The sequence below is a fragment of the Ranitomeya imitator genome, chromosome 2, assembly GCF_032444005.1.
Source record: "Ranitomeya imitator isolate aRanImi1 chromosome 2, aRanImi1.pri, whole genome shotgun sequence".
NCBI classification, from domain to species: Eukaryota; Metazoa; Chordata; class Amphibia; order Anura; family Dendrobatidae; genus Ranitomeya; species Ranitomeya imitator.
The window spans coordinates 201,261,030-201,549,387 of record NC_091283.1 but is presented as its reverse complement, the minus strand read 5'-3'; the positions used below and the strand labels follow the sequence as shown (position 1 = coordinate 201,549,387).

The following is a 288,358-nucleotide window of genomic DNA, read 5'->3' as shown; positions in this document are numbered from 1 at the left end:
TGGTTAAGAGCACACGGAATGACCTGATGGTTACTGATAATAAGGACGAGCTCTGGGACGTAGGAACTCTGCTGGCCGCAATCCCTAAACCTATCAAACACACTAGAAATAGCCGTGGATTGCGCCTAACGCTCCCTATGCAACTCGGCACAGCCTAAGAAACTAGCTAGCCCTGAAGATAGAAAAATAAAGCCTACCTTGCCTCAGAGAAATTCCCCAAAGGAAAAGGCAGCCCCCCACATATAATGACTGTGAGTAAAGATGAAAATACAAACACAGAGATGAAATAGATTTAGCAAAGTGAGGCCCGACTTACTGAACAGACCGAGGATAGGAAAGGTTACTTTGCGGTCAGCACAAAAACCTACAAAAAGACCACGCAGAGGGCGCAAAAAGACCCTCCGCACCGACTCACGGTGCGGAGGCGCTCCCTCTGCGTCCCAGAGCTTCCAGCAAGCAAGACAACAAAATTAAATAGCAAGCTGGACAGAAAAATAGCAAACCAAAGAAATACAAGCTGGAACTTAGCTTCTGATGGGAAGACAGGTCACAAGAATGATCCAGGAGTGAACAGACCAATACTGGAACATTGACAGGTGACATGGAGCAAAGATCTAAGTGGAGTTAAATAGAGCAGCAGCTAACGAATTAACCTCGTCACCTGTGAAACTCAGAAACACCCACCAGAGGAAGTCCATGGACAGAACCAGCCGAAGTACCATTCATGACCACAGGAGGGAGCCCGATAACAGAATTCACAACAGTACCCCCCTGTCACGATTCCCCTGACCGCTGTCACCAATTGGTCAGGATTCACACCGTGACCGTCACCCCTACGTCACGGATTGAGGTGACTTTGGGCCAACAGACGGCTATCACATGTGCAGGGGGGCTTATCTTAGTTATCCCTCCACTCCACGATGTGATGAAAAACCACACACAAGGCTATTGACCTCTTAGTTTACAGCAGGGGCTTATTCTAGGTATCCCACTGCTTTGCTATATACCACGAACTGCAGGGATTTATGTATATCCCGCTTACAGTTCCACTTAACACTTGCAGCTCTCTGGTGCCCCCTTACTCTCAGGTCAGATTAGGCACTGCACCCTGGGTAATTAGTCGCCAGAAAGGCTGCCTGCTATGTACTGGCTATTGGGCACGCTGCAGCGACGCGATAACTACTCCCACTCAGGCAGGAACAATAATTATCAATGCCGCAGTCGCTACAGCATCACTCAACAGTCTGCACACGGTATCGCCGCCACCAGCTTCGATTAAACGGGTCCGAAGCTAACCCAACACAGTAGCTTAATTCTCTTCAAGAGACAGGGTACGGCTTTTAGAGCATGGAGAACTGAACTAACATATAATAGTATATCCCATTAACAAATTAGGCAGTGCTTTATCAAAAATATTTTATAAAGATGTTACAAATGAGACAATTGCAAATATGTACATGGGTAATTATAACATAAAGGGAATAAATGAGAAAAGATAACACTCACATGTTAAAAGCATGGCGGACACCCCAGGCTAGTGCAGTTTCCATACATCCCAGTCCATGGGATGTACTCAGCTCTTCCAGGACAATAGGACAAGAAGTCCAGAAGAAGAAATCAAGCAGCAGGCCTGAGCTGGGGAGCCTGCCACAACTTAATACCTTAAGGCTTTGACATCACAGAAGGGCTGGCTTATCCAGACCCTCCTCTCTCTACATTCTGAGTACTTCAATCTTAAATTTATCTACTTGCTATAACTTCGCTACAAAACATGACAGAGTCAGACCAAACCTATCATTCATCTCGGAGTAACGTGAGCATTCTAATGAGATCAAATATGTCCTATCTGGGATACATATTTACAGAGAATACCCTACTTCTTTACCAGATGGAGTTAGAAGCCCGAGTTTCAAGGGATGGGTACATACACCGAGTGGGAATACGAATATATATTTTCGTGTTCTTAACGTAAACATGGTGCATAATATCGTACAAAAACCAAACAAAGAATCTTTCATGAATTTTGGAGCCATTTTTCCCAGTTCTAACTGGTGAAGGTGGGAGGGGTGAGGGACTCTCCTCTGAGCCTGGAATTTACGACCCCAGGGCAATAAAACCCCCTTCTAGCATACAGTCTGTAGCCCAGAGAGAAACAAGTAGAGTCAGCTAGTGAAGGGGGGGTTTAGCCCACCTCATGAGCTGGAGAGCAACTAAACTTATATGATATTTCATACCATATCGTGACACCTCCCCCTTTTGGTGTGCGCTAGGGAGGCAGTACCCCACGGTATGCCTCCATGGGCACCTCAGTAGGTTCACCCTGGCGGGAGAGTCCATCTGCATTTCCATGCTCCCTGCCCGTTTTGTGTTCAATGGTGAAGTCAAACTGCTGAAGGGCAAGGCTCCAGCGTAGCAACCTGCCGTTGGTTCCACACATGGCGTTTAGCCAGCGCAGAGGTTTGTGGTCGGTCACCACAGTGAAGGTGTGACCGTACAAGTAGGGCTGCAAGCGCTGCAGGGCCCAGACTATGGCCAGGCACTCCTTCTCGATGGTGGAGTAGGCCACTTCCCTCGGCAAAAGCTTCCGGCTCAGGTATAACATGGGGTGCTCTTGGTCCTCCGAGTCAACCTGGCTGAGTACAGCACCAAGGCCAAACTCGCTGGCGTCGGTCTGCACCAAGAACGGTCGACTGCTGTCGACTGCTTTCAACACAGGGGCGTTGCACAGTGCGGTTTTCAACGCCTGGAAGGCCCCCTCTCAGCCATCTGTCCAGTTGACGATGTGGGGTAGCTTCTTCCTGGTGAGGTCCGTCAAAGGTTTTGCCAGGCTACTATAGTGCTGTACGAAGCGCCTATAGTACCCTGCAGTGCCCAAGAAGGACATCACCTGTTTCTTGGTCACGGGGGTGGGCCAGTTCACGATCACTCCCACTTTGTCAGGAGGGACTGAAGATGGCAATGTCATCCAAGTACGCCACGGCGTACGTCTCCAGTCCCTGAAGCAGGAGGTTGACCATCCGCTGGAAAGTGGCAGGGGCATTCTTCATGCCGAAGGGCATGACCGTGGATTCGTACAGTCCAAAGGGTGTGATAAAGGCGGACTTCTCCTGCGCCTCGGGGCTCAGGGGAATCTGCCAGTATCCTCTACTCAAATCCATTATTGTCAGGTATTTTGCGCCAGCTAACTTCTCAAGCAGCTCCTCGATGCGCGGCATGGGGTGCGCGTCGGAGGCTGTAATGGCGTTGAGCCCCCTGTAGTCCACGCAGAACCGGGTGGTCCGGTCCTTCTTTGGCACGAGAACTACAGGTGAGGCCCACGCACTCTTTGACCGTCGAATCACCCCCAGCTGTAACATCTCATCGATCTCTTGGCGCATAATCTGCTGCACCTGGTCAGAGATTCGATAGGGTGTTCGCCGTAGTGGGGCGTGATTCCTGGTGTCCACCTCGTGGACTGCTAACTCAGTCCTCCCAGGTCGGTTGGAGAATACGACCCGGAAGGGTTCCAGTGTGGTTTGCAACTGCACCCGCTGGGGTTCAGTTAACGAGGCGCTTACCTCCACATCCTCGATGGACCCATTGGCCTTGGCTTGGGCCAGCAAGTCCAGGAGGGTGTCTTCCTCCCCGTCTTCGGGTAAGCTGCAGACCGGCTCGTGATGAGCCTTCATCATGTTGACGTGAAAGGCCTTTCGCCTACCCCGAGCGTGGTCAAGCGTGACCGCGTACGTGACCGGGTTGAGCTGTTGGTGGACGACGTAGGGGCCCTCCCAGGCTGCCTGAAGCGTATCCGTTGGTACGGGGACCAGCACCCACACCTTTTGACCCACGTGGTAGGTCCGCTCCCGGGCGTTCTGGTTGTACCAGTGCTTCTGGTCAGCCTGAGCCTGCGTCATGTTGTCATGCACCAACTGCGTCAAGGTCTGCATCTTGTCACGGAAGCGCATTACATACTCCACTATGGACACTTCAGAAGGGTTCGGCTCCTCTTCCCAGGATTCTCTTACCAACCCAAGGGGTCCCCGGACTCGCCTTCCGTACAGGAGCTCGAAGGGGGAGAACCCCGTCGAGGCCTGCGGAACCTCTCGGTAAGCGAACAGCAGGTGTGGGAGGTACCGCTCCTAGTCGCGCCCTTGAGTCTCAACCAGCATGCGTAGCATCTGTTTGAGGGTACCATTGAAGCGTTCACACAAGCCATTGGTCTGTGGGTGGTACGCACTCGATACCAGGTGCTTCACCTGCATTTTCTTACAGAGAGCCTCCATTAGGCGAGACATAAATTGGGTCCCTTGATCAGTAAGCATTTCCCTGGGAAATCCTACACGTGAAAAGATGGCCAACAGGGCATCCGCTACCTTATCTGCCCTAGTTGACGACAGAGCTACTGCCTCTGGGTACCGGGTAGCGTAGTCTACCACAGTAAGGATATATTGCTTTCCAGAGCTGCTGGGGACGGCCAGCGGGCCCACAATGTCCACCGCGATCCTCTGGAAAGGCTCTTCTATCACCGGCAAAGGGATCAGGGGAGCCTTAAGAGCAAGCCCCACTTTCCCCACTCTTTGACAGGTGACACAGGAGCGGCAGTAGTTTGACACATCTGTCCCCATCTTAGGCCAATAGAAGTGTTGAGACAGCCGGGCCTTAGTTTTGCTGATCCCCAAGTGTCCAGCTAGCGGGATCTCATGGGCAATCCGCAACAACTCACCCCGGAATTGCTGCGGGACGACCAGCTGTCTTTCCCTCAACCACTCCTTTTGTGATTCTCCGGGTACTGTCTCCCGGTACAACCTTCCTTGTTCCCAGAACACCTTCTCCTTATCAGTCTCGGAGAAGAGCGTCCCGGCAAGTTGTCTCAAACTCTCTAGGCTCGCATCTGTGTGCAGAGCGGCCTGAAACTCCTGGCTAGGGGAAGCCAAAAGCGATGTCAGGGTCCCTTCCCCACGGGAACCCTCTTGGACCTGCTCTGGGTCCACCTCTGGTTCAGTCACAGTGGTGACTGAGGAGGGTCCGGAAGGCTGACAGCTATCTGCGTTCCGGGCACTCTGACTGCGGGTGACAGCAGCTACGTAGGCTGTCTCCCCGGGGGTTTCTACAGGCCCATCAGCCGGCGCTGCTATGGGCTCTACCTCCCCATCCACCCCCAACACTCCAGGGGCAGTGCTACTTATGGGCCAGTTACCTTCCTCGGTGGCACTGGTCACTTTCATGGCATCACCTTCCTCACGGTTCCCATGCATCTCCCCATTTCCTGTAGCACCGACACTTGCCCCTGTTAGGGGTTCCTCAGCCGTCTCACTCCGCAGAGCGACGTGGCTGGGCACGCCTGTACCTATGGACACATTAACCTTCACAGAAAAATCATTATCAGGTTCAGCTGGCACAGGTACAACATTTTCACCATCAATCCTAGGGAAAAAATGGTTATTAGATGCATCATTACAAGATAAAGCATGGTCAGGTAACACATGCGATCTCCCATCATCATCATCAGGGTTAACGTTACCCTTATTAGTAGATTGGGAAGGGGTATCAGTGACGTAGTATGCAAACATCCTCCCCAAATCAGTCCCCAACAAAACATCAGTGGGCAAATTATCAGACAGCCCCACTTCCTTCACCCCGCTCCCAGCACCCCAATCAATAAAAACCCGGGCCATCGGTAAGGGACAGCGGATGCCCCCAATCCCAGTGACAGTTAGGGTTTTCCCCGGAATGATTTCTTCAGGGGCCGCCAGTTCAGGTCGGATGAGGGTTCGTTCAGCCCCGGTGTCCTTGAGGCCTGTAGCAACATGGCCTCCCACAGTGACGGGCTGTACGTTGTCACACACCCTCCCAACCACACCACCCACCAAAAGAACTGCTGCATTAGGCCCTGGGGCCTTGGCTGGGGGGTTCTTCGGCCTGTCTGGACAGAAGGTACTGATATGCCCAGGCCGCTTGCAGTAGTAACACTGGCGAGGTTCGGTGGTAGGTCTGGTGTTGTTGGTCACAGGGCCAGGACCTCTGGTGTGCTGGCTGGCAGGGGTACAGGCGTTGGTTGCAGGCTTACCCCCTCTCCAGCTGGTGGTGACTGGCTTCCGCACTTCCGATCTACGGTTGGCCTCATAGGCATTGGCAATCTGCGCTGCTTTCGTCACGTCTTTGGGTTCTCTGTCCATCACGAACTGTCGCACCTCAGCTGGGCAAAGATAAAAGAACTGGTCTTTGATCATCAGGTCTCGCAGCTGAAAAACCACACACAAGGCTATTGACCTCTTAGTTTACAGCAGGGGCTTATTCTAGGTATCCCACTGCTTTGCTATATACCACGAACTGCAGGGATTTATGTATATCCCGCTTACAGTTCCACTTAACACTTGCAGCTCTCTGGCGCCCCCTTACTCTCAGGTCAGATTAGGTACTGCACCCTGGGTAATTAGTCGCCAGAAAGGCTGCCTGCTATGTACTGGCTATTGGGCACGCTGCAGCGACGCGATAACTACTCCCACTCAGGCAGGAACAATAATTATCAATGCCGCAGTCGCTACAGCATCACTCAACAGTCTGCACACGGTATCGCCGCCACCAGCTTCGATTAAACGGGTCCGAAGCTAACCCAACACAGTAGCGTAATTCTCTTCAAGAGACAGGGTACGGCTTTTAGAGCATGGAGAACTGAACTAACATATAATAGTATATCCCATTAACAAATTAGGCAGTGCTTTATCAAAAATATTTTATAAAGATGTTACAAATGAGACAATTGCAAATATGTACATGGGTAATTATAACATAAAGGGAATAAATGAGAAAAGATAACACTCACATGTTAAAAGCATGGCGGACACCCCAGGCTAGTGCAGTTTCCATACATCCCAGTCCATGGGATGTACTCAGCTCTTCCAGGACAATAGGACAAGAAGTCCAGAAGAAGAAATCAAGCAGCAGGCCTGAGCTGGGGAGCCTGCCACAACTTAATACCTTAAGGCTTTGACATCACAGAAGGGCTGGCTTATCCAGACCCTCCTCTCTCTACATTCTGAGTACTTCAATCTTAAATTTATCTACTTGCTATAACTTCGCTACAAAACATGACAGAGTCAGACCAAACCTATCATTCATCTCGGAGTAACGTGAGCATTCTAATGAGATCAAATATGTCCTATCTGGGATACATATTTACAGAGAAAACCCTACTTCTTTACCAGATGGAGTTAGAAGCCCGAGTTTCAAGGGATGGGTACATACACCGAGTGGGAATACAAATATATATTTTCGTGTTCTTAACGTAAACATGGTGCATAATATCGTACAAAAACCAAACAAAGAATCTTTCATGAATTTTGGAGCCATTTTTCCCAGTTCTAACTGGTGAAGGTGGGAGGGGTGAGGGACTTTCCTCTGAGCCTGGAATTTACGACCCCAGGGCAATAAAACCCCCTTCTAGCATACAGTCTGTAGCCCAGAGAGAAACAAGTAGAGTCAGCTAGTGAAGAGGGGGTTTAGCCCACCTCATGAGCTGGAGAGCAACTAAACTTATATGATATTTCATACCATATCGTGACACCCCCCCCTTGAGGAGGGGTCACCGAACCCTCACCAGAGCCCCCAGGCCGACCAGGATGAGCCAAATGAAAGGCAGAAACCAGATCGGCAGCATGAACATCAGAGGCAAAAACCCAGGAATTATCTTCCTGACCATAACCCTTCCACTTGACCAGGTACTGGAGTTTCCGTCTCGAAACACGAGAATCCAAAATCTTCTCCACCACATACTCCAACTCCCCCTCAACTAACACCGGGGCAGGAGGATCAACGGATGGAACCACAGGCGCCACGTATCTCCGCAATAACGACGTATGGAACACATTATGGATGGCAAAAGAAGCAGGAAGGGCCAAACGAAATGACACAGGATTGATAACCTCAGAAATCTTATACGGACCAATGAAACGAGGCTTAAACTTAGGAGAGGAAACCTTCATAGGAACATAACGAGACGACAACCAAACCAAATCCCCAACACGAAGTCGGGGACCCACACAGCGCCGGCGGTTAGCGAAACATTGAGCCTTCTCCTGGGACAATGTCAAATTGTCCACCACATGAGTCCAAATCTGCTGCAACCTATCCACCACAGTATCTACACCAGGACAGTCTGAAGACTCAACCTGCCCTGAAGAGAAACGAGGATGGAAACCAGAATTGCAGAAAAACAGCGAAACCAAAGTAGCCGAGCTGGCCCGATTATTAAGGGCGAACTCAGCCAACGGCAAAAAGGACACCCAATCATCCTGATCAGCAGAAAGAAAGCATCTCAGATATGTTTCCAAAGTTTGATTACTTCGTTCGGTTTGGCCATTTGTCTGAGGATGGAAAGCCGAGGAAAAAGACAAATCAATGCCCATCCTAGCACAAAAGGATCGCCAAAACCTTGAAACAAACTGGGAACCTCTGTCAGAAATGATGTTCTCCGGGATACCATGTAAACGAACCACATGCTGGAAAAATAATGGCACCAAATCAGAGGAGGAAGGCAATTTAGACAAAGGTACCAAATGGACCATCTTAGAAAAGCGATCACAAACCACCCAAATGACCGACATCTTTTGAGAGACGGGGAGATCCGAAATAAAATCCATAGAAATATGCGTCCAGGGCCTCTTCGGGACCGGCAAGGGCAAAAACAACCCACTGGCACGAGAACAGCAGGGCTTAGCCCGAGCACAAGTCCCACAGGACTGCACAAAAGAACGCACATCCCGCGACAAAGACGGCCACCAGAAGGATCTAGCCACCAAATCTCTGGTACCAAAGATTCCAGGATGCCCAGCCAACACTGAACAATGAATCTCAGAGATAACTCTACTAGTCCATCTATCAGGGACAAACAGTTTCTCCGCTGGGCAACGGTCAGGTCTATCAGCCTGAAATTTTTGCAGCACCCGCCGCAAATCAGGGGAGATGGCAGACAAAATTACCCCCTCTTTGAGAATACCCGCCGGCTCAGGAACACCCTGAGAGTCAGGCACAAAACTCCTTGACAGGGCATCAGCCTTCACATTCTTAGAGCCCGGAAGGTACGAAACCACAAAATCAAAACGGGAGAAAAATAATGAACATCGAGCCTGTCTCGGATTCAACCGTTTGGCAGACTCAAGATAAGTCAAATTCTTGTGATCTGTCAAGACCACCACGCGATGCTTGGCTCCTTCCAGCCAATGACGCCACTCCTCGAATGCCCACTTCATGGCCAACAATTCACGATTACCAACATCATAGTTACGCTCAGCAGGCGAAAACTTTCTAGAAAAGAAAGCACATGGCTTCATCACCGAGCCCTCAGAACTTCTTTGCGACAAAACAGCCCCTGCTCCAATCTCAGAAGCATCAACCTCAACCTGAAACGGAAGCGAAACATCTGGCTGGCACAACACAGGGGCAGAAGAAAAACGACGCTTCAACTCCTGAAAAGCCTCTACAGCCGCAGAAGACCAATTGACCACATCAGCACCCTTCTTGGTCAAATCAGTCAACGGTTTAACAACAGTAGAAAAATTAGCGATGAAGCGCCGATAAAAATTAGCAAAGCCCAGGAACTTTTGCAGGCTCTTCACAGATGTCGGCTGAGTCCAATCGTAAATGGCCTGGACTTTAACAGGGTCCATCTCGATAGTAGAAGGGGAAAAAATCAACCCCAAAAATGAAACCTTCTGAACTCCAAAGAGACACTTTGACCCCTTCACAAACCAGGAATTCGCACGAAGGACCTGGAACACCATTCTGACCTGCTTCACATGAGACTCCCAATCATCCGAAAAGACCAAAATATCATCCAAATACACAATCAGGAATTTATCCAGGTACTCTCGGAAGATGTCATGCATAAAGGACTGAAATACTGATGGAGCATTGGAAAGACCGAATGGCATAACCAGGTACTCAAAATGGCCCTCGGGCGTATTAAATGCTGTTTTCCATTCATCGCCTTGTTTAATACGCACAAGATTATACGCCCCTCGAAGATCTATCTTGGAGAACCAACTAGCCTCTTTAATACGAGCAAACAAATCAGACAGCATCGGCAAAGGATACTGAAATTTGACTGTAATTTTATTAAGAAGGCGGTAATCAATACAAGGTCTCAAAGAACCATCCTTCTTGGCCACAAAAAAGAACCCTGCTCCTAACGGTGATGACGACTGGCGAATATGGCCTTTCTCCAAGGATTCCTTTATATAACTCCGCATAGCGGCGTGTTCTGGCACAGATAAATTGAACAATCGGCCCTTAGGAAACTTACTACCAGGAATCAAATTAATTGCACAATCGCAATCCCTATGAGGAGGTAGGGCACTGGCTTTGGGCTCATCAAATACATCCCGATAATCCGACAAAAACTCTGGAACTTCAGAAGGAGTGGAAGACGAAATAGACAAAAAAGGAACATCACCATGTACCCCCTGGCAACCCCAGCTGGACACAGACATAGATTTCCAGTCCAATACTAGATTATGAACCTGTAGCCATGGCAACCCCAAAACGACCACATCACGCAGATTATGCAACACCAGAAAGCGGATATCCTCCTGATGTGCAGGAGCCATGCACATGGTCAATTGGGTCCAATACTGAGGCTTATTCTTGGCCAAAGGCGTAGCATCAATTCCTCTCAATGGAATAGGATACTGCAAGGGCTCCAAGAAAAAACCACAGCGCCTAGCATACTCCAAGTCCATCAAATTCAGGGCAGCGCCTGAATCCACAAATGCCATAACAGAATAGGATGACAAAGAGCAAATCAGAGTAACAGACAATAGAAATTTAGATTGTACCGTACCAATGGTGGCAGACCTAGCGAACCGCTTAGTGCGCTTAGGACAATCGGAGATAGCATGAGTGGAATCACCACAGTAAAAACATAGCCCATTCCGACGTCTGTGTTCTTGCCGTTCAGCTCTGGTCAAAGTCCTATCACATTGCATAGGCTCAGGCCCATGCTCAGATAGTACCGCCAAATGGTGCACAGCTTTACGCTCACGCAAGCGTCGATCGATCTGAATGGCCAAGGACATAGACTCATTCAGACCAGCAGGCATGGGAAACCCCACCATGACATCCTTAAGGGCTTCAGAGAGACCCTTTCTGAAGATTGCTGCCAGGGCACATTCATTCCACTGAGTGAGCACAGACCACTTTCTAAACTTCTGACAATATATCTCCGCTTCATCCTGACCCTGACACAGAGCCAGCAAGATTTTCTCTGCCTGATCCACTGAACTAGGTTCGTCATAAAGCAATCCAAGCGCCAGGAAAAACGCATCAACATCACGCAATGCCGGATCTCCTGGCGCAAGGGAAAATGCCCAGTCTTGAGGGTCACCACGTAACAAAGAAGTAATGATCTTTACTTGTTGAACAGGGTCACCTGAGGAGCGAGGTTTCAAGGCAAGAAACAATTTACAATTATTTTTGAAATTCAAGAACTTAGATCTATCACCAAAAAACAAATCAGGAATTGGAATCCTAGGCTCTGACATCAGATTCTGAACCACAAAATCTTGAATGTTTTGTATCCTTGTAGTGAGATTATCCATCCAAGAGGACAGACCTTGAATGTCCATGTTTACACCAGTGTCCTGAACCACCCAGAGGTAAAGGGGAAAAGAGAGACAAAACGCACTGCAAAGAAAAAAAAATGGTCTCAGAACTTCTCTTATCCCTCTATTGAGATGCATTAGTACTTTGGGCCACCTGTACTGTTATGACCTGGTGGTCAGGACAATAATGGACCTGGTGGTTAAGAGCACACGGAATGACCTGATAGTTACTGATAATAAGGACGAGCTCTGGGACGTGGGAACTCTGCTGACCGCAATCCCTAAACCTATCAAACACACTAGAAATAGCCGTGGATTGCGCCTAACGCTCCCTATGCAACTCAGCACAGCCTAAGAAACTAGCTAGCCCTGAAGATAGAAAAATAAAGCCTACCTTGCCTCAGAGAAATTCCCCAAAGGAAAAGGCAGCCCCCCACATATAATGACTGTGAGTAAAGATGAAAATACAAACACAGAGATGAAATAGATTTAGCAAAGTGAGGCCCGACTTACTGAACAGACCGAGGATAGGAAAGGTTACTTTGCGGTCAGCACAAAAATCTACAAAAAGACCACGCAGAGGGCGCAAAGACCCTCCGCACCGATCACGGTGCGGAGGCGCTCCCTCTGCGTCCCAGAGCTTCCAGCAAGCAAGACAACAAAATTAAATAGCAAGCTGGACAGAAAAATAGCAAACCAAAGAAATACAAGCTGGAACTTAGCTTCTGATGGGAAGACAGGTCACAAGAACGATCCAGGAGTGAACAGACCAATACTGGAACATTGACAGGTGGCTTGGAGCAAAGATCTAAGTGGAGTTAAATAGAGCAGCAGCTAACAAATTAACCTCGTCACCTATGAAACTCAGAAACACCCACCAGTGGAAGTCCATAGACAGAACCAGCCGAAGTACCATTCATGACCACAGGAGGGAGCCCGATAACAGAATTCACAACAGGGGTGCCTCTTAAGCATTTTTTCGCTCATGTGGCGTCTCTTTTGAGCGTTTTTGTTGCCCATGGGTGTCTCTTGAGCATTTTTTCACCCATGGGGCGTGTCTTGAGCGTTTTGTCACCCATGGGGCATCTCTTTTGAGTGTTTTGTTGCTATGGGTGTCTCGAGCATTTTTTCACCCATGAGGCGTCTCTTGCGCATTTTTTCGCCAATGGGGCGTCTTTTGAGCGTTTCGTCACCCTTGGGGCATCTCTTAAGTGTTTTGTTGCCCATGGGCGTCTCTTGAGCATTCTTTCACCCATGGGGCGTCTCTTTTGAGCATTTTGTCGCCCATGGGGTGTCTCTTGAGCATTTTTTCATCCATGAGGCGTCTCTTGAGCGTTTGGTCACCCATGGAGGTCTCTTTTGAGCGTTTTGTTGCCCATGGGCGTCTCTTGAGCATTTTTTCACCCATGAGGCGTCTCTTCAGCATTTTTTCGCCCATGGGGCGTCTCTTGAGCGTTTTGTCACCTATGGGGCGTCTCTTTTGAGCATTTTGTTGCCCATGGGGGGTCTCTTGAGTGTTTTGTTGCCCATAAGGCGTCTCTTGAGTGTTTTGTCGCTCATGTAGCATCTCTTTTGAGCGTTTTGTTGCCCATGGGCGTCTCTTGAGCATTTTTTCACCCATGGGGCGTCTCTTGAGCGTTTTGTCACCCATGGGGCGTCTCTTTTGAGCGTTTTGTTGCCCATGGGCGTCTCTTAAGCATTTTTTTCGCCCATGGGGCGTCTCTTGGGCATTTTGTCACCCATGGGGCGTCTCTTGAGTGTTTTGTTGCCCATGGGGCATCTCTTTTGAGCGTTTTGTCGCCCATGAGGTGCCTCTTAAGCGTTTTTTCTCCCATGAGGCGTCTCTTGAGCGTTTGATCGCCCATGGGGGTCTCTTTTGAGTGTTTTGTTGCTCATGTGGCGTCTCTTTTGAGCGTTTTGTTGCCCATGGGCGTCTCTTGAGCAGTTGTTCACCCATGGGACATCTCTTGAGCATTTTGTCACCCATGGGGCATCTCTTTTGAGCGTTTTGTTGCCATGGGGCATCTCGAGCATTTTTTCACCCATGAGGCGTCTCTTGAGCGTTTGGTCACCCATGGAGGTCTCTTTTGAGCGTTTTGTTCCCCATGGGCATCTCTTGATCATTTTTTCACCCATGGGGCGTTTCTTGAGTGTTTTGTTGCTCATGTAGCGTCTCTTTTGAGCATTTTGTTGCCCATGGGTGTCTCTTGAGCATTTTGTCACCCATGGGGCGTCTCTTTTGAGCGTTTTGTTCCCCATGGGCATCTCTTGATCATTTTTTCACCCATGGGGCATCTCTTGAGTGTTTTGTTGCTCATGTAGCGTCTCTTTTGAGCATTTTGTTGCCCATGGGTGTCTCTTGAGCATTTTGTCACCCATGGGGCGTCTATTTTGAGCGTTTTGTTGCCCATGGGCATCTCAAGCATTTTTTCACCAATGGGGCATCTGTTGAACGTTTTGTCACCCATGGGGCATCTCTTTAAGCGTTTTGTTGCTATGGGGCATCTCTTGAGCATCTTTTCACCCATGAGGCATCTCTTGAGCATTTTGTCACCCATGGGGCGTCTCTTTAGCATTTTGTCACCCATGGGGTATCTCTTTTGAGCGTTTTGTTGCCATGGGGCATCTCTTGAGCATTTTTCCACCCATGAGGCGTCTCTTGAGCGTTTGGTCACCCACGGGGGTCTCTTTTGAGCGTTTTGTTGCCCATGGGCGTCTGTTGTGAATTCTGTGGCCAAGCTCCTTCCTGTGGTCGTGAGTGGTACTTCGGCTGGTTCTGTCTATGAGCTTCCTTTGGTGGATGAGAGTGGTACTGCGGCTTCTGAGTTTCCTTCCTCAGGTGATGAGGTTAAGTCGTTAGGTGCTGCTCTATTTAACTCCACCTAGTGCTTTGATCCTGGCCTCCAGTCAATGTTCTAGTATTGGTCTTGCTTTCTCCTGGATCGTTCCTGTGGCCTGTCTTCCTGCATAAGCTAAGTTTTGCTTGTGTTATTTTTGTTTGCTATTTTTTCTGTCCAGCTTGCTATATTGGTTTTTCTTGCTTGCTGGAAGCTCTGGGACGCAGAGGGAGCACCTCCGTACCGTTAGTCGGTGAGGAGGGTCTTTTTGCCCCCTCTGCGTGGTTGTTTGTAGGGTTTTGTGTTGACCGCAAAGCAATCTTTCCTATCTTCGGTCTGTTCAGTAAGTTGGGCCTCACTTTGCTAAATCTATTTCATCTCTCCGTTTGTATTTTCATCTCAACTCACAGTCATTATATGTGGGGGGCTGCCTTTTCCTTTGGGGTATTTCTCTGAGGCAAGCTAGGCTTATTTTTCTTTCTTAGGGCTAGCTAGTTTCTCAGGCTGTGCTCGAGGCGCATAGGACTGGTCAGGAGCGCTCCACGGCTACCTCTAGTGTGGTTGGAAAGGATTAGGGATTGCGGTCAGCAGAGTTCCCACGTCTCAGAGCTCGTCCTATGTTTTTGGTAATTGTCAGGTCACTTTGTGTGCTCTGAACTTCAAGGGAACCTGTCACCCCGTTTTTTGAGATTGAGCTATAAATACTGTTAAATAGGGCCTGCGCTGTGTGTTCCTATAGTGTATGTAGTGTACCCCGATTCCCCATGTATGCTGAGAAATAACTTACCAAAGTCGCCGTTTTCGCCTGTCAATCAGGCTGGTCAGGTCGGGAGGGCGTGGTGACATCAGTGGTTCTTCCTCAGCTTTACGTTGGTGGCGTAGTGGCGTAGTGGTGAACAAGCAGCGCGCGATCTGCGCTGTCATCCCTTTCGTCGGTGGGGGCGGCCATGTTCCTGGGGCCGCGCGTGCGCAGATCGAGTGCTCTGCTGCACGGGGCTTCAGGAAAATGGCCGCGGGATGCCGCGCGTGCGCATTAGAGATCGCGGCGGCCATTTTCCCAAAGCCGAGATGCAAACTCGGCTTTGGGAAAATGGCCGCCGCGATCTCTAATGCGCACGCGCGGCATCCCGCGGCCATTTTCCTGAAGCCCCGTGCAGCAGAGCACTCGATCTGTGCACGCGCGGCCCCAGGAAGATGGCCGCCCCCACCGACGAAAGGGATGACAGCGCAGATCGCGCGCTGTGTCTTCACCACTACGCCACTACGCCACCAACGTAAAGCTGAGGAAGAACCAGCGATGTCACCACGCCCTCCCGACCTGACCAGCCTGATTGACAGGCGAAAACGGCGACTTTGGTAAGTTATTTCTCAGCATACATGGGGAATCGGGGTACACTACATACACTATAGGAACACACAGCGCAGGCCCTATTTAACAGTATTTATAGCTCAATCTCCAAAAACGGGGTGACAGGTTCCCTTTCAAGGTCCATTGTGGTTCTGAATTACCTGTTCATAACAGTACTGGAGGCCCAAAGTACTAATGCTTCTCAATAGAGGGAAAAGAGAAGTTCTGAGACCATTTTTTTTTCTTTGCACTGTGTTCTGTCTTTCTTTTCCCCTTTACATCAGGGTGGTTCAGAACACAGGTGTGGACATGGACATTCAGGGTCTGTTCTCTTTGATGGATAATCTCGCTATAAATGTACAGAATATTCAAGATTTAGTGGTTCAGAATCCTATGTTAGAACCTAAAATTCCTATTCCTGAGTTATTTTCTGGAGATAGAGCTAAGTTTTTGAATTTTAAAAATAATTGTAAACTATTTCTGGCTTTGAAACCCCGCTCCTCTGGTAACCCAGTTCAACAAGTTAAGATCATTATTTCTTTATTACGTGGCGACCCTCAAGACTGGGCATTTTCCCTTGCGCCAGGAGATCCTGCATTATGTAATATTGATGCGTTTTTTCTGGCGCTCGGATTGCTGTACGATGAACCTAATTCAGTGGATCAGGCAGAGAAAAATTTGCTGGCTCTGTGTCAGGGTCATGATGAGATAGAGATTTATTGTCAGAAGTTTAGAAAGTGGTCCGTGCTCACTCAATGGAATGAATGTGCGCTGGCAGCTATTTTCAGAAAGGGTCTCTCTGAAGCCCTTAAGGATGTCATGGTGGGATTTCCTATGCCTGCTGGTCTGAATGAGTCTATGTCTTTGGCCATTCAGATCGGTCAACGCTTGCGTGAGCGTAAATCTGTGCACCATTTGGCGGTATTATCTGAGCATAAACCTGAGCCTATGCAGTGCGATAGGACTTTGACCAGAGCTGAAAGGCAAGAACACAGACGTCAGAATGGGCTGTGTTTCTACTGTGGTGATTCCACTCATGCTATCTCCGATTGTCCTAAGCGCACTAAGCGGTTCGCTAGGTCTGCCACCATTGGTACGGTACAGTCGAAATTTCTTTTGTCCGTTACATTGATCTGCTCTTTGTCTTCCTATTCTGTCATGGCATTTGTGGATTCAGGCGCTGCCCTGAATTTGGAGTTTGCTAGGCGCTGTGGGTTTGTCTTGGAGCCCTTGCAGTGTCCTATTCCATTGAGAGAAATTGATGCTACGCCTTTGGCCAAGAATAAGCCTCAGTATTGGACCCAGCTGACCATGTGCATGGCTCCTGCGCACCAGGAGGATATTCGCTTTCTGGTGTTGCATAATCTGCATGATGTGGTCGTGTTGGGGTTGCCATGGCTACAAGTCCATAACCCAGTATTAGATTGGAAATCAATGTCTGTGTCCAGCTGGGGTTGTCAGGGGGTACATGGTGATGTTCCATTTCTGTCTATCTCATCATCCACCCCTTCTGATGTCCCAGAGTTCTTGTCTGATTACCGGGATGTATTCGATGAGCCCAAGTCCAGTGCCCTACCTCCGCATAGGGATTGTGATTGTGCTATCGATTTGATTCCTGGTAGTAAGTTTCCTAAGGGTCGACTGTTTAATTTATCTGTACCTGAGCACGCCGCTATGCAGAGTTACGTGAAGGAGTCTTTGGAGAAGGGTCATATTCGCCCGTCATCGTCGCCATTGGGAGCGGGGTTCTTTTTTGTGGCCAAGAAGGATGGTTCGCTGAGACCTTGTATTGATTACCGCCTTCTAAATAAAATTACGGTCAAATTTCAGTACCCCTTGCTGCTGCTGTCTGATTTGTTTGCTCGAATTAAGGGGGCTAGTTGGTTCACCAAGATAGATCTTCGTGGTGCGTATAATCTTGTGCGTATTAAGCGGGGCGATGAATGGAAAACTGCATTTAATACGCCCGAGGGCCATTTTGAGTACCTAGTTATGCCTTTCGGACTTGCCAATGCTCCATCGGTGTTTCAGTCCTTTATGCATGACATCTTCCGAGAGTACCTGGATAAATTCCTGATTGTATACTTGGATGATATTTTGGTCTTCTCGGATGATTGGGAGTCTCATGTGAAGCAGGTCAGAATGGTGTTCCAGGTCCTGCGTGCTAATTCTTTGTTTGTGAAGGGATCAAAGTGTCTCTTTGGTGTTCAGAAGGTTTCATTTTTGGGGTTCATTTTTTCCCCTTCTACTATCGAGATGGACCCTGTTAAGGTCCAGGCCATCTATGATTGGACTCAGCCGACATCTCTGAAGAGTCTGCAAAAGTTCCTGGGCTTTGCTAATTTTTATCGTCGCTTCATCTGTAATTTTTCTAGTATTGCTAAACCATTGACCGATTTGACCAAGAAGGGTGCTGATGTGGTCAATTGGTCTTCTGCTGCTGTGGAAGCTTTTCAAGAGTTAAAGCGTCGTTTTTCTTCTGCCCCTGTGTTGTGTCAACCAGATGTTTCGCTTCCGTTCCAGGTCGAGGTTGATGCTTCTGAAATTGGAGCGGGGGCTGTTTTGTCGCAGAGAAGTTCTGATTGCTCGGTGATGAAACCTTCTTTTCCAGGAAGTTTTCGCCTGCTGAGCGAAATTATGATGTTGGCAATCGAGAGTTGCTGGCCATGAAGTGGGCATTCGAGGAGTGGCGTCATTGGCTTGAAGGAGCTAAGCATCGCGTGGTGGACAGGTTACAGCAGATTTGGACTCATGTAGTGGACAATTTGACCTTGTCCCAGGAGAAGGCTCAATGTTTCGCTAATCGCAGACGCTGTGTGGGTCTCCGACTTCGTGTTGGGGATTTGGTTTGGTTGTCATCTCGTCATATTCCTATGAAGGTTTCCTCTCCTAAGTTTAAGCCTCGTTTCATTGGTCCGTATAGGATTTCTGAGGTTCTTAATCCTGTGTCTTTTCTTTTGACCCTTCCAGATTCTTTTTCCATCCATAACGTATTCCATAGGTCATTGTTGCGGAGATACGTGGCACCTATGGTACCATCTGTTGATCCTCCTGCCCCGGTTTTGGTGGAGGGGGAGTTGGAGTATATTGTGGAGAAGATTTTGGATTCTCGTTTTTCGAGACGGAAACTCCAGTATCTGGTTAAGTGGAAGGGTTATGGTCAGGAAGATAATTCCTGGGTCTTTGCCTCTGATGTGCATGCTGCCGATCTTGTTCGTGCCTTTCATATGGCTCATCCTGGTCGGTCTGGGGGCTCTGGTGAGGGTTCGGTGACCCCTCCTCAAGGGGGGGGGGGGTACTGTTGTGAATTCTGTGGCCAAGCTCCCTCCTGTGGTCGTGAGTGGTACTTTGGCTGGTTCTGTCTATGAGCTTCCTTTGGTGGATGAGAGTGGCACTGCGGCTTCTGAGTTTCCTTCCTCAGGTGATGAGGTTAAGTCGTTAGGTGCTGCTCTATTTAACTCCACCTAGTGCTTTGATCCTGGCCTCCAGTCAATGTTCTAGTATTGGTCTTGCTTTCTCCTGGATCGTTCCTGTGGCCTGTCTTCCTGCATAAGCTAAGTTTTGCTTGTGTTATTTTTGTTTGCTATTTTTTCTGTCCAGCTTGCTATATTGGTTTTTCTTGCTTGCTGGAAGCTCTGGGACGCAGAGGGAGCACCTCCGTACCGTTAGTCGGTGCGGAGGGTCTTTTTGCCCCCTCTGCGTAGTTGTTTGTAGGGTTTTGTGTTGACCGCAAAGCAATCTTTCCTATCTTCGGTCTGTTCAGTAAGTTGGGCCTCACTTTGCTAAATCTATTTCATCTCTGCGTTTGTATTTTCATCTCAACTCACAGTCATTATATGTGGGGGGCTGCCTTTTCCTTTGGGGTATTTCTCTGAGGCAAGCTAGGCTTATTTTTCTTTCTTAGGGCTAGCTAGTTTCTCAGGCTGTGCTCGAGGCGCATAGGACTGGTCAGGAGCGCTCCACGGCTACCTCTAGTGTGGTTGGAAAGGATTAGGGATTGCGGTCAGCAGAGTTCCCACGTCTCAGAGCTCGTCCTATGTTTTTGGTAATTGTCAGGTCACTTTGTGTGCTCTGAACTTCAAGGTCCATTGTGGTTCTGAATTACCTGTTCATAACAGGCGTCTCTTGAGCATTTATTTCACCAATGGGGCGTCTCTTGAGTGTTTTGTTGCCCATGGGGCGTCTCTTTTGAGCGTTTTGTCGCCCTTGGGGTGTCTCGAGCATTTTTTAATCCATGAGGCGTCTCTTGAGCGTTTTGTCACCTATGGGGCGTCTCTTTTGAGTATTTTGTTGCCCATGGGGCGTCTCTTTAGTGTTTTGTTGCCCATAAGGCGTCTCTTGAGTGTTTTGTCGCTCATGTAGCATCTCTTTTGAGCGTTTTGTTGCCCATGCGCGTCTCTTGAGCATTTTTCACCCATGGGGCGTCTCTTGAGCGTTTTGTCACCCATGGGGCTTCTCTTTTGAGCCTTTTGTTGTCATGGGGCATCTCTTGAGCATTTTTTCACCCATAAGGCGTCTCTTGAGCATTTTTTCGCCCATGGGGCGTCTCTTTAGTGTTTTGTCACCCATGGGGCATATCTTGAGCGTTTTGTCACCCATGGCGCGTCTCTTTTGAGTGTTTTTTTGCCCATGGGGCATCTCTTGAGCATTTTGTTGGCCATGGGGCGTCTCTTTTGAACGTTTTGTCGCCCATGGGGTGTCTCTTGAGCATTTTTCCCCCGTGAGGTGTCTCTTGAGTGTTTTGTTGCCCATGGGGGTCTCTTTTGAGCCTTTTTTTGCCCATGGGGCGTCCCTTGAGTGTTTTTTTGCCCATGGGCATCTCTTGAGCATTTTTTCGCCCATGAGGCGTCTCTTGAGTGTTTTGTCACCCATGGGGGTCCTCTTTTGAGGATTTTGTTGCATATGGGCGTCTCTTAAGTGTTTTGTTGCCCATGAGGCGTATCTTGAGCGTTTTGTCACCCATGGGGGTCCTCTTTTGAGCGTTTTGTTGCCCATGGGCGTCTCTTAAGTGTTTTGTTGCCCATGAAGCGTCTCTTGAGCGTTTTCTCGCCCATGGGGGTCCTCTTTTGAGCGTTTTGTTGCCCATGGGGGTCTCTTTTGAGCGTTTTGTTGACCCTGGGGCGTCTCTTACAGTTAGGGCCAGAAATATTTGGACAGTGACACAAGTTTTGTTATTTTAGCTGTTTACAAAAACATGTTCAGAAATACAATTATATATATAATATGGGCTGAAAGTGCACACTCCCAGCTGCAATATGATAGTTTCCACATCCAAATCGGAGAAAGGGTTTAGGAATCATAGCTCTGTAATGCATAGCGTCCTCTTTTTCAAGGGACCAAAAGTAATTGGACAATGGACTCTAAGGGCTGCAATTAACTCTGAAGGCGTCTCCCTCGTTAACCTGTAATCAATAAAGTAGTTAAAAGGTCAGGGGTGGATTCCAGGTGTGTGGTTTTGCATTTGGAAGCTGTTGCTGTGAGCAGACAACATGCGGTCAAAGGAACTCTCAATTGAGGTGAAGCAGAACATCCTGAGGCTGAAAAAAAAGAAAAAATCCATCAGAGAGATAGCAGACATGCTTGGAGTAGGAAAATCAACAGTTGGGTACATTCTGAGAAAAAAGGAATTGACTGGTGAGCTTGGGAACTCAAAAAGGCCTGGGCGTCCACGGATGACAACAGTGGTGGATGATCGCCGCATACTTAATTTGGTGAAGAAGAACCCGTTCACAACATCAACTGAAGTCCAGAACACTCTCAGTGAAGTAGGTGTATCTGTCTCTAAGTCAACAGTAAAGAGAAGACTCCATGACAGTAAATACAAAGGGTTCACATCTAGATGCAAACCATTCATCAATAACAAAAATAGACAGGCCAGAGTTAAATTTGCAGAAAAACACCTCAAGAAGCCAGCTCAGTTCTGGAAAAGTATTCTATGGACAGATGAGACAAAGATCAACCTGTACCAGAATGATGGGAAGAAAAAAGTTTGGAGAAGAAAGGGAACGGCACATGATCCAAGGCACACCACATCCTCTGTAAAACATGGTGGAGGCAACGTGATGGCATGGGCATGCATGGATTTCAATGGCACTGGGTCACTTGTGTTTATTGATGACATAAGAGCAGACAAGAGTAGCCGGATGAATTCTGAAGTGTACCGGGATATACTTTCAGCCCAGATTCAGCCAAATGCTGCAAAGTTGATTGGACGGCGCTTCATAGTACAGATGGACAATGACCCCAAGCATACAGCCAAAGCTACCCAGGAGTTCATGAGTGCCAAAAAGTGGAACATTCTGCAATGGCCAAGTCAATCTCCAGATCTAAACCCAATTGAGCATGCATTTCACTTGCTCAAATCCAGACTTAAGACGGAAAGACCCACAAACAAGCAAGACCTGAAGGCTGCGGCTGTAAAGGCCTGGCAAAGCATTAAGAAGGAGGAAACCCAGCGTTTGGTGATGTCCATGGGTTCCAGACTTAAGGCAGTGATTGCCTCCAAAGGATTTGCAACAAAATATTGAAAATAAAAATATTTTGTTTGGGTTATGTTTATTTGTCCAATTACTTTTGACCTCCTAAAATGTGGAGTGTTTGTAAAGAAATGTGTACAATTCCTACATTTTCTATCAGATATTTTTGTTCAACCCTTCAAATTAAACGTTACAATCTGCACTTGATTTCTGTTGTAGAGGTTTCATTTCAAATCCAATGTGGTGGCATGCAGAGCCCAACTCGCGAAAATTGTGTCACTGTCCAAATATTTCTGGCCCTAACTGTAAGTGTTTTGTTGCCCATGAGGCGTCTCTTGAGTGTTTTGTCGCTCATGTGGTGTCTCTTTTGAGCGTTTTGTTGTCCATGGGGCGTTTTGAGCTTTTTTTCACCCATGAGGCGTCTCTTTTGCGCGTTTTGCATTGCGGTGTGTACACAGGCTGCTACATATTCTTGTGTGAAAAACTCATCTCTGGCCAGCTTCAGAGCAGCGCTCATACATGGAAATAGAAGCTGACCCCGAAATCAGCATTTAGGAACATTTTTTTGTTGTTGCTTCAGCTATTTTCTATTAATTGTTTTTATACAAAATCTTCTGCGTTGCAAATCCGTTGCATGACAAGATCTTGGAGACGTTGGACTGTAGGAACAAAGGCTAATGACGCGTTTATAAAATTCAAGTTAGACAAAAGTCTGTAAAGTTGTAGCTAACTGAACTGTAAAAATGCTCTCTATATACAGGGTTTATGAACTTGGAGCAGGGGCGTAACAATCGCAGTTGCAGAGCCTGTGCTGGAGGAGGGTTCGCCGATGCCAATTTCACCTGGATGTGTGTCCTAGCATGGGGAGGGGGACATTATACCAGGATGGGGAACATTATACCAGGATGGGGGGACATTATGCCAGGATGGGGATATTTGACCAGAATGGGGACATTAGACCAGAATTGGAGATATACTAGAATGGGGACATTATACAATTATAAGGGACATTATAATAATCTTATAATCTTTATTTTTATATAGCGCTAACATATTCCGCAGTGCTTTACATTTTGCACACATTATCATTGCTGTCCCCGATGGGGCTCACAATCTAAATTCCCTATCAGTATGTCTTTGGAATGTGGGAGGAAACCTGAGTGCCCAGAGGAAACCCACGCAAACACGGAGAGAACATACAAACTCTTTGCAGATGTTGTCCTTGGTGGGGTTTGAACCCAGGACTCCAGCGCTGCAAGGCTGCTGTGCTAACCACTGCGCCACTATGCCCCCCATTCTGGACATTATACCAGAATGGGGGATATTATACCATGATGAGGGACATTATACCAGAATGGGGAACAATATACCAGGATGCGGGACATTCTATCAGAATGGGTGGCATTATGCCAGGATGGGGATATTATACCAGGATAGGGGACATTATATTGGGATGGGGACATTATGCCACGATGAGGGATATTATACCAGAATGGGTGGCATTATGCCAGGATGGGGATATTATACCAGGATAGGGGACATTATATTGGGATGGGGACATTATGCCACGATGAGGGATATTATACCAGAATGGGTGGCATTATGCAAGGATGGGGATATTATATCTGAATGGGTATATTAGACAAGAAAGGGGACATTAGACCAGAATTAGAGATATACTAGAATGGAGACATTATACCAGGATGGGGACATTTTACCAGAATGGGGGACATTAAACTAGGATGGGAGACATAATACCAGGTAGGGGACATTATCCCAGAATGGCGGATATTATACCAGGATTGGAGACATTATACCAGAATCAGGGACATTAAACCAGGATGGAAGACATTACACCAGGATGGGGGGACATTATACCAGGATGGGGACATTATACCAGGATGGTAGACATTATACCAAGATTGGGACATTATATCAGGATAGGGGACATTACACCAGGATATGGGAAATTATATCAGAATGGAGGACATTATACTAGGACTAGATGGTGGCCCGATTCTAACGCATCGGGTATTCCAGAATATGTATGTAGTTTATTTATGCAATGAATACACAGGATTCGGCCGGCCGGGCGCGACCAATTAGCAAAGCGTGGTTCAATTCCCGCGCCAATTCGCGGCCGGACTGCGTCTGTCGCTGATTGTTCGCGGCCGGCTGGGCACGACCAATCAGTGAGGCCAGGGCGATCTTTAGGTTTTTGAGGGCCCCAGGTGAAAGAGTCTCACTGCCGACGTAGCATATAACACAGCCCACGTAGTATATAGCACAGCCACGTAGTATATAGCACAGCCACGTAGTATATAGCACAGCTACGTAGTATATAGCACAGCCCACGTAGTATATTGCACAGCCACGTAGTATATTGCACAGCCACGTAATATATTGCACAGCCATGTAGTATATAGCACAGCACACGTAGTATATAGCACAGATCACATAGTATATAACACAGCCCATGCAGTATATAACACAGCCCATGTAGCATATAGCACAGCCCACATAGTATATAACACAACCCATGCAGTATATAACACAGCCCACGTAGTATATAGGACAGTCCACGTAGTATATAGCAGAGCCCACGCAGTATATAATACATCCCACGTAGTATATAGTACAGCCACGTAATATATAGCAATGTGGGCACCCTATCCCTGTTAAAAAAAAAATTAAAATAAAAAATAGTTATATACTCACATTCTGGCGGCCCCCGGATCCAGCCCAGGCCTTTAGCAATTCTCCTCGCGACGCTCCATTCCCAGTAATGCCTTGCGGCAATAACCCGTGATGATGTAGCGGTCTCGCGAGACTGCTACGTCATCCAGGGTCATTGCCGCAATGCATTCTTGGGACCAGAGCGTCGCCAGGAGCGGGAAAGGCTGCTGCGGACGTCGGAAGGTGAGAATATAATGATTTTTTTTTTAATTATTATTATTATTTTTAACATTATATGTTTTTACTATTGATGCTGCACAGGCAGCATCAATAGTAAAAAGTTGGTCACACTTACAGGGTTAATAGCAGCGTTAACGGACTGCGTTACACCGCGTTATGCCGGGGTGTAGCGCAGTCAGTTTAACAGACTGCTAAAACGCTATGTGGGCGCTGACTGGAGGGGAGTATAGAGGGGGCACTGACTGGAGGGGAGTATGGAGGGGGCACTGACTGGAGGGGAGTATGGAGGGGGCCGTGACTGGAGGGGAGTATGGAGGGGGCACTGACTGGAGGGGAGTATGGAGGGGGCACTGACTGGAGGGGAGTAGGGAGGGGCCAATTCGCGGCCGGACTGTGCCTGTCGCTGATTGCTCACGCCCAGCCGGCCACGACCAATCAGCGACGCGGGATTTCCGTTACAGACAGACAAACAGACGGAAGTGGACCTTAGACAATTATATATATAGATTCAGGACATTATACCACGATGGCAGGACAGTATACCTGGATGGGGACATTACACCATAATGGGGGACATTATACCAGAATGTGGAACATTATATGACGATGGGGGACATTATACCAGGATGGGGACGTTATACCAGAATGGGGGACATTATACTATGATGGGGGGCATATTATACCAGTATAGGGGAAATTATATCAGAATGGATGACATTACACTAGGATGGGGGACATTATACCAAGATGGGAGGACAGTATACCTGGATGGGGACATTACACCATAATGGGGGACATTACACCAGGATGGGAGGACAGTATATAAGGATGGGGACATTACACCATAATGAGGGATATTATACCAGAATGGGGACATTATATCAGAATGGGGGACATTATACCAGGAAGGGGGGGGACATTATACCAGGATGGAAACATACCAGAATAGGGGACATTAAACCAGGAAGAGGGGCATTATACCAAAATAAAGACATTATGCAAGGGTGGGAACATTATACCAGGATGGGGGGACATTATACCAGAATAGGGGGACCTTAAACCAGGATGGGGATATTATACTAGAATGGGGGACATTATACCAGGATGGGGGACATTATGCTAGGATGGGGGGACATTATACCAGGATGGGGGACATTATAGCTACAAGGGACCATACATCTGACCAACATGAAGGTGGTGTCCCAGGTCCAAATTTTGAATCTGGGTGTATCGGACTCTAGTTACACCAATGGTTTGAAGAGAAATGGTCATCGACTGTAATGAATGCCAACTGGACCAAACTTGTACATGTCAGAAGATAGGAATTTGTGCACCAGTGCTTTAAGTAATTTGTGTAAGGAGACGGGTGGAGGGCTGCCGGAGTTATCAGTAAAAAACCTCGCTGATCAATAACCACATTCCTGATTTTACAGTATTGATCTCTAAGCTCTGTCGCTTGTTTCTGTAAAATGCATGGCACTCTACGTCTTGCTTTGCCTGCTTATTCATAGCACTTGTGGTCTACTCAATATGCAACGACAGCCGAAGAAAACCTCATCTCGTGTCAGACATACTGCTACAACGCAAGATAGTTTTTGTGTAACCATGAATACAGAGGCAGACTAAAACACCTACTTTTGCTATACGGAGTAAGGGCTTTAACCGAGGTCAATATAGTGTTTCTCAAATTGTGTTTTAGGGAATTGCAGGGTTCTACCAAGAAGTCTCTTGGGTTCCCCACAATAAAAACTGTTAATGGCAGATGAAAAAGACATGACAACATAACCATCCAGTTACGCAAACAGCAAAATCAATAGCGGCAGCATTTCTGACGTACTGGCCACACACATTAGTTGTGAGGCAGCAGTGAAGCATGGTGGAAGCTCATTGCAAGTTTGGGGCACCATTTCAGAGAAAGGTGTGGGGAATTTGGTCAGGAATAATAGCATCCTCAATAATGAGAAATACAGACAGATAATTATCAATCTTGTAATACCATGAGGGAGGCGACTGATTGGGTCCAAATTTATTCTGCAGCCGGACAACAACCCCGAACATCCAGCTAATGTCATTAACAAAAAGGAGTCCTGGAAGTGATAATCAACAGGATTAGCACAAGCAACATCCACAGAAGATGTGGAGTCAGTTCTATGAGATGTTTCCGAGTCTCCAACATGTTCTCCAAGATGGTCCCAATGCATCCAGTCCTGTTCCCGAAGTTCCCTGGTCCCAGTGCTGCCAGTGCATGAACCTTGTCCCCTGGTCCTGGCACGGCAAGTCCTGAATCCGCGGTCCCCTCGTCCCAGTGCAGCCAGTCCTTTTCCTGAGGTCCCTTGGTCCCAGTGCGTACAGTGCCTGAACATCGACCTCTTGTCTGTTTGCGGCCAGTCTCTGATCCAGTATCCTAGACCGGAGTGTCTGAGCACATCCTTAGTCCGTGTCAGCGAACCTGACCCCTGAGGGTCAGCAACTGCAGTACTGGGATCTGCCTATGAATGGTATCTGGCAGCTATCTGCAACCCAGTCTGTCTCTACCTTAGTAACATAGTAACATAGTAACATAGTTAGTAAGGCCGAAAAAAGACATTTGTCCATCCAGTTCAGCCTATATTCCATCATAATAAATCCCCAGATCTACGTCCTTCTACAGAACCTAATAATTGTATGATACAATATTGTTCTGCTCCAGGAAGACATCCAGGCCTCTCTTGAACGCCTCGACTGAGTTCGCCATCACCACCTCCTCAGGCAAGCAATTCCAGATTCTCACTGCCCTAACAGTAAAGAATCCTCTTCTATGTTGGTGGAAAAACCTTCTCTCCTCCAGACGCAAAGAATGCCCCCTTGTGCCCGTCACCTTCCTTGGTATAAACAGATCCTCAGCGAGATATTTGTATTGTCCCCTTATATACTTATACATGGTTATTAGATCGCCCCTCAGTCGTCTTTTTTCTAGACTAAATAATCCTAATTTCGCTAATCTATCTGGGTATTGTAGTTCTCCCATCCCCTTTATTAATTTTGTTGCCCTCCTTTGTACTCTCTCTAGTTCCATTATATCCTTCCTGAGCACCGGTGCCCAAAACTGGACACAGTACTCCATGTGCGGTCTAACTAGGGATTTGTACAGAGGCAGTACCTTCAGGACTTCAAGTGAACATCAAGTAGCCACTTAGCTACACACCTTCCTAGGCAGGCCCGATCCTGTGGCAAGTACGTCCACAAACCCACTTGTGGCACTGATGGTAGTAACAGTTTGCTTGGCCATGGGCCCCGCTGAGCCCCAGTCCTCTTGGAGCAGTGCATGAGGTTTTATGATGCTTTCGGTCAGCAGGTTTCCTCCAATCAGATCAAGGTGGGATTCCTTATGTTCTACCTAGCAGGAAATGACCTGGCATAGATCAACCCCATATGGGAAAAAGGGGTTCCTATCATCTCGTACCTGCAGGCCTTCCTTGTGGCCTTTTGAAATGTATTCGACAAGCCGAACCCAGGATCTTCTGCAAAAACTTGCCTTCCCATGTGCCATGTTTTTCAAAAGCTTTTGACACGGTACCGCACAAAAGGTTGATACATAAAAGGAGAATAATGGGGATAGGGGAAAATATGTGTAAGTGGGTTAAGAGCTGGCTCAGGGATAGGAAACAAAGGGCGGTTTTTAATGGAGCACACTCGGACTGGGTCGCGGTTAGCAGTGGGGTACCACAGGGGTCAGTATTGGGCCCTCTTCTTTTTAACATATTTATTAATGACCTTGTAGGGGGCATTCAGAGCAGAATTTCAATATTTGCAGATGACACTAAACTTTGCAAGGTAATCAATACAGGGGAGGACAATTTTATATTCCAGGATGATTTATGTAAACTAGAAGCTTGGGCTGATCAATGGCAAATGAGCTTTAATGGGGATAAATGTAAAGTCATGCACTTGGGTAGAAGTAATAGGATGTATAATTATGTGCTTAATACTAAAACTCTGGGCAAAACCGTCAATGAAAAAAACCTGGGTGTATGGGTGGATGACAAACTCACATTTAGTGGCCAGTGTCAGGCAGCTGCTACAAAGGCAAATAAAATAATAGAGCAAAAAAAGGGGAGAAGCCAGCGCAGCCTAAGGTTAAGACGCAATACATAAAGTGCAAATGCACATATTAATTTCTAACTGTAATTTCAAAATGAGACATTTAGCAAACAATTGATCAATTCTTTGAGCCACCCCGCCTCTTCACGGCAATCTCATATTGGGGCAGTCCTACACTACGTTTTTTTATATTCGCTGTGCCATAAAGGCCTCCTAAATGAACTAAATGCAAGACCACATTAAAAACATGCTGTACCTGGAGCATATACTGAGTCACCCCCATGGCGCCAGAGTAGGCAAGCGAGGATAAAGGTTGACCAGGTCCAGACAGACATTTCGGATCCAACCTCCACACTGCCCATCCAGAGCCACAGATGAAGAGTGAAACAGGCTGAGGCACAGGTGCATAATTAAACAAAGCCTGAGGCAGGGCAGGGCTGCTGTGTGTGGACAGCAGCCTATCAATCACAGACACAGAAAGAATGGCGCACATAACCAGGCGCGGCGCACGGCAACAGTGGTGGTCAGCCACTTACCAATAACAGAGCAAAAAAAGGGGAGAAGCCAGCGCAGCCTAAGGTTAAGACGCAATACATAAAGTGCAAATGCACATATTAATTTCTAACTGTATTTTCAAAATGAGACATTTAGCAAACAATTGATCAATTCTTTGAGCCACCCCGCCTCTTCACGGCAATCTCATATTGGGGCAGTCCTACACTACGTTTTTTATATTGTTTAATTATGCACCTGTGCCTCAGCCTGTTTCACTCTTCATCTGTGGCTCTGGATGGGCAGTGTGGAGGTTGGATCCGAAATGTCTGTCTGGACCTGGTCAACCTTTATCCTCGCTTGCCTACTCTGGCGCCATGGGGGTGACTCAGTATATGCTCCAGGTACAGCATGCTTTTAATGTGGTCTTGCATTTAGTTCATTTAGGAGGCCTTTATGGCACAGCGAATATAAAAAACTTAGTGTAGGACTGCCCCAATATGAGATTGCCGTGAAGAGGCGGGGTGGCTCAAAGAATTGATCAATTGTTTGCTAAATGTCTCATTTTGAAAATACAGTTAGAAATTAATATGTGCATTTGCACTTTATGTATTGCGTCTTAACCTTAGGCTGCGCTGGCTTCTCCCCTTTTTTTTGCTCCCAAATAAAATAATGGGATGCATTAAAAGAGGCATAGATGCTCATGAGGAGAACAGAATTCTACCTCTATACAAGTCACTAGTTCGACCACACTTAGAATACTGTGTACAGTTCTGGTCTCTGGTGTATAAGAAAGACATAGCTGAACTGGAGCGGGTGCAGAGAAGTGCGACCAAGGTTATTAGAGGACTGGGGGGTCTGCAATACCAAGACAGGTTATTACACTTGGGGCTATTTAGTTTGGAAAAACGAAGACTAAGGGGTGATTTTATTTTAATGTATAAATATATGATGGGACAGTACAAAGACCTTTCTGATGATCTTTTTAATCATAGACCTGAGACAGGGACAAGGGGGCATCCTCTACGTCTGGAGGAAAGAAGGTTTAGCCATAATAACAGACGCGGGTTCTTTACTGTAAGAGCAGTGAGACTATGAAACTCTCTGCCGTATGATGTTGTAATGACTGATTCATTACTTAAATTTAAGAGGGCACTGGATGCCTTTCTTGAAAAGTATAATGTTTGCCACATGGGGTTTTTTGCCTTCCTCTGGATCAACATGTTAGGGCATGTTAGGTTAGGCTATGGGTTCAACTAGATGGACTTAAAGTCTTCCTTCGACCTTAACCCCTTTCTGATCTTAGACGTACTATCCCGTCGAGGTGACCTGGGCCTATCTGACCCTCGACGGGATAGTACGTCAAAGCAATCGGCTGCGCTCACGGCGGGAGCGTGGCCGATCGCGGCCGGGTGTCAGCTGCCTATCGCAGCTGACATCCGGCACTATGTGCCAGGAGCGGTCACGGACCGCCCCCGGCACACCGCGATCAAACATGATTGCAGTGTGCCGGCGGTATAGGGAAGCATCGCGCAGGGAGGGGGCTCCCTGCGGGCTTCCCTGAGACCCCCGCAGCAACGCGATGTGATCGCATTGCTGCGAGGGTCTCTTACCTTCTTACCTCCTCCTCCTTGCAGGCCCGGATCCAAGATGGCCGCGGCATCCGGGTCCTGCAGGGAGGTGGCTTCACTGCGCCTGCTCAGAGCAGGAGCCGGGAAGTATAGGAAAAGTGCACGTCAGATCGCTGATCTGACACAGTGCACAGCAAAGTGTCAGATCAGCCATCTTACACTATAACATGATGCTCTTCCCTGGGGCAATGTTATAGTGTAAAAAAAAAAAAATATTCACGTGTAAAAAAAAAAAAAAAAAAATTCCCCCCCCAAAATATTGTTCCTATAAATACATTTCTGTAACTAAATAAAAAACAAAACAATAAAAGTACACATATTTAGTATCGCCGCGTCCGTAACGATCCCACCTATAAAACTATATCGCTAGTTAACCCCTTCAGTGAACTCCGTAAAAAAAAAAAAAAAAGAGGCAAAAAACAACGCTTTATTCTCATACCGCCAATCAAAAAGTGGAACAACACGCGATTAAAAAGACAGATATAAATAACCATGGTACCGCTGAAAACGTCATCTTATCCCGCAAAAAATGAGCCACCATACAGCATCATCAGCATAAAGCGATGCAAAAATAATTATTTTTTCTATAAAATAATTTTTATTGTATAAAAGCGCCAAAACATAAAAAAATGATATAAATGAGGTATCGCTGTAATCGTACTGACCCGAAGAATAAAGCTGCTTTATCAATTTTACCAAACGCGGAACGGTATAAACGCCTCCCCCAAAAGAAATTCATGAATAGCTGGTTTTTGGTCATTCTGCCTCATAAAAATCGGAATAAAAAGCGATCAAAAAATGTCACGTGCCCAAAAATGTTACCAATAAAAACGTCAACTTGTCCCGCAAAAAAACAAGACCTCACACGACTCTGTGGACTCAAATATGGAAAAATTATAGCTCTCAAAATGTGGTAACGCAAAAAATATTTTTTGCAATAAAAAGCGTCTGTCAGTGTGTGACGGCTGCCAATCATAAAAATCCGCTAAATAACCCACTATAAAAGTAAATCAAACCCCCCTTCATCACTCCCTTAGTTAGGGAAAAATTAAAAAATTTAAAAAATGCATTTATTTCCATTTTCCCATTAACCCCTTCATGACCTTGGGATTTTTCATTTTTCCGTGTTCGTTTTTCACTCCCCTCTTTCCCAGAGCCATAACTTTTTTATTTTTCCGTCAATATGGTCATGTGAGGGCTTATTTTTTGCGGGACGAGTTGTACTTTTGAACGACCTCATTGGTTTTAGCATGTCGTGTACTAGAAAACAGGAAAAAAATTCCAAGTGCGGTGAAATTGCAAAAGAAGTTCAGTCCCACACTTGTTTTTTGTTTGGCTTTTTTGCTAGGTTCACTAAATGCTAAAACTGACCTGACTTTATGATTCTCCAGGTCAGTACGAGTTCACAGACACCTAACATGACTAGTTTTTTTTTTACCTAAGTGGTGAAAAAAAATTCCAAACTATGCTAAAAAAAAAAAAAATGCGCCATTTTGCGATACTCGTAGCGTCTCCATTTTTCATGATCTGGGGTCAGGTGAGGGTTTATTTTTTGCGTGCCGAGATGACATTTTTAATGATAGCATTTTGGTGCAGATACGTTCTTTTGATCGCCCATTATTGCATTTTAATGCAATGTCGCGGCGACCAAAAAAACGTAATTCTGGCGTTTCGAATTTTTTCTCACTACGCCGTTTAGCGATCAGGTTAATGCTTTCTTTTAATTGATAGATCGGGCGATTCTGAACGTGGGGATACTAAATATGTGTAGATTTGATTTTTTTTATTGATTTATTTTGATTGGGGCGAAAGGGGTGTGATTTAAACTTTTACATTTTTTTTATTTTTTTCACATTTTTCTTACTATTTTTTTTCACTTTTGCCATGCTTCAATAGCCTTCATGGGAGGCGAGAAGCAGGCACAGCACGATCGCCTCTGCTACATAGCAGCGATCTGATGTTCGCTGCTATGTAGTAGAATTGCAGGTGTGCTGTGAGCGCCGACCACAGGGTGGCGCTCACAGCTACCGGCGATCAGTAACCATAGAGGTCTCAAGGACCTCTATGGTTACTATTCAGAAGCATCGCCAACCTCCGATCATGTGACGGGGGGTCGGCGATGCCGTCATTTCCCGCCGCCCGGCCGGATGCGGTAGTTAAATGCCGCTGTCAGCGTTTGACAGCGGCATTTAACTAGTTAATAGGTGCGGGCAGATCGCGATTCTGCCCGCGCCTATTACGGGCACATGTCAGCTGTTCAAAACAGCTGACATGTCCTGGCTTTGATGCGGGCTCACCGCCGGAGCCCACATCAAAGCGGGGCTTCTGACCTCGGACATACTATCCCGTCCGAGGTCAGAAAGGGGTTAAGGTTAGGATTAGGGCTAGGGTTAGGGCTAGGGTTAGGGCTAGGGTTAGGGCTAGGGTTAGGGTTAAGGCTAGGGTTAGGGCTAGGGTTGGGGCTAGGGTTAAGGCTACAGTTAGGGTTGGGGCTAAAGTTAGGATTAGGGTTGGGGCTAAAGTTAGGGTTAGGGTTTGGATTACATTTACGGTTGGGAAGAGGGTTGGGATTAGGGTTAGGGGTGTGTCTGGGTTAGAGGTGTAGTTAGGGTTACCATTGGGATTAGGGTTAGGGATGTGTTTGGATTAGGGTTTCAGTTATAATTGGGGGGTTTCCACTGTTTAGGCACATCAGGGGCTCTCCAAACGCGACATGGCGTCCGATCTCAATTCCAGCCAATTCTGCGTTGAAAAAGTAAAACAGTGCTCCTTCCCTTCCAAGCTCTCCCGTGTGCCCAAACAGGGGTTTACCCCAACATAAGGGGTATCAGCGTACTCAGGACAAATTGGACAACAACTTTTGGGGTCCAATTTCTCCTGTTACCCTTGGGAAAATACAAAACTGGGAGCTAAAAAATAATTTTTGTGGGAAAAAAAAGATTTTTTTATTTTCACGGCTCTGCGTTATAAACTGTAGTGAAACACTTGGGGGTTCAAAGTTCTCACAACACATCTAGATAAGTTCCTTGGGGGGGTCTAGTTTCCAATATGGGGTCACTTGTGGGGGGTTTCTACTGTTTAGGTACATTAGGGGCTCTGCAAACGCAATGTGACGCCTGCAGACCAATCCATCTAAGTCTGCATTCCAAATGATGCTCCTTCCCTTCCGAGCTCTGCCATGCGCTCAAACGGTGGTACCCCCCAACATATCGGGTATCAGCGTACTCAGGAGAAAGGAGAAATTGGATGACAACATTTAGGGTCCAATTTCTCCTGTTATCTTTGGAAAAATACAAAACTGCGGGCTAAAAAATTATTTTTGGGGGAATTTTTTATTTTTATTTTAACGGCTCTGCGTTATAAACTGTAGAGAACCACTTGGCGGTTCAAAGTTCTCACAACACATCTAGATAAGTTCCTTGGGGGGTCTAGTTTCCAATATGGGGTCACTTGTGGGGGGTTTCTACTGTTTAGGTACATTAGGGGCTCTGCAAACGCAATGTGACGCCTGCAGACCAATCCATCTAAGTCTGCATTCCAAATGATGCTCCTTCCCTTCCGAGCTCTGCCATGCACTCAAACGATGGTTCCCCCCCACATATCGGGTATCAGCATACTCAGGACAAATTGGACAACAACTTTTGGGGTCCAATTTCTCCTGTTACCCTCGGGAAAATACAAAACTGGGGGCTAAAACATAATTTTTGTGGGAAAAAATTTTTGTTTTATTTTTACGGCTCTTCATTATAAACTTCTGTGAAGCTCTTGGTGGGTCAAAGTGCTCACCACACATCTAGATAAGTTCCTTAGGGGGTCTACTTTCCAAAATGGTGTCATTTGTGGGGGGTTTCAATGTTTAGGCACATCAGAGGCTCTCCAAATGCAACATGGCGTCCCATCTCAATTCCTGTCAATTTTGCATTGAAAAGTCAAACGGCGCTCCTTCCCTTCTGAGCTCTCCCATGCGCCCAAACCGTGGTTTACCCCCACATATGGGGTATCAGCGTACTCAGGACAAATTGTGCAAAAACTTTTGGGGTCCAATTTCTTCTCTTACCCTTGGGAAAATAAAAAATTGGGGCGAAAAGTGAGTCTAGATAAGTTCCTTAGGGGGTTTACTTTCCAAAATGGTGTCACTTGTGGGGGGTTTCAATGTTTAGGCACATCAGTGGCTCTCCAAACGCAACATGGCGTCCCATCTCAATTCCTGTCAGCTTTGGTTGCAAGTTCTGTAGCAGCGATGATGCACACTGTGGTGACAGGGGTGGAATTCGTCAAATCCGGGTTAGTCGTAGTCAGGACAGCAGGTGGCACCACTACCGGCTCGCATCGGTAGACGTTCCGGACGCACCACCCTTGCGCACTCCGATGGCGGGTGTATGTCACCTGATCCCCTTGATACAGCAGTTGATTATCCCAACTATCACGGCGCGGGGTCTTCACGTTGTAGCTAGTAAAGAAGATTTCCGTCGGTAGCCCCGGTTCCTGTATATAGCCCCAACCTCGCTTCGGGTGAAAGGCTAGCACAGTTCCCCGCTTTACCAGACTTCCTTTATTGCGTCCTGTCTTTGGTCATTGTACTTTCGGTGGGTCACTTTGTTCTGTCTCTTTTCGGACTTTCCAGTGTAAAATTAAGCATTGTTTATATTGTTCCCAGGTGAGCGCAGCGATGCCGAGGCCCTCCTGTCTGGTCCCGTCTGGCTCTATCCTCGGGTTATCCCATTGGAAGATCACCCCCTCGGAGCTTACCAACAGTGGTGTCCCCATAGTTGTCGGTAGCGGAGGCACCAGCTTTTCCATGGTGCCGGGGACGATAGCCACCAGTTCAGGGGCAGGGAATCGGTCACCGTCAGGACAGGGAGCGGTCGCAGGAGCCGGATCGGTCAGGAGGGCAGGGGCGTTTTCCATACCTCCATCTGATGTGGTTCCACCGATGCCGATCGGTTCCGTAGATAAGGACACTGGAGTCGGCTGCGGCTCGAACTGCGGTTCTCCCGACGCGGCTCTCGGTGGCGGCTCCGATCTCCATAGCTTCGCATCGGCTGGCTCCATGCTCGGTATAGGCTAACTCGGCTCCTCCGCCTGCGACCCCAAGAAGTCCGAGTCCTCCAGCCGCGGCAGATTCGAGTCCAGGTCCACCTCCGGCTGACGGGGACAAGCCAGGATCACTCCTTCGTCGTTCGGGTACCCGTTGGTCGTCATCCCCTCTCCGGGATCTGCAATGGCACTCACACGCTGCTCCTCCATTTCCTGGGGATGGAGCTCCTTCTTGTCTTGGTTCCCGCCGTTGCAAATCAGGGGGCGGTTCTCCTCTGCTTCGGGGCAGATCGTCCTCCCGCAACAGCAATCGGAGGGGGCGGTCAGCACTTCTGGCGTCACTTTGATAGTCTCCTCCCATGGCACGCCCTCCTTCTCCTGCGCTCCTCGTGGCGTGGCAATGGCGGCGGTTTTGACGGGAATCTTGCGGCAGATAGCAATACACAGTCTTGGCAATAAATCACAGTCCAACACGTTTCAATCACAATTCCAAGGCACACATGACCTGCTTCTCAGGCTTAAGTACGATCCTGTTCGTGACGCCAAGTTGGATCGCCCCCAGACACAGGGCCACGAGTTCTCGGTACCAGGCCTCTCTCTGCTTCGGTTCTGAGGCTGTCACGGTGGCTAGACCTGGTCCGAGACCCTGCTAAGGGGCATCCAAAAAAAGGTGGTGCAGTCTGTCAGGGGTTCGTGACGCCACCTGTGGTGTTCGGTCAGGGTGACCGACGCTGCTATGGGGTCCGCTGGGGTGATGGAATGGCAGCTGGATGGTATACCTTCCCACAGGTGAAGTATGTCCCCAGGGCTTCCCAGTGGTGATGGTGGATGGCGATGGTGTAAAGCGCAGTCAATAATGAGGACACAAGGTTGCAGTCTCTTTACCTCTTTACTGAAGGCTTCAGGATCCTCAATCCAGAGTACGTTTAACAGGGCTCTCTGAGACCGGCCGGTCCGATGGGCACATCCAGAGTTTCCTTCGCAGATGGAAATCGTTGCCTACCACTAGCGCCTGTGTGTTGTAGTCCTACCCTGCTGAGCATTCGGAATAGTCCTCACAACTGCTGTTCTCGTTCGTTCGTTCTCTACAGCTCTCTCTCTTTCTCTTTTGTTCCAGATGTTACTAGTTTCTCGTCCCCCAGTATGTTTTGGCTAGGACGCTTCCGGGACCCTAGAGACGCCCCTCTCCCAATGTTGCCCCCTATGTCTTCTTAGGAAATTTAAGGTAGACAGCCAACCTATAATTAACTGTCCGGTGGAGTTTGAAGTAAGGCCTGAAGTCAGTTACTCCTGCGGTGTTCCGGCCACCGACTACGCGCCTCAGTAAGATGTTGCCTCAGTCTCACGGCACGACTCTTACTGGTACTCCTTTTTGCTTGATCTTGTTTACACTGTTCCACAATATCCTTCCTTTCTTGTCTCTTTCTTAGGATGCCACCGCAAGAGGTGCAGGCGCGGCTCCGTAACGTTCTGTTCGCTAGGCTCCAGCCAGGTTCCCACGCCTGACTGGGACCCCCCTGTGTCTTCTCCCCGCAACACCCCCTGCCACGGGATGTTGCCTGAATCCAACCCAGTCAGCTTCTGACTAACTTCCTCCCCAGCCCCTAGTTTTACCAATGTGAGGAGTGGCCCAATAAATAAAGCCTTTTTCTCTCCCTAGTGGCCGGAGTGTGAAGTGTAATGTGTTCTGGTGATACGTGGTCAGGAGAATTCCTTCAGTGCCATCAGACGTACCATCACTCCCCTTAGTGGCAGAGTGTCATACTGCAACGACCAGATCTCTGGGGCGCTGCACGTGCATATTGCTAAATAGCCTCAACCTGTTGCTGAGAGGCATTTAGAATAATGTGTTAACCTGCAAAATGGGTCTCAACCAATTGCTGGGAGTCATCCTGCATGAAAGACTCCCTCTCCCTTAGGGAGCTGCCAAGCAACGTGTTTAGTCATTAGGTAGTTTTGTGTTCTACCAGTGCAGTTGTGAGGTCTCCTGGACCCATTGTGGCCAGGGTCCTGAACCCGAATCCCTGGTCCTGGTGCAGTCAGGTCCTCAACATTGTCCCCTGGTATCGGTTCGGCTGTCCTATTCCCAAAATCCCCTGGTCCCAGTGTGGCCAGTTCCTGAACGTTGTCTCCTGGTCGTGGTGTGGCTGGTGTATGAACATTGTATCCTGGTCGCGTTGGAGCCAGTCCAGTTTCTGAAGTCCATTGGTCCTAGTGTGGCCAGTGCCTGAACGTTGTCCCTCCTTGGTCCTGGTGCGGCTGGTCCTGATCCTAGCTTGCCCAGTCCTGGTGTGGCCAGTGCCTGAACATTGTCCCTGGTCCGTGTGCGGCCAGTCCCTGATCCAGTATCCTAGAGTGGAATGTCTGAATATAGTCCTAGTCAGCAAACCTCAGCAGCTGTAGCACCGGACTCTGCCCAGGAGTAGTACCTGGAGGCAAACTGCAGACCAGTCTGTCTCCACCATCAGGAGCTCCAGTGCAGGAGCGGTCCTGTGGCACAGTGGGTCCACAAATCCACTTGCATTGCACTAACGTTGGGCGTAACACCTATATTTTCTATAGGAACTCAGGAGACAGTCTAGTGCCATACCCGGCTTGATCCAGCAATGACAATAAATGGAGTGAAGGCCAAGCAAGCGCATATCTCCACTCAAAGTGGGATTTTGCTTTTCTTGACCAATGGTCGCTTCAGTGCTGCCCAGGGTCTTTGTTGTTGCCATATCAACGAAGACCACAAGCAGCGCTGAAGGGGTATTAATGTAAAAGTAAGAAAATCAACCTTATGCCGCTTTCACACATTGAAGAACAGACCATGATGAAAGAACTGTTTACGGGTCTACTGACCCAAACTTGACAGCCACATTACTTTTACATTAAAACCCCTGCAAGAATCTAGTTATAGATAAAGAAAATTCAATGCTGTGACCAATCCATCACAAGATGGAAAATTTAAATTCCGTTCACTTTATTGGCATCCGTTGGGTTTCTAACCACTTTACTGCAAAAAAATAAGTTGTTGTACTTTTTCCGCCATGTTCGATTAAGTTTGCAACAAAGGCTCCTAACATGAACTTGCAGCGCAGAAGTGGACAAAGGTCAGGATAAATCTGGATTTGGAAGGTATAAATTCGCTTCTTACCTTTTCCAATTTCATGCTCTTTGTCTTGCAGCAAATTATTTGTGCATCAAATCTACAATATATCAGACCCATGAAGGTTTACAGGTTGCGGGGGTAAATCTCCTGCTCAATATCGCTGCAAATTCCACTCTGAAAAACCTGCATTCAATTTAAATGGGAAAAAGCAGAAATTCAAGGCCCATTTGTAATATTTTTTTTGCTGCAGATTTACTTATGCAAAATCAGTGCCATGTGAGGTTGCAGAAGCAGTGGATTAATTGTAATAATTTCTGCAGTCCCAGGTACTTAAATGGGATTCTGGAAATGTGTTAAGATCTAGCTACTGTATGAACAGGATTGTTCTCCTAGCTTTTAGCCTAGCTATTCACCCATGTCTCGGCATTTCAGCTTCATAGTTCAGATGCGGCCATAGGAATCCCAGAAAGGTTGTAAAGCGCTCCTGTATATGCTGATCAGAGTGCGCCCCCTTGTGTTCTTTATTACTACTGAATGGTGAATTCAGACATTTGATTGCCCTTGGCTTCATAGTTTATGACTAAACAGACCAGTATGGCATTGAAAAGCTTTCTAGCTGCCACACATCTCCATCAGAGGAAAAATAAAAAAGTTATATCTCTCAGAGTTAAGGCTAGGTTCACATTGCGTTAGGGCAGTCCGCTTAGCGCGTAGCGCTACGGACTGCGCTAACGCAATGTCCCGAAAGGGATCGCGTTTGCCGGCATCTACGCTAGTGAGGAACGGAATGCGAACGCTGCAAGCAGCGTTCGAGGTCGTCACTCAAATGACGGCACATTGCTAGTTCACGCCCAATGTGGGTGTGCGCTAGCGATGCGTTTGCCATTACAAGCAATGGCGGCGTTAACGGACTACGTTACACCGCGTTATGCCGCGGTGTAACGTAGTCCATTTAATGGGTTCACATAACGTAATGTGAACCTAGCCTAAGTGATGGAAAAATAATTATTTTTTCTATAAAATAGTTCTTATTGTGTAAAAGCATCAAAACATAAAAAATGACGTGGTATAAATTCCTTTGAAGGGTCTAATGTCCATAATGGCGTCACTTGTGGGGGGTTTCCACTGTTTAGGCACATCAGGGGCTCTCCAAACGTGACATAGCATCAGCTAACGATTCCAGCAAAAGTCACATGGCGCACCTTCCCTTTTCGAATCCTGCCATGTGCCCAAATGGTAGTTTTCCCCCACATATGGGGTATTGGCGTACTCAGGAGAAATTGCACAGCAAATTGTATGATGCAATTTCTCTATTACCCTTGTGAAAATAAAAAAATTGGGTCTAAAAGAACATTTTTGTGGTAAAAAATAGGGATTTTTCTGTACTCACCATAAAATCCTTTTCTCCGAGCCAATCATTGGGGGACACAGGACCATGGGTGTTATGCTGCTGCCACTAGGAGGACACTAAGTTAACACGTAAAGAATAACTCCTCCCCTGCAGTATACACCCTCCTGCTGGATCTAAGTGAACCAGTTCGGTAACAAAGCAGAAGGAGCTTAACAATTAACAAGAGTGAACTATGTCAAAACCAAGTCAACACAGAAAAAAACTAAAGCCAACAGGCTAACGGGGTGGGTGCTGTGTCCCCAAAATGATTGGCTCGGAGAAAAGGATTTTACGGTGAATACACAAAAATCCCTATTTCTCCTAGGCCTCATTGGGGGACACAGGACCACGGGACGTCCTAAAGCAGTCCCTGGGTGGGAAACAATGCACTGCAATTGCTCCTTGTACCACTGCAATTGCTCCTTGTACCCACAAGTTACAGATGCGGCACTGCCGCCTGCAAAATCCATCTGCCAACAGATGCATCTGCCGAGGCCTGAGAATGGACATGATAATGTTTCGTAAATGTATGCAGGCTGGACCAGGTAGCAAAGATGGGGATGTTCTCAAAACCACCTTATCCTGATGAAAAATAAGGAAAGGAACTTGGCAAGACAAAGCCGCCAGTTCTGAGACTCATCAGATGGATGTGATCGCAACCAGGAAGGGAACTTTCCATGACAGAAAGAACAGGGAAACGTCCTGTAGAGGTTCAAAAGGAGCCTCTTGTAAGACTCCGAGGACCAAATTAAGGTTCCATGGTTCCAATGGCTTCTTATAGGGCGGCACCACATGGGAGACTCCCTGAATGAACGTCTTGACCTGTAATCTGTTGGCAATTTTACGTTGGAACAGGACTGACAAGGCTGAAATCTGCCCTTTGAGAGACCTAAGGGTGAGACCTAAGTCTAAACCCGACTGAAGGAATTCGAGGATGGAAGGAATGGAAAATTCAAGAGGAGAGCGTCCACGGTCCTGGCACCATAAAAAGAAGGTCTTCCAAATGCGATGGTACAGTATATACGCATAGATGTAGGCTTTCTAGCACTGATCATCGTAGAAATGACTTTCTGAGAGAAGCCAGCCTGTGTCAGCACCCAGGACTCCACGGCCATGCCGTCAAACACAGGGCCTCGGAGTTCTGGTGGTAAATGGGGCCCTGGGACAACAGGTCTGTCCGATTTGGTAATCGCCAGGGGACATCGGCGACTAGTTGGACTAGTTCGGCGTACCAGGCCCTGCGCGGCCAGTCTGGCGCAATGAGGATTACTGGTATCCCCTCCACTCTGATCTTCTTGATGACTCTCGGCAGCAAGGGAAGCGGGGGAAATATGTACGGAAGCTGGAACTGGTGCCACGAGTCAACGAGTGCATCTGCCCCGATGGCTGTCGGATCGTGGGACCGAGCTATGAAATTGGGAACCTTGGAATTTAGCCGTGAGGCCATCAGATCCACGTCTGGGGTTCCCCAATGACAACAGGTCTGGTGGAAGATCTCCGGATGGAGAGACCACTCTCTGGACTCGAGACCTTGGCGGCTGAGGAAATCTGCCTCCCAATTTTCCACTCCTGGGATGTGAACCGCTGATATAACTGAGCGATTTTCCTTGGCCCAATGAAGGATGTGGCCTACCTCGGACATGGCTGCTTTGCTGCGTGTTCCCCCTTGCCGGTTGATGTATACCACTGCTGTGGCATTGTCGGACTGAATCCTGATGGGACGACCTGTCAGGAAAGGATGGAATTGAAGAAGAGCCAACCTGATTGCCCAAATTTCCAGGATGTTGATGGGCAGGCGAGCTTCCTGGAGAGACCAGCGGCCCTGGGACGTGTGATGGTGAAACACTGCACCCCAGCCCAGAAGACTGGCATCTGTTGTCACAACTAGCCAATGTACTGGGAGAAAGGACTTCCCTTGATTCAGGAAGGACTTCAAGGTCCACCACCTGAGAGACTGTCTGACTCGCTGGGGAGAAAGGAAACGACGATCGAGGGATAACGGGTTCCTGTCCCACACAGCCAGGAGAGCATGTTGTAAGGGGCGGAGGTGCAGTTGAGCGAATGGGACCGCCTCCATAGCTGCTACCATCCTGCCGAGGACTCTCATACTGAAACATAGAGAGTGAGTATGAGGTTGGGAGAGCTTCTGAGCTTCCCGCTGTAAGACTGAGATCTTTTCCGGAGGAAGAAGTACCAACCCCTGGGACGAGTCCAATATCATTCTTAGAAAGGAAATTCGCTGAACCGGTACTGGGGAAGATTTTTTGAAGTTTATCTTCCAACCCAGGTGAGAAAGAGTATCTATTATGATGGTCACGGCCTCCTTGCAGGTGCGGAAAGAGGGGCCTTTGATGAGGATATCGTCGAGATACGGTAGCACCACCACACCTCGGGTATGGAGGATGGCCACGGCAGCCGCCATGACCTTGGTAAATACCCTGGGAGCTGTGGTGAGGCCGAAGGACAGAGTAGCAAACTGAAAATGATCTTCCTGAACAGCAAAGCAAAGAAACCTTTTGTGAGAAGGTAAAATGGGAATGTGGAGGTATGCTTCCTGGATGTCTATGGACACCAGGAACTCGCCTTTTTCCATGAAGGCGATGACAGAACGAGGCGATTCCATCTGGAACCGTCGCACCCTGACAAACTTGTTCGCTTATGGCCTGGAAGAACTCTGATGCCTTTGCCCTGGGAGGAGAAGACGGGAAAAAGCGATTTTGGTGGAAGAGAGGAGAATTCTATCTTGTATCCGGAGGACACTAGGTCCCGGACCCATTTGTCGTGAATGACTGAGAGCCACGCGTCGGAGAAGGAAATCAGGCGGCCAACTACTTTGAGGGTGTCCATTGTGTGGGAGACCTGCCTGGTCTGGACCATCTGGACCCTGACTGCCTAGGCCTGCCTCTCCAAGAGGGGGAAGGTTTGTAAGAGGTTTGAGGACCTCTATCCCTACATTGTGCCCGGCCGGGTCCGGAGGATGTGGAAGTAGAGGATCAATTTGAGTTGAAGCGGGAAAAAAATTTGGTCTGGGCCTGTTGTTGCTGGTTCCGAAAGGGCCGAAAAGGTCTCTCTTTTGGAAGAAATTTACTCTTACCTCCAGTGGCGTCGGAAATTAATTGGTCAAGCTTTTCGCCAAAAAGGCGACCGCCCTGATATGGAAGAGAAGTCAGTGACTTTTTGGAAGTCGAATCCGCACGCCGCCAGTCCCTGAGCCATAAGGACCTATGGATGGTGATGGCGTTTGCTGCTGCTTGAGAAGCACAGTTAGCAGCGTCCAGTGATGCGGTAACGAGAAATCTCCCGCTCTGGCTATCTGTGTAGCCAGGTCTGCTATCTCGGAGGGGGAGATCGGTATCCAGCACCGCTGCGGACAAGACTTCAGCCCAGTAGGTCATAGCCTTAGCAACCCACGTAGCAGCAAAAGATGGGAAGAGTGCGGCTGCTGAGGCTTCAAAGGCTGAACGCGCCATATTGTCGATCTGACGATCGGTTGGATTTTGAATAGAGGCGCCCTCCAAAGAGGATAAAATAGATTTGGAGCCAGGCGTGATACCGGAAGATCTACTGGGGGAGATTGAGACCAATCTTTTCTTAGATCCTGGGCAAAGGGATATTTTGATTCCATGGGCTTCTGCCCTGTGAATCGTTTATCGGGACGGATCCTGTGAGATTTAACAATTTCCTTAAATTCAGGATGAGTAGCGAATACCTTGTGAGATCGCTTAGTCTTTTTAAAGGACACAGCATGATCCGTTTTAGATAAAGGTTCCTCCTCAAGTTTCAAAGCCTTATTTACTGACAATCAGAGAATGGAGAGTCTCCTGATCGTGATGAAATTCCTGATCTAGGGACGTGTCAGAATCGTCCTCTGAAACAGGGGTTCTGCTAGCCCCAATGGAAGGGGAGCGAGAAATGGAGCTCTCAGAACCCGAATCCCGGTGATGGTCCAGGGATATGGCATGAGATCTTTTTCTGGAAGGGCAAGGTACGACCCCTAGAGTGCGAGGGGTTTTGAGGATCGGTAGCGTCGTCCATAAGAATGCCCTGGTTAGAGGAGGGGTCTCAGAATGATTCTAACGCTTTTGCCAGGGATGCCATAGACCGGGTAAGGGAGGTAGCCCACTCAGGGGAACTAGGCTCACTAGGTTCGGTATCAGTAACATGTGGTTCCTGAACAGTCGTCGGTTCACAAGCTGTGCACAATGCAGTATTGTGACCCTGGGGTAATGAGACCTTAGAAGAGGTACATGCAGCGAAAAATACAGTGTGGGTTTTCCCAGACTTTTTGTGAGGCCTTGATTGAGACATTTTAGCCTTGAGGAGAGTGCTTACTAGCAGGGGAAGGGTTAAACTATGTACAGGTCCTTCTCAAAAAATTAGCATATAGTGTTAAATTTCATTATTTACCATAATGTAATGATTACAATTAAACTTTCATATATTATAGATTCATTATCCACCAACTGAAATTTGTCAGGTCTTTTATTGTTTTAATACTGATGATTTTGGCATACAACTCCTGATAACCCAAAAAACCTGTCTCAATAAATTAGCATATTTCACCCATCCAATCAAATAAAAGTGTTTTTTAATAACAAACAAAAAAACCAACAAATAATAATGTTCAGTTATGCACTCAATACTTGGTCGGGAATCCTTTGGCAGAAATGACTGCTTCAATGCGGCGTGGCATGGAGGCAATCAGCCTGTGACACTGCTGAGATGTTATGGAGGCCCAGGATGCTTCAATAGCGGCCTTAAGCTCATCCAGAGTGTTGGGTCTTGCGTCTCTCAACTTTCTCTTCACAATATCCCACAGATTCTCTATGGGGTTCAGGTCAGGAGAGTTGGCAGGCCAATTGAGCACAGTAATACCATGGTCAGTAAACCATTTACCAGTGGTTTTGGCACTGTGAGCAGGTGCCAGGTCGTGCTGAAAAATGAAATCTTCATCTCCATAAAGCATTTCAGCCGATGGAAGCATGAAGTGCTCCAAAATCTCCTGATAGCTAGCTGCATTGACCCTGCCCTTGATGAAACACAGTGGACCAACACCAGCAGCTGACATGGCACCCCACACCATCACTGACTGTCGGTACTTGACACTGGACTTCAGGCATTTTGGCATTTCCTTCTCCCCAGTCTTCCTCCAGACTCTGGCACCTTGATTTCCGAATGACATGCAAAATTTGCTTTCATCAGAAAAAAGTACTTGGGACCACTTAGCAACAGTCCAGTGCTGCTTCTCTGTAGCTCAAAAGTGGCTTTACCTGGGGAATGCGGCACCTGTAGCCCATTTCCTGCACACGCCTGTGCACGGTGGCTCTGGATGTTTCCACACCAGACTCAGTCCACTGCTTCCTCAGGTTCCCCAAGGTCTGGAATCGGTCCTTCTCCACAATCTTCCTCGGGGTCCAGTCTCCTCTTCTCGTTGTACAGCGTTTTCTGCCACATTGTTTCCTTCCAACAGACTTACCATTGAGGTGCCTTGATACAGCACTCTGGGAACAGCCTATTTGTTGAGAAATTTCTTTCTGGGTCTTACCCTCTTGCTTGAGGGTGTCAATGATGGCCTTCTTGACATCTGTCAGATCGCTAGTCTTACCCATGATGGGGGTTTTGAGTAATGAACCAGGCAGGGAGTTTATAAAAGCCTCAGGTATCTTTTGCATGTGTTTAGAGTTAATTAGTTGATTCAGAAGATTAGGGTAATAGGTCGTTTAGAGAACCTTTTCTTGATATGCTAATTTATTGAGACAGGTTTTTTGGGTTATCAGGAGTTGTATGCCAAAATCATCAGTATTAAAACAATAAAAGACCTGACAAATTTCAGTTGGTGGATAATGAATCTATAATATATGAAAGTTTAATTGTAATCATTACATTATGGTAAATAATGAAATTTAACACTATATGCTAATTTTTTGAGAAGGACCTGTATCTGCAGCTTACCCAGGTCCTGTGTCTTGAGTCCCCAGGGGAGGTCCGCAATATGGGCCTGAAGGCTGTATAGTTGTGACCCCAGATCTGGAGATTAGGAGGGCTGGAGCAGCGCTGCAGAATCAGCGCTGGGTATACCAAGATGGCCGCCGAGATCTGTGCGAGCGCTTCTCATAGAACGAGAAGCGCTGGAAAAGATAGGGGCAGTAATTGCCAGTGGGCGTGGCTAAGGACTCCGGCCTGCATGAAGAGGAAAAAAGCCAGGGACTAGATTTGAAAAAGATGCGGTTGTGGCCTGCGGCGTCGCAACCGCTATTAGAGCCATCCTGAGGCGCGCTTCTTCATAAAAAATGCGGGCTGTCCACAGACCCGGGCTTTAGCCTTATTAGAGGTGCAGACCTTCCATACCCCAGGGACCAGGGCCCCCCCCAGCGCCTCGGCCCCCGCAGTGTACTTACTGTAGAGGCGGTGGGCCGGTGCTCAATCCACCGTCACCCTAGTCAGGGAGAGGGTGGAGAGCTTCTGCCGCCTTGCGTCATCCGCTATATCAGTGGTGATGCAGTGGGGGGTTGCACGGACACCATACATAATATGTCCGGCTATGCACCTGGCTCCAGGAGAGGTAGATGGAGGGCTACTCCATGTGGTCGCCTGCTATGGAGGGGGGAGATCGGAACGCAAAGGAACCGTCGCCCGTAAGGTGAGCTCAGGGCTGGCATCCAACGTTGCAGGAAAGGATACGGGAGGGACGCTCCACGTACTTGCCTGTTGATGGTTCGGAGGAGATCGGAACCTAGAAAGGGTCCGTCGACCCCATTTGCTCCGTTAAGGACGTTGAGATGTGCGGTTTTTAGATGGCGTCACTTTTGGGTATTTTCTGTCATATAGGCCCCTCAATGTCACTTTAAATGTAATGTGGACCCTAAAAAAGGTTTTGTAAATTTTGTCGTAAAAATGAGGAATCGCTGGTCAACCTCTAACTCTTATAGCTTCCTAACAAAAAAGAATGTTTCAAAAATAGTGTTGATGTAAAGTAGACATGTGGGAAATATTATTTATTAGCTACCGTATTTTGTGCTATATGACTCTGTGATTTAAGGGCATAAAAATTTAAAGATTGAAAATTGCAAAATGTTCAACAGTTTTTCCAAATTTCATTTTTTTCACAAATAAGTGCAAAAAAATATTGAGCAAATTTTACCACCATAATAAAATATAATGTGTCATGAGAAAACTCTCTCAGATTCAGTGGGATCCGTTGAAGCGTTCCAGTTATTACCACATAAAGTGACAGTGGTCAGAATTGTATAATTTGGCTGCATCCTGAAGGTGAAAACGGACTTCAGGGTGAAGGGGTCAAAAGTAGGCAGTGAAATGCTTAACCTCACAAAAAGAATCAGCTGTGATCCCTTTCTGTCCTGTCTGTATGCTCTTTTACATTCTGCCCTGTCCTGTGGTATGACCAGCCAATGTTCCTGCACGGTCAGACACAGCCATTACACAGTAGGGGCACATTTTATAAGATTATCTCGGCACAGGAACATTTTTTGTTTTAATCCCATCCAATTGTAGAAATTATTATTAGTCCAAAATCTAGTGATTAAGATATTTTTTTTTGTGGGAAAACCTCTTAAAAAGGGGTATTCCCGTCTCCAAGATCCTATCCCAATATGTAGTAGGTTTAATAAAAATAATATTAGCAAATGCCTTCAATTAGAAATGTAGTATAGTTCTTCTGACTCACCATATCTCTTTTCTCATGTGCAGGACCTCAGGTATCCATGGTTACGACCTCTGATATAGTGACTGATAGTGGTCGTAACCATGGATATCTAAGGTCCTGCACATGAGGAAAGAAACTTATCAAATCTGCACACAGATGTCTAATTAACCAATGTCAAAAGAATAATTTCCTTTTATTGTTTTCTTAACAGAACACAGTCAAACCTCACAGAGAGGGAAACCGGATCAGAATCAGACCCTATCATTGATCCTGTAAGTGTGGAGGAAGAGGTTGCACGACCATCTGTGGCTGCATCAGCATCCATCATTGAGGACCCATCAGCAGCATCATCACTGCAGGCAGCAGCAAGTGATGAAGATGCTGCACCACCACCCTCAGCAGCACATGATGTGGAAAGGCTTGTGGAACATGGCCACAGCAGCAGCCCTACAGGCCCACTGGTGTCATCCCCACAGGCAGCTGGGCCTTTACGGAGATCCCGGCGAAGGAGAGAGCTTGAAGGCAGAAGAAGTGATGTTGATGCTGGGGTCCTCAACTATTTGGCCAGGGCAGCCACAGATGATGGCGAGGAGGCCTTTGCCCGCAGCCTTGCCCGATACCTTAGACCCCTTCCCCGTGAGGTGAGGCTACGTGTGAGAGGGTGTATGCAAATCCTGATTGATTTAAGCACCCCTCCAAATAACCCCTATGAGGTTTTTGAATACCTGGAGCAAAGGCAGCTTGGCCAAACCAACCTCTTGCACCTTCAATTCCCTCAACAGGAGCAAAATCAATCAGGATTTGCTGCACCTACTCCACGTATGCCTCCCCTTCAATCCCTCCCATCCCAAAATCTACAAAGGCCATTAGAGTACCAAAGGGCAGGCTTCACCCCCAATCCCAATATGGCCACTTCTCCAGACCCAGTGATGTTGGCTGGTCCCAACCTGGGTTTGGACAACATGGCCATTTTGGGTTGGGGTATGATGCAAGGCAATCTGTACCTCAGCATGATGCCCAGAGGCAAATGGCTTATGGTCAACACACATCTGGCCAATATGGACAAGGCCAGTATTCTGGGCCACAAGCCACTGCATCCTCACAGGATGAACTGCCATCGGCCCAACAAAGGCCCCCAGACCAGGACCCAGAGCTGGCAACATCTCCCCCACCAACTTATAGGGATCTGTAATTTTTTTCTGTTTTCTTGTTTTGGTTTTGGTAGCTGGCTACCATGTTAATGTTGTGTTTTCTAAACATTTCCACTTTGTTGTGGATCTTTGGTATAAAGCAACCCATAAAAAAGGCATATAAAAACCATATGGCTAAAATATGGTGTTGAAAACCAAAAAAAAGGGTTGCAAAGAGAGTAAAAAGTTTTCAAAAAAGCCAATTGATGTTTGTAGACTAATCATTTTTGCATCACACACATATTCAGAAAACAGAAACATATGGTCATTAAGTAAAAAAACACACACAGTACGTTTTCAGTGGTTGATAATATTATATTTCAAAAACATATCTTTCAAAAAAAAAATCACAACTGAGAAACAGCATAATCTTGCCAGGGAGTAGAACCCTGAGGAGAAACAAAATAATTGGTCAATACATCCATAACTTTGATGCCAGAAAGGGGACGGCGCGGAGGAGCGCCATGTGGTGTTGGACTAATGACACTACGCAACATGTGTTCATCATTACCATCTGAGAAGCAATCATGTATGCGGGTATAGTTGTGCAAAATTACTGATGCTTTGATTACTTCATTGACTGTAGCCTCACTGAGCTGCATGGCAGTCTGTAGGACACGCCATTTGGCCACCAGAATGCCAAAGGCGCACTCCACCAGTCTGCGCGCCCTAGAAAGGCGCAAATTAAATATCCTCCGACGGTGGTCCAGGTTGCGCCGGGGATAAGGCCTCATGACGTGTCTGGTGAGTTGGAAGGCCTCATCTCCAACCAAAAAAAAAGGCAGTGCTTCTGCAGTGGAGCCTGGGAGTTGTTGTGGTGGTGGGAGGTCTAACTGGTTTTCACGTAGCCGCCGACCCATTATAGACGAATTGAAGACCCTAGAGTCTCCAGTTCGTCCATAGGCCCCAATGTCTACAATTATAAACCTGTAGTTACTGTCAACTACAGCTAACAGAACTACAGAGGAAAAACTGCTTATAGTTGTAGAATTGAGAGCCAGAGTTCGGCGGCTTACGTACCCTAATATGTTTCCCATCCACCGCTCCAATGCAGTTTGGGAAGTCACAATTGACCTTGAACCCACGGGCTATTTTGAGCCAATCAGCCTGTTTGGGCTCAGGCATCACAAGGTCCTTAAGTCTATCCCATATTTGGCGACAGGTTAACCGCACAATGCCAGAAATGGTGGAGCGGCCAATCAAAAATTCAAGGTGGAGACCCGCAAAGGACAATCCAGTGGACAGAAATCTGTAAGTGAAACAAACACAAAAAATTAGGTATGTTTCAAGAGTGCACACAAAACATGAATAAGCACAATCATATTTGCATTTGTGGGATACTAAATTAACACTGAAAAGGGAAAAATGGCCTTAAGGGGCTGAAATATAACAGTTACGTCACGTTGTCACATCTGCTTTGGCCTTAATGTACACATATTATGGGTAAAAATTTAAAAAAAGAAAAATTTTGAAAAAAGATCATCAACATACAGTATGTGAGGATGGAGAATACATACCGTAACGTGAGGAGAAGATGCTCCTCAGCAGAGATGGCTTTGCGCAGCCTTGTGTCCTGAAATGTTATTCCTGGGCGTAATATCTCCAACAATCTGTCAAATGTTTGTATAGACATGCGACAGTAGAGATAAAACTTGTCTGGATGTTCCCGCAGAGCTGTATATAGCCGATGAAAATGGCCTTTAGTGAGGCGTTTAGTCAGGAGAGGATGCACCCACATTCTTCTGCTCCTCCTTCGCGGATCCACAATCACAGGGTATGGGTGCCCAAACCGACGAGACAATAGCCAGTAAAACAAAACCCGCTGCGTTGGGGTGAACTGCAGGTGGTCAGACATGGTCCAAATGTTACAACACTCCAACAGTTGCAAAACCACAAAATGACCATATGGGAGTGAGACACTTGTTGTAGAGGTCTTAAATAGGGTTGATGAGGGTAATTTAAATCAATTTCAGCCGCCAAAACCGTTAAATGTCCATTTTGTCAGGTTGCGTGAAAAATACGCATTACGGTGGGCATACGGATTACATACGCAACATTACATGCGCAAAATACGTGACCACACCTTGCCTACGGAGTTCTTACGGACCACCGTATTTCTAATTTTGGAGCGTATTACGGCCGTAAAATACAGACCGTATTTTTCAACGCTGAGTGTGAGGCCGGCCTTACACTGTATTGTTTTTATTTTCTATACAGGTCCCTACTTATTTGTAAAGTGCTGCGGATTATGTTGGCGCTATATAAATAATTATTACGCCTATGACATATTGGGGTAGAATCTTGGAGATGGTGATACCCCCCTTTAAATTCACCAGTGTAAATAATGGCATAACTTCTTGAAACAGGGGCGATACACATTTTGGATAGTTGTTCTTTATATTAGGGCAGTTTTTTTTCTTCCACTTATGAAGGCGTAAAGGCTCATTCAGACGTTTATAAACTTCTGTCCCAGCACAGGCGCAATCCGCTGAATGGCTGCAGGTCTACCAAGCGGAACTCCGCAACCTCACATGCGTATGTGTAAGCTGCCGACCTCGCTGTTATCAATGGCAACAGATTTTCAGTAGCTATTTCCCAATAAATGTAAAGCAGCTATCCCCTAGTGGCTGCACAAAGATGCAAGTTCCTTATTGCAGCGCATATTATTAGGGTTGATGAAACTTTGGGAAAAACTAAAAAAAAAACAAACTGGAATTGTTCCCACGTTTATTTAATCATGAGTGCGGTTTATCCCTGGACTCGTGTGCCTAGAGACTCTGCAACCATCCATGCAGGGGCAGCAGCCATTGCTCCTATCCCTAATGATATTTTTATAGTAGCATCTCAAATCTGACTGAGTAGGCAATGTTTTTTTCTGTCAAATTAGCCCAGAATTAGGCTATGTGCACACGTTGCGGATTATGCTTAGGAATTTCTGGTGCGGATTCTACCTCTCCTGGCAGAAAACGCACCTGCGGATTTTTCGCGTTTTTTGTGCGGTTCCGCAGCGTTTTTGCTGCGGTTTTCTTGCGGATTTGCTGTGTTTTTTACCCCTGCGGTTTTCTATAACGGAATGGGTACAAAAAAGCTGCAGATTCACAAAAAAGAAGTGACATGCTACTTTTAAATCGCAGCATTTCCGCAGCAGATTTTCCGCAAAGTGTGCACAACTTTTTTTTCTCATTGATTTACATTGTACTGTAAATCAATTGCGGATCTGCAGCGTTTCTGCACCTCAAAACACGCTGCGGATCCGCAGAGAATCTGCAACGTGTGCACATACCCTAAATCTTAAGTTGCATGCTGTACTTACTTCTTAAAGGTTGAAGTTAGTCATAAGTCCATCCTGTACCCCAACATGTAATTTTCATACGATTTACAAGTCATATGTAGTGATGCTTTACCCGTGTGCTTAAATCCTTAAGGCTGCTTTCCCACAAAGAGTGATTAAAAATTTGACAATGTTGTAATAAAATAAAAAAATAATAAAAAAAAGATAAATATATAGAAATATATTTTTTTTTTTATCTCAAGTAGAAACTGTCTAAGAGGCCATGTTCACACTAGCGCATTTTTTAGTCCGTAAAAAGAATGACATCACACAGATGGCATTACGACCAATGTTATTCAATTAACACCCCCCCCTCCATGGATCAAATCTGTGCATGAAGAGAACTAAAAAAACATTTGCGACATGCACTAGTTACTTAAATATGTTGGATAAGAGTCGCTTATGCAAATCTATGGGTGTGGGGAAAAAAAAAAAATTTAGGTGAAAATCGGACGTCATTTCTAGATTTTTTTTTATTTTTTTTAACACACTTGTGAAATTTATAGGCCCAAAATGTACAAAAAAGAAATCCCACAGTATTAACCCCTTTACCCCCAAGGGTGGTTTGCATGTTAGTGACCGGGCCAATTTTTACAATTCTGACCACTGTCCCTTTATGAGGTTATAACTCTGGAACGCTTCAACGGATCCCAGTGATTCTGACATTGTTTTCTTGTGACATATTGTACTTCATGATAGTGGTAAAAATTATTTGATAGTACCTGCGTTTATTTGTGAAAAAAACGGAAATTTGGCGAAAATTATGAAACTTTCACAATTTTCCAACTTTGAATTTTTATGCAATTAAATCACAGAGATATGTCACACAAAATACTTAATAAGTAACATTTCCCACATGTCTACTTTACATCAGCACAATTTTGGAACCAAAATTTTTTTTTGTTAGGGAGTTATAAGGGTTAAAAGTTGACCAGCAATTTCTCATTTTTACAACACCATTTTTTTTTTTTTTTTTTTAGGGACCACATCTCATTTGAAGTCATTTTGAGGGGTCTATATGATAGAAAATAACCAAGTGTGACACCATTCTAAAAACTGCACCCCTCAAGGTGCTCAAAACCATATTCAAGAAGTTTATTAACACTTCTGGTGCTTCACAGGAATTTTTGGAATGTTTAAATAAAAATGAACATTTAACTTTTTTTCACAAAAAATTTACTTCAGCTCCAATTTGTTTTATTTTACCAAGGGTAAGAGAAGAAATTGGACCCCAAAAGTTGTTGTACAATTTGTCCTGAGTACGCTGATACCCCATATGTGGGGGTAAACCACTGTTTGGGCGCATGGGAGAGCTCGGAAGGGAAGGAGCGCCGTTTGACCTTTCAATGCAAAATTGACAGGAATTGAGATGGGACGCCATGTTGCGTTTGGAGAGCCACTGATGTGCCTAAACATTGAAACCCCCCACAAGTGACACCATTTTGGAAAGTAGACCCCCTAAGGAACTTATCTAGATGTGTTTTGAGTGCTTTGACCCACCAAGGGCTTCACAGAAGTTTATAATGCAGAGCCGTAAAAATAAAAAAAAAATTTTTCCCACAAAAATTATTTTTTTAGCCCCCAGTTTTGTATTTTCCCGAGGGTAACAGGAGAAATTGGACCCCAAAATTTGTTGTCCAATTTGTCCTGAGTGCGATGATACACCATATGTGGGGGGAACCACCGTTTGGGCGCATGGGAGGGCTCGGAAGGGAAGGAGCTCCATTTGGAATGCAGACTTAGATGGAATGGTCTGCAGGTGTCACATTGCGTTTGCAGAGCCCCTAATGTACCTAAACAGTAGAAACCCCCCACAAGTGACCCCATTTTGGAAACTAGACCCCCCCAAGGAACTTATCTAGATGTGTTGTGAGAACTTTGAACCCCCAAGTGTTTCACTACAGTTTATAACGCAGAGCCGTGAAATTAAAAAAATCTTTTTTCCCACAAAATGTTTTTTTAGCCCCCAGTTTTGTATTTTCCCAAGGGTAACAGGAGAAATTAGACCCCAAAAGTAGTTGTCCTATTTGTCCTGAGTACGCTGATACCCCATATGTTGGGGTAAACTCCTGTTTGGACACACGGGAGAGCTCGGAAGGGAAGGAGCACTGTTTTACTTTTTCAACGCAGAATTGGCTGGAATTGAGATCGGACGCCATGTCAATTTGGAGAGCCCCTGATGTGCCTAAACAGTGGAAACCCCCCAATTATAACTGAAACCCTAATCCAAACACACCCCTAACCCTAATCCCAATGGTAACCCTAACTACACCCCTAACCCCAACCCTATTCTCAACCGTAAATGTAATCCAAACCCTAACTTTAGCCCCAACCCTAACGGGAAAGCATTAAGCTACTTACTGGTAGCGGCATTTCTCGGAGGCCCATGACAGCACGACGAGAGAGGGGATCCGCCCATTAGGAACAGGAAACCTACAGATACAAAAGGGCGGCACCTCTCCCTTGCCTCAGTTGTATTTCAGAGTCTTGAGAGGACTACCGCGGTTAGTGGCACACAAAAATATACACTATATACAGATTATATACAAAATTTCAGCCATATATTGGAACTGGGTATCATATGTGAGATATATACATTTATAGGAAGTGCAACCCCCACGTGAATAGGGAGGGAACTAAGGGTGCTGTCATGGACCTCCGAGAAATGCCGCTACCAGTAAGTAGCTTAATGCTTTACTCGGACTCCCATGACAGCACGACGAGAGAATTACAGAGATGTAAGGTACCTTAGGGAGGGACTATGGCCTGTAGCACCCTTAACCCGAATGTGAGATCAGAGGAAGCCCCCAAATCCAACCTATAGTGTTTAAAGAAGGTGGACGGGGATGACCATGTGGCCACCTTACATATCTGGTCGATTGATACTCCAGATTTTTCCGCCCAGGATGTAGCCATGGCCCTGGTGGAATGCGCCCTCAGATTCTGCGGAGCCGGACCCCCACCTGCAGTATAAGCCGAAGAGATAGCCTCCCTAATCCACTTTGCTAGTGTGTACTTTGATACCCTGAGTCCCTTTCTAGGATTTTGGAAAGATAAAAGTAACGCATCATCTTTCTTCCATGTGTCGGTAACAGATGTATTCTAGCAGGCATCTCCTAACGTCTAATGTATGGAGTAGTTCTTCTTTAGGGTTAGCAGGATTGGGAAGGAAGGATGGTAAAATTATCTCCTGTGACCTGTGAAACCGTGACGACACTTTTGGTAAATAGGCCGGGTCCGGTCTGAGGATTACTCTATCTGGCAGAAACTCTGTATAAGGGGAAACCCTGGAGAGAGCTTGTATGTCTCCCACTCTACGGGCAGATGTAATTGCTACAAGAAATGCTGTCTTAAGGGATAAGGCCTTAATTGAAGCTGATTGTAATGGTTCAAACGGCTCTCTAGTCAATGCTGACAGGACTAGGTTGAGATCCCAAGGCATAGATCTATCTTTATGAATGGGTCTAGACCTACTAGATGCTTTAATGAACCTTGAGATCCAATAATTATTGGCGATGTTACAGGAAAATAGAGCCCCTAGGGCCGAGACCTGTACCCTTAGAGTACTAGTGGATAGACCTAGCTCTAAGCCTCTTTGCAGGAATTCTAAGATTTGTTTTATAGGTATTCCTTCTTCTAAATTAAAATCAGAAGAGGCCAGAAACTTCCGCCAGGTTCTAGCGTAGATTGTTGTGGTTATCTGCTTCCTACTTTTCATAAGGGTCTCAATTAAACTCGGGGAGAACCCTTTGTTTTTTAGTAACGCCCTTTCAAAATCCATGCCGTTAAATGAAGATTCTTTACTTGAGGATGACTGATCGGACCCTGGTAGAGCAAATCTGGAATCTCCGGGAGTACCCAGGGATCCTCCACTGACATGATCCTGAGCCAAGTGAACCAGGCCCTTCTGGGCCAGAATGGGGCAATCAATATAACTCTGGCTCAATCTTCTCTTATCTTCCTGATTACTAAGGGTATCAGGCCTAGTGGAGGAAACGCATAAGCCAGCTGAAAATCCCAATTGATCAGAAAGGAGTCTACCGCCAGAGGATTCTCCCTGGGATTTAGGGAACAGAATTTTATTGTCTTTCGGTTGTCCCTGGTGGCAAATAAATTTACTTCTGGATGTCCCCATTTGTGGACAATCTGGTCGAACACGCGATTGTTTAGGGACCACTCCCCTTGCCTCAGGGTGTTGCGCCTTAGAAAGTCCGCTTTGATATTTTCTTTTCCTCTTATGTGTAGAGCAGTTAAGGATAAGAAATGATTTTCCGCTGTCTGGAACAGACGATCCGCCACTCATCAGTGATTTGGAATGAGTTCCACCCTGATGATTTATGTATGCGACCGCCACCTGGTTGTCCGAGAGGATCTTGACATGATGACCCTGCAGATATATGAGGAATTTTTTCACTGAAAGTTCTACTGCCATTAACTCTTTTTGGTTGGAGGAGGTTGATGTTAGGGGAGGGGGCCATAGACCCTGAACTATCATGTCATCCATGTGTGCTCCCCAACCCGAAGGGCTAGCATCTGTTGTTACAATACGTGTTACCTGTGACACCCAGGGAACTCCCGCCGATAAGTTTTCATTGTCTAGCCACCACCTAAGAGATGTAAGAGTTTTTGGACCTAAAGTAATCTGACTCTGCAGGGTCCCATGTAGAATTCTATCATTAACCAGCACCTCGGATTGTAACGGTCTGGTGTGGAATTGGGCCCAACGGACAGCGGGAATGCAAGAGGTTAAAGATCCTAATAGTGACATAGCCTGTCTAAGGGTCATGGATGGTTTATCAATTGCCTTAGACACCTGTTGCTGGATATGTAACAATTTGTCAGGTGGAAGACAACACTGTTGGGATTCGGAGTTTAACAACAGTCCTAAGAATCTTTGTATTTTTTGGGGCTGTAAACGAGATTTCTCATAATTTATGATCCACCCCAGACGCTCAAGTTTGGATGTGGCCGTTTATAGTTGAGACAGGCAATGGTCTGCTGAGCTCCCTAATATGAGGAAATCATCCAAGTAGGGAATGATCAGGATGTCACTCTCGTAAGTGCGCCATGACCTCGGCCACTAGTTTTGTAAACACCCTAGGAGCCGCTGATAAGTCAAAGGGAAGAGCTCTGAACTGGAAATGGCGAATCTGACCCCCCATTGACACAGCTACTCTCAGGAACCTCTGGAAATCTTCATGTATCGGAACATGATAGTATGCATCTTTAAGATCTACAACTACCATGAAACAGTGATTAAACAACATCTTTATTGCCGAATTAATTGTTTCCATTTTGAACGATTCATTGATGAGGAACTCATTAAGACATTTGAGATTTATGATCGTTCTAAAAGAACTGTCTGGCTTCTTGATCAGAAAAAGAGGAGTGTAAAATCCCCTTCCTCTTTCTGATTCTGGAATTTCCATCAATACGTTTTTGGAGCATAAGTTCATGACCTCTGCTTCTAGAGCTGCTTGCTCAAGGGGGGAGGAACGTAAAGGGGTTAATTTAAATTTTTCTCGAGGCCAGTGATTGAAGTCCAGCCTTAGACCTTTAGTAATAATGCCTCTGACCCATTTACTGTTCGTAATGTCAAGCCATGCTGAGGAGAAAGCTGACAGTCTACCCTCCACAGGGATCGCTAGTTACAGTTACATAGTTAGTAAGGCCGAAAAAAGACATTTGTCCATCCAGTTCAGCCTATATTCCATCATAATAAATACCCAGATCTACGTCCTTCTACAGAACCTAATAATTGTATGATACAATATTGTTCTGCTCCAGGAAGACATCCAGCTAGTCATTGGTCCGTTTTTTTCTGATCTTTTGAGGAACGGCGAAACATGTAGCCCGTACCTCTACCGCGTCTATCTTCCCATCTGAAACTTTCTCTAGTGGGAGAGGACCCGCGTTTCTTCCCGCGACCAAACCTTCTTCGATTGAAGGGTCGGCGGTAGGATGCTGAATACAGACTGGGAAATTTCTTTTTGTCATCCCCTGCCTTTTCCAGCAACTCATCCAGCGTTGGACCAAAGAGATATTGTCCTTCACACGGAATGGTGCAGAGTTTAGTTCTGGACTGAATGTCACCTGACCAGCATTTTAACCATAAGGCTCTGCGAGCCGCGTTAGATAGTCCTGCTGCTCTAGCCGCCATTCTGACAGAGTCCACAGATGCGTCCGATAGGAACGCCGCAGCATTCTGAATTGTTGGTAGAGCTTTCAGAATAGAATCTCTGGATGCACCGTCCTTAAGCTGGGACTCTAACTGATCTAGCCAGACCATTAATGACCTGGCTGTGCATGTTGCGGCCACGGCTGGTCTGAGGGATCCTGCCGCCATCTCCCAGGTACCTTTAAGGAAGATATCTGCCTTCCTGTCCAGAGGATCTTTGAGGGTCCCCATATGCTCAAAGGGTAATGAGGCTTTCTTTGACGCTTTTGCTACTGCCGCGTCCAACTTAGGGGCTTTATCCCACGTATCCACAACCGGATCATCAAAGGGATACCTGCGTTTTAAAGCTGGCGGTAAGGCCCCCTTTTTTTCCGTTTTTTTCCATTCTCTGAGGATCAAGTCCTGGATCTTCTCGTTTACCGGAAAAGATCTATGTTTTTTACGATCTAATCCACTAAACATCAACTCCTGTTTTGAGAGCTGTGATTTGGGTTCCTCTATACCCATCGTGCCTCTAACTGATTTTACCACTTTGTCAATCTTATCCAAGGGTAGACAAAATCGTCCAGACTCCTCATCCGATGAAGAGGAGAAAGGACTAGAGAGATAGGCACTTTCCTCTCTTTCCTCCTCCGAAGAATTAGAGTCCAGGGGGGTCCTATGCTTCGAGCCTTCCGCTTGGGATAGGGACCGTAATGATTCCCTTACTTCCAGCCGGATCATTTCCTTTAAGTTTGCCGCACTCACGGACTCTTCTGCTACCTAGAGGAGGTCAATATAGGTGATAACCACTATCTGACCTAAAGTCACTTCCACCCAACCACTCCTGTAGACCTCACCGTCTGTTGTATACAGGGGGCACATAACTTTTTAGAACAAGAGTCAGGTAAGGGGACTCCACAGAGGGCACACTCCTTATGTTTTGACTTGTCCGTACTCTTCTTCCCCTGGAAAGATAAAGTATAAGGGGCCCGCGTCACAGAGTGAACTTTCACGTAGATCACTTACCCGTGCGCCAAAGTCAAGTACCGGAATACGAGGGGGTTCTTTCCTAGTCGAAGCTCTGGATCCCTGCTCGGATGAGCTTTTACGACTGGGCTGGTCGCCTCTATCTTTCTGCTTGGGCTTCTGACGCACCTCGTCTGGCAGCTGCTGCTCACCACCACTCTCCATGACGAATTGCGACCAAAAGCAGGGTTCTATCATCGTAACCTGCTTAAATCCCCCTTGGATCCGGTCAGCAGATGGGCCAGCGCTGTCCCTATTGGCCCCGGACACAGCAGGGAGGGCAGGACGACTTGCGGACGAACCGGCGTTCAGATGCGATGGGCGCCGCCATCTTGGACCGACCACACATGCGCAGACGTCCGGCGACCCGGAAGCGGCTACCAGCTCCGCCCCCCCACGTCACTGCACCCGGGAACGCTCCAGCACACGCTGAGAGCAGTGCAGGACGCTGGGGATGGATCGGCAGCGCTTCGGGAGCTCACCCACACACCTGAGCCCGGCACCCGCAGCCACGTCGCACCGCTGCACCACCAATGGGAGATACTTACCTGCGCCGACGCTGATGGAGGCAGGAAATCCTCCGGACTCCGCTCCCTGCTGCGAACGCCACCGCGTGCAATCCAGCAAGGACCACCGTGGCGTCTCCAGGGATCTCCGCAGCGGCCGAGGTAGGAGACCCCCACCGCTACCGTATTCGGCCGGCCGGCCGGCCTGGGCTCCTTCTGTAGGCACCCGTCCCTTCAGGAACAGGAAACCAACTGAGGCAAGGGAGAGGTGCCCCCCTTTTGTATCTGTAGGTTTCCTGTTCCTAATGGGCGGATCCCCTCTCTCGTCGTGCTGTCATGGGAGTCCGAGTAAAATGGAAATACATTTTTTTAATTTTTCCCTAACCTAAGGGGTTGATGAAGGGGGGTTTGATTTACTATTTATAGCGGGTTTTTTAGTGGATTTTTATGATTGGCAGCCGTCACACACTGAAAGACGCTTTTTATTGCAAAAAATATTTTTTGCGTTACCACATTTTGAGATCTATAATTTTTCCACATTTTGGTCCACAGAGTCATGTAATGTCTTGTTTTTTGCGGGACGAGTTGACGTTTTTATTGGTAACATTTTCGGGCACGTGACTTTTTTGATCGCTTTTTATTCCGATTTTTGTGAGGCAGAATGACCAAAAACCAGCTATTCATGAATTTCTTTGGGGGGAGGCGTTTATACCGTTCCGCGTTTGGTAAAATTGATAAAGCAGTTTTATTCTTCGGGTCAGTACGATCACAGCGATACCTCATTTATATCATTTTTTTATGTTTTGACGCTTTTATACGATAAAAACTATTTTATAGAAAAAATAATTATTTTTTGGCATCGCTTTATTCTGAGGACTATAACTTTTTTATTTTTTTGCTGATGATGCTGTATGGCGGCTCATTTTTTGCGGGACAAGATGACGTTTTCAGCGGTACCATGGTTATTTATGTCTTTTTGATCACGTGTTATTCCACTTTTTGTTCGGCGGTATGATAAAGCGTCGTTTTTTGCCTTTTTTTCTTACGGTGTTTACTGAAGGGGTTAACTAGTGGGCCAGTTTTATAGGTCGGGTTGTTACGGACGCGGCGATACTAAATGTGTACTTTTGTTTGTTTTTTATTTAAAGAAATGTATTTATGGGAATAATATATATTTGTTTTCATTATTTAGGAATTTTTTTTTATTTTTTACACATTTGGAAAAAATGTTTTCACTTTGTCCCAGGGAGGGGGGGGGGGGGACATCACAGATCACCGATCTGTCTCAGCACTGCAGCCTTACCAAGCACCTGCTCTGAGCAGGCTCTGTGAAGCCACCTCCCTCCCTGCAGGGCCCGGATGCCGCGGCCATCTGGATCCGGGCCTGCTACAGGGAGGGAGGGAGACCATCGCAGCAACGCGATCACATCGCGTTGCTGCAGGTGTCTCAGGGAAGCCTGCAGGGAGCCCCCTCCCTGCGCAATGCTTCCCTGTACCGCCGGCACATCGCGATCATGTTTGATCGCGGTGTGCCGGAGGTTAATGTGCCGGGAGCGGTCCTTGACCGCTCCTGGCACATAGTGCCGGATGTCAGCTGTGATAGGCAGCTGACACCCGGCCACGCTCCACCCATGAGCGCAGCCGATCGCGTATGACGTACTATCCCGTCGGTGGTCATAGGGGCCCACCCCACCTCGACGGGATAGTACGTCTAATGTCAGAAAGGGGTTAAAAATGGGTGAGTTTATAAAACAAGAAAAAAAAAAAAGAAATGGGCAGGCAAGTCCCCAGCAGCTTCTCTCCGCCCTCTGCCTGGAGTGACAGGTCTCTCCCTGCGTGCCTGTATAGGGCGGCATGCATCAGCTGTCGGGTTCCCTCCCCCTTTATATAGTAGGTCAATGAAAGACACCAGATCATTTACCCAAAAGAGTTTATTCAGTACATGAGAATTATGCCTTAACAGCAAACTTGCGCACGGCGTACAGGCGGTCTTTTCTCTGCCGTTTCTTGGTCCTCAGAGACTCCTCGTGCTTGTTCAGTCTGCGCCTAAGGGCCCTGGTCTTCTTTGGCCTCAGATCCAAAGGCTTGTACTTCTTGCCCTGGAGAGAGAAGGTACAACTTGTTATAGTCCTGGATATTAAATCTGGAAGAGGCCGCCAGTAACCGGACCACCACATACCAGACTGCAATATTGGGGGTATAAGGACACCTCGCCCTGTAGGATTACTATGCATAGGAGGCAGTGATTTCTATGTATCCACCAGGAAGCTAAGCCAACTATTCATAGCTGGACATGAGCCGCCCGGCGGAAATTACTATAGCAAGAGCCTATTCACACTGCAGCCATGGCAGGGCCCAGTGCTGGGTGATCGTCTTGCAGGATGCAGACCTTTATACCATTGCATGAAAGCACTTCAGTGAAATCCTCACTACCAAACCAGCTATAAATTAGATGCATTACTTCTGATTCAAGGGCTTGTCAGGTCAATTCTGGCTGCATGTTTGTGACAGGACAATAGTCATCATTACGGATGAGCGAATATACTCGTTACCCGAGATTTCTCGAGAACGCTCTGGGGTCCTCCAAGTATTTTTTAGTGCTCGGAGATTTAGTTTTCATCGCCGCAGCTGGATGATTTACATCTGTTAGCCAGCATAAGTACATGTGGGGGTTGCCTGGTTGCCAGGGAATCCCCACATGTAATCAAGCAGGCTAGTAGGTGTAAATCATTCAGCTGCCCGATGAAAACTAAATCTCCGAGCAGTCATAAATACTCAGAGGTCACCCGAGCGTGCTCAGGAAATCTCGGGTAACAAGTATATTCGCTCATTACTAGTCAATATATATATAACATTTCCTGTATTTTTTTTTTTCTTACGTTATACAATCATCAGGAGGTTTTTAAGGGGCTGTGTGGCTGCGCTCACTTCCAACACAAATCGGCATACAGCGCATGACACTGGCCGACCGTGCACATGTCCCAGCAGTATGTGTAGATGCATAGTCATCGAGCGTGCACATGTCCCAGCAGTATGCGTAGATGCATAGTCATCGAGCGTGCACATGTCCCAGCAGTATGCGTAGATGCATAGTCATCGAGCGTGCACATGTCCCAGCAGTATGCGTAGATGCATAGTCATCGAGCGTGCACATGTCCCAGCAGTATGCGTAGATGCATAGTCATCGAGCGTGCACATGTCCCAGCAGTATGTGTCGATGCATAGCCATCGAGCGTGCACATGTCCCAGCAGTATGTGTCGATGCATAGCCATCGAGCGTGCACATGTCCCAGCAGTATGTGTCGATGCATAGCCATCGAGCGTGCACATGTCCCAGCAGTATGTGTCGATGCATAGCCATCGAGCGTGCACATGTCCCAGCAGTATGTGTCGATGCATAGTCATCGAGCGTGCACATGTCCCAGCAGTATGTGTAGATGCATGATCATCGAGCGTGCACATGTCCCAGCAGTATGTGTAGATGCATAGTCATCTTTTGATGCAGATCCACTACCATTCTTTGAATAAGTAGAGATGTGCAGCAGGCCGGGTGCTGCACACAATAGCTGAATGACGGAGCTGTGCAGCTCCATCACTGATCCCATCCGGCCGCCACCGGGAACAGATGGCCAGTGGGAGTGACCCCCCACCAATCTGATATTGATGACCTATCCTAAACAAAAAAAAAAAAAAAATAAGACACCCAAATATAATAAACGCACTAAAAAAGACCCTCCTACTAATTACTCCTATGTGAATAGGAGGGTCTTTTTTAGTGTTTACTATCCTAAGGATAGGCCATCAATATAACAGAAGCAGACAGCAGCTTTAATTTCATAAAGACGGCTGTGGTGGAAAATGGGTACGTCACACCGACAAATTGCAGGTGTGTGCAGCTCACGGGTGCTCATCCACACGGAGATGCCTTTGCATAGCATGCATTATTCTGGTGCATAATGCTATTTTCTTCTGCACGATTGAGTGTATAATGGGTCTGTGCGCTCTCCGCTGTATACAGCACACACTTGTGTGACTGATATGTTAGCCCTCCCCAAGCTCCAGTCCTCACGGCCCCCAACTGATCATGTTTTCAGGACTTCCTTAATGTTGCCCATGTGAGAAAATTATAACTGAAGCATCAGAAATTGCCAGAGGTAAACTGGGTCTGAGTACAGGACGCCTTCTGCAGGAGCAGCTTCCCATTACTTACTTTGTAGAACTTCCTCAAGTTTTCTTTTTGTGTCTGATTGATCACGGTCAGAACTCTGGCGATGGACTTGCGGACAACGCGGCTGAGGGAAAACAAGAACAGACGATGAAGACAGAATAAGGAACAATTTGCTCAAGATACTCGTCACCACTTTGTCTATGAGAAAACAATTCTGACTTGTAGCTCAGGAGCTGGTGATGGGGTCTGTGGTGGGATGGGGATACCCCTATGAAGGTTTATACGGACGCCATAAGTGTCTGATAGGAGCAGGCTACATTAGGTAGGAGCAGCACCTATGGAGAACGGGGATAGCGGAGGATGAATGAGCGACCCGTGCTCTCCAATCATCAGAGAACACGATTCCATGACTCCCCATAGAGCCACAGACTTGTGCTCCCACCCAATAACGCAAGAAGAGGGTAGAAGGGACTCACAGCGCTGCCGCAGTATCTGCACCCATCAATTATAGCATATAATGTCACACTGCGCCCCCTCTGGTGGCCAATAATAATGTCCTGGCTGAATATACTCACATCTTGGACAGCTTGGACGCGGCGCCACCTGTCACCTTGGCTACTCTCAGCTGGGACAGCTCCACTTTCAGATCATCCAGCTGCTTCAGCAGCTCTTCCTTCTTCTTGCCGCGTAGGTCTCGGGCCTTGATTTTTGCCTGTTTACAATGAGGTAAGTAGATTAATTACCTTACCGCTGTATCAGCCACATATCACATTTTATACAAGCTTCGGGTCCGCCTCACATGTTGTCACTTTTAGGGCTCAGCCACACGCATTGTTCTATTATCCATATGGATTCCAGTATCAACTACATTGGTGAGATCTAAAATCTCATCCTCAGGTTGCATAGACGCCACGCGGGGGGGGGGGGGGGGGCAACTGACGCCACGCGGGGGGGGGGGGGGGGCAACAATGACGCCACGCGGGGGGGGCAAGGAAAATGACGCCACGCGGGTGGGGGGGGGGTGGTGGAAATGACGCCACGCGGGGAGGCAACAGTGACGCCACGCGCGGGGGGGATTGGCAACAATGGCGCCACGTTTGGGGGTTGGGGGCGCTCAACAATGACGCCACGCTGGGGGGGGGGGGGCAACAATGACGCCACGCCGGGGGGGGGGGGGGCAACAATAACGCCACGCGGGGGGGTGGGGTTGGCAACAATAACGCCACGCGGGGGGGGGGGGGGGGGGGCAACTGACGCCACAGATTACTGCCGTGGCCAATGAACCAGGTCCTGCGTATCAGAACGCCCACTCTAGTGAGCTCCTATGTGGGACAAACCTATACTAGTACAGTGTCATTATTTAAATTGTCTTAACTTGCATCTAATTTATTGTCTGTACATGTCCCCGCTTAATTGTAAAGTGCTGAGGAATATGTTGGCACTATATAAAAATTATTACAGCAATATTCCCCAGTCAACGACCCTACACAATAGAACAGGGTCCCTGGTGGTCTCTACTTTCGGTTTGAAGCAACATCATGCCTGGACGCAGCAGGGACTGTCTTAGGCTATGTTCACACGTTGTGTCTTTGCTGCCCCTTTTTCCCCCACAGCCAAAACCTGCTCGCTTGGCAGTAAAGAAGCTGCTTACAAAAAGCAGGTTTTGCTGAGTTTTCATTGTCTCTTGTGCTTGTTGTGCAAGTTTTTTGCCCGCCACAAAAAAACAATGAAAAATTCCAAAAACGCAGCAAATCCTGACACCTGCTGCGTTGTTTTGCACTTACCCATTGCTTCCCATGTGTGAAAAACACTGCAAATCCCCTGATAGAAGGGACCTGCTGCAGTTTTCCAAATCAGCCAGGAAAATAACCCAGTTTGAGAATGAGGTTTCTGAAATCTCAGACTTTGCTGGTGCTGTAAAACAGTTTAACATTTGCACCAAAAAAAACGCAAAGTGTGAACATAGCCCAATGGGAATTGCCAGATATTTGGGGTAAGTGGAGGCCGGCAGGGACCTGCTGCGGGGGAAGGAGATCAGTGGGGGCAAGTAATGATCAGTTCTTATCAGCTGGACAACCCCTTTAAGACGCACACGTCTGCATGCAATGATGGCGGCCAGGATATCTGCTCATTTATCCTCTCTCATAGCCCAAGTCCTGTAACACTGCAGTGAAACTACATACAACGGCATGCTGGGACTTGTAGTTTTGGCACGGCTCTGGAGAGACACTGCTCGGGCCTGTAAATGATCTCTTAGCGCAGTAGCACCTGCAGTCCAGATCAAGGTACATGCTATCAGCTACTGCTCCCTGTTGTCAGCCATTAGGTCGGGGCAGAACGGTCTCCCCAACATGTACGATAACGTGCACTGTACCTTTAAGGAGGCAGGAAGAGACCATTACACTGCCACAGTAACAGCACGGCCGGCCATACCACTGCACTACCGGGAGGGGGGGATTACAAACACATTTATCCGCCCTGTCCCTCCACGCACTGACACAATACCGCCCCGCACCCACGCTCCACACTCTCCGCTACACGGTAAACAGACCTAAACCGTGACCAGAAAGCTCAAACCGCGGGATGTCACCGGATTATACCGCGGAGCGCTCACTACTCACCATTGTCGCCGCTGGCTGCCAGAGGAAAGGGAGGGGTCACCAGGCAGAGGAGTACTTCCGGGTAACGGGCGGCTCCACTGTGTTGATTCTTGGGGGGGGGGGACCGGTGTGTGTCTAATGGAACAGTCCATTCTGTGCCGGCTGTGGCTGGGATCATTGTGTATTACCGTATACTTCTTATTTGTATTTTTTTTTAATTCCCAAATATCCAAATATTCTTTCCCCTAAAGAATGATTGACATGTGTATACAGATATAAAAATCTGATATAAATACATATAGTGCTTGCACAAACGAGGCTGAAGTTGGTTTCTTATTCGGCAATTTTTTCTTTTCTGTTTTTTTACAGGTTTAACAAAAAAAAAAATCATCACAATACCAACGTACAATGCAGCGAGGCGCCCTGATGTGAATACACTTAAAAACAGCTACAAAAACAATAAAACTGGCACAAAAATGGGCATCGAAGTGGGCACCGAAGGGCATTTATCTAAGGGTTAAATTACTTTGGGCTCCTGATCTCACGCTTAAAATACACAGATAGTGATGCCCTGCACCAAACCCAGGTCCCTCCAGCCTGGCCCAAATGGGTTCTGGGCACCAGAACTGGCACCAAAGTGGGCAAACAGCTCTTTTTCACAGATTGGAATAAGTAACTGATGTTTTTAAGGGGTTAAATGACTTTGAGCCACTGATCTCAAGCTATGAATACATAAAAGTTATTTAACCTCTTAAAAACATCAGTTACTTATTCCAATCTGAGAAAATGAGCCGTTTGCCCATTTTGATGCCCAGAACCCATTCGGGCCAGGCTGAAGAGACCTGGTTTTGATGTGGGGCTCCCTGTTCTATATGTCTGCACTGTGAGATCAGTGGCCCAAAGTCATTTAACCCCTTAAAAACATCAGTTACTTATTCAAATCTGTGAAAATGAGCTGTTTGCCCACTTTGATGTCAATTCTGGTGCCCAGAACCCATTTGGGCCAGGCTGGAGGGACCTGGGTTTGATGCAGGGCATCACTATCTGTGTATTATAAGTGTCAGATCAGTGGCCCAAAGTCATTTAATCTCTTGAAAAAATCAGTTACTTATTCAAATCTGTGAAAATGAGCTGTTTGCCCACTTTGATGTCAATTCTGGTGCCCAGAACCCATTTGGGCCAGGCTGGAGGGACCTGGGTTTGATGCAGGGCATCACTATCTGTGTATTATAAGTGTCAGATCAGTGGCCCAAAGTCATTTAATCTCTTGAAAAAATCAGTTACTTATTCAAATCTGTGAAAATGGACTGTTTGCCCACTTTGATGCCAGTTCTGATGCCCAGAACCCATTTGGGCCAGGCTGAAGAGACCTGGTTTTGATGTGGGGCTTCATGTTCTATATGTATGCACTGTGGTATCAGTGGCCACAATTAATTTAACTCCCTAAAAACATCAGTTACTTATTCAAATATGTGATAATCGGCTGTTTTCCCACTTTGATGCCAATTCTGGTGCCCAGAACCCATTTGAGCCAGGTTGTAGGGACCTGGGTTTGGTGCAGGGCATCACTATCTGTGTATTTTAAGTGTCAGAGCAGTGGCCCAAAGTCATTTAACCCCTTAAAAACATCAGTTACTCATTCAAATCTGTGAAAATTGGCTGTTTGCCCACTTTGATGCCATTTCTGATGCCCAGAACCCATTTGGGCCAGGCTGAAGGGATCTGGGTTTGATATGAGGCATCACTATCTGTGTATTCAAAGTGTATTCGAAGTTGCACAGACACAACAGTCAGCAACCACGTCCAGTCTAGCGTTCATTTGTCCCTTGTCCGCATATATGTCTGTTCACAGATTGTTAGATAGGGCATATATATTTGTTAGCACTTTACATTGTTCGGTGCTGGACAAAGACCATTGTCTCTTTATTAAACTGTCGCTTCCCTTAAATTTTCAAAATTTTGGTAGAAAAAAAATGGTGATGGGGTATTGGCCAGTTTCTGTACATTTTAAGCAGCTCTAAAGGTACCTTCACACATAACGATTTCGTTAACGATATCGTTGCAACGTCACGCTTTTTGTGACGTAGCAACGATCCCGCTAACGATCTCGTTATGTGTGACAGCGAACAACGATCAGGCCCCTGCTGGGAGATCGTTGGTCGTTGGGGAATGATCAGGACCTTTTTTTGGTCGCTGATCACCCGCTGTCATCGCTGGATAGGCGTGTGTGACGCCGATCCAGCGATGTGTTCACCTGTAACCAGGGTAAACATCGGGTTACTAAGTGCAGGGCCGCGCTTAGTAACCCGATATTTACCCTGGTTACCAGCGTAAAAGTAAAAAAACAAACACTACATACTTACCTTCCGCTGACTGTCCCCGGCGCTGTGCTTCTCTGTACTGGCTGTGAGCGCCGGCCAGCCGGAAATCACAGCGGTTACGTCACCGCTCTGCTTTCCGGCCGCTGTGCTCACAGTCAGTGCAGGAAAGCACAGCGCCGGGGGACAGTCAGCGGAAGGTAAGTATGTAGTGTTTGTTTTTTTACTTTTACTCTGGTAACCAGGGTAAACATCGGGTTACTAAGTGCGGCCCTGCGCTTAGTAACCCGATGTTTACCCTGGTTACCGGCATCGTTGGTCGCTGGAGAGCTGTATGTGTGACAGCTCTACAGCGACCAAACAGCGACGCTGCAGCGATCCGGATCGTTGTCTATATCGCTGCAGCGTCGTTTAGTGTGAAGGTACCTTAAGAGTCTGGGTTAGCCACTAGAGAGGAGCATTATAGCATACTGAGATTAGAGATAGGAACTCAGGAACAGTAACAGTTATCTTAGGAGGGGCCAACTGTGGGTAAGGCTGGGTTCACACTGCATTGTGTGAACCCGTTTAACGGACTACGTTACATCGCGACGTAACGCGGTGTAGCGCAGTCCGTTAACGCCGCCATTACTTGCAATGGCGAACGCATCGGTAGCGCACGCCCACAATGGGCGTGCGCTAGCAATGTGCCATCAATGAGTGACGGACCCGAGACGCGGGCTACAGCGTTTCCGGGTCCGTCACTGCTAGCGCACTGCTAGCGCAGATGGAGCTAGCAGATGCTCCATCTGCGCTAGCGCAGTGCCAAAGTCGGCACTTGTGTTAGTGCAGTCCGTTTAACAGATTTGTTGAACGGACTGCACAACGCAAGTGTGAACCTAGCCTAAGGCCGGCTTCACACTTGCGAGTTTTACGGACGTAAGAGCGCAGAAACTACGTCCGTAAAACTCGCAAAAAATACGGCACAATTATTCTCTATGCCCCTGCTCCTATCTGCCGTATGTTACTGATCAGTATTATACGGCTTTCTACGGCCGTACAAAATCGCAGCATGCTGCGTTTGTCACCGTACTGCGCAAGAAATACGCCAATGAAAGTCTATGGAAGCGTGAAAAATACGGATTACACACGGACAAGCAGTGTGACTTGCGAGAAATACGCAGCGCTGTTAGAGAGAAAAGCCGGTAATTCAGTGCGGTGTACAGTAAAATCACACTGACAGCTTACAGTAGAATAGGTAGAATAAATGTGTACACATAGAATAGGTATATATATATATATATATATATATATATATATATATGTCAGTGAGACACATATATGTATATATATTAATATTTATTCCAGCGCTATACAGCTTGAAAGCCGGTAATTCAATTACCGGCTTTTTCTTTCTCCTTCCTAAAACCCGACATGATTTGAGACATGGTTTACATACAGTAAACCATGTCTTCTCTCCATTTTTTTTGCAGATTCCACACTACTAATGTCAGTAGTGTGTATCTGCAAAATTTGGCCGTTCTAGCTCTTAAAATAAAGGGTTAAATGGCGGAAAAAATTGGCGTGGGCTCCCGCGCAATTTTCTCCGCCAGAGTAGTAAAGCCAGTGACTGAGGGCAGATATTAATAGCCTGGAGAGGGTCCATGGTTATTGGCCCCCCCCCTGGCTAAAAATATCTGCCCCCAGCCACCCCAGAAAAGGCACATCTGGAAGATGCGCCTATTCTGGCACTTGGCCACTCTCTTCCCATTCCCGTGTAGTGGTGGGATATGGGGTAATGAAGGGTTAATGCCACCTTGCTATTGTAAGGTGACATTAAGCCTAATTAATAATGGAGAGGCGTCAATTATGACACCTATCCATTATTAATCCAATTGTAGTAAAGGGTTAAATAAAACACAAACACATTATTTAAAATTATTTTAATGAAATAAAAACAATGGTTGTTGGAGTATTTTATTCTACGCCCAATCCAGTCACTGAAGACCCTCGTTCTGTGAAAGAAAAAACATAATAAACCAACAATATACTTACCCTCCGCACATCTGTAACGTCCAACGATGTAAATCCTTCTGAAGGGGTTAAAACATTTTGCAGCAAGGAGTTCCGCTAATGCAATGCTGCTCCTTGCTGCAAAACCCCGGGGAATGAGGCTAAATATAGATCAATGATCTACATTTAGCTTCATTTGCGGTGAGGCGCCCTCTGCTGGATGTTCATAGATCGTGGGAACTTTCCTAGAAAGCCTGGGAGCTTTCTAGGTAAGTTCCCACGATCTATGAACATCCAGCAGAGGGCGCCTCACCGCAAATGAAGCTAAATATAGCTCATTGATCTATATTTAGCCTCATTCCCCGGGGTTTTGCAGCGAGGAGTAGCATTGCATTAGCAAAGCTCCTTGCTGCAAAATGTTTTAACCCCTTCAGAAGGATTTACATCGTTGGACGTTACAGATCTGCGGAGGGTAAGCATATTGTTGGTTTATTATGTTTTTTCTTTCACAGAACGAGGGTCTTCAGTGACTGGATTGGGCGTAGAATAAAATACTCCAACAACCATTGTTTTTATTTCATTAAAATAATTTTAAATAATGTGTTTGTGTTTTATTTAACCCTTTACTACAATTGGATTAATAATGGATAGGTGTCATAATTGACGCCTCTCCATTATTAATTAGGCTTAATGTCGCCTTACAATAGCAAGGTGGCATTAACCCTTCATTACCCCATATCCCACCGCTACACGGGAATGGGAAGAGAGTGGCCAAGTGCCAGAATAGGCGCATCTTCCAGATGTGCCTTTTCTGGGGTGGCTGGGGGCAGATATTTTTAGCCAGGGGGGGGCCAATAACCGTGGACCCTCTCCAGGCTATTAATATCTGCACTCAGTCACTGGCTTTACTACTCTGGCGGAGAAAATTGCGCGGGAGCCCACGCCAATTTTTTCCGCCATTTAACCCTTTATTTTAAGAGCTAGAACGGCCAAATTTTGCAGATACACACTACTGACATTAGTAGTGTGGAATCTGCAAAAAAAATGGAGAGAAGACATGGTTTACTGTATGTAAACCATGTCTCAAATCATGTCGGGTTTTAGGAAGGAGAAAGAAAAAGCCGGTAATTGAATTACCGGCTTTCAAGCTGTATAGCGCTGGAAAAAATATTAATATATATACATATATGTGTCTACTGACATATATATATATATATATATATATATATATATAGACAGTATATATATTTTTTTTTTCTTTTTGGGACACATGGATCACTTCTATAGCGGTATGTTGGTTTTGCAAGCTTGCGAGAAAACCACGCAGTACGGATGCCATACGGATTACATACGGAGGATGCCATGCGCAAAAAACGCTGACACACCCTGTCTACGGAGGAGCTACGGACCACTATTTTTGGGACATTTCAGCGTATTACGGCCGTAATATACGGACCGTATTTTCATACGCTGAGTGTGAAGCCGGCCTAAGGCAGGAGGTTTTTCTGGTTTTGGGTCAGTCAGGCTAGGGAGCCCAGGCAGGTCAGCTGGGCCTGGGGGGCCCCCAGCTAAGCAGTGGGTCACGTATTGTTAAGTGTGAAGCCCAGTCGTCCAGGATGGCAGATGTGAGAGCAGAGGTGATAGCTGAAGTCACTGCAGAACAGAAACGCAGGTCGCTCCAAAATGTGGCAGCTTTCCACTTGGGCAGATGCCTTTATGTCTGTTGCGAAACAGACAAGGGAAATCCTGAACGGTGCAAAGCTGAACAGGGAGTATGCTGCAGTACCTGTCGAGAAGGGACAAACCGTGTACAACCTAAAGGACATAGGGAAGAGCACAGGGAAAGTGAAGGCTGTGAACTGTGCAGAACTCTGTGTTGATGCTGTGACCGATGTGGACATGCTGCGATTGGAAACAAGCAAAGTTCTACGTTTTAAGTTGGAATTGGACTCTATCTCTTTATGTGAAGAAGTGTCCCTGCATCTAAGTGAAGCCTCTGAGAACCAGGCAAGTGAGACAGTGGGACTGTACATATGTCATGCTGGTGGTCAGGGCACGCTAAAGCAGATACCTATGTGGGCCATGACTACAGCCCTGGCTGCCGCTCACAATACAACGCTTATTCATATCCGTGGATGGTCAGTTACTGCAGGGTATATGTTATGAATTCTGTGGTGAAGCTCCCTCCTGTGGTCATGAGTGGTACTTCGGCTGGTTCTGTCTATGAGCTTCCTTTGGTGGATGTGAGTGGGGCTGCGGCTTCTGAGTTTCCTTCCTCAGGTGACGAGGTTAAGTCGTTAGGTGCTGCTCTATTTAACTCCACCTAGTTCTTTGTTCCTTGCCTCCAGTCAATGTTCCAGTATTGGTCTTGCTCTCTCCTGGATCGTCTTGTGGCCTGTCTGCCCTGCATAAGCTAAGTTCTGCTTGTGTTACTTTTTGTTTGCTATTTTTTCTGTCCAGCTTGCTATATTGGTTTTTCTTGCTTGCTGGAAGCTCTGGGACGCAGAGGAAGCACCTCCGTGCCATTAGTCGGTACGGAGGGTCTTTTTGCGCCCTCTGCGTGGTTGTTTGTAGGTTTTTGTGCTGACCGCAAAGCTATCTTTACTATCCTCGGTCTATTCAGTAAGTCGGGCCTCACTTTGCTAAAACCTATTTCATCTCTGTGTTTGTATTTTCATCTTTACTCACAGTCATTATATGTGGGGGGCTGCCTTTTCCTTTGAGGAATTTCTCTGAGGCAAGGTAGGCTTATTTTTCTATCTTCAGGGCTAGCTAGTTTCTCAGGCTGTGCCCGAGGCGCCTAGGTCTGGTCAGGAGCGCTCCACGGCTACCTCTAGTGTGGTGTGATAGGATTAGGGATTGCGGTCAGCAGAGTTCCCACGTCTCAGAGCTCGTCCTATGTTATTAGTAACTATCAGGTCACTTTGTGTGCTCTTAACCACCAGGTCCATTGTGTTTCTGAATCACCAGTTCATAACAGTACTGGAGGCCCAAAGTACTAATGCTTCTCAATAGAGGGAAAATAGAAGTTCTGAGACCATTTTTTTTTCTTTGCACTGTGTTTTGTCTTTCTTTTCCCCTAGACATTTGGGTGGTTCAGGACACAGGTGTAGTGATGGACATTAAAGGTCTGTTTTCTTGTGTGGATCATCTCGCTGCAAGAGTACAAAATATTCAAGACATTGTGGTTCAGAAATCTATGTTAGAACCTAGAATTCCTATTCCTGACTTATTTTCTGGAGACAGAGCTAAGTTTCTGAATTTCAAAAATAATTGTAAACTGTTTCTGGCTTTGAAACCCCGCTCCTCTGGTGACCCAGTTCAACAAGTTAAGATCATTATTTCTTTATTACGTGGCGACCCTCAAGACTGGGCATTTTCCCTTGCGCCAGGAGATCCTGCATTATGCGATATTGATGCGTTTTTTCTGGCGCTCGGATTGCTGTATGATGAACCTAATTCAGTGGATCAGGCAGAGAAAAATTTGCTGGCTCTGTGTCAGGGTCAGGATGAGGTAGAGATATATTGTCAGAAGTTTAGGAAGTGGTCTGTGCTCACTCAATGGAATGAATGTGCGCTGGCAGCAATTTTCAGAAAGGGTCTCTCTGAAGCCCTTAAGGATGTCATGGTGGGATTTCCTATGCCTGCTGGTCTGAATGAGTCTATGTCTTTGGCCATTCAGATCGATCGACGCTTACGTGAGCGTAAAAATGTGCACCATTTGTATTTGTATTATCTGAGCATAAACCTGAGCCTATGCAATGTGATAGGACTTTGACCAGAGCTGAACGGCAAGAATGGGCTGTGTTTTTATTGTGGTGATTCCACTCATGCTATCTCCGATTGTCCTAAGCGCACTAAGCGGTTCGCTAAGTCTGCCACCATTGGTACGGTACAGTCGAAATTTCTTTTGTCCGTTACTTTGATCTGCTCTTTGTCATCCTATTTTGTCATGGCATTTGTGGATTCAGGCGCTGCCCTGAATTTGATGGACTTGGACTTTGCTAGGCGCTGTGGGTTTTTCTTGGAGCCCTTGCAGTATCCTATTCCATTGAGAGGAATTGATGCTACGCCTTTGGCCAAGAATAAGCCTCAGTACTGGACCCAACTGACCATGTGCATGGCTCCTGCGCATCGGGAGGATATTCGCTTTTTGGTGTTGCATAATCTGCATGATGTGGTCATGTTGGGGTTGCCATGGCTACAGGTCCATAACCCAGTATTGGATTGGAAATCTATGTCTGTGTCCAGCTGGGGGTGTCAGGGGGTATATGGTGATGTTCCAGTTCTGTCTATTTCATCATCCACCCCTTCTGAGGTCCCAGAGTTCTTGTCGGATTACCGGGATGTATTTGATGAGCTCAAGTCCAGTGCCCTACCTCCGCATAGGGATTGCGATTGTGCTATCGATTTGATTCCTGGTAGTAAGTTTCCTAAGGGTCGACTGTTTAATTTGTCTGTGCCTGAGCACGCCGCTATGCGGAGTTACGTAAAGGAATCCTTGGAGAAGGGTCATATTCGCCCGTCGTCGTCGCCATTGGGAGCAGGGTTCTTTTTTGTGGCCAAGAAGGATGGTTCGTTGAGACCTTGTATTGATTACCGCCTTCTAAATAAAATCACAGTCAAATTTCAGTACCCCTTGCCGCTGCTGTCTGATTTGTTTGCTCGGATTAAGGGGGCTAGTTGGTTCACCAAGATAGATCTTCGTGGTGCGTATAATCTTGTGCGTATTAAACAGGGCGATGAATGGAAAACAGCATTTAATACGCCGAGGGCCATTTTGAGTACCTGGTTATGCCATTCGGGCTTTCCAATGCTCCATCAGTATTTCAGTCCTTTATGCATGACATCTTCCGAGAGTACCTGGAAAAATTCCTGATTGTATACTTGGATGATATTTTGGTCTTCTCGGATGATTGGGAGTCTCATGTGAAGCAGGTTAGAATGGTGTTCCAGGTCCTGCGTGCGAATTCTTTGTTTGTGAAGGGGTCAAAGTGTCTCTTTGGTGTTCAGAAGGTTTCATTTTTGGGTTTCATTTTTTCCCCTTCTACTGTCGAGATGGACCCTGTTAAAGTTCAGGCCATTTATGATTGGACTCAGCCGACATCTCTAAAGAGTCTGCAAAAGTTCCTGGGCTTTGCTAATTTTTATCGTCGCTTCATCAATAATTTTTCGAGTATTGCTAAACCGTTGACTGATTTGACCAAGAAGGGTGCTGATGTGGTCAATTGGTCTTCTGCTGCTGTAGAAGCTTTTCAGGAGTTGAAGCGTCGTTTTTCTTCTGCCCCTGTGTTGTGCCAGCCAGATGTTTCGCTCCCGTTCCAGGTCAAGGTTGATGCTTCTGAGATTGGAGCAGGGGCTGTTTTGTCGCAAAGAAGTTCTGATGGCTCGGTGATGAAACCATGTGCCTTCTTTTCCAGGAAGTTTTTGCCTGCTGAGCGTAATTATGATGTTGGCAATCGAGAGTTGTTGGCCATGAAGTGGGCATTCGAGGAGTGGCGTCATTGGCTTGAAGGAGCTAAGCATCGCGTGGTGGTCTTGACTGATCACAAGAACTTGACTTATCTCGAGTCTGCCAAACGGTTGAATCCTAGACAGGCTCGTTGGTCGCTGTTTTTCTCCCGTTTTGACTTTGTGGTTTCGTACCTTCCGGGCTCTAAGAATGTGAAGGCGGATGCCCTGTCTAGGAGTTTTGTGCCCGACTCTCCGGGTTTGCCTGAGCCGGCGGGTATTCTCAAAGAGGGGGTAATTTTGTCTGCCATCTCCCCTGATTTGCGGCGGGTGCTGCAAAAATTTCAGGCTAATAGACCTGACCGTTGCCCAGCGGAGAAACTGTTTGTCCCTGATAAATGGACGAGTAGAGTTATCTCTGAGGTTCATTGTTCAGTGTTGGCTGGTCATCCTGGAATCTTTGGTACCAGAGATTTGGTGGCTAGATCCTTTTGGTGGCCGTCTCTGTCGCGGGATGTGCGTTCGTTTGTCTAGTCCTGTGGGATTTGTGCTCGGGCTAAGCCCTGCTGTTCTCGTGCCAGTGGGTTGCTTTTGCCCTTGCCAGTCCCGAAAAGGCCCTGGACACATATCTCTATGGATTTTATTTCGGATCTCCCCGTCTCTCAAAAGATGTCAGTCATTTGGGTGGTTTGTGATCGCTTCTCTAATATGGTCCATTTGGTACCCTTGTCTAAATTGCCTTCCTCCTCTGATTTGGTGCCATTGTTTTTCCAGCATGTGGTTCGTTTACATGGCATTCCGGAGAACATCGTTTCTGACAGAGGTTCCCAGTTTGTTTCGAGGTTTTGGCGAGCCTTTTGTGCTAGGATGGGCATTGATTTGTCTTTTTCCTCGGTTTTCCATCCTCAGACAAATGGCCAAACTGAACGAACCAATCAGACCTTGGAAACATATCTGAGATGTTTTGTTTCTGCTGATCAGGATGATTGGGTGTCCTTTTTGCCTTTGGCTGAGTTCGCCCTTAATAATCGGGCAAGCTCGGCTACTTTGGTTTCGCCGTTTTTCTGCAATTCTGATTTCCATCCTCGTTTCTCTTCAGGGCAGTTTGAGTCTTCGGACTGTCCTGGTGTGGATACTGTGGTGGATAGGTTGCAGCAGATTTGGACTCATGTAGTGGACAATTTGACATTGTCCCAGGAGAAGGCTCAACGTTTCGCTAACCGTAGGCGCTGTGTGGGTCCCCGACTTCGTGTTGGGGATTTGGTTTGGTTGTCGTCTCGTTATATTCCTATGAAAGTTTCCTCTCCTAAGTTTAAGCCTCGTTTCATTGGTCCGTATAGGATTTCTGAGGTTCTTAATCCTGTGTCTTTTCGTTTGACCCTTCCAGCTTCTTACTCCATCCATAATGTATTCCATAGGTCATTGTTGCGGAGATACGTGGCACCTGTGGTTCCATCCGTTGATCCTCCTGCCCCGGTTTTGGTTGAGGGGGAGTTGGAGTATATAGTGGAGAAGATTTTGGATTCTCGTATTTCGAGACAGAAACTCCAGTACCTGGTTAAGTGGAAGGGTTATGGTCAGGAAGATAATTCCTGGCTCTTTGCCTCTGATGTTCATGCTGCCGATCTGGTTCGTGCCTTTCATTTGGCTCATCCTGGTCGGCCTGGGGGTTCTGGTGAGGGTTCGGTGACCCCTCCTCAAGGGGGGGGGGGGTACTGTTGTGAATTCTGTGGTCAAGCTCCCTCCTGTGGTCATGAGTGGTACTTCGGCTGGTTCTGTCTATGAGCTTCCTCTGGTGGATGTGAGTGGGGCTGCGGCTTCTAAGTTTCCTTCCTCAGGTGACGAGGTTAAGTCGTTAGGTGCTGCTCTATTTAACTCCACCTAGTTCTTTGTTCCTTGCCTCCAGTCAATGTTCCAGTATTGGTCTTGCTCTCTCCTGGATCGTCTTGTGGCCTGTCTGCCCTGCATAAGCTAAGTTCTGCTTGTGTTACTATTTGTTTGCTATTTTTTCTGTCCAGCTTGCTATATTGGTTTTTCTTGCTTGCTGGAAGCTCTGGGACGCAGAGGAAGCACCTCCGTGCCGTTAGTCGGTACGGAGGGTCTTTTTGCGCCCTCTGCGTGGTTGTTTGTAGGTTTTTGTGTTGACCGCAAAGCTATCTTTACTATCCTCGGTCTATTCAGTAAGTCGGGCCTCACTTTGCTAAAACCTATTTCATCTCTGTGTTTGTATTTTCATCTTTACTCACAGTCATTATATGTGGGGGGCTGCCTTTTCCTTTGGGGAATTTCTCTGAGGCAAGGTAGGCTTATTTTTCTATCTTCAGGGCTAGCTAGTTTCTCAGGCTGTGCCCGAGGCGCCTAGGTCTGGTCAGGAGCGCTCCACGGCTACCTCTAGTGTGGTGTGATAGGATTAGGGATTGCGGTCAGCAGAGTTCCCACGTCTCAGAGCTCGTCCTATGTTATTAGTAACTATCAGGTCACTTTGTGTGCTCTTAACCACCAGGTCCATTGTGTTTCTGAATCACCAGTTCATAACAGGTATAACAGCTGTCCGGAGGCAAGAGCAAGACATGTTCTCTGTAACCACACTGACCACAAGGATCATGGACAATGGACACCCCTATATACCTTAGTATTCTTCAAGATACCATATCAAAATGTTTTGTTTTGGAGTTTTTTGTGCACTTTTTTCATAGCTGGACAATCTCAAAATTTAGACCACAAATTCTCTCCTATTGGTATCAGACTTGTCTTGACTTGACTTTTATATGTGAATATTCAGCATCTCATTAACGTGTATGGTGAAATCCCACAAATAAAACATATAATTCCCAAGATTTAAAAAATTCAACACACTTCAATTTTTGTAGTATTAAAAAAAATAAACAAGTCCAAGAACGGTAAAGGATCCAGCTTCCAGAATATAATTTTTTAATTTACTCCATTAAAAAAGTGGAAAAATATACAAACTTTGCAAAAGGTTGAAGTGAACACTTTCTATAAGAACCAACGCATTTCAAACGTTACAACGTTCTTAATCCTGGTTCGAAATGCTTCGATTTTTATGAAGGGTATGCAGAAAGCGAAATCTCTCTTCCCCTGTACTTTACACACTCTCCCCTGCCCCAGGGCTCAATCTCTGGTGCCACCCATGATATCTGTTATTGTCTGCAGCGCTGACTTCACATCGACAGTGCTGCAGACAATTAGTGAGCTCAGCAGCTTATGATGTCAACTCAAGCAGAGTCACTGAGCTGACTGCAGTGCTGTCATCGATGTAATGATGAAGTCAGTAAGATTTTACAGCACTTTTACACAGCGATATTTTGCATCAGTATTTGTTAACAGACTCCAGGAGTGGATCCAAAACAGAGAAGAGGTGAAAGTCATTCAATTATAATTTTTCTCAGTGTTTGCTCCTGTCTGTTTTTTTAGCTGACAAATACAGATGTAAAATTTTGGCCAAAATACTCGGTGTGTGAATGAGGCGAGGAAGCTGCTTGTAATTGTTACCGCTGTTGCGGCTGCGGCTCGCCGCGGTCCCGGTGTCGGCTCTAGTCACGTCCGCTCGTCCTCTCCTGCTGGGGTCTCTGATCTTCCTGCGGCGCGCTCTCGCCGCTCTGTTCTTTCCCCTGCAGCGGCGCGTCCCCGGCATTCCACTTCCGGGTTCGGGTGTCCCGCCGGCTCCGCTTCACTTCCGGAGTCTTCGGTCACTGGGGGCTTGCTGACCCTGCGCAGGCGCTCTGGCTTCCACAATAGGGGCAGGCGCATCGCACCCAATACCATTCCCAGGGATAGGTCAGTATAGTCTCAACCAATCCCTGCCCGTGTCCTTGCTATATTAGGCGTCCTTCTCTGTGCCTCTTTGCCTGATTGTCTTTGCATTTCCTGTGCTTCTGACTCTCTCGCTTGTGCTCGTTCTTTGCCTCGCTGTTCGCCGTCTCTTTTGGCGGACTGCGTTCCTTTCCGTTTTTGTCCTCTGTTCTTGTGTTTCCAGTTTCTGTTTTGCTTAGTATTCCTAACCTTCCTTTTTGTTTTGTTCCACAGTCTCCCGCTGGCGTCCGTGTTCCCCTTCTGGTTTACAGTCCTTTCGAGTTTCCTTTCGTGCCTTTTTGTTCTCTTCCCTGGAGCCGTCCCTCTCGGTACTTCCACTGTGGGTAAGTGACCTCTGGGCCTGCCCCTTACGGTCCCTGTATAGGGGTCGGTTCATCTCTAGGTTGCTCGCCCAGGGGTAGGGCTGCCCACGGTCCAGAGGGTCCACTCTTAGTTCTAGTAGTGTCCGTAATAGTACAATCAGGCCATGGACCCCACTAGTACACCCTTCTCGGCTCAGAAAGAGTTGGCCCTTTTGCGCGATAACCAGCAGCGCATTATGGCCTTTATGAAGAATATGGAGTCACGCTTAACCTCCCTGCAAACTGCTGATCCAGTAAACGCCGCTCAGCTAGCTAACCTACAGCAAGAACTTTCTCAACAGCGGGATACTCAAACCCGTATGTTGAGTTATATGGCATCTATTGATGATCGCTTATTCAGCTTACAGTCGGCTCCTATTGCCTCCACTCATGCGTCATCTCAGGATTCCGCTTCCGTACTAACCTCTCATCCTCCACCTCGTCTGGGTAAACCTCCCCGGTATTCTGGCGATCCCAAACTCTGCAGAGGGTTTTTGAATCAATGCCGTCTCCATTTCGAGCTTCTACCTCTGCAGTATCCTACTGAACGAGCCAGAGTAGCGTTTATAGTGTCTCATTTGGAGGGAGAGGCTTTAGCCTGGATAAATCCCTTGTGGGAGCGAGACGATCCCATAGTCTCCCACTTGGAAGATTTCCTTGAGACCTTCCGTAAGGTTTTTGACGAGCCCGGACGTTTGGCCTCAACTACTGAGTCTCTGTTTAATTTACGTCAGGGTTCCCTGTCAGTGGGACAGTATGCCATCCGCTTCCGTACCCTGGCGTCGGAGCTCGGATGGAATAATGAAGCTCTAGTGGGTGCGTTTTGGCGGGGCTTGTCCAGCCGCATTAAGGACGAACTCGCTGGACGAGATACTCCAACCACTCTGGAGGATCTTATCTCTCTCGCTACACGTATAGATCTTCGCTTTCAAGAGCGTTCTCGTGAATCTGCTTGTGCTAGAAGGTCTAATGTCTCTTCTCCTCCCCATCGGTCCAGTAGCCCTCGAGTTCCCGCTGCAGCGTCTTCTTCCTCTTCTTCACCCGAACCCATGCAAGTGGATCGAGTAAGGTTGGCGGAGCAACGTCGCAAGGAGAGGCGTACCCAAGGCCTCTGCTTCTATTGTGGTAGCGCCGCTCACTTGCTACGTAGCTGTCCGGAGAGACCGGAAAACTTCTCCGCCTAGGTCAGGTAAGAGAGGCCTCCCTAGGTGTTTCAGCTTCCTCTCAGCCTTTAACCCTTTCCGTTTTACTAATTTCCGATCTAGGTCGCTTTTCTGAGACTGTGTATGTGGATTCTGGCGCGGCAGGTAATTTTATCAGTCTTGACGCGGTTCGGAGGCTTCGCATCCCAGTCTTCTCTTTGGACTCTCCTCGTTTAATTGCTTCTGTGGATGGGAGACCCTTACAAGAAGCTATCTCGTTGGTTACAGAGGAGGTGGAGATACAGATTGGGGCTCTTCACCACGAGAAAATTGACCTCTACGTTCTACCAAATCTTTCTCACGCATTATTGTTTGGTCTTCCGTGGCTTCGAGTACATGAACCGACCCTTAATTGGCGTACCGGAGATGTCCTACGATGGGGGCCTACTTGTCATTCACGTTGTCTACAGTCAGTTCGCCCAGCCCTGCCGTCTCTGTCTGCTTGTGTTCCGGAAGGTTTACCAACACCTTACTGGTCCTACGCGGACGTCTTCGACAAGAGAGAGGCTGAAAGTCTTCCTCCACACCGTCCTTATGACTGCCCGATTGATCTCCTTCCCGGTTGTTCTCCACCCAGAGGTAGAATCTACCCTCTATCGGCAGCTGAGACCCAGTCTATGTCAGAATACATTAAGGAGAATCTGGCTAAAGGGTTTATTCGAAAATCTTCTTCCCCTGCCAGAGCAGGTTTTTTCTTCGTGAAAAAGAAAGACGGTTCTTTACGTCCCTGTATCGACTATCGAGGATTGAACAATATTACGGTCAAGAACAGGTATCCTCTACCTCTCATTCCCGAGCTCTTCGACCGCCTCCGTGGTGCCCGTATCTTCACCAAGCTTGATCTTCGGGGCGCTTACAACCTTGTGCGTATACGCGCCGGTGACGAATGGAAGACCGCTTTTAACACTCGAGACGGTCACTACGAATATTTGGTTATGCCATTCGGGCTTTGCAACGCCCCCGCAGTTTTTCAAGAGTTCGTCAACGATATATTCAGAGATCTTCTTTACTCATGTGTTGTGGTGTATCTGGATGACATTCTTGTTTTTTCCACTGATCTTCCGTCTCATCGTAGATGTGTTCGCAAGGTCCTGCAGCGTCTGAGAGAGAGCCACCTGTTCGCCAAATACGAGAAATGTCTGTTTGAACAAACCTCCTTGCCGTTTCTGGGATACATCATCTCGGATTCGGGTCTTAGGATGGATCCTGAGAAAGTGAGCGCCATACTCAAATGGCCACAACCCTGTGGAGTGAAGGCCATCCAACGATTTATTGGGTTTGCCAATTACTATAGACAATTCATTCCGCACTTTTCATCTATAATCCAACCTCTTACCATTCTCACCCGAAAAAGTTCCAGCTCTAAGGTATGGACTCCGGAAGCAGAAGTCTCCTTCGAATCTCTCAAGAAGTCGTTTTCCTCTGCTCCAGTCTTGCAGCATCCGGAGGTTAATAAACCCTTCATTCTGGAGGTAGACGCGTCCGCTACGGGAGCTGGAGCTGTGCTCTCGCAAAAGACTTCTGAAGGGCGAGTGGTTCCTTGCGGTTTTTACTCTAAGAGTTTTTCTAACTCCGAACGAAACTATACCATTGGTGATCGTGAGTTATTAGCCATCAAATTGGCCTTGGAAGAGTGGAGGTATCTGTTGGAGGGGTCTGTACATCCATTTGTAATCTACTCCGATCATAAAAACCTTGCGTATCTACAAACTGCGCAAAGAGTAAACCGTCGACAGGCCAGATGGTCTCTGTTTTTTGCTCGCTTCGAATTTGAGTTGCGCTTTCGGCCCGGCAACAAGAACCTTAAAGCAGATGCACTGTCCAGGTCCTTTCAGCCGCCGGACACGGAGGAACGGCCAGCGTACATTATCGACCCCGCCAAAATCATGACTGTGGCACCACTGCAGATGTTTTCTCCGCCTCCAGGTAAAACCCTCGTCTCGGACTGCAACAAGGTGAGAGTGTTGTCTTGGGGTCATTCCTCCAAATTGGCTGGACATGCGGGTTCTAAGAAGACTTTCCTTCTCATCTCGCGGTATTACTGGTGGCCTACTCTACGCCAAGATGTCAAAGAATTCGTTGCATCCTGTCCCTCCTGTGCTAGGAACAAAGTGCCCAGACAGTTACCTTTTGGCAATCTCCTTCCTCTACCAGTTCCATCTGTACCTTGGCAGCATATAGCCATGGATTTCATTACCGATCTACCACGTTCCTCTGGTTGCACCATCATCCTTGTCGTAGTAGACCGGTTTTCCAAGATGGCTCACTTCATTCCTCTTCCCGGTTTACCGTCTGCGCCTGAGTTAGCTAAAATATTCATCCGGAACATTTTCAGACTCCATGGCTTTCCTCTTCATATCGTCTCCGACAGAGGAGCACAATTCACCTCTCGATTCTGGAGAGCTCTGTGCAAGCTCCTTAAAGTTTCTCTGGATTTCTCTTCCGCCTACCATCCTCAAACAAATGGTCAAGCCGAGCGGACTAACCAGACTTTAGCCGCCTATCTGCGACACTTCACCAATGTTCATCATAGTGATTGGGTCGATCTACTTCCTTGGGCGGAGTTTGCTTTCAATAACCATTCCAGTGAAGCCTCTACGAAGACTCCTTTCTTTGTGGTGTTTGGTCAACATCCAGGTCTGCCCCTACCAGTCTCTTCTGTCTCCGGAGTTCCAGCAGCAGACTCGTCTGCTCGCAATTTTTCTACGATCTGGGGTGAGGTTAAAAAATCGCTCGATAGAGCATCCTTAAAGATGAAGAGGCAAGTAGACAAGAAGCGCTTGGATCCTCCTCCTTTTGTACCCGGTGACAAGGTCTGGCTTTCTTCGAAATACATCAGGCTCAAGATTCCCTCCTATAAGCTTGGTCCACGCTACATTGGTCCTTTTGAGATTCTGCGTCGAGTTAACGATGTCGCCTACAAGCTGAAGTTACCTGCCTCGCTCCGTATTCCCAATACTTTTCATGTCTCTCTTCTCAAACCAGTTATCTTTAACCGCTTCCATTCTCCGTCTACTTCTTCCTCGCAACCTATCAGTGCAGATAATATTTTCGTTGTGAAGGATATCTTAGCGGTTAAGAAAATCCGTGGTAAGGACTTTTTTTTGGTTGATTGGAAAGGTTTTGGTCCTGAGGAGAGATCTTGGGAGCCCTCCGAAAACATTAATGCTCCTCGTATTCTTAACAGATTTTTTGCCCGTTTACGTAAGGGGGGTTGTAGTCTCAACCAATCCCTGCCCGTGTCCTTGCTATATTAGGCGTCCTTCTCTGTGCCTCTTTGCCTGATTGTCTTTGCATTTCCTGTGCTTCTGGCTCTCTCGCTTGTGCTCGTTCTTTGCCTCGCTGTTCGCCGTCTCTTTTGGCGGACTGCGTTCCTTTCCGTTTTTGTCCTCTGTTCTTGTGTTTCCAGTTTCTGTTTTGCTTAGTATTCCTAACCTTCCTTTTTGTTTTGTTCCACAGTCTCCCGCTGGCGTCCGTGTTCCCCTTCTGGTTTACAGTCCTTTCGAGTTTCCTTTCGTGCCTTTTTGTTCTCTTCCCTGGAGCCGTCCCTCTCGGTACTTCCACTGTGGGTAAGTGACCTCTGGGCCTGCCCCTTACGGTCCCTGTATAGGGGTCGGTTCATCTCTAGGTTGCTCGCCCAGGGGTAGGGCTGCCCACGGTCCAGAGGGTCCACTCTTAGTTCTAGTAGTGTCCGTAATAGTAATCCTGCTGTAAAATATGTCCTTATTCTAGTGATGAGTGCACACTTGTTGTCTTCTCTGCTCCATGATATTCAGCAGAGCAGGAGCAACACCTGGGGCAAAACTGTGGATTAATAATGGATAGGTGTCATAATTGACGCCTCTCCATTATTAATTTGGCTTAATGTCACCTTACAATAGCAAGGTGACATTAACCCTTCATTACCCCATATCCCACTGCTACACGGGAATGGGAAGAGAGAGGCCAAGTGCCAGAATAGGTGCATCTTCCAGATGTGCCTTTTCTGGGGTGGCTGGGGGCAGGTGTTTTTAGCCAGGGGGGGGGGGCAATAACCGTGGACCCTCTCCAGGCTATTAATATCTGCCCTCAGTCACTGGCTTTACTACTCTGGCGGAGAAAATTGTGCGGGAGCCCACGCCAATTTTTTCCGCCATTTAACCCCTTAATTTACTAGCTAGAACGGCCAAATTTTGCATATACACACTACTAACATTAGTAGTGTGGAATATGCAAAAAGAATGGTGATATGAGATGGTTTACTGTATGTAAACCAGGTCTCATATCATGTCGGGTTTAGGAAGGAGAAAGCAAAAGCCGGTAATTGAATTACCGGCTTTCTGCTATATCGCGCTGTATACTGACATATATATATATATAGACAGTATATATGTGTTTTTTTCTTTTTACACATGGAGCCCTTGTATAGCCGTATGTCGGATTTGCAAGCCTGCGATAAAAACACGCATTACGGCTGCCATACGGATTACATACGGAGGATGCCATGCGCAAAAAACGGTGACACACCCTGCCTACGGAGGAGCTACGGACCACTATTTTCGGGACTTTTCAGCGTATTACGGCTGTAATATACGGACCGTATTTTCATACGCTGTGTGTGACGCCGGCCTAAATGTGATAAACCGGATGTGGGAGAGATCTGGCTGTGATATCGGTCACCACATTGGTTGTTAGACCCAAATTACATCCAACATCCTTCCTACTCCAGACCAGAAGGGGGAGCTCTAACACCTGATTTCAGGGGAGCTTCCTTATATAAGTTCTGGCCTGGAGGCGGAGTTATTTAGTCTGAGAAAGACAGAGAGGAGAGAGGAAGTCAAGGAAAAACCTGAGGAGTGGAGCTGTAGATAAGCTCACCTCAGGGCCAAGTGCTAGAGACTGGACGCCAGAGTCCGTGGTTGTGTGGGTACTGAAGTCCCGGCAGCTAAATCCGGAGGGCAGGGGACTACAGGTCTCCTGGCCCATCACAACACCTGAAGGCACAGCAGCAAATGAGAACCCAGAGCCACCATGAAGGAGTGATACCTGTAATAGGCTCAAGCTGCCTGACATACAGGTAAGCACTACAGGCCAATAAGGTACAGAGGACTAGCATAGCTTTAGGCAGCAAGGACCTCGGAGGACAGCGCAGTAAGGAGGCCTCAAAACCCATCTGGCAGGCGGATCCTAAGTTGCTTCCAGGCTCCCCGGACCTCCATTGTCATCTATAACTAGTGTCCCGGCCTGCACTTCAAACTGTGAGTAAACTGTGGAAACTGCACCCTGTTGTGTCCTCTGAATTATTGCTGTGCCACCTGCCCTACATTCACCATCATTGACTTTAAAACCATGGTTGCCCTTGAGCACAGCCCTACCCGTGGAGAGCAGTAACAACTCTGCTGCATCACCATCAGCCCCAGCGGCCTCCTTAAGCAGCGTCGGCCACTCATTGCCGAACACCACGGGTGGCGTCACGAACAACCACCTCATAAACATTATTCCCCTTCATTTCATAATTTTCAGTGGATGCCCAGGGCCACGGACCTGGTCACTGCTGCCGTGACACATCCCTTTAAGAACCGGCCCGGTACCGAGTAAACCACGGGCACCCCAGATACACTCCTCCGGCCAATCAGAGGCTGGCAGCTGACATGGAAGAGCACCACAAACTTTGTGGAAGAGGAGGAAGGGAAGAAGAATCATTTTGTCACACGTGGATCATGGACCCACTATGCCACAAGCTGAGCTTACCCAGGAGGGGCTTCGCCAGAACTCCTGATGGTGGAGTTAGGCTCGCACTGCAAGTAGCCGCCAGGTACTACTCCAGGGCAGTCCCTGGTACTGCAGCTGCTGCCCCAAGGGTCAGGATCACAGTCATGGACTCAGAGTCATTGGCAGGACAGGATTCGGATACTGGTATTACAGATATTGGAGCCAATATTGACGGTGCGAAACCTGGAACACTTGAAAGGACGGACACTGGTCCTAGTTCAGACAACACGGGATACAGGAACAGTTTCTGGGTCACTGGCCAGGATGGACCGAACTGTCTTCAGGCACCGCCAGATCAACTACAGGTTCAGGCACCGCGAAGAGCTTTCAGGTTCAGGCACCACCGGATCAGCTTTGTCACGGTCAGCTGCAGCCGCAGATGCGGCCCAGCCCATAGACGCCCCCAAGCCGACCAACCTCAGAAGGCATGGGGCGTGCGTCCCCCGGGGACGAAATACGGACCCTTTAAACCGCAGAGGGGGACCCGGCCTACCCGAACTAGGGGAGGGCAGCGACCGGGGTTCTGTGGCAGTTGAGCATGTGGACAAGGAAGGAAACACGTAGGACATGATTACACCGATACTTCAGGTATAGAGAAAGTAAAGTTTACTAAAGTAAAGTCACACAGTACATAAACAAAACATGACGATGCCAGGCTCCCGATTCCACACCTCAGAAGGGTACCACCCAGTGGACCCCAAGGCATCAACGGATCACGGAGGCACAGCTAGGCGGGACTCAGGACACAGGCAGGACATCAGGGTACACGAGGACATCAGGCTACAGGCAAGACATCAGGATACAAACAGGACATCAGGACATCTGGACTCAGGAAAGACCTCAGGACATCAGAACACAGGCAGAGCATCAGGACATCAGGGAACAGACAGGATATCAGGACATCAGGGTCCATGAGGTCATCAAGACACAGGCAGGACATCAGGGTACAGACAGGACATCAGGACATCTGGACCCAGGTTCACCGGCAGACATCAGACAGGAGTCGTTCGGCTCCGGAAATCAGACACGACCTACAGGCACCACCAGAGACATCAGGCTCCAAGCTCCAGACAGCGGTCATCAGGTTCCAGACTGTGGTCGTCAGGCTCCGGACATAGGACCTAGGAAGGAATTCAAGCATGATGGTGCAGACACCGCCGTACTGGACATGAGCCAGACGGGGTTAACACCGCATGGTAGTCAGAGCACAGAGTAGATGCTCAGCAGAAACACCGGTTTCAAGAGACTCAAAGTCACTGGGAGTGATGCTCCAGATGCAGAGGGATTCCAGGAACATAATCACAGCAGACACAGTTCAGACAGGTTCAGGTACAGGACAGGTACAGGATCAAGGATTCGGGCCTGGATATACCGCCTCCAGGACAAGCACCAGAACAGGACAAAACAGGAATCAAGGCAAGGACTTTGGTACCAAAACATAGACAGGAGAGATGCAGGAACAGAAATACACATAGCAAAGTTCAGGAGCTTTGTCAGTGTAGCACAGGCCCCGCCCATAGGGCAGGGGAGCTTTATATATGAGCTGCCCCTCAGCAATTGGCTGGGGACAGCATTTGAAGTACACACCCTAAGGCTAGGTTCCCATTGCGCTAATGGGACCGCGCTAACGGACAGCGTTGCACGGCGAAATTAACGCAGTGCAATGCGTCAGTTAGCGCGCCCATTCACAGCAATGGGGACGCGCATCACTAGCGCGTGCCATTTTCGTCACGCGCTATCGATGTGCCGGTGTTTTGTGGCGCGACGCGGATGCTGCTTGCAGCGTCTGAGGCGCGCCCGAGGTCCATTCCCCGCTCTCGCAGATCGGAGATCTGCGAGAGCGGGGACGTTTAACGCGACCCCTTTGCAAAACATTGCGTTAGCGCTAGGCGCTAAACGGATTGCACTAACGCAATCTGAACCTAGCCTAACCCTGATAAAAGCAGGGGAGGTGTGGATGCGCACACCCTAAGCACACAGAAACTATTACAGCACACACAGTGCAGGATCTAAGGCTCAGGGCACCTGGCTGAGACTGCATGCACTGAGCCACGTGGAAAGTCATGCACCAGCCGCAAATGACCTCACAACCCGTGGACAGCTTCAAAGCAGCAACCAGGGACAGCACATGAGGAAGGTATGCAGCAGGGAAAATACTTAAACACCCATGTACGACTGCGCAGCAGAGCAGGGAACTGAGAAGACTTAATTCAGGTAAAAGCCAACAGTATCCCAGCTCAAATTAGGGGGAAAAGAGTAAAGGGTTAAAGCAAACATATGCATTGTCATGCCGAAAACCAGAAACAGACAGAATGGCATGACAAGCTTCAGGTTCAGGCACCACCAGATCAACTACAGGTTCAGGCAGTGCCGGAGCGGCTTCAGGTTCAGGCACCGCCAGATCAACTACAGGTTCAGGCACCGCTGGATCGGCTCCAGGTTCAGGCACCGCCGAATTGGCCCAAGGTTCAGGCACCGCCGAATTGGCCCCAGGTTCAGTCACCGCCAGATCAACTCCAGGTTCAAGCACCACCAGATCAGCTCCAGGTTCAGGCACCATTGGATCGGCTCCAGGTTCAGGCACCGCTGGAGCAGCTTCAGGTTCTGGCACCGCCGGAGCAGCTTCAGGCACCGCTGGAGCAGCTTCAGGTTCAGGCACCGCCAGAGCAGCTTCAGGTTCAGGCACCGCTGGAGCAGCTTTAGGTTCAGGCACTGCCGAATCAGGTTCAGGCACTGCTGGAACAGCTTCAGGTTCAGGCACCGCTGGATCAGGTTCAGGCACTGCTAGAGCGGCTTCAGGTTCAGGCACCGCTGGAGCGGCTTCAGGTTAAGACTTAGGAATGTAGAAACAAGTACTAATTCAGACAACACAGGGGACCTGTCAACTGACTGGTTGCACAACACTAACCAATTAATATCTGATGCCTTCCAGCTACTGGCTGGGGGCATTTCCAAAGTACGAGTACAGCCCCTTTAAGAATCGGGTAGCGTGCTCACTAGGCACGCCGCCGAGAGACCATCAGCAGGAGCAGTGAGTATGTTGATGTCCCTGCTGGGAGGAGGGAGAAAGGCCACACAGGGACGCCGTCATGGTCGTTACACATTTATCTCTTTCTTTTTAAATATGTTGGAGATGGGCAGCAGAATGGGGGACATAATTACAGAATGAGGGCCACGACAGGGGACAAAATGGTGGACATCACCCAGGAAGGGGTCAGAATATGGGACAATACTAAGAGCCAGAATGGAGACATTATTCAGGGAGGGGGTCACAATTTCAGGAATGGGCCAGGATTTGAGACATTATTACAATGAGGGGGGTTGTGAACATGTATGTTTTTATAGGATCTAGAACGCTACAATAGCCCATTTATCTGACTAACATGCAGGTGGTGACCCACTCAGGTCCCAATTTTACACTAGAGCCCATCAAACTCTGACAGGTTTCCTTTAATGTGACAAGTTATTATTGAAAATGCTAAAAAAAAGCTGCAAATGATTTTTCACTTAGAATAAAAGAAAATGACTTCTCTAGAGGCACCAGTGGAGGTCAATCACCAGTGTTTAGAAGCTGTTGAGTAATAAAAATACGGTAGATCATCAATGTTTCCCAAATGTTGCCCACTTCATGAGATGTCCCTAACATTACCTTAAGTAGAACATAAGACTGCTCAGAGACCTTCCTTATTTAATGAAAAGAAGCGTCTCTCCACTTTGGTGAATAGGGCGGTGCTCGTGAACCAGGGACCCCCTTTATAACATGTGTAGGCCATAATGTTTTAATCCTTCTAAAAATGAAATAACTTGGCACGGGGAAGTTATCTTCAGAAAATGACCTATTGTTTAAAGTTTTTGCATTTGATGTATTTTTTTAGAAATGCTTTTTTTCCCATATAACAATCTTTATTAAAGGCAGAAAGGCTCATGTTATTGCAGCAATGGAGGTGACACGCGGTAATAAGAGCCTATTTTACAACTTGTTTGGCAATACAGCGTTTTTCATTATGTCAATACTGGAAGTTTCTTTTTGTTCCTGGAAAGTCTGTATTCTCCAAGACGCTGGTGGAGCTGTATAAGAAAGATGTTACGGCTGTGACTGGTAGAAGCCCATAGCACCAGCCAGCATTAGGGTTCCTTCCGGTGTAAAAATGCAGACGTGTGTCATCTCTAGCATGCCCTGCGATAGAGAGAGGCGAGATACTCAGAATATTATATTATACATACTAAATGACAACAAAATATATCTCCATACCATGGAGACCAGTGGGGAACCAGGAAAGTGTCAGCATTGAAGCGGCATGGAATAGTAACATTTATCCCTTTAGATTTTTTACATTTTTTTTCCATTGTAAGCAGTACGTAAATAATGTTGGGAAAAAAAACTACCAAAAATTCTGAAAGAAAAAGTATCTGATAAAAAAATGTTCCTTTTTGGTAGAAGAACAATTGGATCTGCGTTACTTCATGCTCCTAAAAGTAAGTGAACACTGATTTACCTCTTACCTTGACAACTTTTATACATTTTCCTTTTTCGCAGTCCCATAGTCTTACCTGCAAATGGAAATGAACAGTAGTAATTACATAATAAAATCTCTATTTCTGCTGTTTTGTTGCTTCATAGCCATATAATTGTTAAAGGGGCCATCATAAACGAGACTCCATAGAAGTTTAAGAAGACTCCCATTCATATATAACAAAAAAAGTCAGAGGTTACAAAGGCCATATCCAGGGTTTTTCTTTTTTTATCAACCCCATAGGTTACAGGGGCCATACCCAGGGGTTGCAAATGGATATACCCATGGGTTGCATGGGCAATACCCAGGGGTTGCATGGGCAATACCCAGGGGTTGCAAAGGCCATACCTAGGGCAATCGGTTGATCATTGAGGCAGCTAATGTTAGATAGGGAACTCTGATGCACAAACTCTGTATTTTAAAAAAAAATCATATAAAATCATATAAAGGATGTTTGAGTCATTTTTGTTTATTTTTTTCTGGAAAAGGTTTGAGGCCATTTCGAAAAAAAAATCAATTCAGTGGCCAATTAATTCGTATTCCCAGTTTGTTCTGGTTAGTACCTACCAAAGCTGGTCCAAGGAAAGACCACCAATGAACCTGCAACAAGGTCATTGATACATGTGGGAAGGCCAGACCTGAAAGATCCAACTGAAGGGCCCCTGAAGCCCAAATTGGGGCTGCTTATGATAAGAAGGTGCTAGACCACACTGTGCTTTGTAGATTGGTCAGATCACCATTTATAATGGAGAATCGGAACTGGACGCTGGAGCAATAGAAGGTCTGTTGGATCACTTTTTCTTTTGCAACAAGTGGACGGCTAGGAAAGATGGCACCAGGATGTACTACAGGAAAATGAGAAGCCAGTTGAGACGGTGTGATGGTCTGGGCAATGTTCAGCAGGGAAATCTTGGGTCCTGCTATTCTTGTGGTCGTGACAGGTACTATTTATCTACACATACTACAGATTATGTACACCCCTCTATGGCACAGTATTACCTTATGACAGTGGCCGCTTTTGGAAGGATAATGCCCCTGCAATACTGCAAACATTTCTGAGTAATAGTTCAGAAAGTTCAAGGAGTTGACTTGGCCTATAAATTTTCCTGATTCAATCCCATCAAGCATCTTTGGGACGTCCAACACATGGTGGCCGCACCTTGCAGCTTACAGGACTTAAAGGGACTCTGTCACCTGAATTTGGCGGGACTGGTTTTGGGTCATATGGGCGGAGTTTTCTGGTGTTTGATTCACCCTTTCCTTACCTGCTGGCTGCATGCTGGGTGCAATATTGGATTGAAGTTCATTCTCTGTCCTCCATAGTACACGCCTGCGCAAAACAATCTTGCCTTGTGCAGGCGTGTACTACGGAGGACAGAGAATGAACTTCAATCCAATATTGCAGCCAGCATGCAGCCAGTGGGTAAGGAAAGGGTGAATCAAACACCAGAAAACTCCGCCCATATGACCCAAAACCAGTCCCGCCAAATTCAGGTGACAGGTTCCCTTTAAAGGGAATCTGTCATGTTGAAAGTGGTATCTGATCTGCAGGAATGATGACATATAGAACAGGAGGAGCCGATCAGATTGATATACATTTTTCTGGGAAAACTTTCAACAAAACGTCCATTGTTTTAACCCTGCTGTTCTGTTAGGTCAAAAATGACCGTTTTTGAAATTCTATAATGTTATAAAAATTCAGCGTGTGATTCTGAGACTTGAGGCTCCCTGACTTTTCGTCATTAGGGGGGTACTCTCTGTGGGAATTTTTTTTTTTTTAATTTTTGTTTACTTTATTTGGTACAATTTTTTTTACACTTGTACTGTTCGGTCAAAAATGACCGATAGGCCTTTATTCAGCTCTCCAGACAATTTTTGACAAAAATAAAGGTGCTATCACCTCATTTTGAACTATATATTGCATCTACTACTATTTATCAATGTATCTGACTACTTTTGGTCAGAACAGATTTACACATACCAACATTTTCAAGTTGCGATACAGCCGACGGATTCGCTTCCAGTATAGCTATGCGCAATTTATTTCACTGGTTTTTATTTACCCTGCTGTTCATATAGATCTAGTTCCATTCAGTTGTCAACATTTCATATTGTAAATCATGATTTTCTGATTTTCCATGTGTTTGCTGGTTGTACAGTATTACACTGTGCAATGCTGTCCTAAGCAGAATTCACCTAAAGTGTCGTACTGTGAGCTTTTTCCTGCTGCAGGGTGGTGTCTGCTCTGATCTTATCTGTAGACAGATAACATAGCAGTGTAGAGTTTCAGTTCAGCTGGAGACAACACAGAGTGAGCAGAGGTTCAGACGTCAGAGCTCTGAAGTCCCATTTTTACAGGTATGTTACAGATAAATTATTCTTTTATTCTAAAATTATTCAATATTCTCACTGCTGTGATAAAATGGATGATAGGGGGTTAGCATTATGGTTGTGTAGACTCAATGTCTGCTTATGAGTACATATTCTCACTGCTGTGATAGAATGGATGATAGGGGGTTAGCATTAGGGTTGTGTAGACTCAATGTCTGCTTATGAGTACATATTCTCACTGCTGTGATAGAATGAGTGCATGCCTCATTTTTGTTTGCGACGCTCCAGCACCATAATCACAGGGCATATCTCAATGTGTGACGGGACGTTATTGTGTGTATTGTTGCGAAATTGTTTTGATTTTTTTTTCATTCATTGTTTATGGATATATTTTATTTTTTCATTCAACAGTGATGCCTTACAGCATGAGAAGAAGACACTTCACCCAAGCTGAATTGGAGGAGTTTATAAACGACTCCGATACAGACGAGGATGTCCCACCTGAAAATGTCTCCGAAGAGGAGGACAACATTAGTGAGGATGAAGATATTGCCGAGAACTCGGATTCTGAGGGTGAATCTGATGTGGAAACCCCGACAACCGGTCTGACGCAAGAAATCAATTCAAAAAACAAAGATATCGTTTGGAAATTGCAGCCTCCTGCTCCGACTGGTAGAAGGTCTTCATCAAATGTCATCACAGATACTCCAGGTCCCACTAGATATGCAATTGCTAGAATTGATGACATTCAATCGGCATTCCTATTATTCATAAATATAGCCATGCAAAATATACTTATCCAAATGACAAACATTGAGGGAAAAAAGGTTTATGGCGATAAATGGAAGAACTTCGATGTGACGGCTATGAATGCTTACATCGGGTTACTTCTATTAGCTGGAGTATACAAATCATATGGAGAGTCCACTAAAAGTTTGTGGAATTCGGAAACGGGGCGCCATATATTTAGGGCCACCATGTCTTTAGAAAGATTCCACGAAATTTCCAGAGTTCTACGGTTTGATGACAAAACGGATAGATCTGAAAGAAGAAGCACAGATAAACTTGCCCCAATTAGGGATTTGTGGAGTAAATGGGTCGAGATACTCCCAAAATGTTATAATACCGTAGAAAATGTCACTGTTGATGAGCAGCTGGTGTCATTTAGAGGCAGGTGCCCATTCAGGCAATACATTCCAAGTAAACCAGCAAAATACGGTATAAAAATCTGGACTCTGTGTGACAGTAAAACATCATATGCTGCAAATGTTCAAGTATATATTGGAAAAAACCCTCTAGAAAGACCTGAAAAAAACCAAGGCATGAGGGTAGTTTTGGACTTGACCCATGGACTCAAAGGGAGAAACGTTACCTGTGACAATTTTTTCACATCCTACCAATTGGGGCAGATGTTACAAAAAAACAATATAACTATGCTGGGTACTGTACGAAAAAATAAACCTGAACTTCCACAGGGTATCCTCAATAAGAGAGACGTACACAGTTCAATGTTTTATTTTACAAAGGACACTACGGTAGTGTCGTACGTTCCCAAAAAAAATAAACAATTTATCCTCATGAGCACCATGCACCATGATGCAAAAATAAGTGAGAGAGATGACAGAAAGCCAGACATGATTCTTCACTATAACGCCACTAAAGGTGCTGTTGACACATTAGACCAGCTTGTAGGCACGTATACATGTAAAAGAAAAACAAATAGGTGGCCTATGATTCTCTTTTACAACCTGATCGATGTATCTGCCTATAATGCCTTTGTATTGTGGCGGGAAATAAACCCCAAATGGCAAGAAAAAAAATTACACAAACGACGACTTTTTATTGAGGAATTGGGGAAGTCTCTCACTAATCCATATGTAAAAACACGGCCACGAAATCCAAGAAATGAGAGTGCAGAAAAAGTGGCCCGACAAATTTGAGAGCATGGTGGAGACGGCGAGCCAACAGCTTCGACCACCACTGATACTGAAACGGCTTCCACCATCGCAACCAGCTGCAAGCGAAAAAGATGCTCATTCTGTCCAACGTCCAGTAACCATAAATCTAATATTATATGTTGCAAATGTGCAAAATACTTGTGCAAGCGTCATGTAAATTATACATGTGATCAATGCAAGTAATACATTGATCGCATTTATCATTTGTTTTTGACAAAAAACCTTTTTTTTTTTTTAAAGTTTGTATATAGTTTAGAATAAAGAAAAGTTTTTATGTGCAATATGAAGCAAATATTGCAAAAAATGTTAATTTATTTGATTCAAAAAATAAAAGTTTTTGATTTAATTTTTCATCTGATTATTGAAAACCATGTTCACATACAGTAAAACAATGCAACAGGTAATCAAATAACACTTGAATTAGGTACAAATCACAACTTTGTTAGGTCCGGTCAAAAATGACCGGGAACAGTATAAGTGTATAAAAAAACAACGTTTTTTGCCATTTTATAGAGAAAAAAGCTTTTTTTTTTTTTTTGCCTTTGAAAAAAGTATATCTACATAATGTTTGATATTATTACTTATAGTTAACATTTAGATCAAGATTTTTTTGTTATCTGCAAAAATAATCAATTTTTACAAAAATCGAAAAAATACCATGTTCCCTTTTGGATATAAAAAAAATATAAAACAAGCTTTGTATTTTTTTTTTCTGGTATTTGAACAACCATCTTCACAAGCAATATAATAGTGCAAAAACTGTTTAAAAAAACCACTTAGATTAGCTAAAAATGATTATTTTATAAGGACGGTCAAAAATGACCGGGAACAGTACAAGTGTATGTGAAATCTAAACAGAACAGCAGGGTTAATTGAAATTCTGGTGCTCTTATTCATGTGAGTCCAGTGGACAGTCCCTCTAGGACTGTGCATGCAGAGATAGCTGTCAGTCACAAGTAGGACCATCTACTGGACTCCTGTGTTCTGTTTGATGAATCCTGTTATAAATCACACTCTGTGAGTATCTCCAGGCTCTTTATTCACATCATGTCTCAACCTCCATTACATGAATTCCGAGTACAACAACATCCAACAAGTTCCAAACAAAGAAGATAGAACACACATAAAAGTAGTGAGACCCCTAGAGGCCACATGAACATATAACATATTACTACATCCTTTCCCTTTTAACTAGAGGAACAATAAAAGATACTAAACTAATGTATACTATGACAAAGTTAGAAATTAACCTAGTACGTCCAGTTAGATATAATCTTTGAGGTGCGCCGGCTTTTTGCTAATTCTGCCAGCTCTGGTAATATAAGATGTGTCACTTTCTACATCTGGTACATTTGGTAGTTCTTCTAATATTGTCTGTCTCTGGCCAGAGTCCTCACCCTGATGGTCAGCTGTCACTGTTGGTGCCTGACTTGTACTTGCTGCCTCGTTGTCTTGGGTGTCTGGATACTGTTCAAAAGGCCATGAATCATCTCTTTCTTGCGTTTTCCTCAAATATCTTCGATTCCTCCTTAGTCTTCTTCCGTCGTCTGTTAGAATTTCGTAAGACCGAGGTCCCAGTTTCTGGACAACCTTTGCTTTTTGCCAGTGTTTATCAAATGTGGTGCTTGGCTGCAGCCGAATGTTGTCATTTCTCTGGAGCTCAGGCAGATCCTTTGCAGATTTATTGTAATAGAAAGCTTGCCTAGCTTGATTCTTCTGTAATTTAGCTTCGATGTTTCCCAGCAGCTTTGGCTCTAACAGATGACACGCAGTTGGTACTAGTGATTTTGTACGCCTACTCATGAGCCTCTGTGCCGGACTACTGTCTAGGCCTTGGGTGGGTGTGTTTCTATGATCCAGTATAGACAGATATACATCAGCACCCGCCTGGTTTGCTTTCTGCATGAGTCTTTTGGCCGTTTTTACTGCTGACTCTGCTTTCCCATTACTCTGAGGATATCTTGGAGAAGACGTCTGGTGTTCAAATTCCCATTTCTTACTGAAAGTTTTGAATTCTTCCGACGTAAACTGTGCCGCATTGTCAGAGAAAACGATATCTGGAATGCCATACCTGGCAAAATGGGCCTTGAGTTTTTTAATCACTGTTCTCGCCCTTGTGTCCTGCACCAAATCAACCTCCCAGAAGTTAGAGAAATAGTCCACTGTAATCAGGTATTCTTTGTCATTCCATGTGAACAAGTCAGTTCCTATTTTTGACCAAGGCCTATGTGGAATTTCATGAGGTTGCAATGTCTCCTTTGGTTGCTTATCATTGCAGGATGCACATATTTCACATTGTGCTATGTAATTTTTTATGTGGTCATTCATTCCTGACCAATAAACTGATTCTCGTGCACGACGTAGGCATCCTTCCATGCCTAAGTGAGAAGAGTGCAATGTCTTCAATATGCCTCTTCTGAGAACTTCAGGTATAACAGCCCTGTCTCCTTTAAAGTTGATTCCCTGCTGCACTGACAATTCATCTCTTATGTGGAAGAATGGTGAGACTTCCCTCGGAGCATGCTGCTTGTATTTTGGCCAGCCCTGCAAGATGACAGTCTTTAAACTCTGGAGACTTTTATCCTTCTCTGTAAAAGTCTGGATTTGCTTGACCTTTTCTTTTGACACTGCAAGGTAGTTACACATATTGATGGTTTCAATGTCTTCCTCCTCATCATTTGTGATAGGAAGGTAAGCTCTGCTTAGCGTATCTGCAATCAGTAAGTCTCTTCCTGGACAGTACCCGATGTCAACATCATATTTCTGAAGTCGCAACAGCATGCGCTGTAGTCTCTTTGGGGCATTTAGTAATGGTTTCTTTGTAATGCTCTCCAATGGTTTGTGATCCGACTGCACTGTTAACCGGCGACCATAGGTGTACTGGTGAAACTTCTCCATCCCAAATACCACAGCCAGTAGTTCATTCTCAATCTGCGCATATCCCTGCTCTGTTGTTGTAAGGGCTCTGCTTGCAAATGTAATTGGCTGTTTGTTCTGCATTAATGTGGCATCAAGGCCTTTTTCCGAAGCATCACATTGTACCACCACTTCTCGATCTGGATCGAAATACTTTAGGGTTGCTGTATCTGCAGTGGCATTCTTTACTGCTCGGAAAGCAGTCTCCTGGCTTTCTGTCCATTCCCAGCGCACATCTTTGTGGGTTAGCTGTCTCAGTGGCTCACACATGTCTGACAGATGTCTGCAAAATTTTGAGAGATAATTCACCATGCCCAAAAATCGTTGTACTCCAGAAACATCAGTAGGGGTAGGCAAATCTTGTATTGCTCTCACCTTTTCAGGATCCACTTTGACCCCAGTTGAAGTCAGTCGATGACCAATATAGGCCACTACTGTCATTTTCAATTTGAATTTGTCCAAATTCAGCTTTATGTTTTTTTCTCTGCATCTGTCCAAAAATTGTATCATCTTCTGATCGTGATCCTTGATTGCAGATTCCATATTTTCACCTTCTCCCACTACTAGGATATCATCCGCTATTGTCTTCATTCCAGTAAGTCCTTCCAAAGCCTGCATCAATTTCTGCTGGAATATCTCTGGAGCAGGTTTTAGTCCCATGGGCATTTTCAGCCATTTAAAGCGTCCAAATGGTGAAGAAAATGTTGTCAATAAACTTGAATCTTCAGTCAGGGCCACATGCCAGAATCCATTTTTTACATCACATACAGAAAATATTTTAGCCTTTGATAAATCTGGTAGAACATCATCTAATGTTGGCATTGGGTAATGATTTCGCTTCAGCGCCTTGTTGAGTGGCTTAGGATCAATACATATTCTTAACTTGCCCGATGGTTTCTGCACTATGACCAAACTGCTGATCCAATCTGTGCTCTTATGGACTGGTGCTATCATGCCTCTTCTCTGTAGATCTTGCAGTTCTACTTTCAGCGGTTGCATTAAAGCTACAGGCACTCTTCTTGTAGGTAATCTGGTGGGCTGCACTGTGTTGTCAATTTCTAGCCTATATTTACCTTCAAAGCATCCATCACCTTGAAATACATCAGCATACTCTGCCTTTATTTTCTGCATGTCCAAGTTGTGCTCTGCATTTAGTTTTGGATTTTGTATATCCTGGGCAACTTCAACAGACATAATGTTCTGAGACTGTACTTTTATTAAGTCCATTGCCTGAACTGCTTTTACTCCCAGTAATGGTATATGGTTACCACCCCGTAACACGGTAAATTCAACTCTATAACTCTTTCTGTTACATGGGTTTCGTATTTTTAGCTTACATGTCCCCATTGGTTTCAGAACACTTTTGTTGTACATCACCAGTACCATGTCAGTTGGCTCAATAGAAACCTGTTTGTTTAGCAGATCAAATGAAATTACATTGCAGCTTGCTCCACAATCCAGCTGAAATCTAATGGGCTTCTCATCCAACAAGAATGTTGCATAAAGCTGCTTGGCATCCTTCACTACTGACTGCCCGACTACATTGACTTTCTCTGTTGTAGACTGCATTTGTAGCCATGTAATGTCCTCTGCACTGTCAGTGTCTGGTGTCACAGTGTGGAGCTGTCTGTACTGTTTGCCTCTTCCTTGCCTGCAGACAGCAGAGGAATGATTCTTCTTGCCACATGACCTGCAGGTTTCCCCATATGCTGGACACTTGGTTTTGTCTCTCTCATGTCTTTTCCCACAATACTTGCAGTGGACAGTGTTTATAGGGTAGTCTGGTCCTGTCTTTCCTTTCATAGATACTGCATGTACCTTGTCATCATCATTCTCACTGGTGCCTGCCATCATCTTCAGGCTGTGCTTTGTGAGCTCAGCAGCCCTGCAGATTTGCATACATTTCTCTAAAGTCATGCCTTCCTCTCTCAGTAATCTTTCTTTGAGATGACTGTCCTTTATGCCACACACCATTCTGTCCTTGATTAGACTGTCCCTGATCTCTCCAAAGCCACATGTTTCTGCAAGTCTCCTCAGCTCTGTCAGATATCTGTCCACATTTTCACCATCCTCCTGATGTCTTGTGAAAAACTTATATCTTTCCACTGTCTCATTCTTCTTTGGGTCACAGTGTTTATCAAATGCCTGCACAATGTCTGCTAGGAGGAGGTTGTCTGTGTCTGGGAGCAAGGTGTGGGCTAATTCTCTGCCATTTTCCCCAATTAGGTAATAAAACAGCTTTACTTTCCGTTTGTCATCAGTGGGGCCCACAGTCAGATCCACATACAGTGTAAACTCTTCCTTCCAATGTCTCCAAGTCTGGGACAGATTACATGAAGTGACATCCAGTCTCTGAGGGGGCTTCAGACCAGTCTCCATTTTTCTGTACTGTCAGGGAATCTGTACTTACAGTTGCAGTGATCTGTGCAGTTCCAGCCTCATATAAGCTCTAAGAATTTGCAGGTTCTGTGCCCGGCTGCCACGATGTTCTGTTTGATGAATCCTGTCATAAATCACACTCTGTGAGTATCTCCAGGCTCTTTATTCACATCATGTCTCAACCTCCATTACATGAATTCCGAGTACAACAACATCCAACAAGTTCCAAACAAAGAAGATCGAACACACATAAAAGTAGTGAGACCCCTAGAGGCCACATGAACATATAACATATTGCTACATCCTGTACATACAAAACATCACCAGGGATTTCGAGAAATAAAATACAAGTTTGACTGAATCTTTTTGAACAAACCTACTATATATATCATTCTGCTCAGCTTCTCTATTCCATGGTGTCCACAGATCCCTTTCAAGGAACTGGCACTATTGTCTTTGTGCCGGATACCACAGGATTTAGCGGACATCACGCTTAGATATGGACCTACATAATACGTAGATGGTTTCTTAAATCCTACACGAAACCACAAAAGGAGTATATGTCCCACTCAGGTGAACATTTTAAGGTACTTTATTAATAAATACACAATGTATAAAATGACAAATAAATACAGAACAGACATGAAAAAAAGCTCAAACAGCAACTTATGTGAAGAAAGAGCAACACAACTAAAATACCGGACTGAGAAGGTAAGCGTACCTAGCAGGCATATAGTCCAAATTGACCAATATTCGTTACAGCATGTAACACCCCATAACAGGGCTGGACACTAATAAGAGCATCATAACCTCTATGCATAGATATCGGTGAACTGTTCCCCACCTACTGATATTCTATCAAGCGTAGTGCAAGAGGGAAATATAAATGGACCCCTATCAAAGGACGCTCATCTTACCCATAATATAATCCGTCAGTGTGCGCTCCACAGCAGCCCCAACGCGCGTTTCGCGTGGGCTTCTTCCGGGGGCTGTATGTGTGTGTCATTCCCATATGCTTATATATATCCCTCCCGCAGCTGTTCCAACTGCTAATCATCCATGCCCAGCGCCTGCGCACTAGGGTATGTTACACGACCTCATGGCCGTAAAGCGATATTCGCGCATGCGTGTTGAGGTACCACCAGCAACTAAGGTAAGCGGCGCAGTGTTAATATACCGCTGCCTAACCGCAACTATTCCCACTGCTCATCCCCAGCGCCTGCGCACTGAGAGGATAGCAGTAAAGCGATATTCGCGCGTGCGCATAACGGCACCAAGAAGCTCCTTAGGCAGCGGCACCATGTAAGTATATCACTGCCTGACACATATCACAGCATCCTACGGCGCATGTACGCCGTGCAACGCACCCTCCAAGATGCATCACCGCGGACCGCACACATGACAGGATGGGCGGATGGTACTACATTTGTGATATATTTGGCCAGATGTACCTGTAACTTAAATTATGTTGGACTAACATCACGTGAGATCCGGGTACGTACCCGTGAGCATGTCAGGGATATCCAGGCAGCCGCGGGGATTGAGGATTACACCACTCTAAAAACGATCCCACGCCACTTTAAATCATGTCATGGATGCAATCCAAAAGATCTTCAAGTGATTGGGATTGACCGAGTGAGGTGTGGGATTAGAGGTGGTGATTTGAAGAGGACGCTTGCCCAATTAGAATGCTGGTGGATTACAACATTGGGCACTATGGTCCCAAGGGGCCTTAATGAACAACTTAGCTTTTCGGCATTTCTCTGAAGGAGTAGTGTATAAATACTGTAATAACTGTTCCTGTGTTTGTGGCCTTCTAGGTAGGTCTGTTCCTTGGTTTTGGTTTTTAATTATGTGTGTCTTTTGTCATTTTATGTAGTTATTTGTGTCATCATTTCTTACCATTCTGTGGTCGACTTCCCGTATGCAGAGGTTCTTCTGCGCAGCTTTTCCTGTTTTGGAGAGATGGTTGGAGAAATGGTCCATGGAGAATTTGGAATCTCTGCCACATTGGATCTGCGGGACATTCACGAATGGGTTTTGGATGAAGTAAATGAATTGGAACTCTTAAATAATGATTTTTATTATACTTGTCACTATTGTATTCATGCTTTTTGCTGAGGGGAGTTATATAGATATTGTTATTGTATAAATATATCCTAGATACTAGCCACTTTTTGCACTAGTCACTTTTAATGTATTGAAAAGCATGAAATGTTGTTTTTCCCTGTTTCATATACTATATTCTAATATTATCACGATATTTTATTATATAGGGTTCCTCCATTCTCCCTTTCTTTTCTCCTCCCTCTTCTTTCTAATTGGTTGAAGGAAATTATTTTTAATTGGTTGCTCTTTCTTGTTTTCCCTTCTCCCTGCATATTCATCCTATTATATTTACCCTTCAGCATGTGCGCATGTCCGCTGTTGATGCATCCTGATCCATCCCTGTGGGCCTCCATAATGTCAGGTGGGCGATATGACGTCATGGGGATTTCCCCTCGCCCATCCTGTCATGTGTGCGGTCCGCGGTGATACATCTTGGAGGGTGCGTTGCACGACGCACATGCGCCGTAGGATGCTGTGATATGTGTCAGGCAGTGATATACTTACATGGTGCCGCTGCCTAAGGAGCTTCTTGGTGCCGTTATGCGCACGCGCGAATATCGCTTTACTGCTATCCTCTCAGTGCGCAGGCGCTGGGGATGAGCAGTGGGAATAGTTGCGGTTAGGCAGCGGTATATTAACACTGCGCCGCTTACCTAAGTTGCTGGTGGTACCTCAACACGCATGCGCGAATATCGCTTTACGGCCGTGAGGTCGTGTAACATACCCTAGTGCGCAGGTGCTGGGCATGGATGATTAGCAGTGGGAACAGCTGCGGGAGGGATATATAAGCATATGGGAATGAGACACACATACAGCCCCCGGAAGAAGCCCACGCGAAACGCGCGTTGGGGCTGCTGTGGAGCGCACACTGACGGTTTATATTATGGGTAAGATGAGCGTCCTTTGATAGGGGTCCATTTATATTTCCCTCTTGCACTACGCTTGATAGAATATCAGTAGGTGGGGAACAGTTCACCGATATCTATGCATAGAGGCTATGATGCTCTTATTAGTGTCCAGCCCTATTATGGGGTGTTACGTGCTGTAACGGATATTGGTCAATTTGGACTATATGCCTGCTAAATACGCTTACCTTCTCAGTCCGGTATTTTAGTTGTGTTGCTCTTTCTTCACATGAGTTGCTGTTTGAGCTTTTTTCATGTCTGTTCTGTATTTATTTGTCATTTTATACATTGTGTATTTATTAATAAAGTACCTTAAAATGTTCACCTGAGTGGGACATATACTCCTTTTGTGGTTTCGTGTAGGATTTATGGTATTCGGAGTGTCTTGAGAGATTTATAAAGTAGTCTATCAATGTGGCAATTTGCCCCTTGGAGATATTTATTTATGTTTCAGTGGATTGTCTTTCTATCAGTAGATGGTTTCTTGTAGGAATCTAGGACACTCAGAGTTGACATAGAGAGAACATAGCAACCGATTTGGCTACAAGGGATTTGCTGACTATGTAGGCAAAATAATATAATAAAATTGTATTTTAGCCTATCGACAATCATTTAACTGTACAACTGCATTAATTAGCAATAGGTATCGTTATCCAGATGTCATAGCTCTTACCGTCTTGTCATGTCCTGTAGAAGCCAAAAGTATACCGTCACGGGAGAAAGACAAGGTTCTTAACCAGTCCACGTGACCTTTCAGGAGAAAGATCAAGGCTCCTCTACTTGGGTTCCAAACTCTTATTGTTTTGTCCCATGATCCAGAAGCCTGAACAAAAAATTAAATACCCAAGAAATTGTGTAAACCAAGGCTTAGCTCTGGGTCTGCTGTCTTTAACTTATTTATTGATTATATAAAAGACGGCATTAATCATGTTTCTATTTTTGCAGATGACTACAACCTATGAAGTATCGTTCAGTGTATGGAAGATGTTCAGAAGCTAGAGGCTGATTTGGATACACTGAGTTTTTGGGCATCCACTTGACACATGAGGTTCAATGTGGAGAAATGTAAAGTTGTGTTCATGCTAAATAATAATATGCGGTATCATAAAACTAGGAGAGTCACTTGTAGAGAAGGATCTGGGTGCAGCTTCTAAGGCCAACAGGATATTGTCGTATATTAAAAGAGGCATGGATTCGCGGGACAGACACGTAATACTGCTACTTTACAAAGCGCTGGTGCAACCTCAACTGGAATAGGCAATTCATTTATGGACACCAGAAGAGCCATAAAACTGATGAGGGGCACGGAGGATCTTAATTATGAGGAAAGATTAAAAGAATTACATTTATTCAGTCTTGAGAAGTGACTTCTAATGGAGGACATGATTAACTTGTACAAGTACATAAATGGCCCATAAAAGAAGTATGGTCAAAAGTGGTTTCACCCTAAAAAGACAAGAGGGTATTCTCTCCGCCTTGAGAAAAAAAGGGTCAATCTCCAGAGGAGACAAATCTTCTTTAGCAGGAGAAATATTAATCTGTGGAGCAGTCTACCTTAGAAGCTGGTCACAGTGGGAACTATCAATGGATTAAAGTAATAGCATAGATTTTTTTTTGTAGAAGGTGACGGGCTTTTCTAACCTTTCCCGACGCCTGCACACTGCAGTGCTTTGCTCTGCCCTCAACAGGGCAAATCAGTACACCTGCACAGGAGCCGCAGCAGGAAGCAAAGAAGAGGACGCCATCGCATGAAGATGGGACGCACTGGACCCGGACCGCGACGCCCATCGGACCGGACCGCCCCCCTGGGTGAGTATAAACTAACTTGTTTTTCTTATCTTTCAGGTTACATCAGGGGCTTATCTACAGCATTACAGAATGCTGTAGATAAGCCCCTCATGCCGGTGGCCTAAAGGTACCTTCACACATAACGATTTTGTTAACGATATCGTTGCTTTTTGTGACGTAGCAACGATATCGTTAACGAAATCGTTATGCGTGACAGCGACCAACGATCAGGCCCCTGCTGGGAGATCGTTGGTCGCTGTGAATGATCAGGACCTTTTTTTGGTCACTGATTACCCGCTGTCATCGCTGAATCGACGTGTGTGACGCCGATCCAGCGATGTGTTCACTGGTAACCAGGGTAAATATCAGGTTACTAAGCGCAGGGACGCGCTTAATAACCCGATATTTACCCTGGTTACCATTGTAAAAGTAAAAAAAAAAAAAACACTACATACTCACATTCTGACGTCTGTCACGTCCCCCGGCGTTAGCTTCCCGCACTGACTGTGTCAGCGCTGGCCGGCACTGCTTTACGGCCGGCACTTACACAGTGCAGGGAAGCTGACGCCGGGGGATGTGACAGGCATCGGAATGTGAGTATGTACTGTTTTTTTTTTACTTTTACAATGGTAACCAGGGTAAATATCGGGTTACTAAGCGCGGCCCTGCACTTAGTAACCCGATGTTTACCCTGGTTACCCGGGGACTTCGACATCGTTGAAGACAGTTTCAACTATGCCGAAGTTGTTCCCCAGATCGTTGGTCGCTGGAGAGAGCTGTCTGTGTGACAGCTGCCCCGCGACCACACAACGACTTACCAACGATCACGGCCAGGTCGTATCGCTGGTCGTGATCGTTGGTAAATCGTTTAGTGTAACGGTACCTTTAGCTTATAGGAGTATTTTGGGGTGACAGATTCCCTTTAATGGACATGTGTCTTTTTGAGCCCGTTTTTGGGATTTATGGAGATCCCAGCTGGTTGACCTTCAGTAATTAATCACTTATAATAACCTATCCCTTAGATAGGTAATAAATGTTCTAAGTCGGACATCCAGATAAAGAACAGACAATTCATTAAGGCAACCATACACATTCAACTAACATTAGCCGAACCCGCTGATATCGATGTATTCCGTCAACAGTCTAACGTGTATGGGGGAGCTGGCCGATTGATGGTCAGGAGAGATGTCGATCGTGTATGTCCGATTTCAGACTGCCGATTGTTCTCCCCGAGATAAACCACCGGCTGCTGTGTCAGTTGGCAAATTTCTCATAGAAAACACAGGAGGCCAAACAAGACCTCCTGTGTATGGGAGAGTAGGCAGAGAAGGCTGTCGGCTGGACAGTTGGCCAAGCATCCTTCTTCCATCTAATGTGTAAGACTGGCTAGAGAGCTCAAGACTAGCTCACACCAAACATGTGCATAACACTATTTCTTCACTGCCCGATAAATTAGGTCCAGAGTTTAGAAATTCGCAAGCCATTTTCTCTTACCAACATCCCAGAAACAGAAAAGCATACACAGTTGATATTTCCTGTATGTCCTTTCAGAGTTCTGTCTGATGCATCATTATGGAGACTCCACACTCTAACGGTATAATCCCAGGAGCCTGTGGCCTGCAATCGTCATTAAAGAAATGAGAGCATCACATTGTGATATGACATTATTATAGATTTTTAGAAAATTAGCCCAGTTTAAAATGTTAATTAAAAGGTAGCTAAAAGTTCAGTATGAGACTGGAAAAAACAAACTGTTGTACTCTAGAAAAAACATGGGCTGTATCTACTGTTACATAGGAAACCTGAGCAGAGCATGTATGGGAGAGCCAAACATAGCATGCGTATGGATGAGAGAATAGGGCCGAACATGTATATGGGAGAGCCGAGCCGAGGATGTATGTGTAAAGGAGAACCGAGCCAAGCATATATATGTATGGGAGAACAGAGCCGAGCATGAATGTGTATGGGAGAACCGAGTATGTATATGTATGGGAGAACAAAGCCAAGCATATATTTGTATGGGAGAACCGAGCATGTATATGTATGAGAGAACAAAGCCAAGCATATATTTGTATGGGAGAACCGAGCTTGTATGTGTATGGGAGAATCAAGCAAACATGATTGTGTATGAGAGAACTGAGCCGAGCATGTATATGTATGGGAGAACCGAGCATGTATATGTATGGGAGAACTGAGCATGTATATGTATGGTGTAGCATAGCGATGTCCACACTGTACAGTGGTGAGGCAGGGACTTAGGAAAGTTCAAAGTAAACGTAGGTTTAATGTCCAACTCACAAACAAAAGAAACTGTGTCCTCCAGTTCGCAGCCGGGAAAACAGAAGATAGACAGTGAAGGGTTGATGTGGGCGACTGCACCGCTGTGTATAGTGAGGGTGCCAGGTCTTTTGGCTCCGTTTGCCTGTGTCGCTTCACACAGATGGAGCTCCGCAGAGCCGACTGCTCTGTATTCCCCCAGAAACCAAACTGACACACCCAAACTCTTTGTCACGGCTCCCGGGTACTACTGATGTGGGAAATGCTGCACACAGCAGCAAGGGAGCTGAGCAACGTGCCAGGAACTAACCAGGTAACAACCAGGACCTAAACCATGTGACAGAGTAGGAGGTGGTCGGGGGCGGAGAAGAGATAAACACAAGCGAGTAGTCAAACAAGCTAAGATCGGAGCCAGGAGATCACAAAGTACCAAGGGGGTGCGACAGAAGTGAAGCCAAAGGTCATAAATCCAGAAGAACAAACAGAGCAATGCATGGAGAGCACGAAAAACAATTGCAAACCGGGCACACACTCCAGGGGTCAGGCACACAGACTAGAACATAAAGTATAGCTGACAGCAAATCCTAGTTTGGAGTGAGTAGAAATACCCCTCCCAGATCGAAAGGGAGGCCAGCAAAATTAACCTTGAGAGAACAGGACATTAACCATGTCCTAACCATGACACCCTTCTTGCAGGGGTTTTTTTTTTCTTCATCTCAACTGGAATCTGTGGCCATGGGCCACTTGCAAGATCTGGCCCAGAGGAAACGGACCAGTCCCACTACCTTCCTGCAGTCCGTTTCAAAAATAAAAGCCCACACTGGGTTTCCCTGAACAATTCCTTGGCCACATAACCTGACCAGGTTCATGCTTACCTTTATTCTGCCTTTTGACTCACAGGTGTCCTACTGTGACCACAAGATACTCCAGCGGATCTAATACGCTTCTGAGCACCTCCTGGGGGACATATAGCAACCCTCGCAAATAACACCAGTCACTGCCTCATGATGGGAGAACCGAGCATGTATGTGTATGGGAGAGCTCAGCCGAGCATGCGTGTGTATAGGTCTATGTACATGTCTCCGTGTTTTCACGGACCGTGTGTCCGTGTGCAAAACACGGAAACATGTCCGCTTTTCTCCGGCAGCACGTACCATAATACGTCCCGCACACGTGCACACGGAGAACAGTGTGCACTCTCCTCCGTGTGCACGTACCACCCGCAGGAGAGACAGCGCTACAGTAAGCGCTGTCCCCACTGCGTGTGGTGCTGAAGCCGGCATTCATTCCTTCTCCCCAGTAGCGGTCGCTGGAGGGAAGGAATGAAAAATCAAGTTTTTTTTTTGTTTGTGTTAAAAATAAAGGTTGGGGTCACCTCCCACCTCCCATCCCCTGTGCGTATGTGCATATTCATCACTGTAATGAGCGGTACCACGTACCTCCGAAGAGGAGGACAACATTAGTGAGGATGAAGATATTGCCGAGAACTCGGATTCTGAGGGTGAATCTGATGTGGAAACCCCGACAACCGGTCTGACGCAAGAAATCAATTCAAAAAACAAAGATATCGTTTGGAAATTGCAGCCTCCTGCTCCGACTGGTAGAAGGTCTTCATCAAATGTCATCACAGATACTCCAGGTCCCACTAGATATGCAATTGCTAGAATTGATGACATTCAATCGGCATTCCTATTATTCATAAATATAGCCATGCAAAATATACTTATCCAAATGACAAACATTGAGGGAAAAAAGGTTTATGGCGATAAATGGAAGAACTTCGATGTGACGGCTATGAATGCTTACATCGGGTTACTTCTATTAGCTGGAGTATACAAATCATATGGAGAGTCCACTAAAAGTTTGTGGAATTCGGAAACGGGGCGCCATATATTTAGGGCCACCATGTCTTTAGAAAGATTCCACGAAATTTCCAGAGTTCTACGGTTTGATGACAAAACGGATAGATCTGAAAGAAGAAGCACAGATAAACTTGCCCCAATTAGGGATTTGTGGAGTAAATGGGTCGAGATACTCCCAAAATGTTATAATACCGTAGAAAATGTCACTGTTGATGAGCAGCTGGTGTCATTTAGAGGCAGGTGCCCATTCAGGCAATACATTCCAAGTAAACCAGCAAAATACGGTATAAAAATCTGGACTCTGTGTGACAGTAAAACATCATATGCTGCAAATGTTCAAGTATATATTGGAAAAAACCCTCTAGAAAGACCTGAAAAAAACCAAGGCATGAGGGTAGTTTTGGACTTGACCCATGGACTCAAAGGGAGAAACGTTACCTGTGACAATTTTTTCACATCCTACCAATTGGGGCAGATGTTACAAAAAAACAATATAACTATGCTGGGTACTGTACGAAAAAATAAACCTGAACTTCCACAGGGTATCCTCAATAAGAGAGACGTACACAGTTCAATGTTTTATTTTACAAAGGACACTACGGTAGTGTCGTACGTTCCCAAAAAAAATAAACAATTTATCCTCATGAGCACCATGCACCATGATGCAAAAATAAGTGAGAGAGATGACAGAAAGCCAGACATGATTCTTCACTATAACGCCACTAAAGGTGCTGTTGACACATTAGACCAGCTTGTAGGCACGTATACATGTAAAAGAAAAACAAATAGGTGGCCTATGATTCTCTTTTACAACCTGATCGATGTATCTGCCTATAATGCCTTTGTATTGTGGCGGGAAATAAACCCCAAATGGCAAGAAAAAAAATTACACAAACGACGACTTTTTATTGAGGAATTGGGGAAGTCTCTCACTAATCCATATGTAAAAACACGGCCACGAAATCCAAGAAATGAGAGTGCAGAAAAAGTGGCCCGACAAATTTGAGAGCATGGTGGAGACGGCGAGCCAACAGCTTCGACCACCACTGATACTGAAACGGCTTCCACCATCGCAACCAGCTGCAAGCGAAAAAGATGCTCATTCTGTCCAACGTCCAGTAACCATAAATCTAATATTATATGTTGCAAATGTGCAAAATACTTGTGCAAGCGTCATGTAAATTATACATGTGATCAATGCAAGTAATACATTGATCGCATTTATCATTTGTTTTTGACAAAAAACCTTTTTTTTTTTTTAAAGTTTGTATATAGTTTAGAATAAAGAAAAGTTTTTATGTGCAATATGAAGCAAATATTGCAAAAAATGTTAATTTATTTGATTCAAAAAATAAAAGTTTTTGATTTAATTTTTCATCTGATTATTGAAAACCATGTTCACATACAGTAAAACAATGCAACAGGTAATCAAATAACACTTGAATTAGGTACAAATCACAACTTTGTTAGGTCCGGTCAAAAATGACCGGGAACAGTATAAGTGTATAAAAAAACAACGTTTTTTGCCATTTTATAGAGAAAAAAGCTTTTTTTTTTTTTTTGCCTTTGAAAAAAGTATATCTACATAATGTTTGATATTATTACTTATAGTTAACATTTAGATCAAGATTTTTTTGTTATCTGCAAAAATAATCAATTTTTACAAAAATCGAAAAAATACCATGTTCCCTTTTGGATATAAAAAAAATATAAAACAAGCTTTGTATTTTTTTTTTCTGGTATTTGAACAACCATCTTCACAAGCAATATAATAGTGCAAAAACTGTTTAAAAAAACCACTTAGATTAGCTAAAAATGATTATTTTATAAGGACGGTCAAAAATGACCGGGAACAGTACAAGTGTATGTGAAATCTAAACAGAACAGCAGGGTTAATTGAAATTCTGGTGCTCTTATTCATGTGAGTCCAGTGGACAGTCCCTCTAGGACTGTGCATGCAGAGATAGCTGTCAGTCACAAGTAGGACCATCTACTGGACTCCTGTGTTCTGTTTGATGAATCCTGTTATAAATCACACTCTGTGAGTATCTCCAGGCTCTTTATTCACATCATGTCTCAACCTCCATTACATGAATTCCGAGTACAACAACATCCAACAAGTTCCAAACAAAGAAGATAGAACACACATAAAAGTAGTGAGACCCCTAGAGGCCACATGAACATATAACATATTACTACATCCTTTCCCTTTTAACTAGAGGAACAATAAAAGATACTAAACTAATGTATACTATGACAAAGTTAGAAATTAACCTAGTACGTCCAGTTAGATATAATCTTTGAGGTGCGCCGGCTTTTTGCTAATTCTGCCAGCTCTGGTAATATAAGATGTGTCACTTTCTACATCTGGTACATTTGGTAGTTCTTCTAATATTGTCTGTCTCTGGCCAGAGTCCTCACCCTGATGGTCAGCTGTCACTGTTGGTGCCTGACTTGTACTTGCTGCCTCGTTGTCTTGGGTGTCTGGATACTGTTCAAAAGGCCATGAATCATCTCTTTCTTGCGTTTTCCTCAAATATCTTCGATTCCTCCTTAGTCTTCTTCCGTCGTCTGTTAGAATTTCGTAAGACCGAGGTCCCAGTTTCTGGACAACCTTTGCTTTTTGCCAGTGTTTATCAAATGTGGTGCTTGGCTGCAGCCGAATGTTGTCATTTCTCTGGAGCTCAGGCAGATCCTTTGCAGATTTATTGTAATAGAAAGCTTGCCTAGCTTGATTCTTCTGTAATTTAGCTTCGATGTTTCCCAGCAGCTTTGGCTCTAACAGATGACACGCAGTTGGTACTAGTGATTTTGTACGCCTACTCATGAGCCTCTGTGCCGGACTACTGTCTAGGCCTTGGGTGGGTGTGTTTCTATGATCCAGTATAGACAGATATACATCAGCACCCGCCTGGTTTGCTTTCTGCATGAGTCTTTTGGCCGTTTTTACTGCTGACTCTGCTTTCCCATTACTCTGAGGATATCTTGGAGAAGACGTCTGGTGTTCAAATTCCCATTTCTTACTGAAAGTTTTGAATTCTTCCGACGTAAACTGTGCCGCATTGTCAGAGAAAACGATATCTGGAATGCCATACCTGGCAAAATGGGCCTTGAGTTTTTTAATCACTGTTCTCGCCCTTGTGTCCTGCACCAAATCAACCTCCCAGAAGTTAGAGAAATAGTCCACTGTAATCAGGTATTCTTTGTCATTCCATGTGAACAAGTCAGTTCCTATTTTTGACCAAGGCCTATGTGGAATTTCATGAGGTTGCAATGTCTCCTTTGGTTGCTTATCATTGCAGGATGCACATATTTCACATTGTGCTATGTAATTTTTTATGTGGTCATTCATTCCTGACCAATAAACTGATTCTCGTGCACGACGTAGGCATCCTTCCATGCCTAAGTGAGAAGAGTGCAATGTCTTCAATATGCCTCTTCTGAGAACTTCAGGTATAACAGCCCTGTCTCCTTTAAAGTTGATTCCCTGCTGCACTGACAATTCATCTCTTATGTGGAAGAATGGTGAGACTTCCCTCGGAGCATGCTGCTTGTATTTTGGCCAGCCCTGCAAGATGACAGTCTTTAAACTCTGGAGACTTTTATCCTTCTCTGTAAAAGTCTGGATTTGCTTGACCTTTTCTTTTGACACTGCAAGGTAGTTACACATATTGATGGTTTCAATGTCTTCCTCCTCATCATTTGTGATAGGAAGGTAAGCTCTGCTTAGCGTATCTGCAATCAGTAAGTCTCTTCCTGGACAGTACCCGATGTCAACATCATATTTCTGAAGTCGCAACAGCATGCGCTGTAGTCTCTTTGGGGCATTTAGTAATGGTTTCTTTGTAATGCTCTCCAATGGTTTGTGATCCGACTGCACTGTTAACCGGCGACCATAGGTGTACTGGTGAAACTTCTCCATCCCAAATACCACAGCCAGTAGTTCATTCTCAATCTGCGCATATCCCTGCTCTGTTGTTGTAAGGGCTCTGCTTGCAAATGTAATTGGCTGTTTGTTCTGCATTAATGTGGCATCAAGGCCTTTTTCCGAAGCATCACATTGTACCACCACTTCTCGATCTGGATCGAAATACTTTAGGGTTGCTGTATCTGCAGTGGCATTCTTTACTGCTCGGAAAGCAGTCTCCTGGCTTTCTGTCCATTCCCAGCGCACATCTTTGTGGGTTAGCTGTCTCAGTGGCTCACACATGTCTGACAGATGTCTGCAAAATTTTGAGAGATAATTCACCATGCCCAAAAATCGTTGTACTCCAGAAACATCAGTAGGGGTAGGCAAATCTTGTATTGCTCTCACCTTTTCAGGATCCACTTTGACCCCAGTTGAAGTCAGTCGATGACCAATATAGGCCACTACTGTCATTTTCAATTTGAATTTGTCCAAATTCAGCTTTATGTTTTTTTCTCTGCATCTGTCCAAAAATTGTATCATCTTCTGATCGTGATCCTTGATTGCAGATTCCATATTTTCACCTTCTCCCACTACTAGGATATCATCCGCTATTGTCTTCATTCCAGTAAGTCCTTCCAAAGCCTGCATCAATTTCTGCTGGAATATCTCTGGAGCAGGTTTTAGTCCCATGGGCATTTTCAGCCATTTAAAGCGTCCAAATGGTGAAGAAAATGTTGTCAATAAACTTGAATCTTCAGTCAGGGCCACATGCCAGAATCCATTTTTTACATCACATACAGAAAATATTTTAGCCTTTGATAAATCTGGTAGAACATCATCTAATGTTGGCATTGGGTAATGATTTCGCTTCAGCGCCTTGTTGAGTGGCTTAGGATCAATACATATTCTTAACTTGCCCGATGGTTTCTGCACTATGACCAAACTGCTGATCCAATCTGTGCTCTTATGGACTGGTGCTATCATGCCTCTTCTCTGTAGATCTTGCAGTTCTACTTTCAGCGGTTGCATTAAAGCTACAGGCACTCTTCTTGTAGGTAATCTGGTGGGCTGCACTGTGTTGTCAATTTCTAGCCTATATTTACCTTCAAAGCATCCATCACCTTGAAATACATCAGCATACTCTGCCTTTATTTTCTGCATGTCCAAGTTGTGCTCTGCATTTAGTTTTGGATTTTGTATATCCTGGGCAACTTCAACAGACATAATGTTCTGAGACTGTACTTTTATTAAGTCCATTGCCTGAACTGCTTTTACTCCCAGTAATGGTATATGGTTACCACCCCGTAACACGGTAAATTCAACTCTATAACTCTTTCTGTTACATGGGTTTCGTATTTTTAGCTTACATGTCCCCATTGGTTTCAGAACACTTTTGTTGTACATCACCAGTACCATGTCAGTTGGCTCAATAGAAACCTGTTTGTTTAGCAGATCAAATGAAATTACATTGCAGCTTGCTCCACAATCCAGCTGAAATCTAATGGGCTTCTCATCCAACAAGAATGTTGCATAAAGCTGCTTGGCATCCTTCACTACTGACTGCCCGACTACATTGACTTTCTCTGTTGTAGACTGCATTTGTAGCCATGTAATGTCCTCTGCACTGTCAGTGTCTGGTGTCACAGTGTGGAGCTGTCTGTACTGTTTGCCTCTTCCTTGCCTGCAGACAGCAGAGGAATGATTCTTCTTGCCACATGACCTGCAGGTTTCCCCATATGCTGGACACTTGGTTTTGTCTCTCTCATGTCTTTTCCCACAATACTTGCAGTGGACAGTGTTTATAGGGTAGTCTGGTCCTGTCTTTCCTTTCATAGATACTGCATGTACCTTGTCATCATCATTCTCACTGGTGCCTGCCATCATCTTCAGGCTGTGCTTTGTGAGCTCAGCAGCCCTGCAGATTTGCATACATTTCTCTAAAGTCATGCCTTCCTCTCTCAGTAATCTTTCTTTGAGATGACTGTCCTTTATGCCACACACCATTCTGTCCTTGATTAGACTGTCCCTGATCTCTCCAAAGCCACATGTTTCTGCAAGTCTCCTCAGCTCTGTCAGATATCTGTCCACATTTTCACCATCCTCCTGATGTCTTGTGAAAAACTTATATCTTTCCACTGTCTCATTCTTCTTTGGGTCACAGTGTTTATCAAATGCCTGCACAATGTCTGCTAGGAGGAGGTTGTCTGTGTCTGGGAGCAAGGTGTGGGCTAATTCTCTGCCATTTTCCCCAATTAGGTAATAAAACAGCTTTACTTTCCGTTTGTCATCAGTGGGGCCCACAGTCAGATCCACATACAGTGTAAACTCTTCCTTCCAATGTCTCCAAGTCTGGGACAGATTACATGAAGTGACATCCAGTCTCTGAGGGGGCTTCAGACCAGTCTCCATTTTTCTGTACTGTCAGGGAATCTGTACTTACAGTTGCAGTGATCTGTGCAGTTCCAGCCTCATATAAGCTCTAAGAATTTGCAGGTTCTGTGCCCGGCTGCCACGATGTTCTGTTTGATGAATCCTGTCATAAATCACACTCTGTGAGTATCTCCAGGCTCTTTATTCACATCATGTCTCAACCTCCATTACATGAATTCCGAGTACAACAACATCCAACAAGTTCCAAACAAAGAAGATCGAACACACATAAAAGTAGTGAGACCCCTAGAGGCCACATGAACATATAACATATTGCTACATCCTGTACATACAAAACATCACCAGGGATTTCGAGAAATAAAATACAAGTTTGACTGAATCTTTTTGAACAAACCTACTATATATATCATTCTGCTCAGCTTCTCTATTCCATGGTGTCCACAGATCCCTTTCAAGGAACTGGCACTATTGTCTTTGTGCCGGATACCACAGGATTTAGCGGACATCACGCTTAGATATGGACCTACATAATACGTAGATGGTTTCTTAAATCCTACACGAAACCACAAAAGGAGTATATGTCCCACTCAGGTGAACATTTTAAGGTACTTTATTAATAAATACACAATGTATAAAATGACAAATAAATACAGAACAGACATGAAAAAAAGCTCAAACAGCAACTTATGTGAAGAAAGAGCAACACAACTAAAATACCGGACTGAGAAGGTAAGCGTACCTAGCAGGCATATAGTCCAAATTGACCAATATTCGTTACAGCATGTAACACCCCATAACAGGGCTGGACACTAATAAGAGCATCATAACCTCTATGCATAGATATCGGTGAACTGTTCCCCACCTACTGATATTCTATCAAGCGTAGTGCAAGAGGGAAATATAAATGGACCCCTATCAAAGGACGCTCATCTTACCCATAATATAATCCGTCAGTGTGCGCTCCACAGCAGCCCCAACGCGCGTTTCGCGTGGGCTTCTTCCGGGGGCTGTATGTGTGTGTCATTCCCATATGCTTATATATATCCCTCCCGCAGCTGTTCCAACTGCTAATCATCCATGCCCAGCGCCTGCGCACTAGGGTATGTTACACGACCTCATGGCCGTAAAGCGATATTCGCGCATGCGTGTTGAGGTACCACCAGCAACTAAGGTAAGCGGCGCAGTGTTAATATACCGCTGCCTAACCGCAACTATTCCCACTGCTCATCCCCAGCGCCTGCGCACTGAGAGGATAGCAGTAAAGCGATATTCGCGCGTGCGCATAACGGCACCAAGAAGCTCCTTAGGCAGCGGCACCATGTAAGTATATCACTGCCTGACACATATCACAGCATCCTACGGCGCATGTACGCCGTGCAACGCACCCTCCAAGATGCATCACCGCGGACCGCACACATGACAGGATGGGCGGATGGTACTACATTTGTGATATATTTGGCCAGATGTACCTGTAACTTAAATTATGTTGGACTAACATCACGTGAGATCCGGGTACGTACCCGTGAGCATGTCAGGGATATCCAGGCAGCCGCGGGGATTGAGGATTACACCACTCTAAAAACGATCCCACGCCACTTTAAATCATGTCATGGATGCAATCCAAAAGATCTTCAAGTGATTGGGATTGACCGAGTGAGGTGTGGGATTAGAGGTGGTGATTTGAAGAGGACGCTTGCCCAATTAGAATGCTGGTGGATTACAACATTGGGCACTATGGTCCCAAGGGGCCTTAATGAACAACTTAGCTTTTCGGCATTTCTCTGAAGGAGTAGTGTATAAATACTGTAATAACTGTTCCTGTGTTTGTGGCCTTCTAGGTAGGTCTGTTCCTTGGTTTTGGTTTTTAATTATGTGTGTCTTTTGTCATTTTATGTAGTTATTTGTGTCATCATTTCTTACCATTCTGTGGTCGACTTCCCGTATGCAGAGGTTCTTCTGCGCAGCTTTTCCTGTTTTGGAGAGATGGTTGGAGAAATGGTCCATGGAGAATTTGGAATCTCTGCCACATTGGATCTGCGGGACATTCACGAATGGGTTTTGGATGAAGTAAATGAATTGGAACTCTTAAATAATGATTTTTATTATACTTGTCACTATTGTATTCATGCTTTTTGCTGAGGGGAGTTATATAGATATTGTTATTGTATAAATATATCCTAGATACTAGCCACTTTTTGCACTAGTCACTTTTAATGTATTGAAAAGCATGAAATGTTGTTTTTCCCTGTTTCATATACTATATTCTAATATTATCACGATATTTTATTATATAGGGTTCCTCCATTCTCCCTTTCTTTTCTCCTCCCTCTTCTTTCTAATTGGTTGAAGGAAATTATTTTTAATTGGTTGCTCTTTCTTGTTTTCCCTTCTCCCTGCATATTCATCCTATTATATTTACCCTTCAGCATGTGCGCATGTCCGCTGTTGATGCATCCTGATCCATCCCTGTGGGCCTCCATAATGTCAGGTGGGCGATATGACGTCATGGGGATTTCCCCTCGCCCATCCTGTCATGTGTGCGGTCCGCGGTGATACATCTTGGAGGGTGCGTTGCACGACGCACATGCGCCGTAGGATGCTGTGATATGTGTCAGGCAGTGATATACTTACATGGTGCCGCTGCCTAAGGAGCTTCTTGGTGCCGTTATGCGCACGCGCGAATATCGCTTTACTGCTATCCTCTCAGTGCGCAGGCGCTGGGGATGAGCAGTGGGAATAGTTGCGGTTAGGCAGCGGTATATTAACACTGCGCCGCTTACCTAAGTTGCTGGTGGTACCTCAACACGCATGCGCGAATATCGCTTTACGGCCGTGAGGTCGTGTAACATACCCTAGTGCGCAGGTGCTGGGCATGGATGATTAGCAGTGGGAACAGCTGCGGGAGGGATATATAAGCATATGGGAATGAGACACACATACAGCCCCCGGAAGAAGCCCACGCGAAACGCGCGTTGGGGCTGCTGTGGAGCGCACACTGACGGTTTATATTATGGGTAAGATGAGCGTCCTTTGATAGGGGTCCATTTATATTTCCCTCTTGCACTACGCTTGATAGAATATCAGTAGGTGGGGAACAGTTCACCGATATCTATGCATAGAGGCTATGATGCTCTTATTAGTGTCCAGCCCTATTATGGGGTGTTACGTGCTGTAACGGATATTGGTCAATTTGGACTATATGCCTGCTAAATACGCTTACCTTCTCAGTCCGGTATTTTAGTTGTGTTGCTCTTTCTTCACATGAGTTGCTGTTTGAGCTTTTTTCATGTCTGTTCTGTATTTATTTGTCATTTTATACATTGTGTATTTATTAATAAAGTACCTTAAAATGTTCACCTGAGTGGGACATATACTCCTTTTGTGGTTTCGTGTAGGATTTATGGTATTCGGAGTGTCTTGAGAGATTTATAAAGTAGTCTATCAATGTGGCAATTTGCCCCTTGGAGATATTTATTTATGTTTCAGTGGATTGTCTTTCTATCAGTAGATGGTTTCTTGTAGGAATCTAGGACACTCAGAGTTGACATAGAGAGAACATAGCAACCGATTTGGCTACAAGGGATTTGCTGACTATGTAGGCAAAATAATATAATAAAATTGTATTTTAGCCTATCGACAATCATTTAACTGTACAACTGCATTAATTAGCAATAGGTATCGTTATCCAGATGTCATAGCTCTTACCGTCTTGTCATGTCCTGTAGAAGCCAAAAGTATACCGTCACGGGAGAAAGACAAGGTTCTTAACCAGTCCACGTGACCTTTCAGGAGAAAGATCAAGGCTCCTCTACTTGGGTTCCAAACTCTTATTGTTTTGTCCCATGATCCAGAAGCCTGAACAAAAAATTAAATACCCAAGAAATTGTGTAAACCAAGGCTTAGCTCTGGGTCTGCTGTCTTTAACTTATTTATTGATTATATAAAAGACGGCATTAATCATGTTTCTATTTTTGCAGATGACTACAACCTATGAAGTATCGTTCAGTGTATGGAAGATGTTCAGAAGCTAGAGGCTGATTTGGATACACTGAGTTTTTGGGCATCCACTTGACACATGAGGTTCAATGTGGAGAAATGTAAAGTTGTGTTCATGCTAAATAATAATATGCGGTATCATAAAACTAGGAGAGTCACTTGTAGAGAAGGATCTGGGTGCAGCTTCTAAGGCCAACAGGATATTGTCGTATATTAAAAGAGGCATGGATTCGCGGGACAGACACGTAATACTGCTACTTTACAAAGCGCTGGTGCAACCTCAACTGGAATAGGCAATTCATTTATGGACACCAGAAGAGCCATAAAACTGATGAGGGGCACGGAGGATCTTAATTATGAGGAAAGATTAAAAGAATTACATTTATTCAGTCTTGAGAAGTGACTTCTAATGGAGGACATGATTAACTTGTACAAGTACATAAATGGCCCATAAAAGAAGTATGGTCAAAAGTGGTTTCACCCTAAAAAGACAAGAGGGTATTCTCTCCGCCTTGAGAAAAAAAGGGTCAATCTCCAGAGGAGACAAATCTTCTTTAGCAGGAGAAATATTAATCTGTGGAGCAGTCTACCTTAGAAGCTGGTCACAGTGGGAACTATCAATGGATTAAAGTAATAGCATAGATTTTTTTTTGTAGAAGGTGACGGGCTTTTCTAACCTTTCCCGACGCCTGCACACTGCAGTGCTTTGCTCTGCCCTCAACAGGGCAAATCAGTACACCTGCACAGGAGCCGCAGCAGGAAGCAAAGAAGAGGACGCCATCGCATGAAGATGGGACGCACTGGACCCGGACCGCGACGCCCATCGGACCGGACCGCCCCCCTGGGTGAGTATAAACTAACTTGTTTTTCTTATCTTTCAGGTTACATCAGGGGCTTATCTACAGCATTACAGAATGCTGTAGATAAGCCCCTCATGCCGGTGGCCTAAAGGTACCTTCACACATAACGATTTTGTTAACGATATCGTTGCTTTTTGTGACGTAGCAACGATATCGTTAACGAAATCGTTATGCGTGACAGCGACCAACGATCAGGCCCCTGCTGGGAGATCGTTGGTCGCTGTGAATGATCAGGACCTTTTTTTGGTCACTGATTACCCGCTGTCATCGCTGAATCGACGTGTGTGACGCCGATCCAGCGATGTGTTCACTGGTAACCAGGGTAAATATCAGGTTACTAAGCGCAGGGACGCGCTTAATAACCCGATATTTACCCTGGTTACCATTGTAAAAGTAAAAAAAAAAAAAACACTACATACTCACATTCTGACGTCTGTCACGTCCCCCGGCGTTAGCTTCCCGCACTGACTGTGTCAGCGCTGGCCGGCACTGCTTTACGGCCGGCACTTACACAGTGCAGGGAAGCTGACGCCGGGGGATGTGACAGGCATCGGAATGTGAGTATGTACTGTTTTTTTTTTACTTTTACAATGGTAACCAGGGTAAATATCGGGTTACTAAGCGCGGCCCTGCACTTAGTAACCCGATGTTTACCCTGGTTACCCGGGGACTTCGACATCGTTGAAGACAGTTTCAACTATGCCGAAGTTGTTCCCCAGATCGTTGGTCGCTGGAGAGAGCTGTCTGTGTGACAGCTGCCCCGCGACCACACAACGACTTACCAACGATCACGGCCAGGTCGTATCGCTGGTCGTGATCGTTGGTAAATCGTTTAGTGTAACGGTACCTTTAGCTTATAGGAGTATTTTGGGGTGACAGATTCCCTTTAATGGACATGTGTCTTTTTGAGCCCGTTTTTGGGATTTATGGAGATCCCAGCTGGTTGACCTTCAGTAATTAATCACTTATAATAACCTATCCCTTAGATAGGTAATAAATGTTCTAAGTCGGACATCCAGATAAAGAACAGACAATTCATTAAGGCAACCATACACATTCAACTAACATTAGCCGAACCCGCTGATATCGATGTATTCCGTCAACAGTCTAACGTGTATGGGGGAGCTGGCCGATTGATGGTCAGGAGAGATGTCGATCGTGTATGTCCGATTTCAGACTGCCGATTGTTCTCCCCGAGATAAACCACCGGCTGCTGTGTCAGTTGGCAAATTTCTCATAGAAAACACAGGAGGCCAAACAAGACCTCCTGTGTATGGGAGAGTAGGCAGAGAAGGCTGTCGGCTGGACAGTTGGCCAAGCATCCTTCTTCCATCTAATGTGTAAGACTGGCTAGAGAGCTCAAGACTAGCTCACACCAAACATGTGCATAACACTATTTCTTCACTGCCCGATAAATTAGGTCCAGAGTTTAGAAATTCGCAAGCCATTTTCTCTTACCAACATCCCAGAAACAGAAAAGCATACACAGTTGATATTTCCTGTATGTCCTTTCAGAGTTCTGTCTGATGCATCATTATGGAGACTCCACACTCTAACGGTATAATCCCAGGAGCCTGTGGCCTGCAATCGTCATTAAAGAAATGAGAGCATCACATTGTGATATGACATTATTATAGATTTTTAGAAAATTAGCCCAGTTTAAAATGTTAATTAAAAGGTAGCTAAAAGTTCAGTATGAGACTGGAAAAAACAAACTGTTGTACTCTAGAAAAAACATGGGCTGTATCTACTGTTACATAGGAAACCTGAGCAGAGCATGTATGGGAGAGCCAAACATAGCATGCGTATGGATGAGAGAATAGGGCCGAACATGTATATGGGAGAGCCGAGCCGAGGATGTATGTGTAAAGGAGAACCGAGCCAAGCATATATATGTATGGGAGAACAGAGCCGAGCATGAATGTGTATGGGAGAACCGAGTATGTATATGTATGGGAGAACAAAGCCAAGCATATATTTGTATGGGAGAACCGAGCATGTATATGTATGAGAGAACAAAGCCAAGCATATATTTGTATGGGAGAACCGAGCTTGTATGTGTATGGGAGAATCAAGCAAACATGATTGTGTATGAGAGAACTGAGCCGAGCATGTATATGTATGGGAGAACCGAGCATGTATATGTATGGGAGAACTGAGCATGTATATGTATGGTGTAGCATAGCGATGTCCACACTGTACAGTGGTGAGGCAGGGACTTAGGAAAGTTCAAAGTAAACGTAGGTTTAATGTCCAACTCACAAACAAAAGAAACTGTGTCCTCCAGTTCGCAGCCGGGAAAACAGAAGATAGACAGTGAAGGGTTGATGTGGGCGACTGCACCGCTGTGTATAGTGAGGGTGCCAGGTCTTTTGGCTCCGTTTGCCTGTGTCGCTTCACACAGATGGAGCTCCGCAGAGCCGACTGCTCTGTATTCCCCCAGAAACCAAACTGACACACCCAAACTCTTTGTCACGGCTCCCGGGTACTACTGATGTGGGAAATGCTGCACACAGCAGCAAGGGAGCTGAGCAACGTGCCAGGAACTAACCAGGTAACAACCAGGACCTAAACCATGTGACAGAGTAGGAGGTGGTCGGGGGCGGAGAAGAGATAAACACAAGCGAGTAGTCAAACAAGCTAAGATCGGAGCCAGGAGATCACAAAGTACCAAGGGGGTGCGACAGAAGTGAAGCCAAAGGTCATAAATCCAGAAGAACAAACAGAGCAATGCATGGAGAGCACGAAAAACAATTGCAAACCGGGCACACACTCCAGGGGTCAGGCACACAGACTAGAACATAAAGTATAGCTGACAGCAAATCCTAGTTTGGAGTGAGTAGAAATACCCCTCCCAGATCGAAAGGGAGGCCAGCAAAATTAACCTTGAGAGAACAGGACATTAACCATGTCCTAACCATGACACCCTTCTTGCAGGGGTTTTTTTTTTCTTCATCTCAACTGGAATCTGTGGCCATGGGCCACTTGCAAGATCTGGCCCAGAGGAAACGGACCAGTCCCACTACCTTCCTGCAGTCCGTTTCAAAAATAAAAGCCCACACTGGGTTTCCCTGAACAATTCCTTGGCCACATAACCTGACCAGGTTCATGCTTACCTTTATTCTGCCTTTTGACTCACAGGTGTCCTACTGTGACCACAAGATACTCCAGCGGATCTAATACGCTTCTGAGCACCTCCTGGGGGACATATAGCAACCCTCGCAAATAACACCAGTCACTGCCTCATGATGGGAGAACCGAGCATGTATGTGTATGGGAGAGCTCAGCCGAGCATGCGTGTGTATAGGTCTATGTACATGTCTCCGTGTTTTCACGGACCGTGTGTCCGTGTGCAAAACACGGAAACATGTCCGCTTTTCTCCGGCAGCACGTACCATAATACGTCCCGCACACGTGCACACGGAGAACAGTGTGCACTCTCCTCCGTGTGCACGTACCACCCGCAGGAGAGACAGCGCTACAGTAAGCGCTGTCCCCACTGCGTGTGGTGCTGAAGCCGGCATTCATTCCTTCTCCCCAGTAGCGGTCGCTGGAGGGAAGGAATGAAAAATCAAGTTTTTTTTTTGTTTGTGTTAAAAATAAAGGTTGGGGTCACCTCCCACCTCCCATCCCCTGTGCGTATGTGCATATTCATCACTGTAATGAGCGGTACCACGTACCTCCGAAGAGGAGGACAACATTAGTGAGGATGAAGATATTGCCGAGAACTCGGATTCTGAGGGTGAATCTGATGTGGAAACCCCGACAACCGGTCTGACGCAAGAAATCAATTCAAAAAACAAAGATATCGTTTGGAAATTGCAGCCTCCTGCTCCGACTGGTAGAAGGTCTTCATCAAATGTCATCACAGATACTCCAGGTCCCACTAGATATGCAATTGCTAGAATTGATGACATTCAATCGGCATTCCTATTATTCATAAATATAGCCATGCAAAATATACTTATCCAAATGACAAACATTGAGGGAAAAAAGGTTTATGGCGATAAATGGAAGAACTTCGATGTGACGGCTATGAATGCTTACATCGGGTTACTTCTATTAGCTGGAGTATACAAATCATATGGAGAGTCCACTAAAAGTTTGTGGAATTCGGAAACGGGGCGCCATATATTTAGGGCCACCATGTCTTTAGAAAGATTCCACGAAATTTCCAGAGTTCTACGGTTTGATGACAAAACGGATAGATCTGAAAGAAGAAGCACAGATAAACTTGCCCCAATTAGGGATTTGTGGAGTAAATGGGTCGAGATACTCCCAAAATGTTATAATACCGTAGAAAATGTCACTGTTGATGAGCAGCTGGTGTCATTTAGAGGCAGGTGCCCATTCAGGCAATACATTCCAAGTAAACCAGCAAAATACGGTATAAAAATCTGGACTCTGTGTGACAGTAAAACATCATATGCTGCAAATGTTCAAGTATATATTGGAAAAAACCCTCTAGAAAGACCTGAAAAAAACCAAGGCATGAGGGTAGTTTTGGACTTGACCCATGGACTCAAAGGGAGAAACGTTACCTGTGACAATTTTTTCACATCCTACCAATTGGGGCAGATGTTACAAAAAAACAATATAACTATGCTGGGTACTGTACGAAAAAATAAACCTGAACTTCCACAGGGTATCCTCAATAAGAGAGACGTACACAGTTCAATGTTTTATTTTACAAAGGACACTACGGTAGTGTCGTACGTTCCCAAAAAAAATAAACAATTTATCCTCATGAGCACCATGCACCATGATGCAAAAATAAGTGAGAGAGATGACAGAAAGCCAGACATGATTCTTCACTATAACGCCACTAAAGGTGCTGTTGACACATTAGACCAGCTTGTAGGCACGTATACATGTAAAAGAAAAACAAATAGGTGGCCTATGATTCTCTTTTACAACCTGATCGATGTATCTGCCTATAATGCCTTTGTATTGTGGCGGGAAATAAACCCCAAATGGCAAGAAAAAAAATTACACAAACGACGACTTTTTATTGAGGAATTGGGGAAGTCTCTCACTAATCCATATGTAAAAACACGGCCACGAAATCCAAGAAATGAGAGTGCAGAAAAAGTGGCCCGACAAATTTGAGAGCATGGTGGAGACGGCGAGCCAACAGCTTCGACCACCACTGATACTGAAACGGCTTCCACCATCGCAACCAGCTGCAAGCGAAAAAGATGCTCATTCTGTCCAACGTCCAGTAACCATAAATCTAATATTATATGTTGCAAATGTGCAAAATACTTGTGCAAGCGTCATGTAAATTATACATGTGATCAATGCAAGTAATACATTGATCGCATTTATCATTTGTTTTTGACAAAAAACCTTTTTTTTTTTTTAAAGTTTGTATATAGTTTAGAATAAAGAAAAGTTTTTATGTGCAATATGAAGCAAATATTGCAAAAAATGTTAATTTATTTGATTCAAAAAATAAAAGTTTTTGATTTAATTTTTCATCTGATTATTGAAAACCATGTTCACATACAGTAAAACAATGCAACAGGTAATCAAATAACACTTGAATTAGGTACAAATCACAACTTTGTTAGGTCCGGTCAAAAATGACCGGGAACAGTATAAGTGTATAAAAAAACAACGTTTTTTGCCATTTTATAGAGAAAAAAGCTTTTTTTTTTTTTTTGCCTTTGAAAAAAGTATATCTACATAATGTTTGATATTATTACTTATAGTTAACATTTAGATCAAGATTTTTTTGTTATCTGCAAAAATAATCAATTTTTACAAAAATCGAAAAAATACCATGTTCCCTTTTGGATATAAAAAAAATATAAAACAAGCTTTGTATTTTTTTTTTCTGGTATTTGAACAACCATCTTCACAAGCAATATAATAGTGCAAAAACTGTTTAAAAAAACCACTTAGATTAGCTAAAAATGATTATTTTATAAGGACGGTCAAAAATGACCGGGAACAGTACAAGTGTATGTGAAATCTAAACAGAACAGCAGGGTTAATTGAAATTCTGGTGCTCTTATTCATGTGAGTCCAGTGGACAGTCCCTCTAGGACTGTGCATGCAGAGATAGCTGTCAGTCACAAGTAGGACCATCTACTGGACTCCTGTGTTCTGTTTGATGAATCCTGTTATAAATCACACTCTGTGAGTATCTCCAGGCTCTTTATTCACATCATGTCTCAACCTCCATTACATGAATTCCGAGTACAACAACATCCAACAAGTTCCAAACAAAGAAGATAGAACACACATAAAAGTAGTGAGACCCCTAGAGGCCACATGAACATATAACATATTACTACATCCTTTCCCTTTTAACTAGAGGAACAATAAAAGATACTAAACTAATGTATACTATGACAAAGTTAGAAATTAACCTAGTACGTCCAGTTAGATATAATCTTTGAGGTGCGCCGGCTTTTTGCTAATTCTGCCAGCTCTGGTAATATAAGATGTGTCACTTTCTACATCTGGTACATTTGGTAGTTCTTCTAATATTGTCTGTCTCTGGCCAGAGTCCTCACCCTGATGGTCAGCTGTCACTGTTGGTGCCTGACTTGTACTTGCTGCCTCGTTGTCTTGGGTGTCTGGATACTGTTCAAAAGGCCATGAATCATCTCTTTCTTGCGTTTTCCTCAAATATCTTCGATTCCTCCTTAGTCTTCTTCCGTCGTCTGTTAGAATTTCGTAAGACCGAGGTCCCAGTTTCTGGACAACCTTTGCTTTTTGCCAGTGTTTATCAAATGTGGTGCTTGGCTGCAGCCGAATGTTGTCATTTCTCTGGAGCTCAGGCAGATCCTTTGCAGATTTATTGTAATAGAAAGCTTGCCTAGCTTGATTCTTCTGTAATTTAGCTTCGATGTTTCCCAGCAGCTTTGGCTCTAACAGATGACACGCAGTTGGTACTAGTGATTTTGTACGCCTACTCATGAGCCTCTGTGCCGGACTACTGTCTAGGCCTTGGGTGGGTGTGTTTCTATGATCCAGTATAGACAGATATACATCAGCACCCGCCTGGTTTGCTTTCTGCATGTGTCTTTTGGCCGTTTTTACTGCTGACTCTGCTTTCCCATTACTCTGAGGATATCTTGGAGAAGACGTCTGGTGTTCAAATTCCCATTTCTTACTGAAAGTTTTGAATTCTTCCGACGTAAACTGTGCCGCATTGTCAGAGAAAACGATATCTGGAATGCCATACCTGGCAAAATGGGCCTTGAGTTTTTTAATCACTGTTCTCGCCCTTGTGTCCTGCACCAAATCAACCTCCCAGAAGTTAGAGAAATAGTCCACTGTAATCAGGTATTCTTTGTCATTCCATGTGAACAAGTCAGTTCCTATTTTTGACCAAGGCCTATGTGGAATTTCATGAGGTTGCAATGTCTCCTAAGTAGGCAAATCTTGTATTGCTCTCACCTTTTCAGGATCCACTTTGACCCCAGTTGAAGTCAGTCGATGACCAATATAGGCCACTACTGTCATTTTCAATTTGAATTTGTCCAAATTCAGCTTTATGTTTTTTTCTCTGCATCTGTCCAAAAATTGTATCATCTTCTGATCGTGATCCTTGATTGCAGATTCCATATTTTCACCTTCTCCCACTACTAGGATATCATCCGCTATTGTCTTCATTCCAGTAAGTCCTTCCAAAGCCTGCATCAATTTCTGCTGGAATATCTCTGGAGCAGGTTTTAGTCCCATGGGCATTTTCAGCCATTTAAAGCGTCCAAATGGTGAAGAAAATGTTGTCAATAAACTTGAATCTTCAGTCAGGGCCACATGCCAGAATCCATTTTTTACATCACATACAGAAAATATTTTAGCCTTTGATAAATCTGGTAGAACATCATCTAATGTTGGCATTGGTGATACATCTTGGAGGGTGCGTTGCACGACGCACATGCGCCGTAGGATGCTGTGATATGTGTCAGGCAGTGATATACTTACATGGTGCCGCTGCCTAAGGAGCTTCTTGGTGCCGTTATGCGCACGCGCGAATATCGCTTTACTGCTATCCTCTCAGTGCGCAGGCGCTGGGGATGAGCAGTGGGAATAGTTGCGGTTAGGCAGCGGTATATTAACACTGCGCCGCTTACCTAAGTTGCTGGTGGTACCTCAACACGCATGCGCGAATATCGCTTTACGGCCGTGAGGTCGTGTAACATACCCTAGTGCGCAGGTGCTGGGCATGGATGATTAGCAGTGGGAACAGCTGCGGGAGGGATATATAAGCATATGGGAATGAGACACACATACAGCCCCCGGAAGAAGCCCACGCGAAACGCGCGTTGGGGCTGCTGTGGAGCGCACACTGACGGTTTATATTATGGGTAAGATGAGCGTCCTTTGATAGGGGTCCATTTATATTTCCCTCTTGCACTACGCTTGATAGAATATCAGTAGGTGGGGAACAGTTCACCGATATCTATGCATAGAGGCTATGATGCTCTTATTAGTGTCCAGCCCTATTATGGGGTGTTACGTGCTGTAACGGATATTGGTCAATTTGGACTATATGCCTGCTAAATACGCTTACCTTCTCAGTCCGGTATTTTAGTTGTGTTGCTCTTTCTTCACATGAGTTGCTGTTTGAGCTTTTTTCATGTCTGTTCTGTATTTATTTGTCATTTTATACATTGTGTATTTATTAATAAAGTACCTTAAAATGTTCACCTGAGTGGGACATATACTCCTTTTGTGGTTTCGTGTAGGATTTATGGTATTCGGAGTGTCTTGAGAGATTTATAAAGTAGTCTATCAATGTGGCAATTTGCCCCTTGGAGATATTTATTTATGTTTCAGTGGATTGTCTTTCTATCAGTAGATGGTTTCTTGTAGGAATCTAGGACACTCAGAGTTGACATAGAGAGAACATAGCAACCGATTTGGCTACAAGGGATTTGCTGACTATGTAGGCAAAATAATATAATAAAATTGTATTTTAGCCTATCGACAATCATTTAACTGTACAACTGCATTAATTAGCAATAGGTATCGTTATCCAGATGTCATAGCTCTTACCGTCTTGTCATGTCCTGTAGAAGCCAAAAGTATACCGTCACGGGAGAAAGACAAGGTTCTTAACCAGTCCACGTGACCTTTCAGGAGAAAGATCAAGGCTCCTCTACTTGGGTTCCAAACTCTTATTGTTTTGTCCCATGATCCAGAAGCCTGAACAAAAAATTAAATACCCAAGAAATTGTGTAAACCAAGGCTTAGCTCTGGGTCTGCTGTCTTTAACTTATTTATTGATTATATAAAAGACGGCATTAATCATGTTTCTATTTTTGCAGATGACTACAACCTATGAAGTATCGTTCAGTGTATGGAAGATGTTCAGAAGCTAGAGGCTGATTTGGATACACTGAGTTTTTGGGCATCCACTTGACACATGAGGTTCAATGTGGAGAAATGTAAAGTTGTGTTCATGCTAAATAATAATATGCGGTATCATAAAACTAGGAGAGTCACTTGTAGAGAAGGATCTGGGTGCAGCTTCTAAGGCCAACAGGATATTGTCGTATATTAAAAGAGGCATGGATTCGCGGGACAGACACGTAATACTGCTACTTTACAAAGCGCTGGTGCAACCTCAACTGGAATAGGCAATTCATTTATGGACACCAGAAGAGCCATAAAACTGATGAGGGGCACGGAGGATCTTAATTATGAGGAAAGATTAAAAGAATTACATTTATTCAGTCTTGAGAAGTGACTTCTAATGGAGGACATGATTAACTTGTACAAGTACATAAATGGCCCATAAAAGAAGTATGGTCAAAAGTGGTTTCACCCTAAAAAGACAAGAGGGTATTCTCTCCGCCTTGAGAAAAAAAGGGTCAATCTCCAGAGGAGACAAATCTTCTTTAGCAGGAGAAATATTAATCTGTGGAGCAGTCTACCTTAGAAGCTGGTCACAGTGGGAACTATCAATGGATTAAAGTAATAGCATAGATTTTTTTTTGTAGAAGGTGACGGGCTTTTCTAACCTTTCCCGACGCCTGCACACTGCAGTGCTTTGCTCTGCCCTCAACAGGGCAAATCAGTACACCTGCACAGGAGCCGCAGCAGGAAGCAAAGAAGAGGACGCCATCGCATGAAGATGGGACGCACTGGACCCGGACCGCGACGCCCATCGGACCGGACCGCCCCCCTGGGTGAGTATAAACTAACTTGTTTTTCTTATCTTTCAGGTTACATCAGGGGCTTATCTACAGCATTACAGAATGCTGTAGATAAGCCCCTCATGCCGGTGGCCTAAAGGTACCTTCACACATAACGATTTTGTTAACGATATCGTTGCTTTTTGTGACGTAGCAACGATATCGTTAACGAAATCGTTATGCGTGACAGCGACCAACGATCAGGCCCCTGCTGGGAGATCGTTGGTCGCTGTGAATGATCAGGACCTTTTTTTGGTCACTGATTACCCGCTGTCATCGCTGAATCGACGTGTGTGACGCCGATCCAGCGATGTGTTCACTGGTAACCAGGGTAAATATCAGGTTACTAAGCGCAGGGACGCGCTTAATAACCCGATATTTACCCTGGTTACCATTGTAAAAGTAAAAAAAAAAAAAACACTACATACTCACATTCTGACGTCTGTCACGTCCCCCGGCGTTAGCTTCCCGCACTGACTGTGTCAGCGCTGGCCGGCACTGCTTTACGGCCGGCACTTACACAGTGCAGGGAAGCTGACGCCGGGGGATGTGACAGGCATCGGAATGTGAGTATGTACTGTTTTTTTTTTACTTTTACAATGGTAACCAGGGTAAATATCGGGTTACTAAGCGCGGCCCTGCACTTAGTAACCCGATGTTTACCCTGGTTACCCGGGGACTTCGACATCGTTGAAGACAGTTTCAACTATGCCGAAGTTGTTCCCCAGATCGTTGGTCGCTGGAGAGAGCTGTCTGTGTGACAGCTGCCCCGCGACCACACAACGACTTACCAACGATCACGGCCAGGTCGTATCGCTGGTCGTGATCGTTGGTAAATCGTTTAGTGTAACGGTACCTTTAGCTTATAGGAGTATTTTGGGGTGACAGATTCCCTTTAATGGACATGTGTCTTTTTGAGCCCGTTTTTGGGATTTATGGAGATCCCAGCTGGTTGACCTTCAGTAATTAATCACTTATAATAACCTATCCCTTAGATAGGTAATAAATGTTCTAAGTCGGACATCCAGATAAAGAACAGACAATTCATTAAGGCAACCATACACATTCAACTAACATTAGCCGAACCCGCTGATATCGATGTATTCCGTCAACAGTCTAACGTGTATGGGGGAGCTGGCCGATTGATGGTCAGGAGAGATGTCGATCGTGTATGTCCGATTTCAGACTGCCGATTGTTCTCCCCGAGATAAACCACCGGCTGCTGTGTCAGTTGGCAAATTTCTCATAGAAAACACAGGAGGCCAAACAAGACCTCCTGTGTATGGGAGAGTAGGCAGAGAAGGCTGTCGGCTGGACAGTTGGCCAAGCATCCTTCTTCCATCTAATGTGTAAGACTGGCTAGAGAGCTCAAGACTAGCTCACACCAAACATGTGCATAACACTATTTCTTCACTGCCCGATAAATTAGGTCCAGAGTTTAGAAATTCGCAAGCCATTTTCTCTTACCAACATCCCAGAAACAGAAAAGCATACACAGTTGATATTTCCTGTATGTCCTTTCAGAGTTCTGTCTGATGCATCATTATGGAGACTCCACACTCTAACGGTATAATCCCAGGAGCCTGTGGCCTGCAATCGTCATTAAAGAAATGAGAGCATCACATTGTGATATGACATTATTATAGATTTTTAGAAAATTAGCCCAGTTTAAAATGTTAATTAAAAGGTAGCTAAAAGTTCAGTATGAGACTGGAAAAAACAAACTGTTGTACTCTAGAAAAAACATGGGCTGTATCTACTGTTACATAGGAAACCTGAGCAGAGCATGTATGGGAGAGCCAAACATAGCATGCGTATGGATGAGAGAATAGGGCCGAACATGTATATGGGAGAGCCGAGCCGAGGATGTATGTGTAAAGGAGAACCGAGCCAAGCATATATATGTATGGGAGAACAGAGCCGAGCATGAATGTGTATGGGAGAACCGAGTATGTATATGTATGGGAGAACAAAGCCAAGCATATATTTGTATGGGAGAACCGAGCATGTATATGTATGAGAGAACAAAGCCAAGCATATATTTGTATGGGAGAACCGAGCTTGTATGTGTATGGGAGAATCAAGCAAACATGATTGTGTATGAGAGAACTGAGCCGAGCATGTATATGTATGGGAGAACCGAGCATGTATATGTATGGGAGAACTGAGCATGTATATGTATGGTGTAGCATAGCGATGTCCACACTGTACAGTGGTGAGGCAGGGACTTAGGAAAGTTCAAAGTAAACGTAGGTTTAATGTCCAACTCACAAACAAAAGAAACTGTGTCCTCCAGTTCGCAGCCGGGAAAACAGAAGATAGACAGTGAAGGGTTGATGTGGGCGACTGCACCGCTGTGTATAGTGAGGGTGCCAGGTCTTTTGGCTCCGTTTGCCTGTGTCGCTTCACACAGATGGAGCTCCGCAGAGCCGACTGCTCTGTATTCCCCCAGAAACCAAACTGACACACCCAAACTCTTTGTCACGGCTCCCGGGTACTACTGATGTGGGAAATGCTGCACACAGCAGCAAGGGAGCTGAGCAACGTGCCAGGAACTAACCAGGTAACAACCAGGACCTAAACCATGTGACAGAGTAGGAGGTGGTCGGGGGCGGAGAAGAGATAAACACAAGCGAGTAGTCAAACAAGCTAAGATCGGAGCCAGGAGATCACAAAGTACCAAGGGGGTGCGACAGAAGTGAAGCCAAAGGTCATAAATCCAGAAGAACAAACAGAGCAATGCATGGAGAGCACGAAAAACAATTGCAAACCGGGCACACACTCCAGGGGTCAGGCACACAGACTAGAACATAAAGTATAGCTGACAGCAAATCCTAGTTTGGAGTGAGTAGAAATACCCCTCCCAGATCGAAAGGGAGGCCAGCAAAATTAACCTTGAGAGAACAGGACATTAACCATGTCCTAACCATGACACCCTTCTTGCAGGGGTTTTTTTTTTCTTCATCTCAACTGGAATCTGTGGCCATGGGCCACTTGCAAGATCTGGCCCAGAGGAAACGGACCAGTCCCACTACCTTCCTGCAGTCCGTTTCAAAAATAAAAGCCCACACTGGGTTTCCCTGAACAATTCCTTGGCCACATAACCTGACCAGGTTCATGCTTACCTTTATTCTGCCTTTTGACTCACAGGTGTCCTACTGTGACCACAAGATACTCCAGCGGATCTAATACGCTTCTGAGCACCTCCTGGGGGACATATAGCAACCCTCGCAAATAACACCAGTCACTGCCTCATGATGGGAGAACCGAGCATGTATGTGTATGGGAGAGCTCAGCCGAGCATGCGTGTGTATAGGTCTATGTACATGTCTCCGTGTTTTCACGGACCGTGTGTCCGTGTGCAAAACACGGAAACATGTCCGCTTTTCTCCGGCAGCACGTACCATAATACGTCCCGCACACGTGCACACGGAGAACAGTGTGCACTCTCCTCCGTGTGCACGTACCACCCGCAGGAGAGACAGCGCTACAGTAAGCGCTGTCCCCACTGCGTGTGGTGCTGAAGCCGGCATTCATTCCTTCTCCCCAGTAGCGGTCGCTGGAGGGAAGGAATGAAAAATCAAGTTTTTTTTTTGTTTGTGTTAAAAATAAAGGTTGGGGTCACCTCCCACCTCCCATCCCCTGTGCGTATGTGCATATTCATCACTGTAATGAGCGGTACCACGTGACCGCTCACACAGGACAGGCTGCCGGCACTGAGAGCATACATCGCAGGAGCTGGGTGAGTATTTCTCGGCAAGCGGGCGGGTGCACAGGGGATGGGAGGCGGGAGGTGACCACAAACTTTATTTTTAACACAAACAAACAAAAAAAAACTTGATTTTTCATTCCTTCTCTCCAGCGAACGCTGCTTGGGAGAAGGAATGAATGCCGGCTTCAGCACCAAAAGCAGGGGACAGCGCTTAACTGTAGCGCTGTCTCCTGCACAGTCCGTGTGGTCCTCAGTCAGCACACGGGCGGCACACGGCTGCCGCACGTGTGCCACACTGATGTGCTACATGAGCACACGGACACGGATAACTCAGGTACCAATTTCTCCGGTACCGGAATTAACTGGACGTGTGAAACCGGCCTAAGGGAGTACCGAACCGAGCATGTATATGTATGGGAGAACCGAGATCAGCATGTATGTGTATGGGAAAACCGAGCATGTATATGTATGGGAGAACCAAGCTGAACATGCATTATGCTTTGCATTTATTTAATTATGCTTATATAGCACCATTTATTTGCTTATATAGCACCATTAATTCCTTAGTGCTTTACAGACCTAATCATCACTGTCCTCATTAGGGCTCACAATCTAAATTCCCTATCAGTATGTCTTTGACATGTGGGAGGAAACTGGAGGAAACCCTTGGTGAGATTTGAACCCAGGACCCCAGCACTGTAAATCAACAGTGATAACCACTGAGCCACCGTGCTGCACTGTATATGAATGTATATGAGTGAACCAAGTTAAGGGTGCATGTGAATGGAAGATTTAAAACGAATTGCATGCCCACTGGGGAGCCCAGCCAAGCATGTACTGAAAAGCCGATCTGACTATCTATGTGTGTATAGAAGAACTCAGTAAGCACATGTATGGTGGAACCAAGTTGAGCGTGCATGTTTGCTGGGTAGTTGAGTAAGCATGTGAATAGGAGAGCAGAACAGGGTATGCATGTGTATGGAGGAGCCGAGTCAAGTGTGAATGTGTATGAGAGAAGCCAAGTTGTGCATGCATGTGTATGAAAGAGAATGGAGCAAAGTATTTCGGCTAATGGAGGAGAAGAGACGACAATGCATGTATATGGGCGAGTGAGCATACATGTGTATGGGGATTTGAGCATATTTGTGCATTGGGGAGCCAAGCAAGCACGTGGATGGGGGGGCCAAGTTGAGCATGCTTGTGTATCAGGGAGCTAAGCATGTATGTATATAGGGGAGATAGCTGTCGGCTGAATAAGCATTTGGGTCACTGTCTTCTTAGGTGAATGGACACCCTCAGAATAAACTCAACTTTTTATAGAAACTATTACCCTAAAAGTCCATGGCAGCCAAACCAGAGCCCTATGAATCTCCTCCTAACTACCAGCTGACCTGGCGTGACGTCATGCTTGCATTGTGCCCCAACTATAATATCATGCCATGCCTACTAATCAGAAGGCAGGAGGAGGCTCGCAAGGCTCTAACCTGGTGGCCACGGACTACCAACATAGGCTGCTGGACCAGGATCTGCAGATGTTTTTACTCAACTCTAATATTCATATACAGTTAGGTCCATATATATTTGGACAGAGACAACATTTTTCTAATTTTGGTTACAGACATTACCACAATGAATTTAAAACAAAACAATTCAGATGCAGTTGAAGTTCAGACTTTCAGCTTTCATTTGAGGGTATCCACATTAAAATTGGATAAAGGGTTTAGGAGTTTCAGCTCCTTAACATGTGCTACCCTGTTTTTAAAGGGACCAAAAGTAATTGGACAATTGACTCCAAGGCTATTTCATGGACAGGTGTGGGCAATCCCTTCATTAGGTCATTCTCAATTGAACAGATAAAAGGCCTGTAGTTGATTTGAGGTGTGGTGCTTGCATTTGGAAGGTTTTGCTGTGAAGTAAACATGCGGTCAAAGAAGCTCTCCATGCAGGTGAAACAAGCCATCCTTAAGCTGCAAAAACAGAAAAAACCCATCCGAGAAATTGCTACAATATTAGGAGTGGCAAAATCTACAGTTTGGTACATCCTGAGAAAGAAAGAAAGCACTGGTGAACTCATCAATGCAAAAAGACCTGGGCGCCCACGGAAGACAACAGTGGTGGATGATCGCAGAATAATCTCCATTGTGAAGAGAAACCCCTTCACAACAGCCAACCAAGTGAACAACACTCTCCAGGAGGTCGACGTATCAATATCCAAATCTACCATAAAGAGAAGACTGCATGAAAGTAAATACAGAGGGTTCACTGCATGGTGCAAGCCACTCATAAGCAACAAGAATAAAAAGGCTAGACTTGACTTTGCTAAAAAACATCTAAAAAAGCCAGCACAGTTCTGGAAGAACATTCTGTGGACAGATGAAACAAAGATCAACCTCTAGCAGAATGATGGAAAGAGAAAAGTATGGCGAAGGCGTGGTACAGCTCATGATCCAAAGCATACCACACCATCTCTAAAACACAGCAGAGGCTGTGTGATGGCTTGGGCATGCATGGCTGCCAGTGGCACTGGTCACTAGTGTTTATTGATGATGTGACACAGGACAGAAGCAGCCGAATGAATTCTGAGGTCTTCAGAGCCGCATACTGTGTGCTCAGATCCAGCCAAATGCAGCAAAACTGATTGGTCGTCGTTTCATACTACAGATGGACAATGACCCAAAACGTAAAGCCTAAGCAATCCAGGAGTTTATTAAAGCAAAGAAGTGGAATATTCTTGAATGGCCAAGTCAGTCACCTGATCTCAACCCAATTGAGCATGCATTTCACTTGTTAAAGACTAAACTTCAGACAGAAAGGCCCACAAACAAACAGCAACTGAAAACCACCGCAGTGAAGGCCTGGCAGAGCATCAAAAAGGAGGAAACACAGCGTCTGTGATGTTCTTGAATTCAACACTTCAGGCAGTCATTCCCAACAAAGGGTTTTCAACCAAGTACTAAAAATGAACATTTTATTTAAAATTATTGAATCTGTCCAATTACTTTTGTTCCCTTTAAAAACAGGGTGGCACTTGTTAAGGAGCTGAAACTCCTAAACCCTTCATCCAATTTTAATGTGGATACCCTTAAATGAAAGCTGAAAGTCTGAACTTCAACTGCATCTGAATTGTTTTGCTTAAAATTCATTGTGGTAATGTCTATTACCAAAATTAGAAAAATGTTGTCTCTGTCCAAATATATATGGACCTAACTGTATTCAGTCTATAAAATGGTATTCAAGGATTCCACCTAAGAGTCCAACTGATTTGATAATAATGTCATTCAGGTCTCCTTATTATCATATTATGTGAGTATTTATACCTCTCAGAGGAACCATTCCACAGAACATGGAGGGACCCTGAGATACAAAATACAAGATCCATGGCAAGTACATAAGCCAAATACAACCACCGACGTGTCTGCTCACTGGACCTCATTTTTCATATACAGACATTGTGATGAAGTTTACCGATGCATCGCAGATTAAACGGTTGTCACTATAGTGCCATACTTACGAAGCGAGAACCATCTGTGGAGAAAGCACAGCACTGAATGGCATCTTGATGTCCAACGAAAGTCTTACATTTCTGACCGGTCTGATAAATAGATGATATAAATGGTAAATTTAGAAAAATGTACATTACTGATGAGGTAGAGCAACAGTAGAGCCCACTGTTAGGACCTATGTAGGGCCAATGTTTCCCTCATAGTGACTCTGCTGGATGAAGCAGGGTGGAATATGCTGCTGGTGAGTGACCAGCCAAGATGTGAGCTGTAGCTGAGAGAGAGATGTGAGAACCGTGTGGAAGCTGCGTGAACTATGCCTGTAGTTGAAAACTTTTGATTGGCGCTGGAAGCTGCTGGAGCTCAGGCTGAAGGGGATAACAAGACTAGTGGGATCGTACCTCTTCTGTGTATGAAGTTTGCTCTGGGAGAAGATGTTGTTTTTGGTTTTGCATTCCTCTGAGTTTTATGGAAGCAATAACACTAGACCAAACCGCATTGCCTGTGTGAACGCTACCTAATGCCTACCTGAGAGAGTGGAACCCTACAATATTTTTTTTGCATGAGATTATAAATTTAGGAATCATACCTGCACTTCCCACAAGATGACAAGACGATCCCATCCAGCAGACAGTAAACGTGTGCCATCTGAGCTGAAACTAACAGTTTCTACACTTTTGGAATGATCTGAAATAAAAAGAGCTGATTAAAAAAAAAAAGTTGAAATCAGAAATGCTAGAAAACAATGGCGGCTGATAACGATGTAATTTACACGACCATTTACAGTTTCCTATGTTACAAAATTGCAATGTATCCATAAAAATCAGATGCTGTACTGAACCTGTTTATGGCATCTGACTTTTTCTGTGCACCCGTAGACTTTAGTGGGTGAGTATAATCTGATTTACAGAAGAAATTAGTGCATACTGCAGAAATTAAAAATTGTAGTTATATTCATAAAAATCAGATGCAATACGGATGATCTATACGGGATACGATTTTTTTTTTTTGCTAGCCCATAAAACTTGAATTGTCGAGTCTGATCCGAAATACAGAAGACGAGTACATGCTGCAATTTTTTTTTGCGCAGACATTAGTTCCATGTGTAAAAAAAATGGTCAACTGAGCAGCCAGATTAAAAAAAACAGTTGTTTTTTTTTCATGGACAGCAGTTGGACCGAACATACGGATGTACTCTCAGGGTATTTTTCAATGTGCTGTTTTTTTTGTTCAATGCAAATTGTGCAAATCCGCACTCGATAAGGTACAGTTTTGCTGCATTATTGCATCAGAAAAGGTAGAACTTGCCATGCCATGCACAGAAAATGGAAATGTTGCAACCTCTAGGGGCAGCATCAGCAGGTAGCGTCATCAGGAAATAGCCAGAGGTTGGTACACAGAGCAGCAGTATAGTTGGAAGGATAAGTTGATATAGTAGTCAGGAAATAACCAGAGGTTGGTACAAGGAGCAGCAGTAGAATCTTGATGATAAGCAGCAGGTGGAAAGAAGCTAGACTAAAGGCTGGGAGCTCAATAATCTCACAAGGAAGGAAGTGCAGTGCCAGGCTTAAGTAGGGTGTTCAATCAGGAGATCACAGGGTTGAGCAAATCAGGAACTCAAGGTGGAGACTACCAGGAACAACACAGGTTCTAGCATCAGGGATAGCAAGGAACTGTCTAGCGAGCTGAATAGCTCAGAGGGAAGAGCTGCTGCACAAGAGCTGCTGGGTTAAAGTCCTTACTGTATGAAATGTGTGAAATTTTCAGGAACATGCTATGCTACCTCAAGTTTTGTATGGTCTTTTGGCACATGTCCTGGTCACTAGTGGCACTCTCTTATGTTCTTTTCATCTATTTTGAAAATCTTAGTTAAATCTATAAGGTTCTTAATCTGAGCCTATGCACCTGTATGGAATATGCCTCATGTATTGAGGGTTTAGGTTCAATGCTCATGGGAACATCATCGAAAAAGTAATGAGAACAGAGCCTAACCTAGGTTAATTGACATAAAACATAATTCAATTTTAATTTCTGATATTTACATCTCCTATTAAACTGATTTGTCCACTTGTTACGAATTTGGAATCATGAGACTCTCATCTTACACCTTATATTATGGTGGACTTCTAACATACCAGTTAGCACATGAAGACAGTCCACGGTATCCAACCTCCATATCCGCACTGTACAATCATGTGATGAGCTTGCAAACAAGGAGCCATCAGGGGAAAAGCAGCATGACTTCACTGGACCTACAGAGGCACACAGGGGGTAAGGGAGATTAGATTTAGTTAAATGATATAGTAGTTAACACAAAAATTAACCAAATAACCTTTGAATTATCTGGTTATGACGTCCACTGCTCAAAATCAGGCCTCTCTGGCAATCAGCTTGAACGGCATCGTGTGATACATAGTTGTTTGGAAAGTTGTTCGTTTTTACAAATATACCCATCTAAGAAGAAGAGAATTATCATTTAAGGAAGACCTGTCACCAGGGCAAAAGTGTCCGTTTTTTGTTCCTATTTTATTACCGCTACTCCCCTGAGTATTCCATTTTTTGCATTTTTTAAATCCGCCATTTGGTTCTAGAGATGTCGGCCTTTTTATATAGTGCTACTTTTTAATGGTCTTTACAAGGGGGTGTGATTCACAGCGTAATTATGGAGAGCAGCCTAAAGATACACCCCCAAGGAATCCTGGGAGTAACACCCCCAATCTAAATTCGTTAAATACCATAAACATTGTTTGTTATTCTGTAGAGATTTGGACCAGAGATATCGAGTAACTGTAAGAGAGCACCACCATCTGCTGACAGTGAAAGTAAAAAAAAAGAAAGAAAGAGAAAGAATTGTGTTAGAAGGAAGTACATGGTCCCCAGGGGAAAAGCTATACCATGTCAAGTGACATGTTAATTTTTAAAAAAAAATTGTGTTACTTTAAGTAATTTCCCTATCCACATTTGTTTGCTGGGCAATTGCACTGCTCTTACCCCCATTTAGTTTCCTTTTGTAGCCCCCTACCCCTTAGGCTCCATTCAGATGTCTATTTTTTGTATCTGTATATGATCCATTTTTTAAAGGCAGCAAATACGGACACATGCACACCCAATGTACCCAATGGTAGTGTGCACATGTCAGGTTTTTCACACTGACCGTGTGTCCATGGGAAAAACTTGCAGAAATGTCAGTTTTTTATCAGTAGCATGGACAAAATTTGTGCAGCACACGTGTGTAGGAGGGTGGTGCTGTTATGGACAGTAAGGAACACGCTGTTACTTTAAGAGACTGCACCCCCTTGTCTGGCAGGGTGGAATGTTCTGCTTCTCCCCTGCAATAGACTGTGTGAATGAACTGGACTGTGCAGATGGCAGGGGTGGAGCCTGAACAGTGTGTGTGAGCTGAGGCTGCTGCAGAGAGAACTTTGTGCTGATAGCTGCAAGAGAGGAGAACTGTGTCCTGATATAGCGCAAGAGAGGACACCCAGCCTGTAACGGAGTGGACACGTGAGATTTTACAGACTGTTCCGGGTGCAGCGAGAGTGGCTGTCCTGTGTTAGTTCGATGAGCCACAAAGATACCGAGAAAGGGATTTACAGTTTCCAGGAGCACCTCTTGGACCCAGAAGCAAGGAGAAGACCACGTTTCACGGAGGTGACAGAAAGCGGTGCGCACCACCATACTAGACTGTTGGAGGCCCCCCGGGACTGGTTCTGAGTCCCCAACATCACTGTGAGTTTGTTACTGTTTTGTGCAAATGTCAGGGCCTAGTGTAGGCTTCAATAGTCAGAACACGGCAGCCTTGGTAAAGGCCAGGGAGATTATACATAGAGTGGCATCATTCTTTGTTTATTGTTTGCATTTACTTTTGTGACATATATTGAGTCTGTAACAGTTGGAGCACCGTGCTATTTTACGGACAAGCTAAAGAATATAACTGTTGTAAATTATCTTTTGCCATTGCATACCCCTGTTTGCATCTTCCTCATCCACTTCATTCCTTGCCTAAATCTACCTTTTGTTGTTTGCACCTCATTTTGTGTACAGTAGTCTTCCTGCACCGTGGTGGTCCCCCGGCCATCGCTTCAAGTGGCGCTGCGAGCAGGGTACAGTCACCAAGATGGAGGCAGCAGACAGCAACGGCAGGAATGCTAATGTTAATGGAGATGCTGTGGGCATTGGTGGAACTGAGAAAAAGATGAGGAATCCAGCTCAACGAGGTAGTGAAAAAAAACAAACTTTCTTTATTCACTTCAAATCATGTTCAGTGGAGGATAAAACATCAGCAGCAACAAGGAATAAAATGCGATATCAACGCGTTTCTGGTGAACAAGCACCCTTAATCTGTTATGATCAGCTGGCCTTGGAGCAGCATGAAATGACCTTCGCTGGAGCAGTGGTAACTTTACTGACCGCAAACCCTGATCCTATCATCGCAACTAGAAGTAGCCGTGGGGTGTGCCTAACCAGACCTAGACACCTCGACACAGCCGGAGAACTAAATATCCCTAAAGATGGAAATAGGAAAACTCTCTTGCCTCAGAGTAGACCCCCAAAGGGTAGGTAGCCCCCCACAAATAATGACTGTGAGTAGGAGAGGAAAAGACACACGCATACAGAAAACAGGGATAAGCAAAGGAGGCCACTTCTACCTAGATAGAAAAGGATAGTACAGGATACTATGCGGTCAGCATAAAACACTACAAAATATCCACAGCAGAAAAATACAAAAACTCCACCACCTAACTAAAGATGTGGAGAGTATATCTGCGACTCCAGCGAATCCAACTAGACTGAGAAAAACATCAGGCACAGTCTAGCAGGAACAAAATAGAAACAAGATCAGCACAAAAAATAAACACACAGCCATGTGTCTAAAAAATGAAGCAAACACTTATCTTTGCTGAGATGGCAGCAAGCAGGAGAGGCCAGGCAGAGGACCAACACTTCCAAAGGAACATTGACTACTGGCAAGGACTAATGAATCCTGCAGAGCTAAATACCCCAGTCAGAATTGCAATTAGCAGAAACACCTGTCCAAGACTGCTGCTCAGGAATAACTGCATTACCATCAACAACCACCGGAGGGAGCCCAAGAGCAGAATTCACAACAGTACCCCCCTTGAGGAGGGGTCACCGAACCCTCACCAGAGCCCCCAGGCCGGTCAGGACGAGCAAGATGAAAGGCACGAACCAAATCAGCGGCATGGACATCAGAGGCCGAAACCCAAGAATTATCCTCCTGGCCATAAATCTTCCATTTGACAAGGTACTGAAGCTTCCGCCTCAAAAAACGAGAATCCAAAATCTTCTCAACCACATATTCCAACTCCCCATCGACCAACACAGGGGCCGGAGGATCAACAGAGGGAACAACGGCCTCCACATATTTCCGCAACAAAGATCTATGGAAGACATTATGGATCGCAAAAGAGGCCGGAAGCGCCAGACTAAAAGACACCGGATTAATAATCTCAGAAATCCTATAAGGACCAATAAACCGAGGCTTAAACTTAGGAGAAGAAACCTTCATAGGAACATGACGGGAAGATAACCAAACCAGATCCCCAACCCGAAGCCGGGAACCAACACAGCGATGTCGGTTAGCAAAACGTTGAGCCTCCTCCTGAGACAACACCAAATTGTCCACCACCTGAGCCCAAATCTGCTGCAACATGTCAACCACAGAATCCACACCAGGAAAGTCAGAAGACTCAACCTGCCCAGAAGAAAAACGAGGATGAAAACCAAAATTACAAAAAAAGGGGCGTGGCTATGTAACTGAGGAGGAAAGACGCACCTTATGTGAGCTCCAGCAATCCTGAACCTATCCTGCCACTTGGACCCTTAATTCACACACTGTGCCGGTTGGTACTGGTACCGCATAGTCTCATGAAGCCGGTGGACCCTCCGGACGTCTGCGGTGAAGGTTTGGGACGAAGGAGCTGCGGAGGCCTGGACGGGCGGCAGACTCCATGTGCAGCGGCGGCCATTTTGTGAGTGCACGCGCTGAGGGGACCAGACGCAGCGCCGGCTTCTCTTGGTGCCGGGCGTCCTCCCTCTTGGAGTCGGCGATCCCCGGACCGAAGCGGTGATCGCTGGAGAGCACCGGTGAGCAGGAGCAGGAAGACCGGAGGTGGACGGCGGTGTCCGCGGGGGGCGCATCACTACAGCGCGCGCCCTGACAGTGGGGAAGTGGCGCTTTCAGCCACATCTGCGGCGCAGCTCAGGAAGTGAGAGACTAGTATGAAATAACAAGGAGGTGGCACGGTGTGTGTGCCCTGAAAGATTGGGCCCCGTGCCCCCTGCCATACAAGTACTCCTCCTGCCAGCGCCATAACTTTAGAGGGGTTAACCCTCCCCCCCTCGCTCTGCTGTTCCCCCTGTAGAGCCTGTGGATCTGCTCTAACATATAGAGCCTGGGTGCATATTAAAACTGCTGCCTATATCACTCTCAGTATCCCAGCTGCCCATCTAGTGGTCTCTCTGGAATACAATCCTACATTTAACTCTGTTGTGACTGGAACTGGAGAGTGCACTATATACACATATAACTGCAATTAACCAGTGGAGCCCCTCTAGCTGCCTGCCATGCATCACTCTAAGGGAACAGGGGCTGCTGACAAACTAAGGAAGTACGCCAGGGAGGATCCTTCTGATAATGCACGCACTCTCAGAAATAACCCTGCACAGACCCAACGTAAAAATCGTCTTTCTGATAGTAATGAGGAGGGAGAACAAGATGAACTGACTCTTAAACAGGCGTCAGAGCAGCTAATGCAAGCTATATCCCTCACTAGATCATCTCTCACAGAAAAAATAGAGGATGTGCATACTGAGGTGGGTCGTCTGCGGCATGATATGCAAGCTATGAGAGGGCGTATTTCGGAGGTTGAAACAAGAGTGTCTCATATAGAGGATACCATCACCCCTATGGAGGCTAAGTTGACAAAAGCCGCTGGCTCTGTAAACGCCTGGAAACAAAAGGCAGATGACTTGGAAAACAGACTGCGTCGCAATAATATTCGAATTATCGGTCTGCCGGAGCGTTCGGAGGGTCAGCAACCCGAACAATTTCTGGAGGACTGGCTTAAGGCCTCCCTGGGGGACGAATTTTCTTCAACATTTGCAGTGGAGAGGGCCCATAGGGTCCCAAAGAGACCTCTTCCCCCTGGAACTCCACCCCGACCCTTCCTGGCACGTCTTCTCAACTGTAGAGACAGAGATGCTGTTCTTCGTCTGGCGCGACAGAAGGGCCCTATTAAATTCAACAATGCTACCATATCGATTTTTCCGGATTTTTCCATGGAACTCCAAAAACAGCGAGCGCGGTTCATGGACATCAAGAAACAACTTAGAGATAAGAGTATCATCTACTCCATGCTTTATCCGGCTCGACTGCGCATTGTTCATGATGGTTCCACCTTATTCTTCACGGATCCAGCGGAGGCGGCCGAATGGTTGCGGTCTCACGGGGTGTCTAATGTGAAAGACTCCTAATTTATGCTCCTTGTCTAATGGTAACATAAACGGAGCTCTCTAAGTGGGTGCTAAGGTTGTTAACAATACCGGATGCTGGATTCAGTGAGGGTATCCCCTTTTATATTTGACTGTAGGAGTACAGGATCTTACTCCTCTACTGTTCAGTTTTTGTTAAGTTGTTGTTTTTCTTTTCTGTTAGATTTAATTAGTTTTAGTAGGTATTTGGGTAAGAGCCGCCTCCAAAGCCATTATGACTTCCCATGCTAACTAGCGGACTTTTCTCACCATCAATGTATACCATGTTTTTTAATGGCTAGATATGGGGTCTGAGTTGATATGTATGACATGGAACATTCGGGGTATTAAATCACCCCGGAAGAAAATCAAGGTGTTCTCTCAAATTAGATGATATCATCCTCATATTGTGGCCCTGGTAGAGACACATCTAACCAGAGATACAGCCAGAGGTGTACAGAAACCATGGGTACAGTGGTATGCTCATGCGTTTCACACTAGCTACTCGAGAGGGGTATCACTATTAGTACACAAAGACGTCCAATGGGAGGCCCAGACAACTCGGCGAGATTTAGAGGGACGTTTTGTTTTTGTCCATGCATTAATTAATTCCCGCGAATACATCATACTATGCATATATAACCCCCCCCGGCTAATACTTCAGTACTTAAGATGGCAATGAGCTTTGCATTAAGTTACCCGGATGCACATGTTATTTGTATGGGTGACTTCAACTTAGTTATGGACAGTAATTTAGATAGAATGCGATTGGGAGATGGGTCGTCTGGGGAACCTTTGTCTTCTTCTTCTTCCTCGACCCCGACTCAGTTAACACTGTTCATGGAAGGTAGCGGCTGGATAGATCTATGGAGGATGCATCACCCCGGGGAGAGGGGATATACATGCCACTCATCCACTAGAAGTTCCCTCTCTCGCATAGATTATATCTTCGGATCCGGCGACCTGGTGCGGTGGGTGGATAGCGTGGAACACGGTAATAGAGGAACCTCGGATCATAGTCCGATTATCCTTAAACTTGTGTTTGGGACGTTAAATAATGGTAGAGTATGGAAATTGAATCCCTTTTGGCTTAAACTAATAGATTCGGACGATAGGACAGTTGACCAGCTGAACTGCTTCATTCAGTCCCACTCAGAACTTCAGAATATTAACTTATTTTGGGATACACTTAAGGCATATCTGAGGGGCTGTCTGTCTTCTACAATTTCATATATTAAAAGGGTAACATCGAGGGAGGACGATGAGATTGAACAACGTTTGAGAAATGCTGAGGCAACATATACAGCTGACCAGACTAATGATAATAGGGTTGAGTGGTTGACTCTGCAAAGACTATACACCCAACACATAGACACCAAGTCTAAGCGTAAGTTGTTTTTTACGCAACAATCGTACTTTGAAATGGGGAATCAGGCGGGGAAATTTCTGGCCTACTTGGTGCGTCAACACAATACATCTAACATGATATTACAAATTCGCTCACCGGACGGCTCATTGAATTCCACTACTGAGGGAATACTTCAATGTTTTTATAACTATTATAAGGGGCTGTATGAATCTAAGAGCGGTTTTGGTGTTTCCGATTGTCTGGGATATTTGTCCGATATAACACTCCCTGTGCTGAGTTCCGCCCAGCAGACCTTTATGGACGCTGAATTTACCCTGGAGGAAGTGGAGCAAGCTATAACAGATATGGCCTCTGGAAAGGCCCCTGGGCCAGATGGCTTCCCTGTAGAGTTGTGTATAGGAAATACCGGGGGATACTGCCTCCGCTTCTATTGAAAATATTTAAAGAGATATGGAAGGGAGGGTGTCTACCAGATACTTTTTATGAGGCACATATTATTGTACTTAAGAAGGAGGGGAAAGATCCTTTGGAATGCGGATCCTATCGTCCTATATCCTTGGTAAATGTGGATTATAAGATCCTTGCCAAGATACTGGCTACCAGGTTGAACTCCATTATACTAGATATTATACATCCAGATCAAACTGGCTTTATGCCCGGTAAGAGCACCTCTATAAATATTAGACGGGTCCAGTCGGTGATTCAGTACAGTTCTTTGTTACCAGACAATGCCTGGGCATTGGCGTCACTGGACGCAGCCAAGGCGTTCGACTCACTTGAATGGCCCTTTTTGTCCGCTTGTCTGCAGAAATATGGCTTTGGGGAGAAATTTTTGAAATGGGTTGGTGTGTTATATCTGAAACCCAAGGCCCGTATAGTTGTCAACGGCTCTATGTCTGAACATTTTTCACTATATAGGGGAACCCGTCAAGGGTGCCCCCTCGCTCCGGCCCTATTTGCTCTAGCAATAGAGGCATTAGCTGTGCGCTTGCGCTCAACCCCTGGAATTGATGGTATTAAGATAGCGGACCGCACCGACATCATTGGTTTGTATGCTGATGATATGATAATATTCATGGATAGGGCAGAAGAAACGTTGCCAAAAATAATTGCTACCATAGATAAATTTAGTGGGTTCTCAGGCCTATATATTAATTGGGATAAATCTGCCCTATTACCTTTATCTCAACATCCAGCACCCAATCTTAGTACTCTTTCTTTACTGCCCATAGTGTCTAAATTTAAGTAACTGGGTATCTACATGTCCCAATGCAGTGGGTTGGACCTACAGCTCAATGTTCTCCCCCTGTTGGAATACACTAAACTGAAATTTGCATCTTGGAATAAGCTTCCATTGTCCGTAGCAGGCCGCATTAATCTCATAAAAATGATTTTGCTCCCTAAATTCAACTATTGCCTTCAACATAGTGCAGTAACTGTACCAAAATTCTTCTTTACCAGTTTAAATTCTCACGTTACTTCATTTGTGTGGGGGAAAGGTAGGCCCAAGCTCAAACTAACTACTTTGCAAAGACCTAAACAGGAGGGAGGAGCGGCACTGCCAGATTTTTTTTTATATTTTGGCGGGACAGGCTAAAGCATTATGTAAATGGATGCCTCATAACTATCTCCCTAATTCTGAAAATCACTTAGTTAGTTCTGTTGGTGCTAAATGTCCGCTGGGTCTTTTGGAATCGGGGAAAATAAGTGCTCCTAGTTTGCTGCCCATGATTCGATTGGCGAGATCCACTTGGAAGAAAATTAAAAAAGTTACTGGATTTGGGGACATTGTGGCCGAGATGCCTTTGTGGGATAACAGTTATTTCCCGACGTTAGTGAATCACCCATCTACAAAATTTTGGGTTTCCTACGGGGTTCTTTTGATGGGAGATTTATATGATCAGGGGGTTTTTATGTCCTTTGAACAACTACAAAATAAATATGACCTTCCAAGATCTCAATTTTTTCGATACCTGCAACTCAGATCTGCCGTTCAGTCATTTGTCAGGAATGAGGAGATGAACCGTAACATCTCATCTTTACCTCTGATAGGTATTCTTAAGTCCCAGGGACCTCAGGGTCTTATCTCGTCCCTATACACATATCTGCTATCAGCGGGAACGAACTCTGTTGTTGATTCGGTGAGAGGCAAATGGGAGGGGCTTTTTCCTGATATGCAAAGTGAGGAATGGGAGGATATTTTGGAATCCCCCCTCAGAGTCTCCCCATCAGCCAATAATAAGATGACCCAATTATATATAATCCACCAGTCATATTTGACTCCGTTGAGACTTTGTCGGATGGGTCGATACTCGACGTCGGAATGTTTGCGTTGCCACTCACCTGACGCTGATTTTGTACACATGATATGGCAGTGCCCCATAGTCTCTCATTACTGGAGGGAGGTGACGTCATTATTAGCTTCAATACTGTCAATTCCGATTCCTCTTGAACCCTTAATTTGCCTGTTTGGAGTGTGGGACGAGGAGGCCTGGGAACACTATACGGGGATTTTTCTACGAGAAACACTTTTCTTGGCAAGGAAGCTGCTAGCTATGCGGTGGATGGGGAATTCACCCCCCTCCGTTAGGTCCTGGATTGAACTGGTGAATGCAGTCGTCCCCTATGAGCGCACTCTTTATCAAAATAGGGGCTGCCCGTATAAGTTCAGCAAAATTTGGGATAGATGGAACGCCTCTCATCTCACTCTGTGACCTGACTAATTGGGAGAAATGTGGTTTACCTGGTCCTTTGATCTGCAAATATTGCGCAATGGGAAAGGAACAAGATAAATAATGTATTCAACTTTGGTTAAGTGGCGGCTTAGTAGTTCTGGAGGTTTAGTTTGGTTGTAGTTCAAGAACCCTATGTTCTGACTGTTTCATAATTTAGTACATACGTTTTCTATATGTGAAATGATTGACATATGTATGTTCTGTCCTTTTCAATCCCTGTAATGTAACCACGCAGATTAACGACAAGGACAAATATGTATGCTGTAATTTTATTCTATGTTTAATAAATAAACAAATTTAAAAAAAAAAAAATTACAAAAAAAGGCGAAACCAAAGTAGCCGAACTAGCCTGATTATTAAGGGCAAACTCGGCCAATGGCAAAAAAGCCACCCAATCATCCTGATCAGCAGACACAAAGCATCTCAAATAAGTCTCCAAAGTCTGATTAGTACGCTCGGTCTGGCCATTTGTCTGAGGATGAAATGCAGAAGAAAAAGACAAATCAATGCCCAGCCTAGCACAAAAGGCCCGCCAAAACCTAGAAACAAACTGGGAACCTCTGTCGGACACAATATTCTCAGGAATACCATGCAAATGGACCACATGCTGAAAAAACAATGAAACCAAATCAGAAGAAGAAGGCAATTTAGGCAAAGGCACCAAATGAACCATCTTAGAGAATCGGTCACAAACAACCCAGATAACCGACATCCTTTGGGAAACAGGAAGATCGGAAATAAAATCCATAGAAATATGCGTCCAGGGCCTCTCAGGGACCGGCAATGGCAAAAGCAACCCACTAGCACGGGAGCAACAAGGCTTGGCCCGCGCACAAGTCCCACAGGACTGCACAAAAGACCGCACATCACGCGATAAAGAAGGCCACCAAAATGACCTACCAACCAAGTCTCTGGTACCAAAAATGCCAGGATGACCAGCCAACACAGAATAGTGAACCTCAGAAATCACTCTACTAGTCCATCTGTCAGGAACAAACAGCTTCCCCACAGGACAATGATCAGGTTTGTCAGCCTGAAACTTCTGAAGAACCCGTCGTAAATCAGGAGAAACGGCAGAAAGGACCACCCCTTCCTTCAAAATACCGACTGGTTCCAAGACCTCAGGAGAATCAGGCAAAAAACTCCTAGAGAGGGCATCAGCCTTAATATTCTTAGAACCCGGAAGGTACGACACCACGAAATCAAAACGAGAAAAAAAACAACGACCATCGAGCCTGTCTAGGATTCAACCGTTTGGCAGACTTGAGGTAAATCAGATTCTTATGATCGGTCAAGACCACAATACGGTGCTTAGCTCCCTCAAGCCAATGTCGCCACTCCTCAAATGCCCACTTCATAGCCAACAACTCCCGATTGCCGACATCATAATTGCGTTCAGCAGGCGAAAACTTACGGGAAAAGAAGGCACACGGTTTCATTAAGGAACCAACAGGATCCCTCTGAGACAAAACAGCCCCTGTCCCAATCTCAGAAGCGTCAACCTCAACCTGAAACGGAAGAGAAACATCCGGTTGACGCAACACAGGAGTAAAAGTAAAACGATGCTTAAGTTCCTGAAAGGCAGAGACAGCCGCAGGGGACCAATTCGCCACATCAGCGCCCTTCTTCGTCAAATCAGTCAAGGGTTTAACCACGCTGGAAAAATTAGCAATGAAACGGCGATAAAAATTAGCAAAACCCAAAAATTTCTGAAGGCTCTTCACGGATGTGGGCTGAATCCAATCATGGATGGCCTGAACCTTAACCGGATCCATCTCTATAGACGAGGGAGAAAAAATGAAGCCCAAAAAGGAAACCTTCTGCACCCCAAAAAGACACTTAGACCCTTTCACAAACAAGGCATTGTCACGAAGGATCTGAAATACCATCCTGACCTGCTGCACATGAGACTCCCAATCATCGGAAAAAATCAAAATATCGTCCAAATATACAATCAGGAATTTATCAAGATAATCCCGGAAGATATCATGCATGAAGGACTGAAAAACAGATGGAGCATTAGAAAGTCCGAATGGCATCACAAGGTATTCAAAATGGCCCTCGGGCGTGTTAAACGCAGTTTTCCATTCATTACCCTGCTTAATACGAACAAGATTATAAGCCCCACGAAGGTCAATTTTAGTAAACCAACTAGCTCCCTTAATCCTAGCAAACAAATCGGAAAGCAAAGGTAAAGGATATTGAAACTTGACCGTGATCTTATTCAAGAGGCGATAATCAATACAGGGTCTTAAGGAACCATCTTTTTTAGCAACAAAAAAGAACCCCGCTCCCAACGGTGAAGAAGATGGCCGAATACGCCCTTTCTCCAAAGACTCCTTAATATAGCTCCGCATGGCGGTATGTTCAGGTACAGACAGGTTGAAAAGTCGGCCCTTAGGAAACTTACAGCCTGGAATCAAGTCAATAGCACAATTGCAGTCCCTGTGTGGTGGAAGGAAACTGGACTTGGGCTCATCGAATACATTCTGAAAATCAGACAAAAACTCCGGAATTTCAGAAGAGGGAGAAGGGGCGATAGACATCAGAGGAACATCATTATGAACCCCCTGACAACCCCAACTAGTCACAGACATGGACTTCCAATCCAAAACCAGATTATGTACTTGCAACCACGGAAAACCCAGCACGATAGCATCATGCAAATTATGCAACACCAGAAATCGACAATCTTCCTGATGGGCTGGTGCCGTGCGCATGGTCACCTGTGTCCAAAACTGGGGCTTATTTTTAGCCAAGGGTGTAGCATCAATGCCCCTTAAAGGAATAGGGTTCTGCAAAGGCTGCAAGGGAAAACCACAACGCCTGGCAAACTCAAAGTCCATTAAGTTCAAGGCGGCGCCTGAATCCACAAACACCATGACAGAAAATGATGACAATGAACAGATCAAGGACAGAAATAACAGAAATTTAGGTTGTACAGTACTGATGGTAAATGAACTGGCGATCCTCTTGGTCCGCTTAGGGAAGACAGAAATGACATGGGAAACGTCGTCACAATAATAACACAACCTATTCTGACGTCTGAAACCTTGTCGTTCCGTTCTAGACAGAATCCTATCACATTGCATTGGCTCAGGAATTTGCTCTGAGGATAACGCCATAGCGCGCACAGTTCTGCGCTCCCGCAAGCGCCGATCAATCTGAATGGCCAGAGACATAGAATCACTCAGATTGGAGGGTGTGGGAAACCCCACCATAACATCTTTAACGGATTCAGAAAGACCCTTTCTGAAAATTGCCGCCAATACATCATTATTCCATTTAGTCAATACAGACCATTTTCTAAATTTCTGACAATACAATTCTGCCGCCTCTTGACCCTGAGACAGGGCCAACAAGGTCTTCTCAGCTTGATCCACCGAATTAGGTTCATCAAACAGTAATCCTAACGCCTGAAAGAAGGAGTCTACATTAAGCAAAGCAGGATCCCCAGATTCCAGGGAAAATGCCCAATCCTGTGGATCACCACGCAGCAGGGAAATTATGATTTTAACTTGTTGAATGGAATCATCGGAGGATCAAGGTTTCAATGCAAAAAACAGTTTACAGTTGTTTTTAAAACTCAAAAATTTGGACCCGTCACCAAAAAACAAATCAGGAGCAGGTATCTTCGGTTCTAAAGCAGGAGTCTGAACAATGTAATCAGAAATATCCTGTACTCTAGCAGCCAGCTGGTCTATACGAGAAGCTAATTCCTGAACATTCATGCTAGCACAAGGCTCTTCAGCCACCCAGAGATAAAGAAGGAGGAGAAGAAGACAAAACAGACTGGAGAAAAAAAAATGGCTCAAGATCTTTCCTCCCTTCTTCTGAGATGCAATTAACTCATTGTTGGCCAGTAGTACTGTTATGATCAGGTGGCCTTGGAGCAGCATGAAATGACCTTCGCTGGAGCAGTGGTAACTTTACTGACCGCAATCCCTGATCCTATCACCGCAACTAGAAGTAGCCGTGGGGTGTGCCTAACCAGACCTAGACACCTCGACACAGCCGGAGAACTAAATATCCCTAAAGATGGAAATACGAAAACTCTCTTGCCTCAGAGTAGACCCCCAAAGGGTAGGTAGCCCCCCACAAATAATGACTGTGAGTAGGAGAGGAAAAGACACACGCATACAGAAAACAGGGATAAGCAAAGGAGGCCACTTCTACCTAGATAGAAAAGGATAGTACAGGATACTATGCGGTCAGCATAAAACACTACAAAATATCCACAGCAGAAAAATACAAAAACTCCACCACCTAACTAAAGATGTGGAGAGTATATCTGCGACTCCAGCGAATCCAACTAGACTGAGAAAAACATCAGGCACAGTCTAGCAGGAACAAAATAGAAACAAGATCAGCACAAAAAATAAACACACAGCCGTGTGTCTAAAAAAAAGAAGCAAACACTTATCTTTGCTGAGATGACAGCAAGCAGGAGAGGCCAGGCAGAGGACCAACACTTCCAAAGGAACATTGACTACTGGCAAGGACTAATGAATCCTGCACAGCTAAATACCCCAGTCAGAATTGCAATTAGCAGAAACACCTGTCCAAGACTGCTGCTCAGGAATAACTGCATTACCATCAACAACCACCGGAGGGAGCCCAAGAGCAGAATTCACAACATTAATCACAGCGGTTCCGTGCTCCGAGTTTCTAAGGATGCCGATCATGGTGAGCTGGACTTTGTTTTATCTTGCATTGGTGGAACCCCTGCAAGGACACTCATCATCAGGAGGTGCTGGTCCAGGTGGTGCAAGACTTGCAGCGGTCCTTTGTCAACGTGCAAGAGAAACTGACCCAGATAGAGCGAAGAGTGGGGGAACTACAACAGTCTGACCCACCGTACTCATGCAACCATTCTTCGGCCTGACTGATATGGGATCAGTGGGAGCAAGCCCCCTCCCTTCAGGCATCGGAGGCACGAGGACAGGCGGACAGGCTCGAGGTGCCCCCCAGTGAGGAGGAGACATCCAATGCTGGGAATGTGGAGGACGGAGGCACCTTGCCAGAGACTGTCGGAACTATACTCAAGGTCAGCGGAAGCCACCGTTAAACTACCAACCTCCGCAGTAATGCAGCACTCTGAGGGGGAGTCGAGGAGAGAGGCCGCTCCATATCATAACGAACACTTGATTGCTGGGTGTCCCATCCTACATGCTGAATTCGAGGGAGTTCTAGTGAATTGCCTAATAGATACCGGGTCACAAATGATGACGATGCCAGAAATGTATTTCAGGCAGCATTTCCAGGCCCTGGCCAAGCCAGAAAAAGAGACATTGATCCGGTTGTTTGCTGCCAACCAATAACCGATCCCGGTCACAGGGGTCACATGGATGAATATTCGAATCTGTGGGCAAAAAGTGGGGAGAAAAGGGATCCTGCTAGTCCCTGAGCCTGTCAAAGAAGATGTGGCTGTAGTACTGGGAATGAATATCCTACGTGAACTCGATCAGATTATATTTACTAAACGGGGACCTGGATATTGGAAGAAGGCTACTACACATAAGCCTACTCAAGAAGCCCTTCAATGACTGATCCGCATCTGTGGGACACAGAAGAGTGGTCCATCTTACCAGACGGTAGGGGTCATCAGGGCTCCTGGTAAAGAACCTGTAATCCTGCCTCCCGAGCGAGAAACTATAGTATACCTTCCTGTAGGGACTCATCGCAACCTTGACGGGTTGGAAGTGATTGTTCAGCCTGTGGTAGGCGGAGGAGTGGACCAAGAAGGCATGATAGCTCGTACAATAGCTGTGGTCCAGCAAGGACACGTCCACATAAGAGCTTTGAATGTGGGCCCCGGGGAGGTCACTTTGTCACAAGGGAAAGATCTGGCCCTGGTGTACCTACATAAGGGTGAAGTGGTGAGTCAGAAGGAGATGTCTTTATTGCCGAAAGAAGGTGCAGGGTGGACCCTAGCAGTTGCTGCGGGGGCCGAAGAGATGCCATCCCCGAAGTGGAGTGGACGGGTCATCCTTGATCAAATGGAAGTGGATGTGAAGGCTCTGGGCCCTGAGCGTGTGCAAGCAATAGAAATTATGCTGTGAGAAAATCAGGCTGCAATCGCCCGTCACGCCGATGAGTTCGGCTGTACTGAAGCCATCACGCATGAGATACTGACCGGGGAAGCTTGTCCAATTCGAAAACGATACCGGCAGATCCAGCCCAAGATGTATCAAGAGGTGAAAACATTACTGAGGCAGATGCTGGATTCAGGAGTGGTGCAGAGTAGTCAGAGCCCTTGTGCAGCCCCGGTGGTGCTCGTCAAGGAAAAGGATGGGACCATCCGGTTCTGTGTAGATTACAGGAAACTCAATGCCTGCACTGTTGGAGACATCTGTTGCCCCACATCGAGGAATCCTTGACAGTGTTGGGGAAAGCTAAGTACTTCTCCACCCTGGACCTAGCAAGCGGATACTGGCAATTAGCTGTTGCAGAGAAAAACAAAGAGAAAACCGCCTTTATCCTCCCTATGGGGCTGTTCGAGATTAACCGGATGCCCTTCAGGCTCTCCAATGCTCTGGGCACGTTTCAACGGCTGATGAAAAAGTGTTTGGGAGACTTAAATTTTGAGGCTACCCTGATCTATCTGGATGACATCATTGTGTTTTTGGCCTAATTCGAAGAACACCTTGCCCGGCTTGGACAGGTACTCGGAAGACTGCGGGCTCATAACCTGAAGGTGAAGCCAAAGAAGTGCCACCTATTCAAGAGAGAGATCAAGTACCTGGGCCACATAGTGTCACAAGATGGAGTTCTGTTGTGAATTCCGCTCTTGGGCTCCCTCCGGTGGTTGTAAGTGGCACTTTTGTGAGTTCTGCTCTTGGGCTCCCTCCGGTGGTTTTAAGTGGTATGGCTGCTCCTTGGATTTAGCAGTCTGCAGCTGCTTCCACTGATTGTCTTTCTGCTCGGCTATTTATGCCTGGCTCTTCCCTTCAGCCAGTGCCACTTGTCAATGGTTCCTGGTTGGATTCACATCTCTCTTGGATTTATCTGATATCCTGACCAGTTCAGCAAAGATAAGTCCTTGCTTTGATCTTTTCTGTCCACATGTTGTGGACTTATTCGTTCTGTGCATTCTATGTTTTGTCCAGCTTGTCAGTATGGATTAATTCAGTTTAGCTGGAAGCTCTGGGAAGCAGATTTACCCTCCACACCTTTAGTCAGGTGTGGAGATTTTTGTAAACTCTGTGTGGATTTTTGTAGTTTTTAATACTGACCGCACAGTATTCTATCCTGTCCTATCTATCTAGCTAGACTGGCCTCCTGTGCTACATCCTGGTTTCATTCTGTGTATGTCTTTTCCCTCTCCACTCACAGTCATTACTTGTGGGGGGCTATCTATCCTTTGGGGATTTTCTCTGAGGCAAGATAGTTTTCCTGTTTCTATCTTTAGGGGTAGTTAGTTCTCAGGCTGTGACAAGGTGCCTAGGGAGTGACAGGAGCATCCCACGGCTACTTCTAGTGTTGTGTTGAGCTTAGGGACTGCGGTCAGTACAGGTACCACCTCCTTCAGAGCTCATCCCATGTTGCTCCTAAACCACCAGATCATAACAGTACCAGTGGCCAAAAATGAATTAAATGCATCTCAAAAGAAGGAAAAAAAAATTCTGAGCCATTTATTTTTCTGTGCTCTGTTTTGTCTTTTTTTTCCTCTTGATCTCTGGGCGGTTCAGGATTTATGCTCTGGCATGGATGATCAGGGTTTGTTTTCTCGTGTGGATCAACTTGCTGCAAGAGTACAGAGTATCCAAGATTATGTTGTCCAGACTCCGGCTTTGGAGCCTAAAATTCCTACTCCTGATTTGTTTTTTGGGGACAGATCCAAGTTTTTGAACTTTAAAAATAACTGCAAATTGTTTTTTGCTTTGAAACCCCATTCTTCTGGTGATCCCATTCAGCAAGTTAAAATCATCATATCCTTGCTGCGTGGTGACCCTCAGGACTGGGCATTCTCCCTTGAATCAGGGGATCCGGCATTGCTGAATGTAGATGCATTTTTTCAAGCGCTCGGATTATTGTATGACGAACCTAATTCTGTGGATCATGCAGAGAAAACCCTGTTGGCCCTGTGTCAAGGTCAGGAAGCGGCAGAATTATACTGCCAGAAATTTAGGAAATGGTCTGTGCTCACTAAATGGAATGAGGATGCTCTGGCTGCTATTTTCAGAAAAGGTCTTTCTGAAGCCCTTAAAGATGTTATGGTGGGCTTCCCTACGCCTGCTGGTTTGAGCGAGTCTATGTCTCTAGCCATTCAGATTGATCGGCGTCTGCGCGAGCGCAAAGCTGTGCACCATATCGCAGTGTCCTCTGAGCAGAGTCCTGAGCCTATGCAATGTGATAGGATTTTGACTAGAACAGAACGACAGGAATTCAGATGTCAGAATAGGCTGTGTTTTTACTGTGGTGATTCTGCTCATGTTATTTCTGATTGCCCTAAGCGTACTAAGAGGGTCGCTAGGTCTGTTACCATCATGTTGTGAATTCTGCTCTTGGGCTCCCTCCGGTGGTTGTAAGTGGCACTTTTGTGAGTTCTGCTCTTGGGCTCCCTCTTGTGGTTTCTAGTGGTATGGCTGCTCCTTGGAGTTAGCTGTCATCAGCTGCCTCCACTTATCGTCTCTTCTGCTCGGCTATTTAAGTCTGGCTCTATCTTCAGCCAGTGCCACTTGTAAATGGTTCCTGGTTGGATTCACATCTCTTTGGAGTTCCCTGTTATCCTGACCAGTTCAGCTAAGCTAAGTTTTTGTTTGCCCTTTTCTGTCCATAGATTGTGGACTTATCCATTCTGTGCTTTCTTATGTTTGTCCAGCTTATCAGTGTGAATTAATTCTGTCTTGCTGGAAGCTCTGGGAGGCAGATTTGACCTCCACACCTTTAGTCAGGTGTGGAGATTTTTTGTAAACTCTGCGTGGTTTTTTGTAGCGTTTTATACTGACCGCACAGTATTCCATCCTGTCCTATCTATTTAGTTAGACTGGCCTCCTGTGCTCATCCTGGTTTCATTCTGTGTATGTCTTTTCCCTCTCCACTCACAGTCATTATTTGTGGGGGGCTAATCTATCCTTTGGGGATTTTCTCTGAGGCAAGATAGCTTTCCTGCTTCTATCTTTAGGGGTAGTTAGCTCTTAGGCTGTGACGAGATGCCTAGGGAGAGTTAGGAGCATTCCACGGCTACTTCTAGTGTTGTGTTGAGCTTAGGGACTGCGGTCAGTACAGTTACCACTTCCTTTAGAGCTCGTTCCATGTTGCTCCTAGACCACCGTATCATAACAGTACAAGTGGCCAAAAATGAATTAAATGCATCTCAAAAGAAGGAAAAGAAAGTTCTGAACCATTTTTTTTCTGTGCTCTAGTTTGTCTTTTTTTTTCTTTTCTTTTCCTCTTGATATCTGGGTGGTTCAGGATATATGCTTTGGCATGGATGTTCAGGGTTTGTTATCTCGTGTGGATCAACTTGCTGCAAGAGTACAGTGTATCCAGAACTATGTTGTCCAGACTCCGGCTTTAGAGCCCAGAATTCCTACTCCTGATTTGTTTTTTGGGGACAGATCCAAGTTTTTGAACTTTAAAAATAACTGCAAATTGTTTTTTGCTTTGAAACCCCGTTCTTCTGGTGATCCCATTCAGCAAGTAAAAATCATCATATCCTTGCTGCGTGGTGACCCTCAAGACTGGGCTTTTTCTCCTGAAACAGGGGATCTGGCATTATTGAATGTAGATGCATTTTTTCAAGCGCTGGGATTATTGTATGACGAACCTAATTCTGTGGATCATGCGGAAAAAACCCTGTTGGTCTTGTGTCAAGGTCAAGAAGCGGCAGAGTTATACTGCCAGAAATTTAGAAAATGGTCTGTGCTCACTAAATGGAATGAAGAGGCTCTGGCTGCTCTTTTCAGAAAAGGTCTTTCTGAAACCCTTAAAGATGTTATGGTGGGCTTTCCTACGCCTGCCGGTTTGAGCTAATCTATGTCTCTAGCCATTCAGATTGATCGGCATCTGCGCGAGCGCAAATCTGTTCACCATATGGCAGTATCCTCTGAGCAAAGTCCTGAACCTATGCAATGTGATAGGATTTTGACTGGAATAGAACGGCAGGAATTCAGACGTCAGAATAGGCTGTGTTTTTACTGTGGTGATTCGGCTCATGTTATCTCTGATTGCCCTAAGCGTACTAAGAGAGTCGCTAGGTCTGTTACCATTAGTACTATACAGCCTAAATTTCTCTTGTCTGTGACCCTGATTTGCTCATTGTCGTCCTTTTCTGTCATGGCATTTGTGGATTCAGGCGCTGCCCTGAACTTAATGGACTTAGAATTCGCCAGGCGCTGTGGTTTTTCCTTGCAGCCTTTGCAGAGCCCTATTCCTTTGAGGGGTATTGATGCTACACCCTTGGCCAAGGATAAACCTCAGTACTGGACATAGATGACTATGTACATGGCTCCTGCACATCAGGAAGATTGTCGTTTTCTGGTGTTGCATAACCTGCATGATGTTGTTGTACTGGGATTTCCATGGTTACAGGAACATAATCCAGTGCTGGATTGGAAAACTATGTCGGTGACTAGTTGGGGTTGTCGAGGAGTACATAGTGACGTTCCTTTGATGTCAATTTCCTCTTCCCCCTCTTCTGAGGTCCCTGAGTTTTTGTCGGATTTCCAGGATGTATTTGATGAGCCCAAGTCCAGTTCCCTTCCTCCGCACAGGGACTGTGATTGTGCTATTAACTTGATTCCTGGTTGTAAGTTCCCTAAGGGCCGACTTTTCAATCTGTCTGTGCCAGAGCATGCCGCCATGCGGAGCTATGTTAAGGAATCTTTGGAGAAAGGGCATATTCGGCCCTCTTCGTCACCATTGGGAGCGGGTTTCTTTTTTGTTGCTAAGAAGGATGGCTCCTTGAGACCCTGTATTGATTATCGTCTTCTTAATAAGATCACGGTCAAATTCCAATACCCCTTGCCTTTGCTTACTGATTTGTTTGCTCAGATTAAGGGGGCTAGTTGGTTTACTAAGATTGACCTCCGAGGGGCATATAATCTTGTTCGTATTAAACAGGGTGACGAATGGAAAACTGCATTTAATAGGCCCGAAGGCCATTTTGAATACCTTGTGATGCCATTTGGGCTCTCTAATGCTCCATCTGTGTTTCAGTCTTTCATGCATGATATTTTCCGCAATTATCTTGATAAATTCATGGTCGTATATTTGGATGATATTTTGATTTTTTCCGATGATTGGGAGTCTCATGTGAAGCAGGTCAGGATGGTGTTCCAGATCCTTCGTGATAATTAGTGTTGAGCATTCCGATACCGCAAGTATCGGGTATCGGCCGATATTTGCGGTATCGGAATTCCGATACTGAATTCCGATACTTCCCGCGTATCGGATACCGGAATCGGAAGTTCCCAGAATTCAAACTGAACGCAGCAGCCAATGAGGAATGATTGGAAGTGTGGGCACATCCTGTTTAGCATGGTGGGCATGTAAGTACTGGCAAGGCTTGGATTGGCTGCTGAAATGATGTCACTCTGCACTATAAAAAACGCTGCCGCCATTTTGCGCTCACTCTGCTGTGATTTCAGTTAGGGACAGGACGCTGTGTTCTAACTGAGGGCCAGTCGAGCTAGCTAATTGCTTTATTTTCCTTTCCAAAGGCTAATTTAGCAAAACGCTGTGTGTTCTTCTCTGTTCACCTTGCTCTTGCCTTGCAGCGCTGTTTTAACAGCGTTCTGCAAGGTCTCTGTGTGTGTGTGTGTGTGTGCAGCTCACTCTGTAGTCTGTGTGCAGCCATATACCCGGTTGTATTCAGCTCAGGGGGGTTCACACTGCCTCACACAGTTGTCCTTTTTTGCTCTTAGTGCAGCCTGCTGCACATTTTTTCTCAAATTTCCTATTAGTGTTTTTCCACCAGTCTCCAGCTCTATTGTGGAAAAACACTACATAGGATAACCTAGAGGGGGGTTTTTGGGCCTTGCAGCGCCGTTTACGGCTGTCTGCACGGTCTCCGTGTGAGCCCAGCTCGCCCTGTAGTCTGTGTGCAGCCATAGCCGGTTGGATTCAGCTCAGGGTTCGTTACTGGCTCATACCTTGAGAAAAATTTTACTTTTTTTCAAATAGTGCAGCCTGTTTAAAATTTGAAAAAAAAAAATTCCTATTAGTGTCTTTCCACTCGTATCCAGCTAAATAGTGGAAAAACACTATATAGGATAACCTAGAGGAGGGTTTTTTGGCCTTGCAGCGCCGTTTACGGCTGTCTGCACGGTCTCTGTGTGAGCGCAGCTCGCCCTGTAGTCTGTGTGCAGCCATAGCCGGTTGGATTCAGCTCAGGGTGCGTTACTGCCTCATACCTTGAAAAACAATTTCCTTTTTTTCAAATAGTGCAGCCAGTTTAAAATTTGAAAAAAAAAATCCTATTAGTGTCTTTCCACTCGTATCCAGCTAAATAGTGGAAAAACACTATATAGGATAACCGAGAGGAGGGTTTTTTGGCCTTGCAGCGCCGTTTACGGCTGTCTGCACGGTCTCCGTGTGATTTAAACTAGCTCTGTAGCCTGATCTGCACCAAAAAAAAAGTTAAGTTCACCAAACACAACTTAACACTTGTGTAGGCCACATTTGAAAAATAATAAAGTTTAGTCCACAATTTACAACATTAGTGTTTCTTACACCTGTTAGGAGGAGCATTTCAGGAATAAGCACACTAAGGCCTTAGTACTTTTCTGCTTATCTTTATCTGTCAACCAAGATGAAGAGGGCAGGGAGTAAGGCACGTGGGCGTGGGCGCGGAGCAGGGAGAGGAGCAGGGAGAGGACGTGGTGATTCTGTGCCTGCTGCGGGCGCCGGTGACTCGTCGTCACTCAGTTTCAGCAGGGAACAGTCCTTCATGCGCAGCTTTGTCAGAGAGCGCCGTGCACCGCTGCTACGTGAAGACCAAATTGAAGCCGTTGTCGGGTGGATGGCAGCTAACGCCTCGGCATCGACTTCAGTTAGTGCCACATCCTCTCAGGCACAGAGCACTGGAGAGCAGCCATCTGTCTCTTCACCACCTGCCAAATTGGCCAGGCAGTCAGAGAGCCCAGGACAGGAGCCGTCTCTACTTCTGTTCTCTGAATCTCTTGGCTTGGAAACAGGGGGCCAGCCAAGCAGCATTGGAGAAATGGAAGAAGAGGCAGTGTGCAGTGATGCCCAAAAGCTTTATCTCTCTGACTCTGAAGAGGCAGGTGGGCCAGTGCCTCCGGTGACCACAGCGCAGTACGCATCTGATGATGAAACTCAGGTGCCGCTTTCTGATGCGTACTGTGCTGCCGAGACTACCCAGGAGGAGCAGTTGGTGGCAGAGGGTAGTGGAGATGATGAGGTCCTTGACCCATCGTGGCGTGAGGAACAGGAAGGTGGTGGGAGCAGCTCTGAGGAAGAGCTTCCCCTTACGGGCCAAAGAGGGAGAGGGAGGGGGAAGACTGCGGAGCCTGTAGCCTCCACTTTGGCACCCGTTAGGAGCCTGTCTCTTTCCAAAGCCAAAAAGGGCGCTCCCAAGACTTGCAGTGCCTGGTCCTTTTTTGACACAGTTGCAGATGACATTTGTTTTGTCAAATGCAAGCTGTGTCATCAGAAAGTAAAAAGAGGTAAAAGTGTCAGCAACCTCAATACCACAAATATGTGGAAACATGTGCGGAACAGGCACGCGGTGGAGTTACAGAAACACACCTCTTCATCTCGTGTTGCCTCTTCCTCCACTGTTGTCCAGAGACCTAGTGTAATTCCACCCACAGCACCACCTTCCCAGTCATCCTCACACTCCCAGTCTACTCTACAGCCATCGGTAGTCCAGGCATGGGAGAAAAGGCGGGCATTCTCGGCCAACCACCCCCGAGCACAGGCTCTGAATGCAGGCATTGCCAAACTGTTGTCCCTGGAAATGCTCTCGTTCAGGCTGGTGGAGACTGACAGCTTCCGTGACTTGATGGCATTGGCAGTCCCACAGTACAAGGTGCCCAGCCGCTTTTACTTCAGCAGGCAGGCTGTCCCTGCCCTGCACAGGCATGTTGAGGCAAACATAAAACATGCGCTACTGAACGCCGTCAGTAGCAAGGTCCACCTCACCACCGATGCGTGGACCAGTCAGCATGGACAGGGGCGATATGTTTCCCTCACTGCCCATTGGGTTAATGTTGTTGAGCCAGGTACAGATCGTGCGAGTGGCGCAGGACGTGTCCTGCCCACTCCAAGGATTGCAGGAATCCAGTCTGTACGCATCGACTCCTCCTCTTACACCAGTTCCTGTGATTCCTCTCTGCAGGATCCGTCACAGTCCACCTCCACATGGACCCGTGAACGTTTACCTATGACCGACATGAGCACAGCCGTGGCCAAACGTCAGCAGGCCGTCTTGAAACTAGTTTCATTGGGGCATCGAAGCCACACAGCGCAGGAGCTCTGGAATGCCATCAAGCAGGAGAGCGATGTGTGGTTACTGCCAGCGAATCTCCAGCCAGGCATGGTAGTGTGTGACAATGGCCGAAATCTGGTGGCAGCTTTGGCCCTTGGCAACCTCACTCACATCCCATGTCTGGCACATGTGCTCAATTTGGTTGTGCAGAGTTTTCTGAGGGACTATCCGGATCTTGATGCCCTGCTGCACAAGGTCCGCCTAGAGTGTGCTCACTTGCGGCGTTCCAGCTTGGCCAGATCCCGCATTGCTGCTCTGCAGCGCCGATTCCGCCTTCCGGAACACCGCATCATATGTGACCTACCTACCCGGTGGAATTCCACGTTACATATGTTGGAGCGGTTGTGTGAGCAGCAGCAAGCAGTTATGGAGTACCAGCTGCATCAGGCGCAAAGAAGTCGCAGTCAGCGCCGATTAGACTTCACAACCACAGAGTGGGCCACTATGAAGGACGTCTGCCAGGTTTTGCGTCCTTTTGATTATTCCACGCGGATGGCAAGTGCAGATGATGCACTAGTCAGCATGACTGTCCCCCTTATCTGCCTGCTTCAGCAAACTTTGCAAGGGTTAAGGGATGATGTGGTGGAAGAGGTGGAGGATGAGGAGTCACCTTTTCCATCAGCTTCTGGAGAGTCAGCGCCACGTGGTTCCTCACAAAGGGGTACGCAGGGGCCAATTTGTGAGGAGGATGAGGAGGAGTCAATGGAGGAGGAAGAGCTCCGTCCAGAGGAGGGAGCGACACAATTGTCCAGTGGTCAGTGTGTACAGCGAGGGTGGGGTGATGACGAGCGGGCAGAGATCATGTCTCAAGCAGGGGACAGCGTTTCTGGGCCAGTTGGCACTCTGCAGCACATGGTGGATTTCATGCTGCAGTGCCTGAGAAACGACCGCCGCATCGACCACATTCTCAACATGCCTGATTATTGGGTGTTCACCCTCCTCGATCCTCGCTACCGGGACAACGTCCAAAACCTCATCCCTGCGTTGACCCGGGAGCGTAAATTGCGGGAGTACCACGACACACTGGTGAATTCCATCATCTTCTCCTGTCCAACTGAGAGGAGTGCTGCTAGTGCTTTACAAAGCAGCTCAGTGCGTCGAGGCAGTGGGGGAGGCTCTGCCCAAAGAGGGAGCAGAAGCAGTGCCTCTGCCCAAGGCAAGCCCAGTATGGCACAACTCTGGCACACTTTTCTGTGCCCGCCCCAAATGTCTACACCATCACCGACGGCTCCAGTCAGCAGGAGGCAACGGTTCCGTCAGATGGTGACAGACTACATGGCTTGCCCTCTTACTGTACTCCCAGACGGCTCTTCCCCGTTCAAGTTTTGGGTCTCTAAGCTGGATACATGGCCAGAGCTAAGCCAGTATGCATTGGAGGTGCTGGCTTGCCCTGCGGCTAGTGTCTTACCGGAACGTGTCTTTAGTGCCGCAGGTGGTGTACTAACAGACCGTCGCATGCGACTATCCTCCGATAACGTTGACCGGCTTACTTTCCTGAAAATGAACCAGGCCTGGATCTCGCAGGAATTTGCCACTCCTCTGCCTGATTAAGTAATTGGGTGTCATCCAGGTCTCCTGCTGTGTTCATCTTTCTACCACCTGAACTGCTATTCCTGGGCTCCAACACCGCCAGTTGCGGCTCAGAAGTGCAGGCTGCACAGTAAAAACATACGACCCAGTGTTATTGGGTTTCAGCACCGCCAGCTGTTCCCCTGCTGTGTAGTCGGCAACGTGTCCAGCACAAGCCACGCTGGCACAACAGAACAAAAGCTGCCACCAGTGCAGGCTTCGGCCTACACTCTGCTCCTCTCCTCCTCCTGCTGACCCTGGGCTCAAACACCGCTAGTTTTTGCCCGGAAGTGCTAGCTGCACAGAGAAAAACACCAGCCAATGTGTTAGTGGGGTTCAGCAACGCCAGCTGTTCCCCTGCTGTGTAGCCGGCAACGTGACCTGCAAACGCCACGCAGGCACATGAACTGAAATTAAAGGGAACCTGGCCCCACCCCCCCAGGTGTTTCTATGTATAACAGCCACCTAGTACAGCAGTACTGCTGCATTTGTACAAGGTGGCTGACTTTTTCTCCTTGCCCACGTGGAACTCAACACGTACAAAATGTGTCTCATTGAGACCATTCCACTGTCCCTGAGGTGTGACTTTCCTTTCTAATGATACGCAGCACGCCCCTTGGTAGCGTTTCCCGTCTTTTGTCATCATGGTTAGCTGGCTGCGCCTGTGCATCCGCCCTGCTAGAAACAACGCCCCTCGTTGTCATATTTATTTTGTCAGCGAGGGTGTGGTTTATGGGCACGAGCAGTGCATATGTTTGCCTGTCTTAACTCATCTCCTTCCGCCTTCAGACTGTGCGGCCTCCTGGCCGTGGTAGGCGATAAGGGATCAGCTGAGGCCGCCCAGTCTGGAGCAGGTGTAAAGGTACCTTCACACATAACGATATTGTTAACGATATCGTTGCTATTTGTGATGTAGCAACGATATCGTTAATGAAATCGTTCTGTGTGACAGCGACCAACGATCAGGCCCCTGCTGGGAGATCGTTGGTCGCTGAACAAAGTCCAGAACTTTATTTTGTCGCTGGACTCCCTGCTGACATCGCTGGATCGGCGTGTGTGACACCGATCCAGCGATGTCTTCACTGGTAACCAGGGTAAACATCGGGTAACTAAGCGCAGGGCCGCGCTTAGTAACCCGATGTTTACCCTGGTTACCATGCTAAAAGTAAAAAAAAACAAACACTACATACTTACCTACAGCCGTCTGTCCTCCAGCGCTGTGCTCTGCACTCCTCCTGCACTGGCTGTGAGCCGGAAAGCAGAGCGGTGACGTCACCGCTCTGCTTTCCGGCTCACAGACAGTACAGGAGGAGAGCAGAGAAGCAGAGCGCAGCGCTGGAGGACAGACGGCTGTAGTTAAGTATCTAGTGTTTGTTTTTTTTTTTACTTTTAGCATGGTAACCAGGGTAAACATCGGGTTACTAAGCGCGGCCCTGCGCTTAGTTACCCGATGTTTACCCTGGTTACCGGCATCGTTGGTCGCTGGAGAGCTGTCTGTGTGACAGCTCTCCAGCGACCAAACAGCGACGCTGCAGCGATCCGAATCGTTGTCGGTATCGCTGCAGCGTCGCTTAATGTGAAGGGGCCTTAAGGACATGTGTAAGCGGCAAACCTATTTACTGCACAAGGCCACGAATCCCAGCCACGCAGTGTGATTTTTTGAAAACACACTGTGGGTCTGGGATTCATGTCCATCGCTAACCGCAACGGCCGACATGAAATGAGGTCAGAAGACAGGAAGCGCTCACAGCGCATGGCCAAGGGATCACAATAGCGCAGACTCCTGTACAGCAAATAACAACGCTCAGGAATCTGCGCCCAGTACCTAGGTGCAAATTTTGACACCTGTGCTGCGTCTCCTTAAAAAGACAAGTCACGCCTCCACAACTGTTTGACAGTATAATGGGCTAAATAGTGTACGTGTTTTAGTCAGCGTGTGCAAGGAGCAAAACAAATAGAGCAACCTTTTACTTGTGCAGCATTAATGCTGCACAAGGTGTGGCTCTTGTACCTTGCAACACCTGAGGGGGGTTAAAGGTAACCTTTGAAATTGGTTCAACTAGGCTTCGGCCTACACTCTGCTCCTCTCCTGCTGACCCTGGGCTCAAACACCGCTAGTTTTTGCCCGGAACTGCTAGCTGCACAGAGAAAAACACCAGTCAATGTGTTAGTGAGGTTCAGCACCGCCAGCTGTTCCCCTGCTGTGTAGTCGGCATCGTGTCCAGCACAAGCCACGCTGGCACAACTGACAAAAAGCTGCCACCAGTGCAGGCTTCGGCCTACACTCTGCTCCTTTCCTCCTCCTGCTGACCCTGGGCTCAAACACCGCCAGTTTCTGCCCGGAAGTGCTAGCTGCACAGAGAAAAACACCAGCCAATGTGTTAGTGGGGTTCAGCACCGCCAGCTGTTCCCCCGCTGTGTAGCCGGCATCGTGTCCAGCACAAGCCACGCTGGCACAACTGACCAAAAGCTGCCACCAGTGCAGGCTTCGGCCTACACATTGCTCCTCTCCTCCTCCTGCTGACCCTGGGCTCTAACACCGCCAGTTTTTGCCCGGACATGCGAGCTGCACAGAGAAAAACACCAGTCAATGTGTCAGTGGGGTTCAGCACCGCCAGCTGTTCCCCTGCTGTGTAGCTTGCAACGTGACCTGCAAACGCCACGCAGGCACATGAACTGAAATTGAAGGGAGCCTGCCCCCCACCCCCAGGTGTTTCTATGTAAAACAGCCACCTTGTACAGCAGTACTGCTGCATTTGTACAAGGTGGCTGACTTTTTCTCCTTGCCCACGTGGAACTCAACACGTACAAAATGTGTCTCATTGAGACCATTCCACTGTCCCTGAGGTGTGACTTTCCTTTCTAATGATACGCAGCACCACCCTTGTTAGCGCTGCCCGTCTTTTGACATCATTGGTTAGCTGGCTGCGCCTGTGCGTCTGCCCTGCTCGAAACAACGCCCCTCGGTGTCTTATTTTTTTGAACAGCGAGGGTGTGATTGATGGGCATGTGCAGTGCATATGTTTGCCTGTGTTCACTCATCTCCTTCCGCCTTCTTCAGACTGGGTGTCCTCATGGCCGCGGCAGGCGATAAGGTATCAGATGAGGCCGCCCAGTCTGAAGCAGGTGTAAGGACATGTGTGAGCGTCAAACATATTTACTGAACAAGGCCACGAATCCCAGCCACGCAGTGTGATTTTTTGAAAACACACTGTGGGTCTGGGATTCATGTCCATCGCTAACCGTAACGGCCGACATTAAATGAGGTCAGAAGACAGGAAGCGCTCACAGCGCATGGCCAAGGGATCCCAATAGCGCAGACTCCTGTACAGCAAATAACAACGCTCAGGAATCTGCGCACAGCAGCTAGGTGTAAATTTTGACACCTGTGCTGCATCTCCTTAAAAAGACTAGTAGTCACGCCTCCACTACTGTTTGACAGTATAATGGGCTAAATAGTGTACGTGTTTTATTCAGCGTGTGCAAGGAGCAAAATTAAATAGAGCAACCTTTGACTTGTGCATCATTAATGCTGTTCAAGGTGTGGCTCTTGTACCTTGCAACACCTGAGTGGGGGGTTAAAGGTAACCTTTGAAATTGGTTCAACTAGGCTTCGGCCTACACTCTGCTCCTCTACTCCTCCTGCTGACCCTGTGCTCAAACACCGCTAGTTTCTGCCCCGAACTGCTAGCTGCACAGAGAAAAACACCAGTCAATGTGTTCGTGGGGTTCAGCACCGCCAGCTGTTCCCCTGCTGTGTAGTTGGCATCGTGTCCAGCACAAGCCACGCTGGCACAACCGACCAAAAGCTGCCACCAGTGCAGGCTTCGGCCTACACTCTGCTCCTCTCCTCCTCCTGCTGACCCCGGGCTCAAACACCGCCAGTTTCTGCCCGGACATGCTAGCTGCACAGAGAGAAACACCAGCCAATGTGTTAGTGGGGTTCAGCACCGCCAGCTGTTCCCCTGCTGTGTAGTCGGCATCGTGTCCAGCACAAGCCACGCTGGCACAACTGACCAAAAGCTGCCACCAGTGCAGGCTTCGGCCTACACTTTGCTCCTCTCCTCCTCCTGCTGACCCTGGGCTCAAACAACGCCAGTTTCTGCCCGGACATGCTAGCTGCACAGAGAAAAACACCAGCCAATGTGTTAGTGGGGTTCAGCACCGCCAGCTGTTCCCCTGCTGTGTAGCTGGCAACGTGTCCTGCAAACGCCACGCAGGCACATGAACTGAAATTGAAGGGAGCCTGCCCCCCACCCCCCCAGGTGTTTCTATGTATAACAGCCACCTTGTACAGCAGTACTGCTGCATTTGTACAAGGTGGCTGACTTTTTCTCCTTGCACACGTGGAACTCAACAAGTACAAAATGTGTCTCATTACAGACCATTACAATGTCCCTGAGGTGTGACTTTCCTTTTTAATGACACGCAGCACCCCCATTGTTAGCGCTGCCCGTCTCCTGACATCATTGGTTGGCTGGCTGTGCCTGTGCGTCCCCCCTGCCCGACACAACGCCCCCCATTGTCTCATATATTTTGACTGCGAGGGTGTGATTGATGGGCACGAGCAGTGCATATGTTCCCCTGTCTTCACTCCCCTCCTTCCGCCTTCTTCTGACTGTGCGGCCTCATGGCCGCGGCATTCGATAAGGGATCAGCTGAGGCCGCCCAGTCTGAAGCAGGTGTAAGGACATGTGTGAGCGGCGAACATATTTACTGCACAAGGCCACGAATCCCAGCACCGCAGTGTGACTTTAGGAAAAGCCACTGTGGGTCTGGGATTTATGGCCATCGTTAACCGCACCGGCCAACATGAAATGAGGTCATGAGACGGCCTGCACTAACAGGGTATTGCCAAGGGATAACACAAGAGCGCAGTTTCCTGTACTGCAAATAACAACGGTAAGGAATCTGCGCATAGCACCTAGGTGTAAATTTGTACACCTGTGCTGCGTCTCCTTAAAAAGACTAGTAGTCACGCCTCCACTACTGTTTTACAGTATAATGGGCTAAATAGTGTACGTGTTTAATTCAGCGTGTGCAAGGAGCAAAATTAAATAGAGCAACCTTTGACTTGTGCATCATTAATGCTGTTCAAGGTGTGGCTCTTGTACCTTGCAACACCTGAGAGGGGGGTTAAAGGTAACCTTTGAAATTGGTTCAACTAGGCTTCGGCCTACACTCTGCTCCTCTACTCCTCCTGCTGACCCTGGGCTCAAACACCGCTAGTTTTTGCCCGGAACTGCTAGCTGCACAGAGAAAAACACCAGTCAATGTGTTAGTGGGGTTCAGCAACGCCAGCTGTTCCCCTGCTGTGTAGTCGGCAACATGTCCAGCACAAGCCACGCTGGCACAACAGAACAAAAGCTGCCACCAGTGCAGGCTTCGGCCTACACTTTGCTCCTCTCCTCCTCCTGCTGACCCTGGGCTCAAACAACGCCAGTTTCTGCCCGGACATGCTAGCTGCACAGAGAAAAACACCAGCCAATGTGTTAGTGGGGTTCAGCACCGCCAGCTGTTCCCCTGCTGTGTAGTCGGCATCGTGTCCAGCACAAGCCACGCTGGCACAACTGACCAAAAGCTGCCACCAGTGCAGGCTTCGGCCTACACTTTGCTCCTCTCCTCCTCCTGCTGACCCTGGGCTCAAACAACGCCAGTTTCTGCCCGGACATGCTAGCTGCACAGAGAAAAACACCAGCCAATGTGTTAGTGGGGTTCAGCACCGCCAGCTGTTCCCCTGCTGTGTAGCGGGCAACGTGTCCTGCAAACGCCACGCAGGCACATGAACTGAAATTGAAGGGAGCCTGCCCCCCACCCCCCCAGGTGTTTCTATGTATAACAGCCACCTTGTACAGCAGTACTGCTGCATTTGTACAAGGTGGCTGACTTTTTCTCCTTGCACACGTGGAACTCAACAAGTACAAAATGTGTCTCATTACAGACCATTACAATGTCCCTGAGGTGTGACTTTCCTTTTTAATGACACGCAGCACCCCCATTGTTAGCGCTGCCCGTCTCCTGACATCATTGGTTGGCTGGCTGTGCCTGTGCGTCCCCCCTGCCCGACACAACGCCCCCCGTTGTCTCATATATTTTGACTGCGAGGGTGTGATTGATGGGCACGAGCAGTGCATATGTTCCCCTGTCTTCACTCCCCTCCTTCCGCCTTCTTCTGACTGTGCGGCCTCATGGCCGCGGCATGCGATAAGGGATCAGCTGAGGCCGCCCAGTCTGAAGCAGGTGTAAGGACATGTGTGAGCGGCGAACATATTTACTGCACAAGGCCACGAATCCCAGCACCGCAGTGTGACTTTAGGAAAAGCCACTGTGGGTCTGGGATTTATGGCCATCGTTAACCGCACCGGCCAACATGAAATGAGGTCATGAGACGGCCTGCACTAACAGGGTATTGCCAAGGGATAACACAAGAGCGCAGTTTCCTGTACTGCAAATAACAACGGTAAGGAATCTGCGCACAGCACCTAGGTGTAAATTTGTACACCTGTGCTGCGTCTCCTTAAAAAGACTAGTAGTCACGCCTCCACTACTGTTTTACAGTATAATGGGCTAAATAGTGTATGTGTTTAATTCAGCGTGTGCAAGGAGCAAAATTAAATAGAGCAACCTTTGACTTGTGCATCATTAATGCTGTTCAAGGTGTGGCTCTTGTACCTTGCAACACCTGAGGGGGGGGGTTAAAGGTAACCTTTGAAATTGGTTCAACTAGGCTTCGGCCTACACTCTGCTCCTCTACTCCTCCTGCTGACCCTGGGCTCAAACACCACTAGTTTTTGCCCGGAACTGCTAGCTGCACAGAGAAAAACACCAGTCAATGTGTTAGTGGGGTTCAGCAACGCCAGCTGTTCCCCTGCTGTGTAGTCGGCAACGTGTCCAGCACAAGCCACGCTGGCACAACAGAACAAAAGCTGCCACCAGTGCAGGCTTCGGCCTACACTTTGCTCCTCTCCTCCTCCTGCTGACCCTGGGCTCAAACAACGCCAGTTTCTGCCCGGACATGCTAGCTGCACAGAGAAAAACACCAGCCAATGTGTTAGTGGGGTTCAGCACCGCCAGCTGTTCCCCTGCTGTGTAGTCGGCATCGTGTCCAGCACAAGCCACGCTGGCACAACTGACCAAAAGCTGCCACCAGTGCAGGCTTCGGCCTACACTTTGCTCCTCTCCTCCTCCTGCTGACCCTGGGCTCAAACAACGCCAGTTTCTGCCCGGACATGCTAGCTGCACAGAGAAAAACACCAGCCAATGTGTTAGTGGGGTTCAGCACCGCCAGCTGTTCCCCTGCTGTGTAGCTGGCAACGTGTCCTGCAAACGCCACGCAGGCACATGAACTGAAATTGAAGGGAGCCTGCCCCCCACCCCCAGGTGTTTCTATGTATAACAGCCACCTTGTACAGCAGTACTGCTGCATTTGTACAAGGTGGCTGACTTTTTGTCCTTGCCCACGTGGAACTCAAAACGTACAAAATGTGTCTCATTGAGACCATTCCACTGTCCCTGAGGTGTGACTTTCCTTTCTAATGATACGCAGCACCCCCCTTGGTAGCGCTTCCCGTCTTCTGACATCATTGGTTGGCTTGTTGCGCCTGTGCGTCCGTCCTGCCTGAAACAATGCTCCTCGTTGTCTTATTTTGACTGCGAGGGTGTGATTGATGGGCACGAGCAGTGCATATCTTCACCTGTCTTAACTCATCTCCTTCCGCCTTCTTCAGACTGTGCAGCCTCATGGCCGCGGCATGCGAGAAGGGATCAGCAGAGGCCGCCCAGTCTGAAGCAGGTGTAAGGACGTGTGTGAGCGGCCAAAATATTTACTGCTCAAGGCCACGAATCACAGCACCGCAGTGTGACTTTATGAAAAGGCACTGTGGGTCTGGGATTTATGGCCATCGTTAACCGCACCGGCCAACATGAAATGAGGTCATAAGACGGGCAGCTCTAACAGGGCATTGCCAAGGGATAACACAAGAGCGCAGACTCCTGTACAGCAAATAACAACGCTCAGGAAGCTGCGCCAAGCACCAAGGCGTTATTTGGGACACCTGTGCTGCGTCTCCTTAAAAAGCCAAGTCACGCATCCACTACAGTTTGACTGTAGAATGGGCTAAATTGTGTACGTCTTTCATTCAGCGTGTGCAAGTAGACAAATTAATAGAGCAACCTTTCACTTGTGCAGCATTAATACTGCACAAGGTGTGTCTCTTGTACTTTGTAACACCTGAGGGGGGGTTAAAGGTTTCCTTTGAAATTGGTTCAAATAGGCTTCGGCCTACACTCTGCTCCTCTCCTCCTCCTCCTGCTTCAACACGGGCTCTAACATCGCTAGTTTTTGACCGCAAGTGCTAGCTGCACAGAGAAAAACACACGCCATTGTGTTAGTGGGGTTCAGCAACGCCAGCTGTTCCCCCACTGTGTAGCCGGCAAAGTGTCCTGCAAACGCAACGCAGACACAAAGCTGCCTCCAGTGCAGGCTTCGGCCTACACTCTGCTCCCCCTGCTTACCCTTAGCTCCAACACCGCTAGTTGGGGCTCTAGGAAGACAATCTTTAATAGGCAACGCATCTGGGTTCCAGCACCGCCAACTGGTTCTCGGCAGTGTTCTTGTCACAGGTACTCCCTCGTGCCAAGCCTGGTTTCAGCACCGTCAGCTGTTTCCGGGTTGTGTCAAGCTCACTGAGACGCCTATGCTTGCCCCGTCGTGGTGCGGTCGGGTTAGCCAACTCCAGGGTGCCTCCAGTTTAGGAGCTTCCTATGTGGGCTGCGTGAACTGGTAGTCAAGGCTGGTTCTGTAGTGCCAGTAGGCCCAGCTCCCCCTGTAGGACTGTTGGGGTTCGGTAACTGCGGCTGCCTCGCGGCCTAGCTGTTCTCTCCTCTCCTGTGGGCCTTGGGGTCCACCACCTGGTTCCAGCACCGTCAGCTGGTTCCGGGCCGAGCCTTTGGCTTAGGTGCCTCCTCCTGGGTATCCGAGTTCCGCCAACGTCAGGCGGTCCTTGGTAGTGCTTTTAAGCGCGGGCACCTACAGCTTAGTAACCGGGTTCCAGCACCGCCAGCTGGTCCTCGGTCGTGCCATTGGCTCTTGCACACTGGGGCAACGCATCTGGGTTCCAGCACCGCCAGCTGGTTCTCGGCAGTGTTCTTGTCACAGGTACTCCCTCGTGCCAAGCCTGGTTTCAGCACCGTCAGCTGTTTCCGGGTTGTGTCAAGCTCACTGAGACGCCTATGCTTGCCCCGTCGTGGTGCGGTCGGGTTAGCCAACTCCAGGGTGCCTCCAGTTTAGGAGCTTCCTATGTGGGCTGCGTGAACTGGTAGTCAAGGCTGGTTCTGTAGTGCCAGTAGGCCCAGCTCCCCCTGTAGGACTGTTGGGGTTCGGTAACTGCGGCTGCCTCGCGGCCTAGCTGTTCTCTCCTCTCCTGTGGGCCTTGGGGTCCACCACCTGGTTCCAGCACCGTCAGCTGGTTCCAGGCCGAGCCTTTGGCTTAGGTGCCTCCTCCTGGGTATCCGAGTTCCGCCAACGTCAGGCGGTCCTTGGTAGTGCTTTTAAGCGCGGGCACCTACAGCTTAGTAACCGGGTTCCAGCACCGCCAGCTGGTCCTCGGTCGTGCCATTGGCTCTTGCACACTGGGGCAACGCATCTGGGTTCCAGCACCGCCACCTGGTTCTCGGCAGTGTTCTTGTCACAGGTACTCCCTCGTGCCAAGCCTGGTTTCAGCACCGTCAGCTGTTTCCGGGTTGTGTCAAGCTCACTGAGACGCCTATGCTTGCCCCGTCGTGGTGCGGTCGGGTTAGCCAACTCCAGGGTGCCTCCAGTTTAGGAGCTTCCTATGTGGGCTGCGTGAACTGGTAGTCAAGGCTGGTTCTGTAGTGCCAGTAGGCCCAGCTCCCCCTGTAGGACTGTTGGGGTTCGGTAACTGCGGCTGCCTCGTGGCCTAGCTGTTCTCTCCTCTCCTGTGGGCCTTGGGGTCCACCACCTGGTTCCAGCACCGTCAGCTGGTTCCAGGCCGAGCCTTTGGCTTAGGTGCCTCCTCCTGGGTGTCCGAGTTCCGCCAACGTCAGGCGGTCCTTGGTAGTGCTTTTAAGCGCGGGCACCTACAGCTTAGTAACCGGGTTCCAGCACCGCCAGCTGGTCCTCGGTCGTGCCATTGGCTCTTGCACACTGGGGCAACGCATCTGGGTTCCAGCACCGCCAGCTGGTTCTCGGCAGTGTTCTTGTCACAGGTACTCCCTCGTGCCAAGCCTGGTTTCAGCACCGTCAGCTGTTTCCGGGTTGTGTCAAGCTCACTGAGACGCCTATGCTTGCCCCGTCGTGGTGCGGTCGGGTTAGCCAACTCCAGGGTGCCTCCAGTTTAGGAGCTTCCTATGTGGGCTGCGTGAACTGGTAGTCAAGGCTGGTTCTGTAGTGCCAGTAGGCCCAGCTCCCCCTGTAGGACTGTTGGGGTTCGGTAACTGCGGCTGCCTCGCGGCCTAGCTGTTCTCTCCTCTCCTGTGGGCCTTGGGGTCCACCACCTGGTTCCAGCACCGTCAGCTGGTTCCAGGCCGAGCCTTTGGCTTAGGTGCCTCCTCCTGGGTATCCGAGTTCCGCCAACGTCAGGCGGTCCTTGGTAGTGCTTTTAAGCGCGGGCACCTACAGCTTAGTAACCGGGTTCCAGCACCGCCAGCTGGTCCTCGGTCGTGCCATTGGCTCTTGCACACTGGGGCAACGCATCTGGGTTCCAGCACCGCCAGCTGGTTCTCGGCAGTGTTCTTGTCACAGGTACTCCCTCGTGCCAAGCCTGGTTTCAGCACCGTCAGCTGTTTCCGGGTTGTGTCAAGCTTACTGAGACGCCTATGCTTGCCCCGTCGTGGTGCGGTCGGGTTAGCCAACTCCAGGGTGCCTCCAGTTTAGGAGCTTCCTATGTGGGCTGCGTGAACTGGTAGTCAAGGCTGGTTCTGTAGTGCCAGTAGGCCCAGCTCCCCCTGTAGGACTGTTGGGGTTCGGTAACTGCGGCTGCCTCGCGGCCTAGCTGTTCTCTCCTCTCCTGTGGGCCTTGGGGTCCACCACCTGGTTCCAGCACCGTCAGCTGGTTCCGGGCCGAGCCTTTGGCTTAGGTGCCTCCTCCTGGGTATCCGAGTTCCGCCAACGTCAGGCGGTCCTTGGTAGTGCTTTTAAGCGCGGGCACCTACAGCTTAGTAACCGTGTTCCAGCACCGTCAGCTGGTCCTCGGTCGTGCCATTGGCTCTTGCACACTGGGGCAACGCATCTGGGTTCCAGCACCGCCAGCTGGTTCTCGGCAGTGTTTTTGACACAGGTACTCCCTCGTGCCAAACCTGGTTTCAGCACCGTCAGCTGTTTCCGGGGTGTGTCAAACTCGCTGAGACGCCTATGTTTGCCCCGTCGTGTTGCAGTCGGGTTAGCCAACTCCAGGGTGCCTCCAATTTAGGAGCTTCCTATGTGGGCTGCGTGAACTGGTAGTCAAGGCTGGTTCTGTAGTGCCAGTAGGCCCAGCTCCCCCTGTAGGACTGTTGGGGTTCGGTAACTGCGGCTGCCTCGCGGCCTAGCTGTTCTCTCCTCTCCTGTGGGCCTTCGGGTCCACCACCTGGTTCCAGCACCGTCAGCTGGTTCTCGGCAGTGTCTTTTGCTCTTGTACCTTCTGCTCCCCATCCTGGTTCCAGTACCATCAGCTGGTTCCGGGCAGAGCCTTTGGCTTAGGTGCCTCCTTCTGGGTATCCAAGTTCCACCAACGTCAGGTGGTCCTTGGTAGTGCTTTCAGGCACGGGTACCTCCTGCTTAGTAACCGGGTTCCAGTAACGTCAGCTGGTCCTCGGTAGTTCCATTGGCTCTTGGACCTTCGGCTACCCATCCGGGTTCCAGTACCGTCAGCTGGTTCTCGGCAGTGTCTTTTGCTCTTGTACCTTCTGCTCCCCATCCTGGTTCCAGTAACGTCAGCTGGTTCCGGGCAGAGCCTTTGGCTTAGGTGCCTCCTTCTGGGTATCTGAGTTCCGCCAACGCCAGGCGGTCCTTGGTAGTGCTTTTTAGCACGGGTACCTCCTGCTTAGTAACCGGGTTCCAGTAACGTCAGCTGGTCCTCGGTAGTTCCATAGGCTCTTGAACCTTCGGGTAGCCATCCGAGTTCCAGTTCCATCAGCTGGTTCTTGGCATTTTCTCAGCCTTCTTGTACCTTCTGCTACATTTCCAAGTTTAAGACCCTAAAGTCGACGACCCGGAAGACCACCCCGATGACGACGACCCGGAAGACCACCCCGATGACGACGGCGGAGACGACGACGGCGGAGACGACGACGGCTGAGACGACGACGGCGGAGATGACGACACTGGAGACGACGACCCTGGAGACGACGACATGGAAGACCGAGAAGCAGAAGAACAAGAGGCTGCAGAACAAAGAGCAGAAGAACATTAAGCATAAGACTTAATATCAGAGCAAAAGATATTATCTAAATTATATGCAGAAGAAGACTAAGCAGTGTATGGGGGTGAGTCCGTTCCTCCTCGTGGTGCCCCTGGATAAAGCCTGATGCTGCAGGCCAAACTGAACGCGGACAAATGTAACTTTTGTGACTGGCAGAACGGAAGGTGTAATCTTCCAACTTTTATAGATAACAACTACGGGAATGCCTGTCACAAATGAGAATATGATGAAGAAGTAGAATAGGAAGAATAATAACAGTGGAATAAAAAGAATATGTAGAATAGGAAGAATAATAATAGTTGAATAAAATGAATATGAAGAATGTAATAAAAAAAAAAAATAGGTAGAAGATGAAGAAGAAGATGAATAAGGTGAAGAAGAAGTTGATGTCAAAGATGCTGATGATGATGAAGATGAAAGTGTGGGAAAAGTAAAAAAAAAAAAGAAAAAAAAGAAGGGGAAGGGCGTGGAATAGTGAAACATCAATATCTGACAAAATAAAAAAAAATTTACATACTCAATATCTTTTTCACTCCGAACGTCTTTAAAAAAAACAAAAACATGCTATTCTATTTGATTGGGCTAAACCTCATTGCCTTTAATGTCTCCGCCACCTCCCACAATACATCCTACATTATTCTTAGTTGTTTTCCTTGATGTAGAATGAACCTACAAGGAAAGAAAGGGTTTATTTTAATTCCGATATTTTGGTCCCATTGACTTGCATTGGGATCGGGTATCGGTATCGGCGATATCCGATATTTTTTGAATATCGGCCGATCCCAACCGATACCGATACTTTCCGATATCGGAAGGTATCGCTCAACACTAGTGATAATGCTTTATTTGTGAAGGGGTCTAAGTGCCTATTCGGAGTTCAGAAGGTCTCTTTTTTGGGTTTTATTTTTTCTCCCTCGTCTATAGAAATGGATCCTGTTAAGGTCCAAGCTATTCATGACTGTATCCAACCCACATCTGTGAAGGGTCTTCAAAAATTTTTGGGTTTTGCTAATTTCTATCGCCGTTTCATTGCCAACTTTTCCAGTGTGGTTAAGCCCCTTACTGATTTGACGAAGAAAGGCGCTGATGTGACGAATTGGTCCTCTGAGGCTGTTGAGGCCTTTCAGGAGCTTAAATGCCGATTTACTTCTGCCCCTGTGTTGCGTCAACCGGATGTTTCTCTTCCTTTTCAGGTTGAGGTCGACGCTTCTGAGATTGGGGCAGGGGCCGTTTTGTCTCAGAGGGAGTCTGATGGTTCTTTGATGAAACCGTGTGCTTTTTTTTCCAGAAAGTTTTCGCCTGTGGAACGCAATTATGATGTCGGCAATCGGGAGTTGTTGGCTATGAAATGGGCGTTTGAGGAGTGGCGACATTGGCTTGAGGGAGCTAAACACCGTGTTGTGGTCCTGACCGATCATAAGAATCTGATTTACCTCGAGTCGGCCAAGCGGCTGAATCCTAGACAGGCTCGATGGTCCCTGTTTTTCTCCCGTTTTGATTTTGTGGTCCCGTATCTTCCGGGATCTAAGAATGTTAAGGCTGATGCCCTCTCTAGGAGTTTTTCGCCTGATTCTCCTGGAGTCCTTGAGCCCGTTGGCATTCTTAAGGAGGGGGTGATTCTTTCTGCCATCTCCCCTGATTTGCGGCGAGTGCTTCAGGAATTTCAGGCTGATAGGCCTGACCGCTGTCCAGTGGGGAAGCGGTTTGTTCCTGATAGATGGACAAGTAAGGTAATTTCTGAGGTTAATTGTTCAGTGTTGGCTGGGCATCCTGGTATTTTTGGTACCAGAGATTTGGTTGCTAGGTCCTTTTGGTGGCCTTTCTTGTCGCGCGATGTGCGTGCTTTTGTGCAGTCCTGTGGGACTTGCGCCCGGGCCAAGCCTTGCTGTTCCCGCGCTAGTGGGTTGCTTTTGCCTTTGCCGGTCCCTGAGAGGCCCTGGACGCATATTTCCATGGATTTTATTTCGGATCTTCCTGTTTCCCAGAAGATGTCTGTTATCTGGGTTGTTTGTGATCGGTTCTCTAAAATGGTCCATCTGGTACCTTTGCCTAAGTTGCCTTCCTCCTCAGATTTGGTTCCATTGTTTTTTCAGCATGTGGTTCGTTTGCATGGCATTCCGGAGAATATTGTGTCTGACAGAGGTTCTCAGAGTGTCTCTAGGTTTTGGCGGGCCTTTTGTGCTAGGATGGGCATTGATTTGTCTTTTTCTTCGGCGTTTCATCCTCAGACTAATGGCCAAACTGAGCGAACTAATCAGACCTTGGAAACCTATTTGAGATGCTTTGCGTCTGCTGATCAGGATGATTGGGTGGCTTTCTTGCCATTGGCCGAGTTTGCCCTTAATAATAGGGCTAGTTTGGCTACTTTGGTTTCACTTTTCTTTTGTAATTTTGGTTTTCATCCTCGTTTTTCTTCGGGGCAGGTTGAGCCTTCTGATTGTCCTGGTGTGGATTCAATCAATGTGGTGGACAGGCTGCAGAAGATTTGGACTCATGTGGTGGACAATTTGACGTTGTCTCAGGAAAAGGCTCAACGTTTTGCTAACCGCCGTCGGTGTGTTGGTCCCCGGCTTCGTGTGGGGGATTTGATTTGGTTGTCTTCTCATCATGTTCCTATGAAGGTTTCTTCCCCTAAGTTTAAGCCTCGGTTTATTGGTCCTTATAAGATTTCTGAAATTATCAATCCGGTGTCTTTTCATTTGGCTATTCCAGCCTCTTTTGCCATTCATAATGTTTTCCATAGATATTTGTTGCGGAGATATGTGGTGCCCGTTGTTCCCTCGGTTGATCCTCCTGCCCCGATGTTGGTTGAGGGAGAGTTGGAATATGAGGTTGAGAAAATTTTGGATTCTCGTTTTTCGAGGCGGACGCTTCAGTATCTTGTCAATTGGAAGGGTTATGGCCAGGAGGATAATTCTTGGGTTGTTGCCTCTGATGTCCATGCCGCCGATTTGGTTTGTGCTTTTCACTTGGCTCGTCCTGATTGGCCTGGGGGCTTTGGTGAGGGTTCGGTGACCCCTCCTCAAGGGGGGGGGGGTACTGTTGTGAATTCCGCTCTTGGGCTCCCTCCGGTGGTTGTAAGTGGCACTTTTGTGAGTTCTGCTCTTGGGCTCCCTCCGGTGGTTTTAAGTGGTATGGCTGCTCCTTGGATTTAGCTGCTTCCACTGATTGTCTTTCTGCTCGGCTATTTATGCCTGGCTCTTCCCTTCAGCCAGTGCCACTTGTCAATGGTTCCTGGTTGGATTCACATCTCTCTTGGATTTCCCTGATATCCTGACCAGTTCAGCAAAGATAAGTCCTTGCTTTGCTCTTTTCTGTCCACATGTTGTGGACTTATTCGTTCTGTGCATTCTATGTTTTGTCGAGCTTGTCAGTATGGATTAATTCAGTTAAGCTGGAAGCTCTGGGAAGCAGATTTACCCTCCACACCTTTAGTCAGGTGTGGAGATTTTTGTAAACTCTGTGTGGATTTTTGTAGTTTTTAATCCTGACCGCCCAGTATTCTATCCTGTCCTATCTATCTAGCTAGACTGGCCTCCTGTGCTACATCCTGGTTTCATTCTGTGTATGTCTTTTCCCTCTCCACTCACAGTCATTACTTATGGGGGGCTATCTATCCTTTGGGGATTTTCTCTGAGGCAAGATAGTTTTCCTGTTTCTATCTTAAGGCGTAGTTAGTTCACAGGCTGTGACGAGGTGCCTAGGGAGTGACAGGAGCATCCCACGGCTACTTCTAGTGTTGTGTTGAGCTTAGGGACTGCCGTCAGTACAGGTACCACCTCCTTCAGAGCTCGTCCCATGTTGCTCCTAAACCACCAGATCATAACAGAGTTCTACCCTCGCCAGAAAAAGTGGCTGCTATCCAGAAGTGGCCAGTCCTTCGAACAGTGAGAGAACTCCAGGCCTTTCTGGGGCTCGCTGGGTACTACCGCCGGTTTGTTAAAGACTTCGCGAAGGTGGCGGGTCCTCTCAATGAGCTGCTGAGGGGGACCGCTGGAGTGCCGAAGACCCAGTACATCCCTTGGGCCCAGAGAAAAGACGAGGCCTTCCAGGCTATAAAGAATGCCCTTACCTCTGCCCCGATTTTGGCCTACGCAGATTTCGATCAACCATTCCTGTTGTACACAGATGGTAGCCTTCATGAACTCGGTGCAGTACTTTCTCAGATACAGGATGGACATGAAAGAGTCAGCGGGTATGCCAGCAGGTCCCTGCGAGACAGCGTAAGAAACCCTCACAATTACAGCTCCTTCCGGTTAGAGCTCCTGGCGTTTGCGGGCTTCCTGGCAGGTACTAAGATTCAAGTTCGAACAGACAATAATCCTCTGGCCCTCCTTGAGAATACTAAATTGGGGGCCTTAGAACAGCGGTGGGTGGCTCGCCTAGCCAAATGTGACTTTACCATCTGTTATCGCTCTGCTACCGAAAACGCAAATGCTGATAGGCTGTCAAGAGTGACTGTGGAGACTCCAGCGGGGGATCTCGGTGAGCAACTCGAAGAGGAGGAAACCCCAGACTTTCGTAAGTTTAAGCCCCCAGTGGTTGCTGCCCAGTCAAGAAGGGAGGCCTGCGCATTACCCCGGTCCTTGGGGAGAACCAATGAGGAATTGGGACATGTTCAGGATGGAGACGAAGGGCTGAGACAGAAGAAATGGTGGGTTACTCAGCAGCTGAAGCCTGGTAAACAAGAGAGAGATGATCTGGACTCTGAAATGAAGAGTGTGTTACACCAGTGGGATAGACTGGAAGTGCGAGAGTCAGTGCTATATCGTAAGAGACAACAGCCAAAAGATATGGAAGTAAGGTGGCAGGTAGTCATCCCAGGAAGAATGGCTCAAGAAGTAGCTAAAGAAGCCCACGAATTTGGAGCTCACTTCGGCCCAACAAAGACCTACCAATGGTTACAGCGGTATTGCCCCCGGTTGGAATATATTAAGAGGATAAAAATGTTGATGAGAGGAGGAGTGCTTCTTTCATTTCTGAATTACTTATTTTTTTTCAAAGCAAATAAAAAAATGTATAACTTTGTCGTCTGATCTGCGTTCCATGTTCTGTTGTGAAGTTAATATTGCTATAAGAGATTTCTAAATCATTGCATACAACTTTTATGGAATTGGGGCTGTATAATTTGCACCCTATTGAGTAAACTATAATACCTCTTTATCTATAAGGGCAGCACGGTGGCGCAGTGGATAGCACAGCAGCCTTGCAGCGCTGGAGTCCTGGGTTCAAGCCCCACTAAGGACAACATCTGCAAAGAGTTTGTATGTTCTCTTTGTGTTTGCATGTGTTATCCCCGGGTACTCCGGTTTCCTCCCACATTCCAAAGACTGTGAGTCCCAATGGGGACAGCGATGATAATGTGTGCAATCTGTAAAGCGCTGTGGAATATGTTAGTGCTATATAAAAATAAAGATTATTATTATCTATATCCATGAGCCTACTACCTGTAAAGCACCTACCTGTGTGTCCTGTTACTTTATGCTTCAATAACCCGCTCCTGGCCTCCCAAACATGGATTCGACTGTCATCAGAGCACGTGAGGACAAGCTGAAAGTCTGGAGAAATAGCGCAGCAATTCACCTGTAAAAAGCATACTGAATAAAGAGTCAGCCCTTTAAACAATAAATTTCCGCCATCCATCTTCATCTATTTACTAAATACATATAAGATTAAGCATTGAGCGCTCTTTTTTTCTCTACGAGAGAACCTCTTCTCTTCTGATGGTGGCTTATCTGAGAGTGAACAAAAAGGACATGTCAAAATTAGACTTGCCGGATTCTTATTCTTCCCAAACATAATCTGTGGTGGTAGAGTTGGTAGGCCTCCATACACATCAGACTGTTGGTGTTGCCTGGCAATTTTGGTGGGTTTGTCCGAAATTAGTCTAGTACGCATGGGGACCTTTAGGGAAAAAGAGTTTTCTGAAATTAAACAAGACAATTTGTCAATGCCGTAACCTAAACTGGCCATACACATGTGATAGTGCTTGACAGAAAACTATCTCTTGCCCATAAACATGAATGCTCATGTCTTTTCACTTACAGAAAGGCTCTTTCAGCAGCTTATTTGCCCTGAAAATAAAAAGATGTGGTATCAATTTATAATGGCCAACCCTTATCTACCCCATCATCAACTGCTGCGGCTTCTCCTCTGGATACACTTGCGCAATCTGCAACCACAGCTGGGCTCGGAGAAGTTAGTGTGCTCACCTGGATCCTCGGAGTGACAGAGCTTTCAACTGAATCTAAATCAACAGGACACCTATATAATTGAAAATAAGGGGAGAGCAGAAAGCGATTTGCTTCTTGGCCTGCCACTTACTCTGGTAAGCCATAGGCAGCTTTAAGCCTTTGGCCTGTAAGATGTTGGAAGTACGCAGAGGACATCAGGCGACCCGATGATATCACAGGCTGTAGGGAGACATAGCAAAACCTTGCTATTTGTGGAGACAAAAAGGGGGCACTACTACTCTATGAAGGCAGAAAGAGAGCATTTTTACTCTATGGAGGCATAAAGGGTCCAGAATTACTTTATGCAGGCTCGTGGTGGTGGTTGAGGCTCTGGTCCTAAAGTTGCCCTAGAACTCAACGGCCTAACTTGTGGGCGACAAAGCAAGAGCTCAGTCCCCAATTATTAATAGTAACTAGATGGTGGCCCGATTCTAACATATTTTAGAATATGTACAGTACAGACCAAAAGTTTGGACACATCTTCTCATTTAAAGATTTTTCTGTATTTTCATTGTTAGGGTTGGCAGAACGCACCGAATCTATTTATTAGAAGTAATAGGTGCGTCCACCGTGCAGGAAAGAACCCGCTGCTAAGTAAGGCGGTGAAGTATTTTGGTATAAACGAACCCTGTTACTTTACAGAGTCCATTAGCAAAGAGAACGCTGTGCCCTGTTTAGCTCACAGGGGAACACAGCTACTTAGTAGAGCCGACAGTGGTCATGCAGTCAAATGCAAACACGCAGCTCCTCTCTGGTGGAGCCGGAATTCTAATGGCTATTAGCCAGCCCTGAATCCACACACATGAAACTCCTCGCCGGAGGTGCCAGCATTCTAGGGGCTTATTTCAGCAGGGTCCCTGACTACACACACACGACCACACTGGCGTTGAGCACATACGTAGTTTACACTAGCGCATGGCCGTGCGGACCTGCAAATGTTTTATAGTTGCAGCTCTACAGGACCTTCCTGGAGGACCTATGGGAGCTGCTACAGGGCCTGAGCGTGTGACCCTCGACCTCCAATAAGAGGTCCTCCCATGGGCATGCTCAGTGTGTGCAAATCAGGACTTAGTCCCAGAAAAGCCTGCTTGCTGCAGACCAGTAAAGGGTACAATAGCAGGGCCTGAAAAGGCAGCAGTAACCCTTTGCACAATACCAGACTGAGTGAGACACTGGGACCGACGTCTCCACTGAGCAGGCTCCACAGTGGCTGATGCAGAATGGGAGACTGCAGCGGTCGAGAATGGTTTGAGATTCTCCCTGTGCAGTGACTGGAACTCGACTCCTAACATTCATACTTAACAAAAAGTGTGAAAAAACTTAAATTATGTCTTATATTCTAGATTCTTCAAAGTAGCCACCTTTTGCTTTGATGACTGCTTTGCACACTCTTGGCATTCTCTTGATGAGCTTCAAAAGGTAGTCACCGGGAATGGTCTTCCAACAATCATGAAGGAGTTCCCAGAGATGCTTAGCACTTGTTGGCCCTTTTGCCTCCACTCTGCAGTCCAGCTCACCCCAAACCATCTCGATTGGGTTCAGGTCTGGTGACTGTGGAGGCCAGGTCATCTGGAGTAACACCCCATCACTCTCCTTCTTGGTCAAGTAGCCCTCACACAGCCTGGAAGTGTGTTTGGGGTCATTGTCCTGTTGAAAAATAAATGATGGTCCAACTAAACGCAAACCAGATGGAATAACATGCCGCTGCAAGATGCTGTGGTAGCCATGCTGGTTCAGTATGCCTTCAATTTTGAAGTGTCACCAGCAAAGCACCCCCACACCATCACACCTCCTCCTCCATGCTTCATGGTGGGAACCAGGCATTTAGAGTCCATCCGTTCACCTTTTCGGCGTCGCACAAAGACACGGTAGTTGGAACCAAAGATCTCGCATTTGGACTCATCAGACCAAAGCACAGATTTCCACTGGTCTAATGTCCATTCCTTGTGTTCTTTAGCCCAAACAAGCCTCTTCTGCTTGTTGCCTGTCCTTAGCAGTGGTTTCCTAGCAGCTATTTTACCATGAAGGCCTGCTGCACAAAGTCTCCTCTTAACAGTTGTTGTAGAGATGCGTCTGCTGCTAGAACTCTGTGTGGCATTGACCTGGTCTCTAATCTGAGCTGCTGATAACCTGCGATTTCTGAGGCTGGTGACTCGGATAAACTTATCCTCAGAAGCAGAGGTGACTGTTGGTCTTCCTTTCCTGGGGCGGTCCTCATGTGAGCCAGTTTCTTTGTAGCGCTTGATGGTTTTTGCCACTGCACTTGGGGACACTTTCAAAGTTTTCCCATTTTTTCGGACTGACTGACCTTCATTTCTTAAAGTAATGATGGCTACTCGTTTTTCTTTACCTAGCTGCTTTTTTTCTTGCTATAATACAAATTCTAACAGTCTATTCAGTAGGACTACTAGCTGTGTATCCACCAGACTTCTGCACAACACATCTGATGGTCCCAACCATATTTATAAGGCAAGAAATCCCACTTATTAAACCTGACAGGGCACACCTGTGAAGTGAAAACCATTCCCGGTAACTACCTCTTGAAGCTCATCAAGAGAATGCCAAGAGTGTGCAAAGCAGTCATCAAAGCAAAAGGTGGCTACTTTGAAGAACCTAGAATATAAGACATATTTTCAGTTGTTTCACACTTTTTTGTTTATATAATTCCACATGTGTTAATTCATAGTTTTGATGCCTTCAGTGTGAATGTACAATTTTCATAGTCCTGAAAATACAGAAAAATCTTTAAATGAGAAGATGTGTCCAAACTTTTGGTCTGTACTGTATGTAGTTTATTTATGAAGATTTCAGAATAATGCAATGAATACACAGGATTCGGCCGGCTGGGCGCGACCAATTAGCGAAGCGTGGTTCAAATCCTGCGCCAATTTGCGGCCGGACTGAGTCTGTCGCTGATTGTTCGCGGCCGGCCGGGTGCGACCAATCAGTGAAGCCAGGGTGAGCTCCAGGTTTTTGAGGACCCTGGGCGAAAGAGTCTCACAGCCCATGCAGCATATAACACAGCCCACATAGTATATAGCACAGCCACCTATTATATAGCACAGCCACGTAGTATATAGCACAGCTACGTAGTATATAACACAGCCACGTAGTATATTGCACAGCCACGTAGTATATTGCACAACCACGTAGTATATAGCACAGCCCACACAGTATATAACACAGCCCACGTAGTATATAGCACAGCCCACGTAGTATATAGCACAGCCCACGCAGTATATAACACAGCCCACGCAGTATATAACACAGCCCACTCAGTATATAGCACAGCCCACACAGTATATAACACAGCCCACGTAATATATAGCACAGCCCACGTAGTATATAGCACAGCTCACACAGTATATAACACAGCCCACATAGTATATAACACAGCCGCCTAGTATATTGCACAGCCACGTAGTATATAGCACAGCCCACGTAGTATATAGCACAGCGAAGTAGTATATAACACAGCCCACGCAGTATATAACACAGCCTACATAGTATTTAACACAGTCCATGTAGTATATAGCAATGTGGGCACCATATACCTGTTAAAAAAGAATTAAAATAAAAAATAGTTATATAATCACCTTCCGGCAGCCCCCGGATCCAGCCGAGGACTTTAGCGATGCTCCTCGCGACGCTCCGTTCCCAGTGATGCCTTGCAGCAATAACCCATGATGATGTAGTGGTCTCGCGAGACCGCTACATCATCTGGGGTCATTGCCGCAATGCATTGTTGGGACCGGTGCGTCGTGAGGAGCGGGAAAGGCTGCCGCGGACGCCGGAAGGTGAGAATATAATGATTTTTTTTTAATTATTCTTTTTAACATTATATGTTTTTACTATTGATGCTGCATAGGCAGCATCAATAGTAAAAAGTTGGTCACACTTACAGGGTTAATGGCAGCGTTAACAGACTGCATTACACCGCGTTATGCCGCTGTGTAACGCAGTCCATTTAACGGACTGCTAAAACGCTATGTGGGTGCTGACTTGAGGGGAGAATGGACGGGGCACTGACTGGAGGGGAGTAGGGAGGGGACAATTCGCGGCCGGACTGTGTCTGTCGCTGATTGGTCGCGCCCAGTCAGCCACGACCAATTAGCGACGCGGGATTTCTGTGACAGACAGACAAACAGACAGAAGTGGACCTTAGACAATTATATATATAGACTAGACGGTGGCCCGATTCTAACGCATCGGTATTCTAGAATATGCATGTCCACGTAGTATATTGCACAGCCCACATAGTATATTGCCCAGCCACGTAGTATATTGCCCAACCACGTAGTATATTGCCCAGCTACGTAGTATATTGCCCAACCACGTAGTATATTGTCCAGCCACGTAGTATATTAGCCAGACACGTAGTATATTGCCCAGCCACATAGTATATTGCCCAGCCACGTAGTATATTGCACAGCCACGTAGTATATTGTCCAGCCACGTAGTATATTGCCCAGCCACATAGTATATTGCCCAGCCACATAGTATATTGCCCAGCCACGTAGTATATTGCCCAGTGACGTAGAGTATTGCGCAGCCACGTAGTATATTGGCCAGTTACATAGTATATTGCCCAGTACGTAGTATATTGCCCAGTGACGTAGTGTATTGCGCAGCCACGTAGTATATTGGCCAGTTACGTAGTATATTGCCCAGTCACGTAGTATATTGCCCAGCCACGTAGTATATTGCCCAGTGACGTAGTATATTGCCGAGTGACGTAGTATACAGCACAGAGCCACGTAGTATATTGCACAGCGAAATGGTATACAGCACAGAGTCTTGTAGTATATTAGCCAGTCACGTAGTATATTGCCCAACTACGTAGTATATTGCCCAGCCAGGTTTGTCATAGGTGAACAAATAAAAAATAAACATATACTCACCTTTCCGGAGGCCCCTTGTAGTCCACGGCAGTTTGCGGTCCCAGGGTTCGTATCAGAGCGCAGGACCTGTGATGACGTCGCGGTCACATGACCGTGATGTCATGGCAGGTCCTTCTGCCATACCATCTTTGCCACCGGAAACTGCAGCGGAAGATGGCGGCCGGCGGGAGTGGCTCAGCGGACTACGGAGGGTGAGTATAGCAGGTTTATTTTTTTAAATTATTTTTAACATTACATTTTTTACTATTGATGCCACATAGGCAGCGTCAATAGTAAAAAGTTGGGCATAACGCGGTCCGTTACCGCTGGCATTAACCCTGTGTTAGCGGTGACCGGAGGGGAGTATGCGGGCGACAGGCACTGACTGCGGGGAGTAAGGAGCGGCCATGTTCTTCCGGACTGTGCCCGTCGCTGATTGGTCGCGCCAGCCATGACAGGCAGCTGGCGAGACCAATCAGCGAATGAATAACCGTGACAGAATGACAGACAGACAGACGGAAGTGACCCTTAGACAATTATATAGTAGATGGTATTTTTAATGGAGCAAAGGGACTTTTTGGGCCCCCTAGGCTCCAGACCCTTGATGCAGTTGCCACCCCTGCACCTACTGTAGTTACGCCCCTGCTACGATCCATAAGACTTACGTGTATTGTGATCTTCTTTACAGTTCATCACTGCAAATAATCATGCAGTATACCCTTTTTAATGAAAAAATGTGACTATAAGAATATTATAGAATAGGTCTGAACTTTGTGTTAGGCAGGAGATTTCTATGACATTTATGTCAAATGCAGTTGAAGTTACTCAGAGTAACTTGCAGTAGAGCTTTCCACTATTCCAAGTGTCATGACCGCTCATTGCTAGAAAGTTGCTGCAGGAAAGCTTTTAGTAAGAAATTAAAAACACAATTCCACTTTCACAATTTTCATGTCAATTTTCAAAATTGTATTATTACCCATAGGGAGTAGCACTTTCTTCCCTCGACAAAAGAATGAATGGGGAACACAAAACTCCTAAGCTTGGCTTTCCCAAGTCCAAACATTAAAATTCCACTGAAGGTTTTTCCTTATTTACTTTGTACATGGATGCTGATTGCAAATACCTTTTAGATGGAAATATTCGATCAGTTAATTTGGTTTGCTGTTTGCTTACGCATGTACCATGAAGGTAATTTGCACCATAATGGTCAAGCATGCAATTTTTTGGCTGGCTGATGACTTGAGGAGCTTCGCTTTGTCTAATGATGACAAAATAACCCCCAGGGTGAACTCTCCATGAATATCGTCTGACATGGGTGTACACACTTCCTATTATGAAGATTATGTCACAACTTGGCAGTATTCCAAACTCTTAAAAACAGTTTATAGCTTACGTAACAGGCCTCAAGCTTGGTCTAATGAGCAGGTGACGGTGACACATTTCCAGGTAATGCACAAATCCATATGTGCTGACGTTCATTGCCAGATATTAGGAAATGAAATATGGACTTGAATAGCGGTGACTTCTATATACTGTGTAGTTTCAGAAAACCATTGTGTTAGTTTTTGTAGAACATTCCTCAATGTGGTGGATAGGTTTGGATTTAGCTTGATGGAGGCCACTGGTTCTTCTCATTTTTAAAGGAATCTGTCAGCAGGATTTTCACACCCTAAACTTCTTATATGTGCATGTAGTCCTTTCAAAGGCAAGTCCAGCAATGTCTTTTGTTGGGGCTCACCAGGTAAGGCGGATTCTCTAAGGCCTAGTTCTGGCTGGGCAAACAGACCCCAGCAGAAAGGAATTTAAGGATCAGCAGGGCGGTTGTAGTGGAACCCAGCAGGAATGAATGCAAGCGCGAGCACAAAACATAAAAACAGCACAAATTATGAGGTATGCCTAACATAAGACTAGGAGTCTTAGAAACTCAATCCCTAGACACAGGTGTGTGTGTGTGTGTGTGTGTGTGTGTCAATGAGCTTTAAATAGGTGTAGTGAGATGATGTCATTGATCCACTTGCAAAACCCAACGTGGTCCACAACAGCGGTCCCAGGTGAAGGAAGCATGGACCGTGATACCCGGACCAGGTGTGTAACAGTACACCCCCTCTTAGGAACGCTCACAGATGAATCTGTGACAGCAGACAGAGAATGTTTGGCATGACATCTCTTGAGGAGCAGGATAGGAACATTGATGGCTTTCTTAGGCATCCAGCATCAATCCTCAGTTCCACGAGTCATTTCACAGTCCAAAACATGGCTAATTTCATACTCCGTGATTGAATCATAAAGAGAAGCAGGGACTGTTTTGACTGTAGAAGAGGACCTGTTGAGGGCCAGAGAATTACCTGCAGATGGAGAGTTGGAAAATGAAGAGGCAGAAGTAAGGACACATTCAGGTTTAGTTACGTCTTCCCTGTGGCTCTCATTGCCCCCATGCTTGAAGAAGACATCTGCAGAGTCCTGATAGGAGCCAACAAAATTATAGGCAACAGATGCAAAGCAGAGTTTCTGAGAAGGTGGTTGAGGGAGAGCTTTGAAGCAGTTATGAAAACAAGATGATCCTCACTGGGCGATCTGGTCGGACGACATGTCAATTAACCGGAGCATGTAGCCATAGCCATAGAAGTCCTAAAAACATTGTTGCATCCAAAAGGAGCAAAACTCTAAGGAACTTCCCTGGCTGAGGTTTACTTCAAAAGCCCTAAACATCAAACAGATGGGTCCCCTGGTGTGTGCACTAAAGTTCTTTATCTTTAATATTACTCTCAAGGTGGACTCTGACATGTCACGGTAGAGCTGGGGACCCTTCACATTCTTAGAGAATAAGCCACACAGTGTTAGAAAAATAAACTCTTTCCAAGTGTTGGAATTATAACAAATAGTAGCAAGTACAACTTTTGAATATATTTTTTTCTGTCTCGCAGGAAAGAGTCACATACGTAGCGGTTACAGACAGCAGCACATAACTTGTGAACATTGCTGGCATACAGCAGGCTGCACTGGCTATCTCCATCTTTGTGGTACAGGGCCACTTGGGTCATTGTGTTTGCTTTGACCACTGTACCCTAGCTGTACTCTATGTGAAAAGTGTAAGGGAGCTCTCTTTAGCTACCACCTTACTGACGTGCTCCAGCCTGGCTGACTCCATATCCCTTCACTGCCGACCTTCAGGTCTGGCTAATGGTTCATTTGCATCCTGAGACTCTTCTACTAGGTTCCCCAACTTGCGAAATGATTCTGCCGTCCTTGTTGCTTGTTTGCTTTAAGACTTGCTACTTCTTTGCGCTACTGACTGTCTTTAGCACACAGCCTATTCTGACTCCATGACTAAGGTGCAAGCATAGGGCACTGTGAGACACCATTTCTAGGCTGTCTCTTTTAACCCTGCTGTTGTCTTCGGTCTGGGGAGACCGATTTTGAACTTTGGTATTTTTTGGGGTGTTCAAGTTGCGGTTCTGAAACTTGTGGTTGATTGACTTAAATGAGGATGGGTTTCAGAGCCGCATCTTGAATATTTTAAAGAATATTGAAGTTCAAGGTCGGTCGTTTTTGACCGAAGACAACAGCAGGGTTAAATTGCACTCACATGAAGTGATGCCCTCAGATAGTTTTAACTCAACTGTAGGAGGCACATATGAAGATTCCAGAAGAAAGTTTATTTTCCAGCTGAGTTCTTAAAAATAAGCATACATACAGCAGGTAAAAAAAGACGTTTCAAAAACAGGACTACATACACATGAGCTTCTATGATGGCTCATAGATGGTGAATGAGGAATAAGAACGAGGAAGAAGGGTGTAGTTACTGACATCAGAGCTACATCCGAAAGAGAAAGGGAGAGAGGAAGGACAAACTTCTAAAGGCAGCAAAGCTGATTCCATAGCAACCAAACAGAAATATATAACAACTCAAAGATAATGCAATACTGTCTATAAGATTCACAAATCATGGAACATGACACACCCGGATACAGATCTGAGAGTCCTATATCTTCTCTAATTAACAACCAACTCAAACTACTTCAAACCAGGAACTAACATACAGGTCCATATTATTCCTCCCCAACTACAAGCCGGTCCAACAGTTAACCCTGTCATCCCTAACAACAGGAATTGCATTCTTCATGAGAATAAAAACATGTAATACAGTACATTTTTCACACACTAAACAACAGGGGTCTTCAGAGGGATGCAACGCCATCTTCACCCTTTTACAAAACTAAAAAAGAAATGTCCTCAATGTGTAGTGCACCACTCTGTTACCTTCACTACCCAGAAATTGGACATGACCCCCTGGCATTGTTGAGACATTCATGGAGGTTAGCTGAAGGGGCATCTGCAAAAATTGTCAGTCTTTTGGACAGAGGGGCATCCATAAAATTCTTTGCTAGTCTGGAATCAATAAGCATTTGTCCAGTGAACACTGAGGAACTGTAGGAAATGGACATAGATACGAGTAATTTATCTTTAGGGGAGAACTGCGTATCCCCCAGTGCGATACCGCCCTCCTCGCCAATGGTTTGAAGTTCTCCCCATTTGGCCTTCAGTTTGAAATATGATTCCGTTCACCACAATACAAACAGAGTCCACCAGTAAGGTGATCGGATCTTATAGCTGGAGATAACCTGTTCTGGCCAATATCCATGGGTCCCATTTCTACCATTTTCGGAGGAGATTTTTTGGAGGAGAGACATTTCGAAATGTGACACATGGAATTCAAGGTATTTTTTCCTTAAACTGCTCTTTAAAATGCAAGTCCACTCTGACAGCAAGGGAAATGAAGTCATCGAGGGAGAATGGCAAATCTCTACCAGCGAGTTTATTTTTGATCTGACTGGATAAGTTGGCATAGAAAACAGCTAGGAGAGCATCATTGTTCCAGGTCAATTCAGCAGGCAGGGTGCGGGAATTGGATGGCATAATATCCTACAGAGCTAGTCCCTTGTCTGAGCCACAGTATGGAATCAGAGGTGCAGTGGATATGACCCTGTTAATCAAACTTTTTATGGAAGGCAGACAGCAAAGATGGCAGGGAATGCATCGCGGGCTTATCCCGATCCCAGAATGGTGCAGTCCACTCCAAAATGCTTCAGACAAAGAAAAAACGAATGCCAATATGGATAAGAAATATAACTCAAAATACACAGTGCATTGGTTCACAAATTCCCATCCGGCCTTAATGTCTTCATCAAAACATACAAGAGTGGGAAGATGTGGAGTTGTTTCCAAGGCAGAATGTTACAGGTCAGAATTAAGCTCCTGCAGATGTTGACAAACAGGTGGAGAAGCTGCAGGACTCTAGGATAGTGCATTTACTTGTGGTATGAGATCATGTACAGCAAGAACCCGCTCCCATTGACTTACAGCAAGCTGCATTGCGAGTCCAGGTAAACTGTCATCTCCTGGAACGCTTGGTCCACTCCCATCTAATCTGCTATCTCTCGGATAACGCTCTTCTTGATCCCTTACAATCTGGTTTCCGCTCTTTACACTCCACTGAAACTGCCCTCACTAAAGTCTCTAATGATCTAATAACAGCTAAATTCAAAGGTCATTGCTCTCTGCTGATTCTCCTGGATCTCTCTGCCACATTTGACACTGTGGATCACCAGCTCCTTCTCACTATGCTCCGCTCCATAGGCCTCAAGGACACAGCCCTCTCCTGGTTCTCCTCCTACCTCTCTGACCGCTCCTTTACTGTATCTTTTGCCGGCTCCTCTTCCTCTCCTTGTCCCCTTACTATCGGGGGTTCCACAGGGCTCAGTCCTAGGCCCCCTCCTCTTCTCTTTACACGGCCCCTATTGGACAAACAATCAGCAGATTTGGGTTCCAGTACCATCGCTATGCTGACGACACCCAATTATACACTTCTTCCCCTGACATCACCCCTACCCTAATTCAAAATACCAAGGATTGTCTGTCTGCTGTCTCTAACATCATGTCCTCCCTCTATCTGAAACTAAATCTCTCCCAAACTGAACTACTTGTGTTTCTCCCTTCTACTAACCTCACTCTACCCAGCATCGAAATTACCCTGGAGGGTTCAACCATAACTTCCAAGCAGCATGCCCGCTGTCTTGGGGTCATATTCGACACCGAACTTTCCTTTACTCTCTACTGTATATCCGATCACTCACTCGCTCCTGTCACCTGCATCTTAAAAACATCTCCAGAATCCGACCTTTTCTCACCTTTGAAACTGCTAAGACTCTTACTGTCGCTCTTATTCATTCCCCTCTGGACTACTGCAACTCTCTTCTGATTGGTCTCCCTCTTTCCAAACTTTCTCCTCCCCAATCCATATTGAATGCAGCAGCCAGGGTCATATTTCTGTCCAGCCGCTTCACCGATACCTCCATCTTGTGCCAGTCATTACACTGGCTACCCATTCGCTACAGGGTTCAGTATAAACTCATCTCTCTCGCCCACAAAGCTCTCCACAGTTCTGCACCGCCTTATATCTCCTCTCATCTCCGTCTATCGCCCTACACGTGCCCTCCGTTCTACAAATGAGCTAAGACTAACATCCCCCGTAATCCGAACCTCGCACCTCCGTCTCCAAGACTTCTCTTGTGCTGCGCCAGCTCTCTGGAATGCGCTTCCCCAGACGATCAGACTGATACCTAGCCCCGACCTATTCAAGCGCGCTTTAAAAACCCATCTCTTCAAACAAGCCTGCCACATCAACTACTCAGTAAACTAACTTTGTCCTGTTCCCTTCTTCCAAATATTACCTGCATGTGAATCTGCACCCTACTATTCATCTGTCTCCACACCCTCCATGCACATGATAACGGCACTTGATACTTGACTATTGCACTTAAACACACGGGCTGATGACTGGATCATGCAGCTTTGTATGAAAATCCCTTATTATTATAATTGCCAGACCTGAAATAACAAGCACTTTTAGATTGTAAAGGTACCTTCACACTAAACGATATCGCTAGCGATCCGTGACGTTGCAGCGTCCTCGCTAGCGATATCGTTCAGTTTGACACGCAGCAGCGATCAGAATCCTGCTGTGATGTCGTTGGTCGGGGCTAGAGGGCCAGAACTTTCTTTGGTCGCTGGCTCTCCCGCTGACATCGCTGAATCGGCGTGTGTGACACCGATTCAGCGATGTCTTCGCTGGTAACCAGGGTAAACATCGGGTTACTAAGTGCAGGGCCGCGCTTAGTAACCCGATGTTTTCCCTGGTTACCATCCTAAAAGTAAAAAAAACAAACGCTTCATACTTACCTTCAGCTGTCTGTCCCCTCGCCGTCAGCTTTCCTGCACTCACTGTGAGCACAGCGGCCGGAAAGCACAGCGATGACGTCACCGCTCTGCTTTCCGGCCGCTGTGCTCACAGCCAGTACAGAGAAGCACAGCACCGGGGACCCGATGTTTACCCTGGTTACCGGGGACCTCGGGATCGTTGGTCGCTGGAGAGCTGTCTGTGTGACAGCTCTCCAGCGACCAAACAGCGACGCTGCAGCGATCCGGATCGTTGTCGGTATCGCTGCAGCGTCGTTTAGTGTGAAGGTACCTTAAGCTTGCGAGCAGGGACCTCACCCCTAATGTCACTGTTTAAATTGTCTTAACTTGTACTGAATTTATTGTATGTACATGTCCAAACTTAATTGTGAAGTGCTGCGGAATATGTTGGCGCTATATAAATAAAAATTATTATTATTATAAATTATTATTATTGTCCATGGCAGCAGTGTTATTGGTGCAGCATCTTTGGGATTTATAGTATTGGGAATCTGTTAAGGCTGTGAAGAATATGGGGGACTTAAGTCATGCTCATCAACTGTATCATATCATACTACAGTTCTCCTTCAACATGTATAGCTGTAACAGGACACCTGGCTCAAAAGGTGGCCAAGCCTTCTCAGTTTCAAAGAAGAAATTCACACCACCACCAGCTTAGCTAGTATCCAAACTCCCACAAGAAGACCTCCTGCGGAGTCCATGTGGTGTACTGATTTTGTTCAGACAGCTAGAATTTCATAAGGAGAATATGGACTTATCGTACATCCTAGCCACACACCAGTTACATTTTCAAGATCTTTGGAACAGGCTGAAAGACTTCCAGGGTCTCGATCCATTCTAGCATGCCAGGGTGGGGAGTTATGTAGAATGGCTAGTAGGAGCCAAGTAGCAAAGCTGTGTTTGGTCTCATCTAGCAGAGACCGGTAATTAAAGAACTATGACTCATCTTAGGTTTTGTAGGTTTTAGCTGCTAGATGCAAGGAGAGGGAATTTAGGTCAGTCCCAGGGGACAGGAGAAGAGTGGCCCCAAGGGATTAAATTCCTGTGTAAAGCATGTCCTATTGTTTTTTTTTTCCAGGGAGGTCACTACTACATATAGTGTGGGGAGAAGTCAATGAACAGAATGGACCACTAGCCTCCACTGTGACAGCCCCTCCCCCACAAACCAGGGCTTTCATCTGACTGGTAACTGACTCATATTCTACATCCTACACCTATTTGTATTTACATATCTGACCATTATATATGTACTAGAAATAGGCCAGATGCTGTCGCATCTGGAGTGCGGTGAAATTAAAGGGAATCTGTCACCAATATTTTGGAATATCATGTAAAAATATCATGCAATTCAGTGCCAACCAACTCCGCATTATACCAGTACTTTTGATACCCCTTGACTCCCTAAATTTGATCAATAAATACCGTTTATACTCCTCCCTCGGTGTATGTAAATCAGTTCGGTCCAGTCCGATGGGCGGGGCTTAATGTCCGTCCCTCCCCCTTCTGGCTTGCTTTATGCATTCTTTTCGTGGGAACTTGTGTGTTCACATATAGTTTTGGCGCAGGCGCATTCAAATCGCCTCTCGCGCGTGCGCAGTATGCTTTGCCCAACTTTGGGCAAAGCAGAAAAACAGCATTGTGCATGTGCCAACATACGCCATTGCATTCTATGGCCCGGAAGTATACTTGTATACTTCCGGGCCATAGAGGCCATGGCATATGCTGGCGCATGTGTAATAATGATTATATGTTTTGTCCACAGTTGGGGAAAGCATACTGTGCACGCGCGAGAGGCCATTTGAATGCATACGTGCCAAAACTATACGCGATCTGTGTTATTCACAGAAAAGAATACGTAGAGCAAGCTGAGAAGGGGGGGTGGAGATGGACAATAAGTCCCACCCATCAGACCAGACCGAGCTGATTTACATACACCACGGGAGGAATATAAACGGGTTTTATTGATCAAATGTGGGGAGTCAAGGGGTATCAAAAGTACTGGTATAATGCAGAGTTGGCACTGAATTGAATTATATTTTTTCATGATATGTCAAAAAAATGGTGACAGATTCCCTTTAACATCTGTGTATCCCACGCAGGCGCAGTAACAGCCGTGTTGTTACCGCACATGTGCGGGTAGAGCGTGCAGTTGTGGCTGTTACTGCGCATGCGTGGGAATAGCAGCAACGTGAATGTCACTTGCACAGGCGCAGTTTGTGGCCTTGCAGCCACGAACTGCACCTGTGCAAGTGACATACACTTCACTGCTATTCCCGCGCATGCGTAGTTAAAACACGACTATTACTGTGCCTGCGTGGGAATAGCAAAGATGTGTATGTCACTTGTGGCCACGAACTGTGCCTGCGCAAGTGACACTGCCGCAGTGCCTTATGGGATTCGGGGACAGCAGCTGGAAGTCCCAACTGCCGTTTATATACATAGATAACCATTGTGTATACAGTGTTTTCTCTAGTGCTCCTCCTTGGAAATTAAATATATAATTTAACCTTGGGCTGCTTTTTTATCTCGATCCAAGAATCCACATGTCCGTGTTCTCGGCTTAACGTTCCACGTTGCCGAGGCTGGTTTCTGGCCAGATATAATCCCGTTATCGAACTGGGCTTATATCTTACAGCCCTGCCGGGATGACCAGGTGCGGTTTCACTTGTGCTAGTGAAAGGGTCTCTCAGGATGTCACGGTTGTAAGTGAGTTTGGTGCCACTTCGGCGACTGCGTGGGCCACATCCTCTCACTTCCAGTGCCCCCCTGGGTCCATGTGGACAGGGAGTGTCTGTGCAGAACTGTGCCAAGCTGACCTTACATGTCACCAGGGGGCATTGGTGCAAGTGATGAGAGCATACCATGTGATTCCTCAGACGTAATTGTGACAGGGTGGGGCGGCGAGGTGCGGGTTCTTCATATCTGGTGGCAGCAGTGGGATTCTACATGATCTCTCTGGTGCCATCCTTCACAAGGCTATCAGGATAGGTGAATCCTCTAAGCCCGAGGTCCTGATGTGCACACGGACACTGGGGAATGATGCAGGTAGCAGCGAGGACTATAAAGGACTGTAAAGGATCACCAGTAATCTCAGTAAAAATGGAGTAACATTTCGAGACAGAAGTATAATGTCTTAAGATTCTGCAAATTTATCAAACAATGTAAGACACTTTGATGAATTTTGACTAAAATATTTGCAAGCAAAGCTGATTTCAAAAATTGCCCTCTTGATAAAGTCTCTGCTTTTTTGTAATTCATGAAAAACCTTTTCCTGAAGTTTTTTTTTTTGCAACCTTTTGAGAGTATGTTCACACTGAAGTTATTTCCAGCTGTCGAAAACTATAAGTTTTCCAGGGGAAACTGCTTCAGGAAACGCTCCTCCATTGGAGTTGTTTTTCATTTCCTGAGACCTTTCCTGCAGAGTTTTCGCAGAGATTTTTTAGAGCCATTTGACTGCACACTGCCTAGTTTTCCATCAGGATCTGCTTTACAGAAGTGACATGCACTAAAAAGCTAAAAAGTCAGAACATAGGAAAAGCGAAGTCTATTTTTTTCTATTTTTTTCTACATGAATGAATAGGAAGTAGCAATTTAAAAAGTCACTATTCACCCTTTAACGAGCCTTGGCATATGACTTGGGATAAAAGCCAAACCAGAATACCGTGTCTGCAAATTGAGATTCTGCTATGGCTTTTGGAATGGAATCTGTCAGCAGGTTTTTTTCTATGTAATCTGAGGACAGCATGAGGTAAGGGTAGACACATTGATTTCAGAAATGAGGCACATTAGGATGTGATAAGGCCATATGCTGCTGTTCCATACAATGAAGGTATTAATCCCAGGAGATTAACACTGCCTGGACTGGTCCGACCACACCCCTTCCTGTGATAAGCAGTTCACTGTCTATAGATAATGTACACAGAGAGCCTGTTGTGGGCGGGGTTTGCTTTCTCAGCTCTGCTGCATTGCTAAATCTAAAAGGAAGTGTTTTGAATGTGTTTTTGATAAAGATTTCGGACAAGATGCAATCCCAAAAATGTTTTCCAAAAATTCCATGAGAACATAGGCAAACTATTGCACAGGACTAGTAGTACATCTGTCTCTACTATAGCGTTTTAAGCATTTTGGGGGGGGCTTAAAAAATTGCTGTTAAAAACAGAAATAAAAATGCTGCTAAATGCTGTGTGCGATTTCAGTCCAAAGATCCTTATTATAAGTTCTTAGTTATAAATCATCATGGGATGAGAATTTAGAGATGACTTTTTGATCAGTTTAGATTGGGTGATGTTGTCACTAACCTCGCCTTTATGCCTCTCAAAATATTTCACAGTAGTTGTGGTAAAGTATTCTGAAGGATTCCTCCACATCTTCGCAGCATGTTCTTAGGAGGCCAGGTTGTGTCAGGTTATGGGACCTATCTAGGCCTCATTGTATGAAGAACGCTTTCCTGTTGCCGTAGTAACAGTTGAATGGTAGGCCGGGCCCGGCTGTTTACATTCCATTGCGGCCTCTGAGCTTTCACCATACAATCTGTGAACTCCTCTCCTTCTAATAAAATCCTCTGCGTCTCCCAACAGTTTGTCACAGGAAAGTCATATTTTAAATGTACTGAAAAACGGATGAAATGGTGAAAAAAAAAACACCTTCCCACCATTGTTTTTTGGGTTCGGTTCTCAAGAAGTTCATTCTGCAGTAAAAAAAAAAAATCACCTGGAAAAATAATTGTGCAGGACAGTCCGATACCAAAATTGCATCTATATTTTCCAAAAATTCTGAATTTTGAAAAAAAAAAAAAATTGTTTTTTTTGTGTGCTCTGTGTCAACATTTTTATTTTTCTCTTGAGGGAGCCGAGCGACGGCTAATTAGTTTGCGGGGCGAGCTGACGTTTTTTATTTATACCAATTTGGGGGTAATATGACATTTAGAACACTTTTTATTGCATATTTCTTAGGAGGGTGTAGTGACAAGAAAACAAAAATTTTGGCATCATGATTTTTTTTTCTCTGTATGGTGTTTAATACAGGGGTTAACTAATTCTAAAATCTAATTTTTACGGACACTGCGATATGAAATATGTGCATGTTTTTTTACCTTTTTTTTTTAATAGGGCAAAAGGGGGGTGATTTAGAATTTTTATATTTTTTACATGATTTTTTAGTTCTTTTTAGGGGACTCAAACCTGCAATCACATACTATATACTACAATAACATAATATTGCAGTTTATAGTGAAAATCATGGTCTTATATGAAGCTCAGGCAGTGGTTGAGTTTCATAAGAGTTCACCAAGATGGTACCAACAGAAACCGTCAACCGGCTCTTGGCTGCCATTATAGCCCATTGGTCCCCCGTGATCACGTTGGGATCTAGCACTGCTAAGTATTTAGTTTAGATGTTGATGTCAGACACTGATAGCAGCATCTAAATGGTTAACAGCTATAGTTGTGGCTGTTTGAGGCAGATGATGGTTGTGTAATATAGCCAGCATCAACTGTGTGTGGAGGGAGCTTAGCTCTTGCGCCCCATACACATGCGAACCCCTTCGCAGGACGTTATTTCATGTCCTAAGGTGGGAAGTGGTGAAATAAATACAGTAAATATACGGTAATTTTTTTTGTATTCTCTTGCCCATAGAAGTCGGATCTAACAAGGTATAAAATTATTTAAATATACGGTAAAAATATACGGCAAATAACTAAAAAAATAAAAAAAATTACTGGTCTCTGAAAATTGTGACACAAATCAAATTTTTTTTTTTACAAAGTTCGGATATTTTTTTTACTACTAAAATTTTAATAAAACTTTACAGGTTTGGTATCGGCATAATCGTATTGACCTGATGAATCATATTGCCTGGTAATTTTTACCACACAATGAACTTAAAAAGCAATGGTGTTTTTTCACTGTGTAAAAGTGGAGAAGTCGTCCAAACACCCTCTCTTTTTACAATAGACTCTGACTCTACTGACTGGTTGCACAAGTATAAGGTCCTCAATCCGTCATCCCACTTGTGGCCCAAAAAGGGGTAAGCAATCGGTCCCCACAAAGCACACACACACTCAGGGGTACCGTAATAGGGTGTTTATGGAGGTGGAAAGTGATGTCCCTTACAACAATTCCACCCACTTGGAATTTTTTTTCTTGTTTTTCAATATATTATATGGTAAAATGAATAGGGTAATTCAAAACTGCAACTTGTCCTGCAAAAAATAAGCCTATATAAAGTTATGTTGACGAAAAAAATCAAAAAGTTATGGCTCTTGGAAGATGGGGAAGAATATTTGAAAGTGTAAAAATGGAAAATTGCCCATTATTTTCTTTATTTTGTACACCTATGTCCAAGTTTAGATTATTATGTGCTGTTCTACAGGCTCTTTTGGGTACAAAGTACATGCAAATGTCCTCCATAGACAGGAACTTCAGTGCCACCTATTGGGGAACAAACCTAAACGTCAATATCAACCCTTTATCGAGCTTTACCACTTTACTTATAAAGGTACCTTCACACTGAACGATATCGCTAGCAATCCGTGACGTTGCAGCGTCCTGGCTAGCGATATCGTTCAGTTTGACAGGCAGCAGCGATCAGGATCCTGCTGTGACATCGTTGGTCCAAGCTAGAAGGCCAGAACTTTATTTTGTCGCTGGATCTCCCGTAGACATCGCTGAATCGGCGTGTGTGACGCCGATTCAGCGATGTCTTCACTGGTAACTAGGGTAAACATCGGGTTACTAAGCTCAGGGCCGCGCTTAGTAACCCGATGTTTACCCTGGTTACCAGCGTAAATGTAAAAAAAAAAAACACTACATACTTACATTCCGGTGTCTGTCCCCGGTGCTGTGCTTTCCTGCACTGGCTGTGAGCGCCGGCCAGCCGTAAAGCAAAGCAGTGACGTCACCGCTCTGCTTTCCGGCCGCTGTGCTTACACAGTGCAGAGAAGCACAGCGCCGGGGGACAGACAGCGGAAGGTAAGTATGTAGTGTTTGGTTTTTTTTAACGTTTACGCTGGTAACCAGGGTAAACATCGGGTTACTAAGCGCGGCCCTGCGCTTAGTAACACAATGTTTACCCTGGTTACCAGGGGACTGGCATCGTTGGTCGCTGGAGAGCTGTCTGTGTGACAGCTCTCCAGCGACCAAACAGCGACGCTGCAGCGATCGGGATCGTTGTCTGGATCGCTGCAGCGTCGCTAAATGTGAAGGTACCTTAAGAAGTCAAACCAGACACTCCATTTGCCAACACATGTTTCAGGGTGTTTGCTCTTCATCAGTGCTGGGCAGGAAGCCTGCATGAGAGGCCTCTGACAGGTAGTTTAAAGAGGTCATTTTTCAAAACATTCAACAGATAAAACCTACAAATGCCAATTGCAATTATAAATAACATGTCCTGGAAACTTGAATAGGAGCCTTATTTCAGCATTTCATGTCCGTACTAAACTTATAGGCAACATTATTATGAAAACAGCAATACCAAATAAATGAACTGGACTGTAAGCTGGTATATGTGCAAAGTATGTGACACTGCTCTGTTTTCCGCCTCCTGGACCTGTCTTCTGCCTTAGACACAGTGGACCATTCCCTCTTACCACAGATTCTCTTATCTCTTGGCATCACAGGCTTGGCCCTATCTGGTATATCTTCATGCCTAACAGACCAGACATTCAGCGTCTCCCACTTACACACCACCTCCTCTTTTCACCCTCTATCTGTCAGTGTCCCCCAAGGTTCTGTTCTAGGGCCCCTGCTTTTCTCCATTTACACCTTCGGCATCAGACAGCTCATAGAGTCTCACGGCTTTCAGTATCTCCCCTATGCTGATGACACACAAATCTACCTCTCTGTACCCAATATCACCTCCCTACTAACTAAAATCCCACAATGTCTGTACGCTATTTCATCATTCTTCTCGGCTAGATTTCTAAAACGTAACATGGATAAAACAGAATTCATTATTTTTCCCCCATCTCACTCAACCCCTTCATTAGACCTATCCATCAAAGTAAACGGCTGCCCACTCTCCCCAGTCCCGCAAGCTCGCTACCTTGAGGTAACCCATGACTCTGATCTCTCCTTCAAACCACATATCAAAGCCCTTTCCACTTCCTGCTGACTCCAACTCACAAATATCTCCTGGATCCGCACATTCCTCAACCAAGAATCTTCAAAAACACTAGTGCATGCCCTCATCATCTCCCACCTCGACTACTGCAACCTCCTGCTTTGTGACCTCCCTTCTAACACTCTCGCACCCCTCCAATATATCTTAAACTATGCTGCCCGACTAATCCATGTATTTCCCCACTATTCCCAGCCTCTCCTCTCTGTCAGTCCCTTCACTGGCTCCCCACTGCCCCAAGACTCCAGTTCAAAACCTTAACCATGACATACAAAGCCATCCACAACCTGTCTCCTCCATACATCTGTGACCTCGTCTCCCGGTACTTACCTACACACAACCTCCGATCCTCACAAGATCTCCTTCTCCTTCCCACAATCGCATACTAGATTTCTCCTGCACATCCCCCCTACTCTGGAACTCTCTACCCCAACATATAATCCTTCAAAAAGAACCTGAAGACTCACCTCTTCCAACAAGCCTACAACCTGCAGTAACCACCGATCCACCAAACCGCTGCACGATCAGCTCTACCCTCACCTACTGTATCCTCACCCATCCCTTGTAGATTGTGAGCCCTCGCGGGCAGGGTCCTCTCTCCTCCTGTTCCAGCTGTGACTTGTATTGTTTACGATTATTGTACTTGTTTCTTATTATCTATACCCCTCCTCACATGTAAAGCATGTGCTATTATAATAAATAATAAAGTGTAAGAGCACGTTCACACTATGGCCATATCACAGACAAAACCCAAAAACAAACAAGAAAGAGCATATACCCTACAATGAGTAAATAAATAGTAATAGTACAGGTAGATAACATAGGGTACTTAACCCTTTCACGACATGCGCCGTAATAGTACGGCGCATGTCGTGTCTTCCCCTTTGATGTGGGCTCCGGCGGTGAGCCCACATCAAAGTCGCGACATGTCAGCTGTTTTGTACAGCTGACATGTGCGCGCAATAGCGGCGGGTGAAATCGCTATTCACCCGCCGCTATTAATCTGCAGACAGCAGCATTTAACCGGCGCTTCCGGCCGGGCGGCCGGAAATGATGTCATCGCCGACCCCCGTCACATGATCGGGGGTCGGCGATGCATCAGGAAGGTAACCATAGAGGTCCTTGAGACCTCTATGGTTACTGATGCAGGCCTGCTGTTGGCGCCCCCCTGTGGTTGGCACTCACAGCACACCTGCATTTCTGCTACATAGCAGCGATCTGATGATCGCTGCTATGTAGTAGAGCCGATCAGGCTATGCCAGCTTCTAGCCTCCCATGGAGGCTATTGAAGCATGGCACAAGTAAAAAAAAAATGTTTTTAAAAATATGAAAAAAATATAAAAAATATAAAAGTTTAACCCCTCTGTGACCTTAGACGTACTATCCCGTCGAGGTGCCCTGGGCTTATCTGACCCTGGACGGGATAGTACGTCATAGCCGATCGGCCGCGCTCACGGGGGGAGCGCGGCCGATCGCGGCCGGGTGTCAGCTGCTTATCGCAGCTGACATCAGGCACTATGTGCCAGGAGCGGTCACGGACCGCCCCCGGCACATTAACCCCTGGCACACCGCGATCAAAGATGATCGCGATGTGCCGGCGGTGCAGGGAAGCACCGCGCAGGGAGGGGGCTCCCTGCGGGCTTCCCTGAGCCCCCCGCAGCAACGCGATGTGATCACGTTGCTGCGAGGGTCTCCTCACCTCCCTCCCTGCTCGAGCCCCGGATCCAAGATGGCCGCGGATCCGGGTCCTGCAGGGAGGGAGGTGGCTTCACAGAGCCTGCTCAGAGCAGGCACTGTGAAGGCTGCAGCACTCCTATCAGATCAGTGATCTGACAGAGTGCTGTGCAAACTGTCAGATCACTGATCTGTGATGTCCCCCCCTGGGACAAAGTAAAAAAGTAAAAAAAAAAATTTCCAAATGTGTAAAAAAAATAAAAAAAAATATTCCAAAATAATGAAAAAAAAAAAAAATATTATTCCCATAAATACATTTCTTCATCTAAATAAAAAAAAAAAACCAATAAAAGTACACATATTTAGTATCGCCGCGTCCGTAACGGCCCGACCTATAAAACTGGCCCACTAGTTAACCCCTTCAGTAAACACCGTAAGAAAAAAAAAAAAAAAACGAGGCAAAAAACAACGCTTTATTATCATACCGCCGAACAAAAAGTGGAATAACACGCGATCAAAAGGACAGATATAAATAACCATGGTACCGCTGAAAGCGTCATATTGTCCCGCAAAAAAAGAGCCGCCATACAGCATCATCAGCAAAAAAATAAAAAAGTTATAGTCCTGAGAATAAAGCGATGCAAAAATAATTATTTTTTCTGTAAAATAGTTTTTATCGTATAAAAGCACCAAACCATAAAAAAATGATATAAATGAGGTATCGCTGTAATCGTACTGACCCGAAGAATAAAACTGATTTATCAATTTTACCAAACGCGGAACGGTATAAACGCCTCCCCCAATAGAAATTCATGAATAGCTGGCTTTTGGTCATTCTTCCTCACAAAAATCGGAATAAAAAGCGATAAAAAAATGTCACGTGCCCAAAAATGTTTTCAATAAAAACGTCAACTCGTCCCGCAAAAAACAAGACCTCACATGACTCTGTGGACCAAAATATGGAAAAATTATAGCTCTCAAAATGTGGTATTGCAAAAAATATTTTTTGCAATAAAAAGGGTCTTTCAGTGTGTGACGGCTGCCAATCATAAAAATCCGCTAAAAAACTCGCTATAAAAGTAAATCAAACCCCCCTTCATCACCCCCTTAGTTAGGGAAAAATAAAAAAAAATGTATTTATTTCCATTTTCCCATTAGGGCTAGGGTTAGGGCTAGGGCTAGGGTTAGGGCTAGGGTTAGGGCTAGGGTTAGGGCTAGGGTTAGGGTTAGGGCTAGGGTTAGGGCTAGGGTTAGGGCTAGGGTTTGGGCTAGGGTTAGGGCTAGGGCTAGGGCTAGGGTTAGGGCTAGGGTTAGGGCTAGGGTTAGGGCTAGGGTTAGGGCTAGGGTTAGGGTTAGGGCTAGGGTTAGGGCTAGGATTAGGGTTAGGGTTAGGGTTGGGGCTACAGTTAGGGTTGGGGCTAAAGTTAGGGTTAGGGTTTAGATTACATTTACAGTTGGGAATAGGGTTGGGATTAGGGTTAGGGGTGTGTCAGGGTTAGAGGTGTGGTTAGGGTTACCGTTGGAATTAGGGTTAGGGGTGTGTTTAGATTAGGGTTTCAGTTATAATTGGGGGGTTTCCACTGTTTCGGCACATCAGGGGCTCTCCAAACACGACATGGCGTCCGATCTCAATTCCAGCCAATTCTGCGTTGAAAAAGTAAAACAGTGCTCCTTCCCTTCCGAGCTCTCCTGTGTGCCCAAACAGGGGTTTACCCCAACATATGGGGTATCAGCGTACTCAGGACAAATTGGACAACAACTTTTGTGGACCAATTTCTCCTGTTACCCTTGGGAAAATACAAAACTGGGGGCTAAAAAATAATTTTTGTGGGAAAACAAAAAGATTTTTTATTTTCACGGCTCTGCGTTATAAACTGTAGTGAAACACTTGGGGGTTCAAAGTTCTCACAACACATCTAGATAAGTTCATTGAGGGGTCTAGTTTCCAATATGGGGTCACTTGTGGGGGGTTTCTACTGTTTAGGTACATTAGGGGCTCTGCAAACGCAATGTGACGCCTGCAGACCAATCCATCTAAGTCTGCATTCCAAATGATGCTCCTTCCCTTCCGAGCCCTCCCATGCGCCCAAACGGTGGTTCCCCCCCACATATCGGGTATCAGCGTACTCAGGACAAATTGGACAACAACTTTTGTGGACCAATTTCTCCTGTTACCCTTGGGAAAATACAAAACTGGGGGCTAAAAAATAATTTTTGTGGGAAAACAAAAAGATTTTTTATTTTCACGGCTCTGCGTTATAAACTGTAGTGAAACACTTGGGGGTTCAAAGTTCTCACAACACATCTAGATAAGTTCATTGAGGGGTCTAGTTTCCAATATGGGGTCACTTGTGGGGGGTTTCTACTGTTTAGGTACATTAGGGGCTCTGCAAACGCAATGTGACGCCTGCAGACCAATCCATCTAAGTCTGCATTCCAAATGATGCTCCTTCCCTTCCGAGCCCTCCCATGCGCCCAAACGGTGGTTCCCCCCCACATATCGGGTATCAGCGTACTCAGGACAAATTGGACAACAACATTTAGGGTCCAATTTCTCCTGCTAACCTTGGAAAAATACAAAACTGGGGGCTAAAATATAATTTTTGTGGAAAAAAAAATATTTTTTATTTGCATGGCTCTGCGTTATAAACTGTAGTGAAATACTTGGGGGTTCAAAGCTCTCACAACACATCAAGATGAGTTCCTTAGGGGGTCTACTTTCCAAAATGGTGTCAATTGTGGGGGGTTTCTACTGTTTAGGTACATTAGGGGCTCTGCAAACGCAATGTGACGCCTGCAGACCATTCCATCTAAGTCTGCATTCCAAATGGCGCTCCTTCCCTTCCGAACCCTCCCATGCGCCCAAACGGTGGTTCCCCCCCACATATGGGGTATCAGCGTACTCAGGACAAATTGGACAACAACTTTTGTGGTCCAATTTCTTCTCTTACCCTAGGGAAAATACAAAACTGGGGGCTAAAAAATAATTTTTGTGGGAAAAAAATTTTGTTTTATTTTTATGGCTCTGCATTATAAACTTCTGTGAAGCCCTTGGTGGGTCAAAGTGCTCACCACACATCCAGATAAGTTCCTTAGGGGGTCTACTTTCCAAAATGGTGTCACTTGTGGGGGGTTTCAATGTTTAGGCACATCAGTGGCTCTCCAAACGCAACATGGCGTCCCATCTCAATTCCTGTCAATTTTGCATTGAAAAGTCAAACGGCGCTCCTTCCCTTCCGAGCTCTCCCATGCGCCCAAACAGTGGTTTACTGCCACATATGGGGTATCAGCGTACTCGGGACAAATTGGACAACAACTTTTGAGGTCCAATTTCTTCTCTTACCCTTGGAAAAATAAAAAATTGGGGGCAAAAATATAATTTTTGTGAAAAAATATGATTTTTTATTTTTACGGTTCTGCATTATAAACTTCTGTGAAGCACTTGGTGGGTCAAAGTGCTCACCACACCTCTAGATAAGTTCCTTAGGGGGTCTACTTTCCAAAATGGTGTCACTTGTGGGGGGTTTCAATGTTTAGGCACATCAGTGGCTCTCCAAACGCAACATGGCGTCCCATCTCAATTTCTGTCAATTTTGCATTGAAAAGTCAAACTGCGCTCCTTCCCTTCCGAGCTCTCCCATGCGCCCAAACAGTGGTTTACTGCCACATATGGGGTATCAGCGTACTCAGGACAAATTGGACAACAACTTTTGAGGTCCAATTTCTTCTCTTACCCTTGGAAAAATAAAAAATTGGGGGCAAAAATATAATTTTTGTGAAAAAATATGATTTTTTATTTTTACGGTTCTGCATTATAAACTTCTGTGAAGCACTTGGTGGGTCAAAGTGCTCACCACACATCCAGATAAGTTCCTTAGGGGGTCTACTTTCCAAAATGGTGTCACTTGTGGGGGGTTTCAATGTTTAGGCACATCAGTGGCTCTCCAAACGCAACATGGCGTCCCATCTCAATTCCTGTCAAGTTTGCATTGAAAAGTCAAATAGCGCTCCTTCCCTTCCGAGCTCTCCCATGCGCCCAAACAGTGGTTTACTGCCACATATGGGGTATCAGCGTACTCAGGACAAATTGGACAACAACTTTTTGGGTCCAATTTCTCCTGTTACCCTTGGTAAAATAAAACAAATTGGAGCTGAAGTAAATTTTTTGTGTAAAAAAGTTAAATGTTCATTTTTATTTAAACATTCCAAAAATTCCTATTAAACACCTGAAGGGTTAATAAACTTCTTGAATGTGGTTTTGAGCACCTTGAGGGGTGCAGTTTTTAGAATGGTGTCACACTTGGGCATTTTCTATCATATAGACCCCTCAAAATGACTTCAAATGAGACGTGGTCCCTAAAAAAAAAATGGTGTTGTAAAAATGAGAAATTGCTGGTCAACTTTTAACCCTTATAACTCCCTAACAAAAAAAAAAATTGGTTCCAAAATTATGCTGATGTAAAGGAGACATGTGGGAAATGTTACTTATTAAGTATTTTGTGTGACATATCTCTGTGATTTAATTGCATAAAAATTCAAAGTTTGAAAATTGCGAAATTTTCAAAATTTTCGCCAAATTTCCGTTTTTTTCACAAATAAACGCAGGTACTATCAAAGAAATTTTACCACTATCATGAAGTACAATATGTCACGAGAAAACAATGTCAGAATCACCAGGATCCGTTGAAGCGTTTCGGAGTTATAACCTCATAAAGGGACAGTGGTCAGAATTGTAAAAATTGGCCTGGTCATTAACGTGCAAACCACCCTTGGGGGTAAAGGGGTTAAATCATCCCCCTTTCGCCCCATCCTAAATAAAACAATAAAAAAACAAAACAAACCTACACGTATTTGGTATTGCCGCGTTCAGAATCGCCCGATCTATCAATAACAAAAAAGCATTAACCTGATCGCTAAACAGCGTAGCGAGAAAAAAATCCGAAACGCCAGAATTACGTTTTTTTGTTCGCTGCGACATTGCATTAAAATGCAATAATGGGCGATCAAAAGAACGTATCTGCACCGAAATGGTATCATTAAAAACGTCAGCTCGGCACGCAAAAAATAAGCCCTCACCTGACCCCAGATCACGAAAAATGGAGACGCTTCGGGTATCGGAAAATGGCACTTTTTTTTTTTCTTTTTTTTTAAGCAAAGTTTGGAATTTTTTTTTCACCACTTGAATAAAAAATAACCTAGACATGTTAGATGTCTATGAACTCGTAATGAAGTTTCTTTTTCAACACTGCGGAGACACCATCATGTGTTTCTCAACGCAGTGATCCAGAACACTGCCCCCATCCCTTATGGGAAATATGCAAATGCATGTAAAGTAAGCTGCGGAGACACCATCACGTGTTTCTCAACGCAAGCAATGAACAACCACGGGAAGGGCAGCATCCAATAAAGGAAGACATCCAATAAAGGAAAACCACCTATGCCAAGCATGGTATCCATCCACCGACAGCTGTTTCGGGTTTTTTGCCCCTCATCAGTGTGGAGTAGGAAACTGGCTATTAGGAGCAGTGCCTAGTAAAAGGCTGTGAAGTCTTTTTCAAAGTGATGGTGTCTCCGCAGCTTACTTTACATGTATTTGCATATTTCCCATAAGGGATGGGGGCAGTGTTCTGGATCACTGCGTTGAGAAACACGTGATGGTGTCTTCGCGGTGTTGAAAAAGAAACTTCACAGCCTTTTACTAGGCACTGCTCCTAATAGCCAGTTTCCTACTCCACACTGATGAGGGGCAAAAACCCCGAAACAGCTGTCTGTGGATGGATACCATGCTTGGCATAGGTGGTTTTCCTTTACTGGATGTTTTCCTTTATTGGATGCTGCCCTTCCCATGGTTGTTCCTACCCGGGGAAAGGCCTGGCTATTCATTGCTTGCGTTGAGAAACACGTGATGGTATCTCCGCAGCTTCTTTACATGCATATGAACTCGTAATGACCTGGAGAATCACAATGGCAGGTTAGTTTTAGCATTTAATGAACCTAGCAAAAAAGCCAAACAAAAAACAAGTGTGGGATTGCACTTTTTTTGCAATTTCACCGCACTTGGAATTTTTTTCCCGTTTTCTAGTAAAAGACATGGTAAAACCAATTGTGTTGTTCAAAAGTACAACTCGTCCCGCAAAAAATAAGCCCTCACATGACCATATTGACGGAAAAATAAAAAAGTTATGGCTCTGGGAAGGAGGGAAGTGAAAAATGAAAACGCAAAAACGAAAAAGGGCCGCGACTTGAAGGGGTTAATTAACACTATTTTTTATCAAAAAGGCATAAAAGCCATCCCACCACGACAATGTGTACCCATCGGGATGGTCGGAGCCTGTCTCTAGTATTAAAACCTTACCCTGTGTCAAATGACATCAATGTCTTCTAATGTCTTGTGTCATTTGACACAAGGTAAGGTTTTTCCAAACAATTTTATAAACATTTTCAACAAAAAAAAGACATAGAGAGAGCAAGGTTAACTTAAATGCAATGGCATGAAACATTCATGAAGCATAAAAGTAAAAATAGAACAAAATAAAATAACAAAACAATAAATACAGTAAATTCTTTTGGAAATATATTTCCAGCCAGCGAGACCATTTTTTCAAAAAGGAAGGAAAGCAGCCATTCAGTAACGCCAATTTTTGTTCACAGGATTTATGCAAAGCCAGTTTGTCAATAATTTTTTGTGAACAGGGTATTTTAGAATATTTCCAAAGAAAAGGAATAGCATTCTTAGAAACTAAAAGCAGATGTATAACAAGTTTCCTAAAAGGTGCATTCAACGAAAGCAGGGCCAACTGAGGAGAAAGAGAAAAATCCGAACATTTTAATATAATAGAAATAAGAGAAGAGATTTCATCCCAAAAAGGTGCAAGGTATGGTTTTAATACTACAGACACTGTAGGACCACCTCAATGGTTCACCTTGTCGCAGTGGGATGACTTTTATGTTTGCTAAGTGCCCCATGTAATTTACATCTACTATTACTCTTTATTTATTTACTTGCTGTAGGGTATATGCTCATTTTTGTTTTTTTTAGGAGGATTTGAAAGTTATTGTGAAGTATTCTAAAAACATTTTTAGATAAAATAAAATGACCTTAATTCCAGCAGATGGCAGTGTAGTTCTGCATTTGACATCCATACTACTGCGATAAGTCGCAAATTAAATGTTGCCTGTGAGATCTGCTATTACTCCGTATAATAGTCTCAGTTCCAGGCTCATGTGATAATTACCCGGCCTTTAATGTTCATACACATATTGAGGAAATCTATGAAGATTATTGAAAATGGAAAGTACAGTAATTGCCCAATATACTCAATCACTTTTTTATTCTCCAAAGGGTCTTTATGAAATGAGAGCTCCAACTGCTGGGACCTCCATTCATTCTTAATTGGACCACCGGAGATAGCCGAAAGTAGCGTTTGGCTAGTCTTCGGCACTCCCATAAGAATGAATAAAGCAGCATTGCACATGATCAACTTCCGCTCCATTCAGATGGATGCCCATTCACATAGAGCCCAGATTCTTAGGATCAATGGGGTTCCCATCGGTCAGACCCTCCATTGTATGGAATGTTATACTCTAACTATGGGATAGGGGATAGCTTACAAACTTGAGAATATCCCTGTAAGTAGCATAGCTAAGAAGGTGCAGGAGACATAATGGAACCCATGGTTCTATGGTACTTATCTGCCTGTTGGTTGTGCACGGCGCCATTCTTCCCCGCCACAGACCGCTCCTGCCAGGGATTCAGCTGCCTCTGCTGACGTCACATGTACAGAGCAGCGGATTCTTTTCCACTCCGCTCTGCTGACAGTCCGGGTCTTACGACGTCATTGTGATTGACAGCCAAATTCCAGCTGCCAAAGTGGGGGAGACAGCTGTCAATCAGAATGACGTTGGAAGTCCCACTCTGTCTGAAAGGAAGCCTTGAGATGTCAGCAGAGGCTTCTGAATCTCCAGCAGGAGCAGTCTGTGACCGCTCTTTGTCAGGGAGGAGCGACGCCGGACACAACAGGCCGGTAAGTAGCAACAGCCCACCTGTTAGTGCTTGGACACATTTTTGGTTTTTCAGAAAGTCCTGGATCTATCCTTTAATAAGGAGATGGTCCATAATTTGCAGTTATAACAGACTTTACTCTTCTGGCTTTCGACAAGATTTTAGATTTCAGTTAGCCATTAAAAGGTATCAACCACTGAGAACTCTCAATTCTAAATATTTTTTCTACAAGATTTTATACAGGAATTTGTCATCCATTCATACAAAAGAGCATTTGTGAGGTCAGACATTGATGTTGGGGGGAGACTCACAATCTCCATTCTTCTTCATCCCAAAGGTATTAAATGGGGTTGGCTCTGTACAGCTGGTGATATTGGAGTTTGTGCATGGAACAGAAAAGCGCCTTCCCACAAACTGTTCCCACAAAATGGGAAACAAATAATTGTGCACAATATCCTGTATGCTGAAACATTGATATTTCCCTTCTCTACAGCTAAAAAACTTAAGCAACCCCTGAAAAAAACCTCATCTGCTCATCAATCTTCCACCATACTACAGTGGGCACAATGCAGTTGGGGGGTAACGTCCTCTTGGAATCACCAAACCCAGACTCGTCGTCCATCAGATGCCAGAGAAAGAATTGTGATCCGTCACCGCACAGAACACGTTTCCTCCAGAGTCCAGTGTGGTGGCGGCTTTACACCACTCCATCCGACGCTCAGCATTGTGCTTAGTGATGTAAGGTTGCATGCAACTGCTCAGTCATGAAGTTCCCAGTGGGGGCGCAGTGTTTGTGCTGATGTTATTAGTTATAGGGTCAGCAGAGTGGTAGGGACTTTTCTGCCCTCTGCTCTCGCTCCCCCCCACTCTGTAGCTGCCTATCCACCAAACACTGTGCGTATGCTCGTTGACATCATCAGGTGTATTTTCACCCGCATGTGCACAGTGTGATGATTGTTATGAACTGGTGGTTTAGGAGCAACATGGGACGAGCTCTGAAGGAGGTGGTACCTGTACTGACCGCAGTCCCTAAGCTCAACACAACACTAGAAGTAGCCGTGGGATGCTCCTGTCACTCCCTAGGCACCTCGTCACAGCCTGAGAACTAACTACCCCTAAAGATAGAAACAGGAAAACTATCTTGCCTCAGAGAAAATCCCCAAAGCATAGATAGCCCCCCACAAGTAATGACTGTGAGTGGAGAGGGAAAAGACATACACAGAATGAAACCAGGATGTAGCACAGGAGGCCAGTCTAGCTAGATAGATAAGACAGGATAGAATACTGTGTGGTCAGTATTAAAAACTACAAAAATCCACACAGAGTTTACAAAAATCTCCACACCTGACTAAAGGTGTGGAGGGTAAATCTGCTTCCCAGAGCTTCCAGCTTAACAGAATTAATCCATACTAACAAGCTGGACAAAACATAGAATGCACAGAACGAATAAGTCCACAACATGTGGACAGAAAAGAGCAAGCAAGGACTTAACTTTGCTGAACTGGTCAGGATATCAGGGAAATCCAAAAGAGATGTGAATCCAACCAGGAACCATAGACAAGTGGCACTGGCTGAAGGAAGAGCCAGGCATAAATAGCCGAGCAGAAAGACAATCAGTGGAAGCAGCTGCAGACTGCTAAATCCAAGTAGCAGCCATACCACTTAAAACCACCGGAGGGAGCCCAAGAGCAGAACTCACAAAAGTGCCACTTACAACCACCGGAGGGAGCCCAAGAGCGGAATTCACAACAGATGATGGCGCCGGGGGAAGTGATAGTCCTGGTGTGGGGATCTCAGGGCGCGTGCGCTGTAATCATCGGTATTTCCGGTTTCAAATATATTTAAGACAATTGGGACGGTTCATGCCATCACATTCCCCCTTTGAAAAAGCAAAAATGCGAAACGCGCGTCGGGAGCCATGGAGAGGGCTAAGGGTGTCGTGACCACTTATGGGTAAGCAGGTTCTATTCATCTTTATAGGAGTTTTGGTAGTTAGAACACTTATGTTGTTTGCTACTTTTTGCTCATGATTGTATACTGGGTATACAAGGGTATTTACCTTTTCTCCTGCATTCTTTTGGTATGCTTCGACTTTCCCTCATAACTCTCGGCGTACCTTCATGTCTACTCCATTTTTTCCTCATTTTTGCTGTATATGATGTATAAGACATCATTTGTATGTGGTACTTTAATAAAAGTGACTTTGTACTTTTCATCATTCTTTGATGGATTTTCGATGCTTCGTTTTTTTCTTGTTTATATAGTCAGAAGAGGTGCCAGGAATGGACGCAGGTAGGTGGAGGTTCACAGGGTTTTGGTCTGGTGGCTATGGATTATCTCCACGAATCCTTGACCAGGGTCATGCAAATCGTTCAGAACCATGAATGACCCTTAAGCAGGGTTCAGACAAAATCGTCCGATTCTCATTTATAGTCATACGTTTTTCATCCTTATTGTCATCCTTTTGTCCGTATTTTATGTCCAGGTAGCGTTTGTATTTTTTCTTCAACAATTTAGCATGTGCATGATCAAATACATTTTCCCACCTAACCAGACTTGAAAGAAATGGACGGAGAAACAAGTCTATAAAGCCTGGGACATTATGGCACTGGCTGAAATCAGGTGCACTTAGCATGCACTGGCGCAATGCTCAGGGATGGCATGACAAACTGCTTAATGGTGATTAAAAGGAATATGTAAGCAAGTTTTGCTATGTAATCTGACAGCAGCATGATGTAGGGGCTGAGACCATGATTCTAGGGATGTATCACTTACTAGGCTGTGCGTTGCTGTTTCAATAAAATGAGTGGTTTATCAGCAGCAGATTATCACTACAGGACTAGGTGTCTCCTGCCCCCTAGTCCAACCCCGCCATCACCACTAATTGGTAGCTTTCTGTCAGTGTACACAGAAAGCAGCCAATCAGTGGTGTGGGCGGGGTTATACACGGCTCAGCATTCTGCAGCAGAATTTTTTGTTAATCAAGATTGCAGTAAGTAACCCAGTAAGTGACACCTCGCTGAAATCAGGGTCTCTGCTCCTACATCATGCTGCTCTCAGATTATATAGCCCAAATCTGCTGACAGATTCAATTTACAAACAGATTGATTGCTCCTTAAAAAGCATTCACAAGTCCATGGCATAAGTAATTATATAGTTGCGTACATCTAGTGCATAGTTTCGAATGCGCACAGCAAACATAAGTGGAGTGCCATTATAGTGATGAGCGAACGTGGTCAGATAAAGGGTCATCTGAGCATGCTCGAGGGATAACCGAGTGTCGAAAAATATGTTTGGGTGCCCGCGGTTGCATGTCTCGCGTCTTGTTAGGTATAAGCCTGTCGAACAGCTACGAGACATGCAGCCGCGGGCACTCGAACATATTAGTCGAGCGCGACAAAGTGACTCGGTTATGACCCGAGCATGCCCAGATAACACCTTATCCCAGCACGTTCGCTCATCACTAATTATAAGCCATTGATCATAATGGCCTATATATCCCAATAATCCCCAATACCTTATGCGTTTTTATACTGTGGCATAATTATTATATTTTTTTGCATTATTTGTATGGTTTTCAATTCTGAGAAATTAAATATTTGCAGTGACTTTCGCAGGACGTTGGGAGCTCTATATATATATATTTTTAATGTAGGTGCTTTTAGTCCCTTAAGTAATTTTTGTAATGAGATTTTCTAGAGCCGGCTTATTACCGGAGTCCTGATTGATATCAATGAATGTAGATCTTAAAGGCTGGAAAGCATCAAGACATCTGCTGGTAGCACCCAGGAGCCCCCTCTGCTAAATGTCACTGGTTGCTCGGAGCAGTATGACCGCATTCACCGCAGCTCTGCGGAGGGCAGCCGCCCTGGACGCGCCAACTAGAAAGGCCATTTTCTTACTGGGATTGTTAAAGGGAGGTTTGTCCTGTGCATAGCTCCATCATGCTGAGGACATGAATGAAATTAGTGTTCCCAGTCACTTAGGATTCCGTCTTTTTGCAGCTCTGGGTCTCCCTTCCCATCACACTAGATGCACAAGGGCATATGTCCTGGCACTGCCAATCTCCTGTCAATAGCAGCTGACATTCATTCTGCCCCAGGCACAAGTTATACAGACGTAATATTGACAGGATTTGCTGCTCCTCATCAGGCTCTCATTGTGCTCGGGTTTCTTTAAACCCTAGTTTATCTTTGAGCCGTCTTGAACGATCTCATGGACGTCGTTTTCCCATCCACCCTCCTTCTGTGCTGGATTTAATGCCGTCCCAACGTCTGAGATCACAATAATTTAAAGATGAAGTAACTTAAAATGTCCTGGAAAGGGATATTAAAAAATAACAAAAGTATCTGTGGCACATAAGGTATAGTTCAGATGCTTTAAAAGGTGAGGCATGTCGTGTCATACAAGAAATCAGATTATTAAGGTGAGGTCACCCTGCGCGGCGCGGTGATAGGCCATACTCCAGTCATCCAGGGAGTAGTGATAAAGAAATGTATTTGTAGTGTAAGGGATCGGCTCTGCGGTAGGTGCCGGTTCACACACAGGACTCAGATCGATGCAAAAACAAACAAGCGGTTTATTAAAAGTTCATAAATCGTCAGGTTAAAGCAGCACATCCTCATCTTGCAAACACACAGACCAAGTGAGACAGCCCCAGCTGCCTTAAATCAGACCATCCAAGACCTGGACTGGAGGTAAGTGAGCAGCCGATCCCACCCAGCTCTCTCAGCTGCTCATAAAACCCAGACCCCTAATCCGGTAACATAAAAACACCTCTCAGCACTATGTGTGCTGGAGCGTGCTTCTCCGAGTCCTACATCACCGAGGCTTGGCATCTCTGGGACACATATCTCCCATCCACATCCTGCCCAGCTGCCCCCTGACAGTAGTAATGTTTCTGTCATTTCAGCCAGAACCAGAATAAGAGCATAGTCCTGATCCCCTAAAAGAAAGAACTGCTTTTGGTGCACATACCAGATTCTGATTCTCATGCTCTTTAAATTGCCATCTAGTCTTTTTGAGTGGACCGTTCGTCTTTATTGGCATTTTATCAGCACTATAGGTACTATTATTATTATTATTATTTATTTATATAGCACCATTGATTCCATGGTGCTGTACATGAGAAGGGGTTACATACAAGTTACAAATATCACATACAGTAAACAAACTAACAATGACGGACTGATACAGAGGGGCGAGGACCCTGCCCTTGCGGGCTTACATTCTACAGGATTATGGGGGAGGAGACAGTAGGTTGAGGGTTGCAGGAGCTCCGGTGTTGGTGAGGCGGTAGCTCCGGTGTTGGTGAGGCGGTAGCTTCGGTGTTGGTGAGGCGGTAGCTTCGTTGGTGATGAGGCAGCAGCGGTGTCAGTGCAGGCTGTAGGCTTTCCTGAAGAGATGAGTTTTCAGGTTCCGTCTGAAGGATCCGACTGTGGTTGATAGTCGGACGTGTTGGGGCAGAGAGTTCCAGAGGATGGGGGATATTCGGGAGAAGTCTTGGAGGCGATTGGATGAGGAGCGAATAAGTGTGGAGGAGAGAAGGAGGTCTTGGGAGGACCGGAGGTCACGTGAGGGAAGATATCGAGAGATTAGTTCAGAGATATATGGAGGAGACAGGTTGTGGATGGCTTTGTAGGTCAGTATTAGCAATTTGAACTGGATACGCTGAGGGAATGGGAGCCAGTGAAGAGATTTGCAGAGGGGGGAAGCGGAGGAGTAGCGAGGAGAGAGATGGATTAGTCGGGCAGCAGAGTTAAGGATGGACTGGAGAGGTGCAAGGGTGTTAGCAGGGAGGCCACAGAAAAGGATGTTGCAGTAGTCAAGGCGGGAAATGATGAGGGCATGCACAAGCATTTTAGTAGATTGGGGGTTGAGGAAAGGACGGATCCTGGAGATATTTTTGAGCTGGAGGCGACAGGAGGTGGAAAGAGCTTGGATGTGTGGTTTGAAAGACAGGGCAGAGTCGAAGGTTACTCCGAGGCTTCCTTTCCCTCCAAGGCAGTGTTCCTCCAATCTACCAATGGCTTGTCTGTCCCAAACTTAAAACCTGCTTGTATGCAGTTTGACAGACCAGTGATCAGGAGGAGAGAGAAAAAAATACTCCCACTTCTTGTATTCTGTCTGGGCATATGTGCTGCTGCAGATGGATTGAACTTAACAACATGCATGTATGAATATTGACAGGAGAGCCAGAGCACAGTAACAAAAAGACTCACTTCCTGTCATCTGTCCTGGCATCCTTTCTGCTGAAGATGGATTCCACTTAACAACATGCCTGTAGTTTGACAGACAGGAGAGCAGGAGCAGAGAAACAAAAGGACCCACTCCCAGGTCCTGTAATTTGTCCCAGCATCTCTGCTGCTACAGACAGATTACACTTAATAGCATGCCCACATGCAGTTTGACAAAGAGAACAGCTGGATCAGAGAAAAAAAGACTTACTATAATGTGTCCTGTCATCTTTTCTGCAGCAGATGAATTACACTTAACAAACATGCTTGTAGGCAGCTGGACAGACATGAGAGCAGGAGCAGAGAAACAAAGACACCGCTCCCACTTCCTGTAATCTGTCCCAGCATCTCTGCTGCTACACACAGATGACACTTGACAGCAGGCAGTGAGGTTAGACAGATGGGAATCATAGAGTAGATGGCACTTTGGAGAAATTTTTAGGTTTCAAAATATCATGATGGATAAAAAAAAAGAATTTTGTCAAATTTTGTCAATCATTACATTCACCACCTCACCTTACCTGGAACTGGAGGATATAACGGACTTCTTTCTTAGTGTGGGAGAAATGTATCATGGAGTTAAGAGCCATAATGTAAAAATCATATTTTGAATACTACAACATGACAATACCTACCATTAGGGCTCACTTTTACTCCTGCCCCCTTTGTTAAAAATAATCTAAAATTGATATGTGATTTTTGTTTTATGGCTTGAGTGTTTCTTTGAGTAGCCGTCAAATACCTTTAATAAAAGGATAAAAAAAACAGGGCACTGACTCTTCTGTTGGAGTAGGAAAATCTGTAAACTCTTATAAGCTGCCAGTGATTAGAGGGTTTACCTGGTAATTATTTTACGTAATTATAAGTAGTGATCTCTACTCGTTCTTTGAAGGGTTACACTTCCTGCTCATAGATTATACATTTACTGCAATATAAACAGTCTTGACAGAATTACAAGACACAGATCAGACCTGGAGGCTTTCTTACTTGTTTTCATTATCGGTGATCCTGTGATTTATAGATGTCTAATTTATAGTTAAGAAGACATAAACATCCCACTATATACACACGCACCCTACAAAAATTCTACAGCTGATGGCCTTATCTGAAACAATTTGGAAAAAAGCAAAGTGGAATGAGTCCTATCAAGACTAGTATAGGTTGTCTGATGATTTTTTGTGCAGTGTGTTATATTGATGCCCCTCTGAAGGGATTACGGTATAGTGGCATATAGTACCGAAACAATACAAATTAATAGTATAATAAAAAAAAGGGAATGCAGCTCCGTAGGTTTAAGGGTATTCGCAGAATTGAAAGTTTGCTACTATCCAGGGGATAACTTCCTGATCGCTGGGGGTCCATCTTAACAGGACACATATCAATGGCGAGAACTGAGCTATGCAGAGTCCTATCATCCTCCATTCCATGCATTGTCTATGGCAATTCTGTGAAAAGCCACGAATAACAGTCTTATAGACAATGAATGGAGTTGAGGTTGATCATGGGCATCTCCACTCTTTTCGAAATTGGGATCTATAGATTATAGTTTCTGTCTTTGCTTCTTATCCTAACGGGATCCTAACGGTCCATTTACAAGGACTGACCGGCGGCACTAAATGACTGCCGATTGGTAAATCTATTCCTGATCAGTGGTTGGTTAATACCTTGTTTACACTGGCGGACTGCCGTAAACGATACGCACCGAGTAATCTGTAATAGACGGATCAGTAGGTATAGGCTGCTACAGTTCTGGACAGTGTGAGACTTGTCTGCACAGGACAATTTACTGCCAAGAACAATGATCTTTTGTGCTCCGCAAAAGATCGTTTTTACCCGATGAACGAACATGTTGGGGCCCCGTCACACATAGCGACGCTTAAGCGATCCCGACAACGATACGACCTGTCAGGGATCGTTGCTGCGTCGCTAAGTGGTCGCTGGTGAGATGTTACACAGTGCGATCTCCCCAACTACGCAGCAGCGATGCGGCGACCTGTAGCGACCTGTACAACGATGTTATTTCATGACGATTCAATGGGACGTCCTGTCAACGCGGTCGTTGGTAAGGTGTCAAACACAGCGATGTGTGCTACCCAGCGGGACCTCAACGATCAAAAAACGGTCCAGGCCATTCCGACACGACCAGCGATCTCACAGCAGGGGCCTGGTCGCTGCTACGTTTCACACATAGCGAGATCGCTACTGAGGTCGCTGTTGCGTCACAAAACTTGTGACTCAGCAGCGATCTCGCTAGCGATCTCGCTATGTGTGACGGGGGCTTAACTCTGGCCTATAAATCTCCTAACACCGACTTGGCACCCTCCACAAGGTGAGACCTCTCACCCAGCCAAATCAGATCTGCTTTATAAATGGAATTTCTGGTTTGGCTTCTAATCCTAAATCATATGACAAAGCTTGTTAGTGGGTCAATATCTGGCCACCATTCCCAGAGCCGACACCGGAGAATCCTCACAGAGCGCAGACTTGTTGATTAAGACTGGACCAACCCCTTTAAATGAACACCAGCTACTATCCCTGGACATGGCAAGAAGAGAAAGTTGTCACTTAGGCTAGGTTCACATTGCGTTAGTGCAGTCCGTTCAACGCATACGTTAAACGGACTGCGTTAACGCTAGTGCCGAAAAAGATCGCGTTTATGCGATCTCGCTAGCGCAGATGCTCTATCTGTGCCAGCGGTGACGGACCCAAAAATGCTGCAGACTGCATCCGAGGGTCCGTCACAGAATGACGGCACATTGCTAACGCATGCCGATTATGACATGCGTTAGCGATGCGCTGCATAATGGCAGTTAATGGGTGCACTAACGTTATGTAACGGATGCTGCCTCCAATTTTTCTTTTTCTTTTTTATATCTATCTATTATCTATCTGTCTATCTATTATCTACACTCAGGGCCGTATTTGCCACTAGGCACTTGAGGGCACGTGCCTAGGGCAGGGACAATGCAGGGGGCGGCACCTGAGCAAGTTTAAAAAAAAAATTAAATAATTATTATTTTTTAAAGTCTGGGGTCGCCCCACCCACCCACCTCAGTCCCGGCTTCTGCGGGGGGAGGGGGTCTCGGGCACAGGGCCGCCATCAGGGCATTGCTGCCCTGACTACTGTATGGGGCAGAAATGGGTGCTGTACCTTTAAGCAGCAGCCCAAGTGCATCATGGTCCTGACGCCGGTCATGTGACACGCTGCGCGCTCTTCTTAATGTAGGAGCACTGGAGCAGACTGCAGAGAAGCAGGTAATGTTTGTGGGAGAAGATACTGAACTCAGCGGTGAACAGGGAGAGGAGACGGGCGGCGTGTGAGGACTCAGAGGAAGCTGCAGAGAGGAGTGAGGTGAGAGAGGAGATGGGAGTCTGCTGCTGTGAGTGAGTGAGGAGAGGGGAGGCTGCTAAGGGGAGGAGATGAGAGGCTGGTCAGGAGAGGAGAGGCTGGAAAGGAGAGGAGATGAGAGGCTGGAAAGGAGAGAAGATGAGAGGCAGGAGAGGAGAGGAGATGAGAGGCTGGTAAGGAGAGGAGATGAGAGGCTGGTAAGGAGAGGAGATGAGAGGCTGGAAAGGAGAGGAGATGAGAGGCTGGTAAGGAGAGGAGATGAGAGGCTGGTAAGGCAAGGAGAGGCTGGAAAGGAGAGGAGATGAGAGGCTGGTAAGGAGAGGAGATGAGAGGCTGGTAAGGCAAGGAGAGGCTGGTAAGGAGAGTAGATGAGAGGCTGGTAAGGCAAGGAGAGGCTGGTAAGGAGAGGAGATGAGAGGCTGGTAAGGAGAGGAGATGAGAGGCTGGTAAGGAGAGGAGAGGAGATGAGAGGCTGGTAAGGAGAGGAGAGGAGATAAGAGGCTGGTAAGGAGAGGAGATGAGAGGCTGGTAAGGAGAGGAGATGAGAGACTGGTAAGGAGAGGAGAGGAGATGAGAGGCTGGAAAGGAGAGGAGATGAGAGGCTGGAAAGGAGAGGAGATGAGAGGCTGGAAAGGAGAGGAGATGAGAGGCTGGAAAGGAGAGGAGATGAGAGGCTCGTAAGGAGAGGAGATGAGAGGCTGGAAAGGAGAGGAGATGAGAGGCTGGAAAGGAGAGGAGATGAGAGGCTGGAAAGGAGAGGAGATGAGAAGGTGGAAAGGAGAGGAGATGAGAGGCTGGAAAGGAGAGGAGATGAGAAGGTGGAAAGGAGAGGAGATGAGAGGCTGGTAAGGAGAGGAGATGAGAGGCTGGTAAGGAGAGGAGATGAGAGGCTGGAAAGGAGAGGAGATGAGAGGCTGGAAAGGAGAGGAGATGAGAGGCTGGTAAGGAGAAGAGATGAGAGGCTGGAAAGGAGAGGAGATGAGAGGCTGGAAAGGAGAGGAGATGAGAGGCTGGAAAGGAGAGGAGTTGAGAGGCTGGAAAGGAGAGGAGATGAGAGGCTGGAAAGGAGAGGAGATGAGAGGCTGGAAAGGAGAGGAGATGAGAGGCAGGAGAGGAGAGGAGATGAGAGGCTGGTAAGGAGAGGAGATGAAAGGCTGGTAAGGAGAGGAGATGAGAGGCTGGTAAGTAGAGGAGATGAGAGGCTGGCAAGGAGAGGAGATGAGAGGCTGGTAAGGAGAGGAGATGAGAGGCTGGTAAGGCGAGGAGAGGCTGGAAAGGAGAGGAGATGAGAGGCTGGTAAGGAGAGGAGATGAGAGGCTGGTAAGGAGAGGAGATGAGAGGCTGGTAAGGAGAGGAGATGAGAGGCTGGAAAGGAGAGGGGATGAGAGGCTGGAAAGGAGAGGGGATGAGAGGCTGGAAAGGAGAGGAGAAGAGAGGCTGGAAGGGAGAGGAGATGAGAGGCTGGAAAGGAGAGGAGAAGAGAGGCTGGAAGGGAGAGGAGATGAGAGGCTGGAAAGGAGAGGGGATGAGAGGCTGGAAAGGAGAGGAGAAGAGAGGCTGGAAGGGAGAGGAGATGAGAGGCTGGAAAGGAGAGGAGATGAGAGGCTGGTAAGGAGAGGAGATGAGAGGCTGGAAAGTAGAGGAGATGAGAGGCTGGTAAGGAGAGGAGATGAGAGGCTGGTAAGGAGAGGAGATGAGAGGCTGGAAAGGAGAGGGGATGAGAGGCTGGAGAGGAGATGAGAGGCAGGAGAGGAGATGAGAGGCTGGAGAGGAGATGAGAGGCTGGAAAGGAGAGGAGATGAGAGGCTGGAAAGGAGAGGAGATGAGAGGCAGGAGAGGAGATGAGAGGCTGGAGAGGAGATGAGAGGCTGGAAAGGAGAGGAGATGAGAGGCTGGAAAGGAGAGGAGATGAGAGGCTGGTAAGGAGAGGAGATGAGAGGCTGGGAAGGAGAGGGGATGAAAGGCTGGAAAGGAGAGGAGATGAGAGGCTGGTAAGGAGAGGAGATGAGAGGCTGGTAAGGAGAGGAGATGAGAGGCTGGAAAGGAGAGGGGATGAGAGGCTGGAAAGGAGAGGGGATGAGAGGCTGGAAAGGAGAGGAGAAGAGAGGCTGGAAGGGAGAGGAGATGAGAGGCTGGAAAGGAGAGGGGATGAGAGGCTGGAAAGGAGAGGAGAAGAGAGGCTGGTAAGGAGAGGAGATGAGAGGCTGGAAAGGAGAGGGGATGAGAGGCTGGAAAGGAGAGGAGAAGAGAGGCTGGAAGGGAGAGGAGATGAGAGGCTGGAAAGGAGAGGAGATGAGAGGCTGGTAAGGAGAGGAGATGAGAGGCTGGAAAGGAGAGGAGATGAGAGGCTGGTAAGGAGAGGAGATGAGAGGCTGGTAAGGAGAGGAGATGAGAGGCTGGAAAGGAGAGGGGATGAGAGGCTGGAGAGGAGATGAGAGGCAGGAGAGGAGATGAGAGGCTGGAGAGGAGATGAGAGGCTGGAAAGGGGAGGAGATGAGAGGCTGGAAAGGAGAGGAGATGAGAGGCAGGAGAGGAGATGAGAGGCTGGAGAGGAGATGAGAGGCTGGAAAGGAGAGGAGATGAGAGGCTGGAAAGGAGAGGAGATGAGAGGCTGGTAAGGAGAGGAGATGAGAGGCTGGGAAGGAGAGGGGATGAAAGGCTGGAAAGGAGAGGAGATGAGAGGCAGGAGAGGAGATGAGAGGCTGGAGAGGAGATGAGAGGCTGGAAAGGAGAGGAGATGAGAGGCTGGTAAGGAGAGGAGATGAGAGGCTGGAAAGGAGAGGGGATGAGAGGCTGGAGAGGAGATGAGAGGCAGGAGAGGAGATGAGAGGCTGGAGAGGAGATGAGAGGCTGGAAAGGGGAGGAGATGAGAGGCTGGAAAGGAGAGGAGATGAGAGGCAGGAGAGGAGATGAGAGGCTGGAGAGGAGATGAGAGGCTGGAAAGGAGAGGAGATGAGAGGCTGGAAAGGAGAGGAGATGAGAGGCTGGTAAGGAGAGGAGATGAGAGGCTGGGAAGGAGAGGGGATGAAAGGCTGGAAAGGAGAGGAGATGAGAGGCAGGAGAGGAGATGAGAGGCTGGAGAGGAGATGAGAGGCTGGAAAGGAGAGGAGATGAGAGGCTGGAAAGGAGAGGATATGAGAGGCTGGTAAGGAGAGGAGATGAGAGGCTGGAAAGGAGAGGAGATGAGAGGCTGGAAAGGAGAGGGGATGAGAGGCTGGTAAGGAGAGGAGATGAGAGGCTGGTGAGGGGAGGCTGCTGAGGAGATGAGAGGCTGGTGAGGGGAGGCTGCTGAGGAGAGGAGATGAGAGGCTGGTGAGGGGAGGCTGGTGAGGGGAGGCTGCTGAGGAGAGGAGAGGTGAGGCTGCTAAGGGGAGGATGTGAGAGGCTGGTGAGGAGAGGGGAGGCTGCTGAGGAGAGGAGATGAGAGGCTGGTCTCATGCTGTATATGGGGAGGCTGTGTGGGGCCGATGCAGTATATGGGGAGGCTGTGTGGGGCTCATGCTGTATATAAGGGGCTGTGGGGGGTTTAAAGATATATAGGGGGTGTCAGCATACTTAATTCTGCTCAATATTAAGTGATACAATTAATGTTAATTAATATTGAGTAGAATTATTTTCATGCTATTGGTTCGGCCTCCACAACAGTCATGGTCTTTCATCTGGCCCCTTGGGAAAATAAATTGCCCACCCCTGATCTAGAGACATGGAGTGAGAAGCCCACAGATGATGGCAACAGATTAGTCCGTTCTCTCACTAAATTACTCATCCAGCTCTTCAAACTATTCTCTCTGAAACGTCCCAGCATTGCAGAGATAAACTTCCCTGTTTGCAGTCTGAGTGATGCTGCCCATGGTTTTGGTAGTATGAATCGACTGACAGGTTCCCCTTAAAAACCTGTCAGCCAAACCTTGCAACCGTGGCAGAATCAACTGACCATGTACTGTGTATGAGATCCACCAGATTCTCACATGACAATAAATGGAAAGGTTTGCTAAGGCTACTTTCACATCAGCGATTTTCTCAGTTTGCGGCAGATACTGCAATTTTTCCGCATCTGTCGCGTAACATATCACTTACAGGCCGGCAACTCTGCGTTCGGCCTCATTCATTCCCTATGGTGGGACTTGCGGACATGTGCGGCAGTTGAGGTGAGACAAAAAAACACTGCTAGCAGCATTTTTTTTTCCTGTTGCTGCAAGTACCGCATTTGCCGGATCGCAGCAAAACCGCAAGTGCCGTAAGTCCCGTAGGGAATGAATGAGGCCGAACACAGTGTTGCCATAAGTGATCCGTTACGGATGCGGAAAAACTGCCGGGTCTGCCGCAAATGTCAAAAATCGCTGATGTGAAAGTAGCTTAAGTCACTGCCAATTGTGTCTGCATTAGGCCGGGATCACACTACAGCGAGATACGGCCAAGTCTCGCATGTGAAAACCGAGCTCTGGCACCGGCACTTGGGAGCGGAGCGTGCAGCCGCACAGCAACACATGGAGCAGCATGCTCCACTCCGGAGTGCCGGTGCCAGAGCTTGGTTTTCACATGCGAGACTTGGCCATATCTCGCTGTAGTGTGATCCCGGCCTTAGTCATACTCACCAATGGGGGAGGCAGCACGAAAAGTGCCTAGGGCAGCAGAAACTCTAAATACGGCAGAATTATTAGGCAAGTTGCATTTTAGAGGATTATTTTTATTATTGATCAACAACTATGTTCTCAATCAACCCAAAAGACTCATAAATATTAAAGCTTAAAGGGAAGGTGCCATCAAAAAAATTTTTTTTTCAGAAATTGTAAAAATGTAAAGAATTAATGATTACATTTTCTTAAAAAATATTATCATTTGTTTATAATTTAGTAAAATATGAAAAATAATTTGAAAAGTTTTGGAATTTCCACTTTTCAACACTAGGGGGAGCAGCTGCTGAAATTTCAGAAAAACCTAGTGTGCAACTAGCTCACATTACTGCACTGCTGTAATTATGGGCGGAGTCTGCTGACGTGTGTGATGTCTCCTCTCCTCTCCTTATGGGTGTTTGCTAAGGGATTAGAGAGGATGATATTCAGGAACCCAGTGAGCAGCCATTTTGTTGGTGACTGCAGAGTATGGCTGCCGTCACACTATCAGTATTTGGTCAGTATTTTACCTCAGTATTTGTAGCCAAAACGGGAGTGGAACAAATAGAGGAAAAGTATAATAGAAACATCTGCACCACTTCTGCATTTATCACCCACTCCTGGTTTTGGCTACAAATACTGAGGTAAAATACTGACCAAATAATGATAGTGTGAAGGCAGCCTTATACTGACAAGTAGACAGTCACCAAGGATGGCAGGCAGCAAGGATTCTGGGAGATATGTGGTGGAGGGAGCAGGGTGACAGCAGCACAGAGTATTTCAGGAGAGCAGTGTGCTGGTCTATAGGGGCCCCCTGTTCAGTGCGCGGAGCAGCCAGGGATTGTACATAGAGCGCTGTCTTTTATACACATGGATGGACCGTCTGCTCCACAGAAATCCAGGAAACATTTCTGCGGATTGTTGGCCTGGTCTGATCCAGACTTTGCATGCAGACCCCATTCCCCTCCTCAGATCCTGTCTTCCCCATCCTGTCCTGGCGATGTGTGAAAGCGAGGTGACAGGCGCAGTCCGGGGTGACGCTGGGAAGGAAATGTAGCCATATAGTAACAATAAAAATGAGACCCCTCTCTTCAGCTGCCTCACCAGCCTTCCCCTGACTGCACCTAACTGGAGGTCATGCTGCCCCCTCTATTACCCCAGACCCGCGTGCAGGTGCTCAGCCAGAACCACCCTAGAATGGGTCCGCTTTCTGAAGATAATACTGCCATAGTGTTCTCGCATAATACCGCCATATAGATCACACACAATACTATCAAATAGATCACACAATACTGTCATACAGTTCTCACATACCACCATATAGATCACACATAATACCGCCAGTGTTCTCACATACCGCCATATAGATCACACATAATACCGCCAGTGTTCTCACATACCGCCATATAGATCACACATAATACCGCCAGTGTTCTCACATACCACCATATAGATCACACATAATACCGCCAGTGTTCTCACATACCACCATATGCTTCTCACATAATACCACCATATAGATCACCCATAATGCCGCCACATAGATCTCACATGTATTGTAAATAAAGACTCGGCCAGAATAAAGTCCTTTATTAATCTTTTTTATACCATACCGAACGCATAATCCTCGACTCCCTCATCTCCCACAACAAAAATAATTAACCACAATGGGGAAAGACACGCAGGGGGGAGAGGAGTGCATAGGAGAGGATTAGATACTGACTGCTGAGCCGTGTATCTAATCCTGTCCTGTGTGATACTGTGCTGCGCCGTGTATCTAATCCTATCTTGTGTGATACTGTACACAGGACAGGATTAGCTACACAAGACTAGATTAGCTACACAGGACAGAGGTAGCAGTCGTAGATGGTATATAGAGGCAGGCAGCAGTGGTAGATGGTATATAGAGGCAGGCAGCAGTGGTATATAGGGGCTAGTAGCAGTGGTATATAGGGGCTAGTAGCAGTGGTATATAGGAGCTAGTAGCAGTGGTATATAGGGGCTACTAGCAGTGGTATATAGGGGCTAGTAGCAGTGGTATATATGGGCTACTAGCAGTGGTATATAGGGGCTAGTAGCAGTGGTATATAGGGGCTAGTAGCAGTGGTATATAGGGGCTAGTAGCAGTGGTATATAGGGGCTAGTAGCAGTGGTATATAAGGGCTAGTAGCAGTGGTATATAGTGGCTGGTAGCAGTGGTATATAGGGGCTAGTAGCAGTGGTATATAGGGGCTAGTAGCAGTGGTATATAGGGGCTAGTAGCAGTGGTATATAGGGGCTAGTAGCAGTGGTATATAGGGGCTGGTAGCAGTGGTATATAGGGGCTGGTAGCAGTGGTATATAGGAGCAGGTAGCAGTGGTATATAGGGGCTAGTAGCAGTGGTATATAGGGGCTAGTAGCAGTGGTATATAGGGGCTAGTAGCAGTGGTATATAGGGGCTAGTAGCAGTGGTATATAGGGGCTAGTAGCAGTGGTATATAGGGGCTGGTAGCAGTGGTATATAGGAGCAGGTAGCAGTGGTGTATAGGGGCAGGTAGCAGTGGTATATAGGGGCTAGTAGCAGTAGTATATAGGGACAGGTAGCAGTGGTATATAGGGGCTAGTAGCAGTGGTATATAGGGGCTAGTAGCAGTGGTATATAGGGACAGGTAGCAGTGGTATATAGGGGCAGGTAGCAGTGGTATATAGGGGCTAGTTGCAGTGGTATATAGGGGCAGGTAGCAGTGGTATATAAGGGCTGATAGCAGTGGTATATAGGGGCAGGTAGCAGTGGTATATAGGGACAGGTAGCAGTGGTATATAGGGGCTAGTAGCAGTGGTATATAGGGGCTAGTAGCAGTGGTATATAGGGACAGGTAGCAGTGGTATATAGGGGCAGGTAGCAGTGGTATATAGGGGCTAGTAGCAGTGGTATATAGGGGCAGGTAGCAGTGGTATATAGGGGCAGGTAGCAGTGGTATATAGTGGCTGGTAGCAGTGGTATATAGGGGCTAGTAGCAGTGGTATATAAGGGCTGGTAGCAGTGGTATATAGGGGCTAGTAGCAGTGGTATATAGGGGCTAGTAGCAGTGGTATATAGGGGCAGGTAGCAGTGGTATATAGGGGCAGGCAGCAGTGGTATATAGGAGCAGGTAGCAGTGGTATATAGGGGCTAGTAGCAGTGGTATATAAGGGCTGGTAGCAGTGGTATATAGGGGCAGGTAGCAGTGGTATATAGGGGCTAGTAGCAGTGGTATATAAGGGCTGGTAGCAGTGGTATATAGGGGCTAGTAGCAGTGGTATATAGGGGCTAGTAGCAGTGGTATATAGGGACAGGTAGCAGTGGTAGATGCATAAGAAAATAAAAACTCTGTACTTACCTTCAGTCCTCTCCCAGGAAGTGCTGAGTCATGCTCAGGGCAGAGCAGTGTGACGATCTCCCTGCTCTGCTCTGAACAGGGCGGCAGTGAGCAGTGATTGCAGCCTGTGCTGTAATACTAAGTACAGGCTGCAATCACAGCTCCTGGCTGCAGATACTCACCTCGGACCTCGCTCCCAGCAGCAGCTTCTCCCTGGCAGCTCCTGCTATGATCTCACACACTGAGCTGTGTGTGCCATGACAGAGGAAAAAAACAAAATGGCCGCGATCTCCTCTCACAGCTGTGACGTAGCAGCCCAGGGGGCGTGTCCAAGTCACAGCTGAGAGGCAGGAGAAGCGGTCGGAGCCCGACTGTTGGCTCCTATGCCCATGGCTGCCGTAAGTGAGGTGTGCAAGTGTCGTGTCCAGACACTTACACCCACACTAATGAAAATGGCGGCCTCCAGTGGCAAAAGTAAAAATGAATAAATAAAAAAGTATTAAAGTACTACATTTACTTTTGTATTAAAAATAATTGATTATATAATCAATAATTATTAATACAAAAACTAAAATCACGGCACCCTCCCTTTAATATTTTTGGAAGTTGGAGTGGTTTTTTTTTTAGATTTGGCTATCTTAGGAGGATATCTGTTTGTGCAGGAAACTATTACTGCGCAGAATTATTATACAACTTAATAAAAAACAAATATATTCCCATCTCACTTGTTTATTTTCACCAGGTAAACCAATATAACTGCACAAAGTTTAGAAATAAATATATCTGACATGCAAAAACAAAACCCCAAAAAATGAGTGACCAATATAGCCACCGTTCTTTATGATGACACTCAGCAGCCTCCATCCATAGATTCTGTCAGTTGCTTGATTTGTTTACGATCAAAATTGCGTGCAGCAGCCACCACAGCCTCCAGACACTGCTCCGAGAGGTGGACTGCTTTCCCTCCCTGTAGATCTCACGTTTTATGAGGGACCACAGGTTCTCTATGGGGTTCAGATCAGGTGAACAAGGGAGTCATGTCATTATGTTTTCTTCTTTGAGACCTTTACTGGCCAGCCACGCTGTGGAGTAGTTGGAGGCATCTGATGGAGCATTGTCCTGCATGAAAATCATGTTTTTATTGAACGATACCGACTTCTTCCTGTACCACTGCTTGAAGGAGTTGTCTTCCAGAAACTGGCAGTAGGGCTGGGAGTTGAGCTTCACTCCATCCTCAACCCGAAAAGGTCCCACAAGTTCATCTTTGATGATACCAGAACATACCAGTGCCCCACCACCACCTTGTTGGTATCTGAGTTGGACTGGAGCTCTCTGCCCTTTTCTGATCCAGCCTCTGGCCCATCCATCTGGCCCATCAAGAGTCACTCTCATTTCATCAGTCCATAAAACCTTTGAAAAGTCAGTCTTAAGATATTTCTTGTCCCAGTCTTGACATTTTATGTTATGTTTCTTGAACAAAGATGGTCGTTTTTCAGCCTTCCTTACCTTGGCCATGTCCCTGAGTATCGCACACCTTTTTGTTACTCCAGTAGCGTTGCAGCTCTGAAATATGGAACAACTGGTGGCAAATGGCATCTTGGCAGCTTCACGCTTGATTTTCCTCAACTCACGGGCAGTTATTTTGCCCCTTTTTGCCCAACACGCTTCTTGTGACCCTGTTGGCTATTTGCCATGAGACGCTTGATTGTTCGGTGATCACACTTCAAAAGTTTGGCAATTTCAAGACTGCTGCATCCCTCTGCAAGACATCTCACAATTTTGGACTTTTCAGAGCCCGTCAAATCTTTCTGCTGACCCATTTTGCCAAAGGAAAGGAAGTTGCCTAATTATTAAGCACACCTTATATAGGGTTCTGATGTCATTAGACAACACCCCTCCTCATTAGAGAGATGCACATCACCTGATTTACTTAATTGGTAGTTGGTTCTCAAGCCTGAACAGCTTGGGTAGGACAATATGTATAAAAAGTATCATGTGATCAAAATACAACTTGCCGAATAATTCTGCACACAGTGTATTGATCTATTCTATCTATCTAGAAAATCAGAAAAAACAGGCAGCACTCCAAAATCAAAGTGAAAAACCATGGCTTTACTGATCCATTAGAAGCAACGTTTAGGCGGATTTCTCTGCCTTTCTCCAATTTTATCTACCTATCTATCTATCTATCTATCTATCTATCTATTATATATATATAATCTATTTATCTATCATCTACCTATTATCTATCTATCTATTATCTATCTATCTAATATCTATCTATTCTGTTATCTATTTATCTATTATCAATAATCTGTTATCTATCTATTATCTATCTATCTATTATCTACCTATCATCTATTATCTATCATCTATTATCTATCTATCGATCTATTGTATATCTATCTATTGATCTATAAATCCATTATCTATCTATCTATTATCTATTACCTATCTAACATCTATCTATTATCTATCTATTATCAATCTATCTGTTATCTATCTATTATCTATTATCTACCTATCTATCTATCTATCTATCTATCTATCTATTATCTACCTATCATCTATTATCTATCATCTATTACCTATCTATCTATCAATCAATTATCTATCAATCTATTATCTATCTATTATCTATTGATCTATCTACCTATTATCTATCATCTATCTATCATCTATCTATTATCTATCTATTATCTATCATCTAACTATATATCTATCTATTCACCTATCTATCTATTATCTATCATCTATTATCTATTATCTATCTATCAATTATCTCTATCTATCTATTATCTATCTATTATCTATTATCTATCAATTATCTCTATCTATCTATCTATTATCTATCTGTCTATCTATTATCTATTGATCTATTATCTATCTATCTATCTAGAAAATCAGAAAAAAACAGGCAGCACTCCAAAAATCAAAGAGAAAAACCATGGCTTTACTGATCCATTAGCCGCAATGTTTCAGCAGATTTCTCTGCCTTTCTCCAATTTTCTTTAATTATCTATCTATCTATCTATCTATCTATCTATCTATCTATCTATCTATCTATCTATCTATCTATCTATCATCTATTCTAGCTATCTTATCTATTATCTATCATCTATTATCTATCTATCTATCTATCTATCTATCTATCTATCTATCTATCTATCTATCTATTATCTATTATCTATCATCTATCTAATATCTATCTATATATTATCTATCTATCTATCTATCTATCTATCTATCTATCTATCTATCTATCATCTATCTATCATCTGTCTAGCTATCCTTTCTCTCAAATTTTCATTATGCACTTCCACCTCTATAGGACCTCATAACATTTTTACTACCCCAAACATATGATTTCTATAATCAGTGAGCTACCTATGACGACAATTAAATAGACATGAAGAATGCCAGTAAAACAAGCCTAAATATTAGGTAACCCTGTACAATAATCTCTATATAAGCAATCCCGAAAAAGGTCTAAATAATTGAGCTGCACCACCATTTTTTGTTATTATTAGGCCAAGCTGAAAGATGACTTTTCCGTTCTTGGGTGACATTGTATTGTTGATCATAGATTACGGATGTCATGAATGTTGATACCAGGTTTTCACTCATTTCAGCTTTTGTTTTCACTTTTCTAAGCCTTAGATTTGTAATTATCATATACACGTATGAACAGAAATACCCTATGTCAAATACATTCACTAGTGACAAATGAGGCTCCTCAATGATGGCTACAAGTGTCTTCGAGACTGCCTTATTTGTGCTGAAATTGCTGAAGTCACCTTTCTAAGCATTACTTAATGCAGCTGTTTCAGGGTATTCCAAAAATGTGACGTTGAATAATCTCTGGAAGCAGCAACAGAAATTATTCATCTGGGAAAGAGAACTGATAATTATTTCTTTATGGGTTGACAAAAACTTTTAAAGCATACCTGTCCATTCACATAAACCTGTAGAAAAGAAATGTCTTGGTGTAGACATCTCCCACAACTTCCAAATGCTTCCAGATACTGTACCAGTCTAAAATGTTTAGGAACTGATCCAATTCTTTTGCTTTGTAACTTACCAATCTTTTGATTTGGCAGATCATTTTAATTATCATTCTGACAGCACGTTAGGTGCTGGAACTTCCATTGCTTCTACCATTGTCCAAGGGTTTGTCTGCTGCAGACTGAAAGTCCACCACTCTGTTAGGCCTGTGTGCTATTTGACAGACAGGAGAGAGAAAGATCTGCTTCCACTTCCTGTGATCTGTCTCTGCTGCTGGAGATGGATTAGACTTGACAACAGGCAGTGGACATTAATTTAGAAAGAAGGGTCACACCTAATGTTTGCTGCTTTGGAGTGATTTTTCAGGAGTAAGACAACATAGTTTTTAAATAACGTGTCTTTCAGATTGTTTGTTTAGCATGGGACAGTGTCATTTAAATGTTTTTCTGACTTACTTGGAATTTTTTTTCATGAAAAAATGTAATTTTATCATAAATAATATTAACTTCTTAATGGGTATCATTAAAGTGAATATTCAGCAGATATATGATATCATTCCCACCTCCCATAGTTGTGGCTTAGTCTTTTTTTCCCACGTTTTTTTTCCCTCGTTTTTGTGCAGAGTTTCATCAGATTTTCATCTGAGTTTCATCAATTTTTCTTGGAGAAGAAAAAAGTTTTTCTACACTGCCTTATCTAGAGATCTATGAAAAATAGACAGCTATTGGATGCAGTCTTATTTTTTCGCGGACCCATAGACTTGCAATGCCAATTTTGATGCAAGGCTTGGATCAAAATTGGGCATGTCTCCACAATTTTGCGAAGACCATTTGGTCCTCAAAAAATCGAGGAAATGTGAACGGCCCTATTCATTATATTAGGAATATTATAGTATAAGATTTTGCAGTTGCCATCCTACACATTGCCGGATTGCTGCCATACATGGGTCATTTTATTTTAGAAAGCTTCAAGAAACTTTATTGCTATGGGATAAATAATTAATTGTAAGAGTTTATATGTGAGACAATGTTTTTCCTGGTCATGATGACATTCAGGGTTAACATCAAACTTCCACTGACTTCCACTGCAGAGAAGGTGGGACACATCTTTGGTGGAACTTGTGCAGTTGCACAGGGGCCCGGGAGATAAGGGGGCACACTTCTTCCTCCAAAAGAGGTGAAATTGTGCATTATGATGCGCTATTGGACTGCAAATGGCCCTAATATTGTTCTTGCACGGGGGGTTGTCTTCTGCCTGTGTCCAGCAGTGGTGGGATGCCATCGGGAAGGCCACTGGATCTGAATTGTAAATGCTACTATACACATTGGACTGAGTGATCTACTATATAATTGTCTAAGGGTCACTTCCGTCTTTCTGTCTGTCCTTCTGTCTGTCACGGATATTCATTGGTCGCGGCCTCTGTCTGTCATGTAATCCAAGTCGCTGATTGGTCTCGCCAGCTGCCTGTCATGGCTGCCGCGACCAATCAGAGACAGCCACAGTCTGATTAGTCCCTCCCTACTCCCCTGCACTCAGCGCCCGGCGCCCGCTCCATACTCCCTGCAGTCACCGCTCACACAGGGTTAATGCCAGCGGTAACGGACCGCGTTATGACGCGGGTAACTAACTCCGTTACTGCCGCTATTAACCCTGTGTGACCAAGTTTTTACTATTGATGCTGCCTATGCAGCATCAATAGTAAAAAGATCTAATGCTAAAAATAATTAAAAAAATAAAACATCATCATATATTCACCCTCCGGCGCCTTTCCCGCTCCTTGCTCCTCCCGTGCTAAAGACGGTATGCGACAAGGACCTTCCATGACGTCACGGTCATGTGACCGCGACGTCATCACAGGTCCTGCGCGCCTGCGCGCGAAAGGACCTGCCATGAAGTCACGGTCATGTGACCACGACGTCATCACACCCTGGGACCAGAAGCTGCTGACATAACTACAAGGGGCCCTCGGATCGAAAGGTGAGTATGTTTATTTTTCATTTTTTAACCTGTAACATACGTGGCTGGGCAGTATACTATGTAGCTGGGCAATATAGTACGTGGCTCTGTGCTGTATACTACATCGCTGTGCAATATACTACGTGGCTCTGTGCTGTATACTGCATCACTGGGCAATATAGTACGTAACTGGGCAATATACTATGTGACTGGGCAATATACTACGTGGCTCTGCTGTATACTACGTCGCTGGGCAATATACTACGTGACTGGGCAATATACTACATGGCTGGGCAATATACTACATGGCTCTGTGCTGTATACTACGTCGCTGGGCAGTATACTACGTTGCTGGGCAATATACTACGTGGCTGGGCAATATACTACGTGGCTGGGCAATATACTACGTGGCTGGGCAATATACTACGTTGCTGGGCAATATACTATGTCGCTGGGCAATATACTATGTTGCTGGGCAATATACTACGTGGACATGCATATTCTAGAATACCTGATGCGTTAGAATCGGGCCACCATCTAGTATTAAATATAGGTCTTTCTTTTTTCGAAATCCAATATATCGGACTGACTTTTACACCTTGTACCTTGCTCTTCATTTATTTCATGCTCCTTTTTACTTCGAAGAAAGAATTCGATCTTGTCCAGTCCTCTTCGTTGACTTAACAAGTTGATTCCTCTAGGTTTATCATCACTTAACTTCAAGGTGCTGACATTAAGTCCATACTCGGAGCTTTCGGTTGTCTTGCCTGGGTGATAGGATCCCAACCTGTAGCCTATATTACTTACTGGCCTCGGAATTGGATTCCCTATGTTTGAATCTTCCAGTAAAATCCTATTTCTGGTATTGTCTATTAGACACCTCCTTGTGGGCAATGGATTTAGTCCTTTGTGGTCTCCAGAAAACTGGATGGAGAGATTGGCTGTTGACAGAGCCTCTTTGCATGGAACGCGTGGCCATTTATCGGTCATTCGTTTAGAAGAATTTGGAATCAGTGGCTTTACAGGGTCAACTTTTAAAGCAATTCTTGAAATTCTTGAGTCTTTATTTTTGGGGGCTTCATTCTTGCTCCTTTAAAATATTATAAAATAGATTAGGAAAGGAAAAGTCCTGCATGATCTCTATCAGCAAACTTCGGATTAATGAATAGGACAAGCAGAACTAAGAAACCTAATATATCTTAGCACAGAAATATGCTTTCTCCACTTTTTTACCTTCGCCCCCGCCTCTTGAACCCTTCATTTACTTTGAAAAACATCTAAATCCATGTTTGTCAAAGCAGCTCCTAGCCCACTGAGGTGTCAGATTACAGCTGCCCATATAGGTCTATGGAAAGGGAGGTGTAGAGAGAAGCACAGGCACAGACAGATCATGCTGCTTTTAGTAAATGTTTTATCTCACCCCAGAGCTGGATTCACAGCTACACTGCTAAATACTGTTGTATTGTGTCCTCTATGCTGCTGCTTTAGCTTTGGAACATGTGCTACGTAGAGACAGGAGAACTGTAATGTCTCATGCTTTTGTGTGCATCTACCATTCTCTACCTGCTAACTCAGAGATAACTGGCAATTACACATAAAATGTGGGAAAACTACATATAATTGCCAAAAATATTGATATTCCTTATGTACATACATGAAAGCTCATTCTAAATAATCACTAGAAATGTCCGTTACACAAATTCTTCAAAAAAGAGAAATATGTACCAGCATCATCCAAAACTTAGGTACACCAAGATCGTACTGTATAGAGATACAGAGAAGCTTTCCAAATATCTATAAACTTATTTTCTGAGTCTTTTGTAGAATAACTGGGTGAACATTCCTTCCCCATTTTTTTCTGCATCATTTAGGATACACTATATCAGGGGTGGGCAGTTAATTTTCCTGAGGGATCAAATGAGAGACTGTGACAGTTGTGGAAGTCGAACCAATAGGCTGAAATTAATTCTACTGCATATTAATATTAACATATTAATATAAGTTGTATAACTTAATATTGAGCAGAATTAAGCATGCTGACATTCGTTAAATACCCTATGAGCCCACACAGACCCCTGTATATACAGTATGAGCCTACACACAGCACCACCTATAATGAACATGAGCTTCCTATATACAATATGAGACCCACATAGCCTCCTGCATACAATATGAGCCCTCACATAACCTCTTATATACAGTATGAGCCCTCACATAACCTCCTACATACAGTATGAGCCCTCACATAACCCCTTATATACAGTATGAGCTCCCATATAGCCTCCTATATACAGTATGGTCCCCACATAGCACCTATATATAGTATGAGCCCCCACAAGGCCTCCTATATACAGTTTGAGCCCCCACATAGCACCATATACAGTATAAGCCCTCACAAAGCCCCTATATACAGTATGACCACTCCACATAGCCTATACATAGTATGCGTCCCACATAACCTACTATATACAGTATGAGCCCTTACATAACCCGTTATATACAGTATGAGCTCCCACATAGTCTCCTAAGTACAGTATGAGCCCCCACATAGCTCCCTATATACAGTATGAGCCTCCACATAGCCCCTATACATAGTATGATCCCCTGCATAGTCTCATGTATACAGTATGAGCCCCATAGCTTCCTATATACAGTATGAGCCTCCACATAGCCACTATATATAGTATGAGCCCCCACATAGCTCCCTATATACAGTATGAGCCCCCACATAGCTTCCTATATACAGTATGAGCCTCCACATAGCCACTATATATAGTATGAGCCCCCACATAGCCTCCTATATAAAGTATGAGCCCGCACATAGCTCCCTATATACAGTATGAGCCTTACATAGCCCCAATCTATAGTATGAGCCCCAACATATCCTCCTTTATACAGGCACATATCCCATACACAGATGAAAAAAACAACAACACATACTCACCCCACTCCCATTCCCCTGCCACTTTAGTCTGGTCTTCCATGCGCTGACTCTTCACAGCTGACGCAATGTAGTGACATCATTGTGTCTGCTGTCTCAGTTGCACATTCTGATTGGTGGAAGAAGGAGCCAGTGACTCCGTCCTCCACCAATGTCTTCACCACCGTCTGTGCCCTGAGGATGCAGATCGCAGTGATATCAGGATATGGGTGGCAGTGACAGCAATGGACAAGCATCTAGCGAGAGAATAGTGCGCTCATGGGTCAGTGTTTTCAGCCATCTCGGTCTGTGGGTCAGACTGAAACAGCCGGAGGGCCGGATGTGACCCGCGGAGCACACTTTACCTAGATCTGAACTAGAGAATACGTTAATTTTTAGAACAACTTATTTAGAGTTTGTATTTCCAAAGAAACAGAATGATTGATGGCTCATTCCATCAGCAAAAAATCTTCAGCACCCTTTTCCTCATGTACAAACCATTGTACAAAAAAGCAGGGTGTGATTAATTAAAAACTAACTTTTAATATATTAATTTAAAATAGTGTACCATAAAGTAGTAATAATAAAATACATATAGGGCTCACAATATATCACATTCAAAAGGAATGCCAACTAAACCACAATACCACAGACCTCAATCTGTTGAGGGTCTTGTTGCAAAATTCCCTTAACAAATGAAAAGCATTGCACAATTTCACACCAAATACCTTTCAGTAAACAAAAAAACCCCACAAAAAATATACATTCCCCATCAGTGGCGTATCCAGAGGGGGGGCAGCCGGGGTATGTGCCCCGGGCGCAGCCGACAGGGGGGCGCCAGCAGGCCGCCTGATGATGCGGCGGTCCAAGGAGGCTCGTGTGGGACTGCACTTGTCCCGCAGCAGAGCCCCTCCACCGCAGAGAGCCGCACACCACAGCTATTGAAATCATTGGAAGGTATCATTGCATTCTACCCAGCATTGGATGTTTATATGGGGGAATGTATAGTTTTTGTGGTTTACTGAAAGGTATTTGATGTGAAATTGTGCAATTCTCTTCATTTGTTAAGGGAATTTTGCAACAAGACCCTCAACAGATTGAGGTCTGTGGTATTGTGGTTTAACTGGCATTCCTTTTGAATGTGATATATTGTGAGTTCTATATGTATTTTATTATTACTACTTAATGGTACACTATTTTAAATTATTATATTAAAAGTCAGTTTTTAATTAATTAATCACACCCTGCTTTTTTGTACAATATTTTTTGATTGATGGTCACATCTTTCCCAAAAAACTCATATACAAAACCAGACAAATATTTATTCCACCAATATTCTGGAAATGACTGGAGCTGTTCTCCATAAATAGAAGAGTACGGATATAGCAACGTAGACACAATGGACGGAACAATGCCAAGTAATACTTACAAAGCCCTGATTCTACATACTTGGACACATACTAGATTCATACACAGCAAAACCAAATAAAGTACCGTAATACATATTTACTCTCTAAGTCAATGAGAGGATCCATTACTGAGAATTTACTTAGTGCATTATATGATCTAATCAATGAAGTTTGGATAATGGCAAAATATAGACTAATAAAAAGATATAATGAATTTTCCGGTTCAAGCAAATAATTTTCCTTCTTTGTACAGTAAAATATTGTACAATTGCGCCAAGTTAATTTTTGGACAAATTTTTAGCATCAAGATCTCTGTTTACTGTAATTCCATAATTGCTCTATTGCAGATACAAATCTAACTTCATTTAATTGAGTGTATAAAAGTTATTCTAATATCAGTAGAAATGGACATTTGGAGGGAAAACTGTAGACAGCACAGAATGATACCGTAGACTCAGCAACGTACACGGTTGTGTCTGCTTCCTCTTCTTCAAAAGATGCAGTTGGGATGTAGAGATGTAACGTGCTGGACCCAAATTTTTGCACAGGGTTTAATGGCTGTAAATTGAGAAGGGACGGAGCTTGAGTTGCAACCTTGCTGTTGACTACTGTTATCTCGGGCTTACCTGTGAAGAAATGTGATAGCTATTGGTAGTAGTATTAATGGAGTGGTGCTGCGCATGCGCCAACCCCAGTGCTGGTCTTTCTTTGCCAGTCCAATAGACAATGAATAAAGTGGAGGTCGATCATCCACACCTCCCTTTCTTTCAAGATGGGACTTTAAACATTCAGATTGCCGTTCTCGGCATTATTGGGAGTCCCAACGATTGGACCCCATAGCCTTTGGATAGGGTTATTTTTTAATCCTGGGGATACCAATTTAACATGTTCCCAATTTGTTTTTCAGTTTTTGCCTTTCCAGATTTAAGTTTTTCTCTTACATGGTTTTATGTGATCTTGTTTTACGCAGGAATAAATGTATTTTTTTTTGTCATTTTTTTAACCTATTTTTTTGAGGGGGGATTTCTTTTCTTTCTTTACATTTTTTTTCTCATGTTTTGTTAAATACGTGTTTTAACATAATTTTCCTCCCAGAAGTAAAAAAAAAGATTTCCGCAGGACATACTGGTATTTTTTTTCTAAATAGTGTACATTTTCTTACTGTAACTGAGTCATGCATAGGAGCCCCAGTTACAGGGGAAACCAGCCCTAAATATTGGTACAAGTCACTGGCAGAGCTAATGTGGGTCTGCTAGAATTGAGGGGGTCTGGTGTGCTGGGCAGACACCAGTCGATCATTTGATTGCCAGGTCACCAGTAGTGCTGTTATATTAATTCCCTGCATAGTGCTCATTGAATGCTACTGTATGTAACCGGAAAAGAGAGGACAGAAGGGCTTCTACTTTCTTCTATTGGAGACAACTAGGGACTGAACATGCTCCTGCTGCGCTGCAGGAGCCGATGATTTAGTCTGCGCTATTACAAATGTATTAAGTGGGATTAAAGAGAATCAATTGCCTTTCATTTATGTCACTTGGTCATTATGAAGTTATGTATCAAACTAAGTCACATCCTTATGGGGTTAAAGGGAATCAGTTATCAGAGTTTTGCTAAGTAATCTGAGAGCAGCACGCTGTAGGTACAGAAACCCTGATTCCAGTAATTATTATTTTTATTTATATAGCACCATTAATTCCATTGTGCTGTACATGAGAAGGGGTTACATGCAAAGTTATAGATATTGTGTACAGTAAACAAATTTATGATGACAGACCAGTACAGAGGGGAGAGGACCCTGTCCTTTCAGACTTACATTCTACAGCATAATGGGGAAGAGACAGAAGGTCGAGGTGCAGCAGCTCCGGTGGTGGTGAGGCGGGAGCTCGGGTGGTGCTGAGGTGGCATAATGGTTATTGCAGGCTGTAAGCTTTCCTGAAGAGATGGGTTTTCAGGTTCCGTCTGAAGGATCCGAGGGTGGTGGATAATCAGAATGGTCGAGGCGTGGAATTCCAGAGGATGGGGGATATTCGGGGGAAATCTTGGAGGCAGTGTGGAGGGGAGTAGGAGGTCTTGGGAGGATCGAAGATTACATGAGGGAAGTTATTGGGAGATTAGTTCAGAGATATAGGGAGAGGACAGGTTGTGGATGGCTTTGTAGATCAGTGTTAGTAGTTTGAACTGGATTTGTTGGGTAATTGGTAGCCAGTGGAGAGATTTGCAGAGGGGAGAAGCAGAGGAGTAGCGAGGAGAGAGGTGGATTAGGCGGGCAGCAGAGTTGAGGACAGACTGGAGCAGTGCAAGAGAGGTAGCGGGAAGGCCACAGAGGAGGGTGCAGCAGTTATCGAGGCGGGAGATGATGAGGGCATGCACAAGAGTTTTAGTAGTGTAAGGGCTGAGGAAAGGATGGATTCTGGAAATAGTTTTGGGTTGGAGGCAACAGGAGGTGGCAAGAGTTTGGACGTGCGGTTTGAAGGACAGGGCAGAATCGAGAGTTACTCCAAGGCAGCGGATTTCAGGTGAGAGAGAGAGCGTGATGCTGTTTACCATAATAGATAGGTCGGGTAGGGGAGGTACGCGAGATGGGGGAAAGATGATGAGTTTGGTTTTGTCTACATTGAGTTTAAGAAGCGAGAGGTGAAGAAGGAGGATATGGCTGATAGAGACTCCGGGATTCTGGACAGCAGAGCGGTGACAACTGGGCCAGAGAGGTAGATCTGAGTGTCGTCCGCATATAGGTGGTACTGGAAACCATGGGACCTTATGAGTTGTCCTAGGCCAAGGGTATAGATGGAAAAAAGCAGGGTCACCAGGACAGAGCCTTGAGGGACTCCAACAGAGAGAGGGCGGGATGAGGAGGTGGTGTGGGAGTGGGAAACGCTAAATGCGCGGTCGGAGACGTATGAGGCAATCCAGGACAGGGCAAGATCTTTGATGCCAAGGGAAGAAAGAATTGTGGGAAATGCTTGGCATGTAAGATCACGTTGAGAACTACTACCTTCATCTCATCAGACGGGAAACAGAAATTTGACATCAGACATCATATCACCTGTGCGACGACACAGGTGATATATTATGCCACGTGTGGGTGTCAGAAGATATATATAGGTCTGACGTCTCGACAATTGAGAATACGCACACGTGAGCACGTGCGTGATATATTGGCCTCTGCTTCAGCTATAGATGTGACCCAGCTTAAAACTATACCTAAGCATTTTCACACATTCCATCAGAGTGATCCCAAATCCTTTATGGTCAGGGGTATTCAGCATATTCAACTTGGGATCCGTGGTGGGGACATCAAACGGACACTTGCCCAGAAGGAATGTCGGTGGATTACCGTTCTGGGTACAATGTCCCCCCACGGTCTTAATGAATCCCATGGATTCGCTTCATTCCTCTGACCATTCTCGGTATTGCGATATCTTATCTTGTAGCTTGCACCTGCGCTTGCCTCGTGTGTCTTCATTTCACTGTCCGCTGCTGTTTGCTTTTTTACGTTTTGGTTTTTGTTCTTCTGTCTTATTGATTTTAATGGATGTTTTATCTCATTCTCTTAGCTTGTTGCTTTATCGCAACATGTTGACTTCAATACTTACGCCTAATCCGTTGAAGATGAGCCCCCCTATCCGGCTCTTGATGTCGTGTGCCTTATATTTGAACTAATGAAGCTCGTGAAAAATGTTTAAATCAGCAGATATTGAGGAGATGTGGGACTTCGGCATAGATTCAGTGCTGCACAGCTATCCATATATATCTTTATGTCATTTGTCATTGTTTATCTGATCCATAATTCATATGCTAATATATATATTTTTTGTTATTAGTATGTTTCTTTTATATAACATTATGTGGTTAATTGTAATATCTATGATCATGTTTTTTGTTGTTGTTTGACATATGGTTATATTGTTAGTTTGTTAAACTCCCTGTCTCGGCATGGCACGCGGTGGGGGCCTGGCGCCGGCCTCCCTGGTGTGACCAGCCGCTTCTAGGGCAGTTTTCGGGCAATTGACCTAATGTAGGCTGTGCTTACTATATAATAATGTTATACATATGTTTGTGCATGTATCAATATGCTGACACTCTTATGCTGATCATGGTTACTTATATCCTACATTTTCTGCTTTAATCTTGTTATGCATACATATGTACTCCGTGATGTTGCGAGTGTACATTAGTCTGCATATCTCTCCGTATGCCGGCGTGCGATCACTCCCCCTGTACAGCCACCCCGCCTGCTAGGTTTGTGGGCGGTTCTTGGCGCCGTCCGTCCTATGAGCTTGTGTGGTGGTGTGTCTGTCAGTGGGGGCGTGTTTATCCGCCGTCTTTATTTGGTGAATCCGCACTTAGAGTGTGGGACCTGTGCTGGCGTTGTATATGCGCCGCCTTACTTTGGCGGCGCATGCGCTGTGTAGTTGGGCATTGCTCGGCCACAGATGTCTGGGCGGTCCCCTTCCACTGCCGTCAATATAGGCGTTGAGCGGATGTCGTCATTTGTTGCGTCGTGTGATCTGGCCACAGTTATACGGAGATAATCGGCACAGCTGTTCAGTTTTGTGTAATAATGCCGGCACCTTATTCTAAGTGGTGGAGGTCGCACCATGTGACCACACATACCGGATATATAGGGAGGGTCTCTTTACCTTCAAAAACCACGCCCCCTGAGGAAGGTGTACCCGCACCGAAACGTGCGTTGGGGACTTAGGATCGGGTTGGCCTGCCTTTTTCTACATGGGTAACTATTAACCATTATGTTTCTATCACTGTGGTCCGCTTTAGGGATTTTTATTACTCTTTGTAGACCGGCTTCTTGCACTGTGGGCTGTTTGTGAGTGGGTGTGATCTAGACTTATGGAGGCCACATGTTTTTGTGTTGCTCTGTGATTACAACACATTCGTATACAAACCCCTCTCCATACATACCCTCCTTTTACGTTTAATTTATGATCTAGCCTGTCTTATGCATGCATTGCAGTATATCCCCTGTATTTACAACATTTAGTACCACAGTGATGGATGTTATTTTATTTAGTATGTTAGACCCTGTGTAGAAATTTAGGTTTGACCTACCGATCGTTATTTTAGGAATTTTGCTTTACACCTGTTGTTAGTATTGTCATGTCATATATTGATTGCTCACTTGAACTGTAGATAATATCTATAACAGTTCTGTTCTTTTGTTTTTATATTTAATAAAGTTTTTCTACATTTGATAAATCTTGGCATTTTCTCTTGACTCATTGTCCTCCTGGTATATTGGAAGAAAGAATCTGTAGCAGTAGGCAGTGGTCGACTGTGTCGAAGGCAGAGTACAGGTCGAGAAGGAGGAGGATGGAGAACTGTTTGTTAGCTTTGGCTGTGGGTAAGTCATTACTAATTTTGGTCAGGGCAGTTTCGGTGGAGTGGTTGGGACGGAAGCCAGATTGGAGGTTTTCAAGGAGCGAGTTAGATGAGAGGTGGGAGGAAAGTTGAGCATGGACATGCTGCTCACGGAGTTTGGAAGCAAATGGGAGCAGTGATATGGGGCGATAGCTGGGCATAGAATTGGGTCAAGGTTAGCTTTTTTGAGGATGGGTGTGATGGTGGCATGTTTGAAGGCAGAGGGGAAAGTACCAGAATAGAGCGATAGGTTAAAGAGATGGGTTAGGGATGGAAGGAGCATGTTAGTGAGGTTGGGGAGCAGGTGGGGTAGGATGGGTCGAGTGCACAGGTGGTGAGGTGTAATTTGGAAAGGAGGTGAGTGAGCTCTCTGATGTTGGAGGGGAAGGTTATTAGGGAAGGGAAGAAGTCTGGTAGGAAGGGCAGAAGACTGGTATATGGAGTGGTTCGGGTGGTGGAACAGTAAAGGTTTGCCTTGTTTGGTCGATCTGTTTTTTGTTGTAGGATAATGAAGATACAAGGTTTGTGAAATAGGTCTGTTTAGCAGAGGTGAGGGCTAATTTGAAAGCAAGTGTAGCTTGTTGGAAGGCTGTGAAGTCGTCTGGCAGGCGTGTTTTCTTCCAACGCCGCTCTGTGACCCTGGATGCTTGTCGAAGTATTTTGGTGAGATTGTTATGCCAGGGTTGCCTATTGATTTGTCGCACTTTGTCATGTATGAGAGGGACGACTGAGTGTAGCATTACAGCAAGCGGTGGCGTTGTCCGTGTTGTGAAGTGAAGATATGGAGGACAGAGGTAGAAGAGAGTCTGAGAGTCTGTGAATGTCTAGATGTGCGAGGTTTCTGCAAGGATGTGCTAGTGGCTGGACATGGGGGGGCGGGAGAGGAGGACAAGGATGAGAAGGTGAGTAGATGGTGGTCAGATAGGGGGAAGGAGAGGTTGTGAGATTAGATAGGGAACAGAGACTGGTGAAGATGAGGTCTAGTGTATGTCCTTCTGTGTGGCTGTGGAGTACCACTGAGTAAGTCCAAAGGATGAGGTAAGGGACAGTAGTTTGGAGGCCGCTGGCTGGCAGGTGCCAGTAGGGATAGTAAAGTCACCCATGATGATGGTGGGGATGTCAGCAGATAGAAAGTGAAGAAGCCAGGTGGAGAATTTGGTCAATGAAGGCAATAGCTGAGCCCGGTGGTCGGTATATGACAGCCATTTGGAGATTAGAAGGAGAGTAGATGCGGACAAAGTGAACCTCTAAGGAAGGGAGGATAAGGGAGGGTGGGGGTTAGATAGGACTGAAGGAGCAGTTTTTGGAAAGAAGGAAACCCACTCCTCCACCAAGTCTGTTGCCAGAGTGAGGAGTGTGGGTAAATTGGAGGCCACCGTAGCTCAGTGCTGCAGGGGAGGCCGTGTCATCGGGCATCAGCCAGGTCCCAGTGAGGGCCAGGAAGGAAAGGTTGCAGGAAGTAAAGAGATTGTGGATCACATGGAGCTTGTTGCAGATGGAGCGGGCATTCCAAAGTGCACCAGAGAGAGGAAGCAGGGGGTGGGGGTCAGTGGCATAGATTTAAGTGTGAGGGATTGCGATAGTTTCTCTTAGGCTATGGTCACACTAGCAGTATTTGGTTAGTATTTTCCATCAGTATTTGTAAGCCAAACCCAGGAGTGGAACAAATAGAGGAAAAGTATAACAGAAACATATGCACCACTTCTGGATTTATCACCCTCTCCTGGTTTTGGCTTACAAATACTGATGTAAAATACTGACCAAATACTGCTAGTGTGACGGCAGCCTTAGTGTGAGAAGTAAGAAAATCACAGCCCACCTGTTGTGAAATGCGGAACAGCTGCGTTGTATGAAGGACAGAATTCCCCAATCTCATTTTTTCCTACATCAATCTTTTGGCGAATACTGAACTGAGATGCAGAAGAAACTCTCTCTTCATTCTTGGATTTCTCTTTCAGGCTAAAGGTAGCACCTTCTACTGCTAAAATGTAAGGCCGAAAAAGACAAGTGTCAGAAACAAAGACATTGCAGCAAGAATCTATTTATCTAAATAAACAATAGGACAATATTTTCTCCAAAATATATCAGCTTGATTGTAATCTTTATATATGGTAACTTCAATGAAATAATATAGAATAGTGTATGAACTAAATATATATCAACAATAATAACCATATTAGATCTGTCATCACAACCAATTTTTGGTTTAATTATTCAAATGAATCTAAAATGAAGAATGAAGCAATAAAGAGTAGCAATATCTGTACAGTCCTGTGCAGCCTGATCCTTCTTTTATGAAATATGATTGCGTTACATGTTGACTTGCTGACGTCTATAGGTGCCATACCTTTAATGGTATTCCCACTTTCCAGACGCACTGCATCCTGTACAGTTTCAGCATTCAGTTCTATATTCTCCTAGGGCAATCCGTATATCTGAAGAAGGTCTACACTGAGGCCAAAATGTCATATACAGAGGGGAAAAGAAGTATTTGATACTCTGCCGATTTTGCAAGTTTTACCATCTACAAAGAATGGAGAGATCTGTAATTTTTATCCTACTATGAGAGACAGAATCTAAAAAAAAATACAGAAAATCACGTTGTATGATTTTTACATAATTAAATTACATTTTATTGCATGAAATAAGTATTTGATCACCGACCAACCAGCAAGAATTCTGTCTCTCACTGACCTGTTAGTTTTTCTTTAAGAAGCCTCCTACTCTGCACTCATTACCTGGATTAATTGCACCTGTTTGAACACCTGTCCAAACACTCATTTCCACTCCAACCTTTCCACCACGGCCAAGACCGAAGAGCTGTCTTTGGACACCAGGGACAAAATTGTAGATCAGCGCAAGGCTGGTATGGGCTACAAAGGGGACAGGACGACTGTACCTTATTGAAGGGAGGATGGATGCGGTCATGTATCGCAAGATTTTTGCCAACAACCTCCTTCCCTCGGTAAGAACAGTGAAGATGGGTTGTGGCTGGGTCTTCCAGCATGACAATTACCCAAAACACAGCCAGGGCAACTAAGGAGTGGCTCCATAAGAAGCATCTCAAGGTCCTGGAGTGGCCTAGCCAGTCTCCAGACCTGAACCCAATAGAAAATCTTTGGAGGGAGCTGAAACTCAATGTTGCCCAGTGACAGCCCTGAAACCTGAAAGATCTGGAGAAGATCTGTTTGGAGGAGGGGGCCAAAATCCCTGCTGCAGTGTGTGCAAACTAGGTCAGGAACTACAGGAAACGTCTGACCTCTGTAATTGCAAACAAAGGTTTCTGTACCAAATATTAAATTCTGTTTTTCTATTGTATCAAATACTTATTTCATGTAATAAAATGCAAATTAATTATGTAAAAATCATACAATGTGATTTTCTAGATTTTTTTAAAGATTCTGTCTCCTACAATACTTATTTTCGCCACTGTATGTTCACTGTGGATTGCAAATAAATTAACTTTTTCTACATCAATTGAATTAAGTCATTCATAGATATTGTTCGGCTAAAACGTCAAAACATTTTCGCAAAGATTTTAGACGTATATAAAATCACTCCGGAAGGAGAGTACAGTTGAATAAAAATGTAGAAAATTTTAATAAAGATGCAATTCACAGAAACAGTTGGAAGCCCCAAATCCCAACCACAATGGTGAACTCAAAGGAAAAACAGGAGAACACATAAGATAAACTTAAAAAGGCATTAATTAAATAATAAAAAAAAAATATTGTCTCAAAGTTTTGTTGCTCTAATTTAGATGCATTGGAGCAAAAAAAAAAGGTGAACATAGTCTTTAAAGTTGTTGTCTTATCAGGGACACTATAAATGTGCCCCTGTTCCCAACATCGCCCCTGGAAGGTGCAGGTGAATTGCAGGGTTATGTGGTGGCTATTCACATACTATATTTGGATGGCTCAAATCTGCCAGAACAGGAGCCACTTTAATAATGAAGGGTTACCGTAATGAGAGACTCTCAGCTATGATAATATGGGGCTGTCTTTATGAGACAACAGCTGTAAGGCATTGTGCACATGGCTGTATTATGGCGCTGCACATTGTGGGGGTTCACACTCATTGGTGGCCGCTGGATACACACAGGCACAAGTTTTAGTGTCAAACAGGTTAAAGTTTATTTTCTGGCATAAACTTTCAAAAATAATGTAAACAACTTTTCTTCAGCCAAAACATTCACAAAAACACAATCCTTTCTCAGGGTAGGCACTATGAAGTAGCACTGTTTCATCCATAGAACAGTATAAGCAAAGCTTATCTGCAGGAACAGTCTGTCCACCATTACTGGTGTTTTCCTCTCCAACACTACAGACCACACCTGGGCCAACACAACTGCCTTACATAGAACCTGCAAGCCCTAAACTGCAATATACAGGAGCAACCTTGCCCACCCAAGCTCTTTTGGCCACTCCTAAATCCAGGACCCAAAATTCTGTCCATTAAAATTCCTCTTAATAACTCATTGTTACCGGAGAACTCTTTTCCGTGACATACATCACAGATGCTAGGCATCTCAGTGACACATATCTTCCATCCAGGACTTTACTTCCCGCTTCCCTGTAACAGCCTCTAGGTTTATGGTCCTTCACTGTTATTTTGTAAGCCTATGGAGACATATGGATGTTTTTTTGTATTGTTAATTATTGCATGCTCCATCAGATGCACATCTCACTAAGCAGTGCCAGATGGAAGCACCATACAGTGGCACACAGAAGAGCTCTGCAATCCAACGCAGAGCTGTCATAACTCATTTTTGGAGTCCTGACATTTCTGGTTCTGCTTAAATTTAAACATGGTTTTTGCTTTCAGGCCAGCAAGGGTTAATGTCAGTTTCCTTGCCGACAGCTGTTGTGTTGCTGGTCAGCTGATGTGGGTGGTGATCACTCCCACCATCCTTTAAATAGTCACATGATGAATCAGCTGACTGTTGGTAATAGAGTTTTTCTATGAAGACCAGCCAAGGAGTGTGAAGCTCCCTGGTGCCAGTGGTTTATCTGCTATGTTGGTAGAGTTTGGCTTCCTGAGTCAGTGTCTTCTGCTGTGTGGAACAGTGGTGGCAGGAGCTAAGTTTCTTGTTCCCATTTTCTTGTCTTTCTAGTGCTTGTCACTACCCCCTGTGTTTATACCATCTCCAGAGGTGAGGCTAGCGTCCTTGCCGGACAGTGCACTAGCCAGGGTATAGTGAGGTGATAGCTAGGGACTAGGCATATGACTGCTGTAGAGGGAAGGACCCGCATAGGGCATTAGGGGAGCTCAGGGATAGGCTCAGGCTGTGTTAGGAGGTGCCGCATCTCTCGTTCCCTACTGTTAGAGCCTTCCTCTCATTTCTCCCATCCCGTTGTTGTTGTTTGTTGTTTGTTGTGTCACCCACTGGACTTATTTATGTAACACATGACAAGAGCCACATGCAAAGGACTGTATATGTAATGCTCATTTTGGGCACATACTACTAAATAGCAGTGATACTGCTCACTAATGGTTAAATATTAACTAAAAACTGCTAGTAAAGTGAGGGAGGTTCTCACTTAGTAATAAGAGATAGAAGAATAAAAAAATTAAAAATGTAAGTGCCCTGTGAGCCTTCTGGGATGGGTGCTTTCCTGACTGCGGGAGATTTGCCACTCAAAAGGTTTTAAAGGATAACCACAATTACTTTTAGAGGGAAGTAAATGTTTTTTTTGTTGGATAAAAATGCTTGGTCTCTGTTTCTGGGCTCCTATCCCAAATCTGAACATAAGAGAAAGATGTTTCCATCAGACACTGTGAGAAAATGTTAGCGGCTCAAACAGAAGGTTTAAGAAAGGGAACATTAAATTAATCTCTTGGTTACCCAAGAGGACTGCTGTGCACGGAGAAAACATACAGAAATGTAATAGATCATGACAGTAGTCGGTGATTGGATGCTCGGGGATGTTTGCTGGGTCGTCATCTGTCTTTAATAGTTCCATTCATGACTGTCTTAGTGGTAAGCCACAGGGTCCATTTACTAGAGCAGCAGCTAATGTACTAAACCATTAGTTAGAACAGCACAACTGACATAAGGATTAGGTAATAAGCCCTATATAAAAAATAACATTACAGTAACATAAATTATAATATAGCTTAAAGCTTATTTATTCAGGTGCATTATACTTGAAAATGGTGAGCTCATGACACTGAAGGTTTCAGTTCACCCACAAAGTTCTATTCAGAGGTCTTTTTTGGTGAAGATGCCAGATAAGCATGGGTGGGTCACATTGACCTGAACCTCTGTGTCTGGGCAACTTGTACCTAAAATGCAGAGGAGAAAATATGAGTCTCCTTTTTGTTTCGTTTGATGAGTTTGGTGGCCAGTGGCATGCAAAGAGTCCATCCATAAATCAACATAAGCAATTAGATTTTTAAGCGCCCTCACATCGGGCGGCAGAAAGGAAATAATTCTCTGATTCACTACAGTAAGTGCACAAGGCTTATGGTAGCCCAGCTCTGTAATAAAGGGATAACAAATATATGCTTTACTATTTAAGTTTATGGCCCTGTACTGTTATTTCGCAGGCCTTTGGAAACATATGGATGTTTTTTTTTCTTGTGAATTGTTGCATGCTTCATCACATGCAGATCTGAGTAAGCAGTGTTAGGTGGAGGCACCATACTGTGACACACAGGAGCTCCATGTGCTGCCATCCAACACAGAGCCACATGGAGAAGACTGTATATGTAATGCTCATTTCATAATCCCATAGGTCCTGGGCTATCACTTCCCTGGTGCTTGCTGGTCTCTGTATCCTACTTTCAATTAATTATTTTTGAACACATATTTGTTACCACTATTTTGCCAGTGACTAACATAGATACAGAGTCCAAAGGAGGCTCTGGAAAATGGCAGCACTAGAGGGGTGGCGGAACAGTAAGTTGGAGCTATTCCTGGAATATGTAGTATCCATCTACCTGCAAAGTCCATGTTTTTTTCACTTTTGAAGACATCTGTTGGCCTCCTTAACTTGATGGCTGAACATTTTTGTAGTTGAACATCCCTTCAAGAAATTAAAATGTATGAGAGGCAAAGTTTACAGATTGCACTAAAGGGTGGCAAATACATAAATTTTACACACACAAACCTGAAACAAATCTAAAAAATTCTGTACACATTAGAATATTTAGTCTGGATCCCGAAGGACTGGTATAAGATTTCCAGAAATCTAAAGTTGGCCATAAACACCAAATTAAAGTCGTCATAGTTCGATGAGTTTGATGCGAACAGCTGACCATCAAATGTGTACAGGTCCCTCCCAAACATCTATTCTATGGTAGATGTCCACCTCCAGAACACTCTTTTTCTTGTTAATTTGGCTTTCTTTCATTTTCTGTTGTTCAGTCTTAGATGACTTCCCTGTCTTTCAGAAACTAAAACCTACATATTGCATGTAGATGAAGATTTCTTCCCTTTAGGTCGGGATCACACATACGCGAGATACAGCCGAGTCTCGCAGGTGAAAACCCAGCTCTGGCGCCGGCACTCCGGAGCGGAGCGTGTAGCCGCATAGCAATACATGGAGCTGCATGCTCCGCTCCGAAGTGCCGGCGCCAGAGCTGGGTTTTCCCCTGCGAGACTTGGCTGTATCTCATGTATGTGTGATCTCGGCCTTATAAAGACATACAATCATATTGCAAAAACTATGCAACATTTATTGACCAAAGCAATAAACTTGTTCAATTGAATATCAAAGGGGTTGTCCACTACTTGGACAACCCCTTCTCAATTGCTATATTACTCCGTATAAATTAGAAACAGCTTATCCTCACCTCCGGTGACAGTGCCGTTCCCTCACCCAGCACTCAAGTGAAAGAAAACAGCCTTTTCCTGGCAAAAACGAATAACTACAAATATAGTACTTTCACTGGGTAAGAAAAGATATAGTACAGTCTCACCCCAGCAGCAATACCGGCAAGTTACTCGTACGGGTGAGGACCCTTGACGCGGGTTGCGAGCTTCCATATCTTGGCCAAAATATCGACCAATACCTCATATATATTATATATACAGTGGGGCAAAAAAGTATTTAGTCAGTCAGCAATAGTGCAAGTTCCACCACTTAAAAAGATGAGAGGCGTCTGTAATTTACATCATAGGTAGACCTCAACTATGGGAGACAAACTGAGAAAAAAAAATCCAGAAAATCACATTGTCTGTTTTGTTAACATTTTATTTGCATATTATGGTGGAAAATAAGTATTTGGTCAGAAACAAAATTTCATCTCAATACTTTGTAATATATCCTTTGTTGGCAATGACAGAGGTCAAACGTTTTCTGTAAGTCTTCACAAGGTTGCCACACACTGTTGTTGGTATGTTGGCCCATTCCTCCATGCAGATCTCCTCTAGAGCAGTGATGTTTTTGGCTTTTCGCTTGGCAACACGGACTTTCAACTCCCTCCAAAGGTTTTCTATAGGGTTGAGATCTGGAGACTGGCTAGGCCACTCCAGGACCTTGAAATGCTTCTTACGAAGCCACTCCTTCGTTGCCCTGGCGGTGTGCTTTGGATCATTGTCATGTTGAAAGACCCAGCCATGTTTCATCTTCAATGCCCTTGCTGATGGAAGGAGGTTTGCACTCAAAATCTCACGATACATGGCCCCATTAATTCTTTCATGTACTCGGATCAGTCGTCCTGACCCCTTTGCAGAGAAACAGCGCCAAAGCATGATGTTTCCACCACCATGCTTTACAGTAGGTATGGTGTTTGATGGATGCAACTCAGTATTCTTTTTCCTCCAAACACAACAAGTTGTGCTTCTACCAAACAGTTCCAGTTTGGTTTCATCAGACCATAGGACATTCTCCCAAAACTCCTCTGGATCATCCAAATGCTCTCTAGCAAACTTCAGACAGGCCCAGACATGTACTGGCTTAAGCAGTGGGACACGTCTGGCACTGCAGGATCTGAGTCCATGGTGGCGTAGTGTGTTACTTATGGTAGGCCTTGTTACATTGGTCCCAGCTCTCTGCAGTTCATTCACTAGGTCCCCCCGCATGGTTCTGGGATTTTTGCTCACTGTTCTTGTGATCATTCTGACCCCACGGGGTGGGATTTTGCGTGGAGCCCCAGGTCGAGGGAGATTATCAGTGGTCTTGTATGTCTTCCATTTTCTAATTATTGCTCCCACTGTTGATTTCTTCACTCCAAGCTGGTTGGCTATTGCAGATTCAGTCTTCCCAGCCTGGTGCAGGGCTACAATTTTGTTTCTGGTGTCCTTTGACAGCTCTTTGGTCTTCACCATAGTGGAGTTTGGAGTCAGACTGTTTGAGGGTGTGCACAGGTGTCTTTTTATACTGATAACAAGTTTAAACAGGTGCCATTACTACAGGTAATGAGTGGAGGAAAGAGGAGACTCTTAAAGAAGAAGTTACAGGTCTGTGAGAGCCAGAAATCTTGATTGTTTGTTTCTGACCAAATACTTATTTTCCACCATAATATGCAAAAAAAAGATACAAAAACAGACAATGTGATTTTCTGGATTTTTTTTTCTCAGTTTGTCTCCCATAGTTGAGGTCTACCTATGATGTAAATTACAGACGCCTCTCATCTTTTTAAGTGGTGGAACTTGCACTATTGCTGACTGACTAAATACTTTTTTGCCCCACTGTATATATTTGATATTATATATAATTTTTGCATATTATTTATATTCGGGGTGCAGCCAGGCCCATTAAAGTTGGCCTTGTAAACTGGGGTGTCTGTTCTCATGAGGTGCACTTATGTACTGCTGGGCAGCCCACCTAACCTAAAAGTATGGGTGTCACTAATATGCTGTAGGTCAGAAACTGTGCTCTAAGGCCAGTTTCACATTAGCGTTTTGAGGAGCTGCGGAGGGCTCTGGACTTCCTCCGTGAAGCCCCGCCCTCGCCTGCACCTCCACCGCTAGCTCTGCCTACTTCTGCATGCGGCCTGCGTACCTATCTTTAACATTAGGTACGCAGGTCGTGCCGTTATATGCGGATGCTTCCGCATGCGTCATTTTGACAATGTGGCGACCAGCGTAGGATGCAGCTTGTAGCAATTTTTTTCTTTACCACATCATCAAAACGATGCATGCGGAAGCATCCGCATACAGCGGAACGACCTTCGTACCTAATGTTAAAGATAGGTACGCAGGCCGCATGCAGAAGTAGGCAGAGCTATCGGCGGAGGTGCGGCAGAGGGCGGGGCTTCACGGAGGAAGTCCGCAGCCCTCCGCAGCTCCTCAAAACGCTAGTGTGAAACTAGCCTAACAGTGTGTGACCAGCGCCCTACACAGCCTTTTTTTTGTGTGCAATTTTAATACTAAGCAATCAATCACCCCCTCCATGAACTGGTAGGTTGTGAGTAGTTGTCTCATCAGAATTTTTCACCAGTGTTGCCGCCATCTTTATTACATGGGTTCACTGCATCACGATAATATCAATTAGGCATGAATGGGTTGTTTTCTGGCATGTCTCCCTTGACACAAGAGGCATCTTGGTATTTATTATCTTAAAGGGAATTTTTTGGTAATTTATTGGTGAGATATACATGTGTATTTAATAATAAAAAATTGCAATATTTTTAAATTATTCTCTTTGTAAGTGGTTATCTTTGCATGTGCTGGCTGTGAATTGCCTCTAGTTCATAATAATTTATTTGATTCAGTGTGTTTATGATACCACAGTACTTGGACTTTGTTTTTTTTTATGTTTGCATCATGATAATGCATAGTTCTGAGACCTGGTCGGGTAAGTACTGCTGCCCTTTTTTTTTTGCCATGTTAATGAACAATTACACTTTAGAGACACCTGAGCCACTTCAGCTGCGTTTTGTAGGACCTGCAGAGCCCAGACTGGAGATATGGGAGCGACCATTCCCACTTAACTCTTCTAGTCACTCCTAAATCCTGGACCTAAAATCCTGCATCAATTAAAACCTACAGTTGATGGAGCCTTCAATTCTGGGACTTACATAATCGAGGCAAGACGCCACGGTGACACATATGTGCCATCCAAGTCTTTCCTACAGAGGTCATAAATTCTTGATAATAAAGCTCAAAATCATTGGTAACACAATGAAGAAGAAGATGTTCACATTTTATACCTTATTTTCTCTTTAATAGGGCTTAAGTGACTAGGGTTGCGAGTCGATCCATTATTGTCTGACTTGCCAATCCAGAATATTTTTCCTTTCCCTAGGTTGCATCTGGGATACTCGTTCCACAACTTCTATTTGTTTTACAAAGACAAATACAATGTAAATTATATGATATCATACATTTATCAACTTAGTCTATGTGTAACAAGATATTATAGTATGTAGTCTGTCCAGCGGAAAGTTTTTGGGATGGTCCTGGGAAAATCAGGACCAAGGAAAGTCATATTGTTGATAGATGGAAATTATCTTTTACATTGTAGCTGATTCATTGAAACTCGATAAAAAAAATAGCTGTCAACATCTGTAAAGCATTTCCAGGCCGCAGGGCTTCATCAAGATTCGTGGAAGCCCTGGACAAATATTGTATAGGGGAAAGTCTTTCGTTTTTTTTAGGAAGAAAGGATTGATAGTCAAAAACAAGCTTCAGACCATAAAATATTAAAAACATATAGACAAAAACAGCCCTGGATAGAAAATTTTACATTTTTGTAATCGATTTCTTGCAAGAAATTCATCTTTTAGATCGGATTGGAGCACAGTTGCGGGTTCCTTATCGGTTTGCGCTTTGCCCTGTTACTTGAACCCTTCGCCCCGCAGCCTATTTTCATTTTTAAATTTGTCTTTTTTTCTTCCCTTTCTTCCAAGACCCATAACTTTTTATTTTCCCATCAATATAACTATAGGAGGGATTGTTTTTTTGCAGGAAAATTTCTATTTTTTTAAATAAAAAGTAAATTTTAACATACAATGTACTGTGAAAAAACAAGGCAAAAATTCCAAGTGGGATGAAATGTTTAGAAAAATGCAATTCACCATTTTTTTATGTTTTTTTTTTTTTTTTCAACTGAGTTCATTATATGGTAAAAATGACTTTGAAACATGATTCTTCATGCCAGTACGATTACGGAGTTATCAATCTTTCATAGGTCTTTTTAAGTTAAAAGCAAAAATCAGAAATGATGTTGTGTGTACATACCCTAAGGGTATGTTTATATACTGAGTTATTTGCTGAGTTTTTGGAGTGAAAACTTTCCAAAATCCTCTTCAAAAACATAGAATTTCTGCTCAGAAAACATTGCAAAATGACTCGGTGTGAACACATCCCAACTTTGATCAAGAAACTTCACTAAATACTTCTTCACTAAAGTTTTCTTTATAAAAAGTAGCTTACCTGCTCCTGCATGATATCTGCTACTAAGACCTCCTTACCGAGATAACAAATATCAGATGAATGTGATTTCCAGCCTCAGGTATGTATGAACCTTCGCTTTCTGCATAGCTTTGCTCTCAGTGTCTGGAGAGTTGGGTTCTGTGTTACGCTTGTTGTCACAGAGACAAGCCTGTTGGGCCTGCGCCCCATAGGTACTGTACGGCGGAAACCTGGTGGGAATTATCACAAAGACTAAACAAAGATGAAAGCTATCAAAAGAAAAACAAATACAGAACTCAGTTCGACAAAGCAAATCAATATTTTCTGGCATGTATTTAGTCCGCATGCAGCTCTACCTGAATAATGAGGAAGACAAGCTTATAAATTATACTGTTCCTTCAGTGGAGAGTCTATAGGGGATGTAGAGTATGACAACATCTTTTTCAGGTGGATTCTCCCACCATCTGCCTGAAAAAGAGGAGCAAAAACACCCTATGAAATGAACATGATGCACATCAATGTCAAAACGACACTGCGGTGCACAAGTTCCATTCTGTGTCACTTCTTTTAACCACTTCAGTGGTAAAAGAAGTAAAATGTCTATTCTACGGGGGGGGGGGGGGGGGGGATATGTGCCCTATACTGAGAGTATAAAAATCACCAAAAATGTCCCACAATGTAGAAGAATTGGTACTTCTTAACACGTACAACACCAGAGCGACCATAGAATAAATCGTCAACTCAATGAAGCTCACCAATCAAAGGATACTTTAAAATATAACATTTATTTAAGAATATATAAAAAAAGGATCCAAATAGCCACATATAAAGAATATTTGAACACGAACAATAACCCCATATCAGAGGGGGACATCCACCCACAAGCCAATACGCATGTATATACTAGGACAATCTATAAGTATGCTGGCAAGGAAAGCTATCTCACATGATAAACCCAGGCTGAAAAACCTTATTCACATAAGCATACTGTGCCCGTCGGAACTCTATATACAATGAGTGCAGAAAACCGCATCCCAATAGTACTAAACCATTACAAGTGCCAAGGATTCAGCATAACGAGCCCAGGGTGATATATTAAACAGTCCGCATCTTACCAGGTAAGTGCCCGTATAGTGGATGTCCTCCTCTGGCGCCCCGACGCGCGCTTCGCCCTCTGCTTCTTCCGGGGGCGTGACTATGGAGGTGAGAAGGGTTTACTTAACTAGGGTTGTAGCCAATGGAAAGTGCCAAAAGTGTGTGGAGGGCAGGAAGGGCGGAAGTCCAGAGAGGTACAATGGCGCATGCGTCAGCCACTCACCACCGTAAGTAAAGGGCACTTCCTGACCTGCGCCAAACAGACCGCATGTGGAACGTATGCAGGCCCATAGCAGGTGCAGTCGGAAGTGTACGGGGTACGGGCCGACAGCGCCTGCGCACCTCCGTGGAATACTAATCAAAGCATATATGTGCCGTCCAAAATAGACAAACTGCGTATGCGTGCCCGCAGCAGAAAGAGCTTTTAATACTAAACTAACCAAAAGTGGGGATTATTAGACAAATTAAGGAAAAGACAAGAAAGGAAAAAAAGAAAAAAAGAAAAGAAAAAGTGCACCGCTGATAACATATACAGTGCTGCATAGATGCAGAAATGTGATGTAAGTGATATATTACGCATAAAAAGTAAAATGTGAAAAAGGAGGATACCAAAGTGTCTAGAAATAAAGATCTTTAATAAAAAACAATAATGATGAAATTATTTCATGCTTTCATTAGTACTCCACAGAGGTGGTGCGCATGCGCTGTCGGCCCGTACCCCGTACACTTCCGACTGCGCCTGCTATGGGCCTGCATGCGTTCCCCATGCGGTCCGTTTGGCGCAGGTCAGGAAGTGCCCTTTACTTATGGTGGTGAGTGGCTGACGCATGCGCCATTGTACCTCTCTGGACTTCCGCCCTTCCTGCCCTCCATACACTTTTGGCACTTTCCATTGGCTACAACCCTAGTTAAGTAAACCCTCCTCACCTCCATAGTCACGCCCCCGGAAGAAGCAGAGGGCGAGGCGCGCGTCGGGGCGCCAGAGGAGGACATCCACTATACGGGCACTTACCTGGTAAGATGCGGACTGTTTAATATATCACCCTGGGTGTTCATTATGCTGAATCCTTGGCACTTGTAATGGTCCCTGTCGGTTTAGTACTATTGGGATGCGGTTTTCTGCACTCATTGTATATAGAGTTCCGACGGGCACAGTATGCTTACGTGAATAAGTTTTTTCAGCCTGCTTTATCATGTGAGATAGCTTTCCTTGCCAGCATACTTATAGATTGTCCTAGTATATACATGCGTATTGGCTTGTGGGTGGATGTCCCCCTCTGATATGGGGTTATTGTTCGTGTTCAAATATTCTTTATATGTGGCTATTTGGATCCTTTTTTTATATATTCTTAAATAAATGTTATATTTTAAAGTATCCTTTGATTGGTGAGCTTCATTGAGTTGACCATTTATTTTGTGTGTGTCTATACTGAGAGTGTAGAGTAGAAGACACCATCAATGATGATAAAACCTATCTGAACATTCATGTTTATTTGGGAGTTAGAAAAACCAACCAAACAAAGAATGTGCCACCAAGAGGTCAACTAAATGAAAAAAAAATCCAAAAAACAGAATTACCCCTAAAATATACTTTTATTTACAATTAATTAAAAATAAACAAATGTCCAGACACACAACTTAGGAGGGATTCTGGGTATATTAACAGTTTAACCCCTTACCGGCATCGGACGTACTATACCGTCCGATGCCGGCTCCCCTGCTTTGATGCAGGGCTCCGCGGTGAGCCCGCACCAAAGCCGGGACATGTCAGCTGTTTTGAACAGCTGACATGTACCCGTAATAGGCGCGGGCAGAATCGCGATCTGCCCGCACCTATTAACTAGTTAAATGCCGCTGTCAAACGCAGACAGCGGCATTTAACTACCGCTTCCGGCCGGGCGGCCGGAAATGACGTCATCGCCGACCCCCGTCACATGATCAGGGGTCGGCGATGCTTGTGAATGGTAACCATAGAGGTCCTTGAGACCTCTATGGTTACTGATTGCCCGTCGCTGTGAGCGCCACCCTGTGGTCGGCGCTCACAGCATACGTGCAATTCTGCTACATAGCAGCGATCAGCAGATCGCTGCTATGTAGCAGAGGTGATCGAGTTGTGCCTGCTTCTAGCCTCTCATGGAGGCTATTGAAGCATGGCAAAAGTTAAAAAAAAAAGTTTAAAAAAATGTGAAAAAAATAAAAAAAACATAAAAGTTGAAATCACCCCCCTTTCGCCCCAATCAAAATAAATCAATAAAAATAATATCAAATCTACGCATATTTGGTATCGCCGCGCTCAGAATCGCCCGATCTATCAATTAAAAAAAAGTATTAACCTGATCGCTAAACAGCGTAGCGGGAAAAAAATTCAAAACGCCAGAATTACGTTTTTTTGGTCGCCGCGACATTGCATTAAAATGCAATAACGGGCGATCAAAAGAACGCATCTGCACCGAAATGCTATCATTAAAAACGTCATCTCGGCACGCAAAAAATAAGCCCTCAACCGACCCCAGATCATGAAAAATGGAGACGCTACGAGTATCGGAAAATGGCACAATTTTTTTTTTTTTTTTTAGCAAAGTTTGGAATTTTTTTTCACCACTTAGATAAAAAATAACCTAGTCATGTTTGGTGTCTATGAACTCGTAATGACCTGGAGAATCATAATGGCAGGTCAGTTTTAGCATTTAGTGAACCTAGCAAAAAAGCCAAACAAAAAACAAGTGTGGGATTGCACTTTTTTTGCAATTTCACCGCACTTGGAATTTTTTTCCCGTTTTCTAGTACACGACATGCTAAAACCAATGATGTCGTTCAAAAGTACAACTCGTCCCGCAAAAAATAAGCCCTCACATGGCCAAATTGACGGAAAAATAAAAAAGTTATGGCTCTGGGAAGGAGGGGAGCGAAAAACGAACACGGAAAAACGAAAAATCCCCCGGTCATGAAGGGGTTAAAGAAATATACCACTTGGGTTTATACCTATATTGGCCTGCAAAACCTACAAGAAACAAAATGAGCAAAAACCCTGCTGTAACTAAATAAGTAAAACGCAAAAGTGCATTTCAATAACACAGAGTTCTTAGTAATACTGTTTTTGATCAAAAATAGACTGTCTAATATTAAAAACCTTATCATGTGTCAAAGTTGAGTGTGTGAATAACGGCAGACAAATGGACCAGGTCTCAATCCGTGGACACCAGTCTGGTGAAGCCTTTAAATATAATTTCCAGCTCAGGAGAGGGAGGCCACGCCACGGCTGGCACAGAATGCAAAAATACAAAGAAAAAACACAAAGATTCAGCTTGGATTAAGTTGGTAATCATGTAGCACAATTGCCCTGGTACTACTTGCCAGCAGAGCTTGGCACCCTAGATGAGCGATCTGGCGCCCCAACTCTACGACGGCTGTCCCACATATATCCCTACTAATCTCTTAAACTAAATGTATATGTATACAGAAGATATTATACAGAATCACTTAGACCCTAAATTTTTAATCAATTAATTAATTCCGTGAGTCTCTTTTTTGGTTAAATCTAGATAGTTAATATATCTTGTAGAGCTATGGATGATAATCAGACTTGGTTTCCCACTAAGAAACTAATTAGGGGGTATATCTCTATCTATTGATTAGTAAGCGTAAAAAATTGTATCATCAATAGGGTAATCAATATATCAAATATTCCTGAAAATATAGTACTTGTCATATATCAAGAGAAGTCCTTAATAGGAAGCATGCAGCCGTCAGTTATTCCTTGAGTACCATAATAAGTAGCAGCCACATATTAATGTGAGGAATTTGGAGAAACCAGTTTTAGGTCCTTAGACATAGAACAATGTTAGTGATACTAATATGGGAAATGTTAATAATAAAGTGCTGTAAAGTGTTGTGTTTATTTATTATCATCCAGCTTGAGATGTTTTATGTGAGTATAGGGGCTCATTATACAGCACCTTACCACATTAATATGACTTGGACGGACTCCGTCATAACATTTCTAGGAATCATCTTTTTAAACCTCTAGGTATGAGGTGGTTCGTAACCATTTACATTTGTGGTTAAATGTGATAGATGTTTTTTCAGTGAAAGCATGGGTTACTGCACTCGACATGCACATTCCTATTATGTCACTCACTGCGGCACACAGCTTGGCTAGTTACAACAGTGTAAAATACCGCGAAATACCTGCCTACCAGCAATCCCAATCATGCCAGCGAAATCAGATAACAGCTGACACCGACTTCAATCTCTGATGGATGTATCTCGTAAAAAGGGAATTTAACAAACCCTACTAGAGAGTTTAACATATTATCTGTTTCTATTCAGCATTTCTTCAAAGTTGTTTCTGTGAATCTGTTAGCGTAAGCATCTGGCATCAATGAGTGGTCTTCATGTTGACCACTCTTTGACCCAATCAATCATTAATGAAATTTTTATAGCCAAAGAAGTTCACAAAAACCTCCGAGCCCCAAGCTGCCCAAAGATAATTCAGTAGTTTGGCAAAATATTTCAAGTTACTGTATATTGAAAGTGGAAAGTGGAAAGTGAATGTTGCAGAGCCTTGTCTAAGAACGGATGGGCATCAGGGTTCTGTTCTTGCCTCCACCAGAGTGCCAAGTTCCTTGGAGTAAGTGTCATGCGTTGGCCAAAGAACACTGCCATACAGTTGCCTTAAGTGAGTTATTGCATCTTCATTCTTCAGGAGCTCACTGCTCCCCTGCCTCATAGGTTCCTGCTTGCCAGGTAGAGGTGTGCTCCTGTTGATTGACTTTTCTGACTAGAAGTAAAGTCATGTCGCTGGAGCAGACCATACCTAGGGTTCCCAAGACTGTTTTCTCCACATCTGAGAAAAACGGTCAGATTATTCCAATCAGAGTTTGACCAGAGTGGCATTGGTTTTCCTCTGATGTAAAGAGAAACAAATAGGTTCTCCACCTTCTCTGATCTATTAGACCGCGCTGAGTATGGTCTGGTTTTTTTCAAGGTCCCATAAACTTGCATTGCCGATTTTGATCCAACATTAGGATTAAAATCAGATGTCTCTGATTTTTTTATTGGACTACTCAGTCAGAGAAAAAAATTGGACGTGTGCACAGCCCCATAGAATATCAGAGGCACATGTGCTATACGTGAAAACCACGGATGCCATTCGTCCAAGAAAATCGGTCATCTGCACAAGACATTAGAAATAAAATTACGACAGAATTGCCATTTTTTTGTCACCTTGCTGCTAAAAAAGGAATCAAATACAAATAGAAAGTTGTATGTACATCGAAGAAAAAAATAAAATAATAATAAATCAAGCCATGCCAATGCTTTATTTGTTAAAAAATACAAATGTATAACTTCTACAAGATGGCAACACAGAACAATATATATTTTTTTAATTTTAAAAGCTATAAAACCTAAAACAAAATGTTATAAATTTGGAATCACCATAACTGCTCTGATCAGATATATATATATATTTTTTTTTACCAGAGAACAATGTAAAAACAAAAACTTCAATCAATGATAAAACTATATTTTTTTCACCATTTTCACCATTCCATCACATAGATATTTTATCTAAATTTCCAGTACGGTATTTTATATGGTAAATTAAAACAATGTAATTCACTATAGTATCTCATCTGGCAAAGAACAAGCCCTCAAGCCTAGGGAAAAATTAAAAAGTTAGGGCTTTTGGCCAACTGGGAGGAAAAAAACAAAACCCCACAAAAATGTAAACTGGTCCCAGATGGAAGAAGTGATTAACAATTCTCGATAGTGCTGCCACCTCTACAACCATATACTCCAATATTTTACTGTATAGTCGCTAAGTTGTAATGCCACACAAAGCACGTGAATAAATACCACCATAAAGTGCTCAAATAAAACTGACATACATGATAAACCAACAGATCGTACAGTGATCTGGTGGTAGAAATCTTTATTATGTTGGCAGAGGGCAATCCTGTTTATCTTTTCCATATTGAATCAGTAAAGCAGGTGGTCTTGGTATTAGATGTGTATGTTCTGCAGCGGAATCAAGAGAACTTTACCATTTTATGGTCGTATTTCGAAAGCAGTTGCTCCCTCAATGTGCTCTGTAGATCTATTGGCTAATGCTTCCAACCATAGGATTAAAGCATTCCTCAGTCCTTAGACGTAATGTTGATTTCTAAGTGTAAAAGGAGATCTGTAAGAAGTTGAGCAGTAAAAATCCAATCTGGTGCTCATATGTGCCGAAGACTGGTATTACATCTCACGCAGAAATATTGCACATGCTTCAAATCAGACCGTAGTGAGGAACTTTAAAAAAAGTTCTGCCCTGACTGATGCTCGAATAGGGAAAGTGTTGAGATGATTCAGTGTACTGAAACAATTAATATGCCTGCAGGGGGCGCTGGTGAGGCATGTGGGCCAGGTTTGCAGCGCAGGGGCACCAACTAACCACCCTGTCTGGGGTATTTAGATATTGGGAAAGGTGAATCTTAGCCCTGATTAAGGAAAGCTTAATAATAACTCAACCTTCTTATGAACCATAGCAAAATCAAAGGGACAATAACATCTAGGGTGCATTCTGGAGGAGCCAGGGCACAATAGCAAAGTTTTGAATTGCCCTTAGCTCATCATTGCAGAGTCCTTCCCTCACAAATTGCCCCCCTGAGTGCACATCACCGTCTTGCCTTCTTACCGTACTGCCCAGACTTACACATGTCACCGCTAAGCCAGGAAAGCCTGGCAAGTTATGAGATTGTGATTGTTAAATGGAATCTGTCAGGAGGTATTTGATATGTAATCTGAGAGCAGCACTGAGATACTGATTTCAGTGATGTGTCACTTATTAGGCTGTGTTCTATTGTTTCAATATAATCAGTGTTTTATAAGCAGGAGATTATATCACTGCCGGTCCAGCTGCCTCGTGCCTCCTAGTCCAGCCACGCCCCCAGCACTGATTAGCAGCTTACTGTCAACATACAATGTACATAGAAAGCTGCCAGTCAGTGGTGTGTAGTCTAGCGCTTCCCACGACGTTCCCCGATTCCATCATCTAAACCCTGTGGAGCCTCACGTTGTGCTACGCTTAACCCGGCGACTCTGATAAGCGATGACACCAGTAACGTTACTCCTTTTCATGGTCGCCGGGTCTCGAAGAGCGCAGAGTGAGCTGGGAGTGGCTCCTGACTCAGAACAAGGCTACATAGACTCTTGGAGACGGAATTGGGGAAGGTCGTGTGAAGCGCTGGACTACGTTAGACCTTACTTATAATAAATTGGCAAATGAGGGACATTGTCTTGTCATTTCACTCTTTTTATATTTTTCAGGTTTCCATTTGTGGACTACTTTTTATTCCCTGGACTATGGCGGATCTGCATGTTTTTATTCTAAATAAATTGGTAAACCAGGGAAAAAGTTGGGGAGTGTTTTTAAGATAAACTCTTTTTGTGTGTGCGTTTTTTACTTTTTAGGACTGGATTAGTAATGGGGTGTCTGATAGACATCTCTCCACTACTAACACCAAAGCTTGATGTCATCTGTGTTTTTGGGCAATTCACAGCTGACATCAACCCTAAGCCCCATTACCCGATTGCCAACGCCCCGGGGCAATTGGGAAGAATGAAGGAGAAGCAATCTAATTAGCATCAAATGTGATGCGCCACTTCTGGGGTGGCTGTGGGCTGGCATTTTTAGGCTGGGAAGGGCCCAATAACCTTGGACCTTCCCAGACTGTTAATATCAGCACACAGCTGTCTTTTTTATCTTTGCTGGTTTCAAAAAATAGGGGTGACCCTACGTCATTTTTAAAATTTGTTTATTTATTTATTAGCCTACACAAGCATAAAAAGCTGTAGAACATACTTCATATGAAAGTCACTAAAGGGTGCAATTTTAAAATATATAGGTGGCTTGTTAAATTTTATATATAAAAAAAAAAGCCAGCTCACCGAACTCCAGGTGCACGGAACTCCATCCTAATGATACGTGATAAAGTCAATAGGAAAAATAGTCTTTGTTCCAGCTCCTTTAGAATAAAAATCTTCAAATATATTTAGCCCATTTAATTAAAATATGATAGGCTCGAAGACAGCACTGTAATGGACAGTTAAGACAAGAGCCTATCATGTTTTAACTGGGCTAAATACATATGAAGATTTTTATTCTAAAGGAGCTGGAACAAAGACTCTTTTTCCTATTAATTTTTATTAATCTGTCTATCTGTCCAGATCTGTCTATCTATCTATCTATCTATCTATCTATTGTGATGCAGTGACCCCTGTTACAGGTAGGGGGCGCTGCATGGTCTTCCCAGAATATGCATGGAGGCGTATTGCGGCCATAGGAACGCATGGCAATCGCAGGCATAACTGTGATGATGAGTCACAGTCCGGCATTATTGTGAATGGCCGGTATGTGTGTCGCAGAGGAAGATACTCTGCACTGTCAGCCTGAGGTAAGGATGTGCAGCACCCCAGGTTACCGGTTGCTGCAGTGATGTTGCTTTTCCTTCGGGAAGGTGATGTCATGCTCAGTGGCAAAGGAGTTCTCTTCACAAGGTAAGGCACACACATGCAACACATTCTGAATCCAAGCCAGGAGGGGGAGCTCAATACCCGGATTCAGCGGAGCTTAGGCTACGTTCACATTAGCGTTACGCTAATGTGCGTCGCTGTTGCGTCGGCGACGCAGCGGCGACGCAGCGGCGACGCGCCCCTATGTTTAACATAGGGGACGCGTGCGTCTTTTTGCACGCGTTTTCCGACACGTGCGTCGTTTTAGACGCTAGCGTCGGACGCAAGAAAACGCTACAAGTTGCATTTTTCTTGCGTCCGATTTCGGCAAAAAACGACGCACGCGTCGCAAAACGCGCGCGTTTTTCCGTGCGTCGCCGCTGCGTCGCCGACGCAACGGCGACGCGACGCTAATGTGAACGTAGCCTTACCTAGGCTTTATGTTTCCTGACCTGGATCAGGAGTTAGTTTAGCCTGGGAGAGACACTGAAGTAGAAGGAGGTCTGCAACTGAGTGCAAACAGAGAGGCCTGGGAGCCACGAGGGAGCTGCAGCCTCTGGGAAGGAGTAACCTGTTGGGTTGCATGGGGAGCAGCCGGAAGGGAAGGGGCACAGGAGAGAGACAGAGCTCAGAGGTGAACTGTGGCAGGGCACCCTCGGAGCTGAAGTGCAGAATCCAGGAACCGGGAGCCCGAGGCTTTCGAGGACTCTAGGACATGGAGCAGAACCGGAGGGCACTACACTATCCGTCACCTGAACACATGGGCTACTTGCACAGTGAACAAGTCTGTAGGATCATGTTCACACACCACCAAGAAACCTGAAGACACAAAAGAGAATAGTAAAACCAAAAACACTCAGTTTGAAAAAAATGTTGCAGTAATCCGCAAGTGCTAGTAAAAGATGTAAAAAACAGGGTATTTGGTTGATATGTTTTTTGCAAAAAATGTATACTAAGCTGCTCTACCAAACTTCACGGTATACCCTTATCAGAGCAGTCCTAACTAATGTATGCAATCCCTATCTGATGTATTTAAAAACCTGATCATCTGTATATTACCTGTGTGAACAGGGTTCAGAGAGGAAAAATCCATGTGTGCATACAGAGTAGAACAGCTTTTGTGCAGATAGCCCAAGAGGAGTGGTGGGTAGCTCCCCAGTCTTGTAGACACAAGAGAACAATTATGGAAACAGGAACACATGGGCTACTTTCACTAGTGGTCCGTTGTTATGTAACTGTGGCCCATTCCCCCTTATGCTGCTTTAGGTTTCTACTTATGATCACCATAATGACCCAATTCATTCTGTGGTTTTTTGAGAGGGTAGGTACCTTTTCATTTCCCCTATATATGGTACACTGGTCCTACTAATATAATATCATGCACACTGACCTCACTTAGCGGTACTATTGTTCATTCTATGCTAGGATGTTTTATGATGCTTAGAATAACGGTTATCTATCCATGTATACATTATAACCAGATACTGCTATTTATGTGAACACATTTATGAAAAATAGGCCTGCTTATTTACCTTTTGACCTATGTATGGACTTATATTGTAAATACTTTATTTTTTTTAATTTTTGTTATCACCTTTTCTTGTTACAGTACATTGATGAAGGTCAATGTTTGACCGAAACGTCAACTCTGTATGTACTCTCCTTATTAAAATCTTTTTCACTGCATCCCACTGAGTGTGTGCCAAGCTTATCTTTCATATTATATGGTTTGGGGCTCACTTGAGCACCACTGTATTAAAGCTGTGCCTACGGCTATCTATCTATATTGCTATTACCCTTACGTAGAGCACGCTTTTGGGTCATGACATCACTCACCTTCTCGTATAATGCAGAAGAAACGTCCAGCATCATAGCACATTCCACGGCATCCACTGATTTCCTTAGAGTTCCCCCTAGAGAGACAAGGGGACGGGACCTGGAAAGGGAACTAAGATGCTGCACGAGTCTTGAACTCCATTGCACAACCCTGACAGAATATCTCAAGGTCCAGAGAATACCCAGGGGACTGAGGGTCCCTTTACGTCCAACCCTTTTCAGTGACTCACCCGAATTTTGTTTTCGTTTTGAAAAAATTCTTATTAAATGTTCTTTCGATTTTATGACTCTTACGTTAGAGCACCTGCACCTGGGGATCACCCGCAGTAAGGAACAGATTGCCAATATCGAGAATCAACTGTCTGCATCCGCCACGGCTGAAGAACTCACGGAACTCAAAGGTAAAATCAACACAGTCATTGACCAACACCGACGGGACACTGAAGCACGTAAGAGATCTAAATTTATAAGGGACGCAGAGGACTACGAAAGTAAAAGAGTCTACAAATGGCGAGACAACGCCATGTCCAGAACCTTCTCACGCTCCAACTACAGGTCAACTACGGACGTTTTGACTTCAGGGTCGGATCAGGAGAGATACGACAGACCACTCCCCACGGGTCATTTTTTAGGACAAGGGAGGAGACAACCAAGAAGAAGAAGACCCGCCGGGGAAAGAGACACCCAGAGAAATACGGACTTTACGCGGATAACTCGCTCTCAGGTATAAACCCTCTGGTAATAAATATATCTTCTAAGTCATTGAGTATTGCAGAGTACCAGGTACTACAAAAGGGTCTGTCTTTCTGTCCTAGTTACAGACTCAGTACATTCAACTTAGAGATGGACCTACAGAGGTTTTACCGCTTACTTAGACTCAAGGTACATTTTGCTGAGTCTGAGATTACACCGCAACCCTCTGTAGCCTCCACGGGTAAACTCCTGACTAGGGTTGAGCGACCTTTACTTTTATAGGATCGGGTCGGGTTTCACGAAACCCGACTTTTTCAAAAGTCGGGTCGAGTGAAATCGGCCGATCCTATAAAAAAGTCGGGGTTGGGGTCGGCCGAAACCTGAAACCCAATGCAGTGCATTGGGTTTCCATGGTTCCCAGGGTCTGAAGGAGCGGAAACTCTCCTTCAGGCCCTGCGATCCATATTTTAGTGTAAAATAAAGAATTAAAATAAAAAATATCGCAATACTTACCCTCTGACGCGCCCTGGTACTAACCGGGAACCTTCCTTCCTTAGAATCAGCCTTCCAGGACCTTGCGGTGACGTCGCGGCTTGTGATTGGCCGCACGGCCGCCCATGTGACCGCTCGCGCGACCAATCACAAGCCGCGACGTCACCGAAGGTCCTGGAAGGGCTGATTCTTAGGAAGGAAGGCTGCCGGAAAGAAGCAGGGGGCGTCCGAGGGTGAGTATATTCCTATTAGGTAGGTCGCGCGAGCGGTCACATGGGCGGCCGCGCGGCCAATCACAAGCCGCGACGTCACCGAAGGTCCTGGAAGGGCTGATTCTTAGGAAGGAAGGCTGCCGGAAAGAAGCAGGGCGCGTCCGAGGGTGAGTATATTCCTATTAGGTAGGTCGCGCGAGCGGTCACATGGGCGGCCGCGCGGCCAATCACAAGCCGCGACGTCACCGCGACGTCACCGAAGGTCCTGGAAGGACTGATTCTTAGGAAGGAAGGCTGCCGGAAAGAAGCAGGGCGCGTCCGAGGGTGAGTATATTCCTATTAGGTAGGTCGCGCGAGCGGTCACATGGGCGGCCGCGCGGCCAATCACAAGCCGCAACGTCACCGCGACGTCACCGCAAGGTCCTGGAAGGCTGATTCTAAGGAAGGAAGGTTCCCGGTTAGTACCAGGGCGCGTCAGAGGGTAAGTATTGCGATATTTTTTATTTTAATTCTTTATTTTACACTTAAATCTGAATTCCGATACCAATTCCCGATATCTTAAACATATCGGGAATCGGTATCGGAATTCCGATTCTAGATTCAAAAGATCGCCGACTTCATGGCCGACCCCACACAGGGGTCGGGTCGGGTTTCATGAAACCCGACCTTGCCAAAAGTCGGCGACTTTTGAATATTTTCGACCCATTTCGCTCAACCCTACTCCTGACGCCTAAGAGTCTCGGACTCAAAAACAAAAGCCATTATAGACCCCCGGTAGGATCCAATGCACTAGAGACATTCATCTCGTTTGTGAACAACTCATTTCACGAACTTAGACAGGATTTCGACAGAGGAAGGCTTAAAGTGCCTTCAAACCTTACTCCTCTTGACCAACATGCCCTTAACTCCCTACAGACTGATAAGGAGATTATCATTAAACCAGCGGATAAAGGGGGTGGGATAGTGGTTATGGATAAGATTAAGTATATCCAAGAAGTACATCGCCAATTAAATGATACATCCATCTATACCCCCCTGAATAGGGATCCCACCAATACGGTCAAAGAATTGATTAATGTTACTCTGATGAAATACTGTGAGGAAGGTGTTCTAGATCAGAAGACATGTGAATACCTGACAAAACAAAATCCTATCACCCCAGTCTTCTATATCTTGCCAAAGATACATAAGAGTCTAGATAATCCACCAGGTAGAACTATTGTCGCCTCAACTGAATCCATCCTATCTCCAATCTCGAAATTTCTAGAGAAGATCCTTACCCCTCTAATCCAACAAACCCCTTCTTTCTTATTAGACACAGGAACATTCCTACAACTCATTGAAAACCTGACCATCATTCCAAAAGAAGCGTTTCTAGTGACATTTGATGTCAAAGACCTATACACATCGATACCACACTTAGAGGGAATCCAATCAGTCAGGACATTACTCACATCCTCTAATATTGACCCAGTACAAATCAACCTCTGTTGTGACCTCCTTTCTATCATTTTGACAAAGAATTTTTTTCTTTTTGAAGATAAATTCTTCTTACAAATCCGTTGGACCACCATGGGCAGTAACGTAGCGCCTCCATACGCTAACTGCTACATGGCGGACTATGAGAAGACTGCCATTTACACCAACGACCTTTTTCAGACACACGCTAGAGTGTGGAAAAGGTATATCGACGACATATTTTGTATCTGGGATGGGCCTGAAGAAACATTGAAAACCTTCTTTCTCTTTCTGAAATCATCATGGCCTGGCCTGGATTTCACAATGTCATACAACTTGAAAGAGATTAACTTTCTAGATACCTTGATCTGCAAAAATGAGGAAGGCGAACTCCCTACAGACCTGTTCACCAAGCCCACCGATCGTAACAGTCTCCTCCATTATCATAGCTTCCATCCCACCAGAATGAAGAATTCTATTCCCAAATCTCAGTTTAAAAGGGTCCAGAGGATAGTTTCGGACAAAACTAAACAGACACAATGGTTAGATGAGATGGGCTCTAAATTCTTAGAAAGGGGCTATCCGCCCCAGATTCTTAATATATCAGAAACCACTTCCAGTACCAGAATGCAATCCAAGGATCGCATCCCCTTTGTCCATGACTACCACCCCCTATCATATATTTTACATAGGTCCATACGACGCTACTGGCACATCCTAGGCACAGCTCACCCTAGGATTAAGGAATTCAAGGAACCCTTTCTTCCGTGCTTTAGGAGGCCTCGTAACATTCGTGACAAATTAGCTAGGGATGACCTGGGCTCAACACATCCGACACAAGGACAACGCTTCCTTTCTAACCCGAAATATGGAACCTTTCCATGTTTACAGTGCACACAATGTAACAATGTCATAAAAGGTGCCACCTTCCACCATCCCCACAATGGAAAGCAATATAACATCAAAGGTTACTTCACTTGTGAGACATCATTTGTTATCTATTTGATAAAATGTCCATGTGGGCTGTGCTATATAGGAGAAATGACGCAACCCATAAAAAACCGAATCTCGAAGCATAAATCCACTATTAGGTGCAAGAATACCTTACTGCCCATTCCACACCATTTTATAACACAAGGACATACGATCGCACAGCTCAAGTTTCAGATATTGGAGCAGGTCACACCGCCCCGCAGAGGGGGCGATAGGGTGAACCTGCTCAAAAGAAGAGAAGCATATTGGATACATGAGCGGCAAACTCTGGCCCCTATGGGCTTAAATAGGGATTATGACATTTTACCCTTTCTGTCCTAATCCACATGTCCCATATAGTGGTACAATTTTCTGATGTGCGCCTTTGTATCAGATAGGGACAATATTGTGTTATTTGCCTTGTCCTAATATGTTCATGCTGCTATTATGTCTTTAGGTGCGCCTCCTCATATTCATTGTACTAATTGTAACATTTGTCTTACAGAATCGCTCATACTAATGTGTTGTGGCCAGGATCAGCACCCTCTCTCTCACCAATTCACCGGTCACATGGACACTAAGCAGCGAATTTCTTTCACACCTATTGTAAGTGGCACATTCACTGTTTACCTATTATTATTATTTTTATTATTATTATACATTTTTATAGCGCCATTTATTCCATGGCGCTTTACATGTGAATACGAGGCAAATATAGACAAATACATTAAACATGAGCAGATAACAGGCACACGGGTACATAAGGAGGGAGGACCCTGCCCGCGAGGGCTAACAGTCTGCAGGGGAGGGGTGTCTGCAGCTCTTCCCTAATGCGCATGCCCAGTGTGGAACGCAGTTCCCCGCCCACCTTTTCCCTAGTGGAACGCACAGAGTCTTCCTGAACAACCACGTCACTTCCGGGTTGGCATTTCCGGCAGCGCGTCCCATGTGCAGCGCTCTCTCTTCTTAAGGCTGCATCAGAGCACCTCTGTCACTCCCTGGACTAGCGGCGGAAACCGCGTCCGCTTCCACCTTTGGCACCTGGTAAGTGATAGAGATATACACCGGAGATACCGCTCCTGCATACTCTGCATTTAGTTCACAGTGACTGTTTTAACCCCACAGTGCCGTCCATCCTCTCTTCCATTTCTCTGCAGCTGGCAGGATATGTAATTCTGTATGTGGCACCACACACTGGCAGGGCACTAGTGGTCCGTTCTTATGTAACTGTGGCCCATTCCCCCTTATCCTGCTTTAGGTTTCTACTTATGATCACTATAGTGACCCAATTCATTCTGTGGTTTTTTGAGAGGGTAGGTACCTTTTCATTTCCCCTATATATGGTACACTGGTCCTACTAATATAATATCACGCACACTGACCTCACTTAGCGGTACTATTGTTCATTCTATGCTAGGATGTTTTATAATGCTTGGAATAACGGTTATCTATCCATGTATACATTATAACCGGATACTGCTATTTATGTGAACACATTTATGAAAAATACACCTGCTTATTTACCTTTTGACCTATGTATGGACTTATATTGTAAATACTTTATTTTTTTTATTTTTGTTATCGCCTTTTCCTGTTACAGTACATTGATGAAGGTCAATGTTTGACCGAAACATCAACTCTGTATGTACTCTCCTTATTAAAATCTTTTTCACTGCATCCCACTGAGTGTGTGCCAAGCTTATCTTTCATATTATATGGTTTGGGCGCCTACTTGAGCACCACTGTATTAAAGCTGTGCCTACGGCTATCTATCTATATCTGCTGGTGTAGGTCCACTGTGTTTTATCAAGACCAAAGTCAGTGCAGCCGTTTACCAGGAAAGTTTAGAGCACTTCATGCTTCCCTCTGCCGACAAGATTTTTTGGAAATGGAAATTTCATTCTCCAGCAGAACTTGGCCCCTGTCCACACTGCCAAAAGTACCAATACCTGGTTTACAAACAACATTATTACTGTGCTTGATTGGCAGCAAACTCGCCTGACCTTAACCCCATAGAGAATCTATGGAGTATTGTCAAGAGGAAGATGAGAGACACCGGACCCAACAATGCAGACGAGCTGAAGGCTGCTATCAAAGCAACCTGGGCTTCCATAACACCTCAGCAGCGCCACAGGCTGATCGCCTCCATGCTACACCGAATTGATGCAGTAATTGATGCAAAAGGAGCCCCAACCAAGTATTGAGTGCATTTACTGAACATACATTTCAGTAGGACAACATTTCGGATGTTGAAATCATTTTTTCAAGCTGGTGTTATAAAGTATTCTGGTTTACTGAGATAATGACTTTTGGGTTTTCATTGGCTGTAAGACATAATCATCAACATTAACAGAAATAAACACGTGAAGTAGATCACTCTGTTTGTAATGACTCTATATATGAGTTTCACTTTTTGTATTGAAGAACTGAAATAAATTAACTTTTTGATGATATTCTAATTTTGTGAGATGCACCTGTATAAGAAGAAATTAGCCCAAGAGAAAGCACAACTACAATAAAGCAACACTGTAACCCACCAAATATTAAGCCAGCAAACAATACACCATTACACATGTTTCGCCCATCTTCTTGTGTAATCCTACTGTGTACCCTGGCAGAATTTTTGCTTTCTTGGCCTTTTTTTCAGAGAATATCAATGATAACACTAACACTCATGGTTAGTGGTTCGGGGAAGCCATTTATTGTCAAACCACTGTGTTTTCTCTTTTTAAATCATAATGACAACCCAAAACATTCAAATGATCCTGATGAAAAGTTCACATACCCTGGAGATTTGGGCCTGATAACATGCACAGAAGTTGACACAAATGGGTTTGAATGGCTACTAGAGGTAACATTCTCACCTGTGACCTGTTTCCTTGTAATCAGTGTGTGTGCATAAAACCTGAGTGAGTTTCTGGGATCTAGACAGACTCTTGCATCTTTCATTCAGCCACTGACATTTCTGGATTGTGAGTCATGGGGAAAGAAAAGAATTGTTAATGGATCTATGGGGAAAGGTAGCTGAACTGTTTAAAACAGGAAAGGGATACAAAAGATATCCGTAAAGAAAACACACACCCGAGAGAAAAGCCGCGATACTGATATCCCCCCGCCGTCATCAATCTGTGACGGAGCTTACACATTCACAGCTCTCTGGCATCCCCCTTACCCTCAGGTCAGTCAGGGAACTGCATCTAGGATAAGTAGTCGCTGGGGGGCTTCCCTGTCACTCTGCAGTGAGGGCGGTATAGATATCCCCAGTCCCATGCCGGAAATATATATATATAAACCTCCGATCCATCACTGCCAGGATTACCCAATAACACCAGAATGGTATGCTGCCACCAGTTCCTCATTAGATATAAGCCAGGTCCATTAACAAGCTTATATTGGGTTAGAAAAAAGAAAAAATGAAGTACCCGCACTGCCGCCTAACGCGATCACCTATCAGTGTGTCCTTTGCTGCTATACCAGTACCAATACCAACTACTCCATATGTGGGCGCTTCGGGTGCATAACCAAAAAATTACATCAAATCCAGAAAAAAAGAAAAAAAAAACGGTTTGCACGCACCCAGCCCGATGAAACAATAAAGTCTTTATGAGGACATATGCAAAATGGACAAACAGATCATGTTGACCACAGGATGACAGCTGTTTCGCGCACACAGCGCTTCCACAGATCCAAAATGAGGGATCCCATTTGGAATCTGTGGAAGTGCTGTGTGCGTGAAACAGCTGTCATGCTTTGGTCAACATGATCTCCTTGTCCATTTTGCATATGTCATAATAAAGACTTTATTGTTTCATCGGGCTGGGTGAGTGCAAACTGTTTTTTTTTTCTTTTTTTCTGGGTTTTATTGGGTTAGAAACCAACCCCAGGGAGCATATAAGTACTAGAAGGACTCACAGACGTGGGACATCAGGTTTCGAGATAAAAGAGCCAACCAAAATGAATTGATATTTTAATTGCCCAAAGGTGTATTAGATACTACAAATATATACAGAGTAATATACAGATATTACAGCCAGACATACAGATAAAAGTAGGGTACAGGTTGGGGATAGCAGTTAGCTGTATGTGTCATGTTACCGTTTCTTATGACTTGTGGATGAAGGGAAGCTCTCATATCCACATGTGACATTATGTGGCTTCCGAAGCAAAACAATGACAAAGGCTAAAGGTGTGTAGCTAGGTTTTAACCCCTAGCTTGCCCCCTCTCATATGTGCCATCGCCCCTCTGGGTTGGACTGAATTCTCCTCCCTTGACCTCCTAGCTGAAATAATTCCGAATATCTAGGATGGGTCATAACTTCTAAGCGGGAGGTCCAAACAGGATGACTGACGTCTCAAGGGGTTCGTTGGGGCTGGACCGATATGCAGAATCCAAACTTGGGTCGACTAAGTGGTTCTGAAGAGCCAGTCTCGATAGCTCGGTATCTGGGACAGCTAGAGAAATATGAGACTAAGGGGTGTGTGTGTGGAGGGCTCCCAGGGTTCTGATGGTATATTGGACTTACCCCTGAGATGCACGGTACTCTCATAATTCATCCATTTTCTCCTGTTATTCTTGTGGAAATAAAAAATTGTGGCTAAAGTAAAATTTGTGTGAAAAAAAGTAAAATTTTCATTTTTTCCTTCCATGTTGCTTTAACTCCTGTGAAGCACCAGAAGGGTTAATAATCTTCTTGAATGTGGTTTTGAGAACTTTGAAGGGTGCAGTTTTAAGAATGGTATCAGTTTGGGGTATTTTCTGTCATATAAACACTACAAAGTCACTTCAAATATGATGTGGTCCCTAAAAAAAGGTTTTGATAATTTTGTTGGAAAAAAAAAAAATCGCTGGTCAAATTTGAACCCTTCTAACTTCCTAAAAGAAAAAAAATTAGGTTTCAAAATCGATGCAGATGTATAGTAGACATGTGGGAAATGGTATTTCTTAACTTTTTTGTCTGACATAACTCTGGTTTAAGAATTAAAAGTTTGAAAAAAATTGCAAAATTTCCAAAATTTTCACCAAATTTCCAATATTTCCAATATATTAACACAATTCATATTGAATACATTTTACCGTTTTCATGAAGCACATTGTCATGAAAGAACAATCTCAGAATCACTGAGGTATGTTTACGCGTTCCAGAGTTATGACCTCATAAAGTGACACACAGAATTGAAAAATTGTAAAAGGTGGTGGTGGTGAAGGGGCTAAAGTCTTCTTGAATATCCAGTAAACCCATAATAAATATTGGCTGAATAATAATAATAAATGTAACCAATCATTCTGCACTATTTACAATACTGTTTGTAATGATAGATGTATACTTTATTCTTATAGTAACTACGCCCTGTCTTATTGAGACATGGAATGTGATTTCCACTATTTAATTATTTTTTAGAAAATATTTTGTGGTCATGCAAAAAACCCAACTATATGACAGAATGTAGATGACGTCATAAAATAAATTATTGTAACAGGTCACTTCATTCTGATGAGCCTGAGAATGTTTAAAAGGGGAAGGTTCTTCTATGGGGTCTTGTCACTCACATGTATGATAGAACCGCTATGAACATTACTGCACACGGAATGTTACCGATATCTGTGTGCAGCTGCACGTGGATGGAATGTCCCGGTTGCAGACATTTGTGAGGCCGCCTCGTACTGAGACACCTGCGTAACATCTGTCTTATATTCCTGCTTATCTCCCTCTTTATCTTTTTCTAAATATTTATTTAGCAATGCAAAGAAAATAACGGCAGCAGAAGGTGGAGAGTTGGATTTAGCCAAAGGGCATGATATATGAAAGCCAATATTGGAATTTGTGGAATCTTTAATTCCCCTGCAATTAGCATAACTAAGAAAAGCTTGTAGATATCCCAGGTTAACCCCTTTGTGATCGGGTGATTTTCCTTTTTTTTTTTCCTACCCTTTTTTTCCAAGAGCCATAACTTTTTTTTTTACTTCTCCGTCCACATAGCCGCATGAGGAGCTTGTTTTTTGCGTGACGACGAGCTGTACTTTTGAATGACACCATTAATTTTATCATGTGATGTACTGGTAAGAGGGAAATGTATTCCAAGTGCATTGAAATTACAAAAAAATGCAATTCCACAATACTTTTTTTATTTTTATTTTTTATTTACCATGTTGGCTATACGGCTGCTCATATCAAAGGTGTAGGAAAAGTCCCACGGCAAGGGTCTGGTGGGAGTTGTCAAAAGAGAAGAGATACTGACTCTCACTCTGATCTTTCGCGTTGAAGTCTTGGATGACCCTCATAAGAAGCTATCATAGTGATGGACAGCAGATTATGGGGATTTGTTTGACTTCCCCGGTAATTATAGCCCTTCTTTGTAAGCAGAGATGTAGCAGTCTAATGACCATGGGATTTCATGGTAATTTGGTGATTGCTGGAGTACTTGTTTTACCATGGTAGTTTTCATCAGTGGTATAGTAAAAATATTATGTTAGCTTCATTCTATGAGTCAGGAAAATTACAGTGATACCGGATTTATATGTTTTTTTTCAATAAAATTATGCTTTACATTTCAAAAACCTGACTGGCATATCCAAACATAGACTAAGTGTGAACAGGTGCTGAACCTAGAGTCGCCAACTCGTATATAGTTAAGTAAATAAGGCAGCACACTGCAGCGCTAAAACATGCAAACTTGAAAACACGAAATTTGAACTGCATTACTGCACTAGAAATATGAAAAATGAGCGCTTTTAGCGCATAAAAATGGCCAATTTTATGTGTACCTGGTAGCCCCTTTATGGCATCTCTCTTATACCAGGTCCTAAACTTGCCTTACCTCGCTGAGAATAAACGTCTCCATCTGAATGGGTACATGTGAAACCTCTTCTTAGACTAAAATTCTCTCTCTCTGTGGAGGGGTATTGGACCTGCTGTAATTAAAACATCTGAAGCTAGGAGGCGGAGTGCACGATCAGAAGGCTAGAGAATACATTTCAAAAACCTGACCGGCACATCCAAACATAGACTAAGTGTGAACAGGTGCTGAACCTAGAGTCGCCAACTCGTATATAGTTAAGTAAATAGGGCAGCACACTGCAGCGCTAAAACATGTAAACTTGAAAACACAAAATTTGAACTGCATTACTGCACTAGAGATATGAAAAATGAGAGCTTTTAGCGCATAAAAATGGCCAATTTTATGTGTACCTGGTAGCCCCTTTACGGCATCTCTCTTATACCAGGTCCTAAACTTGCCTTACCTCGCTGAGAATAAACGTCTCCATCTGAATGGGTACATGTGAAACCTCTTCTTAGACTAAAATTCTCTCTCTCTGTGGAGGGGTATTGGACCTGCTGTAATTAAAACACCTGAAGCTAGGAGGCAGAGTGCACGATCAGAAGGCTAAAGAATACATTTCAAAAACCTGACCGGCACATCCAAACATAGACTAAGTGTGAACAGGTGCTGAACCTAGAGTCGCCAACTCGTATATAGTTTGTAGAGCTTATAGAGCTTGTTTTTTTGCGTGACGAGCTGTACTTTTGAATGACACCATTAATTTTATCATGTGATGTACTGGTAAGAGGGAAATGTATTCCAAGTGCATTGAAATTACAAAAAAATGCAATTCCACAATACTTTTTTTATTTTTATTTTTTATTTACCATGTTGGCTATACGGCTGCTCATATCAAAGGTGTAGGAAAAGTCCCACGGCAAGGGTCTGTGGGAGTTGTCAAAAGAGAAGAGATACTGACTCTCACTCTGATCTTTCGCGTTGAAGTCTTGGATGACCCTCATAAGAAGCTATCATAGTGATGGACAGCAGATTATGGGGATTTGTTTGACTTCCCCGGTAATTATAGCCCTTCTTTGTAAGCAGAGATGGAGCAGTCTAATGACCATGGGATTTCATGGTAATTTGGTCATTGCTGGAGTACTTGTTTTACCATGGTAGTTTTCATCAATGGTATAGTAAAAATATTATGTTAGCTTCATTCTATGAGTCAGGAAAGTTACAGTGATACCTGATTTATATGTTTTTTTTCAATAAAATTATGCTTTATTGAAAAAACAAACATTTTGGGGGTACCACTTTATATTTTTTTTATTTTTCTGCTTATATACAGTAGCTGTTTTTTTTCTGGATTATATATAGGTCATATATATTTTACACCATTTTCTTGTACATTAAATTTATTATTGCTTGATTGCGGCAGTACCTTATATGTAGTTTTATTCTTTTTTTTTTAGAGTGGCTTTTTATTCAATGAAAAAAATAATGAGTTTACTTCTATTTTTGTCTCTCTATGGGACTATGGTCTGTAATTCTTTCATCGTTTACTTAATGGAATACATAGTAGGGTTAGAGGACAGAGTGGGAAACCACAGTTGACTTTTCACATCAGAAGACAAAGTGGCACTTTTCAGTAGGATATGATAAAGCAGTGGAGTGGTAAGAAGCGGTTAATGGGGAAATAGTGATCATTTTTAGAAATGGCAGTTTTTGACACGCCTGATCCCTCTATTCCCAAGGCTAAGCTGTTGGGTAGTCAGCAAGGCTTTTCCCATTCACGTTAGTTCATTCTCAGCTACCCACCTCTCCCATCTCTACTTGTTTGCTTATCCTCTCTGCCTGTCCTGCTAACAATAAATTTCAAGGCAGTCCATAATCTGTCTCCTCCGTACATCACCAAACTAATCCCCCAATATCTGACACATACGCAATCTGAGGTCCTCACAAGATCTCCTTCTCTTCTCCACTCTTGTACGTTCCTCAGCCAATCACCGCCAAGATTTTTCCAGAGTCATTCCACTTCCCAAGGAATACAGTGTCACACATCCAATGGTCTCCTACATTTGGAACCTTCAGACTGAACCTAAAAACTCATCTCTTCGGGGAAACCTACAACCTGAAATGACCCCATTCCACCTCACCACCACTGAAGTTGTTCCAGCGCTCTGACCGACTGTCTCCTTCCCCATCGCCCTGTAGATAGTGAGCCTGTGAGTGCAGTGTCTTTTCCCCCTCTATATCATTCTGCCAGATTGTTTACTTTATTTTAAATATGTTTTATATCTAATATTTTTAAGCTGAATGTGTGTGTGTGTGTGTGTGTGTATGTCCGGGATTGGCATCCGCACCGTCGCAGCTACAGCCACAAAATTTTGCACAGTCACACGTCTGGACCCCGAGAGCATCATAGGCTATGTTGTGAGGCGAAATTTTAACCCCGCGCGTTCCAATTCACCAAACAATTTTGCCCCTATCTGCATAATGGGGAAAAAGTGAAAGGAAAAGTGTTGGAGGCAAATTGACATCTGCTCACCGGGCCCCTTCCGGTGCTGCGGCGGTTTCCTATTGATGTGCGGGCGCGCGCCCGCACGTCAATAGTTAACAACAACAGCCGCCAGCCAATTGGAGGCTGGCGGCTGATGTCGGCCGCAGGCGCACACGTCGCCGGCGCCTGACGTCATTGTCAGTCGCCGGCGAGTGTGCTCTGTTGGAGGGAGCTCATGGCTGGAGCGCGGACAGGTGAGGAGACTGCTTGTTTTTTTTTTTTTTTTTTTTTTATATAACGGTGGACACACTGAGGGCAATGCTGGAGGACACTGGGGCAGATTGCTGGAGGACACTGGGGCAGATGGCTGGAGGACACTGGGGCAGATGGCTGGAGGACACTGGGGCAGATGGCTGGAGGACACTGGGGCAGATGGCTGGAGGCCACTGGGGCAGATGGCTGGAGGACACTGGGGCAATGCTGGAGGACACTGGGGCAATGCTGGAGGACACTGGGGCAGATGGCTGGAGGACACTGGGGCAATGCTGGAGGACACTGGGGCAAGGCTGGAGGACACTGGGGCAGATGGCTGGAGGACACTGGGGCAGATGGCTGGAGGACACTGTGGCAGATGGCTGGAGGACACTGGGGCAGATTGCTGGAGGACACTGGGGCAGATGGCTGGAGGACACTGGGGCAGATGGCTGGAGGACACTGGGGCAGATGGCTGGAGGACACTGGGGCAGATGGCTGGAGGACACTGGGGCAGATGGCTGGAGGACACTGGGGCAGATGGCTGGAGGCCACTGGGGCAGATGGCTGGAGGACACTGGGGCAATGCTGGAGGACACTGGGGCAGATGGCTGGAGGACACTGGGGCAATGCTGGAGGACACTGGGGCAAGGCTGGAGGACACTGGGGCAGATGGCTGGAGGACACTGGGGCAGATGGCTGGAGGACACTGGGGCAGATGGCTGGAGGACACTGGGGCAATGCTGGAGGACACTGGGGCAAGGCTGGAGGACACTGGGGCAGATGGCTGGAGGACACTGGGGCAGATGGCTGGAGGACACTGTGGCAGATTGCTGGAGGACACTGGGGCAGATTGCTGGAGGACACTGGGGCAGATGGCTGGAGGACACTGGGGCAGATGGCTGGAGGACACTGGGGCAGATGGCTGGAGGACACTGGGGCAGATGGCTGGAGGACACACGGGCAGATTGCTGGAGGACACTGGGGCAATGCTGGAGGACACTGGGGCAATGCTGGAGGACACTGGGGCAATGCTGGAGGACACTGGGGCAATGCTGGAGGACACTGGGGCAGATTGCTGGAGGACACTGGGGCAATGCTGGAGGACACTGGGGCAGATTGCTGGAGGACACTGGGGCAATGCTGGAGGACACTGGGGCAGATGGCTGGAGGACACTGGGGCAGATGGCTGGAGGACACTGGGGCAGATGGCTGGAGGACACTGGGGCAGATGGCTGGAGGACACGGGCAGATTGCTGGAGGACACTGGGGCAATGCTGGAGGACACTGGGGCAATGCTGGAGGACACTGGGGCAATGCTGGAGGACACTGGGGCAATGCTGGAGGACACTGGGGCAGATTGCTGGAGGACACTGGGGCAGATTGCTGGAGGACACTGGGGCAGATTGCTGGAGGACACTGGGGCAATGCTGGAGGACACTGGGGCAATGCTGGAGGACACTGGGGCAGATTGCTGGAGGATACTGAGGCAGATTGCTGGAGGACACTGAGGCACTGCTGGAGGACACTGGGGCAGATTGCTGGAGACACTGGGGCAGATTGCTGGAGACACTGGGGCAGATTGCTGGAGACACTGGGGCAGATTGCTGGAGACACTGGGGCAGATTGTTGGAGACACTGGGGGAAATGCTGGACATACTGGGGGAAATGCTGGACATACTGGGGCAGATTGCTGGACACACTGGTGGTAATATTCTGGACACACTGTCTGGGGGCAATGCTGGACGCACTGGAGCAGATTGCTGGACACACTGTCTGGGGGCAATATGCTGGACACACTGGGGCAATATGCTGGACATACTGGGGCAGATTGCTGGACACACTGGGGGTAATATGCTGGACACATTGGGGCAGATTGCTGAACACACTGGG

General features: G+C 45.4%; 3 protein-coding genes and 1 long non-coding RNA gene across 4 annotated transcripts; all 4 read right to left on the bottom strand.

Moving 5' to 3' along the window:
* Window positions 1–62,666: 62,666 nt before the first annotated feature.
* On the bottom strand, window positions 62,667–67,670 carry RPL35 (ribosomal protein L35). Its single transcript, XM_069748479.1, has 4 exons — window positions 67,543–67,670; window positions 65,497–65,633; window positions 64,964–65,045; window positions 62,667–62,852 (listed from the first exon to the last, which is right to left on the bottom strand). Exons 1-4 carry the CDS (start codon window positions 67,543–67,545, stop codon window positions 62,703–62,705), a joined length of 372 nt encoding a protein of 123 aa, XP_069604580.1. The 5' UTR covers window positions 67,546–67,670; the 3' UTR covers window positions 62,667–62,702.
* Window positions 67,671–92,305: 24,635 nt separating this feature from the next.
* Window positions 92,306–202,792, bottom strand: WDR38 (WD repeat domain 38). Its single transcript, XM_069748478.1, has 9 exons — window positions 202,691–202,792; window positions 185,485–185,605; window positions 142,114–142,230; window positions 140,568–140,665; window positions 139,990–140,070; window positions 134,234–134,356; window positions 131,625–131,774; window positions 92,914–92,961; window positions 92,306–92,587 (listed from the first exon to the last, which is right to left on the bottom strand). Exons 1-9 carry the CDS (start codon window positions 202,757–202,759, stop codon window positions 92,495–92,497), a joined length of 900 nt encoding a protein of 299 aa, XP_069604579.1. The 5' UTR covers window positions 202,760–202,792; the 3' UTR covers window positions 92,306–92,494.
* Window positions 117,801–124,179, bottom strand: LOC138667305 (uncharacterized). The gene is made up of 3 exons (XR_011318701.1): window positions 124,065–124,179; window positions 121,456–121,605; window positions 117,801–117,892 (listed from the first exon to the last, which is right to left on the bottom strand). It is a non-coding gene; the product is annotated as an uncharacterized lncRNA (long non-coding RNA).
* Window positions 202,793–239,698: 36,906 nt separating the features above from the next.
* On the bottom strand, window positions 239,699–261,808 carry LOC138662635 (uncharacterized). Its single transcript, XM_069748477.1, has 6 exons — window positions 261,716–261,808; window positions 260,491–260,615; window positions 256,333–256,418; window positions 251,210–251,371; window positions 244,478–244,637; window positions 239,699–240,772 (listed from the first exon to the last, which is right to left on the bottom strand). The coding sequence occupies exons 1-6, from the start codon at window positions 261,725–261,727 to the stop codon at window positions 240,226–240,228; spliced, it is 1,092 nt and encodes a 363-aa protein (XP_069604578.1). The 5' UTR covers window positions 261,728–261,808; the 3' UTR covers window positions 239,699–240,225.
* Window positions 261,809–288,358: the final 26,550 nt, after the last annotated feature.

Coding starts and splice junctions, on each gene's coding strand:
- WDR38 (XM_069748478.1), bottom strand. CDS start 202,759: ATGTGGAGGAATCCTTCAGAATACTTTACCACAACTACTGTGAAATAT. Junction 185,606..202,690: donor TTGAGAGGCATAAAGGCGAG/GTTAGTGACAAC, acceptor TGCTTTTTACAG/GTGAATTGCTGCGCTATTTC. Junction 92,588..92,913: donor AATGTATAAAAGTTGTCAAG/GTAAGAGGTAAA, acceptor TCTCTATCGCAG/GGCATGCTAGAGATGACACA.
- RPL35 (XM_069748479.1), bottom strand. Junction 65,046..65,496: donor GCGTCCAAGCTGTCCAAGAT/GTGAGTATATTC, acceptor GTTTTCCCTCAG/CCGCGTTGTCCGCAAGTCCA. Junction 62,853..64,963: donor ACTTGAGGAAGTTCTACAAA/GTAAGTAATGGG, acceptor TTCTCTCTCCAG/GGCAAGAAGTACAAGCCTTT.
- LOC138662635 (XM_069748477.1), bottom strand. Junction 244,638..251,209: donor TGTTCCGCATTTCACAACAG/GTGGGCTGTGAT, acceptor ATTTCTTCACAG/GTAAGCCCGAGATAACAGTA. Junction 240,773..244,477: donor GAGGAAGCAGACACAACCGT/GTACGTTGCTGA, acceptor AATATTTTAAAG/GAGCAAGAATGAAGCCCCCA.